The following is a 234,136-nucleotide window of genomic DNA, read 5'->3' as shown; positions in this document are numbered from 1 at the left end:
AACATTTGAACGAATTATTCATCAATATAGTAAATATTGTTGTTTTTAACTCCCCTTTATCTAAAATACCGATTGTACTTAGTGGAGTAAGCATCAAAAGACATCATATATAAAAATAAAACACGATAATATATTATCCGATTTAAATATTCTGAACGCGGTTCATTTCGGTAGAAATCGGAAAAACTATGTAAAGAAAATCTCGATATCGCCCCGTCTTGTATGTATGAATAGGTGAGTAAACTCCACCTTATTTAAAATTCAGTTGCTAGGTAAACAAAAAAATCCAACAAGGAGTGGTCCTGAGATTTCAGTTGTATGAAATAGTTTATGAGTCGTCCAGAATAGGCGCGCGCACGGGTGCCGTATATAAGTGGACCGCGGGCCGGCTCCGACACAGTCAGGCCCGGTGCGTTGCCTTACGAACCCGCCACGCCACTCGCTCCTTTCTCACGTCTCTTACAAACTACATCTAAACTTCAACAATGGTGAGTCCTCTTACCCATCATTTACTTTTTTGTCAGAGAATTTAATTTAATATAAATAATATTGGGACTGAATTATCTTGGTTGTTATTACATACGGGGAGATTTGAGTTGTGTTTTCCAGAACTTTTCCGATTTTGCAAAAAAAGTTTCCTCCAAAACAAAAAAAAAACATTTGAACAACGTCTTCATTTGGCTTAGATCTATAATGTTAAACACAATCCACATACACAATACGAATATTAAAAAATAATCGTGTTTTTGAAATAAGTTATTCAATTATATCACACAGTTCAGTTTTTGTTTCCTAATTAGTCTTCTAAAAGCAGTTATCAAAGAAATCTGGTTAAATTATTCGTATACGTATTTTATTTCTAAGAAAAAAAAACACGACACTGAACTTTGAAACTTTGAAAAAATATAATCACGAACGAATTCTCTGAAAACTTTTTTTATTACACACGAACATGATTACGTTTATTTGAAACTAAGCAACTGACTGAAAAGCGCTTTCAGTCACGAAACAAATGTAGGCGAGTCTCGTCTGAAAGATATTGGGGAAAAGTTTCACATGAAATGTTTTAACAAAATAATTTTCGTGGTTAATTACTTTCCAACATGAAAATTAAGTAAGGAAAAAGAAAAATGTATACTGTTTATACAAAACTATACATAGGTGTGTAAATATGTACTTAAGTACCGTACCTAAAGCGTTATGCGTATTTCTTCTTTCTATTCAGATCATTCAATAAAATATCCGAATAGGGTTTAAAATTGAACACTATTCAGATATTTGATAAACGGCAAATTGTATTCCTATTTCGAAATTATATATTTACAATTCTATGTATTTCAACCGTTATATAGGCTACAAGAAATTCGTAAGGCTTGGACGTTTAATAAAAGTCTAGAACAATCCCAGTTACCTTAGTAACTTCATTTAGTACACGTGGAGTTCAAATTTAAAATAGGTTACATACACAGCATCATATAGGAAACAGGTAAAATTAATTAAAATACTATATTTACCTAGTATTCAAATTGTTTATTTCAATGATATACAAATAAGGTAGATGATATAATTATGAATATAATCCATTGCGGATTTATCCTGCAGGGAACCTTGGCATTGTCACAAACAATTCCAGGAAAATTGCTAATTATAAAATTAAATACTGATGCACCATTTGCAATATAGCATATATCCTGTATCAATGTTGTTTTATAATTGTGTAAAACTACTATTAGATTAGCACATAGACGAATAGCAATAATTTAATAGTAATAAAAAATAATATAAGAGTAACCTACCAAACAGAAAAGAAAACAGACATTATGTAAATCTAGACCTATAATGATATCGTACCTATTCAGTAATAGTATTCGAAAGAAAAAAGTCTGAACACTACAATTAACTCCTTTGACCTCAGCAAAAGACGATCATTACAAAATATCCTCAGACGGTCTACCTCTCAGCCGAATTTCCACGTGACATTAATCGGAGCTGGTCGGTCATGGCTGACCGCCTGCTGACCGCAAACTCCTCGGTCCACGACCACCACAAGCCAGGTCAAGTAGCCTGCATTACTTTGAGCCAATCTGCCGTGACGTCGATTAGAACTCCGTGTCACCTGTCTTGGCCGATGTCCAAGACAAACATTGATCCTATATAAAATAGACACGCGCCTGATTGGATTTTTTCTACTGAAACCGGAAATAACGTTCACTTTGTTACGCTAGGGCGTTCACCAGGCTTCAATGTTATCAATGTTTAACTTTAAAACAATCCTTGGATTAGTCACCGATAGATTATTGAACATCGATCGTTATTCCAATATGCAAGCGTGCATTGTTATCGCACGGGAAAGCTGCGAGCTTATTAATTATTTATTTATGCGACAGTTTAACAATTGTCACGTTTCGTTTAGGTTTACGATCCACGACTGTGATGCGTCGTGGGCAGGGGCGGATGCCAGGATTGTCGGCTTAATTAGATCTTGTATTAGGATTAATATGGATGATGTTATGAATTTAAAACTTGTTAAGATATAAACATAGGTTTCCTTTCAGGCCAATGTCAAAGTACCTATGTGTAATTAGGTAATGAAATGAATTAATAAAGTACCTAATCTTGGAATAATTATTACTGAATTTAGAAAATACTAAACTAACTTCTCGTACTTTAAAACTTTTGTAATAAATTATTTAAAGTCGTTGTATGCCATTTCGTTCTTCTGCCTGTGTGGTCGTGAATAAACAGCTGAAAATTCATGCAATTTATGATCAGCACTGAAAGTATAGCATCACAGCTGCACTTTAATGCTCAGTAAAGAGAAGCGCACTGGGTATCGATCGAAACGAATCGATATTAATAATTGCAGAGCTCATGGCAATTGAGAAGGTGAAGGCTTGTTACTCTGCACAGCTGTTATTTGATACCTATATGTATTTGGTACTTGCAGCTACTGTATATTAATATATACATGTATTCCTAATATATGAAATATATTAATGAATATGAAATTAGTTTAGATATTCGTTTATACTTCTTAGTTGCTACTGAGAACTGTGCTACTGCACAGCACGGAATTGTGCCCAGTATATTGCAATAAGCTCACCTCCTATTACAATGAAAATTACTGTTTGACATTAGATCGTTACTTTCACTTGGTAAACTTTTTTAGACAAACTTTTAAATAAATAAGAATTTTTAATTAAACAATTCATGAAACATGTCAATTTTCCATGAAACGGTAACAAAGATAAATCCTAATCTATTGTATAACTAAGCGTAATGCAAGTTCGATAGCGTTTTTAATATGATATTGTAATACTACCGTAACATAATTGTAGATAAAGTGCTGTCCACTTACATGTTATCGATATCGATGATACTCCACCGGCTAGTGACGTGACACGGCCACACGACACGATGAAATGAGTTTTTTATCGATGTAGCGATAAACTTACGCTTTTGTTTTTATACTTTAATTTCACCTGAAATTAGGTGTTATTATGTAGATCTAATGTAATATGTGTATGTGTTAAATAACTGGAAGTTTGTTTAGCTAGTGTGCATGTTGAGCCGTGAATGGTAGAGTTAAATTACTGGGTTTTGTAATTTATTGCATTGAGTATTCCATTTATTTTTACTCTTAAGTGTAGTATACATTCAGGCAAAGTTTTTTTATATGATTTTAGTCAAGTACTCTTTAAATGAAGATTCGTTTCGTTTTATAACCTTGCCCCACACTAGATTTTTTTATGTGTCGCGGGTGCATTTACAAACATAGTAAGTGCGCATATACATGACACCTGACAACAATTTATAAATCTCACAAATAATTGTTGCGTCCGGGAATCGCTACAACATGTAGCGGGTTGGACAGCTCGGCAGCTGGCTGCCCAGCCACCGTGCCAAGCGTGCAGTCGAGATTATTTTAAATTAGATGAACTGTAATTTATGTTAAGTCCTAATATTAACTTATGATTTACATAATTAAGTTTAATTCTATAAAAGAATATGAACATAGATTGATGAGTTTGAATATAATATAAAGCACAAATGCGATTCTCTGACTCAAATTAAATTGACCAATCAAAGCATGAAATGAAATCTTTAAAGAACTTCTATTATCCGAAATGGACTTTATACTAACTAGTACACAGTTAAAAATACATTGTAAACGACGAATTGGATACGAATTCAATCAATTTGGTAAAAACAAAACGTAGCGGGTTTGAAACGGTATATTTTGTGATGAACCTATTGCTTTTAAATCGAAAACCTTTTATTTTCAATAGCCAATGTATAGAGAGAAAGATGGAGGCTACTGATATAACGAGCTGATAATAATTGTAGTCAATTTGAAACACAGTAGCGGATGAAAGGAGGTTCTACTTTAGTAGGTACGAAGATAAATTACTCTTTATTATCGTGTCTTTGTTGAAAGCTTCGACTAACTATATGTATACTAGTTATATTTTAATATAGGTATTCATTTCAACAATCTAGTATACAGGCTACTTATTGGCATTGAATTATCTTTCTTTCTCGTAGCTTTTACTTATCCAAATAAGAGCATCAGATTTAATTAAAAGTCAGTAATCTAAAAAAAATACCGTCACAATATGCACTCGAAAGCTTAATTATTATCTACGTTTTTTGGCTTACTTACGTAATTATTTGACGAGGAACTCGACTAGTTTCAAGCCATGCTAGAGGCTCATATTCAATACAGCAAATGTCGCGCTGCTACTCTTTATATTGAGTAAGCCGAAAAACATAATAATTAATTTAGTACAAAAGTTATAAAACACTCGAAAACTCGGGAAAATCCGCCTAGTACACTTCCTAGTCAAGACTGTATTTGTATATCTATTTATATAAATATATCATAGTTAGGTACACTATCGAGTAGGTACAATCACATAGTATCATATCATAGTATGTATCAATCATATCAAATTACTATTTCGACATCTACTTCCAGGTTTTGTTTTAAATCCTAGAACAATGCCTTTACTTTAACAAAAACTGAATACAATGAGCATATAATACCTAATCAACAGCACAACAATCGATGCGTAGGCGCAGGCTAGACGATCCTGCTATTATCCTATTAATGGTATGATTCATGGTTATTTTGTTTGCTATGGGGATGTTAATAGATAAAATGTTCGTTGTTTTTGGTTAAAGGGTTTATTAGACTTTTTCATGAAATAATTATTTAATAAAAAATATAGGTGCCTACGCAGAATTCCTATTAGTATATCACATAATTACAGCTGAGGTTTTTAGTTAGTAAGAGTACCAAGTACCCAAGACGAGAGAAGTAATGGGTTGATTGTCACGCCTTAAAAAAAAAAAAAAAAAAGATTACCAATTATGGACCTCCTAGACATTCAATCAACACATCGGTTCAGTTCTCCATTCTATATAGGCCTACATATATGTATATGTGTTGAACTTTGATTTGTATTTTCTGTACATACGTAGGTACTGAAGAGCATTTATCTATATTTATATCAAAATCTTTTTAAATTCATTTTGTTTTATTTTAAACCTTATTATAAAAGTAATATTAAGTTCTTTTTCAAACAGTACTACTATTTTGGATGTTTAACGAACTGATTTTAAGGCTAAAGATCGTATCGTGTCTTCGTCTGAAACAAAAAACAAAGAATGTTTTTCCTTGTAAGTTAGTTAGGTAGAGTAGGTCCCGAAATAACTTCATGAATCATTTTAGCTTGGATTTCATTCGTTAGTCGGGTTACTGTTTGTCGGAATTAATATTAAATTAGAACAATCTCGTTGCAAGATTACATTTGAAATTAGAAACTTTAGTAGGACTAGGTACTTTTTTAAATAAGTTGTATAAATACACAATATAATAATATTTAAAACCTTACACTTTGCTACCAACTCTATCTGTCGCACTCAGCGTCATTTAACGTTTACTTAAACTATTCTTTAGTAACGATTTTGTACAGAAAACAATTGCTAAGGGCTGGGTTAAGTAATCATAAATTGTCTCTGAGTATGTAAGTATCTCTACTTATATTTTTTATCAATCCTTTTTACCAACAGAAAACATAGTGGACCATAGCGGTTGATTTAAATTTCTGTGGTGTCATAATACAACATTATGTAATAATAATCTTTACCCAATTATTTGTCTAAACCACACCTAAAGCGTGTGCCCTTGTAACAAGTCAATGTAATGTGTAAAACTAAAAAATAATAAAATATACGTCAAATGTAATTGGGAGGTGAGTGAACCGGCCGCGGCTAGCGCTGGGCGCGTCTAATTACACACAATACGCTAGCACTAATTACGTTCAGCTATTAATTTCAAGCGATATTCGTGTTACAAATAATTTTCTAATATGTCGCTTTTTATTTAAAGGTCTATGGTGAACCATAATTATTAATATAATTGTGTTTAAAAGTCGTAATGACGTATGGTTAAGCTCAATGCAGGACAAAAAGCTCATTCTTAATGTAGTTCAATATAAGGGACTAGAAATACGTATGTGTCAGCGCAGGCTCATTTCATATTTCAGGAAATTCAGTTACTTACCCATGTACGCAGTGTGCAATCAACTTCTTATAAATAAAAAAAAGCTTTCCAATATCGGAGCTTTCTTATTTGAACCATAAAAGAAAGTCAATCTTAACCCGTAGTATGCCGGGAGCGCAGATCTACGCGAGACACAATGTATTTTCTATTGTGTTTTATGTCTCATATACCAGCATACAAGAGGTTAAAACATGTAGCTGTGCCTTCATAGTTAAAACAAAATGTCAAATGTTTAAACTTAATACTTTATCTAACTTTTGCTGCACGCTGAAGATATTACAGCGATCCAAAGCAAGACAATAAGTTACTTCGACACGCAACGAGCAGTCGTTGGGTACGACATGACAATGTCACAAACTTTGAAGGTTACGCCAATAATCTAATTGGAATATTGCAGTGTTGTGATGTAACATAACGGATATTACTGCCTTATTTCACAAGGAAAGATGGGTCAGATAATAATTTGTGGTTGATAGGTAACGAACACAGCACAGTTCTGATATTATTACCCTTCAGTTCTCTGAAACAAGGGAGCTGCATGGGACTTTTGTACGCTTACCTTAGATAAAGCTACGTTAAAAAATCCGAACTCCACACACGTGTTAAAGTGCGAGCCTCCATTTTTTAAGTAATATTCCAAACAATAATATACCTAAAATCTCGTCCCAAGTCTGAAAAATACTATGATGAACCATATCAAAATCGGTTCAGCCAAACGCGAGATAATCGCGCACAAACATCTACACGTCAAACAGAGAACCTCTTTTTTTCTAGTCGTTTAAAAAAAGGTATCTAATATGGATACAATGTTTCTCGCCTTATTTAAAATCCAGTCTAAAGTAGCAACTAAAGTATCATGTTCAATAATGAGTCTAAATAATACATAGTAAGTATCTAAAACAAAATCATTTTAGATAGCTATGCCAAATCTAGGCTAGTCACATAAGGCCTGTAATTCATCCTCTAGGTGATATAAATACTAGGTCATTTAGGTAGCTACATTTGCACGCAACTACTTATCATATTACATGAACTAACAAAGTAACATTATTAAATTACAAATTCATAGTATGTTTCGCTAATAAATTAATTATACATACAAACTCAACATACACATGTTTCTATGTAAAAACTTTATGTACCTACCTAAAGAAAATTAGTCCTATTATAACAACGTTAAAATACTTTAACCACAAAACGTTTAAACTGTAGTTAAATGGAATGACTTGTGGTTTCGTCTGTTAAAGTTAGGCAATTATTGTTGGACTACCTTTGGCTATAATAGAGACTGTGGTAGACATGTCTACCTAGGTAGAGACTTAGGTAAAACGTCAGGTTGAAAACAAAAGCCTGTCGCGGTCGCCCCTCTATCCTGAGAGATTGGCATCATGCCAAAGTAGATGGATGCTTTAATATAAGGGCAAAAAGTTAAGGATAGGATGTCAGCAATATAGATTCTTTGTAATAAAACTAGACAAATCGATGAATACGACTATCAAGTTTACAATTAATATACATAATTGATAGTTTTGTAGTTGGGTTTAACGTACCTATAGGTAGTTGTGAGATACTATTCTAATTGTTTTTTATAACAATTAAAAAGGTTTTAATACTTAAACACTAGGTTAACCGACCTATTATAGTAGTAGTTTAGGGACTGAAACAATCGGAAACGTATAATTAATAACTCTAAATTAACAATTTTATTGAAAAGACTCGTCTGGCTCTCTGACTAATCTCTGAAATGGCTGGACCTATGTTGACAGGACTTTTATTGGCATTCAACGCGCATTTGTAATCAACGCGAGCGAAACCACGGACATCAGCTAATTTAGAATAAGATACAATACAAGCTTGACTTACTTAAAAGCTTGTCAAAATATTCACTTAGTCATCTTACAATTAGTTCAAGTTCTAAAAATACATGCGCACCTTATGTTTCTGAGTAGATATGGAAACAACAGTTCACGGTAGACGGTCACACATTAATTACAGAATTAGATTACCTTGTTTACCACCACGGCTGTACTTATCAACGAATTAGAACTGATGCGTTTCAATTTAATTAATTTTTGTATAATTTGAATTTGTGTTTGAAGGGAGCCGATATTTGGGTAGTATTATAATGTTGAATATTTTATTGCGTGGGTAGGAAATGTAAGACAGTAGTCAAAAAGCACATTTACTTAAGGTGTGCATACAGTAATTGCGAATTGACTGCACGGTTATCGCATGTATCGGGTTCGTTTCCCGCACGGAGCAACATTTTGTGTGCATGCGAAATTATTTGTAAACGCACCCACGATTCATGACAAAATATAAGTGTGAGGGCAACGATTTTTAAAAATAATCTCGTTTAAGAAATTCTGCTTACAAAGGGAAACTGTAAATATAAAATTAAAAGTCTCTTTAATTCAAGTACCAAAACCAACAGTCACGCTCGACCCTAAACGTCTAAACGAACAACGCTATCCATTTAATAAAAAAGCAAAAAAAAAATACTTGTTAAAAAAGTCCATCTGTTAGTTCATTAGACTTGTACCAAATACCAATAAGTGCGTAACGTAACACCGGAGCCCAAATACAAGAGCTTTTAGCCATTGAGTCATCGGGCGGGCGTGCCTATGACGTCATCACCAGGCCCTCCCTCACATCCCTCGGTAATAAGAGTATTATGTAGTACTTAACTATGACGTCATATTACACGGCAATTTATTAATTAAATTTTCACGTCGCGTGTTCCATACAATTTTGCAGTCATTTCTCGATTATCAAGGATAAGCGATATAAAATGTGGAATCCGCAAATTATTTTGTCTGTATTGTAAATGCGAATTAATTGTGTTGCTTAGATGGAAAAAAGCACGTAAAAACTCGAATTACCTATGAATAAACCAGGTTAGAGGATAGTTACCCAGGATCACACACACACAATGCTTTCATTTCAGTATTGTAAGTAGGTAGAGTACAGATTACTTTTTAAGTCTTTGACTGCCAATAGAAAACTGTTGAAGGCAAATCCTCCGCTAACGTCGGTCACCGGTGACCACCATGGCGTTCAATGTATTAATCTTACACCTAGTAGCCAAACAATGTTTTTTTTATGACGGCCATATAACAAATCATACTGAAAAGAAAAAAGATGTACGTACAAGTAGATTTTTTGCTTTTAAAAAGCACCAGTAGCTACAGATGAGTCAGTGTTACACTGCGATACGTCAGCACAGCCTCGGCCGTGACTGGGCAGACAATGCTGGCTGTATGCGCTAAACTCTTCGCTTTTTTATTTCTTTTTAATTGGAGTTCCGTGGTTAATGAAAAGCCACGCTTTGTTTCTAGTTCACAAAAGCTGGAGAGTGGAGAGAGCGCATTAATTTAGATTTTGTGCATTTTCTTTATTTGGAGACAATATTGCACTGTCTTTTGATACTTGGATAACATAGAAATTGTCTTTAAAGCAAAATACAGAGCTCAGTATCCTTAGTAAGAGTTTGCTTTGCGTTGAAAATAGTACTAAGGGTTTTGAAATGTCAGCAGAACCTTAAGGACAAACCAAATATAAAACAAATCCAAATTAAAGCGATCGGCCTCACAGAAAACCGACGTGAAACACGTGTGTTTCGTTGTGTGATTGAGGTTACCGGAGGCCCAATTCCTTTCCAATCTTCCCAATCCACGATTCCCGAAATTCCTTACCCCCAAAAAGCCGGCAACGCAATTGTAACGCCTCTGGTGTTTCAAGTGTTCATGGGCGGCGACGATTGCTTACAATCAGGTGATACGTCTGCTCGTCTGTCTGTTTCATAAAAAAATCAATTTGAACCCAAACCAAACCTACCAAACCTAGCACAGCTATTTGAGTGTTGGCTAGTTCTTGTTTACAAACAAACAGTAAACAGAATCGATTGACTGACGGAACCACACAACTGACAACAAATGGTCAGTTTTTTTGTTTCCGACCAAAATGGCGGTGGAAATTAGTGTGAGTTCATTGACCTGGCGTGGCGTGTCTGCTGCAATCGTGTGGGTAATCATAGGCTTTGATGCCTAGTCTGCTTATACCACGCGATACATAGCGTATGGGGACATGCGTACCATATCATACGTAGATATTGCTTTTAAATATATATTTTGTATTGTGTTTGACGTATGGTGTTTTTTTCTTTTTTGAGGGGGAAAATCATCTAATGACTTCTACCGCCTTGGGTGACGCGATAGGGAGTGTCAGACTCTTACTGACTAAAAACCACCCAGTTCCTACTCCTCCTTATCGAGCTGGAGCCCCGGTAAACCCGCTGGGTAGTCCGTTTTCTTCAATTTTTACCCGACTGCGCCAGAAGGAGGGTTATGTTTTTCGAGTGTATGTATGTATGTATGTATGTATGTATGTATGTATAATTGTTTGGCACGCTCTACAGCCTAAACGGCTTGATGGATTTTGACTTGAGAGGTGTCGTTAGATTCGTATTTACTGTGAGAGTGACACTGGGTATATCAAAATAATAAAAAAACAAAATGGCGGATTTTTGGCGCCAAATTCGAATATTTCTCACTCTCTAGCCTAAACGACTTGATGGATTTTGATTTGAGAGGTGTCGTTAGATTTGTATTTCCTGTGAGAGTGACACTGAATATATCAAAATAATAAAAAAAACAAAATGGCGGATTTTTGGCGCCAAATTTGAATATTTCTCACTCTCTAGCCTGGATGACATTTCCGCTTGATAGGGGTCGTTTGATTCGTATTGACTGTGAGAGTGACACTAGATATATCAAAATACAAAAATAATAAAAACTAAAAAAAAATTAAATAAAAAAAGTTCATTTAAAAACTAAAAAACCCGACTGCGTTTCTTTATAATATTAAATTGAAAAAACCCTAAAACAAGAAAGTCATCGTAAAATTAAAGCAGTCGGGACCCATTCTAGAAAGCAAGCCGTATGTGTCCTCACTAAGTCTTCATATTTAGAATGGGTCCCGACTGCTTTAATTTTACGATGACTTTCTTGTTTTAGGGTTTTTTCAATTTAATATTATAAAGAAACGCAGTCGGGTTTTTTAGTTTTTTAAATTAACTTTTTTATATAAAGGTTAAGCACGTAGGTAACGTGCTTAACCTTTGAAGATGAAAACCCATAATTTCCTTTAGCTCCAGTCGGTAAAATATGAAAATTAGATTATATGATTCTAATCCTAATCCATATCCTCTAGACCATCATTTGTATTTTGTTGCAACTCCTACCTACTTGAAGTTACACTGAGTGAAACCAAATCTCATTACTTAGCAAAAAACTCCCTTCCAGAAACGTGACTTTAATTATCTTACCGAAGTAGTTATCGATATTTAAGACCTTAAAAGTGTCCTAGGTAAAAAAAACTGTAGTGTCTAACTTAACAATGCCTGTGTTAATAATGGGGTGGTAACCTAAGTACTAAGTACTAATCAAGGGTGTGGTTCCGACGACTTAAAAGCTCCCTTCCGGAGGGCGGATACCGATATCCGCAAGTATAGGGCTATGTAGGGCTGCCCAATGCACTACATATATCCGCAAATTATCCGATATTTTTTCCACACTAGTGTTGCACCGTGTTTAATGATTTTGTATGGGTTCTTACACTTGGTGTCTCGCTATTGTTGTTTTTGTCTGTTCCACGGATTTTATTAATCGACTGTAACTGATCGTTTAGTGTATTTTTTAGTGTAACCAAGCTAAATAGTCATGTTTTTATTGTAAGTCTATACCTATGTTGTATTGAGATGAATATGACTAACGTTAATTTCTTTGTTTCGTCGCTGTAGTCTCTATTTGTCCTATTTTCGAAGAACGTTGCGGAAGGTTATGAATCATGACAAAACTATGATTCAAAGCAGATTAGTCATTTTTTTGGTAGTTTTTAACAAGCAATGATCACGAAAAGCTGCTGTCAAACTATTTCAACAATGTCTTTCTTCCTTCTATTATTGGGATCTATAGAGATTCGGTTCGAACAAAACTATGTTTTATATAGAAGTTACATACATACATATACACATAATAGGTCTCTAATCGGGGTAGGCAGAAGCAATGGAACGCCAAATGCTACGAATCTTACATACTTCTTTCGCTTAATCAACAATCATCAGTCTTTTCATGCATGCTCGTCGGTTAAGGGTACTTTTAATTTGGCCCTTCTTTAATATATCATCAATCTAGTCTCTATATGTCTCTAAAAGTTACATACTGAGTTAAATGTAACATCCGTTTACCTGTCTGGGTTGGGTCATAACAAAAACTAATTCCAGACAAGAAGACATAAATATTAAGACGCTTCATCGATCTTCGAGGATGTATGGGTGATTACGACGGATGCCGTGGATGTAAGGACGGTAGCTTCCATTGTCTCTGTGTACTGAAGCGTCACAGATGAACTATTGATACAAATGATGCAGTCAGATTACTGATTACTGATCAATTTATGTGACTGCTATGTATGTATTTACATTAGGTAATGTTTATCTAAATTAAACCTAAGTTTAAGATATTGAAAGATCTTTTTTCTTTGTAATTTTCTAAATCTGTATAGTTGAGACTTGGCAATAGAGATTATAAAGAAGCTTTTATTGGCTCATTCTTTAAATGGAGTTCCCATTTTTTCCCCAATGTTTTTGAGGTCTAACTATGGCTTAAACTTTTAAAGTCAGTAGGTGAAGTGACTGTCATAAAAATGCAATTACAATACAGATTTTAAATATAACGACACAAAACTAAACAGTTAATGATGTTTGTGTGTGAGTCAACATTAAGAAGCTTAATGTTTAAAAGATTACACACACATTATGTAAGATCAAATTGTCAATTTCCTGACCGAAATTGATCCAATTAAAGTTATTTCGGGTAAACTGTCAAGAGTACCAAACAATTGACAATAGGTGCCATAAATACTGTCCAGTTAACCTCATCTGTGGGAGTTCTCAGTGGCTTTGCAATTAACCGCCTACAAAATGCTTCCTTTTATAGAATTACTGATATTTTATTGTGGCTATCCGATCCCATTTAAACAGTCGTAATGTTAAATTGTAATTGGATGAACAATCGAATGTATTGTTTAAGTGATTCGCGTGGGTTTTTCGTTTTATTGGTAGTTGATAGTTTTGTATTACTTACAAATAAGGTAGACGTAATGTTACATTTTTTCATAGGAAATTCATTTTTCATAGTAACGTAACGTAACGTCACGCCTTTTATCCCCGAAGGGGTAGGCAGAGGTGCACATTACGACATAGTTTTTCATAGTAAATTACGTAATTTCAGAATAACGCTATACAATCTAGCTTTTACTTCGTTTTATTTACAGCTGATGTCTCGTAACACACTTTTCTAAACATGTTTTGGATTTTCTGAAAACTGTTACAACCAATTTTTATTCAAATAAATATAGAGATAGCAAAAACCTAACTGTAGAATTTCAGGCCCCAGACATAAGTGCATTATTTTGTCCCCAATCCAGGCAGTGTCACGTAGTGTAACGGGCTGATTACTGCGATATGATTGCCAGCTATTAGCCGCGTAATGACACCGCACTGCATAGGTACACATTTCCCTGTCATACACGAATTACACAGCTTAGCGTTGTCATAAATTGGCCAGACTAGACTGGCTAATTGGACTATGATAAACTGTGTTTTTCTAGGTTAGTACCTACGTGTTTTTTCAGTTAGTTCGTGATAGCTTCCCTTGTAATTTTCAACTTTACAATTTTACAATTAACTTAGTAATGAAACACATCTACAGAATAGTTTTGGAGAGACGATGACGGGTGTAAATAGTTTGAAATTCAAATTAATTAAACGCACAGTTTGGGCACAATATAGACACATTTTCTAGTGTTGCTGATCGAAAAAGGTGGTGAAAACTTGCCTATTCAATTTACGATTCACCCAAAAGATATAATAGAGTATCATTAATCCTTGATTTAGTATTGTAAGCCCATGCTGTACCATATGTGCCATGTGCCACCCTTCACATATCGACGCAGTTGGAAGCCTCGAAGGCTGTATGCTCTGATTGATGATCCCTCATTTATAAACCGTACCATACCGTACCTTCGCTTTTTAAAACGCTCTGTTCCACGAACGTTAAACTATTCATATTCGGAAATTATGGCGGAAATTTTTAAATAGAGAATGCGGTTTTTTTGTCTATGAATTTTAAGAAACATTTTTAAGTTTTATGTTTTTAAGGAATCTGTGGTAAGAAGGTTATAGTTATAGGATTAATGTTTATCATTTAATCAAATTAAATTAAATTAAAAAGCCAAATGGGTTCGACTGCAATTTGATTGATTTTGTTTTATAATATACTTCTAAAATATGTATCATCTATATTACAATAGGTTCAAAGATCTCGTTATAGTCTTCCATTTAGAAATGAAAATAAAATATGATACCAATAATAACTTTTTGATTACCTCACACCTACGCATTAATTATTAGGTCACACCTTTTAAGGCGTTTTATCTCATTACGTGGTTTCAGTTAAGATTTTCATTAACTCTTAACCAATATGGGCATGTAATTCTTTTAGCGAACATATTAAACTTTTATAAGACCAGAAACGAGTTTGTACGAACTTTTAAATTTCAATAGATCAATAGAATTTTATGACTTTGTGTATAGAAACAGAAACAGTTGCTGGCAGAGATCCAGCTATGCAGTAGATAAATACTTAGATAGCACTTGACAATTGTGTGATTCCTAAGATTGTAACCAAGTCATCAATAATAAGAAATTCTGAATTTTCATTCTAAATAAGAAAATCTGGTTGGTTATCAATAATATCAAAAGGGATTTATGTAAAGCAGACTGCAGATATTTACTTAAATACTTATATTTCAACCTCTCCTCTACTATATACAAACTTAGGTAGACATTTCAGGAAAACTACACGTGAAATTAAGGTGAAGTTATATCCTCGCGTGGTCGTGAAATAAAGCCTGCGTTGGCTGCTGGATAATCCCAGTTTTATGATGGAAACGGGGGAAGTCTGGATGTGTGGGGTTTACCTATGTATATGCACTTATATATGCTACAGATATATGGAAAAGTTCTACCCCATTTCAACCCCAGACTCGTAAAAGATGAGCAATGTCTCGTGCATATTATTATTTGTACAGGGTGGTTTTATGATTTCTAGCTGGCTTGTCTAGGGTTAACAAGCGCCATTGTTGTGTTCAAGGTTGAATCCTTGAGTAGGAGTAAATAATTATTGTTTTTTGTGATTTAAATGATTGTGTTGTTAGCATATTTTTCCAATATTCAGGTACTTAGTTACAAAATGTTTAATTCGAATTTGAAGTACTTAGGTATTAGGTAGATAAGTAATTCAGTTAACTTCTGACGAGACGAAAGAAGATCATAAAAAATTACGATGTATAACAGAATTAGGTAGTTACCTAATATTAATGGCACCTATTTAAGTAGTTATAAACTCCATTAATTTAATATTAGAGGCACGGCTCCGGTCTGTGGTTTTGGTGGTATATTTGCAACATACCGACACGGTTTGGTTTAGTTACAAAAACTTTGATGACTCACCATGTTTCTTATATTATTTTGAACTGAGTTTATCCTGAACTCGCTCTAATTAAAAATTCCGGGAACTGTATTCAAACACCGTACCTATTGTTTTTAACTTACTTTGTTTCGCGTACGATTCTGGAGTAGGTATGACTTGTTGGGATTCTCGGAAGGAAAATTTTCACCTACCTACTGAGTTTGTATTTTTCATAGTACCGAGAATTTTAGCGAAGCTATTGTGGTTTATTTGGTACTTTTAGTGTATAAATTAGCGAATTTATTACACAGGTAGTATGTTATGAAACAACGAAAAGATACATTTTTCCTCTTACCATAAATAGACAACTCCATTTACCCTAAGAAGATTTATCTAATTGATGTTAAATTAATGCTGTTTAATTTGTATTCCACAATTCGACACAGCGACACCATTACTATAGTAGGTGAAGGTACCTATAGCTAATAGTGCGTGGTGTCTGAATTCGTGTCGAAAGCATTTAAATAGTTCGTAGCTGTGCCTACACTAAATTATCCCTAGGTCTGGCACTATTGATCACAACCAGGCGCGTGTCCCACCTCGTGCGTGCCGAATCAACTATAATTTATCATTCTCAAACTTTCCTTCACACATTCTGCCTAGTCAGACCTAAAAAAACCTTCTTCAAACGAATTAATTGAACAATCTCCTAAAGAAATAGATAGTTTAATTTATGAATAGAAAATAATACGTTAGTTTAACACCATTAGAAACGTTTAACCATCGTGATTTTCATGTTTTCAGACAGTGATTAATATAGTTTCGTTGTCTATTTGTAAGGTTAACAGTTTTAGGTGAACCCTTATTTACTATTTATGGAATGTCTTTCACCTCTGTCTATTAAGGTCACTAAACTAACCTGAACCAATATGTCCAATTATCCTCGTATTATTTCTATTATTATGTAGACGACAGTCTCTGTTGTCGTGATCAGGTGTAACAGTAACATAAAATACACCCTTAATGATATACCTGCGGGTGAATGACCGCGCCAGGACTGATGGCATCACCTCCTCGTGCCCCAATTCCATAATATTGTTTTAAAAATTGTTATGGGTTGTTTGTAGTTGGGCGATATGAATGTTACGGAAATGTGTTTGAGAATTTGTTTTTCAACAAATTAAGATTAAATAATGATTAAGGTACAAATTGGTTAAAAAAAACCCAGATTTTTCTAAAAACACTACTTTTCTAATTAGAAATACATAACCTTTAAGTTATTATTTTAGACTGATATTGTTATTTACCAAGACTTACCTTGATTTACGCAATATGTGGTATCTAGTTTGGAAAATCTACATCGGAACTATATATAATCCATGTTATCCTTTTAAATATGCCATTTACTAACAAAAGCCCATCTTCCACAGAGGGAATGCATCTCAGTCCACATCGGCCAGGCTGGCGTTCAGATCGGCAATGCCTGCTGGGAGCTCTACTGCCTGGAGCATGGCATCCAGCCTGATGGCCAGATGCCCTCCGACAAGACCCTGGGCGGTGGAGACGACTCCTTCAACACCTTCTTCAGCGAAACCGGCGCTGGCAAACATGTGCCCAGGGCTGTGTTCGTGGACTTGGAACCTACTGTAGTTGGTGAGTAGTAGACAGACTGAAAGACACTGGTTTTGATTGGGTTGGTTGAAATAGATTATAGTGTACTCTAGTCTGTTTTCTAGTTACTAGACAATATTTTAATGAGTCAAGATTTCAATTAAAGACTGCGGTTAAATCTAAGTTTCTTAAAGCGTTTAAGCGAAGCAGTGGCTCTCTATAGTTCCATCAAGAAATAAAAATAGAACAACAAAGTGAATGATGTGTTTTGTAATGGTTAATACCAAGAAGATCACTTAGATATGTAAGCCTCATCTCCTTCGTTTACAATGGAAATGCATCGTTTAACTTCAGTTAGAGACTATCTTTAGACAGCCGCGCGTCCATTAAAATCGCATTCATTAAACTTTCAACAAAGATTTTTAATCGATGTTCACAGCATCATTGTTTGTTTGCTAAGCTCGGCAAGCGAACAAATTCTCGCTAAAAATACGAACAAAAAAGGCGTAATAAAGAAATGCTTCGTGAGGCTTTAAATTGAAGGCTTCTCGTCGGATTGTAATAGAAATTTATAATAGACGGCGCGTGTATTGAACCCCGGACCGAGCCGTTATTACTTCGACTGACGGCCTATCATTACACTATAGCTCGGTAAAATCACATCTGTCAAGGAAATTAATAATTCTAGCATCTAGTTACGATTTCAAATAACTCATAAAACCAACCGTTTACCTATGTAAGAATTGTGGGAGGATAATAAGTATCCAAATTGTGTGTCGACGTCAGAAACTTCATACATTCGTAATGTAAGTATAATGGCACGAAAATTGACCTCTCTGGAGGAATGACCTACGTGGATATAAAAAAAGCGACTAGACGAATAATTTTACATGGACTAAATGAAAATAGGTACTCTAGGTCGAGGTCGAGATACTTGGATAGGAAAAATAGATCTTAGATGCATTTTCATAAGGTCGTTTGTGGTAATTCTTTTACCATGTGGTAGTTAATAAATTATAATATGTACCTCTTTGAAAACATAAAAATCAGTCGCAGGACATTCGTAGTAACACAGCTGATTATAATTTTAGATAACATTTCGATGAAAGAAGTTCTGTCGTCACATCCATTATTTATGTTTAGTAGCCAGTAGCTAGGCCCCCTTTACCCCCTGCTATGTTCAATAGTAGCCAACTTCTAACTCGGTCACACACCACTGGATCTAATTTCGCTCTTAACTCCACAGCATAACGTTGTATTTTTCAACTGGACACCAGACCGTATTCAAATAACTTCACACCTTCTAACACTTCTTGTAACTTCAGTTTTTATCATATTTTTTGTACAAAATACCTTGTTTTATGTATTGTATGCCCCATAGACTGTGGTCTAGTTGATACGCAAGGGGGCCTAGATCCCAGTTTACGAGATGAAATACAGTTATTTCGTAATCATTTGATTATTGCCTCTGTATTGAAATGAGGTGGTTTGTTGCGATCCGATACAGCCGTTAATATTCTGGATTCTATATATTTTCTTGTTTATAGTATAAACTGTATGTCTAACATACAAAGTGACTCTGTAGTTTTTTAAAAACAAACTTAAGTATAGGTGGGCCAAACTTAGCAATTCTAGCGGCCATCGCATTCACAAGTAGTATTCAACTTTCTTTGTTCCAAATTCTGGCACAATGATCATGATAATAATTTCATCTAGAATCTCTGAAAAATCACATCACATTTGAAGACAGGAAACCTCAATGTATTTGTAAGAGCTCACTCTTAAGAAGCTCTTTGCCACGGTATCTTAATTGGTAGCCGTACTCGGATCAACTCGGATGAAAGTAATTAGGCCTCAAGTGGTGCAACGTTCATATCAATTGACTTCACAAGTGCTCCTGTTCTTACTTGGTCTTTTATTTCATTTTATTTAAGTTTTCAGTGACTCAAGTATGACTCAAACTCGTCTTGAAACCTAACATCTGTTCACTGAATCATGTCTTTCTTTTTAGGCATATATTTTCAGTGATTCGAAGAATTATTCGGTTTTGTGTATGAGCAATATACCTACGTATAATGACTAGAGAAGAGTATTAGGTATTTTGTCGGTTCAAATATAATTTTCTTCCATGAAAGTATTATAAGCTGATATGTGCTTAGCTCTCATAGTTGTCGTTTAACAATGTAGCTAATTATGGACGATCCGGAGCTGCGGACTACCTAGCGGGTTTACCGGGGCTTCGGGTCGAAAAGCAGGAGAAGGAACGGGGTGGTTTTTAGTCAGTAAGAGTCTGACACTCCCTTTCGCCTTGCCCAAGGCGGGAGAAGTCATTGGATGATTTTCCCCCCTCAAAAAAAAAAAAAAAAAAGCTAATTATGGACTTCATAGTTCATCGTCCATACATTAAGCGCACGTGATATCATTTAAGTAATCATACTAGGTGCCTAGGTGCATTAATGGCTTCATCATTTTCATTTTCTTTCTCCAGACGAGGTGCGCACAGGCACATACCGTCAGCTGTTTCATCCGGAACAACTTATCACTGGCAAGGAGGACGCCGCCAACAACTACGCGCGCGGACACTACACCATCGGCAAGGAAATCGTCGACGTCGTCCTCGACAGGATCAGGAAGCTTGCTGACCAATGTACCGGTCTCCAGGTGAGGGGATACTTCAAACGATATGAGTCAGGACGACTCAAGATGAAATAGATTGTGTGGGGACTTATAAGAAAGTATAGGGAGTTGGCAATGTTAGTTAGGCGAGTATGGAACTAAATGACATATTAAGCCAACATCAACTAACTTGGGATGGGCAGCAGAGGAGTCTTTCTGAGCACCCACTTAGAAATGGTCCTGTTAATTAGTATTTCGAGCACAAATACTGAATCCAGTTTTTAAATTGAATCGTATTTTGTTTACTCAGGGATTCCTGGTGTTCCACTCGTTCGGAGGCGGCACCGGCTCCGGATTCACCTCCCTGCTGATGGAGCGCCTCTCTGTGGACTACGGCAAGAAGTCCAAGCTCGAGTTCTCCATCTACCCAGCACCTCAGGTAACTTTATACCATCAGATCAACTAGAGAGAAAACTATGGAAAAAATGTTTATCACCAATTTGCACTTATGACTTTAATGTACAATTTGGTTTATAAATCGATATTTACTTCCTAGGTGTCCACCGCGGTAGTGGAGCCCTACAACTCCATCCTGACGACCCACACCACCCTGGAGCACTCAGACTGCGCCTTCATGGTAGACAACGAGGCCATCTACGACATCTGCAGGAGGAACCTCGACATCGAGAGACCCACGTACACCAACCTCAACCGACTTATCGGACAGGTTTGTGAGGATTCTTAAGTTTCTTATACCTACTTATTTCAGGTGTAAATACTTCCTGATGTTACACTTAACTTTGATACTGAAGCTGATGCTGAGATCCAGTGCATAATGTTTTTAAGATTATGTTGTATGTGAATGGTTGTCAAAGTTTCAAAAATATGAAGAACTGATTTCCAATGAACAGCTAGATATCTAAAGTCATTCACTACTTTCAGATCGTATCATCAATCACGGCGTCCCTGAGGTTCGACGGCGCGCTGAACGTAGACCTGACAGAGTTCCAGACCAACTTGGTGCCATACCCTCGTATCCACTTCCCGCTCGCCACGTACGCCCCCGTCATCTCCGCTGAGAAGGCCTACCATGAACAACTGACAGTTGCTGAGATCACCAACGCCTGCTTCGAGCCGGCGAACCAGGTAACACTTTGTAATCAATATGATGTGGCTCATGTTTTAAAAGGCGTCTCCACTATCCTTAAAGAAGATTTAGTTAGCCAACACTAAAACCTTTTTTATTCCAGATGGTGAAATGCGACCCCCGCCACGGCAAATACATGGCTTGCTGCATGTTGTACAGGTACTTAGCTAACTTCTCAAATAACCACATCGCGATGTGGTTATTTGAAAAGGCTAACTATCATTTACCATGAAGATTTCGTGCGGAAACTATGTCAATAAAAAAATAAAAAATAGAAACTAAAATTGGATTTTTTGCAAATATCTTTGTACCTAGTTACAATTCATTCGTGTTGTAAAGCTTGAATAACACATAAATATATGTGATAAAATCCGGATATCAAATTTTGCTCTTTATTTTAAAGATAAAAGAAAATTTTAAAAAAATCCTATTTGAACCACACTCCGAATTAGCAACTTTAGTAATTTTTCTCGAAAACTAAAAATAATTGACATGGGGTTTCTTTTGCAATTTGTGTTATTAGGACTAACTACATCGATATACGCTATTAGCTAAAAATGTCCTCCCCCAAGGGTTTCTAAAACACTGTGCATCGTTAACTCATTATCACGGTCTTAGACGATTCAGTCTTTAACTTCCTCCGGTTTGCTTCACAGAGGTGACGTCGTTCCCAAGGACGTGAACGCTGCCATCGCTACTATCAAGACCAAGAGGACCATCCAGTTCGTGGACTGGTGCCCCACAGGATTCAAGGTAAGGAACCTTACACCATTTAAAAAGTTAGAGACATCTGCTGATACTAGTATTAGTAAAGTTACACTGAACTTAGTCTTTTTTAGTATTCTGACAGATGTTTCTTCTATTCTAGTTCTGCTCTATAAGTTTCTGTTTGTGTGTAGGTGGGCATCAACTACCAGCCCCCGACCGTGGTGCCTGGTGGCGACCTGGCCAAGGTACAGCGCGCTGTATGCATGTTGTCCAACACCACCGCTATCGCTGAGGCTTGGGCTCGGTATGTATCATCATGAGTAATATCATAATGGAAAACCATATTTCTTAACTTATTATTTCACGAAGAATTTTTTTTTATTTATTTATTTAATGCGCTAATGGTAATTACAGGTGTAATCTAATGCGATAGTGTGGCCATATAAATAACTAGCTACTTCCGCGCGGTTTCACCCGCCCTGCTCGGCTCCTATTGGGCATAGCGTGATGTTTTATAGCCTATAGCCTTCCTCGATAAATGCACTTTTCAACACAAAAATAATTATTCAAATCGGACCAGTAGTTCTGGAGATTAGCGCGTTCAAACAAACAAACAAACAAACAAACAAACTCTTCAGCTTTATAATATTAGTATATATTGTTTCATTACTTATTTCAGATTGGACCACAAATTCGACTTGATGTACGCTAAGCGTGCTTTCGTCCACTGGTACGTCGGTGAGGGTATGGAGGAGGGAGAATTCTCTGAGGCTCGTGAGGACTTGGCAGCCCTTGAGAAGGACTACGAAGAGGTCGGAGTGGACTCCACTGAGGGCGAACTTGATGAGGAAAATGAGTACTAAATGACAAAGTCCTAACAGGCTGGATATACGGCGTTTTAGAAGTATCGTCTTGTCAACTTTATTTAGTCGATTTTTTACCTATTTTTCCGTTGTATGTCCAGTCTTTCGACCAGTTGAACTGTAGCTCGGAAGGCCTCATTGTGGTATAACTTTTACTAATGTATTACAGCTACATTTCATCTGGTCTTTCCATGATCGATTGTAAAACCAAGTCGGTTAACTTCGTAATGTATCCATTCATATTTTTCAAATGTCGTCAATATAAAGTAAGAAGTTTTTTACATTGATAATGTAGTACGTAAGAACGTGAGCTTGGACGAGCGTGTGCGCAGTGCAAACTTTTGAGATAAACAGTACTTTCAACGAGATGAAACGTAAAGTTTGAGAAACTGTGAAATGTAACAAAATAATTTGCATTTATTAATTTTAAAAAGGAATTCGTGATAATCTAGCATTCTTGGGAGTTAGATATATAGTTATATCATTTTATATCGTAAGCTAACTTATTGACAACTAATTTTATGCTTCGGAGAAGTGCATTTGTGTGTTTGAGAATAATAATTTATTTTTAATGCACAATAAAGACTTTTTACACATACCTCTTGTTTTATTATTTAAAGAGAAACACCCAAATATTTATGTACAGTTTTATTGATATAAAACCGATTATTTTTACATCACAACTATTTAGTCACAATAATATTATATTATTATAAAATTATAAAATAACAAACAACCGTATAAGAGCTTAACATTTAAAAGTTCTTATAACAATTACTTGGTATAAACTCTATGACTCGTAAATTCTTATAAAAATCCTTATTACTACATGCATTCAACCGTGCACAGAGTATACAACACACCATGGTGCCCAAACTTGTAAAGTACAATCAAGGAATACACTGGATGCACACTTTATACCACTACTTTTTACGATGACTCATACAGTAACAATCAGTTGCCTTACACACTGGATATCTGTTAATTTTGTCGATAGTACATTGACTTGAGAAAACATAATCTTAACTCACAGTAATCAATAGCTTCTATAGATATATCCAAATAACAATTTTGCTTATTTGACGAAGTCAGAGAAAAAATATAGGAGGTTTGGAGGTTTATTATGGATTCAATAAAATCCTGTATTTGTGCACTCTATTGTAATTTATTAATGTAAATTAATGTTGTCGGCGCCATTTACTAATTTGTGACCTTTCTTCTAATTAAATAGAAAAATAAATTATACAACATCTCAACACATTTAGACAGATAGCGAAATATTCTTATACACTTGAGTAAATAGTAAAACTAATAAATTCAACGTTTTGAGATCGTTGCTTGTCGTCAAAGAAACATTACAAATGGTATAGGAAACAGGAACAAGTATAATGTAGTCAAAAGAAGTTTATGTAATAATCATCAGTTAAAGTTCTACACAATTTCATATCAGAGTGTCAAATAGTGACAATTACTTTAGGCCTGCCTATAATACTTGCAACCTGTATAATATGTATAACAACCATATTACTAGATAAACGTTAAAATGACTGACTTACAATACAATTCATGTTTTACATGATTCATAATTTATTTACAGAGGAGTCAATAAATGGAGTGCTAAGATCGATTCGAGTTCGACGACGCACGGTGACTTATGAATTTAGATTTTTTATAATTGTGCGTGTCACTTTATGAACTGGCTTTCTACATAAATATTCATGTACATATTTAATAATAATGCATATGTTATGTACCGATAGACATTAAAGTTTATCTTAAAGTTATAAGTCTACATTTCGCATTTACTCCATTCATTAACTAATCCTAGTCTATATAAAAGTCATACCAGTCTGTCTGTCCAGACGTAGTGTCCCAGCTAGTCGGGTTTGGGTTTGTGGAGGTAGTCGCTGGGCGTGGCCACGTCGCGGGGGAACCAGCCGCGGGGGCCGCGCGTCTCGCCCTCTCCCACTAACTTCTCGCCGAATAACCAGTGCCTGGAAGAAAATGATAAGATTAGACTATAGAGAATATCACATGTGCTTAAAGCACGTAGATCTTAGTTATTTTATTAATTACTTTTTAAAGCCAATTTTTGCACTTGTTTATGCACTGTTAAATGGTCATGTGGCTCTGTAGTCGATCTTCTTGTGACAGTTAGATAATTGTTATACAAATTGGGAGTGTGGGCGAGCACTAAGCCCCCGAATATAATGCGTATCGGGTTATGAGCCATCAGACCACCACAGACATACGAGGCGGAGTAAGGCAAAGTAAGATCCAGTTGGAGCTGTGGATATAGCTCCTTAAGTTACAGTGGTCCCAGCGCAAAAATGTGAACGATTTTTCCAGCATTAGTGGGCCAAGGCTAGTATCAATCACAGTAAAAAAGCTTGAACTAACTTCCTCTGCCGTGTAGCTCTGACGATGTCCCCGGGCTGCAGCGGCAGGCGCGGCTCGTCGGTGCAGGGCGCGGCCAGCGCGGCGCGCGGCCGGGACAGGACGGGCAGCCAGCGCCCTGAGTACATAGCCACCGCCGTGTACATGCGGGAACGGACGCGCTTGTCTTGCTTCTGAGCTTGCTGTTCCCGCTGGAAACGGGAAAATAAATATAGGTATTAGACTAAAGTACAGTAGAAGTTAAGTATAGGAAGTAACTTAATTTATTAAATAAAAAATATCTGTGTTAACTATAGTTACAGAAAAATCGGGAAGACCATTTCCTCATGAACCTTGGAAAAATTAGAACATTGACTAAATATATATTGACATTCCGCCAGGTCGGCAGATCAATAACCTAAGTTAGTTACCAATGTTAGCTAAGTACTAACTGGTATGGATATTGTAACACACCAAAGTTTATGTCCAGCAGCGGACTTAAATAAACTGAATGAAATCATACTTAAACAAGAGTGAGAGTGAGATCCGAAGATAAGGTTTGGAGAAGCAAGATATAACAACTCACCGTAAGATCGTACTCCCCACATCCTTCCCTCAACGGCCACTTAATACCGTCCCACTTGGACCCATAGAGTACGAGCTGGACATTGTTCTTCCACCCCAAGTTGTAGGGGAACACAAACTCCGGCAGACCTTGCTCCTCCCGTCTACCCTGCGCCTTCTCAACTATCCAGTCTTCTATTGTCGTCTGATTGCGGAATATACCGCGAAGCTGTGGATAAAATGATATGTTTTGGAATATAGAACTTTATGTGTGTGAAGTAAAGTACATTTCTGATTGAAAGAAAATTTTGCATTGTAGCTGTCATTGCATTTTCAACTGTAACTATACCAAACTAGATGCAAATTACTTTAAAGGTACAAATGTTTTGTAATCGGATTAGAAATAATTTTTAAAATGGGTTTAAAAGTTGAGAATTGTGTTCATGTAGAGAAACAATCCCTATGAATTAGCATTTAAAGTACACTTTTGCCTAAGCACTTAAAATGGACTTACTTGTAAGTACAAAAGTACTCCTACAGCTAAGACGACGCCCACAGCCATGCCTATAGCGAGCAGGGTGAGCAGTAACGTCGTGAGCGTCAGGTATATCATGGGCTCGCGGCCTGTACCGTTGTGCATGTACCACACGCGGTTTATTGCGTGGTACATGCAGATTGTTAGCACCTGCAAATATAAGGAGACTTGTATAAAAATCAAAGTTTCTTTAAAAAACTCGCAACACAATAGTGTTTGTCACAACACATTATTAAGAAGATATGTAATTAAACATAGACATAAACATAAATGTAAACAAGTTAAGGGAGAGCGGCCTCCCCTGGCACAGGTGTTTTTACACTTAAAAGGAGAGGTCAACCTCAAAATTGTTAAACCAACAGTATTATTGAATAAATCATTTTTCATTTTCATTTCATCATTTTTCATTTCTCAACTTCTCTGGTGTTTCAACAATCCATGAGCTGAATGCTTATTTTCGTAGTGATCTGTTGTTTTATTGTTTAACTTTCATTCTTCCACATTATGTAAATAATAATGTTATCATGTATATTCTTATCAACTCTCACTCACCATAACACAAAATAGCTAACACTAATGCATGCATTTCTGTCATACTTTTTTTACCTAAAGAAAAACTATATATTCTTTAAATAATTAACTTACAACAGAAGCATGGAAGCAGCCAAGCACAGCAGATATGAGGAACAGTGTGAAGTATCCGTGGTTGTTGTGGCCCACACAGCAGTTGATCCATGGACAGTGGTGGTCCATCTTCTTTACACAGTACCCACCTGGAATTAATAATTAATTAAATAGTGGCGAGTTTTAGTAATACGAGACTAATAGAAACAGATAGTTGATATAAAAAGGCTTCCATGTTTGAAAAAGGCTTACAGGGTCTATTCAATAAAAAACAAATGATAATAAACTGATACTAATGTCTACCATAGCAAAACATATCCTTTATATCTAATCAGAAACAAAAACCTGTTTAAATAAATAATAAGAGTTGGTTAGATGTCTATGTCTAGTTCTAACTAATTAGGCCACATAGGAATACTCGTATTCCTATAATCTTATCAATCCACATAGGAATACGAGTATTCCTATGTGGATTTTAATTATTGGCTGTATAAAAGAAGAGTGAGATTCAATTAGTCCATTATGATGTGTTGCATCGCAACAACGTAATGGTGTAATGGTGCATGTCATAAAAAATATATGGAGAATGATGCTGTGATGTTGTAACATAGCACAATGAACAAATGGGGCCTAGCTCTAACCAGATTTGAAGTTGCTTGCTAACCTGTATGGCAACAAAATAGATGACACTATACACCAACTATTAAATTAAGTAAATACCATCATCCATCATATATTATTATCAATATTATATTGACAACGCCAAGGCCTACCATAATAACTATTACCATAAATTGTTGGCATAAATTAAAATAATTGTTGGTATAATTACATTTCCTACAGTGATGTGACCTTGGTGCTTTGAATCCATTACAGACTGTGCAGAACTGTAGATTATGTGTGTCCTCTTCATTCTCCTGTAAATAAACAACAGGCATTTAGAAAAATACTACTTTATTGTAGACAAATTTAGTACACAAGGATAATAAAGTTGTTTCCTCAATCAAAACTTAATTGTTACCAATAATAAATCAAGATTACACTTAACAGTTTGATTATATAAAAAAAATATGACAAATAATCATTTTTAATATTGTGAATATATTTAAAATTTCCAACTTAATTATAAGCTTATTCAATATAAAAATTAATTTAATCAGTAGGTATTGCTCTGGTTAAATTAGGAGAAGTCTAAAATTTTAGACTTTTTCTATTACTAATAAGTCAAATTAAAAAAAAATGATTGTATTAATTTTGCAGAGTTATGTAATACAGAGCTACATAATACAAAAAAATATTCATTAAACATAGTAATTCATAATTCCACCCACCGGTTTCCAACCCAGTGGAACAAATCCTGGACCTTCAAGTAAAGACTGAAGGAAGAAGTATAAAGTGGAGCCCGCCAGACTCAGGAACAGTGCGGCATGTAGAGCTGCTGCCAATGAGGAGTGTGGAGGCCACCACATGCCCAGCAGATGGACCATCGCCCATGTTATTAGTTTTATTATACCTGAAATTAATGTTAAGTTATAATTGCGTGAGTATACCACTGGGGTCAATGACGGACCGTCATTTAACCCGCATGTATTTAGTCATTGTTTACCGCAAAGTAAACGAAAGTTATAAATAACTTTCATACGTATGCTCGTGTTTTCATCAGTTCCTGGCTATTAGCTGAAGATAACTTATTGCTGATGACAATATAAAGACTCTTGAAAGTAATTATGACTCCTAAAAGTAATATAAACTTACCAAACACCGACAAAGGTCCCCAATGAAGCAATCTACGAAAGGGCGTTGATGCCATTTCGTTGAGGTTACCGACTCTTAGATTATAAACATATAAAATTACATGGAGTTATAACTTATATCACTTGCACATTTTAGTCACTTGTATTTAATTTTGTAGTATTATTTCAAAATTGTTGTTTTATTTACGTTAATAGACAAATTCACTTTTCCAGTTGGCTTTGAATTCATTCATTGTCATTCTTTACGATAACAAAATGACATTAATTTTCAATAATGACAACCGATCGTTCGTTTTGAAATAGGTACTAATTGACGAAATATTTATAGGGCAAAATGGTTTACAAAGCATTTAAATAGCTATGATTGGAAATTAAATAAATCAAATTTGACAAATTATTACTAACCAATAGTATTTTCATATGTGAAATTATTTTTGTAATGAGAATCCAGTGAATTTTTGAGCTTGAATTCCTAAACGAAATTATATATGTTTCAATTTACGCAAAAACCTATAAGTATTTGAATGTAATAAATAAAGTCATAATAACATAAATCGTCAAATCTTAAAAAAAAGTTAAAGTATAAAAAAACCACAATATTTGTATCTTATTTGAGACAATTTTATGTAATATAATGCAGTTTTGGGCTAAAAACATTTATATGATTACCATAAAAATACTACGTGTAATTGATTTCGTTAGTAAAATGTTGCTAGATTACAAAATCAATAAGTTTTTGGTAGATTTATTGAGAAATATTATTTAAACTTAACTGTTGTAAATATCAATAAACTTTCATTTTAATGTTTTAATTCTTGTCAGTTTTATTTTCTTTTCCTTATTGACTAAGTATAATCTAATCATATACTGTTGACATTCTGTAATAAAATTAAAGCAGAATGTGATAGTTTTGTGATAACAACATCGGCTACCACGTCACGCAGGCAGTTGTCACATCGCGATATTTTTGTGACTCAAGGGTGTGTGCATTCTTTATGTGTGTTGTTCTACTTATGTGGATTATTAGGTGATATTCTTCTTATTACCGGGTAAGTAAGAGTCTAAACATATTAATTATAAATACCTAAGACGCCACTTTGAAATTCGGCCTATACACTTTGAATTTTTATTTAACGTTTTTCTAAGTTCAGCCGACTGCCCGGTGACTACAATTTTATTGTCATCGTTCAAGCAAGATTATTTTGTGTGAAAATGTATAGAATAGCACTGAATAGAGCACTTAATGAACGTTATGCGTGTGTACAAATAGGCGTTCAGTCACAATTTCATGTGTAATGTCACGCGGCAGAGGACCCGTCAGCCGCGGTGGAAATTTACGTGAGCAAAATTATCGTATCGTTACATGTATTCTGTCTCGTTGCAGATTGTGATCACAAACCGCCAAGATGCCGAAATCGGTGAGTACTCTTGTTTACGTTCAATTGTTGATAACGAGTAGTTTGTTAGTAGTTTTTTTAAATGCAGAGTTAGTCTCTGTCGTGGATACGTGAGTTTACTGATTTCACCATTGCAATGTAATCAGACGACACATGTATGACGCTGCACAGGCTTAGGAGAGACATTTTTATACCAAATTAACTTTCTACATTGATAACAGTGTTGTACTGTTCAACAAGTAAGATCAGTGCAAACAATTGACTAAAAATAGTAATGATAGCTAACTAAATGTGTGTCTTGATTATATTGAGGTGACAGCATAAATATTTATGATAATGTATGTGTCTTTTGGAAAGTAAAAGTGCCTTTGCGGCAAGAAAGATAAGAGTATTTCGTAATATTGAGGAATTACATTATGGGTTATCTTGTTAGTTGTGATAACACAAGTACACAGTATTGCTGAAACCTAAATTTTGTCCAATAAGAAACAGGTAGATTATAATTATGTAAAGACATTTACATTGAGCAGCTATAGTGACTATCATTTGATAAATATCATTTAGTTTCAAGTACATTCCAAACATACCTCTATGCAAGAGACATACAACAATAGAAAGTTATTACATAAATAAAAATGCACTTTATTTATTCTCAAGTGATTCAATTCAATCACATTTTATGGTCTACTTGTATTTGAAAAGGAAGAATACCTCTCTACAGAAGGAACATTGACTAATTTTGCTAACTGTATTCTGTGTGTTAATGTTTTGTAGAAATTATAACTAATTATCAATTAGGTAATTGTCTAATCAATTCTCATTATCATTGTGGTATAAGACAAGTATAATTAAAAGAATCTGAATGAAGTATAGTATTGTAACTAAGTAGAGACAAATTTTTGTATAGGTTTGAAACTGTGTCTAAATAGTACATGACTCATTGAATGTTACTACTAAAAATCTAACAAGAACTCAATTACCTAAGTACTTAAACAACACTTGACTTGAAGATGTTCTTTTAAATGTTGTCACTAACTGTGATGCACCTTGAAATATTTAAGATAGCACAACAATTAAGTGCCACTCTACATTAGAAGTATATGTTTCACTGTGATATATTCATTCTAGTTTATTTGCCATTTTGCTAGCAATGTTATATTTTTATTGAATGGCTGCTCAATATTATAGTCATTCATTAATTTTACTCTTTTGAAAGAATATGAGTAGTTTGATAATTTGGTAGCTGCATTTGACTGTAAAAGCATTGCTGTGGTACTTGAAACTAACACTGAATATTGTCTATAACACAAGGCATGTTTCTTATTGATCATTTATTTACTTGCCAATAGGATTAATAATATTTTTTTACATAATGTAGAGGTATTATGTCAAATTAAACAGTTATTATTTTTTCAAAGTAACTAACAAAACAAATTAGTATTAGGTATATTATGTTAAACAGAATGAATGAATAACAGGTATTTTAATAATAGTTAGTTACATATTTTATTAAATAAATTTTCCTTTTTGAAAAAACATGAATTAATATTGTTATCAATCACGTAGGCAGTATATTATTACACATAATGTGGTGTTACTAAATATAAATGGAAATTAACTGTGACTCAATTAAAGTGTTGGTTTGAAAGTGAGTAACAAATTGGATGATAAACATTCACAATTTACTGAATATTTAGTGAGTCCTCCATGCTGACATTGACTGTTTATCACATCCTGAGCTGTTTGATACTGAGCATTATCTCTTCCTCTCCAGCCTCATGGATGCAATTTTGTATGCTCAAAATAAAAACACAATACAATATATTTGGAGTTTTCAAATTAGATAACAGTTTATAGACTAGTAAAGATGGATTAAAAATACAACTTCTATACCTATTTTGTTTTATGTAGATGTGAAGCTTATCGGTTTTCTAGCAAGAATTATTCATGAGCATATTGTTAATCACCTAACAAATATTAAACCTGTTTCTTTATACATTTGTCTTTCCAGATACTGGGTTATATTAGCAACGCGCTTGATTTAGGCGCAAATGATAATGCCTTGGTTAGTCCGAATGTTTGCGTTTGGTTTTCCCTGATTTATTTTTTAACCTGTAGCTGAGTTTTTTATTTTGTTGTTTTGATTTTTAGTTTTTTGCATTTAGTTGATTTTGGTTTAGTTTTTTTTTTTTATAGCATTAGATTGCTTGTTTTGTTTTTTATTTGAAATAAAAGCTTGCATGCTCCACAAATTGGTCTCCATTGACAGAATGGACGCAAGTTCAAAGTAATGTAAGTTGGAAGGTCGCCACTCCATTCATCGTCACTACTTACTATAGAGTATACAGTATGGCGTGTAGCTCTATTAAATGTATTGTAGCCCAGCTATGTGAACATAATTGGTAAATGCCATTAGCATGATTGCATACTCTAGTTTGCTCTCTTGGTTTTTGTTTATGGTGTGTGGGAGCCAGTATGAAGCTCAAAGATTTTGCCATTTTATTAGAATATTTTTACATAACTCATGTTATTGACCCTACTTGTACAATATACATTATACATAAAAAAGATAAACCTGTTTTTAGCTATAAAATAATTTGTCTAGTTCATTCAATTTTACTCCATAATTCGAAGGAAATTGGCAAGACATTCTTTATCGAAAACGGGTTTATTGACTCTTTTTTAGGGGGGAAATGGTGAACAATTTTGTGCATGATATTGAGAGGTTTTAAACTAATGGATAAACAAAATATCCTGTTTGTATAATGAGTGTAGGTAATGTGAGTGAGTTGTAAATCTAATAAGTAATAACAAGTGATATAATGTAAGTTGCGGAGAAGCCTAGCTCAAGTGTGTCATAGGAAGGAAGCGGGAAAGTGGGGCGCGCGTTATCTGGTTAGTGGACAGCGGCCGGCCCGCGGCCCGCGACATACCGGCACACGTCCGAGCGTCGCACCTTGTTTATATACCTGCTAGCTAAATACTACGAACACACGACCGCATCGCATTCCTCTTCTCTTTCTTCTACGCTTTTCACAACTGGTTCGGAATTGGCAATTTATTAAATCTTGCAGAGTACTCGCCAGCTGTGATCCTAACCTTTATTCTGGATGTTTCCTAAGAGATCATGCCTTATCTCCTTTTGAAGTCCCTCTTTCCTTTCATTCAATCTCTTAAGAGATCATATTAATATATCTACGTCACTACATCATGTCTCTTCAAATAAGGTTTCTCTCTCGCCATTACAAACCGAAAAACGAATCTATAAAAATATAGGACCGCGAAGAGTCTCTCTGCCAAGATAAGACGTGGGACCTCACAAGGCATGGCCCCTCCGTTGCACTTATCATTCAATATATTTGCAGTTAAACTGTCGGTGGAACACACTAGACGCGAACAAGTAACAACTCTAGATAAGCTTACTCACTCGTTATCCATTTCCGTCGATTATGAAATGTGTTGTGTACACGATGCACTCAAAAATCGCTATCATGTAAACTTTGATATTTATATCATACCTATTTATCACATTCAAATATAAAATTATTTGCATCGGTTAAAAAATAACTTTTATTTAACCTATTTCATTCAACAAAGTCATTATCAAATTCCCGCAAAGGTCAAACTATTCGTCTGCAAGTAATATTAGAAAATAAACATGTGTCGTGCTTCTATCTGTGTTCCGGCAGATCCGTGTTCATCAAGGGTTAATGGGCTCAAAGCTGATGTCAAGTTAGCTCCGAGCTAAGGTTGATTTGTCGACGAGTTCGTTAGACAGAAAAACGTTTAATTAGAGACTGTGTTATCATTTTGCTGCAAGAGGTCGATGAACTCAGCATATCTCTTATTCGGTTTTGTTTATGTTCCTGTGAAGTTCAATATAATAAGTCGATATCAATATATAAACATAAATAGTCGACCTCTGAATTAAACGAATATTTGATCGAAGTATTTAATTACATATAAGAGAAATCAAAACGATAAAAAACGTTACTCTTGACGATAACGATTAAACAAAAGTATGAGTCTGCTGAAACTGAAAGTAGTAAAGCTGTATCTCTAGTTTCAGTTAGTCTAACTGGCAGATTATTTCACGTATCTTCCATATAAAATGCGTCAGTTAACTTAACTGAAACATACTAGAAGTGATGATCTGCTAACACAAGACCTAAAGAGAGAGAGGCCGAATCAAAAGATCTTACGCGAAACAGTCCTCGTAAACACAAGACAATTGTGCAGAACTATTGTTTAACCCATTTACCTAATCTACCTAATTAACTTGGTATCGCTTTCCGAACACTTATCATTCAGTTATCAAACAGGGAAATAATTACTTTTTGGTTATCGAATCTGACGTTTCCCTATTTTCAACTTCAGGAAAAATATCTCCTAGCTGCCTAGTTCTGAAGTCCTGTGGGGAATTAATACTATGGTTCTCGGAATTTTATCGAAAATATATTTTTTTTTTTAGAAACCTCATTCCCTAATACATACTAATACTGTACAAATGGTTTGAATTGTGAATAACCACCCTATATTGAGATGGAAAGAACTCTGATCACATAAAAGTTTTTCATTTCATTCAGTAAATGGTTTCCGGCAGTAACCAGGTGCTAATTTTCTCTAATTTCTGTTCCACCTTCCTTAAACGAAAATTCAAAGGCCGGGCTAATTAAACAAATCCCCTCATACACTGTACATATCACACGCAACACATCTTAGAGTAATGTATGTACTTACTAAACATTCTGTTTACAGTACTGCTACTTACAGGCTCTATTACTTTAATTAAGAAAATTACTGTAAATTGACAAAAACTGGGACGATACCAGCCAATTGAGCCTTGCCGCGCCGATAAACTTAGGCTGACTTAAGCAATTAATTCGTAACGAAATGTATCTATGTATACTGAATACTGACACACGTGTATACAATTAGCAAAGATAATCATATCACAGGTTTTACAAATTTTATCATTCTTATACAGTTTGCACACATGCAATAACTACTCGCCTTCTAATAAGTAATTTGCTGTATGTGATTACTGTCTAATTGGGTTTACCATAGTTCTTACTTGAGCCGTGCAATTATTGTGGTAATGTCGTCTGTAGACTCATCGATTGGATCACTATTCAATTTAGATGCTAACAAAAAAGTAGCGAAACTGTAGGCGGTATGAGCAAGGTGTGTGAGGTGAGCGCGCGTGCGCCGGCCTTGAGCTCGGGGCGCGCGCGCATCCCCGCGGCGACCGCGACCGTTCAGTTCAAACTCTACCGCCGCGTCCGGCAGACGCGGCTCACGTGCTTCACCACAGGATAATATAAACAACCTTGTGTTTGTGCCTGTGACATTACCCAGTGCGTGTGACCCAAAAATCAGCCAAAATGGTTGCCGGAGGCAAACAGGTCAGTTACATAACCAAAGGACTTAACCTCGTCATCGGAAGACGCCTGAAGGACATTTTGCAAAAACCGCAGAATATTTTGTAGTTCTAAGTTGTTACATAATATAATGCTCTTCTAATCCCTAATGTTCCTTTGTGACTAGTTCTAAAACTTCAGCACGAGTCCTTTCTGTTATTCTAAGTTAGATCCTGCTGAAGAGGTCTAATCCACCTATTTTGCATAATTAAGCAGATACGGCAAGTAAAAAGTGTGTATGCGTCATAACTTATCACGACCACAAAAAGTGTGAAGTCAGCATAGCAACAGGTGCCGGGGCCATCTAAGCCGAATGTTTCGTCAAAAGAATAAATTACATTAGTGTACAGATCGCCGAGAATCATGTTGACTGAAATCATAAGTTACGGTGATGTCATCGCAACGTAAACCCGCAAACTCCAAGATGGAGTCGGTCATGGCTTTATTATTTATTTTGCATCATGCAAACGGTCGTAACCGTCTTTTTATTCCCTATCCCTGTCCAACCTGCGTATCGGAGCGAGACAGAATCACTTTCCTGTTTCGCCAAGGGTCTGGTGCTCTCGCTTTCGTTGGGATCTTTTGTCTTGAATCTAAGTTGGCGATGAAAAAAATCCTAACATTTTGCTCGAATGTTTTAATCGAAACAACTCTTTTATGACTGGGTAAACTTATAAAGAATTTCAATGTTTTTATCACCGATACGAATGTAGTACAATATAAACGTGTGAATTCTCGATTACTTTATCGAAATTAACACAATGAGTAGTAATGAATTTTATCTTATCGCTAGTAATGGTATACGTTTTGGTTACCTACTAGCCAACAGATTGTTAAAATTAGTGAAAAAATAGCATAATTACTAGAAAATGAAACTAAGTATGAGCACGTGCTCACTTATCATTAAAGTGTCCAGTGTAAGGGCGTGCAGCACTAGTTGATTATAAACTTGCCCCATCAGCACCACTTAAACACGTACTACTACTAATTTACTAAGATGTTCAAGGTTTTCCTCGTCTGGCCAGATCTTAGGGTTTATAAAAAATATTTAATCACTTGTTTTATCGTTGTAGACTTATTAAAACAGTTTTTGCTTAACTCATTTTCGGAATTAAATTAAATTGTATAACCACAATTCTGAATAATTCCAGTTTGATGATGTTTAATTCGAAATAACATGTAATGATGAAATCGTAGTCCACGACCAAAGTGTTCACTACGCTAAGCCCTTAACTTGTTTAATTGTCATATATTATTTACCGTGTTACATGAAGCCTTGAACACTTAAATAACATATTATAGTCAATTTTCGTTCCAACTCGCTGTGAAAACTTAGTCACGTTTGCCCATAAAACTTAATAAATTTATTTAAAAAATTTGGTATTCTAATTAAGACGAGGAATGTTAATTAACTGCATATCCTGGTGTAAAAGGGAAACAATTTAAGCTACACATTTCAGGAAAGATATTTTGGGCGGAATTCATAAAATATCAAAGTTAGCATTGCATTGACTTTCAATAACACAATAATCATTAATCGACAATCAAAAAAAGACGAACAGTAATGTCTTGGACGGGTCAGCAGATGATGTTTTTACTAACGACTGTACAATAGATAGAGACGAAAACATGCAACGTAAATGCAATATAATTGATAGGTACCTGCATACAAGTACCTGCAGCATCACGTTATCGCAACGGATGCACGTGACTTGACGACTTCACTCATTCACAATTACTATTTATGTTCAGCTAGGTTATTTGGTCCGATCTTACCATTAATCAGTCACATTACTGTCAAGATTCTCCTTATAATCACCTCAGAACATGCTGATACAATCAGAAATTCTGTCTTAAATCTTATTGCTTTTCCCAGATATCTTGACAAAGTTTCCAATTAACAACCAATGAATAATTTTCCAAGTTTGTCGCTATAAATAAGAGTATCTGATGACTTCGTTACCCTGGTGAGGTCAGATCAGAGCGACGATATCTTCTCAGCAGTCACAAACCCATAAGGCCATGAATGAGGGTCTCACTAACAGCCTATATTTGAATTTAATTTGACCGTCGATATGCTCCATGACCATGTAGTGCCCGTTTCACTTCGTTTCACTTACTCACACACTTGTGCGATTTCTAAAGCACAGTGGAATTTCTTTTTCTATCACCTCGGATTTTGGTGTCTCGCTTTTGACGAAACTTTGTGAGATTCGCAGAGCTGTAGCATTTTAATTGAGTCAAGTGTGATCATAGAACGGTTTCACTTGTTGCTTATTGAAAGAGTAATTTTGACCCATAGGATGGCACAAATTATTATGATCTTTTCTTTTTTTTTTGGTCATAATATTACAATCTCTTCTAATTGCTTTAGATATACTGATGATTTTTAAAAGAACAATAATAATTTTGAGGCAAGGTGTCTCGTCGTTATCTGCATTGAGCCACGTGTTACATGCATCTGTCTGTGCACCTGTTACACCACCCTCTATCCCGGTCGGTCCCTTCCTGTCTGTTCGGAAGGGATGGGATATTTTGTATGTAATATGACCAATATCTATGTCGACATCAGTATGCTCCTATGTTCTTATATATGTTCATTCAGTTCTTACCCGTGTGTTGAAGGTTTTCTTATCTTCTAAACCTTGATTTACCATGGAAATCAAAATTAATTTGTATATTCTATGTCGTTTTTCTCATATTTATAATTATCTGCTATTAATACCAGTTCTTACAATTTTTTACCGTAAGCGGTGACCTCCCGCCCCTGGTTCAAAGTTAATAATTATGTCGTCAAATGTACTTGCAAGCAGTATATTTAATGTATCTTCGTAATTATCATCGGTTCACCTTGGTCTCCTCGTGCTACTTCCTACTCAGCTAAGACCTAACAAGGACGACACTTTACTATATTTTTGATTCATAAATATTTTTTCCATGAAACAATAGAATGGGCCTTTGTAAAAATGTTATTGTTATTCCGTGAGTTTAAAATAAATATAATAAATAGATTTTCACGCTAGCAACAACGAATACTTAAATGTGTTTTTTGTTTTACGTGGGAGACGTAAACACTAAAATGTGTTGAAGGTTTTTAACAACTTAATATAATTTTAAATCAACTTGTGTGGTCGTTCTTTCAATAAAATAATAACTTTTATCGGCTGAAATTAATCCAAAATCTACAGATATGGACATTAGTTGTATGGAGTTACTGTTGAAAATCGATATTAACCCACAGATTTGGATTGAGATAGGTTATTAAATTCAGCTAGTCTTTAACTAGTGTAACAGGTATAACTTACCCCGACAAAGTTTTATTCATTGGTACGGTACAAGTTCTATAGACGTGTAATAATAGTGCCTTATAGTGCACCACAAAACCATCTCGAATCTGACGACTAATGGACAAATAATAAAATTAGATATGCTAATGTCTAGACAGGACAATGCGACCTTTGGAGCTTGCAACGTAGGTATAAAATTATAAGCATCTTCTAAGCCAAGCAATATTATATCCTTCGCATGGATTGCTATTTATAGAAACCGCGGCACATACGGTTGCCATACGCGTTTCACATTGATCATACAACTATCTGTACTACGTAAGTTGTGTATTTAGATGAGGTCACGTCTCTCCCCAGCTTGTAAGACCACGATGTAGTAGGGGAGTAAAATCATCGTTATTTATGTATCTGGTTATAAAATGTGAACATCCACATATCATATCTTCTCTTGTCTTGTCGGAAGCTTCACCTTAAGTTCGAAACATACTTGGTTCCAAAACGTCCATATCGTCATCTAACTTGAAAATTACCCGCTTATAATCATATCAGTACGATAGAGTACGTTGTGACATAATTATTTTTAACGCAAATGGCTGTTGAGGATAATCGTCAGCGATAATCATACCGCGGAATTTTAGGAATTGAAATAGCTTTCATGAATGTAGAAGATAAGCTAATTTATTAATCAATCGATTGTTTTGTAACAAACAAAATTGCCGAAATTCTTGGATAAAGCTTAGCTCTACTCCTTATCTCTCATTATTGTAATTCTTGTAATCATAAATTCAAAAATATTTTTCATAGAATTTCATCGTGTGCCGGAACAAGGGTGAGATTTCCTTGACATGCGACTGGATTTACAGCTAATACGTGATTACTACACAACATGGCCTTTAAAGTATCGATTCATTCAACTAGTATTAGTGGCACGTTAGCAACATGGAAACATAAATACAGATACCCATAACATTTTAGAATTAAAGTTGACGTTAACCACTGCTTGTTAAATTCCTCTAATAAAATGTTTTCCTTTATTCTGTGTCATATTGACCTCACAATAGATCTGACTCACACTCCTAATATAAATATGGTGCATCCGTGAGTAATAATAAAATCACTTGTGTATCCTTAACCAATTCCTACAAACAGTTGTCTGTCGATGAGTTTCCTCCTAACAAGTCATAGTTTTATGCCGCAAATAAGTCATTTAAACAAATATGCATAGCAAGCGCTGTATGTCTGGCTTTATTCAAGATTTTCTAATCAGGTAATGGTCGAGCATTAAGCTAACTAATGGCTCGTCTTATAGTCACTACAACTCTACCAATAACCATCACGCGAGAGTTAGACCGACAGACAGGTTTCTGCTCAGCGGACTTTGGCCGCGTCAGCGAAACTTCTTCACCCAAGTTCTCACTGAAATGTAAACTAATATATCTTACACGTTTACCGGATTATAATTAAGAGATGTAACATATTACATGCTCACTTTCTTGAAGGCAAATTTAACGTGCAAAGCGGGCAAATTGGTCGTAGCTTATACAAACATCCGTCGTTTACACAAGCGATAACACTAGTCGCTACACCGCCCTCTTATCTCGCATTAGTTTCTCAATCTCGCCTAGATGACTCAGCTGCTATATTAGCTACTTCATTATCGTGCCGTCCTTGGACTCCGAATGCCCATAATTTTTACTTTCCAAATAAGGAAGTCTGAATTCCGTTACTTAGAGAGTGTGCTATAATTTAACTAAAATTTACCTGTGTTAATTCCTCGATGTTGTCTGAAAAATTAAGTAGAACTCAATTTATGTCAGCTGATACATCCGCTGAATGCAAATCATTTAATAGTTTTGTTTTACTAATCGGAAGCAATTCGAGCCGTCTATCGAGACCAGTCTCTGCTGTTTCCGTTGCTATGTGGACGAGTAACAATGTCGTCATAGTCATTTCATGTAATACCCAACATTTGGTAGCGGCCACAGCATTTGACATTGATGGCCGTGTCGTACACTCATTGGCTTTTAGTTACGCATCTTTGAACGTATAACTTTACTCGTGTTTGTGTCCCCATTATATTTGTAATAATGAATATAACAGGTTTACTAACTTGTTGTGAGCCAGAGGAAATATTTCAAATTGACAGATGACCTTCTGACTTTTTTTCTCTTTACGTAAAACTGTGTGTTACATCATAATATTATACAAAAGTAATACAAATTTTGATCAGTTCCCAGGTTAATAGCTGTAGTTGTTAGAAACGAATTTATTTAATTTTGTTGCTGACGGAAATACGTGTTGAGTTTATGTCTAGCTCATTGCGCACGTTTCGTATATTTTGTGCTTTAGCCAGGATTTGCAGAACAGACACGAACAGAGATTAAAACAAGTGTTGACATAATGATGACGAATTGTCTAGAAATCTTCTTCAAGCGTGTAAAATATGCATCATTTGTAGAGCAAAGTCGCCACTTTACACCGATCACATTTACATACATTTTACAGTAGAAACTAGTTCAGTTTAAATTAACGACATTGAGAACAGGCGAGTTATTTTTATAAATGCTATCATTGTCCTTTCCTTAACCTTATTACTGGAGGTTAGGAGAGGCTGGTACAATTTTGAATAATAAACCATGCGGGCGGTTGATAAGCTATGGCTATGAGTTATAGGGGAAGAGTCATCGAGGTTGAATAATAATAGCTTAGGAAATAAGGATGCGACTAGCGAATCATCCTTATCGATGTTTATAACTTTAGGCTGTATCATAAATCATAAGTGTGTTACAGGTGTAAACATTATTATGTAGATTAACGTAAGAAACTAACGAAAATTAATATAGCACTAGCACTGTCTGCGTAAACTTAGTGCTAATAAGATTTCCTCACTCATGTGAACGTAAACAAGAAAGATCCTGGTTCACTGCTTTTTATTTGCTGTTTATGTTCTGTGCTGGCACGACTCCAAGCCGCGCTTTCCGATTATATTCCGGTCTTTAGCTCTTTGAACTTTGACCTTCACTGAAATTATTTACGTTATCTTGTACTTAAATGTCGATAATTCGTTGATATCATATAATTATTCCTTATCAAATCAATATATTATCTGGGTTAAGTCATTATTCGTAAGCACAGTACTTATAATTAAATGGCTTTAAAACAACACATAATCTATTACATTTATTTTTGGGTAAAAATGAAATGGATGTTAGTAATATTAATCCTTTCTTTAGATGTGTCATCGCGGAACTAATTATACAATAGGATCGATATTACAAAATTATCGATAGAGTTATCTTGTTTGTTCCCGTTACTAGCACACGTAGAGCAGAGTATGAATGAATGGTACATCTATTGTTACCACTTTGCAGATAATATCTCCGCCCGCCGCCAGCATTGTTAGTGTAATCATGTTTTCATTACTAGGATCCGATGTAGATACATTGGCTACTGCAAACTGCTTTAGCTGTATGATTATTTTTATTTCTGGATACATTACATTTGTTTGTCTGACAATGCTGGAATATTAGACAAAGTTGTAAAAAATTGAGCATATGATTATGATTTATAATCTAGAGCTGTACTTATTTCACTACAAGCTTCATTATAGCCAGTACAAACACAACCATTGTGTTGCCTGTCTTCCTTTACTGGTTGTCTCAGAGTAATGCAGAATTTCTAGGAAATAAAACCTTGTTCACTTTGAAATGAAAAAGCCATAGATTTCTGATAAATGGCGAAATAATTAGGAACTACTTATTTGCATTTAGCAAAATTATGTGCAATCATTTTCTATATTTTTAATTTAAATATTTTATGGATCGTCTAGATTAGACTCTATGGAAAGATTAATGTAGATACTTAAATCAAAACTATGTTTTTATTTCTATTCTTGCACGTCTTTGGCGACTTTCGTACTACTACTAACTTAATCTTCTAGACATTTACAAATTAGAACCTAATTAGCACAACTTACCAAATCTTTATATATTAATAGCATTGTACACTATTTGCTTACTTGACGCTTTCGTCCCTCATCTAGAACCTTCTTTAAAAACTGCACTACCAAACAGGCTAGAAAATTACGTCGTCGAAACAAAAAAGGAACTTGTCTGCTCAAGACCATTAGTATAGTTTACAAAAAGCTTTAGAAACAACGTCCCCTTTGATCATTTCTATAAAATGAAGTATCGAGACATGCTAAGAGATCGTAAAAGGACGTAGATAGTGGTGTTGAGGTTACGCCATGACATAATCGTCCCGGAAGATGGCATCCGCTTGGCGCACCACCAACTGTAGTGTATTTTTAGATGGATTCGTTTACATTTCTTCTATTCCTGTTATTAATTCTCTATTTATATCCATTACACTTTTTATGAATGAATCTTTATTTTTCATGCCGTGTAGTCTTATTTTTGTTTTGTTTTGTTTACTTTCATTTTTAGTATCTTTTAAGACTTTAAGTTTTTGTTTTGTTGGTCGAAAATAATTGGATGATCATTCATGTTCTTGTTTTCATATTATTTATTGCACTAATGTTGTACAGTTCTTGAGCATATCATTGCGATATTCTTAGTATCTTAATTTAATTTGGTGGAGTCGTTTCGTTGTTATTAATATCTGAAGGTAAACAACATTACAAAAAAATGTGACATAATTTTATCTATTAAAGAGTCAATCAACTTAAACAGCAAAGTTTGATCAATATTGTATTGTCTGTGCGAGATGATATATTTGTTTATGAAACATCTAAGTTCAAGCTACAAGGCATTCAAAGTCGAAATGGTATGTAGGTGCTTTGTGCTCTCCTATTGTATATTCATAATATATATGGGACTAAATTTACTATATGACTATTTGTTCCATTATACGCTTTATTAGATACACCAGACTCGTTTGGCACACATCTGTGGTTTACAATGCCATTTGAGTCCATTATACTGTTTTCTTTGCCATATTCGATCCGACACTTAAGGTCTTTTACGTCGGAGCAAGGGCGCACGTATTCATCGAGAATGTTGGACATAATAACACCGTCCTATAAAATTTAATAACACATATGTAAGCATCCTAGAAATCTTCCACTGAGATACGATTTTCGCCAAAGCACAGTTAATTCGTCTTTGTTGCATAAATATGCCTAACACGTGGGATTCGTGCGCATATTAAATATTAATGCACATTCAAGATAGCAATTATTGGATGTAAATCATCGTATATCGTTTTATTCTTAACGTCTGTCACTTTAATTACTTCATTAATCACATTGACTACATCATTTCTGTACTTATACACGGCTAAAACAGATTTAATGAGTAGATTGAGTAGTCAGTAATCATTTCCAGTCAATTGTCTGTATAAATGTAAAATTCTATACATTTGACTAATGTTTCATTAATGATTTCAATTTTTCTAAACGTTTTGTTATTTTTCTAGATGAACGTCCGTGTGACGACGATGGACGCGGAGCTGGAGTTCGCGATCCAGCAGACGACGACTGGCAAACAGCTGTTTGACCAGGTCGTCAAGACCATCGGCCTGAGAGAGGTGTGGTTCTTCGGTCTCCAGTACACCGACTCTAAAGGCGACCTCACCTGGATCAAACTCTACAAAAAGGTTAGTGATGAATCTATGTTGATTAGTTGCAATAATATTATGCGGGTATTCTGAAATGGAAGAACATCGCACTATGCATAATTAACACTAAAGATAAATTACCTAAATATCAACTATACGTAGGATCAGTATCAATATTCAAAGTAAAATGTAATCATTTATAGTCGATCTATATTCATTTGCAAATGTCAAAGTGGTGAAAGAAATCGAGTTGTAGCATCGTTGGTTTGAATCTGCCGGCCGCGGCCGCTCCGTTTACATACATTACCTAGAGATAAATCGGCGTCTGTTTGCGTTGCAAAACCATCAGTAATGTTCGTGGATAGTGCATTAGCGTATAAAATGTGTGTTTACTGCAAGTGGTGAGGGGGCGGCTATTGGCCGATGCGAACCAAATGCTATGTAACGATTATTTTTAGAACACCCAGTGCGCCTAACAAGTTCAAGTTTGCTTTTTATTTATTTTTAATAGCTGCGAGATCTTGAGAAAATTGTGTTTCTCTTTCTTATTAATTACTTCTTTGATGATTAAACGATGGATACTGTGTTCATCGCTTTAATTGCATCAAGCAAATTATAGTTCTCCAATAGTTTTGGTGGACGTGCATTCAAACAGCCGTTTCCTTTCTCTCGCTGCCTTGGCTCTCAATTCTCATTCATTCGAAACACGTTTCCGTCATGTTGTTGTTCTACAAACAAACGATTCTCTGAAATCGTTTTCCTTTGCCCTTATCCTCTGCGCGACACTGACCCCGTATTGCAATGTCAGCGTGTGCACAACATTACAACATTACCGAATGTATCATTACTGAGCCTACGTAGTTTATCAATAAGGTCGACTGGTTCATATTAATAATAAACCATGAATATTCACAAAGGTCATCTTGCTTTCTTTCAGTTGAATAAGCAATTTAGTAATGGCTCCGATCAAATATTTTGTCTCTTGACAATTTTTTGTTACTTTTGGATCTAAGCACTGTTCGTCAGTAGTTTGTTCTATGAATAACTTAGTTTTTTATTGCATGGTTTGAAGTTCAATAAACTTCATTCGTCAATGCATTGTATTGTCACTGTGCAGTCGCAAAATTTGTTTTTCTATGTCCGTAGATTTTTATTCGTTGTGTCCAGAATTTAGTAGTTACGTTTATCAATGTGCCATTAACTTTACACGCCACAGATAAGATAGTGCAAACTAATAGGAATCATAACAGGTTATTGTTTTTCAAACTTTCATCAAATTAGTACTTTAGCGTAGAGATTGTACCACCAAAGATGGGGCCCAGTGATCCCTTTCCGGGTTTGCCGGGGCTCCGGTTCGAAAAGCAGGTGTAGGAACGGGGTGGTTTTTAGTCAGTTAGAGTCTGACAAGTTACTGGATGATTTTCCCCAAAAAAGCATAAAGATTTCCATTTCATGACGTTTTCCATCAGGTGAGATAGCGGTCAAGCGTGAACCTATAGATATACTCTGTGATTTATCAACTCGGAACAATAGACATATAAATCAGGCAGGTAGTTTATCTCGCCGACACCGGACCAATAGGTCCGCGTCGTGTCACTCCTACGTCCAAAATCTTCAAACGTCCTGTCTGCGGTCATTATCCACCTACCCACGTGCCTGTATGTAAACAAGCCCATTGAGCTATAATGTTTGATGAACCAGAGTGTCGCCGCCCCACCAGTTGACGTTGCTTTAATAAAAATAATTCGTGTACACACTTCACTGGTAGATATCATAATATATTCTGTTCCAAACAAAATGGACAATCTACAGGTCGTTCATTTTTACTAAGTCGAATTGGTATGATGCTAGTCCCAAGTTCCAAACAGTATTTGGTACGCAACGTATCGATGTTTACTAAAGCCTTCTCTTTATGCAGCGCAAGAACCAGTATCTGGTATGTAGGCAAAATTCTCGACCTCCTTCTATAATTTATGTGCCGAAGTCTTATGTCCTTCATTACAAGGGCGGCGCAAATCTGCATTGCTAGTGGCATTGTTATAGCATGTCTCCATGCCGTTAAAAGCTTGGCACCATGAACTTTGGCACAAACTTGGTATTGTTTGACGGCTCATAGAGAAAATTATGACTTCATACATGTAGGTTTACTATACCAAAATTGTGGCATTCCCTTGACATGTGTAATGTATATTAAATTGTTGGCTCTTCATTCGTGTTGACGACCAGCTGTAGTGTTGCCTCAAACACATTTACAAACCTTTCGCTTGAACGGCTGCGTGTCGCTAATTTCTCCTATGCACACGGTCAGCAATGTAAACAGATGTACATGTGTCTATCCCTCTCCAACACACAGTTATCTTTACACGTGTGACGGGGAGCAGTCGTTTAGTGAACATTAGCTGTTTTCACTGTTAGCAGAAAGAAAACCTGACTAAAACTATGTAATTGCTGCAAATACTTGTTATGGCAATAGAAAATAGAAATCACTGACAATAGTGGTATCTATTTCATAAAAATATTGACTATACCACGCCAGTCAACATTTCTTTAATATTGTTTGACATTTTACAGCTGTATAAAAGATTTCTAGAATTGAAATACATAAAAGTAAGAAAAATGTGCACAGAGAAGATTCCAAACGACTAAGTACATCGAATATTCCATAATCGACACAGGTGTGAGTCAGTCGAACGTGAGTAGACGGCTTTCCATTGAATCGATCAGGTGTAATGATTGCTCCGCGTAAAAACCTACAATTTAGTCTCTACTTCTGATCAATCCTTGTTGACAGGACGATATTTTAGCCGATACCAACCCAAAATCCACTGTTGGAGATAATTGAGATACTGCAGATAAGGCAATTGTTTATAAACTGAACAGCTAAACACTGTATATTATGGAATAACAAGTGCACAGTGCACAGTGTGGATTGTTTAAATTAGTTTGAAAAGTTCTGGAACATAGATTCACCACATCTGGCTTACACAGACTACGACAATTATCTGTTAAAAGCGTCATAAACTATGATGTAATTTATAAAGCATTGTTAACAAAACGGTTGGATATTCCCACAAGATCTGAGCAAGTGGGTAGGCGAGCGAGGCATGACTCACGGTCGGAAGCTCGCAGTCGGTTATCGAATCCTGAATGTGAATGATATATGGATGGTGGCAAACTGCGGGTGACGTCAATACCTACATAACATAAAAAATTGTCGCCAAGTACCAAAAACAATATATTTACAATCCCATCATCATTGAATGTTTTAACAAGTAAAGTTACTTTGCGTGTTGCCTTCTGATTGGTTAGCATCAAGAATTTAATAACTACTTAATTCCGTAATACCACTTTGCATACCGTATTTCTCATATAAAACCTTACTGTCATTTTTTTATATGGAGACAGCCTTCAGTTTTATAACTGGCTTTGAAATCTATTTGCATTTGTCTAACGGTGTTCATTACGCCAAAATCTTGATTTTACTATAGTAATTACTAATATTGCAATTGATAACTATTGATTAAGTATTTTTTTAACGACAACAATAATATTCTATTTTAATAAAAATATGCTCTCATCGTTGAAACCTTTATTAAGACAGAAATAATTAAATATAGTTTGTACAAAAACGTACGATTCCAGTTATTCTAGGTATTCAAATACTTTTTTTAATGATATCATCATAATTACCGGGCCATGGTAACGCCCTTGGCCTCAGTATGCTTCGTTTTGGACACGTAGCGAAATATAGAAAGCAAAAATTTAATATAACGTTTCAAAATGAAAACTGATGATAGCGATTGATTGAAATTGATTTTAAATTTTATCGACTGTAGGTCGGTCAAATCAAATAGTTACCTAATTCAGTGATTACAAAACCATCAACCATCACAGCAACGCGATCACAGTACTGCAACAGTATACAAGAAATGACAACTTAATATCAGCTGCCGGCACTATAATACGCGGGAAAGTTCAAAGTTTTTCTCTTTAACGAATCTGCTTGTTACACGTGTACATTTTCTGCTGCACTACCAATTATATCTGTAATGATGATAAGGACGAAACTACATATTTTATGTGGTAAAGTAGCAATTAAAAATATAACTATATTAAACTCTACTAACCGAAAACGGTTCCTTTAAACAACAGTTCGGAGAACCCTTTTCAATCCAAGTTACAAATGCTCCAACCTAGATCCACCTGGTCAGTCACACTGTTTAAGGGTTTCCGCTGTTACGCAGTGCTCGCATACTACATATATTATAAATACATGTCGTGTATCGCACTTACGTAACCGCTACCTGCGGCCTCGAACGACATGTGATAATCATTGTGTGGCAATTGCTTTTCCACTCGACATATTCACGTCCCCACCCTTTATATTTTCTTTAATTTTTATCATACTTCCCAATTTTGCTTTTTTACTTTCTCTTCTAACATTTCTAATTATTGAATCATCGCAGTAATTAGCTGGCTTCTTGATTTCTTTAAATAATATTCTTTGAAGATATGTCTCGTGAATGTTTGTGCGATATGTAATCTTATCTTTAGCGACTAGTTAATTTTCATAAACGCACTTAAACAGTATAACATGGCTTAATAAATGACTCAAGATGTTTATGATGATGACGGCCTCAGTGATGTCACCCCCATAAAGTAGGTACTTGTACCGAGAGCATTAAAATATGAAATTAACTTGGTAATAATAACGTAGGTCGCAGGTACTCTCTGCATATTTCCTCAAGTTTTCCAACTAATCACGCATTGTGTGTTCAGAAACTTGTGCCTTTCGCTTTCTTTTATTCTGTCAACCTGTTGATAGAGTTATGTTGATGTTGCCATCATTTCGTTACGTAATATACTTACTGTCTTTATATGCTTCTTTGTGGTTAAGTACTTTTTCTTATTTTAGATTATGTATAGAACTTTTTGAAGGAGAAGGACTCATATTTTTGTAACTTATTTTGTACCTATCAGGATCAAATGTTTACGTGTACCAATTCTAAAATAATGATTTCGTATAGCATTAGCCTGTTCTCGTTGATTCATCTGTTGACTTCCTGCACGCGTTAGCGTGACTAACCAACGACCGGTGGTTGATAACTTTGATACTCAGAACCGCATTAATTAAACAAATTCCGAAATCATTACTCACGATACTTCTTAATTGTTTGTTAGTGATTGCAATGAAAATGCTGTTAGTTAAGTTGAAGTTATGAAGTATTTTTACGATTCGGTATTTGTATGTGCACCTTTACAATAATACTTTACCGACAGTTATATTGTATCATTTCAAAAATCCATGATTACATGCACAAATGGGAGTTTATCTGTTATGCATCGGATCTAAATACTAAAACCATGTAGATTGCAAAATTTAATTATACTTTTATCGACTATACTTACCGTCTATCTGCCATCGATTATCTGATTACTATCCAGTGTTTCTCGTGAAATCTATCATGATATCAAACTTTAATAGTAGCAGTTTTACACATGAGCTGTTAGGGTATGATAATAAATATATTGACTTGCCGACCTTGCATTACGTAATTTGCAAATAAAATGTAATCTTTTTCTTGATCCCCTGACACTTTCGTAAAACGGTGATTTCAATCCGGATTAACATAAGACATTCCAAAACAGACTACGTGTAAAGTCTGCATGGTATTGTGTACGAAGCGTCCCACATATGTATACTAATGTATAGTAATCGTGTCTTCACATTATATCACATATTAGTCTCGTGTTTGCCATAGTCATTCATGTGTCAGATTCCGGTTCTCATAGGTAAAATGCCACGGTCGGACGCTTGCCCGCCGCAGATACTCCTCCTGTCATGCTTTCGTATTAGGTACATCTACTTGTAAGCATCAGTCTAATATTTGAATTCATTTAACTACATTCCTACCTGCTTATTCATAATGTCCGCATTGAACTATTCGTTTTATCACAGCTCTCCTTATCGTGTTGGATTACAATATGTGATTTAATTTCTTCAGTATTTCTATGAGTAACAAACAACGGCAATGATGCCGCAAAGTCTAAATTAAGTAGTTACTGTACGTCATTCATTGAATCATTCTGTTGCTTGCATATTTATTTTAAGTCATCCAATGTGACTTTGTTCCAAAATCAGTTGTGTCTACCAAGTCCACATGTCGGTGAGATCATTCTTACCTACACGAAAACAAGTCAACTTACACATTTGTTACAAATTCGACATGTATGCAAATAAGGTTCACATTTTTCTCGATCTAAAAATTCAACAGCCAAATCCAAACATAAATTCACCATTCGCTTTCTAAGAGTAATGGAAATCTAAAAAATATTTAAATGAAACCTTCGTGCTTATATCACTTGATTATTAAACAGTCATTGTGGGAGCAACGAAGCTTGCTACGAGACTACAGTATTTTTTGTTTGATATTACGAATCATTAAAATAAACTGTTCATTGTTGGTTTTTACAATTATCTCTATCTGCCGTTTAAACATTGTCTATTTATCTAGTCACTTACAAGAAAAAATATTTTGCAATCGTCTTAAGGGACATTTTATATTTTCCTGTATTCGTATTTAAACACTGGCTTCGAGTCAAGGTTATTTTTGATATTGATTTCATTTTGTATTGGTTTTCGATAGCTGTTGAGCTGCACCTAATGATTAAAATATGAGTTAATAGTAAAGAGTTTATCTTGCATAGCAGCGTGACTTACCTCGTCCACGGCACGCGATCTCGTTCTCAACGTGCGCGGAATGCTGCTTTTTGTCGCACCCGATCATTATGATTATCGTCGCGTATGAGACATAGCCCCGATATCTTTAGGACTGCATTTCTTTAACATTATGACCACAGGCTCTACTTCGGTTTTATTTTTCCATTAAACTCTCATCCAAGTTTAAATGGAACTTGGAATCCTCTGAGATCTGAGATGAAGTGATTTTGGAATATTTTTGTTCCAAATCATCTCGAATATTTCAAATGACGTTTGCTCTCTAGTTCCATCCCTACAGTAGTGCCGTGACGCCCAGATTACGTCAGTACATAACACGACGCTGCTGGAATGTTATCATAGATATTGAATGGTGCCTAGAATTACGATTACTTAATCATTTGCCTTCCTATCGCAACAACCTTGAAGCATATCGTTGCAAATTCTGAAGACCTTTGGTAATCGGTTTTGTGTGATGTTCATTCTTTAGGCGTTGAGTTCTGATAAGTGGTTGCGGCATTACTGCTGTTCAAGTACTTAAAACACTTCTTAAGTGTCGTTCGAGAAGGAATGCTGTCTAGTTACAAGGCACACGCAACCATCGAAAATGTTTAAAAAATAAATAGTTTAGGTAGTTCAAAATTTGATTTGATATTGATCAATCACACTTGCATCATTTATTTCACTTTATTTCCATAATAACAATTTCGTCTGAGAATCAGCACTCGCCTTCTTTTATCATCAAGAGTGACACGTTTGCTAGGTCATTTGGTTGCTAACTCAGTTGACTGCGCGCCGACCGTGGTTGCCCACTTTCTTTACACTCACCGACGGAATTCCGCATATTTTAGGTGTACTACAATGGCGTACCGTACTTGGTACTTGAAGAGTATGTTCGTTACTGTACATTAGGGTCTACAGTCGACAGGTTCAAACGTACATGAAGCGCGGTCAGCGAAGCGCAACAGTGCGCCCGCGTGACCTCGTTCCCACGCCGAATGCCAAGCACCAGGTGCGATCATCACGACTATCCACCATACAATACCATGCCCTTGACTACGTTGAAACAGGTGCTCATTATGCAAAAACAAATTTCGTCTATGGAGACGTTTGCGAACAAACTGATGGATGACGCTCGCGACACAACTAATATCAAATAATTACCTCCTTGAGTCGGGCATTTTGTGACTATTTGTAGGTTAATGAGTTCTTTAAGTTGTACGATAGACAGGTGAAAGTGCCATGACGGCGACTGCAGACGACCTTGCTGTTTCCTTAACGCATAACAATGCGTCTCGGGTATCATACGTGGTGAATAGAGTACCCGATTTGCGGTCGACGTGTACTTGGGACGAGCTGTGAACTTCACGTGATATTGACTTCAGTCATGTTTGCGATACTTATATTACCATGTTAATAAATAACCACTTCAGATCAAATCGGACTGAAGAATTTCTTACTAATTCAATTAAAACAGTCGAAAAGCTCTTCAATCGTATAAGAGAATGTAGTGAAATTCTAATAAAAACCACAAACATTTTCCTCCTAATGAACACAATTGTGCCAATGCAACAGTTGAGAGAAGGGTCGAGCAAGGTGGCGGGCCATGGCGTCGTCCGCGAACTAGGTTATGATAGACAGAGACAACCAAGTGGACATCGCCGTCTAACATTACGCCCATTGGATGACATAGATGCGTGCGCGAATGCATTCATGATTAGAATATGAGGTTTATTGATGAAAACCCCAACATTTTTCCATGTACTTTAATTTTCCTCATTCTCTAACCACAACGCACTGGAGTTCTCGTGAAACGATTGTAATAAGAAATGTTAATCGCAATTCATTTTATACCAATTGTATCATCATATAGGTAAAACTTATTACTTTACCGACGCTGGCGGTAATTTTTTCTCATTTTTCCTCATTGATACTACTTTAATACATATGTATGTATGGAGACAGGTTAGGTATGTACCTAACCTGTCTCCATCATAGGCAAGAATAATAAAAATTTAAACATCAATTTACGAAGCCATACAATTTGGGTGGTATCATAAACCGCATTAATTGCCAGTATATCGTTAATGCAATCACGTACGCGTTGCGGGGAATTCACGATGTATCAGCATATTTTAAATCTAACTTACGTATACTGAGTCTAGGACATTGTAAATGATATTCCCATTTGTCTTCTGCAAAAATAAAAAAATAAACTGACTCAACGATTTATTGTTTTAACTTTTTAATGATCGTGCTTTATGGATCTATGTCGCGTATATGATAATTTAAACATACAATTAAAATTGATTGACACCAATGCAATCTTTATCATCGGTATTCGCGCATAAGAACAGCTGATTGTGCGCCGATCATTGACGGGGTCGACGACCGTACTTTCGCCGCTCCCACGACGCTCGTTGCTCAACGCGCGAGCGTCTAAGACAACGCTGAGTTGCTGATCACAGAACATAATATAAATATACATACTTGTGCATAGCAACCTTACCAGCCCGCCATCGCTCACTTGTATCATGGCAGACGTTCGATGAGGATATTTGTAATATAAGAGAGTCACGACCTCGGTGACATTGGGAAGTATTTTTGCTACATTTATATTTTGACATCTTTCCAAATAGCTACGTGATTAAAGAGTTTTAAATTTATTAAGATGTAAAAATATGATTGCAATAGACTATTGCAAGTCGATGAGGAGGCAAACTGTCGTAAGGTTTGAATTAATCAGCTGGGTAAAATTTATGTGGTTACAAGCCTGAGTCGATCGTGGAGAAAACTGGTAAAGTGCTCACGTGTGCTGTAAAGAAACTAATGACTCCCGAGGACGAAGATGAAGAAGCTGCCTACGACAGAGCCGACGATCTGGTAAGACTGGATCTGGAAGCTACAGGAATTGTAGAAGGCTAAGCTAATGATAAAAGTAGATTGTGTAGTGTTGCTACAGTGGAGTAAAGTACCTTCCATATCTCTTGACTTTCAAGGAGTTATGTTTGGGTATATAAAGTGTACGATAGGCATCAATTATCGCAGTGTCCGTGACGTCAAACCTTACGTCAATATTGTATGAAGCAGTTTATCTACGGTTATCAAAATCTAACTTTTTATAAATTTCAAAGTAAATATTCACGCTGCTCTAAATTTTCTATTAGATCACTTGTGGGAAGCAGTTTATGAGATTCTGTTTAGAAGTCTGTTAGTAGCTGTATAGTATGTATTTGTGTAATAGTAGCAGGTCCGCCATTCCACGGCACTGTGTATTAAGTTACTTGTAATCCAACAAGTATCATTCTCGTTAGATCATAATTCAATATTACTGATCATAACCGAGTAGATTCGCTACGTTTAGTTAGCTGATTCTGTTCGGTCAATTCGCAAATCTATGGAATGCATTTAAAAAGGAGAGTTTTAAGAAACTTTCAATTTAATGTTTCTGCTTTACAAACGAAAGTTGTTAACGATGTTCAAAAACAAACAGTTAATCATTGGATCAAATTAAAAATCTGCCAACGTAAGAGCTAATGACAATTTGAACCCGGTAGTTTTTAATGTAATTAATTTCGAAAAAAACTGCGAGGTCATTTTTGCAGTAAACATACATCAATAAAACTGGATTTTGTCGCGATGCGGTTTTTGTAGTGCAGTATTTCAAAAAATATTAGTATAAATAAAATACAAATTTAATATTATTTTCTTCCACTCTGCCATCATGTGATGGACACAGAAATAATAAAGTGACTATGATAAGTTCGGGAAATCTTAACAGTTTACTAATAAAATTGTTATCATCACCATGACTTGGAAGTAACGTTAAGTTATATAAGTACTTTTTGACTAAATTAAAAAAAAAATGCTGCAATAAGGGTTTGTTTAGAAGTTTATGCTTTAGGTACATGTGCAGTGTATACTTGATACAAATGATAAATCTGACTTGTACTACAAACAATATTCACTCCCAAGGATGACACTACACTTCAAAAAGCAGTTTTATCAAGATTTACGAGCTATTTACGCGAACGTGCAAATACAGTAAATATTCATGAACATGTTTAAAACACTACACTTTTATTTTGTAAACTTTGAAGATTTTGTTATTTCTTACGCCACGTATGTCACATAATTATAGTGTAAATCTATGCTAGAGCATAAACATGCGTTATTTACTAATCCTTGGCGTAATTACATAATCTAAAGTCTATAGGTACGTATGACTAACAAGATATCAAATTATCAAACATTTTACCTTATTTTATATTAGCCTGGGAATGTTGATATAGCTGTATCTGTAGGCACGATGACGAAATTTAATAACGATTTTCTATGTATCAGTTAGCGGGTACATGAAAATATAATTACTCGTTCGTGTCTCGCCTTGTACTTGGTTGGTAAATTATAAAATACAATGGTAGGTACTTGTTAATACGACTGTCATAGCCTTAATGAATTTACAGCTGTCCCAACGCGGTCACTAACCTTTCATTAACAGAAATCTTAAACGATCAAATTCTATTAACCCACTTACTTGTGTACCTTCAAACAGGCATACCTACAACTGGGTGTAAAATGAGTCTCCATTTACAATTCGTTCTACAGTTTACAGGCAATTATAGTTGTCCATATGGGCGTACTCATATATTTAAAAGGATGATTTACAACCACGATATTTATCATTATATTGGCCTTATCTTCGTTTAAATCAAGTCGTATGTCGAATTTATTGTCCTCTACGCCTTCGCATAATCCTGCTATATTTTATAGATACGGTTTCCAAAATAGACTCGTAATTGTGACTTTGTAAATAGCACCGTAATGACTAATTAAGTTCTAACTGTTCTTTTGCTATCGCTGTTTCCAATGTTGGATAGAATGTTAGAATTTAATTATTTTTCTGTCAACTTTCTATTAGTCGAACTGCTAAATGGAACTTTATCACCTCTAGTTAAATGTTTATAGTACAATATCACCTATATGTGTTATGTGGCCCATCCAATTAGTTAAAAGTAGGTACGTTTTATTTGTAATATTTAAATAAGGTATTTGCTAGAACTGCTCAAATAATTACAGCATATTTCGTGAGAAACGCTACTGTAGTCCTTCCTTGTAGCTAAGCAGTTTTATGGCCAATTAATTGATTATGAGAAAAATATGATTATCACTACCTGACGTATTTGTATCTCGCTAATTATTACTGTAATAAATAAACATAAGTACGTTCCTTATCGTTATGTAATTGTGTTTTTTTGTTGTGTGCATTTTAAATAAACGCTAAGTCAGATAATGGCGATGAATTGTAATTAATTGTTGCCTTTTTAACGCTTCCCCTGGATTACGTGGCACACAACGAAGTCAGGGTCGCTACCGTTCTCGAGATGGGTAAGATTAAAGATGCATCACGATGTGTTGTTCACTGATTTTCTGTGTGTGTGTATGTGTGTGTTATATTTATCTACGATTTAGGTAGACTGCACCCTACAATGCTTGCAAAGATCCCTATATTATAAAACGTATTTAGAAATCCAAATGTTAAGCCACTGAAACCCTTAGTTAAATCGAATAATAATCAACTCATTTCAAAAGCCATGTATACATTTTCTACTGGTTGTATGTGATCATAATATCCTAACGTTCGATGTACATTACAGGTGATGCAACAAGACGTAAAGAAAGAAAACCCACTTCAGTTCAAGTTCCGCGCCAAATTCTACCCCGAAGACGTTGCGGACGAACTCATTCAGGAGATCACACTCAAACTGTTCTACCTCCAGGTAAGTGATTAGCGACACTAACACACGAGAAATAAAGTTTACATTATAATGACAATGAATTTACTACAAATTGTGGGGCAATTTTGTTTCCAGAATTATGAAAATTGTGTGTACGCACTTACGCAGTCACCCATGCATAAAAACATTTTGCATACATATATTTATCAAGCAGTTAATAGAATAATTCTATGTGGTAACCCACTTATGTGTTTAGACATCACAAATAAATTACAGATAATTCTGCTCGAGGGGTCAGGGCTTGCAACCTGTCATTACTTCGATTGTTGTATTTAGCCCTACTTCCCATTGTTGACTGAGGCCTCCAACTCGGTATTTGTATATTCTCCATAATTGGCCACTCTTTGCCATTTCCGTGCTCGTCCACCCGACCCTTGAGTGGTGTGCTACTCAAATAGGGTCAATCACAGAGGTCAGCTTGCATGCACCTCGTGACATCAGCCCCTTGCACAGTATCGCTTGTTAGCTTCCTACTTCAATTGGAATCTATTAGCAGGACTTAAAAGGAAATATCAATTCGCCAATACTTTATTGGGAATCGATGCGGGTTCTTCACAGTCCTGCATCGAAAATCACCATTTGTTTCGAGCTAAAACAGTAGCAATATTTTGTAGTTATTTAAAATTTAAGATATAATAGAAGTGTATTTGGTCTAAAATATTGGTGTTTCGTGCAGGTAAAGAACGCGATCCTATCGGACGAAATATACTGCCCGCCTGAGACGTCAGTACTGCTGGCGTCGTACGCAGTGCAGGCGCGGCACGGGGACCACAACCCCGCCGTGCACGGCCCCGGCTTCCTCGCCAACGACCGCCTGCTGCCGCAGCGTGTCACCGACCAACATAAGGTACGCACTGAACATGTTCAACACTAAACTCGTACACTCAACTGTATGTTCAGCGACTAACAATAAGTTCCTACGATACAGATGTCCCGCGAGGAGTGGGAGCAAAGCATCACGAACTGGTGGCAGGAGCACCGCGGCATGTTGCGCGAGGACGCCATGATGGAGTATCTGAAGATCGCGCAGGACCTGGAGATGTATGGAGTCAACTACTTCGAGATCCGCAACAAGAAGAACACGGAGCTGTGGCTCGGTGTTGACGCGCTCGGACTCAACATTTACGAAAAGGATGACAAGTCAGTACTCGCTTAATTTATCTCACAATGTCGCTTACATAAACCATCCTTCACAAATATCTAAACTTTTAACTATCTTGTTCCAGACTTACGCCCAAAATCGGTTTCCCTTGGTCAGAAATCCGTAACATATCATTCAACGACCGCAAGTTCATAATCAAGCCGATCGACAAGAAGGCGCCAGACTTCGTGTTCTTTGCTCCGCGCGTGCGCGTGAACAAGCGCATCCTGGCTCTGTGCATGGGCAACCACGAGCTCTACATGCGTCGTCGCAAGCCCGACACCATCGACGTGCAGCAGATGAAGGCCCAGGCCAGGGAGGAGAAGCTGGCCAAGCAGGCGCAGAGGTAAACTATATTTACAATGTTCAGTACAGACGAAAAGCATGATAATATTTTGTCATTTCGATAGATTGTGTTTAGCTCATAAATATTAAATTAAATTACAGAGAAAAGCTCCAATTGGAAATCGCAGCCCGTGAGCGCGCAGAAAAGAAACAACAAGAGTACGAGGACCGACTGCGGCAAATGCAGGAGGAGATGGAGCGCTCGCAGGCCAACTTGTTGGAGGCACAGGACATGATCCGACGTCTCGAGGAACAGCTGCGCCAACTGCAGGCCGCCAAGGAAGAGCTCGAGCAGCGCCAGAACGAGCTGCAAGCCATGATGCAACGCCTCGAGGAGACCAAGGTATCGTGTCTTTATATTGAGATATTGCAATCTAATAGTGCGGCTCCTCTATGTAGCCTATATCTCGTTGAGACAAGACAATGTTTATTTATCGTAACGAGCGACATGTGTATTCGTGCAGAACATGGAAGCGGCGGAGCGCCAGAAGCTGGAGGACGAGATCCGCGCCAAGCAGGAGGAGGTGTCGCGCATCCAGCAGGAGGTGGAGCTGAAGGACAGCGAGACGCGGCGCCTGCAGGAGGAGGTGGAGGACGCGCGCCGCAAGCAGGACGAGGCCGCCGCCGCGCTGCTGGCCGCCACCACGCCGCAGCACCACCACGTGGCCGAGCGCGCCGACACCGACCCCGACCACGACAACGCCTCCGACGCCGGCTCCGAGAGCGGCGGCGGCGACCTGGCGCGCGGGCCCGACGACCTCGTCGACCCCGTCGCCGACCGCCGCACGCTCGCCGAGCGGAACGAGCGCCTCCACAACCAACTCAAGGTACGCGCCACCACTCTCATCTATACCTCCAGTAGTCTATACGACGTCGTACTCACCTCTCTCGTCTCCGCAGGCGCTGAAGCAAGACTTGGCGCAGTCCTGCGACGAAACCAAGGTGACCGCGATGGACAAGATCCACCGCGAGAACGTCCGCCAGGGACGTGACAAATACAAGACTCTGCGCGAGATCCGCAAGGGCAACACCAAGAGACGCGTCGACCAGTTCGAGAACATGTAGAGCAACTGTCCGCGACGCCGGGGCTGATCCACCACCTACTACTCCAGCATATCTTCTACTGCCCACTACGAGTCCTTTCCACATAGTTGTATAATAAGATTGTAACTATTCTTCGTTTTGTGCTCTAAGCATTCATAGATCAGCTCTCGAGTCGCCACAGGTCGTGGACGACCGTATAAGAGATGTAAGCGGATAAGTTAAGCAATTGTAGGCTTTACTCTATTCGCGTAAAGCTTATAATTGAGTCGCACCCTGCACGCGGCCCGACCTATCATTATCTGAAGTGCCAAAAATGTATTTTCCAAACATTCCGTTGAAGTTGACACGCAATCAAGTGGTCATTGTATAAACTGGAGATGTAAGTGGTGCCGGGCGGGGTCGGGCCGCGTGCCGGGACGATCGTGATAGTACGTTGATGATCGAACGATATTTTTATATAATTTTTATACACCGTCCAGGCAATATATGTATCTTTTGCCGTCGTCAAGAGATTGTCAACTATAAAGGGTCATTTGATTCAGCGGTGCTTACATAAAGTGTGTACGAACACTCGCTTGTCGGGCGTCGTAGTCGAAACTAACTGTAAATATTGATTATTATTACTTATTAGTAATTTTATTTTAGACCGTTGTGCTATAACCTAATGATGTGAACATTCTAGGGATCACTTGCTACAGAGATGTATGTTTACGATTAGCCAGATAAATCATTAAATCAAAGCACACAGAATTGTTTTTATTAATAATAATCATTTTGAAAATAATTTGGATTTTATTCATATAAAGTTAAGTATCGTACGGGTGGATCTAGTACGAGTCATATAGTCGCTGTGTGCTGCGGCTTATATTTTATTGTGGTAGTTGATTCGGTTATTATAATTTGTCTGTTGATTATTTTAGTGTTTGTCGGATGTGTGAGTGAAGGTGTGGACAGACGGGAGCCTGGCTCGCCGCTCTCCGGCCGTACTATACCGTGCCGGCCCTACTATACCGGGCCGGCCCTACTATACTATACCGTGCCGGGCCGTACCATACCGGGCCGGCACTGCGACACGTTGTTCATTCATTAACGTCACGAGTTTTGCTCAAAAAATACAAACAATGTTCGAAGTGTCTTGTCCGAGCGAGTAGCGGTGAAAGGGAGGGGGCGACGCCCCTTATTTATTTTTATAATCATTTATAATCTAGATGTGGGAGTTAGAGCTGCAAGTGTAATTACTATTTCCAGTTCAGTTTCAGCGGTTATCCGTCAGTCGGTCTGTTATCCTGATATTATGTTATAGAGCAGCGATCGCGCGACCAATACGTTATGTACTATATTATTGCAGTCTCCCGAGACAATGTATCGGCCTACGAAACTGTTCCCACTTGTTCTTGAACAAAATTTCAAATAGATACTAAAATGTATGCTTGTAGGGAGTATATAATTTTAAGTGAATAGAAGGCATTCCATAAGTTACAATGCGGTGGCGTCGACTTGGTTTTTATGAAAATTAAAATGTTATCAAAATATAATTGTTCGTGTTTTGTTTAATATAAGTGCCATCCGTCACATGTCCATTGTCTGAGGCCCGAGGTCCGCCGGACGAGCGGCGCCGCGGCCTTGCACCAGTATTCCGATATTTTCTTGTCATTATTTTCTTAAAATTTTACAATACCACGTTGCCTTGGATTTAATATAATTTTTTTCCAATAAAAATATTTAAGTAAATAAATTATAGTGTTTTATTTCTTAAAATAATTCCTTCTAATTGTCATAAAATACATCTGTGGTCTTATATGTGAGACCATATTTTATAATATTCTTATTGCATACAACTATATTACAAATGTTAACTGATTTACAAATCATTTGATAATGGCCACGAAATATATTATTGTATATCATTGATTTAGTTCACTTCATCAGAATAAATATAAGCTAACATTAGAAACTTGTGCCTCAATTCTATGACAGCGACACGATCAGCAGATAATGAGATCTACACTCAAATATTATTTCATAAGGCAAAATTGTACTACTATAACGTCTGCCACAATATGTTTTCGTTTTCTCGTACAAATATCGGTTGTTGTGATGTAGCGAGCTCGATGATTTGGCACATCATTTAATACATGTAGACATCGCTCGTAACAACTGAAATCTTGTCTGAACCCACCTTATGAACTATGTATCAAGTCAACGCATTTCGATGGCTAGGCTACAGAGAGATGTGTAACTATCACAGCCTACGGCTTGGAAACTTGCTGACAATGTTAGATTGCACTGAGACATGTCCTTCGTAGGATCTTCATGGATCAGGTGGGCGGGGCGCCGCGAGGGGCGTGGTTGGCGTTGCGCAGATGGCGCAGTAAGGAGCTCTTGTCCTTGAACTCTCTCTCGCACGCTCCACACATGTACACGCGACCGTTGTGCATCATCATGTGCCGGCTCAGACCTACCGGAGACATTACGTGCATTAGATAGTTACGTCACTTTGGTACTGTTTAACTCCTAATCATATAAGGATTAAATTCCATTAGCAATTAATGTATAAAATGACATAATTTGAAATGAGAAATATCAATGCTCCTTATAAGAATAAGTAATGCGCTTGATATCAGTACTTGAATCTGAATTATCAGGGCACTGCCCTGCCATACAAAATGGCCTATAGCCTTTTAGCAAAAAGTATGTGAAGAACAAAGACACAGGTACATACCGGAGGAGTGCAGGAAGACCTTGGGACAGCGGTCGCAGCGATGCAGCGCCAGCGGTCGCGCGGAGGGCGGCGCGTGCGCACGCGCGTGGGCCTCCAGAGCCCCGCGCTGGGTGAAACTCTTCTCGCACGACGAACACGGGTAGGGCCGCCGCTCTATAGGGGGACAGGAATATTGAACATCATTACTATGTATGGCTAGCACCCAAGCTTAAAATTACTTAACTGTCTTTAGGGGGAACTTGATGGTTACTGACAGGAAAAAGAAACAAAAACTCGGTTAAATCAAAGAAGCTGTAGCAAACTGATCAAGGCCAGGATTATGATTAATGTATAGGTAACACCTGAATGTCTAACTAAAGTACATACCTTCATGCACCAGTAGATGTCGTAGCATGACCTCTCTCTGCGCGAACCGTCGGCCGCACATATCACAAGTGAAGGGTTTCTCCCCGGAATGGATGCGCATGTGACGAGTCAGCGCACTCTTGGACGCGAGGCGCTTGCCACACTCCTCGCACCAGGACCCCGTATTTAAGAGTTTACTGGAATAAGAGTAACATTGTGTATGACAAATATGGCGCCGAAAGAGGCTGCTCTAGGAGAACCTCATTCAATGTATTCTTGACAAAAGGTGTAAAGCACTTTTAAATTAAGAGCTCTAGTCACACAAGGATCTTTGACAATGATGAGTTATAATTTACACACCATTGTCTACAATCTACAGAAGGGAATTTAGCTCAGATAGCTAACATCATTAACAACATTATTAAAATGTTCTTTTAATGAAAACAATAATTGTCTTCTAAGTAAAACCACTAATGACCAAAAGATCATGAGAAATATGATAATACTTACTTCTTCTTGTCACCTTTCGCTTCCTTCTTGGCAACAGTATTAGTTACAATGTATTTTGTTACAATGTCTTCTTGTTTGATAACACTTTCTTCTTTTATCCCTATTGTACTTGGCGCCTCATTTTTGTCTACTGATTCTTGTGCCTGCAAATTGGAACCAAAATATGAAGTATTTCATACTGAAAATTGTGACATTATGATATGTTTCCAATGTGAATGAAAGGATAGTGAATTACATGTATACTTAGATACAATAGTAATAGACATTGAATAAACAGATAGAAATTGTAGTTTTGTGGTAAAGCCTTCTAGTATACAGCAGTTACAAGACAGTAAAATAAAAACAGGATTCATTATCACTATTTAGTATGAACTACTTAATTGTTTTCTTATCACAGTCAGTATCATAAAGTCATAAGATCCTACCTGTTCTTGTTCCTCAACATCATCTTCCTCCATCAGTTCCAGTGTAATCTGACTCCCGTCTCCAGTCTCCAGCTCCAAAGACTTGATATTCTGATTGGTCAACTCCAGGCCATTGTCATGCTGTGTCAGTATACCTAGCTCTAGTAACATTGTCGATAGGAATGTATTTATGTCAGGCTTCGATGATTCTAAGTCTTCTGATTGCTGGAACATAAATGAGCTTTGTGTATAGGACTTATTTTTAAATAATTTGTTGTTATACAAACTACTTTTCAAACAAATAAAAAAATTGTATTAGAATGGTTACATTAATATTAAAAATACTTAGAATTTTAGTGTAATCTATCAAATCTTATTACTTAATGCTCTAATATTTGGGACTACTGTCCAACTTGAATAATTCTTTCTGCATTGGATAGTATGTTTATCAAAGTAGTTTATAGGCTATAAAACATCATACTACAATCAATAGGATCCGAGCAGAATTGGTGAAACCATTCAGAAGTAGCTTGTTAATATAATATTGATGTAATACTACAGCTCCGATTTCTGTTTTACTTGTAAGTTGAAACATTTCATAACACTTACTTGTTCTTCATTAATTGTTTCAAGAGTTTCCGTTTCTTTATCTTCTTCTATACTCTCAACTTTATCTAATTCGGGTAATTTCTAAAATGATAAAACAGCACAATAGTTAGAGAGTACAATATACTATTAAACATGAACATATACAAAGTACATACATCTACAAAGTTATTAACTTGTGCCACACCATTTAAGTTTAACACTTCGTGTACTTCATCATACTGTTCCTTGTCAAAAGTTACCACAAACTTCAGTTGTTCTTTACTTTCCGCTTCCAACTTCTTCTTATTTTCTACATCCATCAGAATCTTCTGCTTGTACTGTTTCTCTTTCACTGCTAGAACGTGAGACTTAAGTTTTTGATATGTAGCTTCACACTTCTTCCTAAATGTGTAATATTTGTTTAATTCATTATAGCAGTCTATACACACCATGTTCGGTAAACATTCTTCTCTTGTTACCTGAAATAAGTACATGATCTTATAATTAAAAAAATATTATTGAGTTGTTCATTCAAGTCAATGTTGCAAGACCCATTAGTATTAGGTAGATGTTAATTACACTCTATCTATGTTTACTTTAGCAGTGGTTCCGGGCCCATTTATGAGTGCTCATACAAAACAGGCTTTCAGTTTGTATCCCAAGATAGTAAATAAAGTCCAAAACTTACCTCCAAGCCCACACAAATCATGATCCTGATTGCTAACGTAGCACAGACAGTATCTGAATCATTAGTGAAGATAGGCATGGCCTCCATAGCCTTGTTCAGACACAGTCGGCAGAGTTCATGTACATCTTCAATTAGCTGGTTGCTTGGACGCTTCCTTGCGTACGTCCTCATTATTATTCTATATAAAAACACAGCTCTTCACAACACTTGATGGCTCAGTTTAATTGCTTATTTAATTTATCTACATGAAAGTTACACTTGTTCTTTTATAATTTTGCTTAATACTACACGTCTGAGATATTTTTTTATTGCAGAACTTATAAGAAAATTATCAGTGCGTCCTCCGGTTTTGTTTAAAACAATAATATAACCTCAAATTGTTGTTGGAGATTCGAAGATGTTTTCATCACACGTATTATTACGCTAAGTATCACAAAATCACGCTTTTGAATATAATAAAGACTAATAAATAATAATTTCATTAAATTAAATCCATTACTTCAGACACCCTGTTACTTTTTTTTCTGTTGTTTGATTTGACATTGACAAGACATTCAAGACAATGACAATGACATTGATGTTTAAAAATTGCAGGTAATCATAACCATTCAGCAATATTTTTCCTGTTTTTAATCCGTCTTGTCTTGTAGGTACTAATTTAAAAAAAAGCTTAATTAAAATTTTAAGCTAATTTATTGTAAAATTGTTAAAAATAGATAGATTTGAACATAACACCACACCTTTTTAATTCCTAGAGGGAATGGCAGAGGCAAAGGTCTTTTATAAAATCAATGTAGTACCCATGTAATAGATGATCGATTTTTCGGATAATTTTACTCAAAATGTATAAGTATTAAGTGTTATCAGTTTTTGGATTTCCCAGTATTTACTCACCGTGTACCTAATCCATTTTGAGTATTTAGATTATTCGAAAATTCGCCCATCATTACACCTAAGAGATCCTCAACTGCGCTCGAAGAGGAGTGAAAAGTAAAAAAAAATAGTAGTGCAATAATTTATTGAACAAAATTGTGATGTTACATGCAGCTTTATTAAAAATAATTAATTTTTGTATTTGTGTCCCGCCACTCGGAATATAATAGTGTAAAGTTTCAATAAAACACCGACACTGCAGAATATGGCATCTTAACAAGCTGAAACATAATGAAAATATAGATTAAAAACAAACAAATACAGATTTGTAAATAAAAATATTTTAATAAAAAAAAAATTGTTCGTAGTTTTTTATTTACTTATCTAACGATAACAACTTACCCTGACGTACGACTCGTAGGAGAATTCTACAATCCCCAATGTCTTATAAACCACTGGATTCTGAAAAAAGGCAGAATATACAGGTACTGACTTACAAATTCTATTAAGGTACGGTACTCATAAAGAAATACGGTAATAATATGTCTTTTCAATTCCATTTTCAGCAAGTAAGAAAGTAACTGATGGTAAGCAGAATTTGATCGTTTACTATGTCTCAGATCAAAAACTATCCATTGGACTGATCATTTCTACTCTTTGTTCAAGCAGTTTAAGTTCCATAAAGACTGTAGACTGATAAATAAGCTTCGAAGGATCTAAAAGTACCTGAGCCTGCCTCAATGCGTTGACCACTAGCTTTCTGATGCGAACAGATGATTGTCCGTAACAGTTCTGCCAGCCCGAACAGTACATCGCCTCCGATAGCTTAGAAGCCTGTAAATGGAATCTCTTTAGCTAAGAACTTCCTGCGTTGTATTCGAGGCTTCAATTATTCTATTTATATTATTCTATTTATCAATAGCGTATATTAATGCAAAATGTAAAATGATTATGTTTTGTAACATATCTGATAATTAATAAAATATTATCGTTAGAAAGTGTTAAGTCCTAATTCAACTTAAGTAGGCACCTCCAATGTAATGTCGCCTCCATTCCACATGAAGAATCCCAAAGCGAGACATGTCGTCACCGACGTAATGAACATCGTGCACAACTGCGTCATATTCCGATCGTCAGCCTGGTCGGGAATTAATGAAATATTAATATTTCACACAACAGTTACGACCTATGTACATAGTGATAAAAATTGAGTGACTATTGGCTCGTAGTGGCGTAGCTCTGCTACGACGTAGCCCACTGTCTGCTACCCCGTAGCAACTCAAATCTAACTACTAAGTAATGCTATACTAAGCTTTTATGGTGTAAGCACAAAATATGTATGTGTAACAAAAAATAATATAGGTACAATACCGACCAGCAAGGCAGTAAGCTGGGATAGCAACATTCCGAAGAATAATAGTATTTCAGTGGCAAACAACTCCTTACTGACGTGTTGGTGCTGATTCTTGCACCTGGGAAACAATATTTTTTTAATTAAAACAATACATACATAAATATGCAATAACAATCATGTCGTCTACTTACCACAATGTAAGCGAGTGCATCTTTATCCCAAGTTTAAATACATCTTCGTATTTCTTCTCCTTCTGTTCTTGGCTCAGTGTACGATCAGAGAATATTGCATCGAGGCTATAGAAGTAGCTCTGCAGGTTCTTAAACTGATAGCATATGGACACCAGCATGGTGACTAGGATTAAGAAGGTCACCATGATACGTGCTGCGAAGGGGTACCACCAGAAGTAGACGAAAACCCTGACTAGACCGGCTGCAGTGGACCTGTCATGGATATCTGGCCACGCTGATGTGATTGTTACAAAAGTTTCACCTGGAAAAGGAGTGCTAAGTAATTTGACCTGTGATGTTAAGATTTATTGTTTACAAAATTACATTTTCCAATCTATTTTATTCAAAAACAGCTTTTAAATATAGCATGACAGTGTGATTTTGCAAAAGCAAGAAACATTGTTGTCATTTACTTTATTTTTATTAGAGAGTGTAAACCACTCTCTAATAAATACCTGCAGTAACCAATCGGTAAAATGCACTCAAACCATAAGACACCACCACCGTCCCCACGAGGCCGCAGAGACTAATAGAAAACACCTTAATCTTCTTAATCATCTCCCGTTCTAAGTCAGCATCGTTGTAGTGTTCCTTCAGCACCACTGTTAGATGGTACAGCAGGTTCCTGACCTCATGTCTGCGGTACAGCAGGATGTAGTGGAACATTATATTCCCGGGCAGAGTAATACTAAACATCATCTGATCCAGTTTCTGCTTCTCAGACAAATTCTTCTGAGTAAACAGTGATCCTAAGATCGTTGAGGCAAAAATGATGTAGAAAATCTCTGCGAAGAGCAAGAGTCTGTTACATGCGCGGGTGCTGATGAATCTATTTGCTAACTTCACGTCTTCTACCCAGATGTTCCTCAGACCGAATATGAAACAGATTATATTTAGTTTGCCTAATAACTTTGTCATTTCATTCGGTTTGTACATTTTTATTTGATTACACATTTTATAGAGAATTTTGGTTAGACTTAATATTAAAAAATCAATTTTTTCTTTTCTGTTGTAGAATGTATTTAACCAAATGGTCTACCAAGTCAGCTTTGCACGAAGCATCTAATGCTAGCAGTAGTGGTTTCATTTGTTCCTTTTAAAACAAACATCAAAGGGTTGAAATGGTATAATAACTACAAATTACGGCATAGACATTACAGCGGCGGCTATTAATTTGGTAAACAAAGAGAGTCAGGCTTCTAATGAAGTTAAGTAATATTTGGTTAGAAAACTTGCATTTATATAAAGTGTGATCTGAAAATGTCCAAAATTGAATTAAAACACCTTTGAACAGTGCCAGATTTTATTAAAAAACAAAAACGTGCAGTTAGGTGCGCAAAAAGATATTATTATGGTAAGTGCCGTTTAAGACAACGATACAACTCAGTTGAAAAGTCAGTACAACACAGAAAAGAGGGAATAGGACATCTTGACAATCTGAAACAGAAAATTACAAAGTTAATCAAGTTACAGTGGAGTAAAAAAATAATACCTACAGTAATACATTAGATCTGTAGGATACTCACCGCTACGTAGGTTTCATACGAAAATGTAAAATGTCCAAAAGCCTTTAGTTCTATTGACCGCTGAAATGAGAAACCAAAGGTATTACGATCCACTATTAAATAAATCAATAACAAAAATGGTAATTTTGTATCGATAAACAATTAAAAGTGTTGTAACCTGTGCTTGCATCATGGCTAAGACGACCAGTTTCCTGATTCGAGGGGACCTGTCGTGGCAGCACTGCCAGCCAGACCCGTACATAGCATGCGGTACGTTTGACGCCTGAAATAAAAACTAATGTAATTACGCAGGGTCCCTTTTAAAATTAAAGTAAAATGATTAAAACAGCGCACTCGTCATCAATGGTGACTAGGTATATGCACCCACGACACAGGAGAAAACTCTGAGAAAATCTCGTAAAAAGTGTAATCTCGTAAAAAACTGTATACATAAAGATAGGCAGTTTTAAAATATATCAAGTTTTAGCACGGTGTTTACCTACTGATTAATGCAGTTAAAAATGTATTGGTAAAATTGTGTCACCTCGACAGTAATGTCTCCTGCCGGCCACATGTAGTACCCCAGCCCCACCAGTGCGGCACATACCCTCGGCGCATTCGAGACCAGCATCGTCAGTGAGTGCGTGTCGTTGTTCTGGAAATTGTTTAAATTAAACGGCTTTCTTAACTAAAGACTCATTGATTAACAAAGAATGTGCACTCATAGAATTCAAATTCAATTTCTTTATTCGCAAACAGATGGGTGAGCTAACAAGATGTATAAAGAAATTTTGATGACTTGAACTTTGCTTACTAGCGAGATATACCAGGTTTCCGAAATTGAATTGACTAGCTTTAAATAGCTTTTTTTGAGGTGGGAAAATCATCCAATGTCTTCTCCCGCCTGCTAAACGTCAAGTCTTCCTACCCAAGCCATGAAACAGAGGTATAAAGAAGTTTTCAATCAATCAAACACATTATAAAATATTAAAATTCCAACCCTTCTTTGCTTTTACCGTGCTATCGGATAACCAAACAGACAAATGTCTTCAACTATGTATTTAATCACAGCCAATCAATCAATCAAGCTATTTGTTTCAAGTATGGCATTAATCAGTGTCTTTGATGACCTTGATCATATGTAGGTACAGTTATGAACAAAATATTTTGAATCAATGCTGAATTAATTTTCGTACCAAGGCTAGGGTAACAATTCTAAGCCCAAAAACATTACCGAAGAAACTTTTTTATGGAATAGACCGATGGATGATGGGCCCTACATGCCTTAGAGCACCGCAAATGGTCAGTTCACCACTACTTGAACTCACCAACACATCAGGAAGGATGGAGATGAGCAGGCCACACCAAAGCAGCACATGTGAACTAAATGTTATTTGAAAGATGCGTTGTGTTTCATCCACACACCTGCGAACATATATCGTTATATTTAAATGGTATAAAGAAAATGTGTCGAATACGATATAACGAAGTTGATTTCAAAAAAGGTGCATGATAACAAAATCCTCTCACCACAATGTAAGCGCATGTTGCTCAATCCCCTTCTTAAATCTCACTTCAAATTTCAACTCCTGCTCCTCTTGAGTCAGTTCATTTTCAAGGAATATCTTGTTTAGATCTTCGAAGTAGCTTTGCAGGTTCTTGTACTGTTGGCTGAGCAGCAACAGTACCGTGTGTATGATGAGGAACACGCCCATATTTCGGACGACGTGGGAGAACCAGACGAAGTAGACCACGACCCTCGTCAAACCTGCCAGAGTAGACCGGTCTTCTATGTCCGGCCACGCTGATATACATGTTATGAATGTTGCATCTGGTAAACAGAAACAAAAGGAAGAGTAGTAAATGTGTGAAAGATAAAATTCATTGTCTTCCAATCGATCTGAGTAAACTTGAATATTGCGCAAGAAAGTAACATAATATACAACATAACAAAAAGTAGGTAATATTCCCATATCGAATGTATCCGTTCGCCTTTTGTAGTAAATAAAATTCTTTACTACGAAAAGCGTAGCAGGATAATCTGTGCTACACAAGCGTAGTATCCTACTACGAGTGCTACGTAAATGTAGCAGTTTTGCTACGAACACGTAGCAGCGGTAGAACTTATTCTCAACAATTTTATTTTGAATGAAATATTTTCTACCTGTGGTAACAGCTCTATAAAAGTTATTCAGTCCAACGAACACCATATTGCAGACACAAGACGAGAAAAATATACCATTATGCAGCTTGGATTGTTTTATCATATCCTCTTCGGCTTTCTTATCATTGTGATCGACTTTGAGAACTACAGCCAGTTTGTAGAGCACTTGCTTAACATCCTCTGTGTAATATAGAATTACGAAATGGTACAATATGATGATGACAGGTGTGGATGCTGCGTATGCCAGTCTGTCAGAGTTCTGGCTCTGGGTGAGGTCATGCTGGGTCCACAGCGAGAGGAAGCAGGACGAACAGAATATCAACATGACTAGATGGTTGACCAGCATCGAAGGTCGGTAGATCCTGGTGAAAGAGTCGGAGTAATCAACCTTCTTCACCCAGAAGTCTGGACAGCAGCATAGAAACCAGAACTTGTTGTACTTGTCGATCATTCTCGTTGTGTCTGTCTCTTTGTATAGCTCCATCGGTATTTCGGGGTTTTTGAAGAAATTCATTGTTGGACTCTCTTGCGCGTGAACAATGTCTTACTAGCAAAGAAAACTCACTTGCAAGGAAGAAAAGTCGTTGTTTTATAGGCACTGTGAATTATTGATTACTTAATTAAATGTTTGCAAGACTGTTTGCACGATAATTGTTAAATATTTATTGCTGTGTAGTTTTAATACACAAAGTATTTAAGTTAATATTTCTTGAATGGGAATCATTTGACTCCAAATAAAATAGACAATGTGATGCTAAATGTTCATCATGTGTTTAACTGATTAGCATTTATTTAACAGTTTAGATTACCTTAAGTGGCATATTACTTTATTGTTAGAAATTATAAGTAGATCATAACATGTGTAGTGTAATATTTCATCACATTTATATAAATGCAATAAAAAAGAAACATGTTTTACATAGTATTCATTGAGCCTTTATAACTTCCCGGTACAATTGTGTCTAGAACTACTTATTAAAATAAATGCAGTACATTTAAGTTAATGTTTACAAGTTTATTTATTATTCTATTGTCCATGGGAATCGCCACCAGGCCGCCAATTATGTGACGTAGTACAACATTAGTAACTGTTTGTTTTTTATTGAAGTACCTAATTATATTTGTTTTCTTTTTCTGGAAAACTTATAAACGATGTATTTTATTTAAGAAAAATAAGAAATGATAGAAGTGAAATAAGTAATTTTGACTTTGAGTATGAAGACGTATCGTATCTATACATATAATAAAATCGTAGAAAAGTGCTGTCTGTACATTGAAAATAAAATTAAAAAAAATAGCAGGGTTTATTGTTATGTCGATGTCGAACCCAAAAATGTAATTAACTTTTTTTTTGTCTGTTTGTCTGTTTGTCTATTTGTCTGTTTGTCTGTGCGTCTATGCGCGCTAATCTCAGAAACGGCTGATCCGAATTGGATGCGGTTTTCACGAATATATTGTGGTAGGCTTCAATTAACATTTAGTGTTTGTTTCATGTCAATCGGTTCATAAATAAAAAAGTTATGTCAAATTAAAGAATCACGTCGAACACTATTCTATGCTTATACCATTAATCTCCGCAACTATTTGACGGATTTGGTTGAAATTTGGTACAGATATAGTTTAGAACCTTAGAAAGGACATAGGATAGTTTTTATTTCAAAAATCTTTAGTCTAAGTCCGTTTTTAAACTATTTTTTCAATGCCCTAAGTGAGTATACATCTATTAAATTCAAACGCAGAGCTCATTATGTTGATTTTTGAAGAGTTCCCTGGAATATCTTCTACATCTCATTTTTGAAGAGATTCCGCGAGATCGGGAACTATGTGGTTAAAACCAAAAGGAGATTGACCAATTTGTATGGGACTTTGGCTATTTTTGAACAAGCAGTTCAGCTAATAATATATGTTTGATTTAATAGTTCATATCAGTAAGAATGAAGATACAAACTTAGTTTTGTATCCAGATTTATATTTAGATTTTTTTTTACATTTTATTGAAGCTGTTTATGCATGAAATAAAACATTTTTTTATTAAAATTCTTTATTAATCTGATTCAAATGTAATTAAAATATGGTCTAGCAAATGGGCAGGTGGATTAATATTTTCCTGGTACCTTGCCCAGCTCAAAAACCAAATAATAGTCATTATATGTGCACAGCAATCTACTGTTCTACGGCCCACCATGCAGTTGCAGCAATATTGTTTTATAGCTGCCCTCCCTTCAGTGTTATTCTCATATAATATATTATACAATGTGATAGGGGCGAGACTTCTAACCCGTTAAGGCTGAATACTACATCTAATTTTAACGACAAAAGTCCTGGGTCGAAGGGGTCGAATCCCCTCCCCTAAAAATTATGGCCATTTTAATATTTTTTTTACTTTTTTTGATATCAAAGGTTGTATGCGTCGTAGAAACAAAAAAAAGACGACAAACGGTAGCTAATAATCTTGGCTAACTAATTCATTACTTTTTTCATATGTTTGATAATGTTTTGGTGAGAAAAAAAATAATTTGTGAATTATTCTTACCAAAAAAATCACTATTTTCCTATATTTTCAATTAGGGGTTCAAACCCCATAATATTTTTTTTGTCGATAAAATTAGATGTAGTACTCAGCCTTAACGGGTTAGAAGTCCCACGCCTATCACATTGTATATACAAAATATGTTTTTCTACTGCAATAAACTGCAGTTGACTGAAGGGAGCGGGAAACCTTCCAGTAGGCTGCTGGCAGTATTTCTGCATAATTCAATCGTATAGGAACCATCGCCTCTTATGTGTTAGCCATAGTAGGTAGTAGTAGTGAAGAATCAGAATCCATTGAAGACTTAGAAAAACAACACTCACAATGCAAAAGAACAAAGCGAATAATATCTGTCATTTTGACGAAAAACACAACAGATTGACAGCACTGAAGTCAAATTCAAAGCCAACTGACTTGGTTATCATAACAAATACTAAAATAAATGTGATTTTTTATACTGCTAATTGATACAAAGTTATTAGGATCAGACATTTACTAAAATATAAATAAAATTATTACTGATACTTTGTTTGATGACTCTACCTACCCGGTAGAGGGGACCGAAATTTGGAGTTCATTTTCTTTGCCAGTTAAACCTATTGTTATTGGTCGAATGGTTGTAATACAGGCTCATGCCAACTGTTGAGTTGCTAAGCTGGACCTAAAAAAATTGTAATCGATTTAGTGACTGCCTCGTTGATCGAGTGGTCATAAGTGCGACTGCCGGACAAGGGTTTCGGGTTCGATTCCCGGGTCGGACAAAGTATTACTGGGGTATTGTCAGATTTTCGAAAATTTCTCAGTAGTAGCACGGAGTTTGGAATTGTGCACAGTTTATGGCAATAGGCCACCCCCTATTACATGGGACTTATAACACACATGGTGAAAAGTGTGTGTACGTTGTAGAGTGGCATTACGTGCCATAATGTGCACCTTTGCCTAACCCTTCGGGGATAAAAAGCGTGACATTGCATTGTTTGTAAACTAACAAAATTACGAGATTTCTATTCATAGTAGTGTAGCTAACTGTATTTCGTAGTAAATTTTATAGATAACAACTTAATATCACTAGTCTGTATGAAATGGATGGAAATTGCTCTATTACGCAGCTTTCACTAATAACGGCTTAATTTTAAGAAAATCTACCAGTTACCGGTCTAGTTGTAATTATTTCTATAGGGTTGGTACTTGTATTTAGGTACTTTGTAATGTACTTAGATAATAGGAAACGTAACGATATTTTATTCAAGTTCTTAAATCTACGTATGTTTTTCCAAAAGAGGTAAGTCGTCATGATAAGTTGTTATTCTTTTTTCTAAGTCAAAATAGTTAGTTGTTTAATTCAATACTTTTTTATTAACTATCATAGCTTACAACAGTTTACGTAGGAGTACATACAATACGTTTGATATTAACGAAAATATACTAAAGCGATTTGCGACAACCCTCTGAGAAAGGGTTTCGCTGTGATTGGTACTCGTTACGAAATTGCCCTAATTATTGAAATTAAGTAATTGACTATTTGATCTGAGAATTTACTAGTTAGTCTGTAGATATTGCTAGAAAGATGGAGACCACCACGACCTCGTACACTCACAGTAAAACCACAAACTTCTTTTATAAGATCAACTTCATCGTGTACATCTTTGGCCTACCAAACTTTTGGATAGAAGACCTCAAGTTATCCAAAAGATTCGTCAAATTCTACGACAAGTTCTCTATGTTTAATAACACCTTGATATTTTTGCTGATCATTTTTGAGTTATGTTCATATTTCACGCAGAGTGACGACCAGTTGACGGAGCAACAGCAGTCGAATCGACTTATTTACGCTATATCTCATCCGATGCTGTTCATGTTCCGGGTGATGATGACCAGCATCAAGGAGAGAGTGCGGCTGGTGATGTACAGCCTCAACGTAGGTCTGAAGAGGGTGCACAACGACCTTGAAGTAGAGAAGCAGATGATAGCGTGCACCTTCATGTACCTATCTGCTCTGTTGCTGAGTTGTCTGATGTCGATGCTCATGTACGCTGCTCAAGGTTTCGGGGAGGTCTTTCGACGCGGTAAACTTTCTAAAGAAATAAATATAATGATATAGTAACCAATCTTATAAAAGTAGTAAATTATTTTCGCATAATTAAAACCTATTGATATATTCTTGTAGGTAAAACGTTTACGACTATAGTAACTGCGTACCCGAGTGTCGAGGATGACTCTGACATGGCCAACGTAGTCAGAGCCATCTGCTTCATAATCTGGTGGATCTTCCTAACCAGGATCTACGCAGTCTACATGCTGGTCATCTCCCTGACCACCTGCCTCAGTTACCAGTACAAAAATCTCCAGAGTTACTTCGTCAGCCTCAATGATATCTTCGAGAGGAGTGATCTCAGTCAGACAGAGAAGGAAGAACAGTATGAGGCTGGGTTTATAGTTGGGATAAAGCTTCATGCGGATACGTTAAGGTAAACTTTTTAATGGGATGGCATCTGACCATTTCTGTAGCATCTCCGATTTTATCATAAAATTGTATAGGTAATTGTTATTCTGTCTCTTTAGTGTGATATTATTAATCTTATCTTACTAATATTATAAATTCGAAAGTTTGTGAGATTGTGTGTATGTTTGTAATTTAATCACGTCAAAACGGCTGACAGGATTGGGATGATATATAATTGGCACAGGGATAGATTGAAGTCTGGAATAACCCATAGACATAGATATAGATATTTTTTATCCTACGGGAACGCGAACGAAGCCACGGGTAGAAGCTAATTTACCCAATAAATAAAGAAGTGATGATTCCAGATGTACCCAGCTGACTCAGTCTGTCTGCCGCGGGGTATTCAGTGGCCAGATCATCTTCAATATCTTACTCCTAGTAGTGCTCATGGCACAAATGGCGGTACGTGTGTAGTTCATCTATTCTTATTATATGTGCTGGACGTAATTATTGTTGAAGTTTTTAGTAACTGATATTTTGGAAACATGATAATGCTTGTCAGTTTAGTTTCTCTTGAATAAAACTGATATAACTGCGTCCACTGATCCGCATCGTACGGACTGCTTGTTGGCAATGCCTACATGCGATGCGTAGCGATGACGTCATAAGGAATGCGTATGATGCGTTTAATGGAGGCCTGTGGACGCTTACCTTTAGAAGATCCCACTCCCCTTGTTTTAATTTATGGTTAATTATTTATTTTTTGTAAAGAATTCGGAGCGTACTCTCGTGAACTTATGCTCAGCGGGTTTTACTGCGTGTGCAGTGCTCATCAGCACTGGCTTCTACATGTGGAACGCTGGAGACGTCACTGTAGAGGTAAGACTTAGGTCGAGGCCTTATTCAGCAGAGCACATCTACCAGCTGTTGATGATGTTGATGTGATGTTGCAGGCGTCACACCTGGGCACAGCTGTATATTTCTCTGGCTGGTATCATTGTCAAGGGCCGTCTTCAGTTCGCATCCGAAAGCTTGTGGTTTTCACCATGTCACAAGCACAGGTGGGTATTAACTCGCCTTAAATTGGGACGTAGTAACGTCCGAATGGCCCAAATCGAATGGCCCATGAGCCATTCGGACGTAAACAGAAATCAGCTACGTCCGAATGGCCCACTCAAGGAAAAAAAAAGGAAAACAAATGAGTAGTTAAAATAAATGAAAAATTATTAGAAAGTACATTCGCAAACATTATATTAACATAAAAAAAAATATTATTAATATTTTTAATATATTGATATATATATTTATGTATATATTTTTTTTAATTATATTATTAATATTTACGACATAAAATATATAATTACTATATACTGATGTATATATTTATATATTATTTACAACTTAAAAATACCAAAAAAAGGAATAAATATACTAACTTAAAACTAAAATAAAGGTGTTAGGCGTGGTTAGACGTCGAAGTACTCGTCCGCTGTCACTGGGGATACTAAATACGATATATACTTTAACTAGCTTTTGCCCGCGACTTCGTCCGCGTGGTTGGTGGTCAAAATTAAAACGCCTTCTACCCTTTTTATTCGCTAATAAGCCTATGTTCTTTCGTTCGTCCCATTAAGTGTCTAAATACAAAGTTTCACTGTTACAACTTTAAAAATGACGAATTTCCATATGATCATTCATCCCCTATTTTTACCAACTCTCCCCTATGTTACAGCTTTAAAAATGGCGAATTTCCATATGACCATTCATCCCCTATTTTTACCCACTCTCCCCTATGTTACAGCTTTAAAAATGGCTAATTTCCATATGACCATTCATCCCCTATTTACCCACTCTCCTATTTTTTTTGCAATAAAAAGTAGTCTATGTTGTTTATTCTATCTCTGTACCAAATTTCATCAAAATGTTCGGTTTACTGGTTTAGGCGTAACGGCGTAAGCGTAACAGACAGACAGACAGAGTTACTTTCGCATTTATAATATTAAATATGAGCCGCGCGGGTACCTTACTCATAGATCTAAACACCCCCTCCCGCACGCGCACCCCTGGCCTTGGCGACGTCCACTTCGCAACGGGCCGTGCAGCAGAAATCGTAATATTTTAATTTGACCACAACTTCAAAACCAAACGTCCAAATTTAATCATTCAAAGACCAAATATTATCAACATAAACTGTACTTATTGATGAAATAATTTATTTTGATAAGGATTAATAGCATGAGTAAAATTAAAGCGTTTAAATGTAGTCCAAAAAAAATTCAAGATTTTTAAATAAAAATGTGGTTGTTGTGCCTCACTCGGCATAGATAGGTATAGTGTGTCGCGGACTTTTTTGTAGATATTTATAAGATCTACAATTAATTATAACATTTTATGGTTCTATCTTTTGTAGTTTAGGCAGCGTACGCAAAATAAGTAACTTCTTTGGTTGATTTTTTTCAGTTTGTGTCCGAAAAATCCAAATATCTCACGGAACCCTATTTTTTTTCAAAATAAAATATAGCCTATGTTACTCGTGGATAATGTAGCTTTCGAATGGTGAAAGAATTTTTAAAATCGGTCCAGTAGTTTTTGAGCCTATTCGTTACAACCAAACAAACAAACAAACAAACAAAGTTTTCCTCTTTATAATATTAGTGTAGATGTAGATTTAGTGCCTGTCGATGTTGAAAAAAACTTCTTTTTCTTTCAACCTTTTCAATAATTTTACCGATTTTGTAACTTTTTAAATCTGATTTCATTTACACTCTGAAAAACAAAACAAACGTCACGTCAGACGTCGTTTCAAGGTCCTCCTCGGTACCCGACACGGGCTTGAATTGATTTAAATAATTTGGCTTTAAGTAATTAAAGAATGGATGACGTGCAGCCTTCTACATCACAATCTATAAGTGAGGGTATATCGAGGAAAGGTGCTCGACTTCTAGGGAGAGGTGGCTATGAATATAATTGGAAAAGGCTGAACAAAGACGGAACAGAAGTTTGGCGTTTATGTTTGAATGAAAACATTATGTGGAAACCTGGGCTTATAAACTCTAATTATACCTATGTTTGAAATCGCCAACCCCCAATGGGAAAGCGTGGCGATAAATGCTCAAACCTTCTCCGTATGAGAACAGACTTTGGTCAGCAGTGGCTATTAATAAGCTGTTGATGATGATGGTAATGATGATGATTTTAATTGTTAAAATAGTTTTTTTCACTACAGACTTGTTTACTTTCCTACTTTTAGTCTTGGGACATTAATATACAGTTAAATGTTTAATGAATTTTGTTTACAGCGACCTGTTGTTCTCAAAGGCCTGGGATACATCGACCTTTCGTATCAGTCATATATTAGAGTGAGTATCTGTATAAGGGACTACATTTTTACATAGAACGGTGTTAGCATGAGATTGGGTAGGATTTTAGGCCAAAATACTACCTAAACTAATTAAATATTTTGATTTCAGATCGTGAAGTCGTCATACTCTGTGTTTTCAGTATTATTTTAATGCAAATATATATTTAAAGCTTTTATGACATATTTCTTTGTGAATTATTAGCACAATTTTTTTTTTACTTTGTTACTGTACACAATGGATATGTGCAATTTGTGCATGTGCCATCATAATCCTCTATTAGAGATGCAATAAAATAAATTACAACAAACACTAAGATTTTTTATTGATAGGTATTTCCTACTTTTGTTAGAGGTATTTTGTCAGTAAGAGCCTGCAACTTCCTCTCGCGTCGCCCAAGGCGGGAGACGTCATTCGATTATTTTTCCCCCTTAAAAAATAAGGGTATATCTAGAAGCCGCTGGCAGAAGTTAGTTCGCTAATATTTCAAATACACATTTTCTTAACGAGACAGAAATTAAAAGCAATCTACTCATTAAGAATAATTGTTTGCAGAATGGCGTTTCACATAATCTTCTGTTATTTCAACCCCTTTTCATATGTAAAATGTATGACAAAATGGGACACGTAATTCTACCATTTAGCTATTACGGTAGTTTAATAAATACCGGTAATCGACCATGATCTGATCAATTAACAGAATTAATTGATTTCGAAGTAGTTTCATTATGATTTGCAGAGCCGTATCTAGGTATCTACCAAACATTATAGCTATTGTGTCTTAGTATTTATTGAAACCTACCCTAAGTACCTACTTATTGTCATGTAGTGTGTTAATTTATTAGGTAAGTAAGAAAATATTTCGAGGAATAGGTTCATTCATGGTTTTAAAATATTTTTACTGAACAATTTCCTATAGGTATAATTTGTATGACCTCTGTAAAAACCTTTGTACTTTGTTATTTAAAATGTAAGATAAAATAAGTACTATGTACCTAACCTTATATTTGTTATTGCTTTCAATGAATATTAATTGGTACCTAATCAATATGCGTCGTTTCCATGATACATCTCTGTACTGCAATAGTTAGTGCCTGCTGATGTATGTATATAATAGGAGTATTTATTAATTCGCAAACTCACAGACGAGACTTTCTACCCAACCTGTATCAAAAAGACATTTTCTAGCCATGGAGGACTTTTCTGGGTCATACAAGCAAACAAAAACGACGGAATTTCTAATCAATCTCAATAAATTCGTTTTCATATTCGGCCTACCCAACTATTGGGTGGAAAACCTGGACTTTCCAGACACTTTCACGAAAATTTTAACCGTGCTGGGGGTTTGCGGAAACTGGTCAGGTATCATTATGATATTATCTGAGTACGGAGCGATTTGCACACAGAAGAACTTGTCTGAACGCCAGAAATCTGATCTTATGCTGTTCATCATATCTCACACTATAATCACTGGATTCCAAATTCGTATAAGTCACCAACAAGTTCAGATAAGAAACGTGATGTACAAATTGGGCATTAAACTGAAGGCGGTGCACAATGACGGGGAGGCTGAACAGAGCATGATCACGAGGTCCAAGTTCTTCTCTTTGGCACTGATGTTCAACTGCGTTATGTCTGTCATCATGTACACGATTGAGGGGGTTCTGAGAGTAATACGCACAGGTTAGTGAAACTTGAGGATTAGTATTAAGAAGACTTTAAGTAACCACCTGGTTAAAGAGACGTGTTCTGAAGTAGACCGGAGGTGTGAGTAAACGTAGTGTAGGGCGCCCTCTAACTAGGTGGAATTCTGGCACCTTCTGTTGTCTGGCAGTGAATAAACGGAATCGCCCTGATAATGTTAAGTTACTTTTATCCACTTACAAAAGCTGGTATGTCTTCCGTTGCAGGAGACACATTCAACACCGTCATAACAGCGTGGCCCGATGTCCACGACAGGTCGGTGCTAAGCAATATCGGGAGGACAATAATCTACCTCACATGGTGGATCTACCTGACGCGTATATTCTCAGTCTACTCCCTAGTCATCTGCCTGACCATAGCCATCAGTCATCAGTTCAAGAACCTAAAAAGCTATTTCTATAGCCTCAGTAAGATCTTTGATAATGATACCTTAACGCAGACGGAGAAAGAGCAGGAATATGAGAGAGCTTTCAAAGTTGGTATCAACATGCATTCGGAGACGTTGAAGTACGTATATTTCCACTACGTTTATACGTAGGTATGGTTATAAGCAAAAATCGTAAGCTAAGCACTTTTATATTTTGCTAGTTTCAAATTAAGCAGAAACTTTGAAATTGATCTCAAGAGGGCGTGTGAGAATGTTTTTTTAAACGTTGCCCCACATTAGGATTTTCTCCTGTGTTGTGGGTGCGTTTACAAACATACACATATACACATGACACCCAGACACGAAACAACAATTTGTGGATCACCCAAAAAGTAGTTCCGCGCGGGAATCGAACCCGATACACGTTGCACGACCGCCACCGCGCCAATCGTGTAGTCAATGTTAGATCCATATGAACTATCTCTTAAGTATCTTCTAATTTATGTTATTCTTCAGGTGCACAGAAGAAATCCAAACAATATGCCGAGAAGTGTTTAGCGGTCAGATCATATTCAATCTCACGCTACTGATTGTGTTAATGTATCAAATGATGGTAAGCAAGTTTTCACTTTGAGGCCGATCTCAAATATTTAACTGTGTGAACTGTACGTATTTTAAAACTATGGCCTTCCTGAGACACTCTACACAACTTCATAAGATGAGCGCAGTTTTAAAGGTCACGCACAGCTAGGCTATTACTCTCCCGTCATTGGTCAATATTTTTCACAACCAATGACATGGCGTACCGTGTTCGAGCTCACTTTGAATGTTTCGAATTGTCAATTACAGAATATCCTCGCAGCTTTAGATATTTTAGTTGAAAAGTGCTTACCGTACATAGGACAACGTATTCACTTTGCTATTCTTGGTAGACACTGTTACAAGTTAAGGCTGTTAGTTAATGTATGTTGTTACTGACATTACAGTTACAGTATAGTCTAGTCTTCTAAGGAAATAATTGTCAGCTGCTCCGCAAAGAAACGCTTGTTTCAGAATTCTCCCCGTAGCTTTGCCAATGTATTGACATTAGGACTGACGGCGCTGACAATCCTGTTCAGCACCGGCTTCTTCATGTGGAACGCTGGTGATATCACTGTCGAGGTAAGAGCTGTCTCTCTAGATTATTGCTTAAGTACCTATTTAATTTAAACAGGCATAAAAGACAGACTGACAGTAATCTTCGTATTCCGTTATACAATTCATAATTTATTTGTGGCATACTTACCTCATTACTCACCAGGCTGAAGGCGTCCCGGTGGCTATGTTCAGCTCTGGATGGGAGAACTGCTACCACGAGTCCTCAGTGCGCGTCAGGAAGCTGATCGTCATCTCCATGGCACAGGCACAGGTGCACATCACACGTCTTCAGGATTGCTGTCCACAGTAAAAGTTACAATAAAACACGATTTTTAACTTAATCTCTCGTATGCCACGTATTTGACCAGGATTTTAAGAAAATGTATGTGTTATTATAATATACAATAATATTTTTATTATAAGTTTCGTGTCGCGGAATGCTGCTCATGAATATGAGCCTCTAGCATAGCTTGAAACTAGTCGAGTTCCTCGTTAACCAGATACGTGAGTAAGAAGATAACATAATAAGTATAATAACGTTCGTAATTTTCCAGGAACCCGTGGCACTAACTGGCCTGGGCATCATAGCGCTGTCCTACCAGTCCTACGTGTCTGTAAGTTTGTTAACTATATGATAATATTGCGTTCTGTGCTTTATGATAAATAATTAGAAGGATTAATTTATTGTGTTCTTTTGCAGATCGTGAAGTCATCGTATTCAGTATTTTCCGTACTCTATTAAACAATCCTTTTGCAATATATGTAACTAATGACTTATTTAAAGTTATTTGCTTTATCGCACTACAGTAACTTGGTTGCAAATTAAATAAATAATTTTGTGTTTTCCCTGACGGGGCCATATTTTATTTATTTAGTTATTTAACTTTTTGCAACTTTATGTATGTACAATGGTGGGCTTAATGCCATAGGCATTCTTGCCATGTCTAAAAGTTATCGCAAAATATACAAGATGCTAAAGTTAACTACGCAGAAGCCTATTCCACAACACTACCAGGAAATGAAACAAGTAAATAATAAAATTCACCTGTTATAATAATGTCAAATAGGTATATGAATAAAAGAAAATTGTACAAAGTACACAATTTGCTCTTTATTTGATTAACGTTAACAACAAACACATTTAATATACATTTTTACACAAAATATACATCCAAATAAAGTACATAGGTTTACTTTTTGTATAAAATTTGTAAATAAATCGAAATAAATGCTTATACATTGTCTTAGAGTTAGGTCCATTTATCAATATTACAGAAGCTCAAGACAAAGTTATGAGAACATAGAACTAATGTAACTTTACACTATAATGCCAACAATCAAACTACTACATTAAATGTATATAAAAGAAGGCACATTTTCGCATATTCCATGTGTTAACTAAAGATTCAGTTGCCTTATTGCACTAAATGACTTACTAAAAGAAATGTATATAGAATATAGATATATAATATATTTCAACATGATTTATAAATCAATTCCACCTACTCAATATATAAAGTACTGGGCACTTGGGTAATATATGTTTTTAATTGCACTTGGACACAAGAATTGGCTTTACAATAATTGTAGATTATTGTGTTTTGAGCTCATTATACGAAATATCTCTGTAGTCTGTACTAAGAGATCGATGTATGAGTATCGTAAACAGGTTCGAGCCTTAAGCTAGGCTAGTTCAAAATGGAAGAAAAAAGAACTGTATGGAAAAACAGTCTAATTATATAGTATAAAAGTTTTATGGCCATTTTCACCAACAACCCCGAAACCATGTATTAACTAAGAGTTACTTAGTGTAAGGAGTACCTAAACTAACCCCTTACTTGTACAGTACTACCAAATTAATAATACGCATGTAGATCTTCGCTAATCGTAGGAGCCCTAAACAATTCATTTGCAATTCAAACCTTGTTCAAAAGCAATAATATGTGTACACAATCGAAAACAATTCGGGCGGTTGGCGGCGGTCACTTATCAGTCAAAGGTCCGTCAGTCGTCTTTATATATTGGTGAAGACTGCACGTGGAAATATGTAGAGCTGTTATTACACACCCTTCTTGGTTTTATTTTCAAACACATAATTCTACTTAATTATGCATGACGAAAATGCATTCTATACATAGTATGTCGTCGTACGTTGCCGACCAGAGACGAAGATTTCCATGCGCATTATCACTTTTGGTGTACTGTACTGAGGTTTCACCCACAAATTGGTGAAAGCCAAAATATCGTTTAGTGTCACCTTATCTTAGCTTAGTAAAAATTTAAGATAGGTAGGTGAAAACGAGCATAGTACTCGAAGGAACTCTAAGTGGAAGACTTACAAATAAACCTGGTATCTATAACTAAATGGCTATGAACTGCATTACAACTTGCACCATATTTCTTATCAGTCAAATGTGGCTACTGACATGTGTGAGGAATAAAAAAATCAAAAACAGTGCTTACATACTACATACAAATTGTTAGATACTATTATATAGTTAGTGTTTGATTTATTCATGAGTCTCGTTTCGGTAATACTTACGTAATCAAGGTCAAATAATGATGTTATTGAATAAGTATTTTATGTAAGCATTCGATTGGTAAATGCTCTTCACAATGGTAATGCCTTACCTGCATAACAACGACTTATAATGAAGGAAATACCTCCAATGATTATGTCTGATTGATTATGTTGATCTTATAATAATAATTATTAAAAAAACTTAAAAAATGATCACATGTCAGTAGCCACTAAAAATATTATAAATTCGCTTACACCCTGAAGCAATCGCGGCAACACTTATATTTCGAAACTGAACCTTACTGCTTACGTAATAAGGATGAAAGTTTACAGCTTGGAGTCGAAGAACTGCAGCTCCCTGTCTTGAGGCAGTTTCTTGAAGTAGCTCTCGACGTAGTCATCGTCCACTTCCGCGAGGGTCTTGGGCTTCCATTGAGGGTTGTTGTCCTTGTCTATCAGGAGGGCGCGAACTCCTATAATCAAGAACGACGATGGGGGCTTAGAGTATTTAGTAAACTGAGCGTGTTTGACTGAGTTAAATGAAATCTGATGATGAAACATACTATTTAGATGAATATAAGAATTGTCTAAAAAGGAAATGTGACTGGAACATGAATCTCCATGTTAGATCACCAAAATAGTAAAAATTATTCGAAGATGAACAGTCCCATCGTTTATCACTGGGTCCGCTTAGTGAAAGCCGCAAAGTTTAATTAAACAAGTTAGTAAATTCATATCTAAACTAAAAGTCGACCCTTAGCAACAAGGACTTAAGGATCAATTTATTTCGAAGAATATCCCACCTTCAGGGAAGTCGTGGTTCTCAGTGGCGCGGCATGCGACGCGGTACTCCATCTTGAGGCACTGGCCGAGCTCCAGCTGGGCGCCGCGCTGTAGGGCGCGCAGCGTTATCTTTAGGGAGCCAGGGCACATCTGGCTGAGGGTCTGAAGCACCAGTTAATATTAGGCATCGAAATCCATTGTCATGTATCGTTAGGTATGTAAAAAACTAAAAAAGGAGTAAGAGGTTGTTCATGGAATAATTATATGCTTAAACTTTATGTCGTGGGTCGAGACAATGTAACCTAGAACCACATGTATCTTGTCACATCAACGTGATTCAGAAAAAAAACCCATTTGAGAATCAAACCAGCAAAAAATGAACAATCAGAATTCCTTTGCTTGCTGTCATCTTTATGAAAAATTATCTAGTCACATAATGAATTTACAATATAATCATGATATAGTTGTTATCTCTATAATACAATCTATATTACTGTACTATCAAGGACTTACTTCGAATGACAAACAACAAATTGAAATAAACAATTATTGTTACCAGGCAAATCTAAACCACATGCTCAGTTGGAAAATTGACAATTTCAATGAAAATTAGAACCTATTTCAATAGCACTAAAGTTTACTTTCTACTGCATCCCAAAACTGCAATGAAAATAAGATCCTATAATAAAAGTTATAAGGTCTACTTCACATTAAACTCACCTTCAAAGTCTTCTCAGACCAATCATTCTGTACTTTCTGGAGCCTTTCAATAATCTCTTCAATGGTAGAAGCAGCAAAGCAGTAGTTAATGTGTTTGATATTATCAGCTAATGAGAACTGTTCAGATGGCTCATGGAATTTGTTCAGCAGGTTGTCCACTTCCACTTCATCGGTACAACGGGACAGTAAAATTTCTAGTTCATACAGCCTCTTGCTTGGGACATAGTGTGTGGCTATACCTGATTTAACTACATCCCAACCTTTTAATCTATCACCTGTAATATAAAAAAAGTGTTTAAAACATTATCTTAAAAAAAATATGATTTATGTAGATTGGCATTTATGATCATGAAAACTGTATACAAAATTCCAGCTCAATTGAAGATATCTGCTTAAAATTTTGTTGCGAGAGTTCAGAGGAAGATTTCACACACATACAAGTTAAATAAAAGCTTGTAAAAGATTGTTTTGTATATGAGATAATATCACATCATATTATATGTGCAACAGTTCATGGATATAATAAATAACATAAAATACTACATTCACAAAAACACAAGTGTGTTTTAACTGATGCTGTGGTAAATAATTGCTCCAATTAAAACTAATTTGTGTCTTATATTACTATTATTACTGCCATACTTGTGTCGAGTTATAACAGAACTAATTACAGTGTGTATAAACAATGACTTGTTTGTTATTTGTAATAGTAATTAAAAATATTTTCTTACCAGTCAATCCCAAATATAAACCTAAGTTGACCTGCAACCTGGGCAGGAAATATGACCCTCCAACATCAGGGAACAGTCCAATCTTGGTCTCAGGCATGGCTATAACAGTCTTCTCAGTGGCTATCCTGTACCTGCCATGGACAGACAGACCGAGGCCACCTCCCATAGTAATGCCATTAATGATAGCTATGTATGGGATCTTGTATTTGCCAATAAGGTAGTTGCAGTTGTACTCTGTGTAGAAGAACCTTGGGCCTTCTACTCTATCGATGGCTGCCTTCACATCACCCCCAGCACAGAATGCTTTATCACCAGCCCCTTTTACTATGACCAGGGTCTTCTTATTTTCCCATTCTTGTAGCTGTGGTAGCAGCTTGGTTACCATGGATGTGTTCAGGGAGTTCAAGGCTTTTGGCCTGTTTAAAGTGATGATTCCTGCATTGTTTAAGGTTTCAAACAGCACATCTTGTTCCTGACTAGACATTGTGCGCTTTATGTAGTGTGACGCTGACCGGGTGAGGTTTACACTGAGCTTGAACATCTGTGGATAGAGTTCACATTTCAACACCAACTTATTATATAGAGTTTAGTTTAATAACTTTGTTTCTATCTACACACAATGGCCGTTTACCAGTGGATTCCATCACCACTTAAATCAAAATGCTCATGACTTTTTTTATAAACAAATAAGTCAGTATTCCTTATTTTTTTCAAGTAAATTTTGCTATATTTCAAAATGACAAACAAAGTCCAATCAACACTGCCACAGGTCTTATTAATAATAATATGGTACACCAATACCAAACAAGAATTCCAATAGCAATCTTACAGGTTTGAACAACAAGCGTTATTTCAATTAGACCCGAGTTTAGTGTGTGAAGCAATTGTCACGTTTTGGTGCTACGATAAATAGAATTTAACCTTCCACCACAACTCGGGACTTTAGAGTAACAAAGTTCAACAGTTTGACGAGCATTGAATGAACATTATTGTAATTATTATAATTTACCTTTAATTATACAAATGTATACGGCACATGGGACATAATCACGTCACAGATAACATAAATTGCATAATTACTTACTTTGAACCTACGAAAACAGCGTTATCTATAAGTTTAACTTGCCAAAATCACGTCTCTTATCTAGTGATAATAGTAACTCATTTATTAGTTCACCATTACTCGGGTGAAGTAGTTATATCGTGATCAATATGCTGCTTTGTATGAAATGATAATGAACAATGAAGATAGAATATTTAAGTAAATAAATCTACCCAAAAACCGGTTGTAGTCGTTCGTCCGGTATGACGACAAAAAATACGTATTATCAACAATGACAGCTTGATGCTGTCAATGTCATCGATTACTAATGATGTCTAAATGCTTTCCGTTACACGAAAGTGTAGTATTTATCCCAAGTGAAAAACATATTATCGAGAGATTTGATGGTGCGGAACATTGCGGGTCATCTTCTTTGTACGATTATACTTCTGATTTTTACATTTATTGGGCTTTTTCAAGTCAATTTGTCACTTTTCTACATGACAGCGCATTTATATAATGAACGCATCGCATGTGTTGTGTGAAAATAACGATAGTTTGACAGTGACAGATCTGCACTCAGCTGATTAGACTGAAATACTATAACCTATAAAAACTAATTTCCAAAACTTACGAAAAATATAAATAAATACGGCAACAAGAGTAAATCAAATGGGTGTAACAAGAAAAGTTCTTAACTGGTACGCCAGATTAGCTCCAGCACATGGCAAAACAACTCCACCTTTTGAACATGTAGTGCAAATCGGCGACCCAACATTACGTAAAGTTTCAGAGCCTGTTCCTATTGATAAAATAAAAACAACTGAAATACAAACTATAATTAAGAAATTAGAGTATGTAATTAGTAAGTACGGCAGTCTTGGTATGTCAGCGCCCCAAATTGGGGTAAATCTAAGAATATTTGCTATGCGACATACAGTGAAGCAAATTGCTAGTGTTCCAGGAGATTTAGCTAGACTTAGGGGTATGGAGGAGATACCATTCACTGTAAGTGAGTAGTCTGTGAACCATTTATCAGCTTCTCTCAAAAATGCAACTTCAGATACTAAAGAATTGAATATCAGCTTTTACTTAGAATTATTAGATGAATGAGTAATGTACCATTGTTCAAATCCCCAATAATGTTCCAGGTTTACATCAATCCTAAACTGAAGGTGGTTGACTATACAAAGATTATACACAGTGAAGGATGTGAAAGTGTACAAGGGTATTTAGCTGATGTGCCACGATACAAGGCTGTTCAGGTTACAGGTAAGCATCAACTTATATTTTTCAAGTACCTATATAAAGGAGCTGTATAATATGATTTAGAAGAAGATTATACTAGTCTATAAGAAATTGAGGTACAAAGATATTGTCCAATAAAAGAAATTGTAATATTTATCTGCAGGTTTAAATGCAGAAGGAGTAGAAAGGTCACAAGTGTACAAAGACTGGTCAGCGCGGATAGCTCAGCATGAGATGGACCACTTGGACGGCAAGATATACACAGACATCATGGACAGGAAGACCCTCACATGCTCCTGTTGGGAGGAAGTCAACTTGTCCAAGGGAAAACTTGTTATACCATTTAGTCCACAGTAAAATAAAATATTAATTTGAATGAATGTTTGTTATCTTTACTCTGTAATATCATTTCTATAATCTGTTTATAATTGAATTAGGAATAATCTGCTCTAGTACCATAACAAATTGACAAAACCGAAGTTCTATCTTGAAAATGAGTATATAAAATAAATTTTATAGGGGTAAATAAATAAATCAATCAAGTACAATTTTCTATAAGCAATATTTTATTTGATTTAACTTTTACAATAAAGCAATATCTGTTTAGTTTGAGTAATACTATAAATAGGTACCTGTACTTAATAAATATTAGCGATATGAATATAATTAAGTAGACAACTAAGTTTTGTTTAACACAAAACTAAACTAACTTAGCTTTTAACATTTTGTCTTTAGGATAGAAGTGGGGATGTATTACTACTTGTTTTTTGTTACTATGTCACAAAATAAGATATATGAAAAGTTACAGTACACAATATTAGAATACTAAGTACATAACATATTTGTTACCACTTACATAAATGGAATTAACATGATAATCTCTAATTTCAAATTTATTTTGTGTCATTGTAACAATACTAATAAATAAGGATATTATCAGCTGCTTATAAACTCTAATATACATATCATTCAACATTAAAATTATTTTTAATTGTCCTTTCTATCTAAAAGAGAGAGAGATGTAGTTTAGAAAAAATATAATTATGTTTAGTTACAACATTCAATATTTTGTTCATGATTATAATATTAGCTCTTATAGCAAAGCTACTTGCTTTGTACAATGACTTTGGTTACTATTTTCGAAATAGTCAAGGATAAAATGTTATTTAGCCTATTATCAATAAGAAATATTTGTGAATTACTGCCAGTTAGCATGTTTTTGAAAAAATATTCTATTCATTATCTTACATTAACAAATTAAGCAAAGTTCTAAAGATCAACAATGCCTATTATCTATATAACATTCATTATAAGTGCATAATATATTAGACATATATTTGTATATTGCAACTAAACATTTATCTTGCATACCCATCTCCTGCAAATTAACATCTCAGTTCTGAACAAACTTTGAATATGTTAATGTAATATTGAATAACTATCCATCCTGTTAAATCATAGTTTAACTCCTTACACAGTTAATATATAAGCCATACAAAATTCAGCCATATTCCTACACCATAAGACACATACAAGTTTCCAGTTACTACCAATTTGAAGACAATATTCTTAAACTGGTAGTAATGGATTCATCACTCTTTTTGCGTATTTAATGCAGATACATTAGTAATATAATATTATACACGTACGCACCTCACTTCTTTTCAACAGTCTTTCTCTTCAACATCACACTAGCATATCCAAAGCATAGACTCACAAGGGCCACTGAGGCCTTCGTTGGTTGGTCAGCAGTTACCTCAGTGGGTTGCTGGCCATGCTGGTGAGGCTGGTCAGCGACGACGGGCCGCTGGCTGCCAGGCTCAGTCGGTCCGTCTCCTCATCCGCTTGGTTATTACGTAACTCTTGTAGGGTGTATACGAACTTCGTCCATTCATCGTGACGCGGTTGGGCGACATGCTAAGGAAGATAAAAACAATAAGTTTCAGATTTGATATCATAGAATTTTTGGTGGTAAAAGCTTATACAGGTTTTAATAAAGTATCGTATGTTACCTCAGCGACTTCATAGACCCATATCTTGCCGGCGTCATCTCCCGCGGTGATGTGAGTACCGGACGGAGTCCACGACACGCGGTTAAATGCTACTCCACCTTCTGCCTGAATTGATGCTACTGGCACCTGGATAATATAAATAAATTGCATTAATAATGATACAATTTGAATATTGAGCTGTGTATGAGTGCCATATACGATACGAATGGACTAGATCGACTGGAGTGATATTACAGAAAGTTGTGAAACGACGGTTTCGACTTGCGAGTGAGGTTACCGGAGGCCGAATGTCTTATTATCAATCCTCAAGTCACTAACTCCAAAATGCCGGTAACAATCCGGTTTTTGAGGCTATTTTTAGACAGTAATCATTCAGAACATACCTCAGTATCCCTATTAAGGTTCCATAGATCGATCCGTCCAGAAGCATCAGCGGCGGCGAAGAGTGCGGGGTGGGTGGGCGACCAGCGCACGTCCACCACGTAGTCACCGCTGTCCTCGAACGAGTACAGCGCTTTGTTCTCCTGTTTAATGATAACATAATACAAGCATTGTAAATAACGTATAGACAGAATTAACGAATACTAGAATAAATGATGTTTTACAATAAGTGAAATATTGATATTAAGTCTATTGTACCTAGTAATCAATGAATAATAACTATCACCACGCCATTGCTTAAGATTAAGGGCCCAGTGTGGCTCGAAACTAGTTGAGGACTCCCGATGTAATCGTATAAATATAAATGAACATTGCTGTACCTTCTGGGTCCACAACTTGACGCTCCAGTCCATGGAGCAGGTGAGGTAGAGATGCGAGAGGTCGACGGAGCCGGCCGCAGCGTGGCACGACACGCCCGTGATGGGCCCGGCGTGGCCCTCCACCATCTCCGTCACTCCTGCACGCTGCCCGTATAAGCATCCTGGGCAACCAACAGATAAGTTTCGCAATCTTTAATAGTCAGAGGTAGATTTTCTGTCATCTAAAAAATGCCCACGACACTCGGATTTTTTACCGTATTATCTAGTAGTCGTCCATATAATTTCACATCAAATTCATCACCCCAGACTTCCAAACCGACAATATCGATCATAAAAATTTGTGTATCATATAGAATTCAATCCACGACGTCTAACAACTTCATCAACAGTGCAATCAAGTGTCTTCAACATAATAATAATTATGACAAAATTAAATCAACTGACCAGTATAAATGTTCCCATCTTCACTACCCAGCACGAAGTTGTTGACGTCTCCATGTGGGAATCCCATGGAGGTGACAGCGACGGCCTTGCTCTGTCGGTGTTGAAGGTCCAGGGTCTCCTGTGGCTGGGAGAGCATGTCCAGGGACCAGGAGCACATGCGGCCGTCCGTGGACACTGAGATCAGGTTGTGGGCGTTCTGACTGCCCACTACTGATAGACAGTATACTGGGTGCTGGAGGATAAACAAATTGTTCGTCAGAATGTGTAATATTGTATTATAAATCTGTATTATATCAAATAGGGATCTAAAATATGCTGTTAACCTAGTATCACAAATATTTTTACATACTATGGAAGATGACATAAGGACCAAAATCGAGAGGTTCCTTGTCAAGCCATTTCTATGAGTCAAATTGACTCTCATTTTTCAAAGAATACATATCTATCACATTTGTTTATTCAAAGTCAACGATTTGATTGCTCAATATAAGATAGAATAACGAGTACGTACAGTGTGTGCGAGTGACGACAGAGGTGTGCGTTGTATGGGCGTACGTTTCTGTACGCGGTTGTCCCACAACACTATCTGGCCGGAGTACGTGCCACCCAGGATTAAGTTCGGGTGGAACCTGCAATTTTAACAACATTGGAATTAGTAAAAAAAAAAATAATACAAAATAGACGGATTGGACACAGTATTTAGAAATGAAATATTAAAAAAGGTTTTTAGGTGTAAGCTTCATAGAGAGACATGGGTCTTCATCATTTTTAGCATCTAGAGATGCTGTGTTAAAATGAGGGCTCTACAACTATTTAGAGGACCAAATATCCCTTGTGTACCAAATGTTTCTCCTAGCATCGAAAGTGTTAAGGTCCATAATTACCTAGCAAAAGTGGCGCTCATGACGGGCGACTGGCAGTGGAAGATGTCCTCGGGCGTGGACTTCTTGAACTTGGTGTTCCAGACGAGGCAGACGCCGTCGGGGTCGTGCGGCGCGTCGTCGGAGTTGTGGTAGGACGCCAGCAGGAGCTCGGGGTGCGCGGCCGACCAGTCGCAGCACGTCACGCAGCGCCCGCGCGACCAGCGCTCGTCCCAGAACGTGCGCACCAGCGACAGGCGCGCCACCGACTTGTCGTCGCTGCGTACACATGCGACTTGTTACTATTTGTCAATATAATGAATAGAGTATACAGTGATCGATTTTCAACCTTATTTGCATAACAGAAAGGTTGAAAATTGATTAATGATAAATTTTACGAAACGAAATTCATGTTAGTGTGTATTGTATTCACCAAAATTCAAGTTAATGTTTGTTCAGAATAATCAGAATTCGAGGGTTTTAGAAGGGAAGTATTTACTGCGCTAAGCCAATGCAATTACTTGCTAGTCTCTCTCAGTTCACAGAGTTATAAAGTGTAAAACATAATTAATAAAGAACACTCATTAAGCATAAAAGGACAGGACACATTGAGTTATAGCCAATCAAAATGTGTTTATTTTTGTATCAATTTCACTATAAAACTACGTTACCGATACTACGTTAGCATACCCATCGTCATACCTATAAAAATAATTGCAATTTATTTATACCATTTAAATATACTTTTAGATGTGATAGAAGTTAAAGAAGTAATAAAAAAGGTAATATGTGGCCTACATTTATCTATCCTCACAACACGAAGGTTTGAGTACATGTATGTGGAGTGTGTACTATGAATTTATATGTGAAAGAAAGAAAGAAAGAAAGAAAATACATTTATTTGGCACAAGCCGCAAAACACACAACATAACACAAAAATGTAATGAAAAAAATAAAGAACTACGTGTACATGCATAAAAAAAGAAATAAAATACAAAAACAAAAAAAAATAAGTTTACATTAGTGTCCCACGGATGCACCAAATAGGACCAGTTCAGCAATAATGTCGGACAGCTGGTGCCCGACGCTGGTTTTCAACTGGACCTGAGTCGATGACGTGACAGAGGCAAATCAGCCCAATACATTATTTTAAAAGCGGGTGTATTTAAATAAATAAATAATTGGGTGTGTGCATTATAAACTGAGTGTGTGTATAGTAAAAACCATAATAATAGAGAAATCACTTAATACTTACTTATATACAGAAATAATAATAACATATATAATGTAATAAACAAAAAGAACAATAAATAAATAGGATAAATATAATTTCTCAACCGGCCAGAAAGCGGAACCTTTTCGCGCGACGACGGACTACATGTTATAAACATACATTTAGGTCGGTACTTAGTTATTTTATTAGTTGCATTTCCATAGAAGTTTGGGGAATTGTTAAAATAAATAAAATATGTGGGTCATGTTCATAATTCATAATAGCAAAGAATAGTCAGTGTGTACAGAAGAATGTGAAATGTGTCAAATAGCAATAAACTAAATAAAGGTAAGTCTTGGTGAACAGTTTTAAGTGAATTGAATAGTCAGTCTTAGTTTTGCGTCATATTATTGAGTCATTCAGTACGGCTATATCCAGTTTACGCTGCGTGTCCACTAGGTATTGCCGTAGTTGTTTTTTAAATGTGTGTATAGTGTTGGTTAATCTGATTGGTGGTGGCAGATTGTTCCAAATTTTGGAAGCCGCATAGCGAAAACTCCCCCTAAATGCTGCAGTTTTATGCGGGTGAGTCGAGAGTTGTTGAAAACATTGCCTCCTTCCACACTCCCGTCCACTCGCCATCCAGCTCAATCTGCTATATAAATAATTTGGTTGTTTATGTCTTATAACATTAAACAACAGACACGCTAAGTGCAGTTTGCGCCTAGATTTCATCTTCAGTACAAAATGTCCATTCAGATAAGGTGTTACATGGCTTCTATAGGGTATGTTGTAACAAAACCTAGCGCATGCGTTTTCGACACGCTCAGCGCTCACAATATCGCGCGCCTGCAGTTGAACGCCAATCTTGGATGCGATGAGCGTCACTGTATGAACAGGATTCTCCCCACTGACCTCGGGAATGTTAGAGATTTGAACGTCATTTGCCAGTAGTTCCTGATCGCGCTCATTAATGTCGCTCCGCAGTTGAGTTATCAAATCCTTTACCTCTGTAGATGCCATAGGCTGAATGTTGTTGCTCTCTAAGACACTCACTCTCTCCTGCAGGTTATTCAATTTATCATTTGTGGAGTTCAGTGAAGCTCTGAGATCCGCCAGATCGTCCCGCAGCAACTGGAATTCGTTCCTCACGACCTTTAAAAATTCCTCCTTGAACTGGCTAAGTTCTGCCCTGTAAATATCCAGGTTGAGCTCCAGAGTAGCATCCAACGCCGTACTATTTATGGGACTGGTGTCCATTAGATTCACGAGGCTTTCCTCGTGCGCTGTCGGTGCCGGTGCTCGCGCCCTGACCGGAGTCTCAGTTCGGTCACCCCTCACGACCTTCTTCTCGCACTCAGGGCAGTGCCAAGGGGTTGTTATAGGACCCGCACTCTTGACGCCGACGCAGCCTCTGTGGTACCAACATCTGCATTTGCTGCAGTTAACGGCCTCTGCCGCTGAGAGAAATTTCCCACAGGCGCCACACTTAGCCATTATTAGTGTTGTAGTTGTTAAATTTATTAAAAGGACAACAATTAACGAGTCCCAGTAGTTCACCGATTTAACAACAGATGGCGCTGTTGTCAAAAACTCGATTATTGTAAATAAACACAATGTATATGGTGCGGAGAACACTATAGGTGTTACACTCATTGATTGATAAAGGCGCGCACACACTGATTTTCAGTCACAATCCTTTTTAGGCTCACAAATGAAATTAGAGTTTTTTTTTATAGTTTCGGGTAGGTATTTAATTGCTCGTAAGTAATCGACATTAATTTTGTGTTTTCCCTATTAAACACACCAGATAAACACTTGACTACAATGTCACTTGTCCAATGCACTTATTAATTTACTTTCACGTAGTTTTTATGTGAAACAAACTGTTATAATTTTATTTATAAATAATAAACACTGAGACAGTCCTGAACTGATTGACATCCGTGACGTCACTCCGTGGAGGTGATGTGGAGAAATAGACAGCTACAAGTGTAAAAGCATGTCTTCTTTTTTATGCCAAACAACTATAGACTCTATGACAAAGTACATACAGTGCGTTCTCGCTGTCGCCGCCGCCGGTGTAGTCGGTGTAGATGTCGACGGACTCGGCCAGCGCGCGCTCGATGACGCGGCCCGCCTTCGACATGAACCGCTGGAACTCCGCCGACAGCATGATCGTCTGCTTCTCGTCCGCGCTCAGCTCGCGAACTGGAATCATATTATAGATTAGTATTTTAGTTTGAGAAACACGATACAAGTTATCTTACTACAATATACATCAGTTTCGCTCTCTCAGTACCAGTAACAAAGTCCGGAGCCAATGTAACAAATGGATTAATAAAAAAAAACTGGAGAAAATTTTACACAAAACCAGCTCTTTTCACTGACATGTTTAAATGTCATAATGCCTAGCCCATAAACATATTTTCATTAGCTAGCTAACACCCGAATACTGAAATGCTACTCAATTTTAAGTTGTACTTAAATATCGTGCTATCTCTGTCATTTACAAAGAATTTGTAGGGACAGAACTATTCTTGAGCGTGTCTTAAAATTGAGTGACGTTTGAGTATTTGACCATTAGATTTTTTTCTGATCCGATTATATTCTTAGAGACTGGTCTATAAAACAAACATGAAGTATGTTCATCCAAATCTATTCCTATATTGTAGTAACAAAATAAGTAAGAATATAGAGGACAAACCTTTCTTCTCTTTCTCCTCATCCTTCTTCTCCTGTGGCTCGACGGTAACTGCGGGCTGCACCTCCTTGACGGTGGGCAGGCCGTGCGGCAGAATGCCGGGCGGGAGCTTGCCGTGGAATGCCGCCTCCTCCTCATCGCCTTGCCGAGCGCCGTCGCCGTCGAATGTAAGCACTGGACGGTGAATAAGAATGGCCCTTGCCGGGGGGGTGTGTGTTCGTGCCGGTACCACTGACTTATTTTGTGTTTACTAACGATTTTAGAATGTTCTAGAAATACTTTCAATGATGATTTGAAGTATTTTTTTAAGATTTATTTTCTCTAAGCCCGCGAGGGCGTTGTTTCATAAATCAGTAGTACTTTGTAATTAGGTTTTTAATTTCATGAAGTTATTTCTATGTTTGTGTGTATCACACCATTATTGTAATAGCTAATTATTTACCATTTACTTTGAATTGTATCAAACATTTTTCTGTTATTATAACTTCATGAAACGCGTGGGTAATGAGTAATGAAGAAAGATAACTACTGCTCTACTGGTGTAACTATCCCTAACTACTGAGTGTGGATGAATGTCCTACATCATTCAATGCCAAAAATGTAAGCAGCCATCTTGGAATTTTGTACACAGAACGTAACAGAACCCTTCCAAAGTTCGTATTGCTCACGTTACTTATTAATTTGTATTAATAAACGCAGTCAGTAAGGTTAAGATAAATTAAAATTGAAAAATTAACGATAAGCTGCTTTCATTTGAGGCATTGTAAGAACATGAATATTATTGCAAAGTATGAATAGAAACAAAATTCTAGAGAATAAGAATAATCTTAAATTCTTAATTATTTTTTTATATACTTTTTGTTCTATTCATACTTAAAGCACTAATTATTACTTAGACGAACAATCTTGTAAGTCAATGATATATTTTAATCTGTCTATGAATATTAGCTATTGAAGCGTCATTACTACATGTTAAAATGATCATTAGACTAGTTTGTTAATACTCTTTGTATGCTCACAAACTAGCCATTCGATTTTGAACCTTAAAGCAATGGTATGAGACTACAGTTACAGCAACATTCTATGAAATTAGTGTTTAGAAATAGAAAGGAATTAAGTTCAAGGCAAGCTATGGAAATTGGGCGATTTGTGGGAACTTTATGAATATGTCACGTGGAAAAAGACTAATAAAGAAAAAAAAACTGTTTTGTCATCTCTATTGTGCATGCCACTATATTACTAAATAGTAAATAATAGTATTTCTTATTAAAAGGTCGTAGCAAAATATACTATGTGTACTCTCACTTGGCCCGTAAAGGAATCAGCACCATTTCTACCTTGTACATCTTCGAAATGGAGACTAAAGGTAGGTCTACACTATACCTAGGACATGCACACACATAAGGGACACGTGTCTCATACCACGTTTTAAAAATTACCTTCTATTTGCAGCGTAGAACAGAGAAAAGCATTACTGTAACTATATTCTCTAAATGGCTTTCAGTTTCTCCAAAAAAAGTAATAAAATTAAATATTATTCAATTTTAAAAGTCGATTTGACGACTCTAGGCGTTTTGTAAGTGGGAATCGAACCCATCACATCACAATACATCAAAAAAGCAAATAGCATTGACATATAATCATCACCACTAAAGCAATGCAGGGTAAAAATTAAAAACTATAATATAAATCTAAGCAAACATTATGTAATAATAATGAAGTAATTTTGAAGAGAAACTGAAAGTATACGCTACACAATGGATCACAACTATCTACTACATAATGATAGTGAACCAAAATGTTTCAATGGACGACATAATCTACTTATTTCCTCTAAAACTGTGCAACTAAAACACACAAATCTCTAAAAGCGTTAACACTTGGTGACAGAAAGCTTTGGAATATTAAATAAATGCAAAATAACTTCCCGAGCTCTCCACAAGAGAGGTACATGTTCCATCATAATAAAAATATAAATAAAATAATACTATTGTCTATTGCAAACATATGGATGACGTCATCAGTCATGCATATACACAACATGTATTTCTGTCACATGCATTATGGATTCAATGTATATTTATATAATGGAGAATTTCGAATGTATGTCATGTAATACAGGGATACTGTGGGTTATATACAGCTGACTGTCAGCAAGTACGGTTGTATAGTATTGTTGCTGTGATCTTGTAACACGATAGCTTTTCTTTTCTATCTATATATTACGTATTTCAAAGTTATATAAGTTAGAGAACATTAAACAAGTTACTGACTGACTGTCAACTAGATTAGATATGAATGATCCTGTATTAAAACACACATACAGACACATATAATTAAATATTATGCTAAGTTATGTTTTGTTAGCTTTATCATAAATAGCGTTACATAGTAGATTGACAACAAACCATGCTAGGTGATAGGCACAGGCTCTACGAAGGGCAATATTTAGTTAAAATGATTGTTTGTATGATTCGGAATTGAAACCTACCTGTGAATTCGTCCTCCCACTCTAAACCCGGGTTTAGATTGTACTCATCTTGAAAAGGGAGGAAAAAACAAAAAAACAATGTCAGTATCTTTCGACCATAATATATATATAAAAAATTCAAACTATACATAGAAATAGCTGGTGCTTATATATTTTACAGCATGACCGTATCGTGGTGCGTCGCCACACTGCCGAGCGACCGAGCGCTGGGCGGCGCGTGCGGCGGCGCACCACGCGTCCGTGTGTTAGGACCTGTGCAGTGTATGTTAGTCGACTCGAAGGGGAAAACAGCGTGAGATGATACGGCGACCCCATAATACCACCATAATTCATATACACATATTATATTTTGTATAAACTATGTTGCGGCCCTTAATATTGATCTCCTGTGAAGAGATCTAGTGGAGAACTCTGGAAGGCCACAATTCCGTGTAAACTCTTAAACGTGCATCAAATGATGATGTTTTAGTTGAGTAGTGTCACTCAGACCCCCCCGCTATACTAAACGTTACAGATTTCTTGATAAAATGAAATGGATTCAATGGTCTAGATGTGCTGCTGTACCGTTCTATTATATTTATCAAGTAATCTGAGTACCGCACCTATTTGTTAGTAGGAAATAACTAGAAGCGTGATAGTAAGGTAACCTAGACTAAATATATACAACTCTAGACCGAGATGAGGACTAATATACAACCGACACCGTGTTAACCGACATGATCAGAGAGAAGTAGTGTTAGGGGTAGACAGAAAGCGTCCTGGCGGAATAATGACTTACCGTAGTAGTCGGTTGCGTGTGCTAGAAAAGGACAAAAAATAAAAATATTCTGTCAGTTATAAGTTCAGTGAAAAATATATATCTATACAATATTGGCTATAGAATTATGAACATTGAATATTTTTGTTTTGTAATTATATTATTGATATTTACATAAATGTAAATGATTGGACAAATGGTATGGATGGTATTCACAATGAATTGATATTAGTCCATTAAGTCTGTAATGGGCACATGCAAGTCTTATATGGCCGTGGGCTAGACGAATATGGCTGGACGTGGGTATAGTGGCTATAGTCTTTGAGTACAAAGAGATAGTGTATATCTGGTGTGTTATATCGCCCAACATGATCGATCACGTCCACGGCCATTGCACTCTGATCGTGTGGACCAGCGACACTAGCGTCAGTAACATCATCGGTCAGTGTTTAGTAATGTGCACACACTGTGACGTTAGCTCGACGGCACCAAACAACACTACATGCTCGCACAAACTTTAACAAAACCCTGTCAATGGGCGTAGCCAGGGACATCGTTTAATTTATTATCAACTCTATGTCTAGCCCTTAAGAGCTTTACTCGTCTGGCTACGCTTTGAAAATGTCTATTAGATTAATTAGTTACAAATTCAAAATGGAACAAAACTTATCATTTAAGTTTAATGCCATTCAATCCATTTCAAATATATTCTCTTTAACTATCACCAGATTTTGGGGGCTTTTATTTTAAAATCATAAATCACACTGTTTTCCCTAACAAGGGATTTTAATATTGAATGCATGAAAGAATATGTTTTGTTCCATTTCATGTAAACGAATATTTGAGCATGCATTATGTTTAAGTCACATGACTATTGTCCACGAATATGACATAAAAAAATTAACAAAATATCTACTTATTACGTGAGCTACAATTTAGACAAAAATTATACTTAGTGCCATTCACTTATGCTTGAATTTACCATGCACATGTTTCGCTTTCAATTTCGATCGCCAATTACTAGATGATTGCTACGAACAAAAACTACTCTAGATAATTACAGTACATATTCGTGGACAAACAAATATATACTATGAGTAACGTTAATAAGGTATAAGTTACCTTTGCGCGGCCGCCACCAGTCCTCCATGTATCCTGCAAGCGGTGATGCATTGGAAGAGCAGCCTTTTTTTATGGTAGCACAAACACAAACATGGCACCACAATTCTCATACAGTATTTACTTTTATATCATTATTAATTAATATAGAATCGGTTACACTAAGGTAGACGACACATTAAGCTGAGAAAATAAATAAAAATTTCGCAAACTAATGCTGCCTCAATTTATTTCATTGAGAACTAATTAATGACCTAAAATATGTATAGTAAAAGCAAAACATACTTAAATTAAAATGTTGTAAATGATTTAACACTCACATGTTTGAAAAGCATGTCTTTGTATGAATTTAAATCTCTATCATAGTTAGATTTGATTATGGCGAATAATAATAACTAAGAATTTATGCAATTGTTGTTATTCAATTTAATTTGATGTAATATTTTTTCGAGAGATTCTCGACTTTATCACTAAACGATAATGTTGAAAATCTATTAAACAAATTAGAAATATTTTTTCACATGGTCTACTCTTTAACTGCATAAAAATTAGTAATAGGAGGTCCCCAAAAGTTTAAATAAAAAAAATAAAACAATAAATTCAGACAGCATATCAAAGGCCAAATTAAAAAGAGATGAGTGAAAAGTAAATACTGTTGTAAACACTACAGAGATGTCATTGGTTACAGGGGCTCTTGGCATTTGCAAATACATTACAAACTCTTTTCTAAAATGTCTCTGTCCTTGTCACACAGTTGTTTTGTTTATGTGCAAGACAGAGATAGAAATACAGCTATGAGCTATGATTATACCATAGTATGGATAGTAAAGTTTTCTAGTGACCATGAAGGTTTTAATACAAATGATAGTTCCAGACAGACTGACTAAATGACATTGTATTATACTACTAAAGAACCACTAATATGTGTTCTAAGATTCTAATGGTAAAACCAAATAATTATATTTATTACTTGCAAATGTCAAAATTAAGTTAAACCAACACCCAGACATCACAGTTAATACCTTAATGTATTATTTCTTTATATGTATGCAAACTTTCAATTTGTTAAAGGTAACACATAGATAGTACACACAGAAATGATCCATAACCCAGTATTTTATCTTGGACATTATTGTATTAGAGAGAATCTCTTCAAAGAAACTGACTTGTAATTATTTGAAAAGAGTTATATTATAGCACATTTTATCAAACTGCAATCGATAATAAGAACAGAGGGTTATATCATATCAATAAAAATATAATAAGTTCCATATTTATAAAAGAGAAATGAACTCTTTTAACAAGTTTCATAAATAAACTTACACATATTACTTAGTTTGCATAATCTCAGTGCTAACAAAACTCAAAAGAAAGGGAAATCAATGGAAGTCAACTCAAAAAGTATAAAAAACTAAAGTTCTAGCAATAATGTTAGCTACAAAGTTGACATAGAGCTTACCATCGCGCAGTTCGCTGACACCTGACGCAGTGGTCTGTGTTTGCTTGGCGTATGTCACATTCTCCTTCGGTGGAATGTCTGTGGACTGGACCGACACCACTTGCAAGGTGGGAGCTTTCTTCGGTCCACTGATTATTGAAGGTAATTATTCAAAATTATGTTTGTTATGATTAACTAGTTACTACTAAGACTAATATGATTGACTCTTTCTGTATCAAAATGGGTTAATAACATACTGCTTCATTCCAGTAAAGATTAAACCAGTTTCACTTGGTTGGAATAGACAAGAAGAAAGGTTGACTGCATGATTAAAAAAGATTTATCATCTTATAAGAATCCTACTAAACATTTAAGCAATTCTGATTGGATCTTCTTACCCATGAGCAGGCAAACTGGACTTATCAGTATGTGGTAGACTGGCATCTGGTGATGCAGTCTGTGGCGGTGTCAGTGATGTCATGGAAGACAAGGACGAGAGTACATCCTTCACAGGAGCTACTCCAAGCGAGGACAGCATCTCATCCAGGTCCCGCCGGCTGTCCAGGCTGGAGGTGGCGGAGGCGCGTTGCTGGAATATAAACACTAACAAGTGAGGTAATGAAGAATTTTTATGTGAAAAGCGAAAAAGTTTGTTATTAATTTGTGAATAGATGATTCAATAAAATATTTTGTCATAATATGTACATAACTAATAGGCTACAACAATGACACAGTAGGCTGTCAGAGTTTCAAGAGGATCTTACAGACTATTTTGTTATTGATGGTATATTCTTTGGGTATCAAACACAACAAGTACTTATAATATTGATATGCATTAAAATACCAAGGCTTCTTCAGCATCTTTCTGTTCCTTCTCCCTGCGACGGCGATCCTTTTCTTCACGGAGAGCCTGGAGCTTCGCCTTCTTGCGCTCCAGCTCCGCCTTACGATCTGACATGCTCGACATTGTGGTTTCTGGTACAACAAAAAGGATAGGGTAATACATAAGTTCTGCATACATCTCCTAATGAAATGCTAGTCCAAACATCATAGCTCTTAAATTTAAAGTACAAGAGTAATTGCCGTAGTCGAAACCGCAAATATATTATTCGTATTACATCATTCAATCGACTTTATCAAAATAATAACGACAAAACAAAATAAATTCAATTATTTTATTATACTAACTACCTATTAAATATTCACATTAACCATTCACTTTCAATTTATCCGAATCAACAGGACTATTTCAAGATAACAAGCATTAATTTAAGATTGACATGTAAATAAGCTTTTTTTTTCCAATAGGCGAAAGCCTGTGCCAGTGTCCAATTAGAACATGTCGTCTGATGTCATTGATGAAGATGATTCATTGTTTTAATATTCATGAATAAGTTAAGTAGCATACTTGAATATTTACCTGATATTAACTAGGGTTATTAAACAAAAATATACATTTTTACACAAAAACTAAAGAACTATTTCCACAAAACGTGGCAGAAACAAAATATGTGTAACGGGATTTCACCAACTAATATAGCAAAAGGAAATTCACTTCCGACTTATAGCTATGTAATGAATATCAAGCTAAATTAATTATGTAGTGTTATAACAATTTCTTTACAAAAAATATGTAAAATATCGCTAGAATACCGAAAATCTATCGATCAACACAAGTTCCCTATTTTCGGCAGAAATTATTAGTGTTGCCACAAGTAAGAAATTATTTTACTTACTTTACACTCATTCAAACACTACTAATCGTTACATGTGCTAAAAACATAAATTATAGATGTTTGCAACTTGTGCAAATGGCCACTTTCTTATTTACAGACGTGAAGACAGTAAAAATAGTTCAACAGTGACTTATTTACTCATTTATTAAGAAAGTATTATTATGGGAAACATTTTTTTATCTGACAATAATTTTGAAAGTCTAGGTGCGTTCAAAACATAGACATTAAATACTAGTTGAAATTGAGTAATTTAGTTATTTCTAGTTGAAATAAGAACCTTGCATTTGAATTATTAACCAGATGAAAAACAGGTCTAAATTTACTCTTTCAAATAAAATATTTTTATGAAACTAAGTACATCGAAATCGTTTGTCGACTCTTTACCTTTCTTCAATAATAGATTCAATATTAACTTCTGAACGCAATCTTTCAATGTAGCATGATGGGCCAGTAGTTAAAATAATATCAACTGTCAATTTTGCAGAACGCGATTGGTTGGAATTATCAATGAACCTCATTTTAAGCCAATGATATCGTTTCCATTCTTTATAATCTAACGTAAAGGTTTAACGAAACATACTTGGGTGTTGTCCGGCTTGATGATTGTAACAACGCTAGCGTAATGATCAAACAGTTTTAAATGATTTTCTGACTGTAACATTACGTTCTTATTAGAAGCATAAATTAAATAGCTATGAAATTATGATGAGTGGTGTCGTGTATTATTTCTTTGTGTTGCTTTGCTATAGCATTACGAAATCTGATGCAGGTTAGTATAACGATTATTTTTAACAAGTGTTGGTTGTTTTCCTTTCCTATTTAAATATGTAACGTATACTTGTAATGAAATTAACGAGAGTTATTTTCATTTCAATGATTTGTCCTTAAAATATTATTATAATGCATTCTTTGGAAATAAATTTGTAATATTATCTTTCACATTTCTGTCAGTCTTGTTTACTTCGTGAATAATTTAGTCAACCCTGAAAACGCTGGCCCAGTTACTATTTTCGTAATTTCTTGACACGATACATGTGTTTTAATTTAATGGTTTTGTTTTCAGACTCGATAAGATACTATTACGATTACGAATGTAACCAGCCTCTTGTTGCCAACTCTAAGTTGACTGCCACATCGAGCCTAAGAGACAGGGGACCTGAGAATGCTAAGTTGTATGGTGAGTATGTGATGTGTGATGCACCATCTTCATAAACTTCTGGCCTCTATGTTGGATAGACTCTGAGTCACAATCCTTACATTTTGGCCGGAATAATTTATTTCATAGATTAAACATAAAATACTGCTATTCAAGTAATCCATTGACACAGAGATAGGCTTGCAGTAGATGTTGTTAACATGATGATATGCTAACATTAGGCTGATAAATAAAATCAAGAATAAATTAAATGTCTAACTGCCATACTCAGAGTCATTTAGTGATACTTAGTAAAATTTTGTTCTAATTGCTAAGGACTGGGTTAAGTAACCATGAAATGACTCTGAGTGTGGCAGTTAGTTTGTTGTTATCATTTTTTACTACAATAACTGTAATAATGTTTGTAAAATATAAAAATCTTATTTTGGTTACATTATCACATAATGTTAGCGTGATCACTGAGTTAAATCATGAATATAGAAAATATTTATTATCACAAGTATCATTTTTGCCTTTGCTGCACTGGTAGAGTGTTTCATAACATTTGATGACTGAAGTTACCATTAAATCTATGTTTTTTGTCAAAAATGTTATGAATCAGTCAATACGGTATGCTAGAGAATGCTGTAGGACATGAGCCAGCTAAATTGGCAACATTTACATCATTTTTATTTTTATTTGGGGATGAAATCATGCCATTATTTTTGCATGTTGTGTGTTGTGTTTGTGATTCAGTTGCCAAAGTTATAGTTTATGCTTCTTAACCTGTGAAATGTAAAAAAAATATCAGAAATATATGAAAAGGATACTGAAAGTAACAGGGTTCATTAATTCATCTGCAGGTCCGTTATCAGTATAAAAGACTATATAGTTGGACCTCAGTAACAATACTAAATAGAGACTTTACAACCAAAATGGCCAGTGCTAATGTCAGATGGGCATTCAATGCCACAGAGTGGACACCTACCCAGGAGGAAATAACAGCTGCATCTAGCTATATACAGCAAGAGGAGAAGCAAAGAATTGCTAGATTTGTTTTCCAAAATGATGCCAAATCATCACTGGTTGGTCGCTTGATGCTGAGAAAATTTGTTTATGACACAACTAATATTCCTTATGAGCAAATACGCTTCAGCAGGGATGATAAAGGCAAACCCTATCTTGTGGAGTCTGGAGATGTACCGGTCACATTCAATGTGTCTCACCAAGGAGACTTTGTGGTTCTGGCTGGCAACAATGACAGGAACATTGGTATTGATGTCATGAAAATTGAACCTCCTGCTAATAAGAACATTCCAGAATTCTTTCGTATAATGACGCGTCAGTTTTCCTCACACGAATGGTCGACAATACGCAGCTTTCCCACAGAAATGGAACAGATCGCGTGTTTCTATCGCATTTGGTGCCTCAAAGAAAGTTATGTGAAGAACATAGGGTTTGGTATAACTGTACCCTTGGACGAAATAAGTTTTTCTATAAAAACACGCAAGTTGGAAGTGGGGAAGCTAGTAACTGATACGGTCTTGCATGTGAAGAATGTTGTTAAACAGGGGTGGCTGTTTGAAGAAACATTACTCGATGACAAACACGCCGTGGCTGTGTCTTTAAAGGTCGAAGATGGAAACTATACACAGACACCTTATACTTATCTCACCTTTGATGAAATTGTGGAGGGAGCACAACCCCTGCATGAACCAGACTTGCAATTTAGTTCCGACTTTGTTGAGAAGCAAATGAAACATTTTTAGATTACGATAAATTGAGAAATCTCGAATTTATATTAAAAATATCCTATATATTTTCTTATAGTTGTAATGTTAAATATTGGCTATGTGTTATATTTAAACAAATTGGGTTGCTTTGGATTATATAGATGTTATTTAAATAATATAGGTTTAGGATTATATTACTTAGTTGTTAGAAGTTCAATAAATGGCAAAGGCAAATAAACAATGATTTAAATAACAATTAAGTATCATTTTTCCAACTAACAGTATCTACTAATGACACAAGCTACCTTGTGATATAAATTAGCAATTTTCCCGCACTGAAAAGGTTTGAATGCTTGGACGGCGTCGGAGAATGACTTCGACCAGCAGCTGGTCATTGACCTGGGTAGCGTAAAGAACATCACGCGGGTGGCCACGCAGGGCCGCGCTCACTCCCAGGAGTTTGTCCAGGAGTACCATATCAGCTATGGCTCCAATGGACTCGATTACGTTCAGTATAAGGCGGCCGGAGGCGAAGTCAAGGTAAAGCAATAAATGAAATACTTGAAATATGACTAACAGGTTGAGAGGTTGCTTGCATGAGGCTTCGTATTTGTTTGGTTTTCTTGCAGTGTTTTGTAGCGCTATTTCTTTATTATTTGGTAGTGGTAGTATGTAGTCATTTTGTTTGTTTTGTAGGTGTTCTTTTTGAATTCTTTTTAAGTTTTAAGGGTTGTGGGCTTTATTTAGTAGCAGTTCAAAGTATGTTTAGTTCAAAAAGAGTTCATTGAGATAGACTGATAGTCTTTAGATTGCGTTCATTTGCTGTAGGGGTTTAATTTATTTTACCTGCAAACAAATAAAACGCAATAATAATACTTCATATGGTGTGTGAATTACTGAATGAGGTCTCGTAAAGGACTACATAAAGATCAAATTCAATAAAGTCAGTGAACCAGATTTCGAGGCTGGTCTTTTCTGGAACAGCAGGGCGTCCAATTGTCCATACTTTAGTAATATTAACGGTGTTAACTGGACATTTTTATAGTCGCTTACAAAAGTGCGCGCTCATTAAATCACGCACCATGAAGTAGAACCTATTGTTTCTGTTCATTCAAAGCTGCACAAAAGGCTGCTTACCCTAAACATTTACCCTTTATAAAAACACCTGAATTGCATAGAATAACTTCAACACATTTGTATATACAAACACTGAAAATAGTATCAATTACTCTAATTTTCTTTACATACATTCTTAACTAATATTTTCACATCTAATTACAAGCCTGATTGTGGTAATGCTGCCTAGTCCCATTCGATTCAAGGACCATTGTGAATATGCTCTCATTGAATGCAACCATTATGTGGCTGAACAAAGCCATTGCATTTATGTGGAACCTCAATGTTCAGTACCTAACGCTTTATGTTGTCCTCTATTATTCACTGAATAAAAATGTTCTTATTAATTCAAAACTTGAAGTAATAATAATGTTCAGTTCCTCTTGTGATTGACTCATAATTTGTTACTTATGTTCATGTTTCTTAAAACTTTCTCAATCTCGCGTCCATCCTCGATGAAAGTATTGAATAAATATAAGATCTCATTACTATCCACAATCACGTTTGTGAAGTATCAATAGCACTAACTAACATAACGGTGAAGGAACATCGGCATGGACGGCTCGGGAGAGCTCCTACTACCAGCACCTGACCATTCAGCTGGACAAGAGGAGAGAAATGCGTGGCATTGCCACCCGCGGCCGGTTCGCCACCGACGAGTACGTTACCGAGTATATGCTCCAGTACTCCGACGATGGCGAGAGCTGGCGCCCTGTCACCACAGACGATGGGTTCACCAAGGTAGGTCATGGTGGAAAGTTACTAACAGTTTGCATCATCTAATAAACATGGGAGCACTGTTTTCAATAACATTATGATATGGAAGTATATTATTTTCACATCGGATGTAACTGATGTTTTTTCCGACGATAATGTGTTTATAGCGCGTGGGACGTTTATACATTCTTCGAGCTCGTAAGGTAAACTATGGAAAAACAAAGGGCCTTTAAAGGACAAGCAAACATCAAGTTTACATTCGCCCGTTAATTGATAGTCTGCTGAAGAATCATGTTTTTATGTATTGTACGTAGTAACATTATTAATATCTACATGTTGTCTGAAGGGTAGGCAGGTTTAGGTCTGGCTGCTAGATACTTATGTAACCTAAACTTCTACAGTTATGTTATAAGCTCATATAATGCAATCAACAAGTTTGTTCTGTCTGTCTTTCACCCAGGAACCTATCTAAGCTTCTTGCTATGCTTGCTACTACTGAGAGTTTCGAAATCGAAAATCCTTGTGCTGCATTATCCAAGAGAAGTCGTATGCAATGTGATATTTATGTATAAGATGATTCAAAATAACTAATGACTAGTAGTGACAAATGAAATTGAAATTCGCTGTTTCCGAGTCAACATTTGCAATGCATTTTAAATATATAAATCAACGTGGTATTCGTTAACTTACACGTGAATTAGTCTTAAACCTCTCGTCAATAAGGTTCATATTCCCACAGATGTTCGAAGGTAACCATGATGGGAATACTGTGGAGAAAAATGAATTCGAAGTGCCTATTATAGCGCAGTTCATTCGGATCAACCCGATGAGATGGCGCGACAAGATTTCTATGAGAGTCGAGGTCTATGGATGCGATTATGGTACGTATGACTGTGGTAACAAATGTTATAATCGTGTGGTAGTATTTTGATAGATTTTTTTCAAACATTTCTATATAAACTTACGGTTGTCTCATGAGCGGTGGGCAGAAACTACAGAGCGCTTCCTAGATACTCTCCTTGCATATTTTGTATCCATAACATAAATTTTCTTGCATCTGACTATGCAAGCACGCCGATAGATTTATAAAGAGGAGAAATAACCCCCATTTCCAACCTATAAAGCTCACATGAAGTATATACCTGGTCGGAAATATTTTAACAGTAAACTTTATGTATTTTATACGGTTTTGAATAAAATATAATGGTGTTAAGTGCTTGCCTTGGAGTGCAAGTGTTATGGAAATAGAAATATTAACGTCACATCCTGGCTATAAACCAGGTGTAGACTGTAGTACTAAACTTTATTGCTTTCTTAAAACAATACAGTATAGAAGAGCATTAACGTTAGCTTTTGAGAACTGATACTATATGTTATAATGTACATAGTTAACTACTGGTAGAAACAACATAAACGATTTTGATGGACTGTCTTGCATTATAAAAAATATTACTTAGATTTTAGGTCATCATATTTTCATACTTAACCTGAATACTAAAGAAATACTGTTTAACAGAAAATTCATTGCAGTATACAAAACGGGTGGTCATTAGCATATTAGTCTCGCGTGCTAACAAGTACTTCTAAATCAGGACGACCTAATTTATGATTGACGTAAGCGTACAACGATATATCGATGTTCCCCGAAATCTTTGATAAATATCTAATATCTAGGAAGCCTAATGGATGTTTTCCTAATGGTATAAATATAGTTTTGTACGAGATTTCGATCTACTATCGATATCGGGACAAAATGTAATTCTGAAATGTTACTTTCCGATGAGTTATCTCTCTTTATGAATGAACTTTTAAAATCTGCTCATTAGGATTATTCTTTTTATAACATTATATTAATTCAGGTATGCAACTACAGGTATAACAATAATATTTACCAAATCAATCTTTCAACAACAGTTGCTGATACCCTTTACTTCAATGGATCCTCGATGGTGAAAATGGATTTACTGCGCGACCCAATATCGGCATCCCGCGAGGTGATCCGCTTCAGGTTCAAGACCAGTACAGCATCAGGCGCGCTCATGTACTCCAGAGGAACACAAGGAGACTACCTGGCTCTCCAGCTCAGGGATAATAGGCTCGTGCTTAATATTGATTTAGGTGAGTAACAGAAATATAAAGCTATTAAAAGTTACCTACGTATTGAGTCTTGTGTTAATCTAAAGCAGTACATACGGCCTAAATTAATAACTGATGTCAATGTAATGTCTTTAGGTGGTCGATTTTGATCTATATTAAGATTTATATTATTATTTATTCGGTTATTATTTCGGCAGCTGTAATCTCATTACATTTGTATACTTAACTAACACATGTTGTGGTCCCAGGGTCTGGAACAGCGACGTCACTATCGGTGGGCAGTTTGCTGGACGACAACATCTGGCACGACGTGGTAGTCTCCCGCAACCGGCGCTCTGTCATCTTCTCCGTGGACCGAGTCATCGTGCAGGATCGGATCAAGGGAGAGTTCTCGCGACTCAACCTGAACAGAGCTGTCAGTACATACTCTATCAGGCAACAATACAGGTTTTAGGGTTCTTTACAATTTAGCTATACTATAATAATACACTCTTGTTACAGTTCTACATAGGTGGTGTACCAAACTTCCAAGAAGGGTTGGTTGTGAACCAGAACTTCACTGGTTGTATAGAGAACATGTACCTGAACGCCACCAACGTGATCCAGGACTTGAAGCTAGGCTACGAGTCCGGCGAGCCATTCAAGTTCCAGAAAGTTAATACGCTTTATGCTTGTCCAGTAAGTATAACTCTTTGAACTCTTTGCAATGTATTTTGGTGTGTGACAGATGTTACTAAAATTCCAAAGCTTTTCCTTAAAGGCTGACAAATCATTTATAACTCCTCTGGTGATGTGAGTGTCCATGGGCGGCGCTGATTGCTTACCATGTTCATTTTATATCTCTTATCCCACTTTGCTTATTACAGGAGCCGCCAGTAGTTCCCATAACGTTCCTGAAGGAGGGCTCCTACGCCAAACTGCGTGGTTACTCAGGAGGTAACACCCTCAACATCTCCATGGAGTTCCGAACATATGAACAGCACGGACTACTTATTTACCACAAGTTTAACACCGAGGGACATGTTAAAGTGAGTTTGTAGTGTTTGTACAATGATTTATGAAAAAAAATGTTTAATTGTTATCAAAGACGTTACGCATTCGAGGGTCTTAAAGTAGGGATCTTATTAAATTAGTTGTAAGTAGTATTGAGGTTGAAGCACATTTATTAATAAAGTGTATCGCGAATAGTTATTGCTAACTTGTTCTTAGAATCGTCATAACCTGATTATAACCAGCCAATATCTTTAGGGAGCAATCATTTGAGTCAATGTGCAGTATCAATCACACATTTAAAATTTATATTTATTTTCCAAGAGACTCAAAATAGACAGTGCTGCTTTAGATGGAACACATTGGGCTTAATAAAAACTCATTTCTCCAGGTATACATAGAAGAAGGAAGAGTGAAAGTAGAACTAGAGACGCCTGGCTCTCCTCGAGTAAAGCTGGACAACTATGCAGAAGAGTTCAATGATGGACGATGGCACTCACTGCTCTTGACAATGGCTACTGATAGCCTTATACTGGCCGTGGACTACCGACCTGTTAAGACATTGAAGAAACTTAGATTTATGACGGGCAGCACTTATTACATCGCAGGTAACGTTACATAGAATGATAGTACACTTTTGGGTATCCTATATTGGACTTTAATGCAAATTTTAATAGCAAATCTATGTCTGGTGAATGCGTCGCATGTGTAAATGGGCATAAAAAACTATAAATTACCAGTAAAATGCTTTCAGTGGGATTCAATCTCAACCTTATATCAATTAAAAAATGTTTAACTTGTTTAGTGTCTTATTATTGATGTTTATATAAGTGTTGCTAAGGACGCTATAATCTTTAGTTTTTCTGTTGCTAAGGAACTGAGGAGGTTGCTAGGAGGAAATATTTAAATGTTTTATTTGTATTGTGTAGGTGGAAAAGCTCCTCCGCGCGGCTTCATCGGCTGCATGCGCAAGATAGCGGTAGATGGAAACTACCGACTGCCTACTGACTGGAAGAAGGAGGAATACTGCTGTCCTAATGAAGTGGTGTTCGATGCTTGTCAGATGATTGACAGGTAAAATTATTTTCAATATTTTCTGTTTTGGTACACTTATACACAATATGATTATGCCAGTCTCTTATTTGAAATCAAATGCTGCTATGATGCCATACTTGTCACATTCGTAATTCTCTATATCAGTAATTTTGTAATTTGAAATGAACTGATATTTTCCTTCGTGCAAAAATATAATGTCGTAAGCTACATTCTTTTAAACTATCTAACCGCCATACTCAGAGTTATTTATTGTTTATTTAGCCCAGTCCTTGGTAATTATTTTCAATACAAAATCGTTACTGAGGAATAGTTTAAGTAATCATTAAATGTCTCGGCAGTAAAATTATTTTAAATACATTTTCAACCTTATGGTTTTGCAATAAAGTTGAACATCGCTTGTATAACTCCCATTTACTTTCAGATGCAACCCCAACCCATGTGAGCACGGCGGAGTATGTACCCAGACGGCGGACGAGTTCTCCTGTAACTGCCAGGGGACCGGGTATGCGGGGGCCGTCTGTCATACTTGTACGTATACTCATGTATTTTATTTACTAGTTAAATAAGTGTATTAAAATTAAGGCGATTGTTTCTGGTTGTAGAAATGATGACTGTCTGAAGTTGTTCATTCTACTTGTGTACGTCATTTTGCCCAGTCTTTAGTCCTTAGATATTAGTCACAATAAGGATGATGACTGGGTCTAAAATAAATTATTACAACTTTTCAATACAATAAAATATTCAAAAATTATACACTCTCATTCATAAATTTGATGAACTACTTAATTTTTGATTTTTTCTAGCTAAAATTATAGCAATAAGTCTGCTATTTGACGTCAAAAACTTATGACGTCATAATAGAGTATTTCATACAAAGTTCATAGAAAATGTCGTTTTAGACCTTTCTAAAAAGTATTGAATTTGACTAGTAGGAAACATGCCTATTACAGCTTCCAAAATGTAATAACTTGATTAGCCTTTAATATAGCGATGATAAGAACTGTGTCCCCATCCCGCAGCGATCCACCCCCTGTCGTGCCAGGCGTACAAGAACGTGCAGGCGGTGTCCCGCTCGGCCGACATCCACATCGACGTCGACGGCTCCGGACCGCTGCCCGCCTTCCCCGTCACTTGCGAGTTCTACTGTGAGTACATTATTCTTCTTGTTAAATTACTATGAACATTTGAAACTGTTTTAAAGTATTATTTCTAAATGATGTGATTAAAAAAATAATCAAATATGTTTATAATTATAATCTAAGTTCGCACTTATGTTCAAATACATGGAAGCACTTTGTTTTGAACTAGATCCGATTGTTCTATGAGTCCCATATCCCATGAGGCTTTAGCTACTAGCCAAACATAACACTGATTACAATTCGACTACAAATACATACATGTGACATTAACTGCAATGTGTACATTCTGGAGTTTTATTGTAAGTACTTTATGGCATATATCCTAAACCTGAAGTCCATTCCAGCGGACGGCCGTATAATAACAGCGGTGCAGCACTCGTCGTCCCAGAACACAGTGGTGGACGGGTACCAGGAACCCGGCAGCTTCAGACAGGACATCATATACGACGCGTCCATACGGCAACTGGAGGCGCTGCTCAATAGGTCCGAGAACTGCATGCAACATCTCGAGTACATGTGCAAACATTCAAGGCTGTTGAATTCGCCAAGTGAGTTACTTTTCGTAGTTATTTATTGTGTAATGAGTCAATAAGGGCTAGATTGTATGTGATGAGTTTTTTAACCTTTTGTCGTCCCACGGTGACTATAAATGACGAACACAAAATTAGGGCTAATCTGCCAATGTCAGTTTATAGCCGACACGAAAACATATTTTTTTAAGTACATTTTGTTTGTCTATAGCCGACTGTGGCGCTCAAATGGTGTTCCAGAAAATGTGTCCACGTAAAGTTTATTTACGTAAACGCAATATGTGAAAGAAAACAGAATTTATGTTAAGATATCTGATTGGCCAACCCTAAGTGACATGGAAGGAGAATTAGTGTAGATTTTAAGATTTTATAAAACCTTTTTTATAATGTTGCGATGTGCTTTAAGTCGTCGCTTATTGAGAATATGTTGAGTACTGAAACGGTGGTCGGTTTTAGGCGAGGAGTCGTCGTTCCACCCGTTCGCGTGGTGGGTGTCCCGGTCGGGGCAGCGCATGGACTACTGGGCCGGCGCCACGCCCGGCTCGCGCATGTGCCAGTGTGGGTTACTGGGGTCCTGTCGGGACCCCACCAAGTGGTGCAACTGCGACGCCGAGCATGGCAAGCCCGATGGTAACTATACTGTATACATATATACTAACTAATTGCTCAATGTGTTATAAATAAAACAAAGTTCGCGTGGTCCGCTAGTTATTTATATTTTTTCAGTATACTATTCACAGTAAAGTTATCTGGAAGACATCCCTTTTGGTGATAAGACAACAGTACTCAAACTTAATAAATATTCTCTTAAACTTTCCGTAATCATCCTAGTATCTGCTGATGAAGACAACATGAAAACTCGCTTAGTGATTTTTGAGTTTATCACCAAAGATAGTATCTAACCTCCTGTACTTATAATTTAACCAGAATTCCAAGTGGACGGCGGTGAAATCACAGAGAAAGAGTTTCTACCAGTAAAGCAGCTTCGCTTCGGTGACACCGGCTCACATCTCGACGAGAAGGAGGGACGGTACACGCTCGGACCTCTGTTGTGTGAGGGAGACGGTATGTTCTTTAAATACACTAACTATAATAATATGAAATTAACTTAAATCTTGAATCAAAATAAACAATGTGATTATTATAATTCTTACGTTTTGTTTCAATTATAAACAAACAGGTAAAATGTAATTTTTATACAGCATTACAAATCAGAATTATACGGAGTTTGAATAGTTGTTTTTAAAGACTTTGATTTGCTTCAGATTTGTTCAGTAATGCGGTAACATTCCGTATATCTGACGCCATCATCACTCTGCCGATGTTTGACCTCGGCCACAGTGGCGACATCTACTTCGAGTTCAAGACCACCAGGGACAATGCTGTGCTCTTACATTCTAAGGTAAAGTATAGAGAATGTTATGATTTGATTACAAACTTACCTTGGACCTGAACTTGTCCTAAAACTACGATCACACACTGCATCTGAAATCTGCAACTGAAATGCGATTTCCACGTCTTCGACTCAAGCCAGATCTTTAAATATCTCTCAGTTTATGATAATGAAGAAATATTAGTATCTTTTAGAGAAATGATAAGGATTGTTTTTAATAATGCTTGTATCTGTAACCTACTCTCGTATGCAGGGCCCTCAAGACTACATAAAGCTGTCCATCATCGGCGGCGACCAGCTACAGTTCCAGTTCCAAGTGGGCGACACTCCACTCGGGGTGTCCGTGGAGACCAGTAACCGACTGGCTGACAACAACTGGCACTCTGTCAGCATTGAACGAAACAGGTAGGTGAAGGTAGCATACCATGTAGTAATAGGGAGTCATAGAGAATTTATTTATTATTATTTTTACGCGACAGACGGTTGTCTGTCACCTTTGTTTTTGGACTTGAAGCCCATTAGAGGGTTTGTGTATGTCAGGGCGTAGTAGGCGTTCGTTGCGTGAGTGAGGTTAGGACGCCCAATTATCCCCCATCCCAATCTTTCCAATCTCTGATTTCCTAACAACCCTTAAATTCCTAACGTCACTTGTAATGTCTGGTATTTCGGGTGTCAATGGTTTAGCTGCGATTATTTGTCATCGGGTAATCCTTAAAAAAGGTGATAGCTATTCTGGATTAATAGTAAATCCGACATCGTTAGTAATAAGTTGGAGTAAAGTAATGGTCCTTGTGTTGTTCCAGGAAAGAGGCCCGCGTGGTGGTGGACGGGGCGCTGAAGAACGAGATCCGCACGGCGCGGGAGCCGGCGCGGGCACTACAGCTCAGCACCGGGCTCGTGCTGGGCGCCGCGCTCGACCGCTCGGGGGGGTTCGTCGGCTGCATGCGGGCGCTGCTGCTCAACGGACGACCCGTGGATCTCAGGCAACATGCCCGCCGGGGTATGTACTTGCTATAGCCACATTTTTCGTTTTCTTGCTTCACCATCAGCCTGTAAATGTTCCACTACTGGACAAAGGCCTCTTCTCATACAGAAAAAGAGCAAACATTAATCGCTACGAATTGATAGAGGCCTGTTTGCCTGTTATTATACGTTCAGTCACGAAAGTCGCATTTAAAATCTCAGTCCTTTTTTTAGTTATAAGAAAATATTCTTCTTTCCAAAGTAAAGTACATATTTTTAAATCATGTTAATAACCATAAACTAATTTGTCCCAAAGGTCTATACGGAGTATCAGAAGGCTGCATGGGTAAATGCGCGTCCTCTCCGTGTCTAAACAACGGAACCTGTCTGGAAGGATACGACTCCTACTCCTGCGACTGTCGCTGGACCGCCTTCAAGGGACCTATCTGTGCTGATGGTAATTTGGTTATAATAATCAAATTAGTGTGTAATTTGAATGAGATGAATAAATAGCTTTGAAAGAAACTTACGAAACTAACCAAATTGTCTCAAACCATTTGATCGATTTTCAACCTTATTTACTAAGTAATAAAGTTAAAAATCTCAAATAATTTTGAGGACTTTGGCGTTGTAGCAACGTAATTTCGTATGTAAACTTATAAATACGAATTTGTATGTAATTTCCTTTAGAAATCGGCGTGAACCTCCGACCGAACTCTATAATAAAGTACGACTTCCTGGGCTCATGGCGGTCTACCATCGCGGAGAAGATCCGCGTCGGCTTCACCACCACCAACCCCAAGGGATTCCTACTCGGGTTCTATTCCAACATCTCGGGAGAATATCTTACTTTGCAAGTTTCTAACTCAGGTAAGAATTGTTATTAATAAGTTATGTTTATACTAAAATTTTGTACAATAGTACCTTAAAGATACAAGCAGTTTATGATTGAAGCATCAACTATTTATTTATTTGTACCCATGACTAACAAATTCGTCCATAGAATCAGTATACAATAGTCTCGATGTGCCTATTGATAGGCGACTTTGTTTAATTATAAAATGGAATGTTCCATACTGCGCATGTTTTCTGCTACATCTCTCTACATTGAACATAACTTTCTTTGGTTGCATGTTTTACATCTTTTTGATCTCCGAGGATTTACATAAGTTTGTTTGTAATACGCAGGTCATCTCCGCGTGGTCTTCGACTTCGGTTTCGAGCGACAGGAGATAATATTCCAGGGGAAACACTTCGCTTTGGGACAGTACCACGATGTACGGCTGTCTAGGAAGAATAGTGGAGCCACTATGGTGTTACAGGTATATACTGGTTATCACCACAATTAAAATATTGTATTTTTGTTAAAACATTGTATGACTCAGATTGAGCCGGTCCATTCGTAGCTAACTCTCCCACATTTATTATGAGAATACACTGAAGTTCGTGTGGCAAATATTGTGTTATCTTTAGTAATTGCCATCCACCGTTAAACTGCTTTTTAAATAGAATCAGATATTAAATGTATTTAAACCAAAACTGTTACCGTCAGGTGGACAACTACGAGACCCAAGAGTACAACTTCAACATCAAGGAGTCGGCCGACGCCCAGTTCAACAACATCCAGTACATGTACATAGGACGGAACGAGTCCATGAACGAAGGGTTCGTGGGCTGCGTCAGTCGCGTCGAGTTCGACGACATATACCCGCTCAAGTTGCTGTTCCAGCAGGATCCACCGCCCAACGTACGCAGTTTAGGAGGTAAGAACATATTATGGGATACATTGCACTTGATTTAGTAACATTATGCATAATGAATTAAAATTAGTGAGCAATCTTAGTTTTCCTACGATGGTGGTTAACGACTTAATCAGTGAATTTGAGGAACGCCTTTTATACAAATGTTGTTATAAAACAACCAACATTACGAAAAAAATATCGAAATTGTATAAACATTTCATTTTGCTACTCCTTGTCACTCGATCATTTTATGATGAGTAATAAGAGTGGTGTATTACCTTGTGCTATGTCTGCAGGTGGAGTGCTGAGCGAGGACTTCTGCGGCGTGGAGCCAGTGACCCACCCGCCCGAGGCCGTGGAGACCAGGCCCCCGCCCGACCTCGACCTGCAGCACGAACTGGACCTGCATAACACGGACGAGGCTATACTCGGCAGTTAGTACACATTCATATCTATGTTTAAACTCTGAATCAAATTATAAAGTCATCTAAAAATGTGATTTCAAAACTAGGTAAAGACCATGGAACTGCTTTCAGTTCTATTCTTTACTCGAGAGCAAAAAAAAACAGAGTCACTAGCGATGTTTTCATTTCTTGATAAATATTTTCTGGTCTAAGTATTTTATTAGTAGTGACTATTTTCAATTCAAACATTATTATTTGCGTTATTACAAAATTTAAACTAATGTTTATATTTGCAGCGGTTTTGGCATTCATATTCCTGCTACTGATCATAGTCGCCATTGTACTGGTGCGAGCGCTCTCCAGACATAAGGGCGAATATCTAACACAGGTATGGAGAACAAACATTATTGAAATTAATTTCAATTAGGGGCAACTACCCAATTGCTAGCACTGCACCAAATTATCAGCACTCTGAATAAATCGACCAATTCTAAGGTTTTCACTTACTAATTTGGGTTTCCACACTTATAAATAAATAAATACATGTTTTTGGAATCCTGCTATTGGGAAAATCATACTATGAGACCTCAAATTGGTGGAAATTATGTAAACAAACATTTGTGTCTCGCAGTTTATTCTGTTTTTGCCTGTTTCTTGTGATCGCGCGTAAGTTCACGTGTTTACATTTTATGATATATCGTATATTTTATAAATTTAATATTGAAACTAATGATTTCTCTGACATTTGAGATAATTTTTGATGATAATCTGAAGAGTAGAATTTGAGGTTCTGGTGATTAATTGGTAAAATACGTAGTGCTGATAAATGGATCGAATATTTTGTAAATTCTAAATTATCAGCACTGGTGATGATAAATGGAAAAAAGTACATAAATACTAATTTCTTACTTTTTAATGTAAATTATGTTTATTTTATGCAAAGAATTCATTTTGTTTTGTAAAAGTAGTTTATACCATCAAAATCCAAATGTTAGCATGGTGCTGATAATTGGATCAGAAGCATGCTGATAAATTGGTTTCCCTAGAATTTCATCTTCAATTTCATCATCTCTTCTTATTTCTTTTTATTTATTTTTTCTCTTCTTATTTTTTGTTTTATTACTAGTATTATTAGTAGAAGATTTTGTAGATGGTATGCAAGCTACGACAACTACTATAACAAATAAACAATGTTATAATAATACTGGAGATTGTCTTAGTAGTGCACAATTGATATGTCTTGATAGTCAACAATATTTACTAACACCAGTTAAATTACAGGACATTTTGATTACTGAAAAAATATCTGAACGAAAAGGTGTTAAAAAAAAGAGATTGACTTGGCCATCGTACGTAATCGTGCAATAGACCATCGTAATTCGTTGTCATGAAATAGACTAAACAATTTAATACGAGAAATGTCAACAAAAGTATAGGTATACTTGTGTTTTCATGCGATGGCCAAATCAATCTATTTCATTTAAAACGTAAAATTAATGTAATATTGATATGATAAAAATTTACATTATATCTTAAGACAGAAGGTCTCTTAAGTAGGGACTAAATAAAATAACCGACTTGGTATTACATGGACCTCACATTTTTTTACGGTACATACACTGATGAGGTGCGAGACTTGGATTTTTTTTACAGAATGTTTTTGATGGTATCTCACTTCTTTTTGTAGATTAAATTATTCCATTAAACAATAAAATGTAACTGCATCAATAATATTGTAATCTCATACATTTATACGGGTTTACAAGTTATTGGTGTGATGAAATTGTAACTGTATCAATAACTTTGTAATCCCATACATTTAGGATTACAAAGTTATTGATGCAGTTGATGTATCTAAAAAACTGGACTGAATTTACAAAATATTAGATTTTTCCCTTAATGTAGATACTAAATACTAATTTTATGCAAAAAAATTAAGCTTCTATGTCTGTTAGAAGTGCCTTATACTTTTGATGATCTGTCAGTCAGTGACAAAATTTCGAAACTTTGATGTGTTATAATTCTTAAATTAATGTTTAAAATTTAATGAAAATTCAAATATATCATGTTTGTACAATGCCTGCTTAGTTACTTAAAATTCAAGCTTCTTGTTTTATCCACAACGAAGTTATAGGCGGTCGAAATTGGCCTGAATGGTTTCGTGAAAAGGATGGTACGGCCGTGACACATTTTTTTGCTCGACTTATACAGATAAAAGTATTATTAGATTATAAGTAATTGTTTTGTTACCTACTTACTAACTATATAAAAAATAATTAAAAACAGATTTTATTAATGTAACTAATTTTTTTTAATGCAATTCCTAACAGTGATAGTTAGGTGCTGATAATTGGGTTGCTCTATGCTAGTAATTGGTGGAGATGGTGCCAGTAAATGGTGACAGACCCATTTTTTATTCTTACTTGTCTAAATAATCTTGGATAGAGGTCAATCATGTTTTTCTTTTATTATCGTCTTCCTTATTAAATATTATAACTATTAAAATTTGCCTTAACGGGTAAAAGCCTTTTTTTCACAATAATAAATTGGCTTAAATTAGGACTAACCCTTAAAGTGCTGATAATTGGGTAGTTTACCCTAGTTGTTGTTAGTTCCTTTAGCCCTTGATCTTTATAATGATATTGTGTCTCATCGTATGTACTAATAGATGAGAGGTTAAAACATTTTAACATAGACACATCAGCCCATGTTCTTGTTTCATTGGTGAGATAAGAATTTTATGTGCTGTCTATTACAAACCTTACATATATTTTTTATTCATGTATGTGGCCCAAAAAGCTCACCAGTAGTTATTTTCAATTTACTAATTAGTGGTTAGTTATTGGAACAAGCTACATGTTGTATAGTAGAGTATAAAGCACGAGTACCTCGTCCACAGGAGGAGCGTGGCGCGGAGGGCGCGGCGGACCCGGACGCGGCCGCGCTGGCCGCCGCCACCGGGCCCCGCGTCACCAAGCGCAGGGAGTTCTTCATATAGGCCATACACACCACGGTACGAGCTCAACTCTACACACAATACTACTTTGCACAGACTGGCAATGCTGGTTTAGGTCATGAAACTGCACTACTTATTGTTTTAACACATTGAATTTGATGAAACTCGTTGGTCGAAAGTTGTATAGAAATCATTCAAGTTTTTTCTTAACTGATTGATTTCCAAAATGTTGTAGTATTCATGGCCTGAACCAAGACACTAAGGTTTCGTGTTTTGTTTGTGTAAATCAGAAATCCATTAAAATAAACACATTGCTTCCATCAAATTCTAAATCATATGAAACATAATGAATTATATCTTTGAAAATGCCTTTACATAAATGTATTTTGCTACGTATATGACATAAATAGTATATCAAAATATATATCCTGTTACGAATACCGAAATGCATTTGTAAAGATAAACCTAGTACAAGATAATGTTGTAAGGACAATATTCGAGTATTACATTGTCATTATATGACTAAAAATTAGAATTAATTGTTCCAATACTGGTTATTAACGAAAAGGTACCGTGTTACGCATTTTCAAATCATACTCCGGACACTTATTATCAAAGAGCTTAGTACAAGTTTGTTTTACGTTTAACGAAATCGAAACGAGAGTGCGTTCGGTGCTCTGATTGGCCGATGATTCTGATTGCGAATGAACCAACCAATCAGCGCCGAACGCGCTCTCGTTTCGATCGTAAAGCAAACTCGTACTAAGGGTACAGTTTAACGTAACCATAGACGTTACGTTACGTCACATAATGCGTTCTATATTCCCCCTATTTATTTATGTGATAAGTCGCAGCGTTAACCTATCCCACTTCAAGTAATCATACGTTAAATTCTAAAGTATTTCTCCCAATAAGTGCCATCTGGCTACTTGCTTACTGTTTAGGCTTCGAGCTATTTACTTCACTGAATCTCTTTCTCTCTCATTTAGTTCAAAGACTGGAATATATTATTTGTTGATATTAAACATGAATCTCTTCGCTAGAATAATCCCTGAAAATATTATTTTAAAAATGCATCGCCTTTAATTAAATGCATTTGCCGAATTATTGTAAATCTTTCTCCTTCTCTTGTTACTATATCAAATTCATGGTCCATATTATAATGAAATAAAAACCAAAATATACTCGTATATATTTCACACGACATTAGAATAAAATTGAGTCTATACTTCACGCAATAAGGTCGTAATTGCTTTAACACGAGAAATATACGATAATACAAATTAGTGTAAGGTTTGTAATTAGGTTCTTTATAGGTTTTATATAACATTTGATTATATCGACATAGAAGTTTATTTCCCTTAGACTGCTTACTCATAAGCGAATAGAATTATTATTAGTTTAAGTAAATACGTTGGCAACTTTTTTTTTATTTCCGTCCAAAATGTTTATTTGCTACTTAATGATGATTTAATCATTTTTTTCTATTTGGCGAGATTGATTTTGTTTTGATTACAACGAATGATAGGTAATAAAATCATTAAAATGTATGGTATTGAGATTTTATCATAATTGGCACAAAATAAAAAGAATATGACGTTTAAAATCATTCGTTTTAATCAAAATACAATTAAAATATTAATGTATTATTTTATTAAATAACTTGTAGAAGTTATGGTGTGTATAATTATTGATTATGTACTTTATTTTGTATACAATATGGTATTTATTTGAACATTTTATATGATTTGTGTATGTAGTATAAGTTTAACGTCTCCAATAGTAAGCTCGTTTACAAAGTTCCGAATAGTGATAGGGAATATGAATTAGTGTCATTGCTTTATCATCGTTGACAAGTGTTGGAAATTATGGGGCGGGACCTCGACGTCTGAATGTTCCACCAGGTTACTCCATTGCTCCAATAACATGATCAGCCAAAGCCTTGTTGGCGTATAATTATGTCACTTCCCTGGTGTTGCATCGGTGGCACCAGTTGCTTACCGTTTGCTGCCATGTCTCGTAAAACATGTGCGAGAAATCCCATATGTAATTTGATAGATAGTCTTAAAAAACCTAACTAAAGAATAAAGTAAGAAAAACATGCAAAAAATGTGAAATTTGATTGCACGTTATTGATATAAAGAAGCGATAATGGTCAGACTTCAGATGTCGAGGACTACGCCTACTTAGATAGCGTGTGCTTTGAAATGTATTGAAAGAAACGGGGACGAAGTATTAATCATGTTACTTATACATACGCTGGAGAACAGCTTTATTAACAATATATTGTTCTACAAATTCTTATATAAAGGCTCTTGTGTATATCTGACACGATTACTCTTTAGTCTTATGACGAATATCACTTGATCGAACTTAGCAGTGAAAGCAAGAATTTGAACTTTATCACGGTGCCATAAGTGTCAATTGTTATATCAAAGTAGCACAGATTTAAAGCAACTGAATTTGAACTCTGTGTAGAAGATTTTAAAGTCGATAGTTGTGCTGATTTCTATCAAGTGGTATAGTCGCGGTATCGAAAGGTGTTTGTGCCTTAACTATTCCGAAGCGGGCACATAGGGACATACATAGTGACTCACTGATGTGTAGCGTGTTGATAGTAGAGTTTTTATTTTACTACTTCGAATATCACGAATAAATTTTCCACAAATACATTATTTTGGTGTTTTCATTTTGTTTTAACCCTATTTATTTATCTCGATAAGTTAGTGATCACAAGTGTTATCATTCACCCCAAATTGAGTCTCAATATGACTCCCCGTGTAAAAAAAATATTGGAGGCCTATTCAATGTTTTCGTGCAACTTCAAATAGGAGGACAAAAGGAGTGATGATAATGATTATATCGATTATAAAGTGTTAACGTCACGTTTTCACGTCAAAAACTATAAGTTTTTAAACTGACATGGTCACTAACACTATAATTAGAACTTATGACGGGATATTTACCATGTTTATTGAATTTGGTGAGTTTCCGATATTTCGGCACTGTTGCAAGCGCCATGATCACGGATTAACTGGAGTAAATGCGGGTGGGTGTTCACGAGCAGACAAATCGGTCTACCCGCTTTCTCGTTCGTTTCTTGCTGACGTCACTAACACCACTACCATTGTCACTTGTATCTCGGTTTAATTCTCATTCACTGTGTCCGCTCGCGAACTTTTTTCTTTCTTGGCACTTTTGCGGGTTTTACACAGTTGGACCACTGGATTCCAAGCCCTCGACAGTTGAAACCCATCCTCCCGGTTGAAGTTTTTGTACTTGGTTATCTCAATCGCTTCTCTTACCAGTCTAGGTATATAGTGGCGTTCTGTCGAGATAACTTGTGGGTTATGTAACTCAATCCAGTGGTTTGATCCAGCCTCCAGGATGTGTTGAGCTATAGCGGATTTTTGTGCGTCGTTGTTTTTCACCGCTCTGATATGCTCAGAAATTCTACAAGCCACAGTACGCTTAGTCTGACCGATATATGATTTGCCACAACTACAGTCCACTTTATAGACACCAGGTCTTTCTAGAGGGAAGCTATCCTTCGGCGAGCGCAGCATCTGGGAAACTTTCCGGAAAGGAGTGAAGACAGTCTTAATGGCGTATTTGTGGAGAATGTTTGCAACCTTATCTGTCACTCCCTTCACATATGGCATAAATGCTGGTTGCCTCTCAACCTCGCACCTCCGATGTCTATTAGTGGGTTTCTTCTTGTGCTTTGCAATCCTATATCCGTTACTCCGCAGCACCTTCATCACATGTGTCAGCTCCTCCTGTAGATGTTCCTCGTCGCATAAATCATATGCGCGGTTGGTGAGTGAGGTGACTACAGAGTTTAGTTGTCTGGGATGGTGGTGAGAATCAGCTTGTAAATATCGGTCAGTGTGAGTCGATTTCCTGTAAACCGAGTGTCCCAGAGAGCCGTCAGCACGAACCAAAATCTTCACGTCCAGAAATGGCAATGTCCTCTCATTTTCCAACTCGTAAGTGAAGTTAATCTTCGCGTGTATGTTGTTTAGATGTGCCAAGCATACTTTCACCTCTTGTTCGCTCCCCTCTATGATACAGAAAACGTCATCGACATACCTCTTCCACAGCTTTATAGATGTGGTGGCAGTGGAGATAGCCAACTGTTCAAAATGTTCCATCCAAATGTTGGCCACCACCGGAGCCACTGGACTGCCCATTGCCACACCATCAATCTGTAGGTAGTAGTGACCCTGGTATACAAAGTAACTGGTACACAAGCAATGATGAAGCAGCTTAACATACTCGAGAGGGATGTTGTTCTCTTGAAATATCGGAAACTCACCAAATTCAATAAACATGGTAAATATCCCGTCATAAGTTCTAATTATAACGTCAAAAGCTGCCTAAAATTCCCTCCACTATTGACATTTTCCACTTAAGAATGTAGTGTACCTGCTAATGTTAACATTTTCCCCCTTATTGTTGTTTCAAGGGTCGAACTTGGTATAAAAGGCACAGTAACCCCAATGAAGCGTCTCTTACGTGGCTCGGCCCATTATCGGCTTGTCCCACATTCGAGCCCCGCGCCACACTCAGCCAAGCACCTGTGATACTCAACCCGTTTGCAAACTGCTGACTGCCGCCCTCGCGCCCCTCTACCACTTAGACACTGATCGGTAGAGGTGTGCCGGTATATCGATACGTCACTATCGGTATTAAAAAAGATATAAATTATTGACTTTACTAACTTATTGTGGTTTAGTTAACTTAAACAGTTATGTATAGTATTAAAAATCTAGTGGCTACAGTTACAAATCACAAGTTCCCTTCTAATCTAACTTAACAGGTAATTACCGATCAAAATATCGATACAATCCCCTCCCTACGTTCCCCCAAGGCGCGCTCTCAGTGGTCGTTTGACCTGAAACGTCGATACATCGACTGTCGAGCACGCGCCGGCACTCCACACCTTTTAGCGTGCATCTAGTTCTAGTGCACATTACTAGGTCACTGGGCCAGGTCGTAGGACAAGCTGTAGATAGTTTTCTTTTAGAATTAATGTCTTGAAAACGAATCAATAAATTATACTAGTTGGGTAGCTACAACTACATGCGTGATTTTTCTGTCTGTTTTCCTCTTAATGGTATCAGCCCTCTACTTTGCTACTTATGGTAGACAGGTTTGAACTCATTGACTAACTATGAAGATGTTAATTGTAAAGGAATACTTAAATAACACAAATGGAGAAAAGTGGGTGTACATTTCATAGTGGCGGTACGTGCCGTATTGCGATGTACACCCTGTACAGTGCACTACCTACTTCTTCGGGGATAAAAGACGTGACGATACTTCAATATCTATCTACAAAAAGTGCAATGAGCCTATTTTTTGGCACGCTGTCCATTTGTATATCATAATACATCATTCTCCGACATCTTTAATTGATTTTGTCTGGACTTTAAAAGAGACTATGACCTCTGAGTTTGTTTCGGCATTTCTTCTCAGAGTAGTCGGATAGGAAATGCCGGCCTCATCTAGCTATTTGAAATATTGACGTGTAAAAGTGTTATTTTATAATCTATTTACATAAATAAATATCATTTATCATTATCATTTAATAATATGAATATTGACGGCATGATTGACGCAGTGCAGGTTCAAACAGTTACGGCTTAATGTGTCACGGGTTGGTATCCCGCGTGGTGCGACACCTTGTGTGATCTACAGATTGTGTTGTTTGGAAATGTACCTACAAAATTGAGCTACGGAAGAGTAGGATATTGGTAATGACTAGTGACTAGTCCAATGGAGCGGTCAACGTTTAATAAAATATAATGTCATTTGTTCATTACTAATAATCGGTAATTTTTATAATCAGTAACTTAGTAAATATTATCTGTTATACCTCTCTATGAGGTAATCCGCATAAGTTCCTAAGACGGCCAACCAACGGTTACAGCAAACCATTGCATACCAATCTTATTAAATCTGTTAATAACAACACATTATTCTATCATTACATCGATCACTCATCTAATCCCAAATTAAATAACAATTCAAACAATACGCAGGTATAATAAATCTTCACAATTGCCCCTGGATGTAACCCACTCAATATTTTAAACTACCAGTTTAACCTGAGCTGTGTGCATGCAAATATAGGCTGTATTTCGAAGGTGGTAGGGTTGTGTGATTAAAGGTGTTAAAGTAATGGGGCACACAATGGCCGGTGGGTTTAGCCGGCAGACGGGAACACGGTTTGATATTAATCCGTCAGATTGTGATTAGATTCAGTGGCACGGAGTAATATATTCGAAGGTGTCAGCTTTAGTGATGGGTCGTGTCGATGGTTGCGTCCATTTACGTTATAGTCATTACGATGGGAGTTCATTAAGTGAAAGTTAATTATGATTTTTATGAGAATGTAGAAATTGGTAGTAAACTGGTAACTGGTAAATTACATTTTTGAAAATAACGCAATCAGAAAGTATTGCATTTGCCTCAGAAAATATATTTTAAAATCGAGTAATCCCAAATCACTCTTCTCTTGTGAACTAACTGCAACTTTGGAAACTAAACAAAATTCCAAACAAAACAACTACAAAACTTATTTTACGGCCACTCAATATTCATCGTGGAACTATAACTGTAAAACAGAGATCAATAATTGTCGATATTTCACCTCCCTACACATTGGGCGGTGTCGATAAGCGCGCGTGCCGCGGCAAGCGCCCGTCGTCTTAACGTGGAGCACCTTCCCACGTCGATAACTTACACAACACTAAAGTAAACTGAGACGTTTTCTTCGCAGTTAGCCGAGCTTTGATTTCGTCGATTTCACTCAAACAGTTGGTAAATTTTTGATAGAGTAGACAATATGTAGCACTTCTACATAGTAGGTACTGTACTACAAAGTAATATAAGACAATGCATACAATCTAGAATATACTTAGAGTATTCTACGCGATACGAGTTAATTCATGTTCTTTAAACTGTATGCTATGAATGTATTGGATTAAAAAATCCTGCGGGGAGAAGTAGGCGTAGTATATTGCTACGCGTCGCATGTTGCTACGTACTACGTGGCTACGCCGTGCTACGAAAGTCGTAGTGAGAACTATTTATAAGCATTCCCATAATTACCTGACTTTCAGTCTCGGCTCTATTTGTAACCACTAAGCAATAACTAGTCTTAAGTGGAAACCTATTTCAAAAGCAAAACTAGCAAGTAGATACTGTAAACTACACAAACCACTTAATCTGAAGTGAATCAGTTCGTTAAACACCTTTCTATAAACTACGCTCCCTAAGTCCCGAATCCCAATCAGTGTATTGTAAAGTAACTCAATCATAGCCCATTAACCGTCGCTTCGACGTCGCAACGTAATTACCAATAGTCGGCAACTCCAAACAGATTTAGCAGTCGCCAGGCCGCGGCCCTAACTTCCCGCTGTCGCTTCATTTTAAACTTTGCAATCCGCTTTGCGACGAGCACCGAAATTAGTTGGAAATTAAAATAGCATCGACGTAGTACACCTGTCTGAGCCGATTATATGAATCGATCAGAGTTTCCGAGGCTTCGCAGTTTTTGGCGTAAATTAACGAAATTTTGTGTTACGTAAGCTTGTGAATTTTAATTGCGGTTTTGTCGAGGTAGGCTTTGTAATTACTGTAATAAACAGACAATAAGCGGAGATTTATGGTGCAAGAGAATATTACTGTTTTTGAAACCATGAACGAAGTAAAATAGGCTTTAATGTTATGTACAGAGAACCATATGTATGTATTGTGTTTATTCTCAGCTATTATAGATATTCAACCATTCATATCACCTCTATACCCAATCACAGTGTATCTAAATCAGCACTTAGATTCACATTCACCATAATTATGTATTATGCGGTATCTAATAATTAGACACGAGGGGCCTCCCACGTGGCAGCTTATAATCAGCTGAGATTACAGGGCGCCTGTGATTACAGGGGCCGCATTGATTCGCCATTGTATGCCACACACCTTGTCATTTGCTAGAGTGTTTGTGTAGAGGATTCATATCATTGCCCACTTATTGTAGGGGTTTCAACATCTATGTGACATTGAACGTACACCAACACTTGATAAATTAATTGTTGCTTATACATTTTACAAAATAATAGAATCATCATTACTATTGAGTTGATGAGACCGTTATTTATTATATCTAAGAATACTTTGCTTAATTTACTAAGACTTTTGATTGACTGAATAACTTTTGTATATTCTCAACATTTATGTTTATCAGATATTAAGAAATATTAGACACATAAAGTTCTTGAAAGTAAAAATGCACTAACACGATTACACGACTCTGTTAAACTATACCCCCACTTACAATTCTCGCATCTATAACTAAAACTATTACTCTAAACAGACGTAACAAGTCAACCCTAAATGGCACTCGTAACGGTTCAGTTTATTCTTCCTAACATGGAGTGCTCCCTAGCCTAAAATACCTGTCTTAAAAAGGGTTCGCTTCCCCTATAAATGTCCCGCAGAGACCTGTGTTCAGGTGTCACGGCCGTCACGTCAGGTGCCGTAAACACGCTGCAATCAGTTTTTATCGCCATCACGCCCCCGAGACTGGAAGGGTTACTTCTCAAGAGTTTTGGGAACATTCCAACAACGGAGGTAAATGTTTATGTTTGTGGATGAACCTTACAGAGATGTTTATACGAGTACTAGTGCATAGTGTGGGAGATTTTTCAGAATAGTAAAATATACTAGGAATAAAACTAGATTTTTTAAGTAATTCAACTGAACCTGCTTTCAGCTACAAGTATATTTACCAAAATAAGCATTTCAACTTCTCAATAACATAAAAATACTACCCTTTTTGTGATTCCTCTCCTAAACAATTCCAACAACCGATTCGAGCGCAATCAGTGCGTATCTCAGCTTAATCCGAAGTTACACAGTCGCCGAGCCCCTCAACATCTAATAAAGTTACTTAAAAAATCCTCCCTGTCACGCTATTATCTGCACAAACTCTTAAAAACAGATTAGCACACTAGAAGGGGCGCGATGATCTTGTCGTAAATTCCTATCTGTCTCAGTTCCATATAAAAAGATTCTCCCAACAAAAGGTGCCACTTTTTATCCGAAAAGAGCACCTGCTTCGCTCGGAACTTGCTGAAAGTTTTCCAAAAGTTCGGTGAAACTTCGCACCGGATGTTGTTATCGGCCGGAAGCGCTTTAGGCGACTTCCTGTTTTGACGGACGTAAAAACTGGAGATTTTCTTCCTAGTTTTATTTAAAAAAATGTTGTTAAGTGATTTTCTTATTAAAGGTGGGTATTTAATTTAAATAATTAGGCGAATGTACAGAGGTGCTAGTGCCTGTATTTTTCACTAGGTATTATTTTATTGTAATAGGGAGTAAACAATGGTCTTTTACCTACATATACCTTATTAAAATTTCGAAAGATTTAGACATCGTGAAACATTTGAAAGCAACTTAACTAATTGTAAAAGTACAAAAACAATAAATAACCCTGTTACGATTTTGATAGGATTCAGGTCTCTACTAACACTGATTAAAATTATTTACAAAAAATACAGTCAAAACAAAACCTTCGAAACAGCAAAAGATCTGTCACTTGACAATCCAAGAGGGAAAATATACTTATCCTTACTTTTAATACAGTGAGACATGGAAAAACTCGTAAAACACAAGTTTTTGCCGCTCGAGGCAAGCACACCTCAGTTGAGTGAGAGTTTTGAAAAATGGCTGCCACATCACCCGGACTGACGGCTCAGATAAAAGTTTCTTAAGCAATTTCCTATTCCCTTCCACTGAGATGAATAGGCGATGTAATTGCGTACGAAAACTTAGTGGAAAAATTACGGCGGAATTTTTAGTGGAGTTTACGTTTTTTGCATCGCGAGCAGTGGTTTAGTGTTGTGGAAACTTGCAAAGGGTGAATTGGTTACTTTAATTAGTTCAGTAAACACAGAAAAGAAAATAATTTATTATATTACATACTTATACCATTGAAGACTGTCACGATCTTTAGAAAATAATTTTGTAAGGTTTTAAACATAAAATGAAAACCATTAAAAAATTGGTTTGTTACCACTACAAAACATAAGTGAATAGTGAATAAGAATAATTACCTTCCCCTAAGACACGTTACCTTACATTATCTCCATTTTCCCTGGAAATACCCGCCAACTTAACTTGACCTAAAAATCTAAACAAGGGGAGTAAACGCGTATTCAGCGCGAACATAACAATTTTCATGAACAGGCCGCGGCCTGCGCGTGCTTGTAAAAAGTCGACAATATCATGAGGTGGTGTAATTAATGGGCCCTCTGTCTGCCCTCCCTGGGCCGACAAGGTGCCGACCGGGGAAAACACTTTTAAAACTTTTCCACCCACAAATTATTAATAGGTTTTTACGAAGACATGGGTAGGGAGAGGTAGATGAATTCTTTTATCGATGTTTTGGTAATAGTATTTAATTTTTAACTGTAAATATATTAATTACCTATAAAATTAAAAATAACGAAGGCACAAGTAATTATTACAGTAGCGAAGTAGTATAATATAAAATTACTGTTTGCTAATTATTTGCTGTCTGTTTACTCATATAATTCGTGGGTTAAGAACTAGAGTAGCGTAAGGGCAAAATGACAACTTCTCAGGAGAGCCGAAAAACAATTACCTACCGTCAACTTGTAGGTCTTTTATGGCAAAATCTATAGTATCTGTATATCTGGTTTTTACTTAAAATAAAGCTTTATTTATTGGCTGCAGAATACTGTAAATTCATGGTCAATAAAAAAAACGGTTTCATTTAAAAATATATATTTTTCTAAAACTGGTTGACATACGTCATAATAACGGACTGCATTACTTTAATTATTTAGTGCAATAGTAGCGTAACCCACCCTTACGTTTTTTTGGCACGGAGAAAAATTACAAGGTTACAAAATCAAACTTTCTGCGTTAATAACGTATGACAAGATACGCCATTTGAGCGATTACATTGAGGGCATAATTCGGTGTCCTATACGCTCGTAAGCGCTCGTAAGTCGAGTTACAATCGTTGTGCTCATAACTTTATTGACAAAATAATGTCAAAATTATTGTAAGTAGAAATACTTCCTTTTAGCAATAAACAAACTTCTTTAATTTTTATGCGTTATTATTGTACTAAGCAATCTACACACTACATCGTTCTAGTTTTTCGGCACATACAAATACGAGGATTGAAAAAGCGAATAGCAAAAAAAAATTTTTTTGAGTTTTTGCCCTTACGCTACTCTAGTTCTTAACCCACGAATTGTAACACAAAGTTTATACTTTGTTTATGTATGTACATTGTACATTTTACAATCATTTTGTCCAAGTATTATAATACTATTTAATTCTAAAATAATGTTGTTCGACATATCGACATTTAGTACTCTGACTTCCCCATCCCTACAAAAGTAACACCTTGCAACGATGTAAAAATTAAGAAAGAGAGATTTTTAAAAAGTGCGCTGGCGTCGGCCGAGTTAGTGACGCCACATTAATTCGGGTGTCGATTACTTGCGACTCGAGTCGACTCGACTCGATAAAAAATTGTACTTACCTGAAACTTAGGACGGTGACTGACGGGACTTTGGTATTACTTTGATGGTTTAGGCGAGAGGGTTAGCTGCCCTCAGTACATCAGAATATAGTATATCAGGGTAACAAACGAAAATCGCTGATATTAAGATTGCCTAGGAGCTTTGCTTTCTTAGATTTCCGACCAGATTTAAATAATCGAGACTTTAATTAGCACTTTCTGATAAACATGAACTTTATAATACTAAAACCACGAGCAGACGGTATATCGACTATACCTATATATCGGCGGTATATCGACGGTACCTATCTAATATTATCGTTGTTGTGGCTGTTATGTCCTGTAGACGTCGAAATTAATGAAAAATATATGAAAACATTGTAATTTCTTGCACAAATTCATCTTGATAGATTTCTTGTACAAATTCTATAATCCTGATGGTACAATAGCAACAAATACTAGTAATTCATAGAAGCTATACGAAGTCTTAGCTAAAATGTGAGTGGAAGAGAACGGTCGACAAATCACTGTCGTTTACCGTTGAGCGCGTTTTCAATTTGTACCGTCTCACCGTAAGTGCTGGCTGAATGTGTGCACACTGTGTCACACCACGCAGATGTGAGAAACATAAATATAGCCTAGTTTTATGGAGGTGGAGAGACCAGATGAGACTTGAGAAGTTACACGTTGGCTAAGTTAAGTGACTTGGCTGTGCAAGACATTGGTAGTCGTGCATGCCGCTCAAGGTCCTGTCGGACTATTAGTTACCTATTTAATGAAAATAATTAGCTGAACTTTTCAATTAAAATTTTATATTAAATTCATTCAGATCATTATAAATTAATTGGAAAATACAACTCTACAACATATTTAGACTTACGAGAGCTATTACGCAAAAACTGTATTAATACAGTATCAATAAACATTATCATTCACCAATTCCCAAAGATACCGCATCCAAAGTTGCATACCACGTGGCGAGTGCATCTGCCGTGAGCTACATACACTAATGATAATTTATTTGTTCGCGTTGTCTACTGCGCTCAGCTCAGGAATCCGCTGCACATTGGATACGAAAACTTTCAACTACATACATGTACCTCTGTCACTATTTATTTGGAACAATGTACGCCGGAATGTTGATTGGGAACGAAGGAAAAATGTAGCGTACGAGTGCATTCTACATTTCTATCGTCGCCTCGCGTGGAGCTAGAACTTTATAAATAATTCGGTTACACTTCAAATGGGAAACTAAGTAGTTGATTCAAGTATATACATAATGCAGTGCAACCTTTTTATATCTATGTACTAAAATGCAGTGCAGTTGAATCTATGCAGAATCGATGCACCATAGGGACGCACTGCTGGGAATTACCAAAGCCTGCGAGACCAGGCAGATTGTGTAGTCATTTTGAGAAAACAAATCACGAAATGAAAAATTTGTCGTATTGTATCCGACTGTAGGAAAGTCAAACTGCTTAATTTGTGTTTAAAATGCACTCGAGATTATCCCCAAATAAGTTCCAGTTTAATATCGATATAATTTCTTATCGGCGCGGCAATAAAGTGCGAGTAAAAAAGCGCACGCGCTCGGAATCTGTGATCGTTGCCAATAACTTAATATAAAAGTATAAAGGTGAATAGCAGTTTGATAACGTCGTAAAAGGTCCGCAGTCATCTTGAGATCGCGTAAACCTCTCACGAGAGGGCGCTCAAATAATCCCGACAATAAAGAAAAATTCCAGCCCTCTTTATGAAGAGGTAAGTCCTTGGCAAATTGTGCATTGTGAGAGCCGTGGAGTTGATATAATACTAGAGGTTTTTGAACAACGCATGTAGGTTAATTAATTCAGAACGCTGAAAAGAAAATACACAGCCAATAATAATGTAACTTTATTTGAAACTGTAGTTTTCTTTCAGGTTTATCAATATCAATCGGCATGTTAGAACTTTAAATATTCTTATTGATAAACGTTTACAATTAAAACACATCTGTAGCAATAACAGCTTACTGCCTACCCGGAGAAAATTACCAAACCGAGCATGTAGAAAACTATTTAATTTCCCTTCTTACAAAAAGTAACACAAGTCTACTCCATGGTAAGTCCTGTTCATCAGTAAGTAGCAGAATATAAGAGACGAGCGTCGTGCAGGTAAGAGACGGTATAAGTGGATTGCTCTTCTGCTTTACATACAGATATTTTCTGCAAACGTCCGACCGACGGTGACGTCACTGTGCTATGTTATGTCTGGTACAAGCAAGCTTTGGACTTATTTGTATTTTATGCCTTGAGAACTAATGGGGTCCGGTTAATGTGAACAATTATTGAAATGTTGTGTATCTAATGTACCTTTTGAAGATTCGTTGTCTATACTGTTTTATGGAGGTAATTAGAGAGAATGAGAAAATTAAATGCTAAATAATGTACTTTCAGCATTCTTGTAGGTATTTGAGTTTTGATTGAATCTGTTAATGAATTATGATAACGACAAAATTGATAATCTCTTACAACTAACATTACAGGTAAATTATGTAACCTAATGCGTTAGTGAGGCACTTTATAAAATATTTACACTTACACAAGAACTAACTTAAGGACAAAGTATTAAAAAAAACATATTTAAAAATATACACCTTAATTGCTTTTACGTTTCATGTACAACAAATACTTATATCTCTTGCAATTATAAAGGCATCTAAAAGTACATAGTAGATTTTTTGTCTCAATTCTAAAACTCCTCAGTGGCTGATGTGAAGGTGTACAATAGGTGAGTGGCACATAATCCTGACAGATGACGTGTCTACTCGAGGAGTTACCAGGAACCACCTCGGAAGATACATCGCTGCTTTATTACCCTCCACTTGATTGATTGTTGGATTTCAATATCAAAAAAAGTATGGCGGTTCTCTAATCTTGAGGTGTCCGGAAGATTGCTTCAGAATTTCTATTTTATTTAAGTCAATGGTTGCAATTAGCAATAATATGTAAATGTTGAGTTACGATAAAAATAACATATTTTTTTTATAACTTGAAGCTTTTTGCCCTATATTAGTACATAATTTGATGTGTCTTTTTATTAAAATAGAATATCAATTGTGAACTTTAGTGTTAAGCTTTGTTGTAACCCGTAGTCGTATACAAATGAGCAAATATTATTTTACTCTGGTCTACAACAATACCAAGAATTAGAAGACGGCCTAATGACATCTAACAGTTACCTGGCATTACCCTCAGGTTTACCTACCCTACGTAACCCCCGCTTTACCCTGGCACTGCCACAATGATCCCATAAACGCTTTCAACTATAATAAGATTAGTTTAAACCTTTCGTCTGGCCGATCTTTGGACACGTCTTGGTACAAGGCAAAAGATTAAAGCGGAATTTTAAATAGCTTTTCACGAATTATAAATTGCTATATAACTTAATACACGTTACTCACGAGGAAGAGTCCCTCTGTGACTCGAAACTATGTAGTAGAGCTTTTCTCAGAATATTTAGGTGAGTAAACCGTTATTTTTAGTTAACTTCGTATGTCTCACGATAGTTATTGTAATTATACTGTTAGCATTTACTCACTAATCTTATCAAAGGTCACAGATAAACATTGTATCTTAATTTTCTTGAACCATCATAAAGCAATTATCTATTTTATTGCCAATTACTTTAACATGACCGGACAGTCTTCTACCTCCTGTGACTTGGATCCCGCTGTGAAGGTGCGCGCACACTTGCGGCGGTGAGATTAGCCGCAGTTACTATGAGACGACTTTATTAGCCCCGCCACTTACACCCGATCTGGGGTGGACGGGGCGCTTTACCATTCGCTCCGACTTTACGATTGTTTTCATTGAATCAACTTTTCTGGTTATACACCTAAATGTTTCAATTGGAAGTATTTGATTACTTAAAACTTTCGGCAACTCGAAATATTTGGCCACGCTTTTACACATTTTATTAAACTCATAGATGTACCATCTTGAGAGCACTGGTATGGTTGATGGATAAGTGCCTTTTTATCGCTCAAATTAAATGAAACAAGAAAATCTAAAACATACCTTTCTTGCTAAGAATAAACTAAGATACATAAAATACCAACACTTTGATAAAAACTCAGCAATATGTTTAAGAATCCCGTACCGTCCGTGTACAATGGAAAACGCGCGATCACGTGCACATTGGTAAGGTTAAGACGCCATTACGGACATAATAGACGTCGGACAATTAAATTCACCTCAGAGGTGACGGGACTTAGCCGCACTAAGCTGAAGATTGAGATAACTTAGAGGAACTTTATACCCTGCCAATTGAATGCTGGAGAGAGAGACTTTTCAATCTTATAGATCTGAATTGAAATTGGTATCTGATCAGCTGGTTCTGTTCGGTGTTTTATGATAGAAGTAGATACATGTAAATGCACAGTTGTAATAAAAGGGTAATGTTTTGCATACGACTCATTTTATAGTCCTTTACTTACTTAACAGGGCATCAATGTATGTATGTTACTATGTACTATGTTAAAAATACTACATAATATATTCATTAACACATTCACTGCCAACGCGGTCAATGTTGACTAGCGGAGGATTTGCTTTCAATAGTTAACAAAAGACTTAAAAATAGTAGCAAATAAGACACATTATTGTATTGGTACAGAATTGTGTACATTAAAACTTACTCAGGAAAATTAATAAATAAAGCAAAACATATTCAGAGAAATACCAAACATACAACAATTCTTCATAAAAGGTCGTCTTCTAATATTTATTAGAAAGTTCAACAACCCCCCTCGTACGGAACCCATTACCTAATATCTTGGGCGTCCACCTGCTCGCGTCCAATAACTTAAATGCCACGTAAGATCCCATAAAAGAGCCGTGCCATTGTTGTTGAAGAAAAATGCCGTGTTTTTTCCACGACGACGCCCGACCGAGCGCATTGTGCGCAGGTATTCAGAAAATTAACTTGGTCTAGACGATAGGACCACAGTCCGAATGTAAGGCAGAAAACCCATACGTGGAATTAAGGCAGTGAGTTAAACATAGCGTACAAAATAAAGCTATAAACCGAACAAAACCATTCATTCCATTGATTCACATTTTTGTTATTAAGTTAATTATGACTTTGTAACGTTGTAATTTTTCAGTCCCTCCTTTCTGTACTACCAGGTTCGTAGTCTGTGTATTGAATGACTTAGCTATATTTCCATTGACTCAATCTCACTATTATTTCATTTGATCCTTCTGAATATTACCTTTGTATTGACACTGTGGTATGGAAGATGGGTTTATGAGATCGGACCAGTTCACATGATTTGTTGGTTCGTGATCAGTTAATGTTTTTGTATCAATGGATGCGAGGTATTTTGGTAGAGAGGAAGTTTAATATGTTCTGCCCAATTAGGTGGTGGATGAGGTTAGTAGATAGTATAGCGCTATTACTAAACGTTTTTTTGAATCTTTTCTAGATTACTTTTAAAATAATAATTAATTGGAAGAAGAAAAGAGGATTCCAGGACTACTGTGAGCTACGGACTACCTAGCAGGTTTACCGGGGCTCCGGCTCGAAAAGAAGGAGTAAGAACGGGGTGGTTTTTAGTCAGTAAGAGTTTGACACTCCCTCTCGCCTCGCCCAAGGTGCGAGAAGTCATTGGATTATTTTACCCTCTCAAAAAAAGACTACTGTTTTACTTAATAATGCTACAGTTTTTTAACTGTTTTATTCGCTTTTGATACTAATACAAAAGTTTTCTATCAATATACAGACCTATCATGTACACTTTTACGCCAGTTTCACAGTCAATATTTAAATGAATCACATCATATTGTGAATAACGACAAATCTTCACTCTCATGGTCCAACAGTCAACACCAACAACGTACTCGTAAAATCTGCTGAATTTTCTATGATATTTCAATTATAAGCGAAAAAGGTATAAAAAAGGTGTTGATGTATGAAATTCAGCGACACCGGTGACCGCCGCAATATGCATAGCGTTGATTTGTTGGGCTCTGCGTCATAGACTATGTAAATACCATAGAGGGGACAACGAGACGTTTTTATATGGACAGGACATAATTAAAACGACTAGATTGGTGATATATTAAAGAAGGGCAAATTAAAAGTACCCTTAACCGACGAGCATTTTTTTAACAGAACTTTGCCTCTATCTAGGATTTTCTCTTATGTACTGAGTGCATTTATAAACACACAAGTTCACATACACATGACACCCAGACCCGATACAAAAACTTGTGGATCACACTTTAAAGCATACTTATTAGCATTTTACTCAATTTGGAGATCGAACATGCAACTTCGTGATCCACAGTCTTGTAAAAGAAGAAAAGAAACAAAAACTAAAACGTTAGTAAAGAACCTCGATGTTAAATTGAAAAGAACAAACGAAAGATTAATAATGTTCCTCCTAATTGCAACTATCATAACATGTTCACGATGATCCAATGCAAACAAATCTCCACATATGACTGCTAATGATCATTAAAAGACCAATCATTAATAACTTACAACTAAAGTCCTGTAATTCACATCGTGACCTAGCAAACATAATATCTATCATTATTGTGAGTGAGAAAGATAGCGCTATACATGTAGTATAACCCCATCTCTTTTCAACAGGTATTTTGAAGTTAAATTGATTTCTTGCACTTGACCCTGTCTTGTCTACCTGACTAACTGTTAGGTATAAAGTTCAGAATCTAGATAGGTCTAGGTCATTGGAAGTAATGACGTGTTCTATCTGGATTAATGTTAAAGTCGTGAACAAGGTATAGATGTACTATAGACAGTATCTATGTAATACAGTTATTATATGTCATGGTTGTTGTGATTGATTCTGACAAATTGGCTTTTAGATGATATTGTATTCAGATTGATTTAGATTATGCCAAGCTCATATAAGAGTACGATTAAGAATATTCTTGATTTTCAAATGTGCAAATAACTATGGCTTATTTATTAAGTTTTTTTTAAGAACTTAATCTAAAATTTAGTCGAAGGAAATTATTACGATTACATATTATTTACAACTTAAAAATACCTAAAAAAAGGAATAAAAATTAATTTCACACTGTATGAAGATTGGCTACAACCACCACGGTTGGTAGGTTTTAAGATCGCAATTTAAAAGGTTTAGGTTCATCACAGGATATGGACAGAAACCAGGGGCTTACTCAGATCACATGATCACAGATCTTTCCCCTGTTAGAATTGCTTGATTGTAGGTACCTTTGTTCATTATCCCATCTGCAGCATTAATCTATGGTGTTAAAGGACAGCGCTATAAATCAGAAGCGGCGCGTGTGTCGGCTGTCAGTCGCACCTACACTATGAGTTAGTGCCGATAGTGAGTGTGAGGTGTGCCACTCACTGCCCTCACTACCCTCACTCCCGGTAACTAACCAACTATTTTAAAAAATAATAATGATTATGAGGTTCTGAGTCCAATTCCTGAGTAAGGTATTGCTGAACAGATACGAGACTTTGATAGTCTTCTTTAGAAGAAACTAAGAAACGAAACTATGTGTGAGTTTAACTTTGTTTTCTTTTTTATATTTACATAGCAAGTACACAATGTTTAACCATGTGATCCCCATTAATAAATAATCAAGAAAATAGCTAAAATATAAATTCTCAAACGACTGAACTGATTCCTGATTGTATCTATTTGTCTTCCATCACATTATTGTTTCTTTCTTAAACTAAATATCTCCCAATAAACATAAGTACAAATAAAATCAATTACTAGAAGCGTTTCTTTATTAAATGTAGAAGAAGGTAGTGAAATTAAGAGTAGTAACAGGTAGGAGACAGCGCGCCGTCTGGCCGCCTTCCAAGTCGCTTGGCGTGAACATACTTGTTTATTTTCTGTACTCGTACTTACGTGGCCTGGGTTTTGTAGCACTACTGTTGAGTGAGGGGTTTGTCTGTCCAAACTAGAGTGTAAGTTAAAATATATCTAGATAATTGTATTAATTAAAACTATTTAGAAATATGTATGCGCTAACAAGCTTATCCAATGATGATGAGGTTTAGGTGGCTGAGTATCCGTTCTTACAGATAGTATAATCAATTTCTATACTATCTGTAAGAACTATTTTTATTTACAGTTTATTGGAATAGTATGATTGCATGTAGACATAAAAATGTGGGATCTAAAGTATCATGTAAAATTGTTACAAAATCCTTATTGAAATTTGAAAATAGGGCGTATTCTTGGTTTTTCCTATTTCGTGTTAAACAAAAAGACAGACAGCATATTTCCCTAACATGTATAGATTCGTATCTCATTTCTATTAGCGGCGCGAGTTTTGAGTTACTTTCCTTTGTCTACGCACAACTTTGTTTTTAATGTTTTAAATCGCTGCACTCTTGTGTTATACGTTTATTGTTTCATTTTACTACCTACTCCGTTGTGTTGTATCAGCATTTTATGAGTGTGGAATGTCTATATGATCTATTTAATTGAGAAAACAAAGTAAAGAAGCAAATTATATTTACAAGTTACCTACTAGTACACTTTAATAAGGATGACAAACAAACAATTCTAACACAAGACGTAGGCTATCTACTTAATAGATATCCTAAGTATCACAATAGGTATTACATGTAAGACTAGACTTCTAAAACTAACTCCTTAAATCACTGAAAGTGTCCCAAAACTCACCTCCCAGGAAATGAAAGCGCGAACTTATTTTGTTCTCAAACATAAATCCTTTCAGTTCCATTCTAGCGGTCAAGGATCTCACCGGAAGTCGGCGAGGCGACAGGTGGAGACCGGAAATGGCGCACGTTTCCGGTCCGAGCACCGTCCGCTGCGCACGAGTGGAGTGCTCGACGATTATATTGAGGTGTCGAAGTATTGACTGCCGACTGCTTCAAAGGGCGATTGGAGTTGCATTTTGTTCAAAGAGGTTTTATTATGGACGGTAACAATGCTTGAAACTTTACAGAGACATAAAGGAAAGGTATTGAAAACGTTTTCAGTAATAGGTCGACAAATTGTTTTTAAGAAGGTAGGTAATATTTATATTAGAAGATGTAAAAAGTTGAATCGATGGAAATTAGGCATATGTATGTAGTAATATACAAAGCTCATGTTTGAATTACATTTTTTTAAGAGAAACCAATTAAGTTAAGGTTTATAACTATCCAAATTATAGTCTAACGAAAACATTATCATACCCACAACAATACGTATACGGTATATCAATATATTAATGGTAATTAGATTAGATTTTACCAATTTAGACACGATGCCCACATTTACTTTGAACATTATCATTATCAAAACAAAACAATAGTAACATATTTAGCCTTTATTTCCCTACACACATACTGCTACTTGTTTTTAAAACATTGCCGGAATCGTGCAGTCATTTGGCATTCGCAAACGTTCTATTTGCTTCAGGGCATTGAATCGGTATCGCTTGATCAGGTGTGAAACTATTAGACAACGTGCGATTGTGAGGAAATGGTCGAGATTTTAAACGTTTTTTGATGGAGGCTGCACTGGTCTTTAAGGTGAAAAGGAAAATTGTTCGTAATAATTAAATCTAATTGGGGAAAGTAAAGACTCAATGAGTTGATTAAAAAATTGTAGGATATTAATTTGATTGTCGATGAGTTGTACACTAGAGAGGACTGGAAGTCAAATCAAATTTTGTTAGTGATAATCATAAACACACCGTTATTTTTGTCTTAATAATAAGTGTTATTAATTTGTCGTTATCATTTAATGCCTTAATGTGTAGGTGCACCTTTGCCTTTCCCTTCTGGGATAAAAGGCGTAACGTTGCAACAATTTGGTACTTACCAATACCAACCTGCAGTTCTGCACTACCAAGGGTAGATAAAGAAGGCCTTTAGTATTAACTACCTATAACTCATACAAAGCACTTTTTACAAACAAAATGAAATTACTTATCTTAAACTACGTGTCACGAAAATAACTTAACCAAGCTAGAACATTTCAGAGATGATTCAAAAAAGGTTGTATCTAAATTGAATACACGTGTGTTGGGGCCATAAATAAGGCGCAGGACACACGGGCGTCTAGACGCTTAATCTGAACTACCTGACTCATGCGCCGTCCAGTTTCACGACTGTGTGCCTTTTAAGATGATACTGGGATGTGGGAAGATAATGCATAGTTATTGTAGGTACCAAAAGAAAGTTCTAAGAATAGCAGTATTTGCATAAACCGTACAGATACTAATATCATATAATTTCTTTATTAGGTAAACTTTATTACACCTAATGAGCTAAACGGATGACGGGATCGAGATGGAATTTGGAACTGAGGTAGATTATAGTCTGAAATATCACATAGGCCTATACAACAGGAACCCGAAGCAGCTGGCAGAAGCTAGAATTAAATAAAAGGAAACATTAAAAAGAATGCCATCTCCACTATAACATACCTCATACCGCTTAGACAATGCGTAATGTAGGGGCGGTTGGTATCGGCTCGCCGACTCACCTCGCTCACCTTAGACTCACCCGAGTCACCTCAGACTCACCCGAGTCACCTCCGACTCGCCCGCGCCCGGGTGAATCAATGTGTTGCTCACTTGCACCCGTATGCTTACTGCTTCCGATACTCCTTTGTTTTATTTCACATTATACGATATACGACTTTATTGCTACATTTTATTTAGTTGAAAATTGCTTGTTGTTTTATTGTAGTGTCTGTATTTCATGTTGAAACTGAGAGATCTTAGAAAGTTCTTCACAAATAAAGGCACTGGTTTTACCATGTTAAAGTAATCCAAATCTAATTACAAACATAATAATAACTATAATCGAGTAAAAGAAATCTTTAAGACCAAAGTCCTTAATCCCTGTCCAAACCAAGTTCACTTAAAAATTTTAAAGAAAAAAAAGTGCTCGAAAACTTTTTCAGTTAGAGATTTTTCCATGAGTTTGAAAGGCGTGCAATTAATTTTTAAATACTTCTAAAGAGGAGGTACTGTGGGGCACGTATTTTATGATTTTTTGAGGAATTCCAAACAGGTTGTCAGATTGAAAAGTTATATTTTGAAACTGGGGAACGAATTATGTTCGGTTTGCTTGATAGAAATTTAGTTTAAGTAATCTTTTGATAATAAGGAATATGACAATTTTAAAAGAAATACTAGTTAGTTGTGGTGCTAGTTTTCCTAATCATAACACACTTAACTTATATATTCATTACGTTATCACTACAACATACAACAACATTCAGTTTACCTTTCAAAACAGTTAACATTAAGTTCCCATGAAACCATTAGCAGCCGTTATAAGGGGAACATTAAAATAATCGCGGTCTACGAATCAGTGCACACTAACGTACGACGTCCAACATATTTCACGCACAGGGCACCGACTTGCGATCATTACTCCGTGTAATAAGTACGCCTAAAAATATGCGAACCTATTACAATGGCAGTTATCGTCGCGCGTTGCTCGCGGCAAAACGCGTGTTTGTTGTAGACGAGCGACAAATGCGATGCTAAATCTTTAATGTAACAGATGGACATATTCTTGGAATTATCTGTTTTAATATTTGGTATGGATATTTCGACACCAGCAATTTATACTACGCTAACTCGAAATTTGGAAAAAACTTTTTTATGCCAAGTTGCTTAAAATGTGTGTTTACATACGTCATAAAAAAATTGAGAAGAAATATGCAAAAATAAGAAAGTTACAAATCTTATAAAACGCTAAGTAAAGGTACTTTTTGAAATCACTCGATTTATATTACGCCAACTATTATTAGCGGAGTGTGCGCGGGGATCACTTTGGTCAAAGTTCGTGCAACACTGCACTAACTCATAGTTAGCGTAGTTTAGTGCGTTCGTGTGTATACTTGTTCGTCTGTAAAATGAACGACTTAGCGACTTTTACATAGTAAATACTTATGTGTTAACGTATTAATTAGTTTATTGATGGTACGTTGACTATTATTTTTGTGAGTAAGTACATGTTCTTTATAAAATATTGAAATATGCATCAGATGATTGATCATACACTACGACCTCCCGTACTACATTACGCTAACAGAAGTTAGACTTGTATAAGATGTAAATTTTTTTGATGAATTACGTTTATATACGGCTAACTTGCGCTAAATCAAAAAATATAAATAATTAAGAAAATATAAATATGAGATATTACAATGAATAAATTGAATATTAAGCATACCAAATTTCAAAAAAGTATCTTAATTAATGTAAAAGTTATCACGTTTTTCCCTTTAAACGCCTCTACTGTAAAGTACGCTTTTTGAGTTAGCGCAGTATAAATTGCTGGTGTCGATTTGTTCCAGGTAAGGGTGTGATACTTATAATGTGAACTCGTACGTTTATCAATTTACTCACGATTCTGTGAATAATTTCTGTACATGAGAAGAGGCTGTATGTAGTAATATAATAGAGTTTATTTTGCAAAAATAGTATGATTTATATCAGAATTATTAGTGTGTGCACGACAAATAGTCGCAGGTGTGTGTGCACACGCACGCGAGCTCAGATTGTATTATTTATTGTGCAGGTAGTTTGGCCGGCCGCCAGCAGATAGCGCGCGCAAGATTTTTAAACCACCCGCCATGTTGTATTTTAGGACGCTATAATTTTTAAAACATGAATCACAAAAAAGGTGGAAAATTTTCACGTACATTCCTGCGCTGCCACCGTGAAAGAAATAATGTTGCGCATTTTTGTTGTTATTGCGGAGATACAATAAAAAATGTGTTTTTTGTTGCCAATTTTATGGATTCATAAATTACAGTGCATTCGTGTAGTTTCGACTTTGCCAAATAAATAAACATGTTTTCAAAACAAACCTACAGGAGTTGTTTCATAATTACTCGATACTACTACTATTATAGGACACACACTGAGAAAATAATGCCATATCCTTTTACTAACTCAACACACAACTTATACTTCAAACTAAAATTCACTAACCCATGCAACTACAACACTTCAGTAATCCAGAAACTGGAACAAACCAAACTACAGACTAGCAAAGTGGAACGAAACTGTTATTGTTAGTATGCTAAGTGTACCTGTGAAGACCTGTTTACAACGTAAGCACCTGAACGTAAACGTTAAAGTTTAAGTTAACCGGCGCCGCGCCATTACCTCGCTCGTTTACCCGGCTATTGTTGCGTTAGGACCGCGTTATACACCCCCGCCGTACAATCGGTACAACTAGCTGGATTTAGAGACACTGTGCTAGAAAATGGCAAACTTTGTGAAAAGTTTTTGGATAGTATGTACAATTGTTGTTTTACAAAGAGACGAGTGAAAGGAGGGAGGCGTTTGTCCTGCAGTGGGACGACCATGGCTGAAAAAAAAAATATTAAGTACTTAAAAATGTTACTAGTATAATTAATATCGACCGTAATATGGTGAAATTATGAGACTGAACTTAAATAATTAATATTTTATTACAACATCGTTAAAATTGAAAATTCTTAAAAAACGTAAAAAAACGAGCATTTTTTTCTTCCACAATGAGGCATACAGTCATCCGCTGTCAAACAAGCCTACAAGGGCCAATAAAGACACGGGAGGGCGCGTTAAGCCAGTCATGTTGTTTTTGTAAACAACCCCGACCTGCTACGCCGTAGCCGGGGGTGCTACAATGCTACGCCGTAGCCATTCACGGGTGAGGTTGAAAAGTTCCTTGTAATAATTATAGTGTAGCCTCATTTCGTTATTTGAGATGTGTGCTCGACTGAATATGTGGGGAGATTAGCTATTGTACGAACGAGGAAAATGAACTGAATGTTGCGCGCGGAACATTTTACAAATTCATTTATTTTACGAAAGGAAAATGTTAGTCATGTTGAGTAAATGATGCATTTTCATGACGTACGATACAACAAAGTTTTAAGTTTATAGAAACTACAGCTTATTTGCTTAACGTTATTCAGGATGACTTATATTTAACATGGCTATCTTAAATGTATGCCCGATTTCGGACTAAGGTAACAAATATCTAGGTAAACCAAATTAGTAAAAAATTCTTATCCAACCAATTTATAAGAGGATTGTTCAAAATAAACACAGTGAAATAACATAAGTATCTGTCTGTATTCATACAGAGTAGTTAAGTGAAAAATAAATAAAGAGAAGTGCCATCGAAATAGTCTACAAAATAGAATTAATAGAAAAATATGTAAAGCTCATCGGAGCATAAGACAATAAAGCCGGCCGTCCAGTGGCAGCGTTATTTTTCCGTCGTTAATTATTTCCAGTTAACAAGGTGTTGTCTCTTCGCTTATTTATTGCTTTGTGAGCGGTGAGCGTGGACTTAGGACCGTATTACAACATGAGCGACAAATATACTAGGCTATACTAAATATGAACTACCATAAAACTAAAAAAGTGAAAGACGTTTCAGGAAGAAAAGATGAGATGCTTACTCTCATGAAATAACTGAGAGACTCATGACACATCACTCACTCACATCAATAAGATTCCCGTTGTAGCTTGAAACTAGTAGAGCTTTTACTTAGTTAATTCAATAATTTTATTACGTTTTGAGTTATAATGGAATGCGAATACTGCAATGCCACTCAGTTTGAAGTTGAAATTAACCATTGTGCTATCTCTATCATTTTACAAAGTATTTGTAGTGACAAAACTATTTTTGAGAGCATCGTAAAATTGAGCGGTGTTTGAGTATTTGAACATGAGTGTACTAGTTATAGCATAGCTTGAGTAGCAGTACGAGTGCGGCGCAATGTTTCAGCGAGGCTCGTTAGTCAGCCACCTCGCGAAGAATTAACTGCTGTATTTTGACACTTATTACTAACACTACACACGTTTGTTTTTATTTTCTTCTAGATTTATGCTAAGTGCTCTCGCCGCGGACTTCTTGCCTACTTTAGATTAATGTTCATTTTGCTTACAGTTTCTATGTATGTATGTATTTTTTTGTGTGTAAGACTGGTACATTGTGGATAAAAGTAGGATTTTTTAATGAAATAATCATGTCATCTTTCCATTGCTAGAGTAAATGGCTGAACGTCGTCAGTTCCCATCATTGGCCTCTTAATAGTATCTAAGTAAGCTAGAGTAGGATTTGTAATTACCACCTAAGATAGCTATATATATAATACCTGTCATAATACATATATTTCCAATAACTAATGACGTCATATATGTCACAAAATAATACCGAAATAGAATCGAAGTTAGTTTCGTAATGTCCTACTCAATATGCTTTTATTTGGTCATCATTACGTCGAAAGCATTACCAAACAAATATATTTCGGGCACAAGTGACCAATAACGTTGTTTATGAAAAACTATGCATCACCTATCATCCGCACACAATAGTGGATGGTGTTTTTTTCCCATAAATTCATAAGTTTTATAGCCACGGTCTGACCCTCCATCATTCCTGACTTAGGGCTGTTATGGCGTGTTTATGGTTTACTGTGAGATGATACGAGGTAGGGGACAGGTAGGTACGGTTATAGTTTTTGTTATGCCATGTTTGTGGGGAGGAATTTTAAGGATAGTTGCTCTTGTAATAGATATGAGGAGATATAGAAGTTTTTGTTTTAACAACTCTAAAAGTTTGTGAAGTATTTCAAACCTTTTATGATGTTTTAGATTATCGGTTAATAATTTAACTTTGTAATGCTTTTTTCAGTAAAAGTTACAACTAAAGTTTAGTGACAAAGGTCTCTAAGGACTCTCATTAATCGATTAAATCTCTTATTAACCGATAAATACACAGCCATAACATCACTAAATAACAACCAAAAAACTGCAATAAACGTAAAGCAACAAGAAGTCACACGTGCAGACTCCGTCCTCAGGCGTCCCCTCCTGGTAGTTTTTACCTCTCATGTAAAGTTGGGAATCTAATAACACTCGGGCTCCACGTGGCGGTGCAAAAAGGTCCGGAGCCCGACATACGGTGCATGTTACCCGGCACCGCTCGACACCAGAGTACACAGTATACACAGTATCGGTGGAACTTTCCACCTACAGTAGGAAAGTTAGCGTGTCCTGGGAACTAGGTAACGATGTAAAAACTGTTGTCTACGGATTTTGGGTGATTTGAATTGTTCTTGTTAATGTTATTTTGAAGTTTTGTTGTTTTGCTTAAAAGTTTTATTATAAAAGATGTATTAGCTACTACCGCGCGGTTTCATCTGTTCTGGTCGGCTCTTATTGATCGTAATCGTCCTCGATAAATATACTATCCAACACATAAACAATTATTCAAATCAGACCAGTAGTTTCGCAGATTAGCGCATTCAAACAATCAATCTCTTCAGCTTTACATATTAAGTATAGAGTACTAATACTTTTGTACAGTTCCACAGGTAGACAGTTATTAAAAGTGTACTTAAATAGTAAAGTTTTAGGTTACTGTTTCATGTTTAGTTTAGGTTAGTTGTACATCTACTGACTAGAATAGACTCACTTTACTGTCCATCGTAATAGACATTGACAATGTGAAACCTAACCACTACAGAAGCTAACTTGAATTAAACTACAAATTGCATTTATAACAAAATTAACTGAACACTGTAATCATGGCGCCTCACACACCGCTAAAGTTCAGCAATGTAACATTAACTGGACGTTCGCAGTACATACGAAATGTATCTAATTACTAAATAATTCGTTGTTTATGAATATTTGTGGCGAGCACGCAACGCCAGCGGCCGTGAACTAGTGACCCCAATATAGTTTAGAACCTTAGAAAGGACATAGATATATTTTTATTTCAAAAATCAAAAAATAAAAATAAGAAATTAACTATTTATAAATAATTCTATGTCGATCGTTACACGACTTCGGTTCATGTTATTGTTTTAATTTATCGAAAAAAAGTAAATAAATAGTAAAAAGGTATGAAAAAAATAATATCAATATAATAAAACATTTAGTACAAAGAAAATGCTCTAACGGAGTATAGATAATTCTATGTCGATCGTTACACGACTTCGGTTCATGTTATTGTTTTAATTCATCGAAAAAAGTAAATAAATAGTAAAAAGGTATGAAAAAAATAATATCAATATAATTAAACTTTTAGTACAAAGAAAATGCCCGAACGGAGTATAAATAAATAATCCAAGTTGTCTTTATCCTCGATAGATGGCGTTGGGATCGAAATAGATCGCGCTATGGTTTCGTTACATTCATTTGGTTGGGTATCGGCCGAGCGCTTCGGTACTATCGTAGAAAAAGTGTATTATCAGTCGTATGATTATTTGTCTGTAGTGGTCCTGCTGTTTCGTATATTCTAAATTGGTTTCGTTGTATTTGTCAATTAATAAGTTTATTTGTTGGGTTTTCCTGGTTTTTTGGTTAAACTATTTAACGTAGGTTTAGTTTGATATCGATTATTAGTAGTTACTGTAGTTAGTTTTTTTAATAAAATTGTAAGTTAATTTTTTTTTTAATTAGATTAGATTTAAGTCGTTTCTTTTAAATTATTTAGTTTAAGCTTGGTTATTATAGCATAGAGGATAGGTTGTAATATAGTTTCTTTTTTAATTGTTATAAATTCGTAATTCGTAGCTTTCTTTAGTTTTAAGTTAGTTTAAGTCCGTTTTTAAACTATTTTTTCAATGCCCTAAGTGAGTATACATCTATTAAATTCAAACGCAGAGCTCATTATGTTGATTTTTGAAGAGTTCCCTGGAATATCTTCCACATCTCATTTTTGAAGAGATCCCGCGAGATCGGGAACTGTGTGGTTAAAACCAAAAATTTGCCGGAAGTCACTATTCCACGCGAACGAAGTCGCGGGCAAAAGCTAGTCTTAAATAAAAATGTTGTCATCAGGGGTTTTCCTAATAGTTCCCTGCAGTTTATGTAAGTTTTTTTTATGGAACAAGCCGGTAAACGAGCAGACGGATCACCTGATGGTAAGCAATCGCCGCCGCCCATGGACACTTGAAACACCAGAGGCATTACAAGTGCGTTGCCGGCCTTTTGGGGGTTAGGAATTTAAGGGTTGTTGGGGAATCGGGGATTGGGAAGGGGGCAATTGGGCCTCCGGTAACCTCACACACACACATTGATTTTCTGTGATTCGTGGTATCACAAAGTTTGAGATTTGTCTTGATTTTGGGAAGAGGTTTGTTGGTCAATTTAACTCATGACATGACACTTGATGTATCCTTCTTTTTTATTATCCCTACCACGTAAACAGTACAGATCTGTCTTCTACTAACACTTGTATCATTTCCTCAGCACACGCACTAAATGTCACTCGTAGATTAGCATCGTTGTCAGTGGCAAGGCGGCAATCACCAGCTGATTGTCTGCTTTGATCTGTCGCACGCGTGACGTGCACAAAGCGAGCTGACTGTCTTTGTACTTTGTACAGGAGGGGCAGATGTCGTTACTTTTATTTAGATAATGATATGGATTTAGTGGAGTGTTGGTTTATGTGTAGGGGGATTAGATGTAAGTTGTTAGTAAGGTGGTCCTGATTTCTGTACGGCACCCTTAGTATGAGTTTGTGGTGCTCTAATTGATTGGTTTATTCGAGCCGGCCTATTAGAGCGCCGAACGCACTCTCGTTTCGATTTACTTTAAACGTAATAAACTCGTACTGTAGTAGTTATTGTTTTTCTGGGTATACTCGCTGCTAATAATGCTCATTACTATTTTTTTTTTCAGTTGTTACTTAATTTACTCTATGTAACATTTTATCAAAATCATTTAAGTGATTTATGAGAAAATTAATCAAACTGAAAATATCTTCGCTTCTTTTGTATACAAGAAGGACAACAAATACAAAGGATAAAAAATATTGATTTTAATGCTTAAAAAATATGTAATCGGTAAAAAACATGCTTTTGAATGCCTTCGGGGAAATACACCACTGAAGCCTTGTAGTAGGTGTTACAGGAATTGAACACAATTTGTGGTTTTACTACAAAAACGAAACCATGGAGGATATTTATATTGATTTCATAGAATTTCAAGTGGTACTTCAATATAGGTCAACTTGACATTAAAATAAGGCTGTGATCTCATTTGATATGTCAACATATAACATCATATTATATAATAATAAGTATTTATTCCCATACGGAATAGAGAAAGGGTATATTACGTGCAAACCATCAGTCTTTTTATGAGTCCCACGTAATTTAAATATAATGTGAGCCTTTTATAATATCCTAAACTCAATTCCAGGATTCCCGACACTTTTCGAACAAATCTAACTTCGAATACCTTTGGCAGATCCAAAGTCAAAATCAAAATTATTTATTTAAAAAAGACCGGGATGGCAATTTTGAGCGTCAAAACAAATATTAAAATATAAAAAAAGCAAAAGTCTGTCTGTCGGTCAGTCCTCTAGTGAAATTTTGCTCGTTCCAAAGTGTAGATCCGGGAATAGAACTCGAGCTTCTATGCTCTATAGTGTCGACCTACCTAAGTGATATGTCAAGCAATATAGTTCGATGACGTCATCCTCGTGCACCTGAATTACCCGTCACAATCAGGTCGTTCCTTTCGAACAAAGGATGGAAGCGTGAGGTCCGTGGGAGTCGGAAGGTCAGGGTCACTGACGTATGTCCTGAGATGTTTCTCATTGAATCATATACGGGTATTACAGATTTGTGACTAATATTTTTATTGAAAGCTTTTAACTTCTCTGATGAGAAATACATGGTTTAAAATCTTATTAATGCCGCTATTAGCGAACTATACGGTTGTTACAATATTTAAGTTGTTGTGATTGGCGCATTGGTCAGAAAACATATGTAAATGACATTGTGATTTCAGTTCTCCTATGTAGTGACATTGTGATTTCAGTTCTCCTATGTAGTGACATAGGAGAACTGAAATCACAATGTTAGCAATCATAGGGCAATGTTAAAGAAAGCAGCAGTAACGAATACTTACAGAAATTAATGACGATTTTTTCTATTACTTTCCAATCCCAAGTTTAGTGGTGTATATAAGTTCAGTGGGTAGTGTATATAAGTTCATGGGATTTTTCAACAAAGAATGTCACTACAACTATATTTACAGGAAGAATACCACACCATCATCCTTGACACTTGAAGTATGGGTTCACAATGCATCACTAACACTCTGGTAGGTCTGAGCGAGGCGCTAGACAAATAGATGGGCGTGCGCGTGCAACAATCACGGCTGGTATGCAGGTCCTCGCGACGAAATAATGACTTCGTGAGTGTCAGCGGGTCGTGGGATGTAGCGGACTACCATCAGGGCAGGGCTGGCTGAAGGTGGATCTTAACCAACCAAAATATATTAAACATGACCCAATACTGATTGTGTCCTCACTTGGCTTACAATTGGTGGATTTTGATATTTGATATTATCCGAAAATAGTCATAGCATGTAGATATATTAGTTCGACTTGCCCTGATCTACCACAATGGGATAAACTAGAAAACTAATAAATGAGTTGATTAGCTGTAAGTTAAACAGGCTCACTACGAAACTATTTATATTTTCCAATAGCTGTCTACTTTAAAGTCTAAAATAATTGTTTTCATAGTAATATCGGTTTTGCCAACCCTGTCCAAACAAACTCATCTTCATCCAAAGGGCAAACGTTCGATATACTGCGGAATTTGATTCAAGTACTTCCTTCAATCGCAGATTAAACTATTTGCATTCTTATTGTGTCTGCTTGATAATAATGTCATAATTTGTTGCTTAATGGCTGATCACAGTACTAATCTATTGATTTAGTAGGCGAAAATACTTACGCCTATTTAATGATGTTGTATTAGGGGGTAATGGCATGGAAATTCTTTGACAAAAGATGATAACACACCAAAACTTACATATTCTACATTTAGTGATGATGTAAAATGAAGCATAAAATGAGGACAAGCTCAAACAAAAGTGAGAAGAATGTTGACATTTAGCCACAATGCAACAATCAAATGAAAGAGCTATCACTCCGCGTTATAATTACAATAGCACGTATCATATCACGTTACGTAAGTATCAGACGCACCATAGCGTCTGTGTCATTTGCACAAATCTATAATTACGATCAGATATCAGTCGGCGTTGACACGCATTGTTTGTTATTTCAACAGTTTGGCCCGGGGCGCACTGCCATCTCTAACTTGACAACTAAAGGATTGCCTTAAATATTTAAGCAATAAACTGAGTGACATAATATTAAGCCGGCCATCACTATTGTTTGGTAATTCCTCAATGAAAGGCTATATAAATATCGGCCCACACTTAACGTTAATACAGCATTTCACAATGTTTTGATTTAAGAATTTGCGTGTGCGTCCAGTTGAGAAATTGTGATGGTTTTATAAAAACCTCTTGATCTCTACTTGAATACTGATTTAGATGATTGTGAATTAGTTTGTACTTAGAAAGGATTTATCAATGGCTGAAATATTTATTACCTCTTTAGTTTAATGGTCGTTGGATTGGTAGTTGAGGACTTCGATTTTATCGCGGATAGGAAGATGGACTTCTCCCAGAATCTGCGGATACTTTATTCCTCCATTTTCACAACGGGACTATTAGCTAATATGTGGTAAAATTAATGTATATTTCTACTATTAGCGTCGTAATCTTATGATGTTGGAATTAATAAACTTATTTATTCAAGAGGGCAATAAAGGTTAATATGTGCATTGCTAGTAATGTTTGTATTGCAATATAGGGACAGGTGTGGAGCGATAGCTTTCGTAAAGTGCGGTAGATGCGCGTTAGTTCATAATCTTAATGCAATATGCAGAATGTACCTATGAGGAACTATAATGAAGCAACTTATATTATTATCATTTATCATCTAATTGATTTTTACATTTACTCAAAAACATATTTCCAAATATACAGAAACTGTAAAAGGTAATTAATTAAGACAGAATCAAACAGTACAACTTACTAGATACTCACGAGTGTACAAAGAGAAGTAATTGCCGTGTGATGCTGACAGAGAATCTTGTTCATTAAGCCTGTACATATTATTTACGGCGATAATAAAGTAACCGAGCATATAATTAGGTGTGCAACGAGCTGACCACGTGGTATGTGATGTGGTAACGTCCAAATGAGCATAGGCCACGGAGTAGGCGGTCGATGTCGTGTCGTCGGTCAACGGACAACGCGGTGACGTACTGTTGGAGTGTGGGTACAATGTCTCACGAGATGGAGTTGGTTACGAGTTAATTATTATTATAGAGTTGAAATTCAATGAGTGAGTAAATGAGTAAGAGAGGAGCAAAGAATTCTGTAACGGAGATATGTAAAAAAATAATAAGTAAAAATAAGATACGACCATTTTAAAATGGCAAATACTTTTTATTTTTCCTAAAGAGGAGAATTATTTTAATCTCTCGTAATGCTTGTAATTCTCGTGACTCGAGGATTGAACGTCCCATAATCAGTAGTTCTTTTATTTCTGTGTACATATTTGTTGACCATCCTATATAAATGTGTGGTAAAAAAATAAATAAAAGACCGTGCAGCACGAGTCAATGCGCACACACACAATCACGCAGTCGACGAGTGTACTCGAGAACAAATCGCGCGATCTAAGCGCGAGTTATACTTTTTATTTTTATCTAATTATGCAAAGATGCGCGACATTAGGTTCGTGTCAAGGTGAACGTGTCGGATGCCGCGTCGCGTCGTGCCGTGAAACCGCGGCATACCTGTGTGATTTAGCCTTTATATTGTGTTGTAACATATTTGATGGTATTTCTATATGCTAGAAAGCTTGCAAGGTTGTGAACTCTATGTTCTAGGCTTTTAAAATCTAGATTCGGAAACTAAATTGTTTTATGATGTGCGAAGAATTTTTTGATTGGTATTTTAGTGAGATTGTTGAGTTCGTATGGTTATGTTATGGCGGTGGAGTGTAGAAATGAGACGCGTTACTCAATGTGTGTGGGCTGGATGCTGATGATGATAGGCTGGCTCTCTGGCAGCCTGTCTTGTGCCTATTTTAATTGTATATTATTAACTTTGTTGGCCTGTGATGAGATTGAGTGTTGACAATGACTGATGTACCTTACAGCTTGTGTATTCAACGACCATTTAATTTTACAACAAGATTTTACTCCCTATTAATTTGTTCAGGGCAAGTATCTTAGGCCTCGTTTATAATATCAATTGTGATATGAGATTTTAATGTTATTTTAAGTTTTGTTTGTTTTATGTAGGATTGAGATTCCCTTCCGTGTTTAGTCTTCCTAATAAATAGAAAAATTATCATAATTTAACATTAAAATATAACATAAATATTGATATTAATTGTTATAATCCTAATACGTACTTGTAAAGCTTCTGGTTTATTTTGAATACGACATATATATTACACAGATCTAAAAATATGAAGCAGGAAATAATTTTGTGTGTTTGTAAGGATAACTGGTTTAGTTGAAATAAATTTTTCCATTAAAATGATGTGTAATGTTTAGAAAGGAGAACATTATGATTGTAAAACTGAGTATTACCTAAGTTTTATGTAATTGTGTGGGAATTCCTTGCTATCTTGATCACAAACCACGTACTGAATGAATAAATCTGTCGTAAGTTGATTGTATGCTTCTCTTCAAATATCGTTATCTTCTGGAAGTTAGTTGCTAACCAACACGTAGAACGACAGCTTGTCATCTGCATCCATTGGGCCCCGCCACTCTGACGATGTCATCGGTCCACCCAGGAGGACTGCAACGCTTCCACATTTAATAAAAATGAGCCATATCAAAAGGCTTTGGATAAAACGCTGAATTTAGCTTAAACCCATAGATAACAACTCAAACGACTTTCAAAATTACATTGGCATTGCCAGCGACTTCGCCGGCGGTTTCGGGGGATAAAAGTCCTATGTGTTATTCCAGATCATAACCTGCCCCTGTTCCAAATTTCATCCCGATCCCTTCAGCCATTTTGACGTGATTGAGTAACAAACATACACGCAAACTCACAAACAAGATAGAATTTATAATATTAGTAAGATTAGAGATAAATAAAATGTAATAATTAGAATGAATGCGTTTGCATATCACATCCATTCCAAACTTCATTAATATACAATTAATGCATTTTGATATACATATAATTTGGAAAAACATTTACATAATTATTTGATAACTTTGCTTTATTTCAAGATGTATTTAAAATGTTTTAATGTCTATGGAGAAATGTAAAGTGATGAAATTAATATTCATTGGAGTATTGAATTAAAGGATGTTTAATGTCAAGAGAGTCATTTTGCATTTCTATGAATGCTCAGATGAATATCTCATTGATTGAGTAGTGTTTTTATTTATTTATTTATTTCACCTGTGCTATGTAGATGTAATAGCTAGGCTGTGAAACTATGTGACCGTTTCCACTGATACTAAACTATGGAGATGTGCGAGGAAGATGCGCAGCTCACGCGTAGAAGCACGCATGTTTCCATATAAAAACATAGCTTAGCTGAGTCCGTTTTTACCAGAGCTAAGATATGTGTACCAATGAATATGATTGATGGAAGTCAAACGCATCCATAGCAATGTTTTATACCACATCTCTGATGGAAAAGCATCTTTATTCAGCTTTCAATTTACGTAAATTATTCGTCCTTATTTAATGCATTAGCCGTGCTATCTGTAATTTCTATGGTCATACGTATAAACCGGCCATGATGGAGCCTTGCAGGCGGGTCATTAGACACTGGACCAGCACTAAGTATGTTGCGAACATATAAAACATACACATTAACCTTTAAGCCGGCATTTATAACATTTGCATTGGAATTATATGTCCTTTTCACTAATATTGTGGAATTTGCTAATGTGTGGGATATGTGTCACGTTTGCCAAATATTTGACTAATTTAATGTTTTGGAGATTTTCCTATTCTATTGGTCTGGTGCTGGTAGGAGGGATTGTCGAGCAATAGTGTTTGTGTTCGAATCTCGGATCTGGCATAATATTTTTTGGCTTTTTGTTTTGAAGGTTTTCATTAATAATAAGCCTTTTATGGAGGCTGGAATTCAGCTTGATATAGGTCTATATGTATGTGTATAATACTTAACGGCATAACAGACGTGATATTATAACAATGTGTGGCAAATATTCCACGAACATTTGTCATATACTTAACAAAGCTCATTTGAATATATTAGCGATTTAATTTGATATAAATGGAACACCGTGGGAGCTCATCTTTATATTAGCACTTAAATAAACTGGTTCTCGAATTATATAGGTTTCTAGGTTTTATAGGCCAAGGTTGCGGATGCTGGACAGGTTTGGGACAAAGAGGTATAATAAAGTAACGCATATTTATTGTTATAATAATAATATGTCGGATTTTGGTTCGCTAGGTATCTATTTTGAGCAAAAAATTAAAGTTTTTAGAGTTTTACAATACACAGCTATTGTTCATACAAGGTCCTCTTAAGATCAGGTATAAAGTATGCTCGTTTGGCACCTATTCCTTAAAAAAAAGCTTTGGACAATTACAAAGAAAATGAAACTAAAAAGCAATGCCTTAATTTTATCTCAACTCAAGAATCAACCCCAAGGATTCACATTACCAAACGCTTACAATCAATAAACCAACTTAGCAGATATTTTAACGTAATAATAAGCAAAAACCAATTATGGCAACAACATTATAGCTAAGCAACGTGAGTTTGCCAATAAATCCTTATACGTAAGAACGATGCAATAGAGACGTCCTGCCATAGCTTGGCATCGTACTCGTAATGTCATAGTCATTGGCAACACTTATGTTATAATCCGTCGCTGTCATGTTATATTGATGCGTTGTGTAATAAGTGCAGCGCATAGCAATGAGGCACGCGTGCGTCGGTACGTACGATCTGATCAAGGTGAGAGGAAGTGCGTGGATCTGATTAGTTGGATAGTTATGTATTATTGTATCGGAAATTCTAAGTGTATTGAAATTCCGTTTGTCTGAACAAGAGGGAGAGACTTGAACTTTTGATTTCGGACAAAAGGTACGTTATTGGGTGTGATTCTTAATAATGGTGAACTTAAAAGGCAAATAAATAGTTGTGTTCAATTGATTCATGACAAATTACTATATGCTTATTAAGTTGGTCCTATCAATATGTGAAATTATAGTTACACATAATAAGTTGTAACTGCATACTGCATTATAGACAATTATGGATAATGATAGTGATGTGATATATCACAGCGCTATCAACCGTGTAGAGGTGTAGACCGCGTGTCATTACCAGTTAGTCGTTTGCGACACCTAACTGTCGAAACTGCTGTGGCATTTCGGATGAGTCAAGTGCAAATGTCAAGCTTTCACGAGATCGAACGCAAGCGCAACTCCATATTGTTTGTTATAGATCTTATAGTTAAATAAATGTATGCGTGGGAGTTCATATATTTGACCACAGATAGCCTTAGTGCCGGATAGGTGAAGCAATGTTCAGTCGACCTGGGATTGATAAATATGTTTGGTGATTAGATTACTTAATAGGCCTGCTATTATATCGGATTAATTTAGGTAATAGATTTTGCAAAATTTGAATGACTCTGTTTCGTTACCCTTTCTGAAAGTATCGGATGTGGCGTAATGTGCATATTTTGTGATTGGATCATACCATTTATCTAACTCGAATTTTCAAGTGTTCATTAGTGCTAAGCTTCAAAGCTAATATTAAAATCGTAATGCTAAACTCTGATTTGAGTTTATCTTCAATAGCACTTCACTTTGCACACATCTGCTTACCTCGCCAAAGAATGCAAGCGTGTTGATATTACCTTCACTTACTTCAGAATACGAAATAAATTATTGAGAATTTAATTTCACAACACAAAGTGTTGGTTATTAACAAATAAGTAGTTGTTTTAGTGGTTTATGATATAATCTGCGCGAAGGTATGCCGTCAATCATGTGAATACAAAAGGTGATTCCACTTTCAGAAATAGAATGCAAAGATACAGCTCCGACTTCACGTGTTAAAGGGGAAAATATTTACTAATACTAGAGATGTCAATTCCATAAAAACGTGTCGTTTTTACGCAATAATAGAGGAACATTTATAATAATATCTTCTTGCTAATCATTGCATCCTTTTTTTAGGAGAGACAATCATTCAATGTCTTCTCCCGTCTTGGGTGAGGCAAGAGGGAGTGTCAGACTCTTATTGACTAAAAACCACCCCGTTCCTTCTTCTGCTTTGAGCCGGAGCCCCGGTAACCTGTTACGTTGTCCACATCTCACGCAACGTGTCGTACGCACGGGAATCATTGCAATCTGCAAAAGATTTTCGGGTTTCTGTTTTTTTGTAAACACGCTGGTAGTCAAGCAGACGTATGACGACGCACCTGGTGGTAAGAGTTGAACTAAAGACACAAAAGTTCACAAGACGATAAACTATCATCATTGACGATTAATCGGTATCATCGCAATCATAACTATTGAGACAAAGCTCTTCCTATTGTAATTGTTATACAATAGGTATTGACACTTGTTTGCATAGAGACAGGTGTCATAATCCTTTGTTACATATTGTATAGTAATCGCAGTGATACACATACAGCTTGTCAACTAGAACACATTGCATAACGTGCTCTATTGTGTTGGGAACAAGTTTTATTGTCCAGTGATGGGAAAGCAGGTGGTATACATACTTACTTATACAGTATACATTATTACATAATTTTATACGTAAAGGATTACGAATTTTGTTTATTGGAGTCCTTATAAGGGACTAATGTCTTCTTTAAACTGAACATAGGATATGCTAGGTTTGTTAATGGAATAATTCCTTTTGTAGCACTTAGGTGATAACAATTAAGCACTTCGCTCAATGACAACAAGTTAAGCTCAAGTATAGTTGTAACATCAAAGGCATTATGAGTTCTTTACCGTCCATTTAGGATATTATCTATCGAATACACCATAGCTATTGAAAATAGTGGCCGACTTAAGTTAATTTTGGCTGATTGTCTTCTTTTTTTCCATTTTAATATAGTCTTCATGAGAATCTGCGAGTTACCACAAACGACGAAAGATGACTGAATATATTGTTAGGATTCTCATTCCTTGCTGTATTTTTTATAAATTCATTAGATGCATTAACGCCTTTTTTATTCGAAGGCCACTAGAGAATGTCACATTAATATTCTTTAATTTTCCTTATTTAAGCATTAATATATGATCACCCGATGTCTTAAAACACGAGGCTGCATAATTTTAGATATTTATGTGCGGTATAGAAGTGCAAACCAGTAATTAACTAAAAATCACAGTTTACTAAAGTAATTAATGGAGAAAAGCACTATTAGTTTCGATAGAGACAGAGGGGCTGCCGACTCGCCGCGTCTGCGCTCAGGGTCCCTCTGTGACTCAAAACTAGTAGAGCTTTTCTCCACTAATTTCGTAAGTAGACGGTGATTTTTATTTAATTTATTATGTCTCACGATAGAGTAATTATAAATCACACCTGTAATTACTTGAAGGTTTTGAATCAAATTTTGATTTACAGCCGCGAAATGAATTCAATAATATGAATAGTAATAACATTTAATGTTTTACCTTCATTCGCATCATTTTCAATGCCAAACAGTACATCATAAAAATATTACGGACTGTGGGACAATATATTAGGAGGCTCACATTTAAAACTAATCAACCATATATAAGCTTTAAACGAATGACAAATGTATTGGAATTGACATTGCATTCATAATTATTGTATGATTATGATCGATAGCGTAAAGGTTTATTGACAGAAGTCCCACTTGGAAAGACACAATGCAAGCAAAATTATTGATTTATTAAAAAGTGGATATTCGGTTTCTGTTCATATTATTATTGATATTGGTTACATAATGATGCACATACATACCTAAATAAACCTTTGAGAATTAATAGAGAGGGGAGAAACAGCAAGTAAACACAGACTGCACCGCAACGACAGTAACCCTACATAATATTACCTGTATTTTTCCATGGCTTCAATGAAATAAGTTCTTAATGTCAAACTACGAGTAACTATGTTAAATAGTAGAAATATTTTGGTAGATTGTAAAATGTATTTTTATTAGTAGTTTTATTTCTCTGTCATATATCAGGAAAAAGTATATAACATATTAATTTGTATTCAGCTTGCCAAATCGTTTAACATAAAATGTTTACAACGACTTGTCTCCAATTATATTAGAGGACTTCTTAGAACATAATCACTAAAAACTGGATCTAGTTCAACGACAAAAAAAAAACAAATTACATAAATGCTATTATGTTAATAAGTCTTTCATCGAAATGCAAATAATTAGAATAATATGCCGTTGGCCTTCTGCATCCTCGGTGACGTGGCGAGCCGTCAGAGTAACTCACAATCACCTTTGATCAGATCTCGCGGAGTAATGTAATCAGCTGATCAAAATGTCATTACTAGCAGTTATCTAGTAATTGTATTGCCTTGGAATTAGTGAAGATTATGTCATTAACATCGCCGTTAGGTATTCAGGCTGATGTTTGCGTGAAGCGGGTTCATTAACAATGTTAATTGTAATATGATAGCGTATTAATTTGCGCTTGTTTTCTCTGTCTCTCTTCAATGAAGAGATGCATTGATGAGGCTGTACATTATTCACTTTTAGTTTATTCTTAATCACGTGTCATATGTATGTAGATTTCAGATTCCTAGACATTATTGAGAATCAAATATTGAAGTTTGAATATAAAACTTAAAATAGTTTGAAACCAAATTAAATTAAACTTTATTATATTAAATAAAATAAATGGAATATAAATATAGCTTATATGTATATCTTCATTTTAAGTTTAATAAAAAGTAATTTTAGATCAAACGTGCATATAAATGCGATGCAGGTCGATGCAATAAATTACTTACGGAAACTGCGCAATTCTCATCTCTAAACGAATTCCGTACAAACTTAGAATGCATGTTAATAGTATTAAGATCCTTAATATATAACTATCTTGTTGAGAGAAGGTCAAACGATTTATATTATATTTAGTTAAGTGGGTAATTGCTGGTTGTAATTGGTTTAAAAAAAACAAGAAGAATAATTGGTAATAATATGCCAATTAGTTTAATCGATTTGCTAGTTCAGTTTAGAAGTCATTCCCGATAGTGAATATTATTATTATCATCAAAATAGTAACTGATAAGGAAATAATACAAAAACTAGACAGTAGATAGAAAAGCTTGTCGCACGTCACTTAGAAACTTATAGTTTAGTGCATAAAGTTGCTATTCAGTTTGCTGGTTTGTTATTTTTTAGTTTAGATGTTAACCGATTTCAGATTGCGGGAAATTCACGAGACAGGGGATTTTCTCGTTAAATATAATAAAATGTACTCAGTAATCATTAGCAATTCAAATAAAAACACATTTTGTGTTGATTAACTTAGTGGAAACAGTTCACAGAATATATGTAAATGCTATATAGGAGCGTATGCTCTTTTAAAATAAGCTCGTTTTTTTTTATAATAACTATCGTGTATGTCTACTAAATTAACTAAAAATCACGCTTTACTCACGTACGTAGAAAAGCTCTACTATTTTCGAGTCACCGAGGGACTCTTCATGAAGTGCAGCGTGCGCCGACGCGGCGACGTCGCGCAGCCTACTTTATACTCTAGGAAGACTTGTAGTTAATTAAGCTCTAGTTATTAAATTACTGATAAATCGAATTGATATGAAGACAATCAATACTTAATGATTCTGGTACTAATATGGCTGCCTTGTCCGGGTCATTAACCTCTCCACACGTGTGATATATGAAACAAAAGATGAGAACAATTCGATATGAATGGTCACGTAATCGACCATGTAGTTTTGTAACTGATATTAAATGAACTTTAAGCTCTAATTTATGAGACTGTAAATTGGAGAGAGTTTCGAAATTGATTGAACTCCTTCCAGCATTGTTTCGTAGCTTGGCTGAGCGTTATTTGCTTCAGTCTTTTTAATGTCATTTTCATCATCAGTCCGTTCACTGCTAGATATCTCTCCCTTTTTTTCAATCATTATCATGAATCATTCTATGACTTTTCCAGCTTTGGGCGAGGCAAGAGAAAGTGTCAGGCTCTTACTGACTAAAAACTAAGCTCGAAAAGCAAGAGTAATCCGCTAGGTAGTCAGTAGCTCCGGATCAGAGACAACTCTCCCTAACAACATTTAAAGGTTTTACCATCTTTTTGCTGGCAAAGTAAAGAACTGAGCTCGATCTTCAGCTCTTGTGGCATTTGGCATGTAGGTAGTCCTTTAATTAACATCTTACAACATGATTTATTAGGTAACATTTGTTTTAATTCAATCAAACTGAAGAACAAATATTGTATTATACCCAGATTATTCTCATTAATAAAATGATTACAAACTTCCTTTTTCCATAGTTATTAGAGCAAAAACTAGTTAGGAACCAGTGCATCTAAATATTGTGAGTCGTGACCGAGTAATAAAATGTATGCTCATTATCGGATCTACAAGTAATTTATTTAATTAAACGACCGTTTCATTTTTTTATTACCTTTTATGTGTTTTGTGTAGACATTATTTTAACTCGATTTTATTGGGCCGTGGGACTAATTCGTGTGTGGTTTATAAAAATCTATTTTTTATGGTATAAGCCGGTAAACTAGCAGACGGATCACCAGAGGCGTTACAAGTGCTTTGTCGGCCTTTTGGGGGTTATGAATTTAATGGTTGTTGGGGAATCGGGGATTGGGAAGGGGGGTAATTGGGCCTTCGGTAAAATCACTCAAACAAGGAAACACAATGCAAACGTTGTTAAAAAAATAACACAACAAAATTGCAAGCATTATGCATAGTAGAGAAGCGTTAGGTCATTTATAGAACTTAGCTAAAGACAAGACACGACACAATTCAAACTAGATATGTATATGAAGCTACAACTATGACCGATTAAAAGTTGAACCTTATGACAAACAAATCGCATTACCTGTTATGGGCAGAGTGCAGTACCTACTTTCTATTGCCGGCACTTTACATAACACCACATAATGCAACCGGTTGTCGGGCGCAACTGCTAATGTCACGGCGACTGCGACTCGGAGGACGTTCGGTGACAGAGAGTCAACCCCACTAGACACCTTTGTAGAATTCTTAGTATTAGTGAGGTGTGTGGTGAAAATGAAAATGGCAAAATATTTGAAGCAGTTTTTGGTACTGGGAGTCTGGTAAAAAAAATTGTTAATCACTATACTTAAATATGTACGTTAATACCTTTCAAATAAAATCTATAATAGCTTGGTGAACTATTGAATGCGAGTGACACACTGAACTGTGAGAGGTTAGGTCTCTGGTTATAATTTACTCTGCTAAAATGATATAGATTGTTAGAAGATGTTCCAAATACCATTCAATCGTATGATAATATATGGATGTTAAGTAAATGCTAACTTTTGTAACAGTTATAGATACACATTCCAATTTTTCCACAGGTCATGCACTGTGTTGTTAACTTGCTACCGAGAGAATGTCGTTGATCTAGTTAGGAGTTACACGTGCGCAAACCGCTGGCCGAGTTAGAGAAGTCTGGTTAGGTCAGTTTAAAAGTCTTCTCCATTTCTCATCTTTACATTTCGACGGCGAAGTACCAAAACCTCCTAACTGGCAAGCAAAAACCTTTCATTTTAAGGGTTTTCATACACATCACATAACAGCCTATAAGTGGCCACTGCTGACCAAAGGCCTCTATTCGCACGGAGACCGTTTGAGCATTAATCACCACGCTTCCTCAAGGCGAGTTGACATTAGTTCGAAATTAATCGAAATAGTAACTAATACTATTTCGATTAATTTCGAAAATACAGTATTTTGGTATTGGTGCCTCGCCGTCAATTTGCAGTATTAGGTAGTATGAATTGAATACAGTATAGACCCTGTCCTTGACAATAAATTCATTCCGGAACTCAAACCCCGGATCTTCTCCTCAGTGACCGTGCTTGCAATTAGTAGACAGATGAGATAGGCTCATACTATTGAATATAAAAAAATGGCCAGTGAAGTGAGTTGGTATAACATTGGAGTCTCTGATTGTCGATATTTATCTGGTGATTGGCGTATCGCTCATCTTCATACTTGTGTGTACAACGTGCCATTGCATCGGAATGCAGACAGGAAGCAAGTCTGGTATTTGATGCAATCTATTTACATTCTTATAAAGATGAGCTGCCCTTTACAATTTACTGTACATAAGAATAGGATTTTGTATACAATCAGAACAGAAAATATGTAAGTATTTGTAAGTACGTTTATCGTTTAACTTATTTCTTGATGGGAAAAGGTCGAGGTCATCTTGTGTACATCTGCATTTTTTCTGTTATGTTATTGGTTCTAATTTGACAGCGAGTTACAGAACCGTGCATAATATATGCTTTGTTACAAAAATTTTAATACAAGAAATCTAATCACATTTTTTCCTTACTTAGTTTATAAGGTCTACAGGCTCAGCAGTCAAGTACTAGAAAAAGCCTTTCTGTACCCAGGTACCTTATATCTAGTACATCTAAACACACAGAAATCCAACACTTTAACTTACACTCCGCGAGAGTGCGCAACAGTGCACACCTGTTGAAACTGGTCGAGCATCAAACTGCAACTAAGTTTGCAATAACACGCTTTAATGCGACGGTACTTGGAGGTCAATAGTTTATGTCCGAATGCATTAGTGTACACTTCAATATTATGTCTATTTTATTAAAATATAGTTTTATTTCATAAAATGAAATGTGCATTTTATAATGACGTCTTAATTGCATTTTGAACAAAATGTCTTTATTGATTTATCAATCTGAAGTGAAGACCTCCAATATTTGAATTTATTTGTAATGGATATTTTTTATTGTAGATGTTTCTGAAAGATAAGTTTGAGTTTTAAACATGTAAATAATATTACTATTCGATATTCCAACTATTGCAAAGTTGAAGGCGTCCTTGAAGAAATGTTGGCAAAGACTTAAGAAGCATATAAGTGTGAGAGCCATGCTTCGGCACGGATGGGTCGGTTAGATTGGAGTGATACTTCGGCCTCACCGAAAACCGACGTGAAACAATGCTTGCGTTATGTTTCGTTGTGTGAGAGAGAGGTTACCGATGGCCCAATTACCCCCCTTCGTAACCTTTCCAATCTCCGACTCCCCCAACAACCCATAAATTCCTAACTCCCCAAAGGGCCAGCAACGCACTTGTAAAGCTTCTGGTGTTTCGGGTATTCATGGGTGGCGATTGCTTACCATCAGGTGATCTGTCAGCTCGTTTATCAGCTTATATCATAAAAAAAGTAAAGAAATATTTAGTTCCTACATTAAAGGCGTGGTATGCTGAGTTCTAAAAAGGTTAAGTTAATTAATAAGAAGATATTTTTATACGAGTTGATGATTTCATGTCAAATCACAAAGACACAAATATCTCGTGATATTTATTACACTGATATTTATATCAATGTCAACGTTTATGACAGTTGGACGAAAACATCATCATATGTCAGTCAATTAACATAACATCAATAAAAAATAGTATGTAGGTAAATACCTACCACAGTGAAAAAACTGTGATAAAATTATTCGCGTGTCTGCAAAATTTTATGCCAAATAAACCTTTTTATTTATTTTAATGGTTTATATAGCACGTGTTAATAAACTAAATATGTGTAACTTGTTTGTTTGACACAAAAAAAGCAAAAACGAAATATCGTACTAAGAAACCATAAAATTTAAGTATAAAAAAATGTACCAAGTGTCGCTTTTTTATTGAAACAACTCCACATGCATATTACATGGTTGTTTGCATACGAATTAATATACAATACCCAATAGTTAGGTACCTATTCGATAGGGGACTGCCTACGCAGAAAAACCGCGAGTCTAATTTATAATAACCAAATACGTTAGTGGGTTAATCCGAGCATTCAATAAAAACTTGACCACATTATCTACGCAAAAGGTTTTGTAAGAAATCGTAGATGGGACTAAACTAATAAAAAAATGGAAAATATAACACGCCTCTATTCAAGAAAAGGAAAAAATAGGTAAATGTAATGAATTTGTATAACCACACGCCTGTCTGTCGCCAAGACGGTAGGCAGAGACAATGGAACGCCAATTGCTACGAATCTTACATACTTCTTTCAGTGAAATGAAATGAATTAGATTTTTCAAAAATGCTACATTACATAGTCTGGACTGAAAATCCAAAGGTGACCTTTTTATAGTCTTGTTTTAAGTGGTTGGTTTTTTATTTATTTATTTTTTATGTTATTTTTATTTATTTATTTGTTGGTTGGTTGTGTACAGGGTAAAACGTAGGGTCTAGCATTTGTTTACGTACTTTAATCATTAAAGTAGACAACTACAGCTGATGTAAGATTTGCAAGACATCATTAATAGTAATTTATTGCATACCAGTTCCCTGTTGACTTACTGTTGTAGGGATTAATAAGTTATTTATTTGCTAATATGTATTTTATGTTACTATGCTCATGTACTTACTGAATTCTTTAGAAATTAATTTTTCGTTGTTTTACCTAAAACAAGACAAATTAAAAGTACAGATGTTTCCTGGACTAATCTGTACTCACAAGTCGGTAGTGATCTATAAGTAAAACACACGAAAATAGAACTTTGGTACATAATATAAGAAAATTAAATGAAGCAAGGAAGTCTATTTAAGATTTTCAATGAATAATTCAAATAGTGTGTTGTTAAACCACGAGCAGTCACTGCTGGGTACAATTTATAAGTTTTCCGTAAAATGCCGGTTTTAGGAGATAAAAGTGAGCCGCTTCGAACAAGTTTCCGAACTAATAATGAAGACACAAGGTCTACCAGTATTCTCTATAAAATACTTAAGTCCTAATTCATTCAAAAGGTCTTTGATTATAGGTTAGACATTTGTCAGGACTTATTGCCAAATATTAGTTTTAAGTGTGCCTAGATCCCCATTACCCTATTTTAAGAATTACTTAAGTACTTAGCTACTTCTAGAGAAACTAGGGGCTCACTGACTGACAGACTATTATTTATTTCTTTAATTGTTGACGTTTCAAAAATACTTAAGTATTTATGATTTAATTGGAATAAATCATTTGATTTTGAATGTAACTTTGATTCGGTAAAAAAGTAACATGCTGATGAAATTAAATTTAGGAAATCAAATACTTTTTTAATCTATTAAAATTAATGAAGTAAAATCATCATTCAATTAGAGTTCGAAGGTGACTGCCGTCGCCTTTCCCCGCGCTCTTCCACGAGCGTGTAATATTTGACATATTACTAAATACCGGCGCAGGCGCACGTATAAATAATGCGGTAATTAAACGCTTCAGACACCATACTTTTAGGTACACAAACTAGTGGGGAAGCGATGCTAAGCTACAGAAAAGATATTTGTACATATACAATGAATGCCTATTATATCTTCATGACATATGCATGAATTTCATATAGATGTTGCTTCCCGATGATGACAATAGTTTACTCATACAATCTTTAAAAAAAAGTTCCTAATCTGGTCAACAGTGTCCCAAGGTACGGCAAACGGACTTTTTGACTTATTCGCTCGTTGTCTACTGATAAAAAGACTGTAAAATAATGGAGGGAGCATACTTTTTTAAAAAGACCGGCAACGCACTTGTGTCTCCTCTGGTGTTGCGGGTGCCCATGAGCGGTGCTGATCGCTTACCATCAGGTGACACGTTTGCGTCCTATTCCATAAAAAAAACATAGGGGACATAGCCAAATATTTAGACTTCTAATATCAGATGAGCAGTTTCAAAACTATAAACATTATAATCTGTGTAATATTAGTATATAGACATATCTTTGATTGTGCAACAAGCATAATTATGTGGGAGGTCAGTTAGTGTGTAGTAATATGTAGTATACTTAATTACAATTATTTGTATATGTTAATAACCACTGAATAGCCAACACTGACACTATTCTTCTAATGTCACCTTGAACTCCAAATACCAAGACGTTCAATAAAATATATGGAATCGAACCCGAATACCTGGATCCTCCCCTTTACCTCGAGGGGATCACGACATTCATAAATCATTTAAAAGTGTAAATGATTAAAAAATGGTGTGAATGAGTCGATGATGATTCACAGTCACCAATTATTTCATAACAACGCTTATAAACTTCACATGTGGTTGTTAAATAATAACTTTCTGCGGGACAATACTGGTTGACCTTGAGGGATTTCCTTTAATAACTGAGGATGTCTCAGAGTAAAAACCATGTTGTAACTGTTTAAATGACCTAGTGTTGCTAAAGATAGCTGGGATACAGTGCCGAGTGCGTTGTGAAAGATGCTGTGACAGCCAACGTGATGGAGTGTCAAAATGTTATGATTTAAACAAACATGATAGATGCATCGTGACGCTAGCTGGTATGATTCTGATTATAGGTTTTTAATCTAAACTGGACATCGCATTGGCCTTGTTTGTGGTTGACCATTCGACTAATAAGACCATTTACTGTCGTACTCAGAGATATTTAATGATTACTTAAACTATTCCTTAGTAACGATTTTGTTACGAAAACTATCCTTTTTTTAAATAAAAATCATCCAATGACTTCTCCCACCTTGAGCGAGGCGAGAGGAAGTGTCAGACTCTTACTGACTAAAAACCACCCCGTTCCTACTCCTGCTTTTCGAGCCAGAGCCCCGGTTAACCCGCTAACCAAGGGCGAAATCTATCGCTAAAGACCGGGTTCAGTTATCATCATAAGTCCACAGTAATTAAAACAGGGTTTCTAGAAGCACTGGCATTATGTTTGTTATACATAATTAATAGTACCTACATATACACCTGTATGGGGGACCTCTTGTCCTTTATCTTAATGTGAAAACCTTGGAATGATCAAATATTGACCAGTGACCACAGAGTGTAGCACGGTGGACAACGGACCTTGAATCTGGATGATTGGTGAACCAATTGTAATGTGAACATGTCTACACGAAACTTGATGAATCTTGTGTAGACGCTTAGTACACATAAGTATGTTTGTGTAAGTAATCTGTTTGTACACTGTTTGGATTACCTATTACGTTGTTTCAGAAAAGATTGCAAGCTACGTGTGAACAATTGTACAAAGGTTTCGGAAACAGATATTTTATTTACTTTAGAACAAGCAAACTCTTATACTAACAACTCTTTGGCTATAGGCAAGTTATTACTTTCTAGGAACTAAAACAATCTAGGTACGTATGCACCTAGATCGAAAGTACGTCAAAATTAATAGAACACCTAAGAAATTCCAAATAAGTTGAAATTAGCGAAGAGCTGACTTCCTAAATTCAAATCAGTAAAAAACTACGTTTAATATCAGTTCTCATGACTAGTAAGGAATCTAAAACCTAGCTAGCCGTGCCCAGAATATTGAGCAGCACAATGATATCATCGACATACAAAAATAAACCGAATCAAAGTAAAGTCTAAGTTCCGATGTTATTGCGTAATTTGAAACGAGGCCGGACGACACCTTTATGGAAATTAAACTTATAGAATATGCCTATAACATAAACCAAGGCAGTTTATGTACGGACAGACCGAATACATATCTTTATTTATAGTAATTAGGTAGTAAAATAAACCTGTTGTTTTTAGATAAAGCAAAAGCAAAGCAAAGCATAAAATGCTGTAAAAACTTAAATAAATCAATGTCCCCTACATTGATTTATTTAAGTATTTAAAGTTTACGAGGATATATTTTTTTGGTATAGGCTGGTAAACGAGCAGACGGATCACCTGATGGTAAGCAATCGTCGCCGCCCATGGACACCCAACAGACGACAGAGGCGGTACAAGTGCCGTGCTGGGGGTTAGAAATTAAAGGGTTGTTGGAGAATCAGGGTTTAGGAACATTTGGAAGGGGGGTAATGGAACTCCGTTAACCTTACTCACACGACGTGAAATAACGCAAGCGTTGTTTAAAGTTTTACCAGGGTCAAAGAAAACCGAACTTACTAATGTAATTATGTTAAATTAAATTTTATTATAACCATCTCATTTTGGACATGATAGACTCGCGTCAATGTCATGTCAAACTTATACCTACTACTCAATAGAGTAACATGTATTGATTTATTCACAATATTATGTTATTATTGGATGTTTAGACAAATATCATATTAATTCCATGTATTTAATGCAATATGATTAATTATTCCGGTTGTTGTTGGTATTAAAGTCTTTTTTTAGAATAGGTTTAAATAAATTATTCGCGTAGATGTTCAATGTTAAATATCTGTACGATGGTCATTTAAAAAAATGTAAGGAATGAAATATTTTTAAATTGAAAATTAAGATTTTAGGTGAATATTAATTAGTATGTATTTCTTCTGATATTGTTATGATATGATATTAGCAATAATATACCATTTTCGCCAGTTATGTTATTAGTCGATGTAGAACCAAAATCACCTTGAGCCTCCAATGAAGTGAAGCCATTTAGAATCAGATCAAAGCGTGGGCTTTATACAAAAACACCAATTATGTATTTAAATTATACAATAAATTTGAATACTTGCTCATCAAAGTTCCTATATAATTTATTGCTGCCATACTATTGACATTGATTTTGTAGGCACTATGTTCACGCGTCCGCTGGGTGATGGGCAGAGATGTAAGTTAATTTATTTAAATCGAATACGTATGTGAGTTGATGAGTTTATTGGGAAATTAATGGGAATATTATTATAGACGGTACTCGAGTGGAGAAGGACGGTTATCATTTGTTACTTTCATGGCCACAGGTAATATGACAACGAATTGGTTGCGAAACTTTTATTTATAAGAGACTAGTGCTTGACCCGGCTTTGTATGGGTTTATAATTAGTGACAATATCTACTAAACTGTAATATACCTTTGTAATTGAAAAAAAAACCTACGAGCATGCATGAAAAGACTGATGACTCTTGATAAAGCGAAAGAGGTGTTTAAGATTCGTAGCAATTTGCGTTTATTTGTCTCTACTTACCCCAATGGGAGACAGGCGAGAGATAATGTAAATAGAACTCTGTTTTTACTGTGAATTTTCTAAAAACCATAACACTCCATTTACCCGAACACAAGACGTCTTGTTCGGCAGTCGCATCCACGACCACTCAACTAACAAGTCAGCCTAAATAGGAAGTTTATAAAAAATAAAAACAGATATTATTAATCCTAATGATTCCTGATCTTTATACGGCTGTCAGTAATTTATATATAGGAAGTAAATCTTCAACTGTGCGTGCACAAAAACTGCAAATACCACATTACGAGTCATTAGTACTGTTTATTTGTGTTTCACACAATAACGCACAATGGGTTAATAACCGCATTATATTGTAAGTGCTATTCAAGTATTGTGGCCTAAGTTTTTTTCTAGTATCTAGTGTTTAATTGAATACTTCAATTATTTGGCAATGAATGTCCGGATGTATATTATGCAGTTTAATCGATTTTTTATTTAAACATTAATCGATTTTTTGTAAGTATTATTATATATTCTACTATCTTGTCAATTGGTTCTAAGCTTGGTTCTGGATTACGAAATTTGGGATTCTATTCTCGATTGAAAAAGAGTAACCTTAATATTATTAACGTAAGACACCGTTATGATCTGCGGACTGCCTAGCGCGTTTACCGGGTTCCGGCTCGAGAAGTACGAGTAGGAATGGGGTGGTTTTTAGTCAGTAATATTATGACAATTCCTCTCACCTCGTTCAAGACGGGAGAAGTCATTGGATGATTTTCTCCTTCAAAAAGACATATTCAGAAATCGATGTTCAATTCCATTTTGTGGGAAAAGCTCTTTAATGACAGTATTGTACAGTTATAAGCTGATCGGACTATAATTAGAATCATTCATTTCGTTATCCACGTCAGAACAATAGGCTGCTTCTCAAAAAAAAAAAAAAAAGCCTAAATAGGAAGTTTAAAAAAAATAAAACAAACATTATTAATCCTAATGATTCCTGATCTTTATACGGCTGTCAGTAATTTATATATAGGAAGCAAATCTTCAACTGTTCATGCACAAAAACTGCAAATACCACATTACGAGTCATTAGTACTGTTTATTTGTGTTTCACACAATAACGCACAATGGGTTAATAACCGCATTATATTGTAAGTGCTATTCAAGTATTGTGGCCTAAGTTTTTTCTAGTATCTAGTGTTTAATTGAATACTTCAATTATTTGGCAATGAATGTCCGGATGTATATTATGCAGTTTAATCGATTTTTTATTTAAATGTTAATCGATTTTTTTTTAGTGTTATTATATATTCTATTGTCTGTGGACCGCCTAGTGGGTTATCGGGACTCCGGCTTGGAAAGCAAGAGTCGGAACGGGGGTTTTTAATGAGTAAAAGTCTGACACTCCACCTCGACTCACCTAAGGCGGGAAGCAGTCATTGGATGAAACAATGAAATAATGATTTTATTTTCGTAAATAGCCTACAAAAGCCTACATTTACACGTCAAAATTGTTATAAAAATTAATCTAGGTGAGGTCGGTCCAAATCTAGAGGATATTACATCCTCAAAAAGACACCGTTATTATCAATAACCAATTCCTTTGCGTGAGAAAAGCTGAAGAGCTTTTTATGCTGGACAAAGTGTATTGTACAGTTATAAGCCCATCTGACTATAATTAGAAATATTTCATTATCAGAACAATAGGCTGCTTCTCATAAATGAAGTCATAAAATATCCTGCCTGCTAATGAAGGCACGACTCTACTGTTTTTGGTACCCATAACGATCCGAAACATGGAATTCTATGGGAATGGCGTAATGTAAGGCTTCTTAACTTCGAATTTGGTAATGACGTAAATATTTGAGATATTGATTGTGCCTTTCACATAGCTGATAGTACTGCTGATCTTAAAGGTCTTGGATTCTGTTACGAGTACAGGTTTTAAGTCATTGAGGACTTTTGTTACTAGGAATACTGTGTTTTGTAGTAGGCTGGTCCCTTTTATGGTTCTAAAAGCATGCTACCATACCAGCGTCATTCACCCTTCAAACCTAAAAAAAAATAGACATCAAGTTACGAGTCCTTCAAAGAGGACAATTTGCATACCCTACTAAATTGAATCATACATTTTGATAGGAATAAACATTATCTAGCCTATTCTATTACGTAAGGTGCACACACAATTACACCACGGTAATATTTCTCACGGCCTTGAATCTTGTTCCTTAGTCATAACTGCCATCCGTTGAAAGCTGCAAGTGGAGATGAATCAACAGTATTGTCGCAAGCAGATGACTGCGCGGTGTCGGTGTCACACCTGTACTCAAACTCAGAGGGATTGTCAACCTTCTGGAACTTGAAATAGGGATATTTTTTTAGCAAACCTGTGATTGTAACCTTTTGATATCTTCCGTTTTTTCGACAATGTTTTCTTTAGAAATTTTTGTGTTCGAGTTGGTACTTAAATGGTTTTGTTACTATTGATTAAAAGATTATTCAAAGATCAAATGTTTCGTCAAATTGATCAAATTCCACTTGTTCATCGATTTCGAAATTAAATGATACGAATATGAGAGTCTTCATATGAATGATGCTCAATTAACATTAAGCTCTTTAAACACATCCGTACGAATTTGTAATCGTTATGATCTTTCATGTTCCTCAATTACACAAATGTCCTCTTTAAATCACGAAGACCGTGACATCTATGCCACTGCTACTGTTCGAAAATTATTATTGAACAAGTCTTTCGGGCAATTAACATTTACGAATATACATATTATTCATAAAATATACAACGTGACATATAATGGATTCTATTTCACCAATATGTTACATAGTTTATGGAGGTGTTTCTAAGGTAGTGGTCCTAAGGTTCGTGACCCCTGTCGACGTAAAACCAGTTAACTTGCAATGTGTCGAGTAATGATAAAAAATGTCGGATGTTTACAAGTTTTAATTAGCCTCCGTACTTGTATGAGACGGCCTTTAAGACTTTACTTGTAATTAATTGTTAGCGGGTCATCGGTCGATTTTTTACAACGTCCAATATCAAATTATTATTAATTTTTTCTCACGATCTTTTTGATTTATGTGTGTTTTTCATTAATATAATATATATATATATATACATATGTAAGCCAAAAAAAATTTTGGCTTATTGGTAATACTTTTTTTTATCGAAAATTACGGATTATCACAATTATGGCGATAAGTGGGACACAAGTAAAGTTTGTTTTTCTAATATAAAATGGAGAAAATGTACATTGAACGTTTTAATTATAAAGTATTCGCTATTCCCGCGTTAATATTGATTGTAGCGTATTTTTTTTACCCGACTGCGCCAGAAGGAGGGTTATGTTTTTTTCGAGAGTATGTATGTATGTATGTATGTATGTATGTAGGTATGTATGTATGTATGTATAATTGTTTGGCACGCTCTACAGCCTAAACGGCTTGATGGATTTTGGCTTGAGAGGTGTCGTTGGATTCGTCTTTCCTGTGAGAGTGACACTGGATATATCAAAATAGTAAAAAAAACAGAATGGCGGATTTTTGGCGCCAAATTCGAATATTGCTCACTCTCTAGCCTGAACGACTTGATGGATTTCAGCTTGAGAGGTGTCGTTAGATTCGTATTTACTGTGAGAGTGACACTGGATATATCGAAATAATAAAAAAATAAAATGGCGGATTTTTGGCGCCAAATTCGAATATTGCTCAATCTCTAGCCTAAACGACTCGATGGATTTCAGCTTCCGTTTGATTCATTTTTACTGTGAGAGTGCCACTAGATACCTATAATAACCAAAATATTAAAATAATAAACTAAAAGAAAATTCAATAAAAAAAGGTAATTTAAAAAACTAAAAAACCTGACTGCGTTTCTTCATAATATGAAAATGAAAAAACCCTAAAACAAGAAAGTCATTGTAAAATTTAAGCAGTCGGGACCCATTCTAGAAAACACTTCAAATACAAACAATTCTTGTTTTAGGGTTTTTTCATTTTCATATTATGAAGAAACGCAGTCGGGTTTTTAGTTTTTTAAATTACCTTATTTTTTTTACAAACCCTTAGACTTCCTCGTGAAATTAAATAGTTTTATATGTAAGCGCGTTCAAACAAACAAATTCTATATGTCAGTAGGAAATAAATTGACATAATTATGTTTGGATGCAATCCCTACAACCAGGTTATAGCCAGCCACTGCATAGGTTGGGAGATCATCGTGTGGGTCACTGTGTACATCTCAGTAACTTATAGATCCATCCCAGTAATCAAATGTTTATTTGTACAAGATTCATATTGCATTATAAATGCAACAGTTGTGTGTATTCTTGTTACTCAATCACGTCAAAACGGCTGATGGGATCGGCATGGGGCAAGGTGTCAGGTGCCACGGATACGCGGGCAAAGCCGTGGGCAGAAGCTAGTATTATATAATTTATCATAATAAAAAATACTTAAATGTTAGTATCATAACCCATAATTAAGTTGAGAAAAAACTATAATAATTACATACAAGCTAAGGACATTTTGATTCACAAAATAAGCTTTAGAGATAAGGCATGCTAAAAGAATTTTATTTTCTAAATATTACAATTACCTATATAATGTCATATTATATACATTCATATGTTCTTGAGGTAAGTAGTTATCTATAGATAAAGGTTTATTATTTACACACTGGACTTAAGCTCCTTGACGATGATACAAAAATTCAATTAAGCATTGTGCTTTACTTTAGCACTAAGTAGGTACTATTTAGAACACTTGACCAACAACTTAATAATATAAGTCCAAACACAATATTTGAAAGAGCAGTTATGAAAACAAATTCACGTTATATTTGCGTTTGAGCTGATTGCGTATCGAAGGACCACTCTATACTCTATGGGCCACCACGTGAAGGTTGCGGTTTCTCGTATGAAAGAAACTCAAGATAGAAATACGTGGTGGTATTTAGAAGGGGAGTCTAATCCAACTGAGATATTATTTACAATTAATGAAATGATGTAATACTGGAGATCAAAGTAATTAGGTCTATAACTTGTCCTAAATGATTATGTTATCACTTAAACGAGCGCCATAAAAATATAAAAAGAAGCTCTAGTCACGTATTTTTTAATACTATTTGCTTTTATTTCTTAAAGAGGTAAACATAGGTACACGTATTAAATATACATAATATATCATGTGAACTTTTTGCCAGTTATACTATCTTAGCTTCAGGAGCATATGTAATATTTATGGTGAGCCTATTGATTACATACCGAGGATTAAGTCTAATTATCACTGATGATTTCGGAATCAATACTTACTAAATATTTACTTAGAAATACTTTTCGAATAAAATCAGGAAGGTGTATAAAGAAGAAATTATAAAGAGGTCATGAAAATGCACTATTATATACATTTTTATGCACATAATTACCTTGAATTGGTCCTGATCTATTGAAACAATTGTTAAAAGTAGTAACGAAATATTTTAAAGTATCATTTTATTAATTGTTTACAAAAGCTTTATTTGAATATTTTTTGCCGTAACAATCCCGCCTTATCAGTGACACAAGCGGGCATAATATCATTCTCAATACTGCTGTACATTGTCAAATGATGTAATAAAAGTGTAGTCACCGCCCGAGGCTACTCGCCGTCTCAACAGAATTAAGGAGTAAATGATATGTTGATACAGATGACATTCTTTTGTATTTTTACTTTCTCTAGTCGCCATTTTTTAGGTAAGGTTATCGATCAGACTGCCCAAATGATGTACGTTACCACCTCCACACACCTGTGACGACAACGTGTGCTCGCGCTATCAGTAATTTAAGTGCACCTCGGCTCCTCAGAGGCATCAGTCAGCCGACAACCGTTCTACCACACACAGTCCTAAGACAAACAAAAAAAACCCATCAAAAATGAAATCGGTACGTTTTGGATTTGTAAAATAAAAAAGTTTTAAATTACGAAACGTAAAACTAAAACTACATCTGGTGAAAAGCAATGTTGGATTTTTCCTGACAACGTCTCAGTGAGCCCACCTCCCAGTGACCAGGATATGTTTTAATAGTGTGTCTTCTGCCAACAGTTCATCGTATTCGCCCTCTTCGTCGCCGCCGCCGTCGCCGCTCCCGCCAGCCCCGACGCGTCCGCCACCATCCTCCGCTACGACAGCGACAACATCGGAGTTGAGGGATTCAACTATGCGTAAGTCTCAGATTTATACACAGTCTTCCATTATCTGGCGATCAATATCCGAAACATTCATTATTCGCATTACAAGTGTTGTTCGTTATATTAAATGTGTGTTTGTACCCACAGTGTGGAGACCTCCAACGGTATCCAAGCGCAGGAGCAGGGCCAGCTGAAGAACGCCGGCACTGAGAACGAGGCCATCGAGGTCCGCGGCCAGTTCTCCTACCCCGGCCCCGACGGCGTCGTCTACACCGTCACCTACATCGCCAACGAGAACGGATTCCAGCCCCAGGGCGCTCACCTCCCCGTCGCTCCTTAAGTCAACTTCACTAATTCCAACATCTAGTCCAAAAAATACTCATCCTTAACCCTACTTCCTTCCTTTGTTAATAATAATTATCCACGCCAAGCGATCTGTGATATGATCCTGAACGAATTTGTTAATAAACAATTTATGTTAGTAATTTATCAAATCGTTTTATTACCTATTCTACTGACTATACATTAGAACACAAAACCGAGAAGATACAATTATGTACAAATAGATCAGTCTGCTTGATTGATGTAATTCACTTTCTTCAATAGGCATATGGAACGACAAAGTTTGCATTATTCAAAGCCCATTTAAAAACTGAAGTCATTCTTTGTTTTGCCATTTCTAGACAAAGAAATCGACAATGAATTAATAAATATATTTATAGAAATCCATTTTTAGTAAAATTTTGGATTATGTTGTTTGTAGAATCACATCAATGATTGACATTTTTGGTAATTAAAAAATTAACCTGAGTTTGCAGCACCATATAAATTATTGACATCAGTTTAAGATCAAATAGGAAAACCAGTTAACAAAAGATTAAGTACTGAGAATAATGGACCTGAAGTTGGTGACAATAAGGAGGAATTTCCTAAAGCCTTGACAGCAGGCAGGAATCAGAATGTCAGATGTGTTCGTGAACTTTTGTATCATCTACAAAATTGATTAGTAGTGGTTCAAGGTCTGAGTTTTTTATATATTTTAGAGGATTTATGTGGTTTTACTGAGAAGATAGCGATCCAGGAAGTCTGAGCGTCGTTAATAAAATTGTTACGTGTCACAGCCACAGAGTTACATAAAAAGTCAAGGTCAATGGCTTTTAATGACTAGTCTGAAAGTTGTTTAGGATCTTCCGTACCTAAGGACCGAAATTTATGACTAATGACTAATTAATTAGGTATTGTATTGGTGAGGTTTTGGACCGTATATGTACCTATATTTTTGGTGCTGATAGAGATTGGTATTATTTAAGTATGTTTACTATTTACCTTTTATATTAAAACAGAAGTCACGTCAAGTCGTTGGAACACCTACTTAATAAAAATATTTTCAACTAATGAAATTGCTCATTGCTTACGTCAAATATAGATTTTAATTAAAAACATTGGATGCTTTTACCATTTAGTTTAGCAATTAAAAACCAAATTATGTCAGAAATTAGCAAAATTTTACAATAATTTATTTATTAGTTTCACAAGTTCGTGCATTTTTTAAATAACAGTTGTTTGATTTATTATCAAACTTAATGGAGAACGGTTTTTCACTTTTTTATGAATCGTACGACCAATTAAGCTATTTGTTTTTGTCTTTTAGCTTAAGCCTGAATATTTTTTTTTAAGATGTTTAGGAGAAAAGCTGGAATTGTCCTTAGGTCTAGGAAATTTGGTATGACAGAAGAGAACTTTCACAGAAACTTTTGACCACAACGACTTTTAGTGTGGTTCACACGCTGTTATTCTGGAATTAGTTGTTAACATTATTTGTTGATACATCCTTAACATAGGAAATCCTGGAGATTTCATCAAGTTTTTTAAGAAAATAAGGGAAATACATTGTTTCATATCTTGGTGACACTCCTTCACCATACAGTACAATAGACGTACCTAAATATAGAGGTATATATTAAGTAATTCCTACATTAACAACATAAGTACACATAATGCTAAAGTTACCAATAAAGTAATTTTCATCAGCAATAGGTCGAATTAAGCAACTTACAACATTATGAGCTGCACTTTCAGCGCTAACCGAACACATTATTTACCTTTACCTATCTAGTCTCAGATATATATTACGAAGACATGAGCATTAACAGCTGACATTGTCTGCCGTCTCCTTTACTGGACATATGAACTAGGCTGGTATAAACAACATCGTTTGGGTCGTTTAGCAATCATTCAGTCGCATGAAAATCACATAAACAGATTAGCGTTTATTGAATAAAAAAAATATAAACTTAAGCTTAGTTGTATTTCCGGAGCTGCAGACAACGTAGCGTAGCAGGTGACCGGGGCTCCGGCTCAAAGGAGGAAGGAACGGGGTGGTTTTTAAAGAATCTGACATTCCCTTTTGCCTCATCTAAGGCGGAAGAAGTCATTGCATGATTTTTCTCCTTCAAAAAAAGAAAGGCTTAGTTGTGTTAATTCAACTAACTAGGGTTAAGGACCAGGATTGGAGAGAGTAGGGGGCAGTGACAAATATATTACTCTACTGTCACCATACACTACAAAAGAAAACCTTATCATTTAATATAGAAAATGAATATAAGTATTATTTAAAGTCCAAGTAATTTTCTCGAGGCTTTGAAGACGAATTCTACAAATTGTTTCGTTGAAATACTCCAATAATATGATGACGGCCAATCATTGTGCTCGGTACCGAACGTCGGTACTTATAGGCAGACGTTAACCTATGATCCACGGTGCACTTAGTTAATATTCCAGTAATCAGCAAGAATGTACGGATTGTTACGAGTTCACTGTTAGGTGAGAATTTATATTTTGTATTTTATTTCACCAGCTCATTAGTCAAGTAAGTATTCGCTAGTGTTGCCGAGTAAAAAGTCTCGAGTTCGATTACCGTATGGGATATGTGTATTTGATGTTGATGTTATATTGCTAAATTGTACAATTTAAAAGTTTCAGACATATTCATGTGATGTTCGTGTAAGCTACTTCTGGTCAATATAAATATAATATTCGGTACAAGATCATGAAGAGTAATGTTTTGTGACTTACAATGAAACAATGTATGATCAATATAGGGGGACTATAAATAAAGGTATATGTGTGATTATTCGATATTCACGATTAATGTGCTGGGAGTCGAAAAGTGGTCCTTTATCACAGCCTACCCATCAAACCTTGGGATGCTGGTATTTTATTGCGGTTGCGTAACATTACTGAATATGATGGACACAACCTTTCTGTTTCCGTGTTTGAATAATTTACTTATGATAAGAATGTAGACATTTTTATAATTAAAGAATGGTAGAATGTAGGTTTCTTGCCTCAAAAAAGGTAAGTATTTTATTGGCAATCGTATGAGAGTTTTAGCAATTATCCCTTTCAAGAAAGGAACCATAGTTCACTATCTATATAGAGCTGAGAAGAAACTTCGGAAAAGCTCAGGTGCTGCCATCGCTTTACAAGTTCAGGTATAAATATGTGAGTTTTTTCCAAGTTTTTTGAGGGACGTACAAGGATTCGATAAACGAAAGCCCTAATGAAGTAGCAAAACTATTTATAAAATCATTATAAGTACATTAACAGAAGACAAGAAAGCTTAAACAACAATCACAGTCAGTTATTTTCAGTATAAAAATTGAATACAACTCTGTATAACGGATGTTGATATAAAATAATATAAATGATGAATACCACCAGAGTTATGTAGGTCAGCCACATGATATCAATTGGAAGCATCTAAACAAGCCGGACATGTCACTAAGAACCTTTAACTCCACGACCATCGGTGGCCGAAGACGATTCTAAGTTCAAATGTCAAAGCGCGTCCTTGCCGCCGCGCAACGATGCGCCAGCCAGTATAAATAGCAAGACCGACAACACAGAGGCATCAGTCGCTCGATTGCCTTTCAATCACAAACAGTCCCAGGACAAATCAAAAACCCTTCAAAAATGAAATCGGTACGTTTGGATTTGTAAAATTAATAGATTTGGATTACGAAACGTAAAACTTAAATCTGGTGAAAAATAGCATTGGATCCTCCCTGATTAAATCTCAGTGAGCCCACCTCCCAGTGACCAGGATATGTTTTAATAGTGTGTCTTCTGCCAACAGTTCATCGTATTCGCCCTCTTCGTCGCCGCCGCCGTCGCCGCTCCCGCCAGCCCCGACGCGTCCGCCACCATCCTCCGCTACGACAGCGACAACATCGGAGTTGAGGGATTCAACTATGCGTAAGTCTCACTTTTATACACAGTCTTCCATTATCTGGCGATCAATATCCGAAACATTCATTATTCGCATTACAAGTATTGTTCGTTATATTAAATGTGTGTTTGTACCCACAGTGTGGAGACCTCCAACGGTATCCAAGCGCAGGAGCAGGGCCAGCTGAAGAACGCCGGCACTGAGAACGAGGCCATCGAGGTCCGCGGCCAGTTCTCCTACCCCGGCCCCGACGGCGTCGTCTACACCGTCACCTACATCGCCAACGAGAACGGATTCCAGCCCCAGGGCGCTCACCTCCCCGTCGCTCCTTAAGTCAACTTCACTAATTCCAACATCTAGTCCAAAAAATACTCATCCTTAACCCTACTTCCTTCCTTTGTTAATAATAATTATCCACGCCAAGCGATCTGTGATATGATCCTGAACGAATTTGTTAATAAACAATTTATGTTAGTAATTTATCAAATCGTTTTATTACCTATTCTACGCAATACGCTTTACAATAAAGCAAAATAACCAAAAATATTTCCACTGAAGTTACGAAATATTTCAAAAGCTTGAAGGATTGACTAATATTTTGAAATAAAATAATCCTCCGACATGCTATTAAAAAATACACGATAAATATGTATGCATTTGATGACTAAACATTTATCTAAGGAGCCCCAAAAAAAATTTGAATTTCTAGTGCCAATACTAAATAAAATGAATTTGAAGTATTTTAAGTTAACTGCAAACAGAACTTAATTTTCAAAAGCAACATAGTTATTAATAGGTAATTGAATGCAAAGGGATCCAAATGATACCATCCAATCATAATGTGTCATTTTACGAGCTACACAGCCTTCGACACACGACGGTTGATATTCTTCTGCTAATGCGAGTAGTAACTACACAAGTAACTATCCTTGGAAACCTAAACTCAGTATGTTTAGTTAAATAAAGCAAGTATGTACCAATGTGTTACTTATAAGGTTTTATTGGTCTTTAACAAGCTAACGGGTGTTAACCTTAAAAGTTATTCTGTTAGTCAGTTAATCGCGTGGACTGTCATACCTACACCTGAGTTAATCCGTTATGTTGAAATTATGAATGAATTGTGAAAGTATTTCAGATACAATTTAGTAGAGGAACGTACCGTAATACCTCCGTATAACGATGTGATACTAATTGAGGACCAGAAGCGACTTTTGCAGGTGTTCGATTTTCTTTGTTAATTTTTTGATTAATTTTTTGAATATCTTTAGTCTTGAGACGTCGGTGAAGATTTGCTAATAATTTAAAGAACTTGATTTTTTAAATACAAATCAGTGTTTATTGTATTAACATAATTACAAAAATAGACCTGTTAATTCAGCCCAGACTATAATAAGTATTTAAGAATGACGTCGTACTTAGATATATTACGATGACAATGGACGTAATCACAGAAACCACCTGTGCATTAAAAATGTCGAGAGCTTTGACTTTGTGGTTAGCAACGACTCGTGTCAACCGCAACGGTTATTTCAATTTGACAGTGTTATATTTCATTAACTAAACGATGATCTTGAAATAGAAACGAAGATGTTGAATCCTCATTAAGTGGATTTTCTGTAATGGTATAATTGTCTATTACAAGCCTTATATCGTGTGAGTATCCATATTTGGTAAATACGGGTTCATCACCATAAGAATGGACGCGTGACTCCCATTATGAGTGACTACGTAGTTGGGATGTGAGGCAGACTGACACGATTTTGATTCTTAATAGGCATTTACCAATTTTTACGTTTCTTTAGGTGACAATATTTGTATCTGCGATAGTTTTGAGTCCAAACGTCGGTCCATTTAACATTAAAAAAAAAAGTTTGTGTGTGTATAAGACAATTTTAAAGTGTCGGATGAGTGTGGATAAATTAAATTAATTATTTATTGATGTGTTTTGAGTATTTGTAATTTATATAAACATACTGTAAGTAACAGAAAACTGAAAAAAAAACAGTATATAGGTATTTTTAGATTTTGGTCCTTATTGAGTACACAAGGACCAAAACGTACAGGTGATGTAACCTTGACCTCTACGTATCTAAGTCATAAATTAGGAAATGAAACTGACATACCTATCAATTCATAGAGGAATTACATCATTTAAAAAAAATGACTTAATCATTTCCAGGTAACTGCCCAGTCGTTTATGAGAATGCTATTAGATTTTATCACTAGTTTCGATGTTTTATAATGACACGTGGGTTGTACTGCCAGGATCATTTATTTATGTTTTAGTCGTGAAGTTACTAACGTCTTTTTAGGATCACCGGTGTATTAATGAATTTTTTTATCATATCGCCTGATGGTAACTAATCGCCGTCGCTAATGGACACCCGAAACACCAGAGGCGTTACAAGTGCGTTACCGGCCTTTTTGGGGTTAGGAATATAATGGCTGTTGGGGAATCGGGGATTGGGAAGGGGGGTAGTAGGGCCTCCGGTAACCTCACTCACACAACGAAACACAAAGCAAGCGTTGTTCCACGTCCGTTTTCTGTGAGGCTGTGGTATAACTCCAGTCATGAAGCATGGCATTTCCACATCAAAAAATTAAGAAAACAAAAAAATCAAACATACTATGATATACCATAGATGCAGTTAATTTACATAATAAATCCAACTAATAAACAATTTATTGCTAAAATGTTTCTAATACAACAATTCAAAGAATGTCGGTAATTGATAAAGTCGCTATGTTTATGTGTGTTTCACGGTTAGAGTAATATTACCAAGCATGACTAATATTACAGTGATGGCCTGAACTTTACGCTCCGTGTTTTGACGCACTCAATTAAAGGGCCATAATATTCCATGTTTTGTATTTAACCTCACAACTTTGAACTCTTGTAATAGCACGTGCGAAGTTCTGTGAAGGAACAACATTGTACTGTCACTTTTTGTTTGGATATTTTCATTAGTACTATTTTAGTGAGAGGTTACATACATTATGATTGATTGATTGTACAGGAAACTACATTATTAAATAAAAATGTATGCAGTCTGGAATTATATTGGACTGACCTGCATCCACTGACGAAATCTCAGTAGCGGCCCTTATATCTTCTCAAACTGTAGAATCCGAACTAAATAATTCGGCGCTGATTGCTTTCCATCAGGTGACCCGTGCTCGTTTGCCTACTACCCCATAAAAAAGACTAAAAAAGATTGTTAACTCAAAATCTATTTCTTAAAACTATAGGTAGAGATACTACTGACTAGACTAACTAGTGTTTGAGTAAACGTGTGCTCACAATACCATTCTCCTTGGGTGTCGTCACAGAGTTCCCTGAGAATGCATCACTTGCAAAAAGTCAGCGATGCATGACGCAATACTTAATACGTATTTTGTAATTTGAAGCTATACGAGTATGTCTACGTCTAGGCATTAAACTGACTGACTGTAATTACATGATGTGTCCGGCAGTTGGTGAACTATTGTGAAGAGCAAGTAAAGAGCACGGCCGCTTGATTAGTTGATTGACTGAAATGCTAGTTACAAGTATTTTTTTTTGCAAATCAAACTTTGATTATTGTTAACCTCCATCGTAATCAATGATGGGATAAGTGTTGAAATTAACTGCAAATGTAAACCTTAATGTAGATACATAGGATTCACTGAAATGTTTTAAAAAGAGATTAATTAAAGTCTTAAGATCATTTTTACTTATAAATAAATGTTAGATGTTTAGTTAGAATGAATAACATGTAATTTTTTTAATGAAAAAATAATATTTCGAATCTAAAGGTATACATAATTATAGTACACAGCTATAAACTCCGTGATATATGTCTCACTGGGCTATAATTAAATCTTATATAATTACGATTTATTGACGACACTTCGATGATTAACTAATTTTAATCAAGAATTCGCACGAAATGCATATTTTACGAACAAAAGTATTTCTTTATTTGAATCAATAATTCATCAAAAGTTTTCGCAAATGATTTAACCTTTGAAAGTGTTGTAACCCATTGAACTTCACCTTGTTACGACACCTGACCGCGCGCTATGTTACATCGTAAGCCCCGCGCTACTGCGCGAGCGGTGAGCGGCGGGCGGCGAGCGAAGCGGATTGTATGATGCTGTTTAGTTTTATTCTTTGCATAAATCTTAAGCTTACTGAAGTTTTTGGGTTATCTCGTTTTTTATTAAGTCAGCTCAATTTTGAAATTTGGTTAAGACTAGATTAAAATTGTCTAAAACTAGAGCATAGTTTTAATAATTTGATGGTGTTTTGTTATAAGAAACAAAATAGGCGAAAACGATTAAACATTAATATCTAGCTAGTACTTGGCATAATAATATATTATATATAATTATATAACAATAAATATAACCCCTCTTTTAGTTGTAAAAAATTATAAATAGTAGAGTACCCTAAATCGAATTGTATTTTTATGCAAATAGGATAATATTTTACAGCATCTATAATTGTTTTAGGTAAAGGTTTTTGTTTTTATTACAATATCAAATCCGTTTATACTATAAGAAATAGGAAAGCCGTGGAATCGGTCGTTTCCGCTTTCCGCTCACAGTGTGCCATGGGGTCTCTAATCAGAATGTATAATTACATCAGCGAGACTAAAGCAGATTTGTAAGACCATAAAGTAAATACATATTGCCTATTTACCATCCACATCAAATGTGAATGCGAATTGTTAAGGAAAATATTTGGAAAAAATTAGCATTACTAAGTCAGGTCCTATTTTACCTACATGAGATAAAGGCGTGAAATCGTGTATGTATGTAATCATGTTCTAGAATCATAAAGACGGTTCTATTGATAGTTGTAGTGAGAAAGGGGTAGTATTGTGGACCATAGGCACGATCCTAGTTCTTTAACTTTTATTCAAAAGTATTCTATATTTGTGGAAAAAAAAACAAAATAAAATGTGACCTACATAATTAAAATGTCATATTTAGTAACTTTAAGTTTTATAGGGCGTCGATAAGAAATTCTGTGAGAACATTGTTATTTATACTTATTGATGTTAAACAAGACTTAGTTTACCATTACAGCAATTAAGATAAAATCCCTTTTATTGATTAGGTAATACAGCTGTGAACTATTGGATTGTGCCTCGTATAATGTCACCTGACCTCTGCTTACCCCTATTAGGAGAAATACCACGTGTGATACATCTGCTAACGTATGATTAACTTATCGCAACGAATAAATTATGATTTACCAAACCGGTTACTAGTGATGTCCGAGTTTTTATAGTTGTAGTCGATTTATTTACTCGTGTTATATCGATTTTAAATCGATATCGTTTTTGGTACGATTATGGTTTGGGATATTTTCTTGTATTTTTTATTATTTTATAAAATAATTTTATATACAAAATATAACACGTATTTAAGTAATATGGATTAAGTGTATTTGAGTTCCAGTTTTTTAAAATATAGAAAGGCAATGGATGAATGAATGAATGAATGAAAATACGATTGTACGATTATGCGATGTAGAACATATGTACGTTCGATACTATAATAACATTCGAATGCGCATTTTGCAAGATCTATTTGGTATCATTGATGCATAGAACAGTAGTTTATAACAAACTACTTTTACAATGGCAAAAAATAATGTTATTGTTGCACAAAAATATAGCTACGAATATCGACTATTAGTAGCATCGATATTAGTAAAATCGACTCAATAAATATCGCCACATCACTAGACAGTGACGCAATCATGACATTTCGATTGTCAAACTAAAAGATGCACAACTCGTTTGGGATATGAATGGTAATTGGGTGTAGAGCCTTATTCGTGATAAATGTCTATTTCTGGATTAAAAAAAGACCATAAATAATGGATGGTAGACTTACAAGGCTACTCCATGCGTTTGCTAGGCAATAAATAATGATTTTGCCTAACTGAGATGTCACTAAAAGTAGTCAAATAGCTACATACCTAGTAAGTATTAGTAGGTAATGTTTACAAGGAGCGAGTATTGGTCTGTTTATGTTAATTATGTTTTAACATAATGACAATTTCAACAACTTGAATGATGAATTACGTGTGGACGGCTGGTGATTATCATTCTCTTTGCGATTACCATATTGTGTTCTTTTATATTAAGAAGAAGTTAGCCATTAAATGCATAAATAACAATTTTTAATAGAATAATATTATGTATCCATTAAAATTAATTTGTAGAATATTAATATGCATAATGTATAAAGTCATGTTGAAACATAGACTGCACAAATACAGACACGTGACAATCTCGCTTGCTGATTCCTATTTCTAAGTCGAATGCGACTTATGATATTCAGTCATAATTCGACAGTTTATTGAGTACCAATTAGAACTCGAGTCTTACTCGTACCCACGATACAGGATTTTCTCCTGTGTCGTGGGTACGTTTATAAACATACAAGTTTACATACACATGACACCCAGACTAGAAGCAACAATTCGTGGATCACACAAAGAGTTACTCCGTGTGGGAATCGAACCCACTACACGTTGCACGGCAGTCGGTGGCCCAGCCACCGCGTCTATTTAACAAAACTATTCCTTAGTAACAATTTTATTATAAAAACAATTACTAAGGACTGAGTTAAATAACCATTAACTGACTCTGAGTACGGCAATTATAGTTTTATTATGAAGAGGTACATTTTGAAGCAGGTTGTTCTAACAAGATGTTATTAGATGTGAACTTTACTTGTTGCAGTTATCTCATGACGAACATGCTTAGTTTAGCTCAAACAATAGACTGTGACTCGAAGGTGGGAGGTGCAGATATGTAGGTATCAGATGCGCTGATCTAGACGAGATCTAGTCTAGTGGGAAGTTAAATTTTAATAGAACTTAATTAGAGTTTATTATGATTACTTACATAAGTTTAGTAGTTAATGGAACTTTATCCAACCTGGGAATTTTTGAGAACAAATTACAGTTCTTCTCCATAGGAATCTACACTTTGGAACGAGCAATTAGAGCAACTTTTGACAGACATTTGTTTTTTCTATATTGTAATATTTGCTTTGATGTTCAAAAGTGCCTTCCCGGTCTATTTGACTTATATTTTGGCTTTGACTTTGACATTGACTACCTACATCTACCTATTATCAAGTTGTAATACTTACAAGATAAGCTATAGGCAAGTTGTAAAAGGAAAACTTAGAAATGATAAAATCAAAATTAAATGGAATGATTAACGAAATCTGAGGTACGAACATACGAGTTCAAAGACTAGAAAAACACATTGATAGGTCAAAATATCATAGTACCATAAAAAGTGGAATTTCTACAAACAGTACCGTTTTAATTGCCTATAGTAAATGAGAGGATCCGTGCTTAGAACGATGAGATATGTAATTAATTATCAAACGAAACATAATGGGCACTGGATTACTGTATTATTAACACGTAGCACACGTTTATGTATATTTAAAAGTATAATATTAGAGCTCGTCTTAAGGAAATACGTTTTTTACAATTATTATTTGGAGACAAGTTTTCAAACACGTTTTAGTTGTGACGTGACGAGGACGATACGATACTTTTATGTCTTTTTGTATAATATATATTTTTTAATAAAATTATATTCCATATACCACTTTGTAAGCATTCATAATGTTTTCAAATATGAGGTTTTTTAAGGGACAAGCCCGCCACAACCCACCAAAACAGCTGCAACTCCTGTAAGCCAGGATCTACAGTAAATACAATCATGACAACATCGGAACACTGAAGCCCGGCGCGTCCCAGGGACATAAATGAGTGTGGCATCGAATCATAATTTAAATTATATTTAGTTATAATCTTGAAGCAATTGCATATAATAATAATTTGCATACATTCAAAGTATCAAATATGATATTATCTAGTAATATCTAATGTTATATAGCTCCTAAAGTTAAACATGGAGGAAACTTAACTTAACAAAAAATACTTTTTTAACATTAAAACGTTTGACTTTTAAAGAAGTACCGAAATGTACAATCGTGTCGTATCCGTGTCGTTACGTATAAAACACTGTCTCAGTGTAATGTGTTTCGAAGCCGGTTTGTAAGCTGTTAAATAATTTTACGACATCGACGTGGAAAGTGAATGCCAAGGTCAAGTGGGACTTAGAAGAGTATTCTGATACGTATTAACAGATTCTTATGTAATTCAATACATTTTATGTAATACTTAAATGTCTTCCTAAATGAAAAGGTGACTTTTAAGTACCTGACACTCAAAAGAAAGTTTAAACATAATATTACGTATTAGCTTCTACTCGCGGTTTTGTTTCCGCAAATCAAACTTATATTGATATCCTTTTCTGTACTTCTACCTACCTATAATATTGGTTGAGTAAAGAAAGTTTAAAGTGGTATCAAAAAATTAATCTAACAATAGCAATCAGGATACATACCTACTAAATTAATTAAAAATAACGGCTTATTCACGAAAATATAGAGGGAAAAGGAAACTAGTAGAGCTTTTCTCAGTATATTTACGGTTTTTTAATAAAACATTATTACTTTCGCATTTTAGAACAATTAAACTGCGATAGTTGTGATAATGAAGCAAATTTAAAGAGGAGATATCATAACTAGATTTTCCTTTAACGTAATGCATGACACACTTTACTGGTTGCCGTACAACCAGGAAAAACCGTTTTTCCTTGTTGAATGTATAGCGTTTACCTGCAAAATTTTGCTTCTACCTAAATATTAATATTGTAGGTATAATAAATAGTAACGTCAGGCGAGGAAGAAGTCACATATAATGAATTTGGGGTCTGAATTACAAAATCTAATATATATATATATATATTATAATATATATATATATAAAAACATATATATCCTTGGTATATATATATGTATATATATATGTTTTCTGATCTCCTTGGTGTCCCGGGTGTTCTTATGCTATAAACTGGCATCTTCCATGCTAAACAGTGTTCTATGGTTTATATAGTGTTACAATTTAAATTTTATTCCGATCTCTTCAGCTATTTTGACGTGATTGATTAACAAACATACACACAAACACATACACTCATTTAGTACCTAAGATATGATTCCCAGTGCTGCATCCCGGAAAATAATCCAATGACTTCTCACAGACACTTCGTCAGACTCTTACTGACTAAAAACCACCCTGTTCCTACTCCTGCTTTTCGAGCCGGAGCCCCGGTAGACCCCTGGCAGCTTGGAATTAGATAAGCGTAGGGTAAACACAGGGTGGCCTTTAGTTCACCTCTATCATACCTCATCTTACCACAAAAGTACTAACTATTTCATAATATCAAAATAACCTTAATTACCATTTAATGTCTAAAGGGGTAGAAAATACAATTAAACATGTAAATCCAATGTTATAGACAAACCGTCCGAACCACGTTTGTGTAAACCCAAAATCAATCCAAAACCACATACCTGACCAATGGTAACCATGACAATTGTATGTTCCAAATCTACAAAGAATAGAAAATAGTCCAACACACCGCCGATGTAATAGAGAAATAATTATCATAATTATTGATAGACAACCACAATCTTAGCGTAACCTTAGTAAAACAATAAATAATTCACAGTCCCATATTCTAAGCAAAACTAGTTCAAAAGATATTGACACGTAATGGTACGACATAAAGACTAAATCAGTGACAAATATTGACAAAAGTCACATTTCAGGTTCTGCAACTCCAATGATCTCTCATTATAATATTCAAATTCCCTATTATCTACAAAAATGTTAGTCGGCAAAATGTAAGAGGTATGTTAAAGTTTGTTGGATTAAGTAAATTCGTACATTCAAATATATGCAAAGTAGTCGGGCTCGGTGGAAGTATATATATGTGCAATATTTTGAGATTGATCACAGTCATCACTGCATCCTCTTCTCTTCTACAACTACCAACACCCACCTCCCAACTCCAAAAATGAAATCCGTAAGTGAAATTCAATATTATTCTCTCACTGTGATCTACATCTTATTATTTTAATTGTGGTCCAATTGTATACTTTATTTACCATTGTTTCTTTTCATAAGATCCAATGACTTGCTAATCAATCAATTAATTAACTACTGATTGGCATTACTTTAATTAATAACTTGTATGTAATTATTGTTTAATAATTAACCTGGCAAAATATTTGGAAATAATCTAGTCGAATATTTTCAATCGACCTCGCTCCGCCGTTTGCCGCCTTAACAAAAGCCTATGGGTCAAAAAGGCGCGGTACAATCTTGCAAAATGTCATCACATGCCATAGAGTGCGAGTATTACGAGAACATATTAGTTCTGTAATACAAATACTACGCTATACGCAAATACGACCACTTAATTTGTTTGACAATTTACTTAATATTTAATGTCACTAGAAATATTTAAAACACTCCGGCACTCATCAATATTTTCACTTAACTTTTTAATAGTTTTCCCTAAACTACTGTCCATTATAGCCTTACCTTTGAGAATTTTAGCAATGTAATACTTTTTTATCCATTCCAATGATCAGTTCATTCATGAATATAAAGGCCCAGTCTACTGTCCGGCCATCGATATTCTAAAGGAGTGCGATGTGTTACATTATCATTTAGATGATGTTACACATTGCTGACAGAATCCTAAATAGTTTTACAACCTTGACATTTGCGTTTCTTGTTAATTATGTCGCTAAATAAAATTCGATAGGTCATCAAGTTTTTTGAATTTAAATCTCGATATTTGAATCATGAATATTTTATTTCCTGCCAGATATGAAGTGATTTGGAGACATCTATAACATTCATAAATGATGCTTGTATATGTATATGTGCTAATAATAAAATGTTTGTTTGTACAGTTCATTGTCTTCGCTCTCTTCGTCGCTGCGGCCGTCGCCGTCCCAGTCGACCCCAAGGACGCCACCATCGTCCGTTACGACAACGACAACATCGGAGTTGAAGGCTTCAACTATGCGTAAGTTTCAGTTTTATACACACACTTCCATTATCTTGTAACTACAAGTTAGTATAATCTTCTATATCCTATATCATAATCGGTAGAAAGACTGCCATGACAATCCGCCAGTTGAATCTAACTTCTCTCCGATATTAATCCGTAATATTAATATTTACAGCGTAGAGACCAGCGACGGCAAGGTTGCTCAGGAGCAGGGCCAGCTGAAGAACGTCGGCACTGAGAACGAGGCCATCGAGGTCCGCGGCCAGTTCTCCTACCCCGGCCCCGACGGCGTCGTCTACACCGTCACCTACATCGCCAACGAGAACGGATTCCAGCCCCAGGGCGCTCACCTCCCCGTCGCTCCTTAAGTCAACTTCTCAACCTACAACTCAATATCTAGTCTAAACTGACCGAGCATGCAAGAGAATACTGTTACCTATGTACCGACTGATCGACTTGTTTTGTTATATGGCTCTTGCGCAATACTAGAGGATAGGATAGTGAATATACTTGTTTGATTTAATTTTTACGTTTTATTGTGCATCCCTAACCTAACCCAACCAACCCTAAGAACAATATTGTACAATCTACAACAATACAATCCATTAATGATAGCATTTCTTAACACACACATTACATGGAAAAGAAACAATACATTAATTTAAAGACATCACACAATAAACACTGCAGTTGGAAAGAAAGAAGGAAAAGGACCGTCAAAGGGTTTCAGGTATCGTTTGAAAGAACACAAGGAGCGCGACAATCCATTAGCTGATAGCACTACCTTGGAGCACTCACCTACATCAAAGTTAATCAAAGCTAGCCCCACAAAGGACCGAAAAAGGAGTGCCATTGTGGCAAATAGTAGCGTACTATACACTCACTGGAGTATACTCTACTTCTAAATTAAAGGTTTTCTAAAGTTTATTACTAAATATAATTTTTTGACTTAAAAATTACAATTGGCCAACTATTTTGTTTACAATAAAAAATATTTCATCACTATTACCTAATAATAAATTTTGAATACGAATCAATTGCAAATTGAGATTTTGCAAAATACTTAAACTTTTAAAATCTTGGATAGACTAAAAAGCGTAAGTAATCTTTATATTTAGTCTGTATACTTATGTGTAATCAATTATTACCTTCTCCAATATTATCACAATTAAAATGACTGAAAATAATTTAACAATTTATCCGCAATAGTAGAAGTAGAGCACGTTTCCCTACGTATCAGGTTGGCAGATAACCAGACGTGTTGTGGAGATTACGCGCGGTTACAAAGACGCTTTGATTCCGAGGTGTTAATGCACCTCGGCATTACGGCACGCCTTACCTATGTTAAGAGATTGAAGATACTCATGTTTACTATGTAACTGTATTTTAGGTTGAAGGACCGAACTGTACAGAAAGACTGACTTTGTTACTCGTATGTACTCAGTATCAGTATACCATGGTTAATACAATTGTAGAACTTTGATGAGAAGGAATTTAACATAGATTTTTTCCATTTCTGAATGTTTAATGATACTTTAAATTAGAACGCTATCAATTAACAAGATGTGAGTCTTGGATAGAGGGCAAAGCACCTTCACCTAGTGTATTTGGGTAATAGCAAGCAAGACGTAACGATGTAACGTATTAACAAAGACTCTTCTTTACTGTAAAACAAATACCCAGAAACTAAAAACTCATATAAACCTGAACCTAAAACACTGCAAAAACAAAGCCACAACATCGCTTTGTTCGAAAAACGCATTCACAAATAATTCAGGGATCGGAGCGACACACAGTACGCAGTTTCACGCACGGTACTCAAACACACATCAGAGTGTTTGACAAATACTTTTTGTTAGTCGCAGCGAGTGGGGCACGGCGGGCGTCGCCATGTGGCGCTGATAGTGAAGCGTTAATATTACAGGTGGACTTGATCTATCGCTGCTACGTGACGCTGGTGCAAGTTGGACGCGGGAGCGGGTTTGTGTGTTGGAAGTTAGTTGGTAATGTGTTAGGACGTTGATAGTTGTTTAATGTTGATGAACAGGTGGCGGCTTGTCGTTCTACGTGGAGGACTAAGGGGCAGGCCTTGGTTCAGCAGTGCAACAGGATTTAATCTAAGTTATTCGAACCTTGTACCTAATTTCTTTTACGTGGGATGGTCTACGTCCTATTTCAGCTCTAGAATATTCTGTGTCCTCTGTCCAGCTTACACAAAAGAAATAGTGCAAATAGCGATCACAAATTATTAAAAACAATACGCGTTAATCTTACGCCTTGTACCACACTACACCAAACCGTAGTACCGAGTCAACGTGTTCTTCTAACACGCGATATATTTGTTAAACAAGCGCCCCCTGTATATTGGGCACGGACGCGTGATTTATGAATTTCAATAACTTTACACTTTTACCTAACAAATGTGGCAACCCTACCGGAGGCCGGTACAAATGCTAGGGCTACCAATTCTGTCGAAGTTAGACTATAAGGTACTGTCATGGTTGTAGTTCCTAAAGGAACAAGATTGTGCTAATAGTATGTATGTTAGTAGACGTTTGTTTTAGGGGCCATTATTAAGCTAAGATTTCACATTTTACTCTTTCCTCGATCCTATTGCGAGCCTCATGCTTAGCCGTCGAATTTCCCGGAAATTCTCTCACAGAGAGCCACAATAACTTCGGTAAAAACTCTACCTCAAAACACATCATTTGGACATTATCTCGCGAGCACATTTTTTACGACTGTTCCTTAACTTTTTTTGGTAACCGGCCAACTTTCAATTTTCCTGTCATTAAAGAACTCTTAACACCGGTGGGTGCAAAAAGTGTGCGAAAGAGAGGGAAGAACAATCAAAAATAGGTTTCGATTCGAGGGGAGAAGCGAGGTACACACGAGGAGGAACATGTGCTTAGGAAGTATTGTACCGGTGTTCTGTAAGCGGGGCGAGTGATGGAAATAGGAGATTTTAAATTGGTTCATATTCTTCTGTGTGTCTTATAGACTTTGAAGTCATCAACCAAGTATTATACGTGGATTTTCTTCTGTCTCTTGGCCTTTTTTTAATTTATAAAAGAAAAATAATTACTAACGATTACGATACACGTGGTACTTGTAAGTGATGGGAAAAAATACTGTGATTGAAATCTATAGGTACTAATATTATAAAGCTAAAGAGTTTGTTTGTTTGAACGCGATAATCTCGGAACTACTGTTCTGATTTGAATAATTCGTTTTGTGTTGGGTAGTGCATTTATCGAGAAAGACTACAGGGTATAAAACATCATGTTATGACCAATTGGTGCCAAGCAGAGCGGGTGAAACCGCGCGGAAGCAGCTAGTATTAAATATTTAAGCATCGGTTAGTCTCCATAACATTTAAAATAGTCATAGTTATTAAAGGCTTCATCAAATATATTAAATACTTTGCAAAGTACACATAGTTCATTCCAATTGTCATTTTAAGGGAATGTAAAACTACTAAACTAGTAGGTAGTCTAGTAAAGTTCTCAAACTAATTACGTACATACGTAAAAAGACGAAAGAGGACAACATAAGTGTGTTCACCAACAAATAAAGATAGAAAAGAAAAATACACGAAAGGTAGAAAAGAATAAAATCGTAACGACGGAGCCAAAGCAAATTGAATAAGAAAATTTTTATTTTTACCTTTTGAACAAATAAAAGAAAAAATAGAGAGAGGAGACCCTTTTATTACACCTCTATTAGGAACGGAATGGACTTCAAATTGGCTAATAACCGTTCTATCAGGTGAAAGGAATTCACTCTCGCTTCCCTTTTTGATATTTAGGGACGCGCCCGCGAGCTACCGATACCAATCAATATCGATAATTTGATTTGAGAATACACGTACACTCGATTCAATGTGATTTTGTTGAAGAAATGAGTTTGTATTTCATAACTCAATTGAACTTCTGTAGAGGCTGGTATCTTTAGACGGGATTTGTTATTGTGTCGATTCTATTTTTAGACATTGGTGATTGATTTTAATAATTCAATAACATTACTATGTTTTTTGTATTGTAAGAGTTACTCAATCAGTTAATTGTTATGTGAAGTTTCATTTTGATTTGTGTAAGTCTTCGCAGTTACCACTTTTCTTCATTAGGTAAAGGTCCTCGCCACGAAGGAGGAGGGTACCGATCGGTATCAGAAATGTCACAGTGTTGTCCCCTCCCTATTTCGAGGGTCGTTACAGAAGTCCACCTTGATAGCAGTTTCAGTACTTCGGCAGTTACCGACGCACGCTTTAACGCGAAGATAGTAGTCCGACCAATTTGCCTTTATTTTTGTTAAGAATTTAAAGAATCGACTCCTAAGTGTTACATTTAGAAAGAAATCGTTGAAATACCGACATTGAATCGGTTTTATTTTTACAATACCTACACTAAAATACGTGGGATAAGCATAGTAGTTATTTAGTATTGTAGTAGAAAATAATTGGATGTGATTTTTGTGATCTTTTAAAATATATTATGATAAGTTACGTTACTATATGTTTACATATATGTGGTATACTATCCAGTTAGATACTCTTGCTTGAAGGTCGAAATATGTAGTTTAAAAATCATTATTGTTTTTCTAGAGCAACACAGTCTGCAGTTTTGATGCGGTGCTGGTTGTGTCCCGTCCGGTACCGTAGCCGTGCCGGATTCGCGCCGCGTGCGGGCCCACCTGCGGTGCCGTCGTCAATTTGCATACAAATTCGCGCTTACACGCCACATCGAGCCGTTTCGTACGTGGATTTCGTTATTTGGACAAAGCCTTGCCATTCGTGTGTATTAGAATGGATTTTATTCGAAATAAATAATTCATTGTTCTGGAGTTATAGGGAGGTAAGCTAGTAGTTTGGTGTTTATTGCAGATTTACACAGAATATACGCAACGTAACGCACGCGTTTTATCCCTGAAGGGGTAGGCAGAGGTGCACATGCATGACATAGTCTCGGGTTCGATTCCTGGATCGGACAAAGTATTACTAGTTCTTTTTTCAGTTTTTCTAAAATTTCTCAGTAAGAGCACGGAGTCTAACAAATGACGAAAAGAGTTTGTACGTTGTATTGCAGTATTACAGAATATATTGCTAAAGAGTTTTAGAAATTGGGAGTATTGTTATGAATGATTTTGAGTTTGTAATCTCCAACCCGCCTGCCCAGCATGGAGTTATCTCCAGGCTTGCAAGCAAGCCTTCGATGACTTTACTCACAATCTTGTAATCTACCAAGATCTCCTCATGTCCTTCACGTAAAACGTCAAACAACTTTCACACGCGAATTAAACCAAAAACAAAAGTTAGTCGCGAATTTCAGTACCCGTACGTATGAGCGGTATAATTTAGTTAGTGAGATCGCGACCGCGTCCACCATTACCATATTTCAGGCGGTTGTTGTGTCCAGTGAATCAGTCACCTGCCGGCCACCGTGGGGCGCGGCCGTGATGCATGGCCCCTGTTATTGCTCCGCTGTTTTACTGCACCAAATAGTTTTGATAGCCAGTTAGATAAACGGCTCCCGAATGAAATCAAGTACATGATATTATGTATTGTATTTATGTCATTTATTTGTTTTGTTACGGTAACTTTATTTGGATACAGAGATAGATTATATGGTTGGAAAAATTTAAAACTTAAATTTTATTGACTTTTTCAACTGGAATTTGTGCCTTGATCTGGCTGTTTAATATCTTTAGCAAACATAGAGACAAGTTTTATTCAAGAGTTACTGCCGCACTCAGAGATATTTAATGATTACTTAAACTGTTCCTTAGTAACGAAAATAATTGCTGAGGACTGAGTTACTTACCATTAAAGGACTCTGAGTTTGGCAGTTAGAGCTGATGTCAAAGTTTCTTCAAAAGGAAGGTATATTAAGATTCCAAGACTAGGTTTGAATGAAACGTCTCCTTCATCACGATAGCTCTTATCACGTTAATCGCACAGGAAAGATAAAGCGGCCACTTAGCGGAGTCGTATCTCCGTCTAGAATCTGCGCGAGCGGTGGTAACTCTTAATTTATTCGCGTTACATCTCGTCTGAGATTAAAAATGTTAATTGTGGAATTATTCGGAGCAATTTATTCGAGTGCCAGGGGACTGTTACCTTAACTAACGTGGAGTACAGCGTGTTGTTGTTATTGTACTTTGGTGACAAGTTTGTGTGTTTGTTTATTTCTGTCTGTTCGTTCGTTGTTATGTTGTGGTTGTGCTTTCGTTTTCGTTTGTTGTTTTTTGACTTTTATTCATGTTATAACGTCGTGTTCAATATTAAGCTATTGGTTGCTCATTAATCTATTGGTTCTATCATCATCAGCAGCAGCTTTTGGTTAAATAGTTTAATTAGTCAAATACTAACTCAAGACAGTCAAATAGAACGATAACAATTCAGTTTTTACATATATCTATAATTTCGTCATTTTTATAAAAATGCCATGGGCGATATTAATTTTCATTTCAGCTGTCAATCAAAACACAATTACCTACCAAATTACCTGATTCCAGTGAAGAAGCACGCTGTATACCAAGTTCGAGTGTAGAGCGATATCTTCATTAATCTGGCGCAGCAAGCAGTAAGTTAATTAATGCTAACTAATGCTACAGTCGATCCATTACGACAACCCTTCAGCGGGCACGGCAGGTAAAGGAAGCGTTATTGGCAAACTTACTATCAGGACTGTAAGCTAAGATTAGCTAATGTACGTCGCGATTGTTGGAAGTCATTGTAATAGTCCAATAGATTCTATATACTAGATGAGGGAGTAAAGCTATAAACAACGTTGAACAGAAAGCTCACATCATAAAAGTCCCTCACACACAATTTATCACAGATAAAAATCAAAATAAACGGACAGACAACTATTTCACAAACATCAGGTGTGCTGCCTCGGGGAATATTTTAATACTGTGCCCTCGACCCTCCGCAATCATTTTATTTTCATACTGGGTCTCAAAGGCCCCGAAGGTCTACCTCGTGATTTGCCATTCAAAGTGAGCTACGTGACGGCGCATCAGGTATGGGGATCATTTTGACCCAAACACCGAGCGCAGGGTTAAGATAATGCTGTTGACAGATAGTGGAATACGATTGCCGGAATCAATTTCTTTTTTTATGGAGCTTCTTTACGGAATTTGGAAGTTCTGAGTGTTTCAAGATTGAGAAATTGTCTTCAGATGTAATGTAGGTGTATTGTAGGTGGATAAGACAGACGATCATGGTAATATGCCTATCTAAATCTAAGTATTTACTTGCACTAAACAAAAACTATATGCATCAACTTGCTATGAGGCTATGACTTTTACACCCTGTGAGCATGATACGGACTTGAAGGTAGCGTATAACAAATATTGTTATTGTAAAATGATCAGACCCAAAACCTTGGTTCCTTACAAATCTGACCGCTACCTCCAAACAAAACACGTACGAAATCAAATCTATACGATTTCAATATAGAGGGATGGGGTCGGATAGAAAAAAAACTTTATATCAAGGGGTATACCTTCCCGGGAATCTGGCAGTGTGCTACGTGTCCGGGGTGCTAACGCGGAACCCTTTAATAAATGCCACTATTTTTTTTGCGACCACACCTTGCACTAGGCTTCGCAGTTTATGAGCATACTGTGTACTGAATATGCGAGAGGGAGCCATGTTTGCGATAGACAGATGTGTGGATGTTATTGTTTTATAATGTATTTAGAAGATGGATTGCTTTGTTGTGTAACCTGGGTGGTTAAAAAGTTTACAATGTTTCATATCTATATCATAATGTGTGTCATTTGCCAAGTCGCATAAAGATGTTTGATGTTTCATAATATGAACATAATAAGGGTTTGCAGTTCAAACTTGCCACTTTTGTATGGAAATTCGTAAAATGGATCACTTTTATGAATCATCAATTATGTTAAATTGGTAGAAAAGTAAATGTTAATGGAAGTTTTGACATATGCATCATAATTATTGTTTGTTTTTTTTTTCATTCAATGTGTATTTCGTGAAAAAAAAAACGATGTATTTTATGTCATTGTTCATTGTCTACACACACACACACATATAACGAAATCACTAATTTATATTTACTTTCTGTATTGAAAAATTTACTATTTTCAATTTTAAAGTCTAGTACACACCTATCCAATTACATAACTAAGTAAGCATTGGAACTCTAGTACAAAATTGATGTTCTTACAAATAAAAGAATTCAAGCAAACATAAAACCTGATTGAATCCTGTACATTACGAGGTAGTAAATAATAACTAAACCTCCAGTTTTGAAGGAAACTAATCCCACACAAGTATCTTACGTTGATGAGATATTCCGATACAAATAAAGTAACTACTTCTGTACTGTGGTTCTCAAACATTTGGTGAAATAGTTTCAGTATTTTCATATTAAATAAGTCTAGTTGAATAATTTTATTATAACTTTTGTTAGACATACTAATTAATTATTATGTTATCGGTTTACTCAAGTAACTGTATCGCGGAATGCTGCACATGAATATGAATTTTAGCAAGGCTTGAATGTTCAATATCCTGTAAGTATTTGTTTTATAAGAAGAACAATTTAATGCTTCCATATTAGAGATACATGATTTTAATAATAGTTCATCAAAATGAAAGAAAACAAATAGTTTTTTTTTGTTTTTTTATTGTGTTCTAAAAGGTAAAGTTTTAAAGCTATTCTGCAACTAATCAGATAATTAATGTTACCATGATATGTTTTGTAGTTCAAAATTCATAGTATTACACAGTTTGAGAGCCGCTGTCCTGTATGATAGTGCGTAGTACAGCTATAAAACTCGTCTAGACAGGTGATTTACGTCCACCTGCCTGAAAAAATACCGGGGTTCGACCTTTGAGCTTTGTACGTACTACATTTTTATTTAAGTAAAAATGCGTATATTTCAAAGTAATGGAAAATTACCGCTATGCACTTTCAAAGTTTATTTTCAGTTGAAAATGTTTTTTCAGGATAATTTTTGTTGCTAGTTCGTAAGTAGGATTTTTAGAATTCAATCGAATTTCACTATTTTTATTTTTTTACGTAAACTTGGTGATAATTTACACAAATTTTATGACCCTATGGATAGACATTGAAAGCATTACTAATGCGTTGCCGACCATAAAGCCATACTTTTAAATGTACAATTGTCAGTACAGAACAACTCAATAGTAGTACCCAATTGTAGTCCGTCTTTAAATTTTAAGTAAAATCTACAAAGAGACAAGAAATAAACAAACTGCAGCTCAATAGCAATAAATTACCCAGATACTTCAGTTTGTTCTAGCGTTAATGTAACTTTTTTCACCCAATAGCTCACTGAGTACAAAGCTAAGCATTTCATTAGTGAACCCGTGCTATCAAGGTGGGCACTTAGCGCGATACTTTCAGCCACAAATCTCGCGGTACCTACGCAGGCATCCCGTGTGGGCCGCCGCAGGAAATCTCTTAAGACGATAGTGTTGCAAATGGGTTCCGTTTGGCTTCTAAAGTAGCGGAATGTTTTAATTGTCAATTGTCTTAAACATTTTGGTTAATGTTTTTTTTAACAAAACTATAGATAAATTATATTGCCAATATTTTGAAGAGTTATATTTTAATTTTTTTAATTGTCTGTGTGCGTAACATCATGGACTTATTAACGCTTTGTAGTAAGTTCTGTTTACAAATATAAATATTTGTATGTGTCGTGTATTCCATGAATAAATATTCCTAATCCTTTGGCTACACAGCCAGGGAATGGAACAATCTGTTGGCTTCTATTTTTCGTGAGAAATACAAACCGGGTCTTTTCGGGGTCAGAGTAGATAGGCACTATCTAAGTCTTTGTGCTCCATCTTCGGCCGTTCTGGCTGAAAGCAGGTTGGTAGCCAATGGCAGAAGGCATAGGTGTGGTTTGTTCCACCTCTGTGAAAATTCCTCTTTATTTTTAGTAATGCTTCGTTTCAGTTTATTATTTATGTATCGAGTAAAGTGTAGCTAAGCTAAGCTTTGCTACGGTAATCTAGTAAATTTTATTAATATTGAAATAGTAAATCAAAGCTTTTAGTTAAAAGTAAGGCAACGCGCGCATTTCGTGGCCACTCAATGAGGTGTAACGAGTAGGATTAGCTCTGAGGTAGACACTAATGCCGCGTACTTGTCCATTGCTTACGACACAGATACACTCTGGTAATTCTATAGACTCCTAGAATTATTTGTATCTTAACATTTAGAAATACTAGAGCAAATGCTGAACGAGAAAGAAATATGACCGATATTTTTTGACGATCATACATTTACTCCCAACGAACATGTTTATTAATAAGATTTCAATAAAAGTTCAAGTAAGATGGTAACGACCGGCTGTACCTATATCTCCTCAAACTTTCATCTATTGGACAAATAAAATATTTCATCAAACAAAGTCATCGCGAAGATCGTAAGCATTGGAACGCACCTCCAATGAGTCTTAAGAGCATCGTTCGGACAATGCTATTAGGAGCTGAAGAGATACGGCCCAGGCCGGCGCGGGCACCGTACTCCGGCCCTATTGACTTCACCTCGCGTTAATACGACACAGTTTAAACTCAACTCTATCGGCTAGAGCCGGGGGAGTTTATCTATTGTCTATTACTCACTCCACTCTACTCATTGTGATTAATTCCACTAATAGATTGCTTTACTTAGATTTCAGTTAAAGGTGAAATGTTGGTTTGGTTTTCTTTTGATAGGTTTCGATCCTGTATCACGATTAATTAAACCTTAAGTACATACGTGATTTTCGGGTGAAAAGAAAGGTTCAAAAGAAAAAAGAAAACGTTAGATATTAGTGTCCTTATCATTTAAGCATGACGTCATTAACGTGTCAGTTGTTTATGAGTTAGCTTTTAGGTTATAAGATATAACTCATCATAATAACTTTTAGGTAGTCGTTACAATTACCAAAGTACTGTTAAATACAACATTTTAACGAAACTATTCACTGAATAGATTTGCAAAGTCTACAAAGAAAATAGGGACTGAAATACTGCAGCAAAGCTCTAGTAAGAAAAGAATGAAAATAAAACGCCAAGTTTGAAGGTGTAGCAAGGTTTTATGTGACTTGGAGATATAGGAAAACGATCAGGTCTGCGTGTCCGAGGTGCGATTGCTATTAACGTGCGCCGTAAACGGGCCGGACCGGTCGGCCGAGAGATACCGGGCCCAAGGATTATACGGCACCGGACCGGCGCACAGAGGGATGGGAAAAGAAAAGTATTTTTCGTTTGTTTTATTTTTTTTTACTTTTAGGTATTTTGTGTTTGATTGTAATTATCTATAGGTGGGTACTTGTAATTTGTAGGTACAGGTCTTGTGATCGATTTGTTGGTAAATAAGTTCTGATGTATTTAAACATTTTTTATGTAAGTTTTTGTAATCTTTGTATATGAATATCCAATGGATTATCCACTTACTAAATTATTTTTTGTAATCTACAAAAATAGAAATAGATTACCATACCATACCTAACAAGTATTCAAAACAGAAGCTTAATTAATTCGCTAAATTAAGGAAATGATTAGAATAACAAATCGTTTAAAGTATAATTTACTAACGTACTCAGACTTCTAATCGCAGTACAACTTTGACATTTATGCTAGTTGGAATAAGTGTCAATGCCGGGAACAAAGGTTATTATGTAAAAAGGTTCTGGACATGAATGTGTCCCGTGTCTGCGCCCGGTGCGTCTCCAATTTCTTTCGCTACCTTATTTTATGAGGATTATACGATCATCCTCCACCTTGTCAACGTTACACATACACAGGTTGGACATTGTTACCGATAACCAAATAACCATACACTCCATAACACCCCTAAACCCTCAACAATAAAGTCCAAATTCCCTTACCTCACCTACCAAATAATTTTGCACCTTTAGGGTAGAGTGGGGAAAATTGACTTACCCTAGATAAAGATGGTAATAGCCAGTGTTTTTTTTTCTGCCAGAATTACTTTCGGACGGTAACAGTTTTCTTGTTTACCTTTATTTTGTTTTTGTTTTTATGACGTCTGTGCTCGTCTGCGAGGTGGCTGTGAAAGTGGTTATCGAGACAATTGGCTGGCAATAAATTGTTCGCCAGTAACTGATAGTAAAAAAGATTGAATGTTTTCATTGCTTTGCTTATTGATTTTGATAGGAGAGGAGAAGTTCTAGTCCACACGTAGAGATTGTTAAAAAAATATATTGATTGGCATTGAATTTAATATCTGTTATGACCATTCATTCGCTTAATTAATTCTATTAAAAAATAACATCTATTGCAATTTTTTTTCATTAAGACAGTAAAGTCAATTAAAATTCTGAATGCCAATAGATAAAATATCAATGTAAAACCGCTTAAACACAGTTTTAGAAAGATTAACCTTCTCAGAATAGAACAGTATTCAACTAAAAAGTACCAGGAGTTCAGAAGTTGGTAGCATGTATTGTATTGTATGGCAGTAGGTAGGTATCGCGTAGTTTCGTACATTTCCCATAGCATTCTAACGCCAACATTTTCATTTGGGCGCGTCCACCGCGGCACCGGTACTATTGCCGCAGGAACTTTGCCAAAGTAACCTGTCAGCCCGACTGCCACGTACCTACTTCGTACTAGATTTATTTTGTATAGGAAATTACTATTTTAGTATAAAATTGTGTGTTGGTCTCGTTTTAAGTCGCACAAGTGTGGAATAATGGAGATTTGCGGCCTTACTGTAATGGTATTGGAAATCTGTGTTCGTTTCTACAATTATTTGTAGCAGAAAAATAAATTATGTCAGATAACTTATTTATACTTAAAAGTTTGGTTATCTTTCTTAAATTTTAATCGTGTTAATTTGGATAAGAAGAAAGAAAAATCACTAAAATAGGTACCTATTACCCCCATTGCACCCTGTCTAACAATACACTTTAATATTTGTAAAAAATAAAAAAGAAATAGGAAGATCTAGGCCACATTCAAGTGGCATCCACAAAGCCATAGCCGGCCGTTCATAGCCCATAATATAGTTTTATTTGCCGGAGTACCTGTTGTATGGCGCACGGGACATTGAATGTAATATTGTGGATGAGGGCCGCTTCTCTGCCAAATGGCCGCGGCCATTGCCAAATTAGATCATAAAGGTTAATATGTGAGGGAGCACGTAGGTATTGCTTAAAGGTACTTATTTTATTTTGTTAGCTTTCCTGCTTTTAATGGGGTAGACAGTACATTTACAGTTTGGTTGAGAGGATTATTATATGTATCTAGAGTTCATAATATCATGAAAGTGTTCTTTGGTAGTGTAATATAAATTGCACATTGATGATGAAGATAACCATCAAGAGAAGAATTAAGAAGCAATAGAGTTTCGGGTTCGACTCCCGGGTCGGGCAAAGTATTGTTGGACTTATTATTTCGCGTTTTCGAAAAAATCTTAGTAGTACCACGGCACGCACAATAAAAGGCGTGACGTTGCGTTGCGTGTACATGCCAACTCAGACATTACGATAGTAGAAATAGTAATTTCAGTACAATATATTCAGTGGAACATAGCAACGGTGTACAAAGCAAGAGACAATCCGCCTGAAATATATTCTAAAGTGAAATTTCTTTATTTTCCTGAAGCGGGGATGGCCGCGCTGAAACCAACCAACAGTACGCACGGATTAAAGTAACGTGGATAAGACACCTCTTGCAATAACGATGTCAGTACTCACTTGGAAGATAATTATGTGGTCCTTAATACTCTTTAGCATTGAAAATGGAAAAATATTATGTATTATCTGCTTGTAACTTTTCTAAGTAATGATTTTATAACAGTTTCCTTTTTCTTACCCTTCGACTATACCCATCTACTTACAAGGTGTTTTAAAGCTGCAAAATAAAAACAAAATAATTAAAAAGTTATCAAATCTGTTATAAAATACAACTACATATAGACTACGTTTCACGACGTTTTGGTCCAAAAAATCATAAGTATCTTAAGTAAAATCTTAATTTCCTATCCATTTGTAGCATAGTCTAAGTAGTACACCTATCTTACTCAGGAACCTTGCCAAAGTAACCTGGCAGGATGGCGCTGCGTACGAGTACCGGCGCGACACAGCCTGCCTGCCTGGTACTATCTCAGTCACGGGATCTGTAAAGCAGTAAGGTGACAAATTATAGGGATTGGTGCATATTTGAGCTCTACATAGGACGAATATGAGATGTAATTTAGTGCCAAGTGAATCTATTAAAATGCCTGGGTGTTGATCGACAGATTTCATTCAAAATTGATTCAAGTTGATCTATAGCTTCACTGACGGACAGGCTGACAGACTATTATTTGTTTCTTTATTTGTTGACATTTTAAAAGTACTAATTTATGGTTTAAATGGAATAAATGATTTGACTGAAATGTCCAATGGATGTCGATTTGATAAACAGTTTTAAACAACTAACTATATCGTTAATATAAAATTAGAATATTTAGTATTACGTAGAAAGTAAAAACAATGCCTCAAGTAAATCACCAATCACCGTGTAACAACAAAATAACTTGGGAGCGAAAAAAAAACAGCTGACACCACACAAAACAAAACATCAAGGATGAAGATTTATCACCAATTACATAAAAAGGGATGATACGAGCTACCTATGAGATAACTTACAAAGTATCGTTTAGCCTCAAACAAAGTTAGGCACAAACAAACTAAATGTATTGATGATAATTTACGGCGATATTTATACTTATTACGAATCATTTTTCATGTCATAAACCTGAAAACTATTGATATCATGATAACTACTACTGTTACTAAAACTCTTTACTTGTTTTTTAAAGTTTTTTTTTTTTTTGAGGTGGGAAAATCATCCAATGACTTCTCCCGCCTTGGTCGAGGCGAGAGGGAGTGTCAGACTCTTACTGACTAAAAACCACCCCGTTCCTACTCCTGCTTTTTGAGCCGGAGCCCCGGTAAACCCGCTAGGTAGTTCGCAGCTTCGGATCAGTTTTAGTAAGTCGTAGTAAGTTGTTTAATTAATTCACATCTCTTAGAACTTAAATGAAAAATACAATATATATAGAAATACATTTAAAGGATTATAATTTATATTTCATTTCTCCACACACTCTCCATACACAAAATGGCAGCCTTGCACAACAGCGTAAGTAAGAGATAAGCATTTCCCAGTAATTGGTTGAATTAAACGTGGTGCCATGCGACGGGCGGGCGCGGCGCGACGTGCAGCGGCGGAATTTAATTTAAATGTTGCCGCGTTAAAAATTGGCGGCAAACGTTGTTACCTGTCGTGTAAGCGCGTCACGCCGTGTCACGTGACACAGGGCAAACGTGACAGCGACGTGTTTTGTTCAAGAAAATATTGTGCGGTTTTTGAGGGCTTTTGTTTGTTTAATTTTTAGTATAACGTTTTTCAAAAACTGCTAATATGAATTTGCAACTTTCAGATTGTATTGTTTAGTATTCTATTTCTTTCTGTGGGAGACTTACTTCTGTATTTAATAACATTGTTTATAATTAAATTACAAAAAATAATAGCATTGTGACAAAACTTTTATTTTATTCACCCTTTCTTTGAAAACACATAACGAAGTTTACGAAAACAATTTACTAATGACTTCATTAAAAAAAAAGAAAAACATAAAACTCAAATAACAAGATTTTGAAAAATTCCTCGTTGAAAGAGTCGATTAAAATTAAACGTGTTCCAACCCCTCCCTTTAGTCAGTTACGTCGTAATTTTTATTTTCAACAATTCATCACGTCGCCGTTTCTTGGGGGCCCGTCACGCCGCGTGACAGGTGACGCTCGTCGAGAGCGTTTTTTTGCAAATTAATAAATTGTATTTTTTCGTTTAGACCACTTTGTGGAGCGCCCCCGCCGTTTAGCGTGACTAATGTTCCACGTCTCTTTAGGTAAATGTTTAACTTACTTTATAGGGTTTTTAGATTACTTTCGTGTTTGAATATCTTGTTGATATTGTATAATACTTTGTTATAAAGTCGTTCTGAGGTACACAGAAAGATTAACAACTCCTTGAGGCGGCATTTTCACACAATTCTATAATATCAAAAATATTACATTGAAATATTTATCAGGAACGTGTGTTTAATTTTGCCTAAAAGCCAGAGCCGCTCAACCTTAGCACTTAATACGAGCTCCCCATAAACACGTTTATAAACATTAGCACGCAGAGACAAGAGGCAGACGCTGCATAATACAGGTGTTAACAAGTGGCTCACGTAGCGGGTCGCGATAATTAGATGAAGCTCATTACCGTCCCTCCTGCGGCCCCGTATTGGCAACCCCTGCATTTGGATGCCGCTGGCTTTTTGTTACTATTGATTAGGTGTAAGAAGCTCGTGTAATCTAGTTTTAGTAAAAGAGTATTGAAATAAAGGAAAATGTAAACTCATTTAGTGTATGTAAAAACGTCGGCATAACTCTGTATCATGTTATGCTCTCACAAGTAGATATTTCTTAAATTGTGCTTCGAATATTTTTCTCAGCAAAGAAAACCTTCATCAATCACTTAAAGAAATCTTGTAACATCAGCACATAGAACGCATACGGTCCTTAAACGCCCAACAACAAAACATTCCTATCATCACTGAACCTGGTCCCCTTCCATTCCAGTCATCCCTTACAATCAGATGGCACAATAAATCAGTCTACCTGGCTGCAGACACTTGTCCTAGCTTATAAATCTCTGCTGACCCCTCTCTCATAAATATTGAACTATTGACTCGGGTCAGCTTCGCGGCGTAATGATAGTGCGGCGGGGTCGCATTAACTAGCGCCGGCTGACTGCCGCAGATAGCTTTAGGAAGGGTTCCCTTTAAAAGTAAACGTAAAATGGTAGGTAATAGACATTGTTATTGAGTAGTAATTTAGTAAAAATGTGAGAGATTTGATTGGTGATGATCACTGGCCGTTGAAATCTAAAAGTCAAAGTCAATAGTAGTCAATATATTTATTTCAGTTTATCCTCAATGAGCACTTTTGAAACGTGAAATTGAATTGTCCGGCAGTTAGGTATGTTATAATATTAATTTTCCATCTCGTATGAAGAACTCATTTGATTATTTTACCGAATTTTCAATACTATCTGTAATATTACCGACATGCTTGTATCACTTGATAAAATAAACGAACGAAATGAATTTGTCACATAATGTTTTCACGAACGCTTAAATAAAAGAATTCTGTTTAGCAATCTAGATAACACGCCGTAATGTAAACGTGTGCGACATAGTAATAGTTCTCTCATTAAAAATGTCACTTCTTCTTCACCAACGTAGAAAAAAACCGCAAATAGATCTTGGGAAAATTTGAATATCAAATTGTGGTTGTAAAGCTGACAGATTGTGCACGATTTACAACAATAATGACGTCACAGCCTACCTCGGAATGAGCAAAGCGTGATGATAGATACATAGAATATGTGATTAGTAGTCAAAACTGTGTGTGATACACGTCCGGTGGTGGTCACTGCATGTTAATGCTTGGTGTACCCCGACACAATATTTTGGGTAAAATTAGAGGAAGGAAAATAGTATATTGCCTTACATATTCGGACGTTAATCACTTTTTTGTTAGGCATTCAATAGCCAAAAGAAAGTACAAAGGATATTTTCTAAAATTGCCATTTTTCTTTGTCCTTGCAACCACAAAACATAATGACAACCACGTAGTTAATTACTCTGGCATCAAGCTAAGTTTTACACAGAAAGTATCACAGTTTAATAGCCTCAATTTACCTTATACTCTGTAGAATCCAGTCCCACCATGAGTAACCCACAGTTTCAATCCAAACTATTGCTGTAACCACCAAACCGTTCAGCAAGGGTTAAAATAATTACCGAAGACGTAATAAGGGTAAATAGTTGGTAGGGTGAGCGCCCCATTACTGGCAGGTACTAATCGAAAAAGTTCGGGCGCAGGTTATTGACTCAGCGGAACTTTTCCAATAGCCGGTATCTGGTGCCTTTACCCTAGTGTGAGGTGATGCCTCTTATTGTTTTGTGAGAGGGTAATTAACCGTGAGGATGGTTTATTGTTTCTGGAATTGTACAGGTTTTGGTATTGGTTGTTTTGTCAGTATTGTTGGCAAATAATAAGGATATTGGGAGCTGTTGTAGGTACTTGGTTTCTTTGAGTGGTTTTGTGGCAAGTTATAGTCGTGTGTACTATTTTCTTTAGATGACAGGAAATTGACGCAGACTTTTCGCTTGTGATACAAATAAGTATTTGTACAGTGTTTCAAATATGTATAGCAAAAAATATAAAAAGTAAAAAAGTATCTAATAAAGTTAAGGACTGACAACAAAATTAGCCGGTGAACGAACTAATAAATATCAAAAGTCTTCCCAAACACATCCGACACAAAACCAATTTTCCCTTTTCTCAATTCGTTACTTCCACAAGACCTAGGTTTTAATTTAGTGTCCAAGTCTGCGTGGCCTAAATCATACCTGCGACACATAACGGCTTCCTTGCCAAGTCGTCTGTGAAAAGATAGTAATAAATTCTTTAAGTAAAGGTAACCATAAAACCTTCGGGAATCAATGGGGTATGGCGACGTTTTGATACCATCCTACCTGCCATAAAATCTATGGAAGAAAGTTTGGGAGATTGGTTAACTATCTAAGCGATATTTTGTGACGAAGCCTTTGACGTCGGTAGGTGAATGAAACTCTTAAGTTCTTTAGAAAAATTCTTTATTTTTTAGAAAATACGTTGCTCTACATTACGAGTTTCTCTTGTATCGTGGGTGCATTTACATACAAGTTCATACACATCATACCCAGCGACAGCAATTTGTAGATCACACAAAGACTTGCTCTTGCGGGAATCGAATATGCTACACGTTGCGCAGCAGCCGGTTGCCCAACCGTGCAATTACGTTTCTTTAGATTTTTTCTGAGATTAATGACATCCTCTCAAAGCCCTTCAATTTAAGTAAAGGTAACCATAAAACCTTCGGGAATCAATGGGGTATAGCGACGTTTTGATACCATCCTACCTGCCATAAAATCTATGGGAGAAAGTTTGGGAGATTGGTTAACTATCTAGGAGATATTTTGTGACGAAGCCTTTGACGTCGGAAGCTGTAAAGTTCTTTATTCTTCAGAAAAAACGCTGCTCCACATTATATCAGCATTTTCTCTTGAGTTGTAGGTGCGTTTACAAGTTCACATACACATCACACCTAGACCCGAAACAAAAATTTGCGTATGACACAAAGAGTTGCTATGTGCGGGAATCGAAACCGTATCACGTAGCGCGGCAGCCGGTTGCCCAGCCACCGCACCAACCGTGCTTTTACTTGTCTTTAGATTTTTTCTAGGAAACTTCATAGTTATATCTTAACAATTTTATCAGATGATTAGTTCTATAGTAACGTGACAAGCCTCAATAGTATGATATCAAATAACTCGAGTCTATATAAAGTTCTTGTATCCAGTATAATTAACAAATATGTGACATTTGCTTAGTAACGGAATCCTCATCACGATACCATTGTGCAAGCCGCCATATTGCTTGCTAATGACGAAATTAATGATGAAAACAAGCGTTCTTTCTCTATGGCCGCAGTCGTAAGTCTAAATGCCAATCAATAGTTGTGATCGTTTTATAATAAGTTGGATAATATCAAATGTTCCTCGTTGACCTAGTGTGCGGAATATTTAATGATCAAGATCAACTTTGATTAAAGGTCAGCAAATGAATAAGTCGATTTAGGATTGGCAATATACTATCAGATCTAGTAATTCTACAAGGGATGTGATCCTCTATAAGAATAGAAAGTTTGTTCATGATCATTTTCAGGAAAATTTTTCAGGTGTTTATGACTGGGAATGGATTTTCAGTCAAACCGCTTTTCGTGGATGCGAAATTAATTAATGCTAGTTTTTGTGATTTATAGCTTCGTACTAATTGTAGTCTTTATTCTTTATGTCACTATCTCACTGTATTTATTTTTTATTATCTCAGTAATCTGGCTAAATAAATTGTATTATTACTATTTTTCCAAAAGTTAAAAACGAACTTATGAAATTCAAGGATTTTTCAACTTTGAAAATTAATTCAAAACACAGACGCCACAAAAACCGCACAATGTATTAACATTAATATGACGCGGGAACACAAAGTTCATACAAGCGACAACCCTATAACTCACACGCCAACGCTTTAGGGTCATCACTTTATTTTGGAATCCCACGTGAGGCCAGGCTCTTGTGCAAACATATTTATTGCAACTCACCTATGTAAAACTAAACCTTCTGCACAAGTGATAAAGCTCAAAATAATAGAATTAGATAAATTGGTTTTGCAGTGCTTTCTGCTAAATTATGAATTCAGATAGAAAATACAAATTACAACTTTATTGCATTGTGATACGGATTTGTTTGATAGTAATACACGTGGTATGTGCAGGTTATGCCAGATGGTCTCATTTGCATTGGACAGGAGAGAAAATTGTCTGTTTGTCACCTTTGGTTGGGTAAGCATGGACGTTTGGTATACATGCTGTTTGTTCAACATATTGTGTGCTGCAATAATTAAGAGGTTTTTGTGTACTTCTTTATTTATTAGAAAGTTCCATTTGACGCTATTTATATTATGAGTGATTGAAGTTTGTCTTCTTAAGTAATCTTGACGCAATATTGGTGTATTGGTAAATTCCAATCATTGTAATGCGTATTTTTGAGTCTCTTATTTAATTAGCAGCTTAGTAACTCGAGAAATCTAAGTGACTCTAATTTGAAAACTTGTTTTTATGCATCTTATAGACTATTTTTAATTGATAGACGTATACTACGAGCTAGATCTGTTTAGAACTGCCCTTGAAACAAGCATGCTGTATACAAAATTTGTCAGAAAAAAGATGCATTCGAATCTTGAATAATAAGGACATTGATCGTAACTCACACGTGTGTTCGACTCATCATTTTATTCACTATAGCACCTCTAGAGCCAGGGGACTCCGGGGGACATCTGCCATGCAAGCAACATCAGTCCCCCAGTCCGTCACAGGGGACTCGTGTCCTTTTTGAAGGACATATTTTGCACGCTACCGTATGGTTCACTATTCACTGCATAATTATGTGATTTCGAAGGGAAACCTGGTGACGTAATGATGCTCTTTGAATTTTTGGGAGCATTTCTGGATTTCTTTTTGCAGTGTCACGTTTGTAAGAAGTATGTAGTTTTGTAATGGTATAAGTAATTTGTTGGTTTCTAAAAGTTTCCAAGACAATCAGGAACCTTCTAAATTAAATTTTCTATCACAATCTAAAACGTGCTTTCAATCAACGTAACTATAAGGCTCAATTTTCCGTTCATTACTTTCAATTCTGTAACTGTATTGAAATTCCTAGTATAAAGTTAGACAAGAATGGTAGAATTTGAGATAGTATCCAATATTTTCATTACGAAGTTGATCAAGGAAAAAGCTTCCCCCTGAAGGGTTAAGCCGTGAAATATGATGTTTTCTGAGCACACCTACCGCGGTCCAGACACATTCTCATCTGCTGAGAGCTATGATAGCCATTCCTGTGATAGCTACGTGGAACTTTGCGCTGACGTGTGGTAGATTTTCTAAATTGATTTGTTGGAGTTTGACTTTGTGCTTCTTGTGTGAGCTGTTTTTTGAGGTTGATTTTTGGTAAAGTTTTGAACGTAGATGAGTTTTGTGTCTTCTAGGTGTATTTGAGTGTTTAGATTTCATATAATAAGGTCTTGGCATCTTGCTCATAAATTAAATTATTTATTTAATTAGTAATATTTAAGTCACGGCCTGTCTTAAAATAAGTAATAATTACTTTTATAATTATCACGCACCTACAAATCAAGGTACTAGAAACCTACTAAACTGATAAAGATTCGTTCACTGCAAGTTGGAATGTTGGAAGAACAGCAAGACCGATTGTTGGCATAAGACCAAAAGTGTATAAGTTAACCTGGCCCGGACTGTAAACTTCGTGATGACTTCTTATTTGTTCTGGATAAAGGATTACAAGTATTTTCTAAGAAAGTTTAAAGTTCATTCAATCAACTCGGCCAATCGCAGGTCGCTGCAGTCGGGAGTTATTTTATTACAACTTTGTTTTAACTTGTAATAGTTTCGAAATCGAGGATGTCGTTGGGAATCTGATTTGTTTTAATGGATAATAAACTAATAGAGGTTCCATTGGTATTTTTATGACAATGTGTTAAAATTTTGTTATTTGTGAAAATAGCTATTTACTAACGTGTTCAGCATTTGTGTTAGCAATCATTTCATTAATAAAGAAGTAAAAATTCAGTGATTGGAAAAATTACAAAATTAATTTCAATTTGTCAAACACAAAACTCACTAAGTACCCTAGACAGTAGGGTGGATGTATTGTAACTGTCCATCCCCCACTCACACAGCGTAAGTTCAAACTGCACTTTTTAAACTCTTTGTCGAACAGTGTTTGCGATTCTCACAATATTTGCTTTCACCTTACGTGAGTGGTCTCTGTGGACCGGACAGATATTGTTACACCTATTGGGTTTACTTGTTTGACTTCTTTCTTAGATAAAATCTTGTTACAATTGCTGGATATAAAATGTTTAAGTTACTTGGAGTTTTGTTGACTTTTTGCTTAGAAGGAAACAATTTAGAAAACGTTTGTGGTTTGTACTTTTCATTTTACTAACAGGTTTGGTTTTGCACTTAACGAGATAAAGCATTTGTTTTTTAACGTGGCGAAAAAGTATACCCTAAGTTTATTGCAAATTACTTAAATTGCAATTTTGATTTGATTTTGTATTAAATTGATCTTTTCACCCTTATCATAAACTGATACTCTACACAGCAGTAACGTTCGGTACTAAGGCCCCCATTGTAAGATTAAGTTTTGTCATAGCTTCCACGCTTGGCAGGTAATACCACACAACAATAACAATTTCAACAGCAAGAAACTAACTGAGTGGAACCTTTTCATCCCAACCTTCAGCAATAAACAGTTGAGCAAGTTGAAATCCCACCTTGTATCAGGTTAACTGGCTCGGAGTTATAGCAGCAACTAACAATAAAAGCGGTCGTGCAATTCCGCCGGTGCTCGGGCCGTGGTTACGTGGCGATACAACTGCACCCAGGGGACGCATGGCCGACTACTGGTACATTTACCCTACGAATTTAGTCCGATTTATATTTTACTTCGTTTAGTTGTGTGATTTTTATTTAAGTTTTATGATTTATCACGTCTATTAACATTTTGTTTAAATTGGGAAAATTGCGATTATTTTCTTACATAAAGTGTTAAAATAAAAATGTCTTTAAATATGTAGTCAAAGTTTTCCGATAGCTAATTTTTGAACAGCTACCATATTAGAGTCTACAGAAGGTCTCAAGATTCATCTATTCAGTATCGGCAGGGGTTAACGTTAATTAAAGGTGTCGTGAAGGTCGTAACCAAGTTGGGCGGCACATTACTGAACTTGTGTAATGCCCCAACTTGCTCCACCGTGCCACTGGGACTCGTGACGTAGTACTCGAGTCAAAGTAAGGTAAACTATATAATATGAGTTGTACTAAATATTGTTTTGAAGAACATACTTTAGAATATGACTGTTTAGGGAACAGAGTTTCCCTAAGAAAAGGTGGATCCTCCGATCAGACGAGGTGATCGTGCCTGTTTCTGCCCAACTGGTCGTTGGGTTTTCTATCCGTGTTAATTCGCATGCAAACTTCATATGTGCGATGCAGGATATTTGTGACGTCATCCATTGATTTGCTCGTCGATTCTATGTGCGACTTCTGTCATCTGTCACTTGTTACTTGTCAATGTGTCGCCACAACTCCCCCCAAGACCGGAGGTCGCCTGTTGAGACCAGGATGCTTGAGATGAGCCCACTGGAATGTCCCTACCAGTGAGTCGGAACTGTGCCGCTGAATGCCCAGTAGTCAGGTGAGCGGTGCAGGGCGATACTCCAGTGAGTCGGAGTAGTGAAGTCGCAGTGTCCCACAGTGAGTCGGGGAATAGATGCTATAGGTGCAGTGGCTGGCGTCTGCGTTAACGGGAGGAAGACGTCCTCAGACCGTGTGCATGCTGTGCCTAGACGTGATGAGGCCGTAGGGAAGAACCAGGCTGCAAATATGTAGCGTTTTCCCTGATGAGGCCGAACTGGTTAGCTTTGATTACCGCTCAGCGGATATGGGTGAGGGAGATGGCGATAAGGATGACGGTGCTGATTGCTCCGTGAAGGTTGGTTTCAATCCGTCGGGGGTCACCACTTTAGGGAACAGAGAGTAAAGTTCCCTAAGAAAAGGATCGTGCCTGGCGGGCTTTCTGCCCAACAGTTGTTCGTTGGGATTTTCTATTGTTAATTCGCATGCAAACTTGTGCGATGCAGGATATTTGTGACGTCATCCATTGGCTCGTCGATAGTCTATGTGCGACTTCTGTCAGTCACTTGAGTACTTGTCAATGTAAATTGTACAAATATTAAAAAAACAATGATACAAATAGAATTTTATTTCTTTCTATTCAGAAAATCTTTCGAAATATCTGAATATGAAGTTACAGTCAAATTTAAATATTTTAAAAAGCAAAAACCTAATAATATTATAAATGCCTGTCTCTCGGTCAGTTCTCTATATATTGACTAGTGCTAGAGAAGAAAATCTTAAAAAAAATTCCATACGAGAAAATGAGAAAGAAACTCCATAGTTAAACCTAAGGCAATGAAAATAGAAAATGAAGGTTACAAATGTTTTTTTCTTATATCATTGATGTAATAATTGTAATATATTGATGTAAAGTAACACATCTATAAATAACTTTTAGAAAAAAAAGGACGACAAAACGAACATCGCTAATAATCCTCAGTGTGGTGTAAATATCTGTAAGAAGCCCAATAGAGTGGCAATGTGAGGCTCCCTCCGGCAGAGGGCGCCTCACGCCGCCGCCGTGCGATACGATAGCGAGGCAGGTGCGGCTTACCGATGATTTATTGTCAGAGGTGAATGTGGAACTAAACCGATTATATGGAGTATGTGGAGTAGGTGGACCATACCCGCACCCGCGTGGGATTGCGGCCTTTGAATTTTATACGGTACCACTTCAGTGTACAAGTAATTTATTTATTGGCTATTGCTGATAGAGGGCTTCTTTTGTTTCTTTTGCAGTTCTCTTTTAATCGTTCCGTAGGTATTGGTACTATTGCTAGCTTTTTATGGAGTATTTATAATTTTAGGAAGAAAACTATTCACCATATTACCAGGTTATACACAACCAGATTTACATTTCAAAAGTTTAAGATTAAGGTTTGAAATTAAGTGTATACAGATTTTTAGTTTAAATGTGACTAGGTATGCAATTACATAAGCAGAATTTTGGAATAGCTATAAATTGGCTATAATAAATCAAATAAGCTCTTCAGCCGAGACAAATATAGAAGCCAACAACACATCATATCCATCCCACCTGAGCGTAAATCATGCGACAAATTATGTATGCGTTCAGCACCGAGTCAATAAAGCGTTAAAGAAAAATCCATGATAAAACGTTCCTGTTGCGAGGCGTTTGTGGACCGATGCATCATCGCGAGCTCCTCAATACACTGCCGACGGTGTGTCAATGCCTCAGCAGCGTGTCATTTTTCATACCGCTACACATTCAGCGGCGCCGCGCTGTAACGTGGTATGGATGCGGTAGTGCGCGAATGGTTATGATGGTAAGTGTAGTTTGACATTGTGCGTGTATTGAGGTAACAATTACTTATTTATTATATTCTTATTAAATTTCTGTAATTTGTGTGTATTTTGATTTTTAAAGATGTGTGGGCTGAGGTTTTTCCATGTAAAATTTCACTAGTACTAAATCTAATTAAAATAGCACAATTATTTATTGTTAGCTATAGTAGAGTGCATAATACAGAATTTCATAATTGGTTAGTTAACTAGAAGTTGATGAGTTATTGAAATTACAAATTGATTATTTAGAAACCTTATAATATCTACTTTATATTGGCAACTAGTCAAATCTATACCTACTCAAAGTTTTTTATAGTAACGCATACCAGTATCTTGTTTTTCTTTTTATTAGGACCTCCAAATGATACCTTCTAACATCGGTCCTGGTGAGCTCCGTCACGTCACGTCGGTGACGCCACGTGACACGTGACAGGTGACGTGTTTACACGGTTTTTATAGGCCGGCGCCGTTAACCGACGCTTAATGCGCAGCGTGACAAATGACCTCGCGCCTCATACATACCACCAATATTATCTTTCAGATATTTTCTTTCACATATTATCCTGTTGGAAAAGGTTGTAGATAGAAGTTTGGTTTGAGAGATTTTAATGTTAATATTATGACTAGTTAGCACCTGATGAATGACTATCAATAGCCAGGTGAAAAGTTAAATTAAAAAATTCACACAACTCGTAACCTCATATTGAAAGCATTCACAACTTGCGCCATTATTTGCAACTGATTAAACTGCTACAAAACGACGGCTGACAAACAAACAGTCAGTTCTCTATTTACAAAATAAAGCAAATTCTCACTCAATTAAATCACCAGTTTAAATCGTTGGCAAAATCAATATAATCAATCACGAGCAACAAAAGGGCAATACGGCCAAACACCGAAGCGAAATACATCAGAAAATGACAAATACGTCGAATTCAAAATCGGGGGGTGAATGAGCGCTTTCAGTCGAACTGAAAATCGACGTTGAGGTGAAAACAAGTGGAAAATGGGCCGAAAGCTCGCCTGAATTTATTGCAGCCTTTATGGCGAATGGTGACCCATGATTGATTCCTATGCAAGCGCCTGCCTGCCTTTTTCCAACTGTGAAATGAATGGAACTTTAGGAGTTTGGATTTTTATCATTTTTTTTTGCAAACACTGGGACTCATGATCCATACATCAACACTCATATATTAAAGGTACGATTTCCGCATAAATAATTAATCATTGATTGAACTTATCAATCGGTTTGAAAAGAAAACATCGCAGCCAATATTACCTCCATAGAAAAAGTGTTGAAACAAATGGTGGCAAAAGGAAGGTGTCAACAGGCATGAGTCCATATTGATGGTGATCATAAACGCAACGTGGATGAAGAGCGTTCAATTAGGGGGTAAGCATCAGCTCGTGATTAATTGGGGGACTACTGATGGGTGCCAGCGAGTCCTGGACTGGTGGGCTCTGCTGCAGATGGGAGCGGGAGCGGAGACTGGTAGACAGAAGATTTGGTGGTGTAAGAACGTGCAGAGAAGATTTGTATGGTAGAAACATGGATAATCATGTATTTAAAATTGTGATAGAACAATCATTTGTGTTTTCTATTCATATATACATTTTTTTATTCCTATAGTTCTTCTATTGTAGGAAGAGTTTCTCAGATAAACCATCTAATAAACGAAAAGTTTTTTCAAACTTAAATTGTTTGCGAAGTCGTTAGACGGGATCCTGACTTCCCTAGTTCCGCTGTCGGCTGTTATCTGGGCTGGTGTTGGAGAATGCTATTTGTGAGTGATTGCCAGCGAACGGGTCGAGACATCTATTCACCTGTCCAGGCGGCTCAACGCTTCGGCCCGATACCAACCATATGCTATAGAGATGATAATCAGAATTGCTTGCAAATTGTTTTAAGTGTTATTAGTTTGAAAATTTACTAAAATCACGGTTTACTCACGTAAATTATTGGAGAAAAGCTCTACTAGTTTTAAACCACAGAGGGACTTTTCATCATGAGCAGCATGCGTAGCCTAGCAGAACAAGTTTAAAAAATATTTTAATTTAATAGCGAGCTTATATTGGATGGCTAGTGGCACTTTATTTTATTCTTTTATCCTAAGCTTTTCTCTCTTATATTTTAAACATATAGAAAATTTAAGAAAAAAATTATTTTGTTCGACGCGTTTAACCAAAAGTATAATAATTACAATGACGTATTTCTCTTAACGATTATGTTTAGAAAATAGTACAGAGTAAGTATTATCAACTCTGCATAGATCCACAAAGTCTGGCAAACAAAAGCATTTATCGCGATAACTCCAACCGGGGCGGGGGCGATTGAAAAACGAAAAGGAAGTGTCTGAAGGTTTTTAAAAAAGAAAAATGGTCGTGAATAGCTTTTAAAGGTGGTCCAAGACAAATGGTGGTGTCGACGCGGCTCGCTTCGTGAGCGATCGTTCGCGAAATGTTACTCACGGCTAGTATTTACGTATTGTTCTATAGCTCAGCTGTAATGGAATATTTTGAATACATTTACAGACTCATGAGAAACACATTTTGTTATTTTTCTGTAGATATTTGTAAGTAAAAATCTCGAAATATATATTTTATTGACAAAAGTTTTTAAATCGCAAACTTACAATTTTTTTGGCAAATGCGATAATATCTTAGTACGGAATATTTTAAATTATGTTTCTAACTCAAACCCCTATTCCTAATATTGATCGAAGTATAAACTTTAAAAAAGTTTCAAACTAAACTTTGAAAACTTACATGCAACCCCACTATCTTAAGCAGGTAAACACAATTACAGCTCAGTGAACTGGCACACAAAGTTACTAAGATGCACCGCACACTCGCGACTATAAATCTAGTGGAGTTAGTCGCAGGTGAGCGCCTCTACGCTGAGATATGAAGTTTGTGACGTTAGTGTGCGCCGATTATAGCATTATCTTGTTTGCAGTGAACTTTGTTGTATCCGATAGAAGTTGCTTCAGAGGTGGTTTCATAAATTAGGTTGGACTTGTGAATGTAGGTATATTATATTGTTTGGTTATGATGTGGAACAGTGATTGGTTTTGGTAATATGATTTAGTGATCTAAAACATAACAACTATGTCCAATGTTATCAGAAGAAGTTAAGCACATCCTAGCTTGGGTTCCGGCAGCTAATGTTAAACTATAAAACGCAAATATTATATAGGTATCATATATTTTATTTATTGTTGTAGATCTAGTATAAAACATTGGAAATATTGTTACGATATCACTCTAGCTATTACAAATGATTACAAGCCTGAATCATTGAATAACTTCTATAAAAAAGAAATTCCACGATAATCTCCTTGTTTAGTATTCCTACAAAGTAAATCTCGTAATCGGAACGTTGCGGGGATGGAGAGTAAACTCGTTAAGGGTTTTACATTTTTCGTGAAGTCGCAAGTGTTTGGGGTTTGTTAATTAAAAACCTGTCTGCAGTGACGGGACGCCCGGCAATGTTTGAGAAAAAACTCAAGAAATGTGTACCACAGTAATTAGTGGGCGACTGTAGGTAAAGCCAGATGTAAATGTTGATAATTAAGGGGCATTGATTAATGTATCGTGCCTACCTAAATACTCTTAACGTTAATGTTTGCGAATACACAGTACGAGCACACAGTAACAGTACTCATTTCTGTACTGTTTGGTAGTTTTTAATATTGTAGGATGGTCTAAATGTGCAGTTTTTAAAGTAACTTGTAAATAAGGACGGAATTTGTTCGAATCTCAGCACAACTTTTCACAAATAAACGATAAGCCCTCAATTAACACAAACCCATCGGCTTAATCCACAAAATTAACCGACCAAATTCAAAAGATCTTCGAACACTTTCCATTATTACCTTGAACAGAACTTCTCAATTTTGCACAATTACCCGCGTCTGCGCTTTTTATTACGACACGAAAAGTAATAAAAGAGGATTAAGGATTCAATAACTCCGATCTGATAGAACAGGAGTACCACCTGCCCCGAATTTACGAGCAACCCTTTTACCGGCTGATATCGAAACTTTTAGGATCATTTCATGGTACGGTGGCTGCAATTAGGTTTCTTTCGTGAGGTGATTGATAAGAGATTGGCCGAAAACTTTGGGAATTTATTAACTGGGCTATGAATAATGTGGCCCGTCATTGTAGGTGTAGAGGTCTCGGCAATGGAATTAATTTTATTAAAGTGTACTTTATTGGTAGGTAATTAAAGTGTTCAAAATGAACTTGAAATTAAATAGCTGTGCAATGTGTTTAAGTGTGGGGAGTCATGCTGCGGCTCGAAAGGCTGGCAATGCACTTGTAACGCCTTTGGTCTTTCGGGTGACCATGAGGGAAGGCGATTGTTTACCATCAGTTGAGGCGCTGGCTCGTTTACCGGCTTATACCATTATTATAAAAATTAAATACAAGAGTAATAAAGATTCTGTTTGTATTCGGTGGCCATTATAAAGAGCGCGACGTGCGCTCCTGAGGGAGGTAATGCGTTTGCGTTAAGTAAGTGCACTGTAGTGCAAATAAAGTGCACACGTAGTCCGCGCACGAACACCTGAGTTAGTGGCGCCTTGTTTATTATAATTACTGCAGCCAAATGAATTCGCAATTAAATTAATTAAATTGTGTTTAAGAAAGCACTTTGTTGGTGTTAAAAATTAAGTGGGTTGTAGAAGTAGAGCTTTCTCTCCTCTAAAGTTTCGGGTCTCTTCTCATGCTAAGAAAACATTTAGATTTACCCATGTATAGTATAGACATGGACAAAACTTCCCACTATATGCTAGTTACATAACATTATGTATCTACATTGCCTTCTAAAATATTCGTCTATAAGAAAAAGACAGTAAAAGTAAACAGGACCCTGACCATCCCATTACGGAAACGATAAAACAACTTTGACAAATGTGCAGCGACAACGACAATCGTTAAATCCCACAAAATCTTTCGTTTCCCTTAAGCGTTTAGCTCACCTGCCCGATGGCCGCATTGTTTGCGAGGGGATAAACGGAAAAAAATAACAGCACAGTCCAATCAATCGGGGGAAATAAGAAAAAACGATTGGATTCACCTCACGTGCCGACAGCCGGACAAAAAATAATGTGCGCCATTTTTATTTGGCTCGATGTGTATTCGTTGCGCGACCGTGACAGGTTTGGCTTTTGTTAGCCGCTGTCATTATTCTGTGACGTTTTGCAGCAATTTAGAGAAAAGGATTTAGTTCGGTGAAAAATGTTTTGTAAATAAACAAATACTCTCACCGAGCTCGCGTGTAATGGGAAAAGTTTTTACGTTTTAATTTTAGTCTCTAAACCTCAGAGAAATATACATGTGGTTTTATAACGTGTCAATTACATGAAATTTCACAGACTCAAAGATTTCGATGTCCAACAATCCTTTGGTTCATATTCCCACCAATTACTTAACCAAAAACTATTTAAGCACTAAGTAAACACACAAAACTAACACCGAGTTGGCAAGCGCGCCCAAAACTTTCCGCCGATGAAACGAAAACGTAAAACTTTAGGTTATCACTTTGAGTTTTGAATAGATTTCGATTCGGGTTTGCGTCTAACTTAGGTGTTTTGTTATGGACTCGGACAGAAATATCAATCAAAGATGGACCGTGTTATTATTACAGTAAGTTAGTTCCGAACTAAAGTTCAACAGTTATGTGAAGTTTTCTAGAATATTCCGATAGACTTATTGTTCATGTTCTAAAGAGAAGAGAAGGATAACAGCTTGCTGAACTTTTTGTTATAATAAGTTCACAACTTATGTAGAATTTTCCTATGTATTAGTTATAATTGTAATCTAAATTTCGTTGTACGAAAATATTATTTCCTATTATTTAAAATAAATATTCAACTAACAAATCTTTTTAGCTATAGCAAAATGTAATATAATCCACTAATGTTATAAATGTGAAAGTATTACATCGGGATGAAATTTGTAACTGGGGTAGATGGTCTGGAATAATACATAGCCTACATTTAACCCATGAACGCAGGCAAAACCGCTAGCAGAAGCTACTGTAATATAAAAAAACAAGAATGAAAATAATGTTATACCTACTGAGAATTTTCCTCAAGAAAATAAATAAAGTGGAAAATAAACAAGTAACAGCGTGTAACGGGGTTGTTTACCTGCTTGCGGTCCAAATCGGAAACAAATCACACAGTTCATGGCACGAGCTACGGCGTAGCACACACGTAGCGGTTGGAACGTAGCGTTTTTCTGGAGCTCAGGGAGACTGACTACGAGCTACGAGCTACGCGCTACGGCGTAGCACAAATAAGATAGGTTAATTTTAGAAAAATCTTGATTATTTATATTTTTTTAAACTAATGTAGTTGTATATTTGTACATAAACAATTTAAAAGTATGTATAACACATGTGTTTTGAAAAAGTGTATCATGCCAGGTGCATATTCTAAGGGAAAGTGTCAGTATTTTTTTTATAATTGTCATATTTTTTACTATGTAAAACGCAACGTTTAATTCGCCAAATGTGTTCTATCCTTAAATAAAAAGTCGGCTCACGTATCAGAGGGCTGAAGGTGGACGAGGCCAATAAAAATGTATAGAGGGATTTGTGTGAGAATAAAGTCGGAGTGGAGCATGGCGGCCGTACACCGCACACGTCGACAATTAGTGAATTATTAGGAGCCGACGTCGATCTACTAATATATATTATATCTACTATATGTACGAACATCATATCTATGTTTTTATGTGGAATATGTATTACTAGTTTCATTACGAAGTTGTTAAACCGTAGAAATATAGTAATTACTTTAATGAGAATAAAGAGATGGAGACATTTCTTGATAAGATATTATGTTAATATTAATTAGTCTTGATGATTGCAGGTGTATTCTAACCGAAACCCCAAATCCCCAACAATCCTCAAATTCCTAACCCACCCAAAAGGCCGACAAAACACTTCTTACATCTTTTGTGTTTCGGGTGTCTATTGACGGCGTTGATTGCTTAGGCGTATATCATAGATAATAAATTTATTATAGACCATCCGAACAATCAGCCCAAATTACTTGCAATAAGCCCACTGTACTAACACGAGTGTATCTTTGTAATTCCTCTACATAAATCCGACCTTCGCTGTACATAAGAGATTAACTTTTAACGTTTTTGTTTTAGTTCATTACAGGACACAAAGCCCCGCGAGCCGGACAGGTGAGCCTGTGTCCAATTTAAGGGATTACCACGTAATCCTCTCCACCCTGCCCAGGGTATAAACAGTAAACATAGGGGAGCTACAGATTATTTTGTTACAATTTTATAATATTCAGGGTCTTCTTCTTTATGGTATGGCTTTTTTGTAATGTTCTGTTACATAAGTAAGTTAAGTATCAGCCAGTAAGTCATTAAGTGTCAAACTGTATATTTACTTATATAGAACACAAAAATGCTGTGTACATAATTCCTTTTTTTTACAAAATATTTTTAATGATATATTGACAAACGAAAGAATTAACAAATACTCATGGTAACGTGTCAAGCAGTATTAATGACATTTTAGCAATTTAAGTTACACAACAATAAACACACATTCATTGTAACTACGTAAGTGTGTATTACTATATTTTACTTCAAGAACATCAATAGGATTACAGAACATTTCTTCAGAGAGCCCATTGCAATCTCCTCACGAACATCTCACAAAGGTGCTCGGTGTATGAACCTAAGCTTATGATAAATCCTCCGAGATATCAATCCGTTTCACTGTCAAATTCAAGGAGCTATTCTTCTACTTACCAACTCAATTTACGTGAAACACCACCTTTATTACCTCTACTTAAGGTTGATTATTTAATAATGATGTGTAAGTAAGATTGGCGAGGAGTGTCGATACAATCGTCTATGAATGAAGGTGAATCAATCAATGTCGTTCACCTCGATCCCTCATTCCAAATCCCTAATAATTCCCCTACCTATGAATGTGCTATCGTTACGTGTGATTAAATTTATGATCAATGAGTTTTTTTACTGTATTTAGGATGCTAGTCTACCCTTATCGTGACTGTGAGTTTGGTAGTGGTAGTTGCCGTGAGCGCCTGGTGTAAATTCAATAGCAATATGATGCTCTTGTGTGACTTTTGTGAAGATATTGATTTAGCAAGAGTAATCGGCATTGGTATTCATGTTTTTTTTTTTTTGAAAAAAACGTTGCCCATCTCTAGTTCTTTCTCCTGTGTCGTGGGTGCGTTTACAAACAAACAAGTTCACATACACATGATACCCAGACCTGAAACAACAATTTGTGGATCACATAACACTTTGTATTGTGTGCTGTGCGGTTCAATTGTCGCATGGAGCAAAAAGTTGAATCGAACCCGCTACATGCTGCACGGCAGCCGGTTGCCCAGCCACCACGCCAACCGACAGCAACTCTGTCTTCATTTATACTGTATTGTTTTATTGCATCTACTTCTCCAACGGTGTTTAAGAAAACTTCTACAAGGAAAGCACCTTGATGAATAATTCATTCCTCTTGATGGCAATCGAAGGTACACTTGCAAACAGTGAGACGTGCAAAACCTAAGTTTTGAAAGATGTTAAGAAAATTGGTCTGGATGTAAATCCTGTTTGAATACCAATCAAGTTGGTAATTAATTGGAGAGATACTGGCAGTACCGGTAGACTGGGGATGAGGAAGTTTGATTTAAAACACTGTTCAATTTATTATAATACCAAGATTTATAGTTGATATTAGCGCGATTCTCTAACTTTTTGGATACATTTTAAATTTAATATTGTATTTCTATTCACAATAATGCAACAATTTTAGATTTTAGACTCATTTTTAATTATTAAAAGGTACTGAATCAATTTAAAAAGTGAGCAGGGACTTTAGAATATTAACCATCAGATACTTTGCACATGATTATGATAACAACTAAAATAACAGAAAAAAGGCACAAAGGTAACAAAATGTCAGCTATTGAGAGGGGCACTATAAAGAATTGTAATGGAATTGATTCCTCTCACCGCTGAGGAGTGCTCGAGAGGGCGCTGGACGTCTCTGGCCAATATAAATGTAAATGTCCTTGAGGTACACCGTCCGAACTTGTAGACGGATCAGTAGGTAACGTTGATACTAATACCTCTGTGAGGAAACTTAAGTATCAGCTATTTAATAAAATTGTTGAAATTAGATTGATATGATATTACTTCTTATACAAAAATGAATGGCGAGACCTTATAGAATTTTTTTTTTTTGTGTATAATTAATTTATATTCGTTACAATATGAACTCAACTAACATATAAAGTTTTTAATCATGTGATAAAAAAATAAATTCAATGTAAAAACATCACTAACTAAAAGTAATGGATTAATGTTCAAAATTTGCAGAATGTATTGTGAAATCAAGATTCGTAACTTTTGTTGAAAGCCGGTGCTTGTATAGGTTGCTTGTGGGCAGGTGCTCACTATCTCACTCTGTAGTCAACGACTTGGCTACTCTTGGGCTACATATCGATACGAGGACGTGCGTTCCGAATCCCGAGAGGTTCTCATGCATAAAGAAATCGGCCGCAATGCCGCAGTCACCTGCACGTCATCGGATGAATATTTCAGAGGATACTAACCTATTTTTTTTTTTTGTAAAAAGGTTGAATCTGTTTCACAATAATATATTCAATCTTGGTCAAAAGATTCTGTGATTTGTATAACGCCTGATAGTTTTGTTATAGCAAAGCAATGTTAGTGTTAATGGTTATAATATTGTAATATGAAAATTGAAATGTTTTCTCAATCATTTGAATTTCAATCAAAGTTTTCATTTCTGAAAATGACAACATCCATTAGAATAATAGAATTCTTCTTCATCCCGAGCCAAAGAAAACAATAATAAAAAAGACACCGATCTACTTCAGGTATCTTCATACTTTTACATTAAAATTTGAACTCCAAACAAGATTGAAGAAAGTTTACCACGCAGATGTTGCGCCCCCTACCGTTAAATTAAATAAGTATAACGTCGCCCGAGACAATGCATAGGTAATGTTGTAGAAAGTTCGCAATATAAAAATCATGGAAACCGGCTAAGTTGGCGGTATGAATAAAGTATTCATGTAATTGAGGGAACTTCGTACGGGGCAGGTGGTCGGTGGCCCAGACTAGATGCTTGCTTCTTCAACTGATTTATTTATCTATAGGTACTATTAATTTACGAAGTGATTTATAATGTAAAGCTATTGCTTGTCATTAATAACAGCAACAACCAGTTTCTCTGTCATGTAGTGTGATCCAATGAGCCACGGTCCCAAAACAATACTTGTAAAATATATAACCAAGAATGGCTTTTTTAAGGGGGTAAATCATCCATTTACTTCTCTTCTATCCTAACCAAGAATGGTAAGTTGATTGTTCAACCTGACCTACCCTGGCCATCAAAAAGATGATTCCGAACTCATTGTGAAATGAATCTTTTAATATCGCAGCTGCGAGCCGGGCTCAAATATTGGCTCAAATATTGGTAGCACACGTAACAAAAGGTTGCGCTTTATTGAAATCCGCAGTTCGGCTTTGGAACGCTCATACCTAATAACGTGATCGGCGCGAACCAGTGGAGACGGCTTCGTTACAATTTAAGGGTTGCAATCTATATTTTGGATTGAAGATTTTCGTGTTTAACTTTTTTTGTTTGTGAGAATAGTAACATTGCCTTGTAAGATACTTTAGAGTTTAACTTTGGATCACATGAAGGAAACGAGACTGGTAGAAGCTGACAATGTCGGTGAATGTAGAATGAAATGAAAACCTGAAGATTAGGCTCTATATGCTAGTAGGATGGCCTTCGCTTAGCTGTAGCGGCAGTTCGTTCAGCCTTCGTGGCATTTACGTACTTCAAAGATTATGAAAAGTATAAGTTCATTAAATCTATACAGACGAATTAAAATAAAAAAGAAAAAGAAAAATACCTAAAATGTGAATGGTTTCCATAGTAGCTTAGCTATCGACTTGGAATGTGAAAAAAATAGGTTGGTATCAGGAAATGAAACAAAGGTACAGACTGAGTGTATCCTCATTGCGCCTCATTGTCGAGGGCACTGCCAGGACTTGCTTATATAGAGAATATGACTGCACATTCAAAAGATTTAGGAATTGCTGGGAACTGAGGACAGTTCTCAAAACTTAGGAGGTAAGACACGCCTGTTAAAGTTAATTTTTATAAAAGTTGATTACAAATGACTGTAATGCTATTTACATTTAATCTGATTATGGCAGCATATAATCCAAAAAAAAAAATCAATAGTCGAAGTTTGGTTGTGTGGTCACTGTTTTCACTAGTCATTTAGACTTGTAGAATTTGCATCTGTTGTATGCGCATAAAAAGCTCCAGTACATTAGGGCAAACAGCATAAATCGTGCGCTCCGTCACCCGACAATGTATTAACACAAATTCACGCGTTTATAAACAAGTTGTACATAAAATTTAGCTAAAACAGTGGGACAGGAAGACGCGCCACATATTTATGTACAGCTCCACACTCCGCCCGGATATTATTGTTACCACCGCATTTGCATTCTGCACATTACCCGTGTTTTATGGCTAATGTCTTTAATTCTACATTTTCCTACGAAATTCTTGTTAAATTGTAGAATTTAGTATTAGACTTGTTATAAAGCTTACTGAATATCTAGACTTGCTAGATTGTCACGTGCCTAAATTCGTTCACCAGTTTTATAACGAATCTTTAGACCCTTTATTAACAAACAAAGACCAAAGGAAATAAAGACCAAATTAAAAGTACTCTTAACCGACGAGCATGCATGAAAAGACCGATGGCTGTTGATGAAGCAAAAGCCATTGTAGCAATTGGCGTTCCATCGTCTCTGCCTACCCCAATGGGAGAGAGGCGTTATGTATGTATTTACAAAGACTGGTAGTACTTATTCATCTTATCAATCATTGTCACCAGCTTATCAGTACTTTTAACAGGAAACTTGTACACTCTAAGTACCTTTCTCCAATCCATATTTGTGTCATATAACAATAACTGGCGAGCCACGGTCGGTGAGCGCTGGAAACGAATGAATCACTCCATTCGGAGCTAACAAGCGCATTATTGTACGTTTACAGGGGCCGGCGGCCATTACTCTCGCCGGCTCTATTAATGACAGCCGTCTTGACTGACTTACCTTGCTTGTACCTTTGTGGGGGATAAGTCATAGGAGACTGGCGGGAGCTGTGGAGCTGGTCAGATAACCATGTATTTGTGTTGGAAGTGAGTGTAGTATGGAATATAGTGACCGATCTTTAATTTGTATTATTATTGTTAATACAATAACAGATATGTCTAACATTTTAATGGTGGTAAAAGGCATATACGTGTATTCTCAA

The 234,136-nt window shown here is 36.0% G+C and overlaps 15 protein-coding genes across 42 annotated transcripts; 8 read left to right on the top strand and 7 right to left on the bottom strand.

Annotated features, from left to right (window-relative positions):
* Window positions 1–343: 343 nt before the first annotated feature.
* Window positions 344–23,644, top strand: LOC118268473 (tubulin alpha-1A chain). Its single transcript, XM_035582991.2, has 10 exons — window positions 344–488; window positions 17,532–17,754; window positions 20,201–20,373; window positions 20,639–20,767; window positions 20,885–21,055; window positions 21,271–21,474; window positions 21,579–21,634; window positions 22,132–22,228; window positions 22,375–22,487; window positions 22,863–23,644. Exons 1-10 carry the CDS (start codon window positions 486–488, stop codon window positions 23,044–23,046), a joined length of 1,353 nt encoding a protein of 450 aa, XP_035438884.1. The 5' UTR covers window positions 344–485; the 3' UTR covers window positions 23,047–23,644.
* A 35-nt stretch (window positions 23,645–23,679) lies between these two features.
* On the bottom strand, window positions 23,680–29,159 carry LOC118268477 (palmitoyltransferase ZDHHC6). Its single transcript, XM_035582994.2, has 8 exons — window positions 28,901–29,159; window positions 28,477–28,658; window positions 27,978–28,062; window positions 27,167–27,294; window positions 26,501–26,671; window positions 26,009–26,215; window positions 25,447–25,634; window positions 23,680–25,040 (listed from the first exon to the last, which is right to left on the bottom strand). The coding sequence occupies exons 1-8, from the start codon at window positions 28,953–28,955 to the stop codon at window positions 24,923–24,925; spliced, it is 1,134 nt and encodes a 377-aa protein (XP_035438887.2). The 5' UTR covers window positions 28,956–29,159; the 3' UTR covers window positions 23,680–24,922.
* Window positions 29,160–29,813: 654 nt separating this feature from the next.
* On the top strand, window positions 29,814–61,361 carry LOC118268601 (moesin/ezrin/radixin homolog 1). Of its 3 annotated transcripts, XM_050706632.1 has the most exons (11): window positions 29,815–29,948; window positions 30,284–30,317; window positions 32,308–32,361; window positions 44,440–44,619; window positions 56,956–57,078; window positions 57,773–57,943; window positions 58,025–58,236; window positions 58,323–58,583; window positions 58,685–58,925; window positions 59,047–59,409; window positions 59,483–61,361. In XM_050706632.1, exons 2-11 carry the CDS (start codon window positions 30,306–30,308, stop codon window positions 59,645–59,647), a joined length of 1,782 nt encoding a protein of 593 aa, XP_050562589.1. In that variant the 5' UTR covers window positions 29,815–29,948; window positions 30,284–30,305; the 3' UTR covers window positions 59,648–61,361. The 3 variants fall into 3 exon arrangements, with proteins under 3 accessions (XP_050562591.1, XP_050562589.1, XP_050562590.1); XM_050706634.1 differs by lacking the exon at window positions 32,308–32,361 and having other exon boundaries at window positions 29,814–29,948; XM_050706633.1 differs by lacking the exons at window positions 29,815–29,948; window positions 30,284–30,317; window positions 32,308–32,361 and adding an exon at window positions 35,477–35,701.
* Window positions 61,354–65,425, bottom strand: LOC118268483 (zinc finger protein 449-like). Its single transcript, XM_050706635.1, has 8 exons — window positions 64,884–65,425; window positions 64,372–64,674; window positions 64,217–64,297; window positions 63,629–63,832; window positions 63,204–63,346; window positions 62,715–62,890; window positions 62,349–62,501; window positions 61,354–62,084 (listed from the first exon to the last, which is right to left on the bottom strand). Exons 1-8 carry the CDS (start codon window positions 65,052–65,054, stop codon window positions 61,945–61,947), a joined length of 1,371 nt encoding a protein of 456 aa, XP_050562592.1. The 5' UTR covers window positions 65,055–65,425; the 3' UTR covers window positions 61,354–61,944.
* Window positions 65,426–65,981: 556 nt separating this feature from the next.
* LOC118268482 (uncharacterized) lies at window positions 65,982–68,294 on the bottom strand. The gene is made up of 7 exons (XM_050706227.1): window positions 67,796–68,294; window positions 67,302–67,602; window positions 67,132–67,228; window positions 66,787–66,894; window positions 66,483–66,590; window positions 66,159–66,218; window positions 65,982–66,037 (listed from the first exon to the last, which is right to left on the bottom strand). The coding sequence occupies exons 1-7, from the start codon at window positions 68,292–68,294 to the stop codon at window positions 65,996–65,998; spliced, it is 1,215 nt and encodes a 404-aa protein (XP_050562184.1). The 3' UTR covers window positions 65,982–65,995.
* Window positions 68,295–68,695: 401 nt separating this feature from the next.
* LOC126912720 (uncharacterized) lies at window positions 68,696–71,523 on the bottom strand. The gene is made up of 7 exons (XM_050706226.1): window positions 71,010–71,523; window positions 70,376–70,676; window positions 70,174–70,270; window positions 69,390–69,500; window positions 69,024–69,128; window positions 68,867–68,926; window positions 68,696–68,777 (listed from the first exon to the last, which is right to left on the bottom strand). Exons 1-7 carry the CDS (start codon window positions 71,521–71,523, stop codon window positions 68,736–68,738), a joined length of 1,230 nt encoding a protein of 409 aa, XP_050562183.1. The 3' UTR covers window positions 68,696–68,735.
* A 3,583-nt stretch (window positions 71,524–75,106) lies between these two features.
* On the top strand, window positions 75,107–83,511 carry LOC126912759 (uncharacterized). The gene is made up of 14 exons (XM_050706658.1): window positions 75,107–75,605; window positions 75,707–76,007; window positions 76,351–76,447; window positions 76,757–76,864; window positions 76,939–77,046; window positions 79,285–79,344; window positions 79,456–79,485; window positions 80,484–81,027; window positions 81,255–81,555; window positions 81,932–82,028; window positions 82,469–82,576; window positions 82,716–82,823; window positions 83,107–83,166; window positions 83,253–83,511. The coding sequence occupies exons 1-14, from the start codon at window positions 75,107–75,109 to the stop codon at window positions 83,292–83,294; spliced, it is 2,463 nt and encodes an 820-aa protein (XP_050562615.1). The 3' UTR covers window positions 83,295–83,511.
* Window positions 83,512–83,638: 127 nt separating this feature from the next.
* Window positions 83,639–88,652, bottom strand: LOC126912748 (3-hydroxyisobutyryl-CoA hydrolase, mitochondrial). 4 transcript variants are annotated; one of them, XM_050706493.1, is made up of 5 exons: window positions 88,583–88,652; window positions 87,308–87,848; window positions 86,577–86,851; window positions 85,877–86,018; window positions 83,639–85,546 (listed from the first exon to the last, which is right to left on the bottom strand). In XM_050706493.1, the coding sequence occupies exons 2-5, from the start codon at window positions 87,846–87,848 to the stop codon at window positions 85,401–85,403; spliced, it is 1,104 nt and encodes a 367-aa protein (XP_050562450.1). In that variant the 5' UTR covers window positions 88,583–88,652; the 3' UTR covers window positions 83,639–85,400. The 4 variants fall into 4 exon arrangements, with proteins under 4 accessions (XP_050562450.1, XP_050562447.1, XP_050562446.1 ...); XM_050706490.1 differs by having other exon boundaries at window positions 88,317–88,645; XM_050706489.1 differs by having other exon boundaries at window positions 88,392–88,644.
* Window positions 88,653–88,917: 265 nt separating this feature from the next.
* On the top strand, window positions 88,918–89,967 carry LOC126912749 (peptide deformylase, mitochondrial-like). Its single transcript, XM_050706494.1, has 3 exons — window positions 88,918–89,357; window positions 89,501–89,621; window positions 89,761–89,967. Exons 1-3 carry the CDS (start codon window positions 89,022–89,024, stop codon window positions 89,952–89,954), a joined length of 651 nt encoding a protein of 216 aa, XP_050562451.1. The 5' UTR covers window positions 88,918–89,021; the 3' UTR covers window positions 89,955–89,967.
* Window positions 89,968–90,140: 173 nt separating this feature from the next.
* LOC118268123 (cytoplasmic dynein 1 intermediate chain) lies at window positions 90,141–105,108 on the bottom strand. 20 transcript variants are annotated; one of them, XM_050706467.1, is made up of 16 exons: window positions 104,817–105,105; window positions 104,241–104,371; window positions 103,795–103,985; window positions 103,418–103,545; window positions 101,962–102,024; window positions 100,861–100,881; window positions 100,083–100,130; window positions 97,595–97,765; window positions 96,942–97,098; window positions 93,699–93,953; window positions 93,326–93,443; window positions 92,815–93,046; window positions 92,371–92,531; window positions 91,993–92,133; window positions 91,610–91,735; window positions 90,141–91,514 (listed from the first exon to the last, which is right to left on the bottom strand). In XM_050706467.1, exons 2-16 carry the CDS (start codon window positions 104,361–104,363, stop codon window positions 91,350–91,352), a joined length of 2,100 nt encoding a protein of 699 aa, XP_050562424.1. In that variant the 5' UTR covers window positions 104,364–104,371; window positions 104,817–105,105; the 3' UTR covers window positions 90,141–91,349. The 20 variants fall into 20 exon arrangements, with proteins under 20 accessions (XP_050562424.1, XP_050562429.1, XP_050562428.1 ...); XM_050706472.1 differs by having other exon boundaries at window positions 97,595–97,732; XM_050706471.1 differs by having other exon boundaries at window positions 101,962–101,994.
* A 579-nt stretch (window positions 105,109–105,687) lies between these two features.
* LOC118268159 (neurexin-4) lies at window positions 105,688–125,778 on the top strand. Of its 3 annotated transcripts, none has more exons than XM_050706465.1 (25): window positions 105,688–105,901; window positions 106,196–106,309; window positions 109,661–109,857; window positions 110,573–110,714; window positions 111,748–111,951; window positions 112,179–112,345; window positions 112,432–112,608; window positions 112,797–112,958; window positions 113,312–113,528; window positions 113,850–113,994; window positions 114,398–114,504; window positions 114,996–115,121; window positions 115,460–115,663; window positions 116,102–116,275; window positions 116,573–116,710; window positions 116,911–117,047; window positions 117,292–117,443; window positions 117,842–118,038; window positions 118,318–118,458; window positions 118,692–118,871; window positions 119,190–119,323; window positions 119,554–119,764; window positions 120,040–120,177; window positions 120,444–120,535; window positions 123,047–125,778. In XM_050706465.1, exons 1-25 carry the CDS (start codon window positions 105,835–105,837, stop codon window positions 123,143–123,145), a joined length of 3,822 nt encoding a protein of 1,273 aa, XP_050562422.1. In that variant the 5' UTR covers window positions 105,688–105,834; the 3' UTR covers window positions 123,146–125,778. The 3 variants fall into 3 exon arrangements, with proteins under 3 accessions (XP_050562422.1, XP_050562421.1, XP_050562423.1); XM_050706464.1 differs by lacking the exon at window positions 109,661–109,857 and adding an exon at window positions 108,344–108,540 and having other exon boundaries at window positions 105,689–105,901; XM_050706466.1 differs by lacking the exons at window positions 105,688–105,901; window positions 106,196–106,309 and adding an exon at window positions 108,410–108,540.
* A 471-nt stretch (window positions 125,779–126,249) lies between these two features.
* LOC126912758 (uncharacterized) lies at window positions 126,250–127,476 on the bottom strand. Its single transcript, XM_050706657.1, has 2 exons — window positions 127,422–127,476; window positions 126,250–127,149 (listed from the first exon to the last, which is right to left on the bottom strand). The coding sequence occupies exons 1-2, from the start codon at window positions 127,452–127,454 to the stop codon at window positions 126,250–126,252; spliced, it is 933 nt and encodes a 310-aa protein (XP_050562614.1). The 5' UTR covers window positions 127,455–127,476.
* A 52,956-nt stretch (window positions 127,477–180,432) lies between these two features.
* On the top strand, window positions 180,433–181,324 carry LOC118268278 (flexible cuticle protein 12-like). Its single transcript, XM_035582695.2, has 3 exons — window positions 180,433–180,583; window positions 180,745–180,863; window positions 180,978–181,324. Exons 1-3 carry the CDS (start codon window positions 180,575–180,577, stop codon window positions 181,168–181,170), a joined length of 321 nt encoding a protein of 106 aa, XP_035438588.2. The 5' UTR covers window positions 180,433–180,574; the 3' UTR covers window positions 181,171–181,324.
* Window positions 180,433–185,548, top strand: LOC118268277 (flexible cuticle protein 12). Of its 2 annotated transcripts, none has more exons than XM_050706225.1 (3): window positions 180,433–180,583; window positions 184,969–185,087; window positions 185,202–185,548. In XM_050706225.1, the coding sequence occupies exons 1-3, from the start codon at window positions 180,575–180,577 to the stop codon at window positions 185,392–185,394; spliced, it is 321 nt and encodes a 106-aa protein (XP_050562182.1). In that variant the 5' UTR covers window positions 180,433–180,574; the 3' UTR covers window positions 185,395–185,548. The 2 variants fall into 2 exon arrangements, with proteins under 2 accessions (XP_050562182.1, XP_035438587.2); XM_035582694.2 differs by lacking the exon at window positions 180,433–180,583 and adding an exon at window positions 184,648–184,814.
* A 9,306-nt stretch (window positions 185,549–194,854) lies between these two features.
* On the top strand, window positions 194,855–196,545 carry LOC118268279 (flexible cuticle protein 12). The gene is made up of 3 exons (XM_050706224.1): window positions 194,855–195,023; window positions 195,922–196,037; window positions 196,198–196,545. The coding sequence occupies exons 1-3, from the start codon at window positions 194,895–194,897 to the stop codon at window positions 196,388–196,390; spliced, it is 438 nt and encodes a 145-aa protein (XP_050562181.1). The 5' UTR covers window positions 194,855–194,894; the 3' UTR covers window positions 196,391–196,545.
* Window positions 196,546–234,136: the final 37,591 nt, after the last annotated feature.

Source organism: Spodoptera frugiperda, chromosome 29 (assembly GCF_023101765.2).
Source record: "Spodoptera frugiperda isolate SF20-4 chromosome 29, AGI-APGP_CSIRO_Sfru_2.0, whole genome shotgun sequence".
Classification (NCBI taxonomy): domain Eukaryota; kingdom Metazoa; phylum Arthropoda; class Insecta; order Lepidoptera; family Noctuidae; genus Spodoptera; species Spodoptera frugiperda.
Note: the sequence above shows the minus strand (reverse complement) of the source record. Positions and strands in the feature narration are given on the sequence as shown.

Bases quoted from the DNA above. Each gene is read 5' to 3' on its own strand.
- LOC118268473 (XM_035582991.2), top strand. The intron at 17,755-20,200 runs GTGAGTAGTAGA...TTCTTTCTCCAG, and splicing joins CTTGGAACCTACTGTAGTTG to ACGAGGTGCGCACAGGCACA. The intron at 21,635-22,131 runs GTACTTAGCTAA...TTTGCTTCACAG, and splicing joins GCTTGCTGCATGTTGTACAG to AGGTGACGTCGTTCCCAAGG.
- LOC118268477 (XM_035582994.2), bottom strand. From the start codon at position 28,955: ATGGCATCAACGCCCTTTCGTAGATTGCTTCATTGGGGACCTTTGTCG. The intron at 28,063-28,476 runs GTGGGTGGAATT...GTTTATTTACAG, and splicing joins TTCCACTGGGTTGGAAACCG to GAGAATGAAGAGGACACACA. The intron at 27,295-27,977 runs GTAATTATACCA...TATTAATTCCAG, and splicing joins GTCACATCACTGTAGGAAAT to GTGGGTACTGTGTAAAGAAG.
- LOC118268601 (XM_050706632.1), top strand. The intron at 44,620-56,955 runs GTTAGTGATGAA...TGTACATTACAG, and splicing joins GGATCAAACTCTACAAAAAG to GTGATGCAACAAGACGTAAA. The intron at 58,926-59,046 runs GTATCGTGTCTT...GTATTCGTGCAG, and splicing joins AACGCCTCGAGGAGACCAAG to AACATGGAAGCGGCGGAGCG.
- LOC118268483 (XM_050706635.1), bottom strand. From the start codon at position 65,054: ATGAGGACGTACGCAAGGAAGCGTCCAAGCAACCAGCTAATTGAAGAT. The intron at 63,347-63,628 runs GTAGGATCTTAT...TCCAATTTGCAG, and splicing joins ATGTTGAGGAACAAGAACAG to GCACAAGAATCAGTAGACAA. The intron at 62,502-62,714 runs GTATGTACTTTA...GTCCCCCTATAG, and splicing joins ACATCTACTGGTGCATGAAG to AGCGGCGGCCCTACCCGTGT.
- LOC118268482 (XM_050706227.1), bottom strand. From the start codon at position 68,294: ATGTGTAATCAAATAAAAATGTACAAACCGAATGAAATGACAAAGTTA. The intron at 66,895-67,131 runs GTCGGTATTGTA...ATTCCCGACCAG, and splicing joins CCCAGCTTACTGCCTTGCTG to GCTGACGATCGGAATATGAC. The intron at 66,591-66,786 runs GTGCCTACTTAA...TTCCATTTACAG, and splicing joins GAGGCGACATTACATTGGAG to GCTTCTAAGCTATCGGAGGC.
- LOC126912720 (XM_050706226.1), bottom strand. From the start codon at position 71,523: ATGAATTTCTTCAAAAACCCCGAAATACCGATGGAGCTATACAAAGAG. The intron at 70,677-71,009 runs GTAGAAAATATT...TCTGTTTACCAG, and splicing joins TTATAGAGCTGTTACCACAG to ATGCAACATTCATAACATGT. The intron at 68,778-68,866 runs GTGAGTATCCTA...TTTCTGTTTCAG, and splicing joins CGTATGAAACCTACGTAGCG to ATTGTCAAGATGTCCTATTC.
- LOC126912759 (XM_050706658.1), top strand. From the start codon at position 75,107: ATGGAGACCACCACGACCTCGTACACTCACAGTAAAACCACAAACTTC. The intron at 79,345-79,455 runs GTGAGTATCTGT...TTTTGATTTCAG, and splicing joins CGTATCAGTCATATATTAGA to ATCGTGAAGTCGTCATACTC. The intron at 81,028-81,254 runs GTTAGTGAAACT...CTTCCGTTGCAG, and splicing joins TCTGAGAGTAATACGCACAG to GAGACACATTCAACACCGTC.
- LOC126912748 (XM_050706493.1), bottom strand. From the start codon at position 87,848: ATGTTCAAGCTCAGTGTAAACCTCACCCGGTCAGCGTCACACTACATA. The intron at 86,019-86,576 runs GTGAGTTTAATG...CTGGTGCTTCAG, and splicing joins GGTCTGAGAAGACTTTGAAG to ACCCTCAGCCAGATGTGCCC. The intron at 85,547-85,876 runs GTGGGATATTCT...TCTTGATTATAG, and splicing joins GAACCACGACTTCCCTGAAG to GAGTTCGCGCCCTCCTGATA.
- LOC126912749 (XM_050706494.1), top strand. From the start codon at position 89,022: ATGGGTGTAACAAGAAAAGTTCTTAACTGGTACGCCAGATTAGCTCCA. The intron at 89,358-89,500 runs GTAAGTGAGTAG...ATAATGTTCCAG, and splicing joins TGGAGGAGATACCATTCACT to GTTTACATCAATCCTAAACT. The intron at 89,622-89,760 runs GTAAGCATCAAC...ATTTATCTGCAG, and splicing joins CAAGGCTGTTCAGGTTACAG to GTTTAAATGCAGAAGGAGTA.
- LOC118268123 (XM_050706467.1), bottom strand. From the start codon at position 104,363: ATGTCGAGCATGTCAGATCGTAAGGCGGAGCTGGAGCGCAAGAAGGCG. The intron at 100,131-100,860 runs GTAAGTCATTAT...TCCCTTTTCAAG, and splicing joins ACACGCAACCGACTACTACG to ATGAGTACAATCTAAACCCG. The intron at 92,532-92,814 runs GTCAGTTGATTT...TTGGTTGCCCAG, and splicing joins AGATGGGAACATTTATACTG to GATGCTTATACGGGCAGCGT.
- LOC118268159 (XM_050706465.1), top strand. From the start codon at position 105,835: ATGATGAGTGGTGTCGTGTATTATTTCTTTGTGTTGCTTTGCTATAGC. The intron at 115,664-116,101 runs GTGAGTTACTTT...GGTCGGTTTTAG, and splicing joins AAGGCTGTTGAATTCGCCAA to GCGAGGAGTCGTCGTTCCAC. The intron at 118,872-119,189 runs GTAAGAATTGTT...TGTAATACGCAG, and splicing joins TTTGCAAGTTTCTAACTCAG to GTCATCTCCGCGTGGTCTTC.
- LOC126912758 (XM_050706657.1), bottom strand. From the start codon at position 127,454: ATGACGGGATATTTACCATGTTTATTGAATTTG. The intron at 127,150-127,421 runs GTGAGTTTCCGA...AGCGAACAAGAG, and splicing joins TACCATGTTTATTGAATTTG to GTGAAAGTATGCTTGGCACA.
- LOC118268277 (XM_050706225.1), top strand. The intron at 185,088-185,201 runs GTAAGTCTCACT...TTGTACCCACAG, and splicing joins GTTGAGGGATTCAACTATGC to TGTGGAGACCTCCAACGGTA.
- LOC118268278 (XM_035582695.2), top strand. The intron at 180,864-180,977 runs GTAAGTCTCAGA...TTGTACCCACAG, and splicing joins GTTGAGGGATTCAACTATGC to TGTGGAGACCTCCAACGGTA.
- LOC118268279 (XM_050706224.1), top strand. From the start codon at position 194,895: ATGCAAAGTAGTCGGGCTCGGTGGAAGTATATATATGTGCAATATTTT. The intron at 195,024-195,921 runs GTAAGTGAAATT...TTGTTTGTACAG, and splicing joins CAACTCCAAAAATGAAATCC to TTCATTGTCTTCGCTCTCTT. The intron at 196,038-196,197 runs GTAAGTTTCAGT...TAATATTTACAG, and splicing joins GTTGAAGGCTTCAACTATGC to CGTAGAGACCAGCGACGGCA.